At 36.4% G+C, this 245,031-nt stretch overlaps 2 protein-coding genes and 3 long non-coding RNA genes across 5 annotated transcripts; 2 read left to right on the top strand and 3 right to left on the bottom strand.

The window, feature by feature from the left end:
* Positions 1–1,833: 1,833 nt before the first annotated feature.
* LOC129049735 (uncharacterized) lies at positions 1,834–137,611 on the bottom strand. Its single transcript, XR_008513022.2, has 4 exons — positions 137,143–137,611; positions 135,582–135,636; positions 37,701–37,755; positions 1,834–2,157 (listed from the first exon to the last, which is right to left on the bottom strand). It is a non-coding gene; the product is annotated as an uncharacterized LOC129049735 (long non-coding RNA).
* Positions 137,490–167,435, top strand: LOC134760066 (uncharacterized). Its single transcript, XR_010136948.1, has 4 exons — positions 137,490–137,570; positions 142,597–142,688; positions 147,906–147,983; positions 167,310–167,435. It is a non-coding gene; the product is annotated as an uncharacterized LOC134760066 (long non-coding RNA).
* A 4,266-nt stretch (positions 167,436–171,701) lies between these two features.
* Positions 171,702–200,663, bottom strand: LOC100440256 (uncharacterized protein encoded by LINC01551-like). The gene is made up of 5 exons (XM_054529959.2): positions 200,575–200,663; positions 194,421–194,482; positions 193,850–193,923; positions 189,276–189,410; positions 171,702–175,358 (listed from the first exon to the last, which is right to left on the bottom strand). Exons 2-5 carry the CDS (start codon positions 194,466–194,468, stop codon positions 175,079–175,081), a joined length of 537 nt encoding a protein of 178 aa, XP_054385934.1. The 5' UTR covers positions 194,469–194,482; positions 200,575–200,663; the 3' UTR covers positions 171,702–175,078.
* Positions 197,625–200,560, bottom strand: FOXG1 (forkhead box G1). Its single transcript, XM_024231753.3, has one exon. It carries the CDS (start codon positions 200,011–200,013, stop codon positions 198,544–198,546), a length of 1,470 nt encoding a protein of 489 aa, XP_024087521.1. The 5' UTR covers positions 200,014–200,560; the 3' UTR covers positions 197,625–198,543.
* Positions 200,664–200,672: 9 nt separating the features above from the next.
* Positions 200,673–238,639, top strand: LOC129049733 (uncharacterized). Its single transcript, XR_008513020.2, has 4 exons — positions 200,673–202,143; positions 204,802–204,944; positions 237,771–237,925; positions 238,076–238,639. It is a non-coding gene; the product is annotated as an uncharacterized LOC129049733 (long non-coding RNA).
* Positions 238,640–245,031: the final 6,392 nt, after the last annotated feature.

Raw genomic sequence — 245,031 nt, 5'->3', positions numbered from 1 at the left:
ATCAATTATATAAGATTCAAATATTTTGAAATCTCTCTCTCTCTGTCACATACACACACACACACACACACACACACATATATGAAACAAACAAAAAACAGAAAAATAAATAGAAAGTGACCCAGAATTCTTGCTCTCTAATTGAAATATGTAGACTTCGGAGGTTAAGTAATCAAGATAGAAATCCTGCCCGTCCCATTTATTATTGTGTGATAATTTTTTCTGATCCTCAGTTTCCTTGTTTGTCAAAATGGGGCTAATGATATTTTTGGCATTGTTTGCAAGAATTAGAAGCAATGTATGTCAAGAGCTATACACAATTCAAGTATTACTTGACCAGAGGTTTTATCTAAAAAAAAAGATGTCCATCCAGCTAATAGCAATATTTTTTTCAGAGTCAACAGTGTCTAGACATTTAAAAAGTGAAAACTCCATTTACTTGATTTCAAATCTTACTGCTGTATTGTTTTAAATTCATACTAATCTGCTATATTAATCACTTGGGCTTTTGAACACTTTTGTAGAAAAGACTTACAGAAGATTTGCACTTCATCCTTAGATGCTTTGTTAATTTTAATTCATTTCAGAAAATGTCTAAAGTCTTTAATGAAGTGCTATCTTCATTTATTAGTTGTACTATAATTCGGTGAACTTCAGCAGCTCAAAGTAAAAGGATGACATAATCAATTATAATTGTTTTAGAAATGTTTTTGCCTTAATTTTTTTAAAAGCTCTAAGGTAATAATAGCACTTTTCATCAGCAAAGTACTTTATAAAGGTGAACAGGAAAAAGTGTTCTCTGGTGGTTCAATAAGACATTGAGAGTTCAGAAAATCGAGGCTGTTTCTGTCTCCTTTATTGACTTCAATGATTTTTAGATAACTTACCTACCATAGGTGGTGCTCTTCATATATAATGTTTCTTGCTTTACAATAGGTCAAAGAACTATTATCTGGCTACTTCTCTTGTATAGGATAATTAGATAATTCCCCCCACCACCTATGTCACCCTATTTCTTACTTGTCTTTTCTGGCTTTATTTCCTAGCTTGTATATCTTTTAGTATTTTATATATTGGGAGATAATGATGAATATTAATCTAAAATAAAGGCTTCAATTTGGAGACAGAAGACGATCAATTTAAATTTCGATTATCTCTTAAATTAGCTGCATGGCCTTGGGCAAGTAACTTTACTATTCTGAATTGTTTTCTTACATGTAGAGTTAGTGTTAATTGTTTCTTACAGCTGATCTAAGGAATAAATTAAATGTATTTGACATGTATTTTTATCACCTAACTAGGCCTCTGATTGGCTTCCTCATTTGGTGTAGTACTTGAAATCATAAAAAGGTTTCTCATCTTGCTTTTATAAAAAAATACAAAATATTTACAATGAACCACTGTCACTGAAATTTCTACCTACTTTTTCTGCTTTCCCCAAAACACACACACACACACACACACACAGCTTCTCATTATGTCTATTATCTCATTTCCTGCTAAATCTCTTTCTCTCTTACGAATTCCTTTTTAGCCATGCTAGCATCTTTGCCTTCTCTAAACATATAGAATTACTCCTACCTCAGTGCCTTTGCACCTATTCTTCCTTTTTCTGGAAACTTCCTCCCATGGATAGCTTACTCTCTCAGTCGCTCCAAAGTTTTGCTTAAATGTTAAAATCTGATCGAGACCTTCTCTGATGATGCTGTATAAATTACCATGTTTCTCACTTCATTCTTCCAGCACTAGCTATCTCCTTTCCCTGTTTAATTTTTCTCTATGTGTATTAATTATCTATTGTTTTATATTATATCAAATTACTTCAAAACTTCATGGCTTAAAACAGCAAAAATTTATTTTTTTTACACTTTCTGTGGGGCAGGCAGGATTCCTGGCATAGCTTTGCTACATGCCTGTGGCTCAAGGTCCCTCATAAGATTGTTTTCAAGCTTATGGCTGGGGCTGTGGTCTCATCTGAAGGTTTGTCTGGGAAAGAGTATACTTCTACGTTTTTTCCTGTGATTGTTGGTCAGATTCAGTTCTTGTGGGTTGTTGGACTGACAGCCTCAGTTTCTTGAAGTCTGTTGCCTGAATGCCACCCTCAGTTCCTTGCCACATATGGCTCTCCATAAACTCAAAACACAGCCATTGGCTTTCCTTAGAGAAAGTGAGACAAAGTGAGAATTTCCAAGACAGAAGTTGCATTGTGTTTGTAACCTACTCTCTGAACTGACACTTATACAATATTCTATTTATTAGAAATAAGTCACTAGGTTTAGCCTACACACAAGGGAAAGACATTATACAAGGGGATGAATACTAGGGAGTGAAGATCATTACGGGCTATTTTAGAAGCTAACTAAAACACTATGCTTGTATGGAATTTTGCCTGTTTTGTTCATTGTTATATCCCAAGAGTTTAGAACAATGCTTGACACATATAGAAAATATGTATTTTCTATACATATTTGTTGAATGCATGAATCTAATACAGAATCTGCATGTAGTTGGTGTATAATAAATGATGGTTACATTATACATTCTTAAATAAGAATTTTCCTAATCATTCTTATTATTCCTTAAATTATTTATATTGGATTTGATTTTCTATGATGTTACTAAATTAGATAATAAGAAAGAGCATCATAGGGTGCTTCCTCTAAAATTTTCATGCTTTAGCGAAAATATACTTCCTTTGGCTATCAAACCTGCAAATTACAGGAAGATCAGGATGGCTACATTAAAGACTATAAGAGACTAGTAGCAAAGAAAATTAAAGGTTGATAATACTCATCAGATTAGACTGTGTGTGTAGCTCAAGGCTTTGATGGGAAAATGAGGTTTATGGGGGAAAAAATCTGAAGATTTCTGATTCATAACAGCTGTATAATTTTACGTTTCTATTTTTATTTTCTTTTCTGAAGAAGTCTGGATTGCTGTTAAGGAATCAGTATTCATTTCTAAAAGCCCTTCTCCTTCATTAAATAAAGATCTTACCCTCACTTAGACATAGTTTACCAGGGATTTTATAACTTTTAATGTTATTGAATTAGGGAAATCCTAGAATTAGAAATCAGCAGTACAAGAACATCCAAAGCATAAAGAACATCTTTTTCCCATTTGAAGCTAGGTGAGATTCAACTGAAAAAAAGTATACAGTTTGATGAGCTCAACAACATCTGTTTCTCTTGTTTTTAACCGTTCTTGTGAGTTAACGAATAAATGACAGGTGCTGAAGGAGAGGAATGCCAATAGAGGTTGACTAAGAATGGGCTGCTTTCCTTAATGGCAACTGTGCAATGCCAGAAGGCCTACATGTTCATCAAGCTGGTGAAAGATACTAAGCACCTATCCTGTGTGTGATCCAGGACAGCAGCCCCTGAAGAGGAGCTGAGAACCACATCTAATGTGATACCTGTGTGATATGTCTCTGATGAAACAGGAAAACAATCACTCTTTGCATTTCCACTTTGATTCATCTTTGCTCTTTATACTGTTACTTCAGTTCATCAGTAACCTCTTACTTAAGTTATTCCTGAAAATGTCAGTTAATAATCGGTAACTTTTTACTTATGTTATTCCTGAAAATGAGGTAGTTGTATGTTCAGGAACTGACACATCTACCTTTCAGTTATACTGGACCTGAGGCTGCTTAAATACCTTGTCATCATATTGAGGAGATGAAAATCCTTTTCACCTCTTGTGGCCATTGACCCCAAGAAATGGACGTTAAAGTTTGTGCCCAAAACAGAAGAGTGCAACAATTGCATGTCTCAGTTGTACACTTACTTCTTTGGGACCACCGAGTAAGGGAAATCAACTGCACAAACACCTACACTCCGATGCTAATTTGGTCTATGTGAAAGTTTTAACTGAAGAAGGATGGAGACTCACACTCTGTATATTGGAGATGGAGGAAGTTGGTAAGGCTGAAGCCCCCTTCCCTTCCTCCATGAACCCTATACCACAAGGAAGGCAAGGAGTGGTTGTCTAATAGCCTTCCTTTGAGAAAACAAAAGCCTTGAGGGTATTAAGTGACTTTTCTTAGAACTATACAGCTTATTTAACACCAGAATTGTAATTTTAAACAAGCAATCAGGAAGTACTGGAGAAAAAAAAAATTTAAATGATTACACCAAGAATAAAAATAAACTCTTTATCAGCAGTGAGATTAGAAAGATGACATTTTTTCTTTGATATTATCTGGAAGTTAAACTGATGAGTGTCTGAGAGAATACACTTAGTTTCTCTGCAAACAATTGAAATATTAGATCATTTTAATTATATTAAAATTACTCCCGTGTAAGCTGCAATCGCATTTGTGCAGCAGCAATGGAATATGAGAAAGTGTAAGTGCAGGGGAGTTGAAGGCTTTAATTAGAATTGAAAAACAAGAACACTGATGTACTATTCCTTTTAGAATAGATCTAGCTTCATTTAATTTAGAATTCAAAGATTTGCAAAAGAATGGGACAAATATGGTTAGGCAAGAGGTAGCAAAAAAGTGTAAAAACAGTCAGCAAAAATATGCTAAATAAAAGCTGTTATTTACATTAGCACTTAACAGAGTAAACAAGAAAAAAGATTGTTGTACTAATAAAGACAAAGGTAACAATGCAGTTGTAACAATTCAGGTTTAAAACGGTATTTCAATCATTTAGAAGGCATTAATAAAAACCGCTGTTAAACCAAATATAAACAACTGTGAAAGGAAAGATGTAGTGTTGTCTTGCGGATAGAGCATTGAACTAGAAATATCTTTCCTTGAAAATTCTTTGCAGCTGGGCCTCTGATTCCTCATGAGGCATAGGGAAAGGCACTTTATTCCTCAACACCACTGTTTTCTCATCTGCAAATCAGAACCCATAAAAAATCTCAACCCTATATAACTCCTGGACATACCATGTGATGTATTGGTTCTATTTCAGATATGCAGAAACTTGCAAAAACATATCTAAACATTCTTCTGTATCAATTTATTTGGCCTTGCTGCTTTTTCTCTATGAGATAAGACCAGAGAAGCTTCAGCATATCAAGCAAATCAAAGTAAAGTTGCTCTTTTGGAACTAAGGAATGCAAGGAACAACACCCTCCCACCTACTCAGCTACCCTCATTTGCTCCACTCTGTCTGCTTCTAAAAGGGGCTTCACAAAATCCCACAACTCTGTTGATTACAGTTCTAAAATTCTCATCTTCATGATGCTCGCAGCTGAATATTTTGGATGAATCAAATAAATATTTTTCTCCACTTTTCATTCAGCTTTTTTCATGTATAGAGTTTTAATAGAATGATAATTTTAAACCACATTAAACCATAAAAGGTATTATTAAGATCCAAGCTTCAGAAATCATTTTTTCTTCTCAATCAAAAAGTAAGTAAAAAACAAAATTACTGAATCCTGAAGTTATGTTTCGATTTGTTGGATAAGACCAAAAATAAACATCTCCTGCAAGAATTCCTACTTTTAAAGAACTCAATTCAAAGGAAATCCAAGTGTTAGTAAAAAACTCTTCACACTAAAAATTAAAAGACTTGATACCCGAGTTCTAGCCCTGGTTTCTTCTTTAACTAACCACATGGTTTTGAAAACTTCCCAAAATACATTTCCTCCATATTCCATATTTACATAATATGTAAAACGGGAATCATACATAAGTGATAAGCTTTATAGAGATAATGTTTATAGTGAACAGTGGGGTCAGGGCTCATAGCCTCTTTGGTTATTTTAGTAAAGGCATAGCTTTTTATTGGCTACATATTTTATGTATGAGAGAAAGAAGAGAATGTATGTGTATACACACATATATACGTATATACATACACACACATATACGTATACACATACACACACATATACGTATACACATACACACACATATACGTATACACATACACACACATATACGCATACACACATACACACACATATACGCATACACACATACACACACATATACGCATACATATACACATATACACATATACGCATACATATACACATATACACATATACGCATACGTGTGTATAGACACATATACGCATACGTGTGTATAGACACATATACGCATACGTGTGTATAGACACATATACGCATACGTGTGTATAGACACATATACGCATACGTGTGTATAGACACATATACGCATACGTGTGTATAGACACATATACGCATACGTGTGTATAGACACATATACGCATACGTGTGTATAGACACATATACGCATACGTGTATAGACACATATACGCATACGTGTGTATAAAATTATCTACCAATAGATTTTTTTTTTCTTTTTTTATTATTATTATTATTATTATTATTATACTTTAGGCTCTACGGTACATGTGCGCAACGTGCAGGTAAGTTACATATGTATACATGTGCCATGCTGGTGCACTGCACCCACTAACTCGTCATCTAGCATTAGGTATATCTCCCAATGCTATCCCTCCCCCCTCCCCCCACCCCACAACAGTCCCCAAAGTGTGATGTTCCCCTTCCTGTGTCCATGTGTTCTCATTGTTCAATTCCCACCTATGAGTGAGAATATGCGGTGTTTGGTTTTTTGTTCTTGCGATAGTTTACTGAGAATGATGATTTCCAATTTCATCCATGTCCCTACAAAGGACGTGAACTCATCATTTTTTATGGCTGCATAGTATTCCATGGTGTATATGTGCCACATTTTCTTAATCCAGTCTATCATTGTTGGACACTTGGGTTGGTTCCAAGTCTTTGCTATTGTGAATAATGCCGCAATAAACATACGTGTGCATGTGTCTTTATAGCAGCATGATTTATAGTCCTTTGGGTATATACCCAGTAATGGGATGGCTGGGTCAAATGGAATTTCTAGTTCTAGATCCCTGAGGAATCGCCACACTGACTTCCACAAGGGTTGAACTAGTTTACAGTCCCACCAACAGTGTAAAAGTGTTCCTATTTCTCCACATCCTCTCCAGCACCTGTTGTTTCCTGACTTTTTAATGATTGCCATTCTAACTGGTGTGAGATGGTATCTCATTGTGGTTTTGATTTGCATTTCTCTGATGGCCAGTGATGGTGAGCATTTTTTCATGTGTTTTTTGTCTGCATAAATGTCTTCTTTTGAGAAGTGTCTGTTCATGTCCTTCGCCCACTTTTTGATGGGGTTGTTTGTTTTTTTCTTGTAAATTTGTTGGAGTTCATTGTAGATTCTGGATATTAGCCCCTTGTCAGATGAGTAGGTTGCGAAAATTTTCTCCCATTTTGTAGGTTGCCTGTTCACTCTGATGGTAGTTTCCTTTGCTGTGCAGAAGCTCTTGAGTTTAATTAGATCCCATTTGTCAATTTTGGCTTTTGTTGCCATTGCGTTTGGTGTTTTAGACATGAAGTCCTTGCCCATGCCTATGTCCTGAATGGTATTGCCTAGGTTTTCTTCTAGGGTTTTTATGGTTTTAGGTCTAACATTTAAGTCTTTACTCCATCTTGAATTGATTTTTGTATAAGGTGTAAGGAAGGGATCCAGTTTCAGCTTTCTACATATGGCTAGCCAGTTTTCCCAGCACCATTTATTAAATAGGGAATCCTTTCCCCATTTCTTGCTTTTGTCAGGTTTGTCAAAGATCAGATAGTTGTAGATATGTGGCATTATTTCTGACGGCTCTGTTCTGTTCCATTGATCTATATCTCTGTTTTGGTACCAGTACCATGCTGTTTTGGTTACTGTATCCTTGTAGTGTAGTTTGAAGTCAGGTAGCATGATGCCTCCAGCTTTGTTCTTTTTGCTTAGAATTGTCTTGGCTATACAAACTCTTTTTTGGCTCCATATGAAATTTAAAGTAGTTTTATTCTAATTCTGTGAAGAAAGTCAATGGTAGCTTGATGGGGATAGCATTGAATCTTTAAATTACATTGGGCAGTATGGCCATTTTTGTGATATTCATTCTTCCTATCCATGAGCATGGAATGTTTTCTCTTTGTTTGTGTCCTTTCTTATTGCCTTGAGCAGTGGTTTGTAGTTCTCCTTGAAGAGGTCCTTCACATCCCTTGTAAGTTGTATTTCTAGGTATTTTATAATCTTTGTAGCAATTATGAATGGGAGTTCACTCATGATTTGGCTCTCTGATTGTCTATTGTTGGTGTAGGAGTGCTTGTGATTTTTGCACATTGATTTTGTATCCTGACACTTTGCTGAAGTTGCTTATCAGCTTAAGGAGATTTTGCGCTGAGAAAACAAGGTTTTCTAAATATACAATCATGTCATCTGTGAACAGGGACTATTTGACTTCCTCTCTTCCTATTTGAAAACCCTTTATTTCTTTCTCTTGCCTGATTACCTGGCCAGATCTTCCAATACTATATTGAATAGGAGTGGTGAGAGAGGGCATCCTTGTCTTGTGCTGGTTTTCAAAGAAAAAGCTTCCAGCTTTTGCCCATTCAGGATTATATTGGCTGTGAGTTTGTCATAAATAGCTCTTATTATTTTAAGATATATTCCATCAATACCTAGTTTATTGAGAGTTTTTAGCATGAAGGGGTGTTGACTTTTATTGAAGAACTTTTTTGCATCTCTTGAGATGATCATGTGGTTTTTGTCATTGGTTCTGTTTATGTAATGGATTAGGTTTATTGATTTGCATATGTTGAACCAGTCTTGCATCACAGGGATGAAGCCAACTTGATTGTGTTGGATAGGCTTTTTGATAGGCTGCTAGATTTGTTTTTCCATTATCTTATTGAGGATGAGCACATCAATGTTCCCCTGGGATATTGGCCTAAAATTTTCTTTTTTTGTTGTGTCTCTGACAGATTTTGGTATCAGGATGATGCTGGCCTCATCAAATGAGTTAGGGAGGATGCCCTCCTTTTCCTGTTGTTTGGAATAGTTTCAGAAGGAATGGTACCAGCTCCTCTTTGTACCTCTGGTAGAATTTGGCTGTGAATCCATCTGGTCCTGGGCTTTTTTTGATTGGTGGGCTGTTAATTACTGCCTCAATTTCAGAACTTGTTATTAGCCTATTCAGGGATTTAACTTCTTCCTGGTTAATCTTGGGAGGGTGTATGTTTCTAGGAATTTATCCATTTCTTCTATATTTGCTAGTTTATTTGTGTAGAGGTGTTTACAGTATTTTCTGATGGTAGATTGCATTTCTTTGGGATCAGCGGTGTTCCTCTCCTTAACCATTTTTTATTGTGTCTATTTGATTCTTCTCTCTTTTCTTCTTTATTAGTCTGACTAGCTGTCAATTTTGTTAATCTTTTCAAAAAATCAGCTCCTGGATTCATTGATTTGTTGAAGGGGTTTTCGTGTCTCTATCCCCTTCAGTTCTACTCTGATCTTAGTTATTTCTTGTCTTCTGCTAGCTTTTGAATTTGTTTGCTCTTGTTTCTCTAGTTATTTTAATTGTGATGTTAGGGTGTCAATTTTAGATCTTTCCTGCTTTCTCCTGTGGGCAGTTAGTGCTATAAATTTCCCTCTAAACACCGCTTTAGCTGTGTCCCAGAGATTCTGGTATGTTGTGCTTTTGTTCTCATTGGTTTCAAAGAAGTTATTTATTTCTGCCTTAATTACGTTATTTATCCAGTAGTCATTCAGGAGCACGTTGTTCAGTTTCCATGTAGTTGTGCGATTTTGAGTGAGTTTCTTAATCCCGAAATCTAATTTGATTGCAGTGTGGTCTGATTGACTGTTTGTTATGATTTCTGTTCTTTTGCATTTGCTGAGGAGTGTTTTTCTTCCAGTTATATGGTCAGTTTTAGAATATGTGCGATGTGGTGCTGAGAAGAATGTATTTTCTGTTGATTTGTGATGGAGAGTTCTGTAGATGTCTCTTACATCCACATGGTCCTTAGCTGAGTTCAAGTCCTGAATATCCTTGTTAATTTTCTGTCCTTGTTAAATTTCTGTCTAATATTGATAGTGGGGTGTTAAAGTCTCCCACTATTATTTTGTGGGAGTTTAAGTCTCTTTGTATGTCTCTAAGTACTTTTTACCACTATGTAATATCCTTGTCTTTTTTGACCTTTGTTGGTTTAAAGTATGTTTTATCAGAGACTTGGATTGCAACCCCTGCTTTTTTTTTCTTTCCATTTCTTGGTAAATATCCCTCCATCTGTTTATTTTCAGCCTATGTGTGTCTGCACGTAAGATGGGTCTCCTGAATACAGCACACCAGTGGGTCTTGATTCTTTATCCAATTTTGTCAGTCTGTGTCCTTTAATTGGGGCATGTAGCCCATTTACATTTAAGATTAATATTGTTATGTGTGAATTTGATCCTGTCATTATGGTGCTAGCTGGTTATTTTGCCTGTTAGATGATGCAGTTTTTCATAGTGTCTATGGTCTTTACAATTTGGTATGTTTTTGCAGTGGCTGGTACCAGTTTTTCCTTTTCATACTTAGTGCTTCCTTCAGGAGCTCTTGTAAGGCAGACCTGGTGGTGACAAAAATCTCTCAGTATTTGCTTGTCTACAGGGATTTTATTTCTCCTTTGCTTTCGAAGCTTAGTTTGGCTGGACATGAAATTCTGGGTTGAAAATTCTTTTCTTTAAGAATGTTGAATATTGGCCCTTACTCTCTTATGGTTCGTAGGGATTCTGCATAGATCCACTGTTAGTCTGATGGGCTTCCCTTTCTGGGTAACCCAGCCTTTCTCTCTGGCTGCCCTTAACATTTTTTCCTTCATTTCAACCTTGGTGAATATGATAATTATGTGTCTTGGTGTTGATATTTTCGAGGAGTATCTTTGTGGTGTTCTCTGTATTTCCTGAATTTGAATGTTGGCCTATCTTGCTAGGTTGGGGAAGTTCTCCTGGATAATAACCTGAAAAGTGTTTTCCAACTTGGTTCCATTCTCCCTGTCACTTTCAGGTACACCAATCAAACGTAGGTTTGGTGTTTTCACATAGTCCCATATTTCTTGGAGACTTTGTTCTTTCCTTTTCATGCTTTTTTCTCTAATCTTATTTTTACCCTTTATTTCATTAATTTGATCTTCAATGTCTGGTATTCTTTCTTCCACTTGATCGATTCAGCTGTTGATACTTGTGTATGCTTCACGAAGCCTCTCATGCTGTGTTTTTCAGCTCCATCAGGTCATCTATGTTCTTCTCTAAATTGGCTATTCTAGTTAGCAATTCCTCTGACCTTTTTTCAAGGTTCTTAGCTTCCTTGGATTGGGTTAGAATATGCTACTTTGGCTAGGAGGAGTTTGTTATTACCCGCATTCTGAAGCCTACTTCTCTCAATTCATCAAACTCATTCTCCATCCAGTTTTGTTTCCTTGCTGGTGAGGAGTTATGATCCTTTGGAGGAGAAGAGGGATTCTGGATTTTGGAATTTTCAGTCTTTTTGCACTGGTTTTTCCTCATCTTCGTGGATTTATCTACCTTTGGTTTTTGATGCTGGTGACCTTCAGATGGGGTTTTTTGTGTGGAAGTCCTTTTTGTTGAAGTTGATGCTATTCCTTTCTGTTTGTTAGTTTTCCTTCTAATAGTCAGGCCCCAATGCTGTAGGTCTGCTGGAGTTTGCTGGAGGTCCACTCCAGACCCTCTTTGCCTGGGTGTCATCAGCAGAGGCTGCAGAACAGCGAAGATTGCTGCCTGTTCCTACCTCTGGAAGTTTCATCCCAGAGGGGCACCCACCAGATGCCAGCTGGAGCTCTCCTGTATGAGGTGTCTGTCAATCTCTCCTGGTGATGTCTCCCATTCAGGAGGTATGGGGTCAGGGACCAACTTGAGGAGGCAGTCTGTCTCTTAGCAGAGCTTGAGAGCTGTGCTGGAGATCTGCTGCTCTCTTCAGAGCTGGCAGGCAGAAATGTTTAAGCCTCCTGAAGCTGCTCCCACAGCCACCCCTTCCCCCAGCTGCTCTGTCCCAGGGAGACACCTGACTGGGGCTGCTCCCTTTCTTTCAGAGATGGCTGCCCAGAGAGGAGGAATCTAGAGAGGCAGTCTGCCTATAGAGGCTTTGCGGAGCTGTGGTGGGCTCCACCCAGTTCGAACTTCCCTGCGGCTTTGTTTACACTGTGAGGGGAAAATTGCCTAGTCAAGCCTCAGTAATGGTGGATGCCCCTCCCCCCACTAAGCTCAAGAGTTCTAGGTTTACTTCAGACTGCTGTGCTGGCAGTGAGAATTTCAAGCCAGTGGGTCTTAGTTTTCTGGGCTCCATAGGGGTAGGATCCGCTGAGCTAAACCACTTGGCTGCCTGGCTTCAACCGCCTTTCCAGGGCAGTGAATGATTCTGTCTCACTGGCATTCCACGTGCCACTGGGGTATGAAAAAAAAACCTCCTGCAGCTAGCTTGGTGTTGGCCCAAATGGCCATCTAGTTTTGTGCTTGAAATCCAGGTCCCTGGTGCTATAGGCACCCGAGGGAATCTCCTGGTCTGTGGATTGCGAAGACCATGGGACAAGCGTAGTATCTGGGCTGGAATGTGCCATTCCTCATGGCACAGTCACACATGGATTCCCTTGGCTAGGGGAGGGAGTTCCTCAGCCCCTTGCACTTCCTGGGGGAGGTGATGCCCTACCCTGCTTTGGCTCACCCTCCATGGGCTGCACCCACTGTCTAACCAGTCCCAGTGAGATGAGCTGGGTACCTCAGTTGGAAATGCAGAAATCACCTGCCTTCTGAGTTGATCTTGCTGGGAGCTGCAGACCGGAGCTTTTCCTGTTTGGCCATCTTGGTCCATATCTGTATATCACTCCAATTATTTTTAAAACCTATTGTTACTAAAAGGAAACTCTATGCTTGGTGTCAAAGACATTAAGAAATACAACAGGTACAGCCAAACCTTAAAAACAGTTATTTTCATATTAGTTTACTGATTTTCATTGTTTTACAATGCCATTATCATTATAAATATTATGATTAAAGTATGAAGAAACTGTATCTGATTTCAAGTTGAATGATGGTCAAAGATGGAGTTGCTCAATTTGACCTAAAAATCTTACTATGATGAAACTTTGAGATGATTACTAGATTCTTTTCTCTATCCTTAGGTAAAAACCAAAGTTCTCCTAACCCTGAGTTGTTTTCTCATTTCATTCTCCCTTAATAATATCACATTTTCAGATCATCCTTTTCTGACCTTCACATTTATTAGGCCATTGTGATGGGGTTATTCAAATATGGCCTTGTAATGTGAACACTTCCAGAAAGTGTATCCTATTTAAGTGAATGGGAAGACAGTAGCCATCTACCTTACATATTACTGAAGAACAACATCTGGTAACTGGTGTTCTGTTTTCTATTCCAGTTTAAGTCAACTCACATAAAAGATGAAAAGCATATGCTTTCCACTAGTCACCTTGGAATAGAATATTTAGAGAACAGCAGCAGTCTTTCACTTGTACTGTTCAGTGCAGCACCTAGCACTTCTTGGGTGCTTAATAAATATTGAACAATCTAGCAATCAAGCCCTCCAGGCAATGGCTGCCGTTGTTATTCGACACATATGCAGACTGTACACAGTAGGAATTGCCAATCAAACAGCCAGATCTGAACACACAGAAAATAGCAGAGACAACAACAGCAGCATCACCTTCAAATACAAAGGACAATCTATATGTATATATTGTGCTATGTATGAATTTAATAGTATTCATGGTTGCCTTTGCATTCTACTCTGCATTTACATAACTCACCGCATGTGAAATTAGCCAAATGCTAAAAACTCTTCAATGAATATGCTTAACAAAAGGTCAACAGTCTCAAATCATTTTTTTAAATAAATGATGCATTTGCCTGAACTAAGTTCAAAATTGTCCTGGGTGTGGGATATCTAACACTTTTATGCTATCAAATATGGAATTTCCTTGGTCTTACAAGCTAAAAATTGCTCACTCATGAATTCCACAAGTCTGAGAGTCCACTGAGAAATATGTCCCCTCATTAATATGTCCAATTAATAATTAATGTAAACTTTGCCTTTAGCACAAGATAGTACTTTGAATTTTAAACCTTTATGGTTAAGAACTATCATTTTGCTTTCAGACAATAAAGATGCCATTTAGTAGACTGCATTGTTGCCCTTTTTGCAACATTGTTTTCCTGGGAGCCTTGAAGAGTTAATGAATCTCCAAATATCCCTAATCTCTGTGCAAAAATTTAGCTTTTCCTAAGGGATCTGACCCAGTTCTTAAAAATTAAACCTCGTATAAAAAGCAAGATAAATGAAGGTATGACTGTACTGAGGTGATAGGAAAAGCCTTAACGTACTTATCATTTCCTTTCTCACTTACATTTTCCTGTGATACTTGCTCTTGTGTCAACCCTTTAGTGAATATTGCTTGAGCTGCTTAAAATTATATATTCAATGTCAGCTTTATGCTCTAAGGAATATTTAATGTGAGACATCATTCACTTTTGCATAGCAATTAGCTCTGTAGTGTGAAAACTGGCTTCAGGTGAATTCTACTTTAAAAAAAATTGCAAGTGAGAACAGGAAGAACCTCCAAGCATGCACCACTAGCAGCTGGAGGGTCCAGTATATACAGAAGATTGTCTTATACACAGATCAATGGAGTCTATTTACTGTACAAAAAAATACATCCAAATTAGGAAAAATAAGAGTCCTGGGATATGAAAGACATGCACAGAACATGTTTATTCCTTTAAATCTCAAGAACATTGTGAACTTGACTCACACTTTGACATTTAAGAAGGCACTGAAAACACGCTCAGCACAGTGAAGACCTTGTCTTTACTTGCTCTTTGAAATGCATCTTGATACACTCTTATTCCTCCTGACCAACAGGTTATATTGAGTTACCTCATCCAAACACAGCACTTGGCTGATTTGAATCATTTATTCAATATTTACTGAGTGCTTATGATGTGCCAGGCCCAGTAACAGCTGCAAACTGTAAATAAGTAAGACATGCCCCCTCCTGCTCTTAGGAAACACACACTCCAGAAGAGAAGATAGATATACACAGATCATTACAATGCAGTGTGGTAAAGGCCTAAATAGAAGCATGAACAAAATAGATACTTGTGGAGCAAAGGCCAGGGAGAAGCTAATCAGAGCTGGAAAATAATAAGACAGAATATGTAGGTTTTAAATACAGTTAAAAGCGTGATCAAAGTAGATTGTACGTTCCAGGAAAAAAGAGCAGTTGCCCATATCCTCTAATACTTTTTCCACTAGCTCCTTCAGAATATCCAATTCTAGGGACACAGAGATTTCCCATTCAAGAGGATGGTGATGCAGAGTTATTCTTCAATCTAAAAAGTAAAAATACTTAGGATATCTCTGAATAACTTAATATTAATCTGTTTGTCACTTAATAGGAGGTGGATTTCTACTGATTTCCCTAATGTCAGCAAGAGTCATAGAGATCACTCTAAGCTTGGCACTAGATATATAAAGATGAATATAATTTGCTGCATGATCATCAGGAGTTTGCATTCCAAGGAGAGAGACAGCTATATAATGATGGCATACTAACACAATCTGCTAAGTGCAATTAGGAAAAGACACCTTCCATGCAATGTGAACATGAAAGAATGGACAATTAGCCCATCTAGGAAGGCATTAGAGAAGGAAGGATTCTTTAATCATTGAGTACTAAAGAAGAAATAAGAGATAGACAAAGAAAATTAGAAAGAGAAACCAGACAGAAGAACTGGATGAACTAACTCATGGAAGCACCAAACAGCACTATACCAGCATCTTAAAAATCTTTTTTTTCTTATTATACTTTAAGTTTTAGAGTACATGTGCACAACATGCAGGTTAGTTATATATGTATACATGTGCCATGTTGGTGTGCTGCACCCATTAACTCGTCATTTAACATTAGGTATATCTCCTAATGCTATCCCTCCCCCCTCCCCCCACCTTACGTATCATGGAGCATAAGGAAGAAGGCAAAGGAGAAATGTGAACCTAGGAGGTAAACAGTTACCAGATGCTTGCACAATATTACATGTTTTTAGAAGGAGCTCTGTATTATTATGGTCTAGTCAGTGGGCAGACATTTTATAAAAGAGAAAACAGAGATGCTAAAAATTTAGTCACTGGCCAAGGTTGCAAAAAACGTTAAGTAGCAGAGCCAGAGGTCAGAGTCAGGTCCGTCCTCTTCCAGAGCCCACCCTTGACGACTATGACTCCATAAGTGAGTTGTGGGGCTATTTTCAGGTCTTCCATTCAGTTACTTTGCCTTCTTGTTCCTCTCATTATCGATTGATGATATAGTGGGAGGAGCTATAGCAAGAATGTGTTTGGGATTCACAAAGATGGAAAACATGAGATTGTTTGGAAGAAGAATGCCACACAAGTACTAATATGATGTCAGAAGCCAGTATGATTTTTTTCCCACTAAAGCAACAGAGTGTTTTGAAATTAAAGTCATAATTGGACCTAGAATGCTAATAGGTGCAGCTGTACAACCTGATCAGTAAACAAAGAAGATGGCAAACAGAGAGAAAGAAAATAGAATGTAAGAATGCAGGGCAACTGAACATGTAGCCTAAATAATTTGAAGAAGAAGAGGCATGGGTGTAATGTTAGCATAAAATGTATAAAATAATGATTCTTAGGTGAAGGGAAATTAATTATATTATCTGGCAATGATATAATCAGAAATATTGGACTTAATTGATGAAAGAATAGTAGCCTATATAGTAGAAAACATTTTAGAAGTAAGATCAACTGCAGAGTAGCAAGATTTTTGATACGTGGAAGAAAAAAGTACTTATAATTTTCAATTTGCAGTTTTCCAGAGTAATTGAGTCTATTTTCTTTATACCAGAATCCTTCAACACTGGACAGGGGTTGATGAACATAGGTGACTTAACAGGGGTCCTTTCCTTTCTGCCATAAGTTTTCAATGATGCTCTGATATCATATCAAGTTTCAAGAAAACACCCTCTCTGTAGCAATTGTAAATGGGAGTTCATTCATGATTTGGCTGTCTGCTTGTCTGTTGGTGAATAGCAATGCTTGTGATTTTTGCAAATTGATTTTCTATCCCAAGACTTTGCTGAAGTTATTTATCAGCTTAAGAAGCTTTTGGGCTGAGACAATGGGGTTTTCTAGATATAGGATCATTTCATTTGCAAAGAGGAATACAGCTAACAAGGGAAGTGAAGCACCTCTTCAAGGAGAACTACAAACCACTGTTCAAGGAAATCAGAGAGGACACAAACAAATGGAAAAACATTCCATGCTCATGGATAGGAAGAATAAATATTGTAAAAATGGCCATACTGCCCAAAGAAATTTATAGATTCAATACTATTTCCATTAAACTACCATTGACACATCACATAATTAGAAAAAAAAAACTACTTTAAAATTCACATGGAACCAAAAAAAGGGTCTGTACAGCTAAGACAAACCTAAGCAATAAGAACAAAGCTGAAGGCATCACACTACCCAACTTCAAATTATACTACAAGTCTACTGTAACCAAAACAACATGGTACTGGTAAAAAAAACAGACATATAAACAAAGGGAACAGAATAGAGATCTCAGAAATAAGACCACATATCTACAGCCATCTGATCTTTGACAAACATGACAAAAACAAGCAATGGAGAAAGGACTCCCTATTTAATAAATGGTGCTGGGAAACCTGGCAAGCCATATGCAGAAAATTGAAACTGAACTCCTACTTTACATTTTATACAAAAATTAACTCAAGATGGATTAAATACTTAAATGTAAAATCCAAAACTATAAAAACCCTAGAAGAAAATCAAGGTAATACTATTCAGGGCATAGGCACAGGGAAAAATTTCATGATGAAAACATTAAAAGCAAAAATTGACAAATGGGATCTAATTAAATAAAGAGCTTCTGCATAGCAAAAGAAACTACCATCAAAATGAACAGACATCCTACAGAATGGAAGAAGAGTTTTGTAATCTATCCATCTGACAAAGGTCTAATATCCAGAATCTACATGGAACTTAAACAAACTTACAAGAAAAAAACAAACAACCCCATTAAAAGGTAGGCAGAGGACATGAACAGACACTTCTCAAAGAGAAGACATTTATGAAGCCAACAAACATGAAAAAAAAGCTCAACATCACTGATCATTAGAGAAATGCAAATCAAAACTACAAGATATCACCTCATGCCAATCTCATGCCAGTCAAAATGGCAATTATTAAAAAGTCAAGAAACAAGCAGATGCCGTGGAGAAGTAGAAATGCTTTATTTATTTTTTGTTTTTGAGGCGGAGCCTCCCTCTGTTGCCCAGGCTGGAGTGCAGTGGCGCTATCTCAGCTGACTGCAAGCTCTGCCTCCCGGGTTCACGCCATTCTCCTGCCTCAACCTCCCAAGTAGCTGGGACTACGGGTGCCTGCCACCTCACCCGGTTAATTTTTGTATTTTTAGTAGAGACGGGGTTTCACCGTGTTAGCCAGGATGGTCTTGATCTCCTGACCTCGTAATCTGCCCGCCTCTGCCTCCCAAAGTGCTGGGATTACAGGTGTGAGCCACTGCGCCTGGCCCCGAAATGCTTTATACAGTTGGTGGGAGTGTAAATTAGTTCTACCATTGTGGAAGACTGTGTGGCAATTCCTCAAAGACATAGAGGCAGAAATACCATTTGGCCCAGCAATCCCATTACTGGTACATAACCAAACAAATATAAATCATTCTATTATAAAGAAACATGCATGCAGTTGTTCATTGCAGTGCTATTCACAGTAGCAAAGGCATGGAGTCAACCTAAATGCCCATCAATGATATGCTGGATAAAGAAGATGTGGGGCTGGGGGTGGTGGCTTATGCCTGTAATCCCAGCACTTTGGGAGGCCAAGGTGGGTGGATCACCTGAGGTCAGGAGTTTAAGACCAGCCTGGCCAACATGGTGAAACCCTGTCTCTATTGAAAATACAAAAATTAGCCGGGCGTGGTGGCGCACGCCCATTAGTAATCCCAGCTACTCAGGAAGCTGAGGCAAGAGAATCGCTTGAACTTGGGAGGCAGAAGTGGCAGTGAGCTGAGATCATGCCACTGCACTTGAGCCTGGGTTACAGAGCAAGACTTTGTCTCAAAAAAAAAAAAAAAAAAAAAAAGAAGGACGGAAGGAAGGAAGGAAAGAAGGAAATATGGTATATACACACCATGGAATACCCTGCAACCATAAAGTGGAATGAGATCGTGTCCTTTGCAGGGACATGGGTAGAACTGGAAGCCATTATCCTCAGCAAATTAATGCAGGAACAGAAAACCAAACATCACATATTCTCACTTATAAGTGGGAGCTTAACAAGGAGAACACATGGACATAGAGAGGGGAACAACACACACTGGTGCCTGTTGTAGGGTGCAAGAGGGAAGGGAGAGCATCAGGATAAATAGCTAATGCATGCGGGGCTTAATACCTAGGTGATTAGTTGACAAGTGCAGCAAACCACCATGGCACACATTTACCTATGTAACAAATATTCACCTTCTGTGCGTGTATTCTGAAACTTAAAATTAAATTAAATTTGTAAAAAGTTTCAAGAAAATACTGTCCAGGAAGATGGGTTGATGTACTCTTTTAAAGAACAATACTGTGTTAATAAAGACTGACAATGGAAGGAAACCATGATTACTCTCAAACACAACGACATCCTGACCCTCTCATTTTCTCCATCTCTCAGTGAAATGCTGGAGGCAGGGGAAGGTGTTGAAGTTAAAATAAGAATTAAAGAATTGGCACTGCCATGCATGCTCTTTGAGCTAATGTTATTAACATATCCTCTGTCCAGCAATTTGTTCAGGTTAAACAACAGAAAGGGGTAAGGTAAGTGTCTATTTTTACAATACAGCTGGGGTTTGAAAACTTATGGTTTGAACACAAAACATGTTATTAAGCTGAGGTTTTTCAAAGCAGGAACATCTCATGAAATTGATTTGCTAGGGTTTCATTTGAAAATGTAATGACAAGTATTCAGTTGAAGACCAGGATCCCAATCTGTGCATGCATATTTATCAATTTCTTTTGGGGGAAAAATCCAGGTGACTCCAAATTTAGATTTTGGCCCTGATCTTGTTTATTTTGTACCTGAAACATGTTGCATACAACCTAGGTCAATGGGATAATAAGTCATTCTTTAAAGTAATTACTGAGTGCCTGCTGTTTTAAGGGAATTTTAGGGACAGCAAGACGTATGATGAAGTACATCATATATGGGTCTTCAAGGAACTTGTAAAATTTTGAGAAAATAGGTGACTACATTAAAAGATTTTAATGTAAAGTAGTACAAGTGATTGATACAGAATATGAGTGATAGAGAACATTATTCTTTACAATCTGAATCATATTACATGAAATGACAGTAATTCAATCCTCAACTGGAAATCTCAACTAGACATCAGTATTGCCTGAGTATGTTCACTCTCCACAGTTCAAAACAGCCGTTTGGTATCCTTTTCTCTCTTCTCAAACCATTAACATTCCTCCCCAACTCTAGGCTCATGACCCAGCTCCATAAATCATTAATGAAATAAAAACAGTCATAATTCAGATTACCTCACTCTCCAGCTAAAAGCTATATAAAAGCTTCCCACTGCCTTAAAATAGAATCCAAACTTTTACCTGCAAGTCTGCAAGGTTGCAGATGATGTCTTCCTTGCTTCCCTCTCCCTCCCCATTTTCATATTTCTCTCCACTCTGCACTCTTGGTTCCACTCTCATTGACCTTTTACTTCCTTGAATAGACCCAACTTATTGCTGTCTAATGACTTTGCACACACAGTTACCTTTGCCACAAATATCCTTTCCTTAGGCTTTCTCATGGTCAGCTTCTACTTATCATTCAGTTCTCAGCTCAAATGCCACCTAAGAAATGCTTTCCTAAACCTGGGTGTCCATTAACAGATGAATAGATAAAGAAAATGGGGTACATATACACAATGGATTACTATTCAACCATAAAAAAGAATGAGATCCTCTCATTTGCAACAACATAGATGGAATTGGAGGACATTAAATTAAGTGAAATAAGCCAGGCACAGAAAGAAAAACTTAGCATGTTCTCACTAATTTGTGGTAGCTGAAAATTAAAACAATTGAACTCATGGAGATAGAGAGTAGAAGAATGGTTACTAGAGGCTGGGAAGGGTATTGGGGAGTGGGAAGGAAGTAGGGATGGCTAATGGGTACAAAAGTATAATTAGATGGAATGAATCAGATCTATTATTTGATAGCACAACAGGGTGATTACAGTCAACAATACTTTATTGTATATTTTATAATAACTAGAGAAGTATAATTTGAATGTTTGTAACAGAAATTATAAATGTTTAAGGCGATGGATACTCCATTTACCCTGATATGATTATTATGCATTGTTTGCCTGTATCAAAATATCTCATGTATCCCATAAATATAGACAACTATTACGTACCCATAAATTTTTTAGTGCCTTTCCTTACTATCTTATCTAAAGAAGCTCTACTGCATCCCTTCCCCTAAATTAAGCATTTTCTTTTGTATAGCTTATCTTGTTTTTACTTTAGGACTGTGGCTTTCTAAAATTATCTTGTTTATCTACTTTGGTTTTGACTGTCTTGTACCACTGGAATGTAAGTTGTATTGGGAAAGGAACCTGTCTGACATCTCCAGTGGCTTACCCTATGTCTGATTTATAAAACTCAAAAAATATCTGCTGATTGAATTAATGAATGCGTAACTAAAAGAATGGCTAAGCCTGAAAGTAAATGTGCAAAGGAGAGCTATACAATGTGTGATATTTGTAGGTTAATCCTTAGACATGATGGAGCAGTATTGGCTTCCAAACCTGATATTCAAGTATAGAGACACTCTTTCCCCCTTTGTTGTCAGTAAGTGTATGGTTACCCTATAGCATCAGAAAAATCCAATTTATCTGTGGTTTGAGCTGATAGTCAAAGGCACAGCAAATATTTATTAAATGATATTGACTTTAATTTATACTATTTTCACCCACTAATTTTGCACTTATGTATTTTTATAACATTTCCTGTTGTCCAGCTAGTTGGACAGTTCTTCTATCAATAACAAATTTGTTAGTGTAATACAGCACAATTACATATTCATAAGTATGCCAAAGAATGCAAATACCCTTGAGTAATTAACGTTCTCTAGTTATATTACCCAGAAACCTACAGTATGACACCCTCCTCTAAACCCCTAAAGAATAAGAAGATTCTAGTTTACATGAGCTATACTATCAAAAAGCTGAAAGAATATTTACTGTTGCATAGGACGTTATGCTTTCTTAATGAAGTGAAGAACACATTCAGTGAAATATGTATTTCTCTTAATGTTTCTTGATTTAATATTGAACATTTCTTTCTTTAAGTGGACTTTGGGAGAGTAAAAAGAAATCCAACAGATTCAAATTGGAGGAAGCAGTCAAGAGTGTTAAAATAATTCTCTACACGTCTTTCTTTGCACACATTTAATTTACATGAATCTCAGCAATAGCTTTGAAAAGCAAGTACCTCTTAAGAGACTTTTAGTTACTTTTAGTACCACTCTCTGGGTTCTTATAGCCACTTTAAAATTAAGGTGGCTTGGGGAAAAACTCATACCATTCATGAAAAGAAGCTCTTTAAGTAAGAAGAAAAAAAAAACCTTTTTTCTTCTCTTAATTTTATTCTTCCCACTATTTCCTTTAATGTACTTACTAATATAATGCAAGATAATATTGCACATAAGTTTTGAACATGTAGTTTTGGACTGATAATTTCATAGGTTAGAACATTCAGTCAGAACATTCATTAGATTACTATGTCTTCTATCCTATTCTATAATTTTTCATATATCTATATGTCTATCCAAACACAAAAGACAGTGGCTGCTCTCTGCGGAGAAATGAAACGGAAATCTCCATTACAATACATTGTCTCCTGTATGAATGCTCTACATTTCCAGCTGTCTTCACTGTATTAACTGATGTCATCTTGTAGATTTATAGCCTTGTCTAAACTGCTCTTGCAATGACACTAATAATAAAAAGATACATCATGAGCAGCAGTTATTAATATATAACACTAATTACATAAAACATTGTTTTGTCTAGCACTATGATATTACATTAGAAACTGCCCTATCATCTTCATTTAACATCAACATAGTCTATACATGGAGAACTGTATTTTGAAAGGGAACTTGGTTAACTCTTTTTAAAGTCTTATGAAAAGTGGCTTCGAAATTATGCTATATCACCAACCAAGCCATTATATAAATTTGCTTTTGTGAATGAAGATCAATCTGAGTAGCAAAAGTTTAATAATACAAAACGAATATGAATTATTCAAAAAGGAGCAAGCATTTAATGTTTTTTAATGAAAATGCAGATAATAAAAGTGGAAATGTCTTACCAATTTGGGGCTTTTTTGCAATTTTGTACTTCCCACTCATGTAACTATAAAAAATGCTTTGCAATATGGAAAGAGCATGGAAATCACCATTTTGAAACATACTGAATCAATGTATGCCTTTATTGGCTAGAACTTTTCTTGCTAATTGCATACTTAAATACCTTGCGGTTGAGAGATAGATTGGAAAGGGAGAGAATGTAACCAAATGTTATTAATCAATAATTGGTAGTAGAGCATGAAATGCTTAAAATTGTATCTGGGATCACAATAAAATGTGTCAAATGGTCATGGTCCTCAGTACATTAGTCTTTCAGTAAGCTGGCTAACTCTAGCAGTGCCCCAGAAATGGATATATGAGAAGAAACTCTAGATGTTGGCATCAGAATTACAATTGTGTTTCTCATTTTTCTGTCCTGTCATTCTCACATTTGGCTTTCCTGTTTTTTCCACCCTCCAGTTCTTTTAAAGTTACAAGTTAGATCTCAGTCCCCACCCACCTCCTTGGTTTGTCCATTGGTTTCAATTAATTACCCCAACATATGTCAGTATCCAAGATGTTATTTCTGTTGTCTACCTGGTGAGTTTATGAACTTTGATCATAAGTAAGAGAAGAGGTACTATTCCTCCTCATTCTCTCGCCTGCTCTTCACTGCACCTTCCCACTTCAAACCAGTCAGTTATACCTCAACTTTGTCCTTGCTAGGTCCTTCGTTGTGTAATAGAGGAACAAACAGGTGCCAGTACCTCTCAGGGTGGTTGAGCCTCTGGAAAATGGTGGGGGGATGGTGTCTAAAACAGAGGACTATCTCAAGGGCATCATCAGGGTATGCAGTGGATGTTTGATTAGAGCCTGAGGAATTTTCAGCGATTCAACCACATACATTGCTGAATGAGAGGGAATGTGTCACAGCTATCTGCAAATGTCATATGAGGCAAATGTGCACACGCTCTACAGAAAAAAAAGGGGCAACCAACAGGACTTCCATTTCCATAAAAAAATGTTACTTATGTGTTAGATTGAATGCTACATTTTTGAGTCCAAGGCAAAAGATTAATATCTATCTTAGGATGTATCTGAGTGGAGAGAAGAATCCAACAAACATTGTTTGAGGAACTATGAGTCTAGACAACTTGGAATCTCTAGTTCCTAGACCTGGTATGTGTAGGGTACCTACTAAATTAATGAATGCTACACGGAAAAATAAATTAATAAAATAAGCTGGCATTCTAAAAAGAAAAATACAATTTCAACAAATAGGATCTTTGAAGAAAATGCTTTTCAAATAAAATAATGAAGAAATTGCACAAACAATGTGAATTTAGATAGGTAAAGCAAGAAGAAAATAGTATAATCTGTGTATGGGTAGAAATATAAAGACTACAATAGTTTTAAAATCAAGGAGGCAAAATATAGAACTGACTAGGAAAATGGATATGGCATAATGTTCTTTTTGGTCCTGTGAGCAGATCAACAATAACTTCTACTTATTCTGTGCACTCTGAAAGACTGATAATTGAAGAGGTAAATTCAGTAAAGGCAAAGAATCTGTGTGTCACCAAAATAAATAAATAAATAAATAAAATAGTCTGATTCTGATGGATTTTGGTTGGATTTAGAATGTGTTTTAGAGATACACTACAAAATATAGGCCCTTCAAAAGAAACAAGAATTGTATGGCACATCTACCTCAAACTCTGTAGACTAGTATAAAAGTTTCAAATTTGAGGAATACTTCAAAGTAACCAAAAATATTATAACTTTATCAATCTGGTAAGTTCTCTGTCAGGACCAATTCATTTGCTATTTATTGTATTACCTCATTTGCTATTCATTGCCATTTGTACTTTTATCATCATAACTTAGCATTAATTACCACAGCATTAAAATAAAATTCCATTGTAATTCTATATTAATGGCATAAATGTCTCAAAGTGACACCTATGTTTAGCAATTTATTTTATCTATCAAACAGATGTCCATTTATTTTTAAAGACCTTTTCCACATAATTATAGGTAATGTCTAATTATCAAGTCAATATATTGATTATTTTTCATTAGAGTTATCTAATGAAGATTTGCCATTTTATTATTTCAGAACCAGAATTTCAACATTAATTGAATCTTGATCTTAAAAATAAGAAAAAAATAATAATTTACTTTTAGAAAGGGGCATTTTTTCTCATTAGAATACACTTAGTTAATTCTATTCACTATCTAACCAAGTATAAATTATCTTCCCAATAACTTTTAATATGGTTGGATATGTTCTTAAAAAGAAGTCCTAATTATAACGCATCTCTATGTCAGTCATCTGTCAAAAGTGGTTTTAGTTCCTAACTTTGACATGCAGAATATTCAATGTTCTCCTTAATTCATTGTATATTTTGGCCTCTATTTTCTTTGCAAACATAATTAGTCAGCATATTGTATCTCTTTTGTCAGGAAAAGACAAACCTGACTCTAATCTTAATTAAATAATACAGCCCAAAAATCAGATATCAGATCTGTATCATACAATAAGATTCACTTATTGAAGGACCCATTTTGGGAGTGATCCTTAGACTGCTCCATAATCCCTGGACTAGGGAGGCAAAGAGCACTACCGTCACTGAAAAATATCAGTGGGGCCAAGAGACTAGATCCAAGAAAATTTGACTAACAAACTCTGCAGCTTCAAACTATAGCTACACTTACTATTTAAAAGAACCCCATTGTGTAAAAATTAAACGCCTCTCATTTTTCTGTTAGCAATTATCAAACTTTGGAGTATGAAAGAATCACTAAATTCCAATCCCAGAAATTCTGATACTCATGGATCTGTGGGTACAGCCCAGCCACTGCATTTTTACCAATAGGTCACGGAATGCCAGTGCAAATGAATAATGTTCAACACATAGACAAATATCCTGAAACTCTACAAGATAAAATATTTTCAATAGAATAAATACATTTTATGAGGATATGCAAATTAATCATAATTTGTTCATCTCTTTCTGACTTTGAGCTACAGGTTGATCACATTGCTCAAGAATCAGAACAGACTAATAGAAAGAGCTACAGAGGCTGGGAGCAGTGGCTCATGCCTGTAATCCCAGCACTTTGGGAGGCCGAGGCAGGCAGATCACAAGGTCAGGAGATTGAGACCATCCTGGCTAACACGGTGAAGCCCTGTCTCTACTAAAAATACAAAAATTAGCCAGGTGTGGTGGCACACACCTGTAATCCCAGCTACTCGGGAGGCTGAGGCAGGAGAATCACTTGAACCAGGGAGGTGGAGGTTGTAGTGAGCAGAGATTACGCCACTGCACTCAAGTCTGGTGACAGAGCGAGACTCCGTCTCAAGAAATAAAAATAAATAAATAAATAAAAATTTAAAAAAGAAAAGAAAAGAAAGAGTTACAGAAAGACATTTGATCCCAAGGTGACACTGGACTCTCTGAACTTGAGGGAACTTGAGTTCAAAAGGGTTCCAAAAAGAGCTGTCTCTTCTCTATCTACTAGGTTACTTGAGCCTATCTGAAAGGAGTTTTTAAATCCATGGATAGATAAAATCTCTAAAAAATTAACTCTTGCCAGGCGCGGTGGCTCACGCCTGTAATCCCAGCACTTTGGGAGGCTGAGGTGGGAGGATCACGAGGTCAGGAGATCAAGACCATCCTGGCTAACACCGTGAAACCCCCTCTCTACCAAAAATACAAAAAAATTAGCCTGGCGTGGTGGCGGGCACCTGTAGTCCCAACTACTCAGGAGGCTGAGGCAGGAGAATGGCGTGAACCCGGGAGGCAGAGCTTGCAGTGAGCCGAGATTGCGCCACTGCACTCCAACCTGGGCGACAGAGCGAGACTCTGCTCAAAAAAAAAAAAAAAAAAATTAACTCTTGCCTGTGACTCTAAAAAAATTTTACAAGCAGCTTTGAGGAAACAAAGTATGTTTAAAGCTTTTCAGTCCCAGTAATATTAATTGACGAATATTATAGCACTCTATAGAACACAGTGTGAATATTTAAACCAAGTGTTTGTGAATGTGCGTGTCGGTCCCACCACCTCAATTTAAAGATGTGTTACCTGCTATGATTTACAGGTGCAAGGACCTAAAAAAAAGACATTACCACTTCACACCATGAAGTGGTCCAATCATACCCTGTTACCTGTGTTAATAATTAACAGTTGCAGAAATATAAAGACATAGGTCTATAATTCTATGTTAATTATGTTATGTGTGAATATGCTAATACAACCCTGATTTTGTTTTAAGACTTCTAATGAAATTGAACTCAAATACTTATTATTTATAACCGAAAATATTTTAAAGTAAGTTTGAAAATCTAGAGTTCCTCTATTTATGACAAACCAACAGCCAATATCATACTGAATGGGCAAAAACTGGAAGCATTCCCTTTGAAAACTGGCACAAGACAGGGATGCCCTCTCTCACCACTCCTATTCAACATAGTATTAGAAGTTCTGGCCAGGGCAATCAGGCAAGAGAAAGAGATAAAGGGTATTCAATTAGGAAAAGAGGAAATCAAATTGTCCTTGTTTGCAGATGACCTGGTTGTATATTTAGAAAACCCCATCATCTCAGCCCAAAATCTCCTTAAGCTGATAAGCAACTTCAGCAAAGTCTCAGGATACAAAATCAATGTGCAAAAATCACAAGCATTCCTATACACCAATAACAGACAAACAGAGAGCCAAATCATGAGTGAACTCCCATTCACAATTGCTACAAAAAGAATAAAATACCTAGGATTCCAACTTACAAGGGATGTGAAGGACCTCTTCAAGGAGAACTACAAACCACTGCTCATTGAAATGAAAGAGGACACAAACAAGTGGAAGAACATTCCATGCTCATGGATAGGAAGAATCAATATCATGAAAATGGCCATACTGCCCAAGGTAATTTATAGATTCAATGCCATCCCCATCAAGCTACCAATGACTTTCTATACAGAATTGGAAAAAACTACTTTAAAGTTCGTATGGAACCAAAAAAGAGCCCTCATAGCCAAAACAATCCTAAGCACAAAGAACAAAGCTGGAGGCATCACATTAGCTGACTTCAAACTGTACTACAAGGCTACAGTAATCAAAACAGCATGGTACTGGTACCAAAACAGAGATATAGACCAATGGAACAGAACAGAGGCCTCAGAAATAACACCACACGTCTACAACCACCTGATCTTTGACAAACCTGACAAAAACAGGAAATGGGGAAAGGATTCCCTATTTAATAAATGGTGCCGGGAAAACTGGCTAGCCATATGTCGAAAGCTGAAACTGGATCCCTTCCTTACACCTTATACAAAAATTAATTCAAGATGGATTAAAGACTTACATGTTAGACCTAAAACCATAAAAACCATAGAAGAAAACCTAGGCAATACCATTCAGGACATAGGCATGGGCAAGAACTTCCTGTCTAAAACACCAAAAGCAATGGCAACAAAAGCCAAAATTGACAAATAGGATCTAATTAAACTCAAGAGCTTCTGCACAGCAAAAGAAACTATCAGAGTGAACAGGCATCCTACAGAATGGGAGAACATTTTTGCAATCTACCCATCTGACAAAGGACTAATATCCAGAATCTACAAAAAACTTAAACAAATTTACAAGAAAAAAACAACCACATCAAAAATTGAACAAAGGATATGAACAGACACTTCTCAAAAGAAGACATTTATGCCGCCAACAGACACATGAAAAAATGCTCATCATCACTGGTCATCAGAGAAATGCAAATCAAAACCACAATGAGATACCATCTCACACCAGTTAGAATGGTGATCATTAAAAAGTCAGGAAACAACAAATGCTGGAGAGGATGTGGAGAAATAGGAACGCTTTTACACTGTTGATGGGAGTGGAAACTATTTCAACCATTGTGGAAGACAGTGTGGCGATTCCTCAAGGATCTAGAACTAGAAATAACATTTGACCCAGCCATCCCATTACTGGGTATGTACCCAAAGGATTATAAATCATGCTACTATAAAGACACATGCACATGTATGTTTATTGTGGCACTATTCACAATAGGAAAAACTTGGAACCAACCCAAATGTCCATCAGTGATAGATTGGATTAAGAAAATGTGGCACATATACACCATGGAATACTATGCAGCCATAAAAAAGGATGAGTTCATGTCCTTTGCAGGGACATGGATGAAGCTGGAAACCATCATTCTGAGCAAACTATCCCAAGGACAGAAAACCAAACACCGTATGTTCTCACTCATAGGAGGAATTGAACAATGAGAACACTTGGACACAGGACAGGGAACATCACACATGGGGGTCTGTAGTGGGGTGGGGGGCAGGGGGAGGGATAGCATTAGGAGAAATAGCTAATGTAAATGACAAGTTAATGGGTGCAACAAACCAACATGGCACGTGTATACCTATGTAATAAACCTGCACGTTGTGCCCATGTACCCTAGAACTTAAAATATAATCATAAAAAAAGAAAATCTAGAGCTCCTATTTTATCATATGTCTGATATTACTTTTTCTAAAACATACATAATATTTAGCTATAGGCTAAGTGTGTCTCCTTGCCAAAGTTAAAATAATTTTTTTTTACAACCTAGATAAATTAGATCAATAATAAGTGTGACTGACAGATCAGAAAAATCAGTTCAATAGACACACAATTATTCACTTAATTTGGGGAAGAAGGGAAGTTACTAAAGGTTGCTCCCATTAAGGACTAGATAGATTCAGGCAGCAACTGATGAATCAACTAGTACATCCTAAAGCATTGTCTTCAAATAAACTACACATTTTTACTGATTATATCTGCATATGTGTGAGTGGTTATACACCCCCCCACACACACATTCACATACATAGATACATACACCCATATACAACACACTTATATAAAGAGAGAGATACTATTTTTTTTAGATTATATGAAACCCCAACAGTTTCTTTCTTAAAGTCTTGTACCAAATTAGCCACAAACACCAACCGTGATGTAAATAAAGTAGTATTTGTGAAAATAACTTTCACTCAAATTATTTTGGAGTAAAAATTACTAAATATTTTAGAAGCAGTATTAAGAAAATGTAATATTAAGATATATTATGTTATTTTCTCCCATTTTTGAAGGAATTTGACTTCCTGAAGCCCACTAAGCAAGAAGAAAAAATAAAAGAATAAATTACTGCCTAAATGTCTTTTTAAACAATCTTTTAAAAACTATTTTTTGTTTTGTGGAATAATCCTTCAATTCAAATGAACTAAACAATGAAACTGGCAACATAAAATATAAAAATGTTTTAGCAGCTGAAATGTTTTTTAAAATACCTACCTATTTAATATTTACTTTCATTTAAAAGATTCAATGCTTTATGGAAAGTAAAAGAAAATATTGAACTCACCAAGCTCCAGTTTATTTCTTTAAATTTAGATTTCAGTCTGCAGTGTGATGTATAACCTTGTAAATGTATGAGTTACATTTATATGATTATTGTATCTGTGACGAACCTTCAAGTGTCTTTTTTGTATACAGTAAATCATAATCAGCCTGTGAACTTTTATGTGGAAAGTGCTGTTTTACATTTATCAGGCTTTACATTTTCTAACTCTGTGGATCCAAGTAATTTACTGGGCACAAGATAGCACTGAGTAAACATTTGTTGAATTTTTTGCAACAGTAATTATACTTATAAAAAGGAGACTAACTTAATATAAATAAAAATATTGAAGAGCAAAAATTTTATAAATATTTAATAATATATATTAGTTAGAACAAATTATATCTGTGTAAAGTTTGGCTAACAATAATTAGCAATATAAATCCCTTGAATTAGTAGCCAGACTCTCAGAGAGTGAGCATATAAAAACTTTATTTGAAAACCTATTAAAATATAGATAAACAGTTTTTGGCATAGAACAGTGAGGAGATGCAAGTAAGGACCACGGAAGCAAGATAAATTGAGATCACTCATTCCTGACATAATGATGATATTGCAATCTTGGATATCAAATACAGAAATTAAATCTAAGAAAAAACTTGTCTTCTGGAAGGTGCAAAATTAAGATCTAGAGTACATCAAGAAAAAAAGTTTAATAATTGGGGAACCGTTGGGGGAAAAGATGGATTTTATGCTATTTTTAATATGAAGCAGGAATGTAGTTTATCATTTTTGGCATTCAGAAGTGGACCACCCATGAACCCCAACAATAGAAATTCCTGCTCATGGACTCCAACTCCAATTTCCTCTTCTTGTCGACCCCACCAATCTGCCCATCCAGAATCTATGGCCAGACTGACTGGTGAAGGGTTTTCCCTTCCAAAGCCAGTCTACAATGACTGGTAGAAGTGACTACTTTTTCAAGTGCACAGACACCAAGGCAAGGCAACAAGGATAATAAGGAATCAGGGAAACAAAACATCACCAAAGGGACAAAATAAAGCCCCAATAACAAACCCTAAACACTAGAGATCTATAAACTAACTGACAAAGAATTCAAAGTAATAACATTAAAGAAGCTCAGTGAGCTACAAAAAATACAGATAAACAACAATAAAAATCAGGAAAACAATATAAGAATTTTGGCAAAGATATAGAAAGCATGCAAAAGAACCAAACAGAAATTCTGGAGCTAAAAAATACAATGACTGAACTGAATACTTCAATAAAGAACTTGAAGAGCAGCTCAATCAACCAGAATAGTCAATAAACTCCAAGACAGGTCGTTTGAAATTATCCAGTCACAGGAGAAAAGAGAATAAAGAAGAAATAAACTCTATAGAACTTACTGGACACTGTCAAGTGAACTAAAATACACATTATGAGAATTTCAAAAACAGAAGAGACAGAGAAAGGAATAGAAAGCTAATTTAGAGAATTAATGACTGAAAACTTGCTAAAAGTAGGAAGGGAAATGGACATTCAGATATTGAAGTCCCAAAGTCCTCAAATAAGTTAAACTTAAAAAAGTCTACAGTGAGACACATTAATGAAATTATCAAAGATGAAGAGACAGTTTTGAAAGCAACAAGAGAAAGCAACTCATCACATTCAAGAAAGCTTACATAAGACTATCAGTGATTCCTCAAAAGAGACACGCAGGCCTGAAGATAGTGGAGTGATATAGTCAGTGAAAGAAAGCAAAACACTATCAACTAAGAATACTATACGTGGCAAAACTGTCCTTTAAAAATGAAGGAGCAATAAAGACTTCCCAGACAAACAAAAATAGAGAGAGTTCATCACCACTAGATGCCTTAGAGAAATGTTAAAGTGAATTTTTCAAGTTGAAATGAAAAAACACTAAACAGCAACATGAAAACCCATGAGAGTATAAATCTCAATGGTAATGGTAAATATATAGATAAATACAGAATAATGCAACCACTTTACCCTAGCATAAAAATTAAAAGACAAAAGTATTAAGCATGACTATAACCACAAAAACTTTTAATGAATAATAATATAAAAACAAAGAAATTCTGGCATCAATAACATCAACTGTATGTGAGGGATGTGGAAGTATAGAGTTTTGTATGTAATTGAAGTTAAGTTGTTTTCAGCTTAAAATATACAATTATAATTATAAGAAGTTTTATGCAAGCCTCATGATAACTACAAAGAAAAACTTCTAGCATATCCCAACAAGTAATAATAATACATAGAAAGGAATAGAAGTATGTAACTTTAAAAAATTATCAAATAACAAAGACAACAAGAGAGGATAAGGGAAACAAGAGAACTACAAAATAGAAAACAATTAACAACATGGCAATAATAATTCCTTAGCTATCAATAATTACTTTAAATGTTAATGAATTAAACTCACCAATTAGAAATAGGATAGATAAATGGGTTAAAGAATTAGATCCAACTGTATAGTCCATACAAGAGATGCACTTTTCATTTAGGTACACAAATAGGCTGAGAGTGAAGGAATTTCACTGGAAAAAGATACTGCACGCAAATGGTGACCAAAGGAGATCAGGAGTGGCTCTTTTTATATAAGAGATATTAGTCCAAAACTGTCACAAAAGGCAAAGGAGGTCATTATATAATAAAACTGTCAATTTGACCAGAACTTATAACAATTACAAATACATATGCACCAAAATCAGAGCATCTAACTATATAAAATAAACACTGACAGCTCTGAAGGAGAAATAGATAGAAATACCGTAATAGTTGAAGACTTCATATCCCACTTTTAATCATGGAAAAAATGGGCAAAGAACTGAATAGACATTTTCTCAAAGAAGATGTACAAATGGCCAACAGGTATATGAAAAAATTCTCAATATCATTAGTCATCAGGGAAATGCAAATTAATATCACAATGAAATAAAATTAAAACCTCACACCTGTTATAATGACTAATATTTTTAAAATAACAATGGTAGTGAGGATGTGAAGAGAAAGAAACTCTTGTACTAATGGTGGCACTATTAAGTGCTATAGATGCTATGGAAAAGGGTGTAGAGATTCCTCAAAAGAACAAAAATAAAATTTCCGTACCATCCAGCAATTTGATGTCTGGTTGTATATCCAAAGGAATAGAAATCAGGATTTCAAAGACATATCTGCACTCCTATGTTCATTTCAGCATATTCACAATAGTCAAGATATGAAAGCAACATGAAAGTTCATAAATGGATAAAATGATAATGAAAATGTGGTACATAAATGCAAGAAATATGACTAAGTCTTAAAAAGAAAGGCAATCCTGCCATTTGCAACAACATGAATGAACCTGAAGGACATTAATGTAAGTGAAGTAAGTCAGACACAGAAGGACAAATACTGCTTGAAACCACTTATACGAGGTATCTAAAATAGTGAAACTCACAGAAACAGAGTAGAAAGGTGGCTACCGGGGTTAGGGAATGGCGAAATAGAGAGATATTAGGAAAGGGGTACAAAGTTTTAGTTGCACAAGATAAATAAGTTCTACAGATGTACTTTACAATGTAGTGCCTATAGTTAATAATATTGCATTACATACTTAAATATTTATTCAGAGAGTAGATCTTAAGTGTTATTATCACAAATAACAACAATAACAAATTAATTAATAAATAAGGCAAGGAGAGGGAAGAAGTGGATGACCCATGAACTCAGTTAAAAAGAATGCTGTATCAGTAAAGTTAGATGGCATATGGGATTGGAGAGAGTGGCACACAATATCCATTCCATCTTCCTTTCAACGTGTTATATTTCCAAGATTCCTTTGCAGATGGGTTGAGATGTTATCCATGCTCAAGCGATATGAGAAACTAACATGAGATTTGGAAGCAGGAGCATGGTAGGTCTGTGTTCCCACTAATTCTGCTGTTTCTGCTTATTGGCATGTTCACAGTAACACTGGACTTTTCTGTGGCAGCATCAGCAGAGGTCCCAGTGATGAGTGACCAACTTAATAGGTATTGAAAGCCAAAATGGAGCACATTCATTTGAGTACATTTTCTCCTGTAATGAGAATATGTGATCTGGAAATTGAGCATGTGTTCTTTTGCAAAAATTTCCTTCTTCATCCCACAACATTGACCTCTTTTGATTTAGAGGCTATAATTTCCAAGAAAGTAATATTTCCACAAGATAGCACACTGGTTCCTACAAATGGAAGTTAAAACTACTAACAGGCTATTTGGGTGTCCTTATGACCATAAAGTTTTCTTAAAAAAAGAGGAGGAAAAAAGAGGTTACTCTGTTGGATAGGAAGATTGATCTTGGTTTTAAGGGGATTCAGGGTTGGTATTAAAGTGTGTGTCAGGCAGCATGTAAGAATCTGGGTTTTACAGGACTTGTTGGGATGTGTCATCAAATTACCATGTCCAGAGTTAAAAATTCATGTACAATTTCAGCAGTTCAAGATAGCCAAGGCCACCAGTGGCTCAGACCCATCAAGAATGAAGATTGGCTTTAACCCACCCACCATCTAATGCCATAGAGCTAAGGATAACAGGAGCATGAAATTCAGAGTAGAAAAAGGATGCTCTGAATACCAATCATCATCTTATGGCCATTTGGATAAACAAATGCCATATTTACTTCCTTTTTCTTTATGTATTTTATTCTATGTAGACTTATTTTCTTTTTTATATTCCATTCTCCCACTTCATAGTATCTGTTTTTTTTTGATAACTTTATTAAATATGTAGACGGGAAGATAAGTGCCCTGGAAGAGGAATTGACGTCATCCGGAGAAGTCTATGACTAATAGAAGCTTGGCTTCTTTTGTCTCGGGAACAGTATAAGTAGGTTTTATTTGTATGGGAGAATCATTGCATTGGATTGGGTGAAAATTGATTGTTGTAGATAATATTGTTTGGAAATGTATGTACAGGAAGAGAAGCATGAATGGTCAGGAAATGGACAAACAGAAGAATAGTGGGAGTTCTGGTGGATTTGTGCTCACTGTCCACACCACCATCTATCTACTAAGCTTTCCTACACTTTTAATGCTGATAAGCTAAAATCCACATTTCTGAGTCTCTTTTGCAGATGGAACACAGAATGTGGTTTAGGTTTGGACAATAAAATATAGTAATGTGATATTTGAAAGTAGGGTAGTTTGAAAGCCACAGGTCTACTGTTTCTGTTGGTCAGCATAATCACAGGGGCCCTGGATTTTTCTACAACAGCATTTTCACAGATCCCAGTGCCCAATAATTAATTTCTGAATATTGAAAGGCCTCCAGGCATCCATTTTTGCTTGTGCTAATATAACAGGTGTAATGTGGCTCTGGAGTCAATAGTACATAGTTTTCTAATCTATGGGTTGCATACCTAAAGCAATATATTTCTAGAGCGTATGGTTGCAGTGACAGTACCACAGATTCTTAATTACAACAGAAGTAGAAATTCTCCGGGTGGGTTACTTCTGAGGTACTGGATCCTGTTATCCCAGCCTTCCAATAAATTTGTATGAACTTAATTCCTGTATTAAATCCTTTTCTGCTTTAAATAGCCAGAGTAGTTTCAGATATCTTCAACTTAAGCCTGATTCAAACAGATGGTATACTGAGAAAGAAACACAATTAACCAAATTAAACCATTCTATGTGATGAAAATCCGTCCTTCCTGAGCATAATGTGAACTGGAAACAATAATGTGTTGGGAATAGAGATAATTTCAGTAGAAATGATGTTGACTGATTTATCAAGAAATTAAACAGTTATAATTTTCAATAAGTTCTTGCTTTTTATTGTCTTATAGCTAAGTTAAATGACTTCATTAATAGAACTAGTTCATTCTTACTTTGAACCCTGAGCTATCAGCTTTATTTATTAGTCACACACATATTTCTATTTGAATTTGAATTTCATATTACTTTAATAGTCACAGTTTGTTATTTGCCACTTATTTGCTTCTTATAAACTATATATTTATCAACAAATTTTGACACCTGAAAAGCAACGATGCATATCCATATGGATGTTTTCATACTATAGAGATGAAAAAATGTATGTTATACAGATGATAAAATCTAACAGTTTTAGGAGAAAATGTCCCTATCTGTAAACAGAAAGAAAACTCATAATTAGGTTCAGTTAAGATCAAGTATTCAAATATAAATTAAATACTTACATATTGATTTAATTTTTGCTGTAATCTCCAATTATTTTTCAAGTCAAACTGAGGTATTTAAAGAAAGAGACTCAGAGACACAGTAATTGGATCATGTAAGTTTCTGAAATGGTGGCTGATTACAAAGGTCCAATCTGGGGTTAAAGAGGGCAATTTACCCACAGTTTACTCAAAACACCAAATGTCTGATCAATTTAGGAGTTATCTAGCACGGATTTTGTTTGGATCTCCTGCTTCCACTTCTTCTCAAGATGTCAAAAATGTGGAGTTGTGCAACCTTCTTATACTACCAAGGTGCATAGAATCACAGGTAATTAAGAAATATAGGTGAGCAGGGAAACATTATTAACTTTAGCTTTGCTCGCCTGAACTAAAGCAGAAAGGACTTTCAGCTCTAAATAGGAAAAGAAGTAAACATCTACCTTAAGTAGCAATGCAGAATCTATTTTCCACAGATACTGAGGATTCACATTATTAGTAATTTTAGCATGAAAACAATTCTAGTAGCCATAAATTGTACATTCAAAGACAGTTCACCAACATCATAACTACAGGATTAAAAAAAATCCCATGTAATACCTAATATACTGTTTCTACATTCTGTGTTCTAATTCTCTGGATTTATAAATAATGATTGATATGTTCACTCTAGTTTTAATTTGTGTGAGGCTGATTTTGTTTTCCTATCATTGGAGAGAATAGACATATACACATGTTTGGAAGACAGGAGTTCGTTTAAGATTTAATTATAGGTATAAATGTCCTATTTGAACTAGGCAAAATGCGTATTAAAAATGAAAGTTGTAATACATTACTTACCAAGTTGATTTCCTATTTTGTTAGGTATTGCTAGATGTACAACCTTTTAAAAATGCTGTAATTTCAAAAAAGTGAAAGCAATCATTAGAATATTTCTTGGAAATAATATAATAAAATATCAAATGATAGTCAGTTTTTTCCCAAAATACCAGCCCACATACATGAAATAATTCGATGTTGAAAAAATAAAAATTGTTCTTGGAAATAATATAATAAAATATCAAATGATAGTCAGTTTTTTCCCAAAATACCAGCCCACATACATGAAATAATTCGATGTTGAAAAAATAAAAATTGTATAATTAGGAAAATAATTTACACATGATGGATCCAGTGACTGTTCCTTTGCCAAAGGCTTTCTTTCCTTTCAAATGTTTCTGGAAGCTTATAGGATAGAAGTAAATTGTATGATAAAATTACTTCTAAATATCTTGGAGCCAACAGTACTTTATGTTGTCTCATCCCTACAGACAGTAGGAAACCCTCTTGTTGTCTAAGACAGTGTTTGATAATAACCTTTTGCTCCTTGTTATATCACTTGAAGTGCTCATCATTTGAGATATGTAATGTGTTGGGAATCTCCTACCGTCCTCTTCAATTGCCACACACCATACCTTCCATATTCTCTCTGCAAGCCATTTTTTAAAATCCTACTTTCCAGCTGAGTAGATGGAGGCACACAATATTTTCTGAGTATCCCATGAATTTCACATATGGAATTGGCAAGAAAATATGTGCTGACCTGTCCACCCTACCCCCACCCCCGTGTATAGTCATAACAGATTGCAAAAAAAAAAGTTATAGTTGATATTTCCCCCTTTATCCATAATGTATCCAACACTTCAAATGTTGAATAGCATCTTAGAAAAGAAAAATAAAATTTGAACTAGATAAGAAATTAAGTTGCATAATTCCCAAGAAGAGCAATATCTTTTAATACAAGATTTTAAATGAAATTAAAAGCAAAAAAAAACGGAAAAATGTCTTGGTGGCATGGATGTTTACATTTTGGCACTAAATGCAGTGTAATTACCTGAGTAGTTACGTGGCAATTCAGTTTCTGGTTAGCTGGTAAAAGGAACAGTGTTACTGAAAGAGACATATCTCGACTCTTTTGTAATTGAGTAACAAAGTATAATTTTGAACTAGATCTTGAAGCCAAGATACAGCTAAAATTGGCATCTCTACATTATCAACAGTCAAATATCTATATATACATCTTATGAGAAAAAATACATGATTTAATCCTGAGTCTTTAATCACACATAAACACAGAAATATCCACAAAAACATATATACACTCATATATATGCACATATTAATACACACCCTCAGGCACAAATACATACAATTTCCTTCACTTAAATATGTACACACGTACTCATTCATATATATGTGTACATATACACATACACACGCAGACTTGCCCTTTCTCAGAATATATGGGCCCCAAAACAAACTGGCCTAGCCCCAGTTTGATGTCTTTTTATAAAAGATTTATGCCCCCTCTCCACCTTCTCTAGATTTTTTATAGCACTAAAGCAGGGGTCAGCAAACTAGAGTTCATGAGCCAAATCCTCTCTACTACTTGTTTTCCAAGGGTCTGCAAGCTAAGCTAAGAAATTCATATTTCAATGTCCACAAATAAAGTTTTCTTGAAACATAGCAATGGTCATTCACATATATACTTACCTAAGGCTGTTTTGAGCTACAAAAGTAGAGTTATTGCTCCAGAGACTGCACATGTCTCTCTCAGTGTTTCACAGTGATGCCCAGGACACTACAAATCCCAGTGTTACAGTTAACAATCGACAGCATTTCAGGCATCACATGTGTCTGCATACTGTGACATTTTACTATTATTCTTATTATCCATGCATATCCATTATGTCAAAACAAAAAAAAAAAGAAAAGCTTTTAAGATATAGTGGAGTGTGGATTTGTTATTGAATTTGGTAAAATAAAATTTATTTACACTGTAACTATGCTAAAAGTACAAAATATAAGTTGACATTACCAGAGCAAGTATTCATCATAGTAGCCCCAATTCACCATGATGGTTAGAAAAATTAGTAAATGCAAAACGGAATTTATTATCACAGCAGCATTTTTACACATACACACACACACACTCACATTGAAATGAGCATAAAACTACAGTTTCTGAGAGGTTCATTTGTTAGCCAAGCAAGGAACGTGATTCTCCAATGGCGAGTTAATTAAATCATATTTGATTGCAACAGACAAATAAAAATGTCTATAGAAAATAAATTTAAGACTATTAGCCTTTTGGCAAGAACAGTTGTTCAACAAACTAAGGACATGAGGAGAAAAGAATAGTAAGTTAAAAAGCAAGGTATGAATATTATACTGAAATTCCTAGCAAGAATAAGATGCAAGATAAAGAAGTAAAAGGCATAAAATTGGAGGAACAGAAGTGAATCAGCCTTTATTTGCAAATGATATAATTAGATATGTAGAAAATCTCACAGACACTACAAAAATCTCCTGGAACGAATAAGTGAAAATTGCAAGGTCACAGGATAGAGATGAACATAAAAGATCAATTTTATTCTTATATGCTAGCAATGAACAATTAGAGTATGAAATTCAAAGTCATCAACCATCTACAATAGTGCAAATAAAAAAGGAAGTACTTAAGCAATAAATCTACTATACAGAAAACTACAGGACACTGATGAAAGAAACACACAATATCTAAATAAGTGGAGATATATACAATGTTCATAAATTGGAAGGCTTTATATTGTTAAGATGTCAGTTCTCTCCAATTTGGTCTATAGATTCAATGCACTCTCAATCAAAATCTAAACAAGCTTTTTTGTTGGTATAAGCAAGCTCATTCTAAACTCCATATGGAAAGGCAAAGATCTAAAATAGCCAAGATGATTCTGAAAAAGAAGAAAATTGGAATACTAACATTACCAGATTTCCAGACTTATTATAAAGCTACAGTAATGAAAACAGTGTGTTATTAAAAAAAGTATAGATGTATGTTAACAATAAAACAGAATAAAGAGTCCACACAAATATAATCAATTGATTGCTGGCAAATAGGGGGAGGTAACTCAGGGGAGAAAGGATAGTTTTTCAACAAAGGTTGCTAGGAAAATGGGATATGAATATGCAAAAAAAATAGTATAGACACATACTTAACATCTTAAACAAAAGTTAACTAAAAATAGATCATAGACCTAACTTAAAATGTAAAACTAAAATTTCTAGAAAAATAATCTGCATGACCTTGGGTTTGGTGATGGTTTTTTAGATAAAATACCCAAAGCACAATTCATAAAAGAAAAAAAATGTGATTGAATTTAAAAAAAGAAGTAGTACTTTGGCAAACTTAAATAGTTTTGCTCTGTAAAAGACTCTGTAAAAGACACAAATCACGGGCCAGTATAAAATATTTGCAAATGACATACCTGATAAATGACTTGCACTCAGCATATGTAAGTATAATTTAAAATTCAACAATAAAAAACAAGTTAAAATAGCAAAATATCTGAGCAGACACTTTACTCAAAAATGATATATGAGATGGCAAATAAACACATGAAAAGGGGATCAACATAATTTCATTAAAGAAATGCAAATCAAAACCACAATGAGATACCACTACACACCTATTAGAATGCCTAAAATTCCAAAAGTGAACAGTAAGAAATGCTGACTAGGATGTGGAGCAATCGTAACTTTCATTCACTACTGGGAGAATGCAAAATAATACAGCCACTTTACAAGGCAGTTTGGCAGTTTCTTTTAAATTAAACATAGACCTCCCATATAATCCAGCAATTGCACTCCTAGGTATTCACCCAAATGTTTTTAAAAACCCATGTCCACACAAATACTTGAATGTCAATGTTTACAACAATTCCATGGCTTAGTAGTGGTAAAGTTTTATTGTGATTTTGTTTAACCTCAGGGTCAAGATTGAATTTTTTTAATAAGAAGAAGCATACTCAACCAATATTATTAAATATGGAGTGGCTTTGGAAATAAGCTCTTGCTGCAGAATTGGTAGTGTTTATTAATAAATTCAAGCTAAAATTACAAGGAAAACAGTGGTTAGTTCCTGAGAAATATACTATGGTAAAGTTAATTTTAAGACAACTAATACTGTCTGGATAACAAGTAAATGAAGCTGCTTTATACATTTCCCACAAGGACACAAGTTAAAACAAGATGTAAGATATCCATTCTCAGAAAAAAATAAATTACTGGCTGTATTTTATGAACTCAGACTATATTTCCAGCAGTGTTTTTCAGGCTTCAATGCAAGTGCAAAGGAAATTTATATATTTCAAATGCCTTTTACCTGTGCAGCTAAAGAGTTTCCACCTAATTTCTAACTGGAAGTGACTGATCTGCAATGTAATGAAATGTTGAAGGGAAAATATCAACAGAAAAATCTAACAATTCTATAAATGCCTTACAAGTGAAAAATGTTTAATTTGGGCCATAACTCACGGACTGCTATCAGTATTTGGCAATACTTATCTGTGCAAAAAGATATTTTAAAAGATAAAATATGTAACACTCTTACAGATCAACTTTAACAGACAAATATGTGAAATTGATTTTGATGAGGAATACTGATTTTGAACCAAAATTCAGCAAAATACTATCCATAGATCCAATTTATTAGAAAATACATAATTATTATTACATTTTGAAATTATCAGTAAAAATTGTGGAAATTGTTTTCTCTTTTGTTTATAAGTACCTATATATCTTCATTTTTGCCTGTTGAACAACAAAGCAACATATTTACTATCTTGCCTTTTGCATAAGTTTGCCAAACTCTGCCATAGAGTATTTAACATCAGTGCCTTCCTAATTAGTGTATGTATGTACTTGTGAGTGTAAGTACATGTATCTTTTATGAGTATGTGTGTCTTAGTCCATTTTGTGGCTATAACAGAACAATTGAGACTGGGTAATTTATAATGAACAGAAATTTATTGGCTTATAGTTCCAGAGGCTGGGAAGTCAAAGATTGAGGGGCCAGCAACTGGTGAGCACATTCTTGTTGCACCATCCTATAGCAGAAGGCAGAAGGGCAAGAGAGTGCAAGAGGAGTCCAAACTTATCCAAACTTATCCTTACCCATGAGGCTGGAGTTCTCATTACCTAGTCACCTCTCAAAGTTCTCACCTCTTAATACTGTTACAAGGGCAATTAAATTTTAACATGAGTTTTAGAGGGGAAACATTCCGAGCATAGTTGTATGTAATTGAGTAAACACTCAGGGACAGATCTTGCCCTTCTTCCACAAGGCATATGGACAGATGATTAATTTTGTGTTGATAATTTGGAGATGCCTATGCATTAGCTACATGTTTGCTTCATGATCTAGTTCAAAGTACATCATACAAACACAACATAAATTGGAAATGGGTGGGCAGAAAAAAGTGGAACTACCAACTTCTAGTACTTCTGTTTCCAGGCACTGTTCACTTTCATTCATACCATAATACTGAGCTGTTTATAGAGGTTTTAATTATCATTGTATGGCCTTGGAAATTTTTGAAATGATTTTTTTCATGTTTAAGTATGTAATAATTTTTTAGAAAGTTTTCTGTATTTTTTACTTCCCTATATTTGTTTCTTAATTATTTTCCTTTTTGAATAGCTTATGTCCCAGTATGCTCTGGTATATTATGAAATAAGAGTGAGTAGAAAACACATTCTTAACTTATTCTTATTTTTAAAGAGAATAACCATATTGTATCTCAATTAAGTATAATGTTATCTAAAGGTTTTAAATATACACTCTGTCATGCTGAGAATGAAATACACCAAACATAATTTTTAGTGTTAAAACACTTAATTAAAATTAAGAACAGGTGAAAATCATCTTCTCATCATTTATTGAAATAATTATATATTTTTTGAATTATCTTTCCTACTAATGTGAACTATATTAATAATTGCTCCTACTTTATACTGGCATTTCTTGGCTGTGCTAAATTCTATTCAGTCATAATGGAAATATACATAATTTAATTTTTTTTACTCTGTGATATAAGCTAAAATGTTACTTAAAGTTTTAATATCTCAATTTACAAATGAAGTTACTTGTCACTTCCTTTGGTTTGATCTTCTAACCTGGTTTATTCATTTTATTCCTAACTGTAACAAAGATAAGTTATATATTCTTTCTTTGAATTAGGATCATTTTCTATATAAACAAATAATGTTCTTAATAATGTTTTCTTTAGAAAATTAAGTAACAATTTTTAAATAAATCTATTTGAGTCAAAAGTAAAACAAATAAAAAGAGTGCAATTTCTCAAATGTGGCCTGGGGTCCACCTTCTTCAAAAATCATTTGAGAAGATTCTTAAAAATACCCCATTTAGACTTACTAACAGGGATACTTTATGATTTTTGTGAGCCATAGGCACTTCTGGAGTTCTTGATATATTCTGGATATTAACTCCTTTTCAGTCATATAATTTTCAAATATTTTCTCTGATTCTGTGGGTTGCCTTTTCACTCTGTTGATTGTGTCCTTTGGTACACAAGTTTCTAATTTTGGTGTAGATCAATTTATCTGTTAATTCTTTTGTTGCCTGTGAGTTTGGTGTAATATCTAACAAATAATTGCTAAATTCAGCATCATGAAGCTTTTTCTTTATGTTTTCTCCTAACAGTTTTATAGTATTATCTTTTATATGTAGAGCTTTTATCCATTTTAAGTTAATTTTCGTATGTGGTACAAAGTAAGAGCCAAATTTCATTCTTTTGCCTTTCCTTTTCCCAATGAATGATTTTGACATCCTTGTCAAAAATCATTTGTTCGTATATGTGAGTGTTTATCTCTGGGCTCTCTCATCTATTTTACTGGTCTATGTGTCTTTCTCTTGCAAGTACCTCACTCGTTTGATTACTGTAGCTTTGTATAAGTTTTGAGATCAGGAGGTGTCAGACCACTCTGATTTTCTTTTTCAAGATTGTTTTGGCTGCTCAGAGTCCCTTGAGGTTTCATATAAATTTTAGGATTTTTTTTTTTTACTTTTGCAATAACGTGTTGGAATTTTGATAGGGATCATATTATTATCATACTTGTTTAAAGATTCATAAAACTTAAGCTTGGAGAAGATAAGTTGCCTAATAAGAATCAACTCTTAGGCCGGGCCTGGTGGCTCACACCTATAATCCCAGCACTTTGGGAGGCTAAGGCCGGTGGATCACCTGAGGTCAGGAGTTCGAGACCAGCCTGGCCAACATGGTGAAACACCGTCTCTACTAAAAATACAAAAATTAGCCGGGCATTGTGGCCGGTGCCTGTAATCCCAGCTACTCGGGAGGCTGAGGCAGGAGAATCACTTGAACTGGGGAGGCGGAGGTTGCAGTGAGCCGAGATCGTGCCATTGTAATCTAGTATGGTAGACAAGAGTGAAACTCCGTCTCCAAAAACAAAACAAAACAAAAAGAGAGAGAGAGAGAATCAACTATTAATCATTACACTTTATTTCATTTTTATTTTCACTAAACAAGCCAGTTCATCAATTTTGTCATCCACAAGGTACCTATTGGTGTTAAAAAGTTTATATTTCTTCCAACTTTTCCTATCTCCTCTTTCTCTCCTTCCTCCTCCTTCTCCTTTTCTTATCTTCTTGTATTTTGTCTCATTTAATTATTTCTATTTCCATTTTCTCTTTAGTGTTCAAGTCAAAAGGCTTTAGATATAAAAATTAGCATTTTTATTGCCATATTCCATTTACTTTTGTGGATTCTTTTTTTTTTTTTTTTGGTTTGCTGCCTTTTGTAATACTTTTACTAATGCTTATATCTGCACAAACTACCATTGTGATTTTGGATTAACTATATCAACATTATATTTCTGTTCTTTCTAGTTTTTTTTTTTTTAACTTTTATGTCTTATGTTGCTACTATCCGGAACATATAGTTCGATATTACTAGGTTTTCCTTATTTGATGATCTATTAATATATTGTCAAATTATTTATTTCTTTTAATATTTATTTTAATATTTAAAACAGAGAAAGCCACTGTACCAAAAAGGATTATAGTAACCTCTTTTTCTTTATTTCCATAGGCTAAAGTACCTTAGATGATTCAAAAATATTTGTCCATTTGGTTTTAATAGTATCACTTAAAGGCAAAAGATTGCTAGAGCTTGTTTGCTATTCAGTCAATCATTTTTCTCTTCCAAGAGAACTATTTCTATTTAGTGGGATAATTGATAGATTTATGTCACTCTTCTCTCATAGTTATTGTTTTGTGTTGTTATTGTTTTTGCTTTGCTTTTTGCTTATACAATTTCTGTGGTTTCTGTGGTGTAAAAGTTCATTTTAAAATAATCTAGTATTTTTCAAACACTTCTACCATTAATATATTTTACATCAGTTCCAAATAGTTTACATTCATTTCCACTATCTTAAAAAACATTAAATTCTGTCCCCAGAGAGATAAGAAATCCAGATACTTGAATGTGTCATATTCACCTGAAAATTTCTTTTTGAGGTTTTTATATTCATATAAGTAGCTAATCTTTAGTTTACGTTAAAATTAATTCTATTTTATTATATTAACCATACTTTTTATTAATGTTATCATTTCCTTATCTCTTGTAGATGTTTTTCATTTATTTTTAGGTTTTCATTGTCTCTTCTAGGGATCTTTAAGCTGTGAAACTTTAATGTCAAATTATCAAGTTAATTTTTATTCTAAATTTAGTACTTAGAAATACTACTGATATTTCTAATACTGGTAATACTAATGGTATTTTTTTTCCAAAATTGTCAAGTAAGGTTTAAAGACACAATTTATCTCTTACATCTGTAAAATAACTCGTTTTACTTTCTGTAACTTGTAAGGATTATCACTGCTGTTTTCAAACCTATAAAAGTTGAGAAATAGTTGTGTAATGCAGAGTCCACAAAATATAGACTGAGCCCAAATCTAGCTTGTGCTTCTTGTTATAATAAAGTTTTATTGGAACACAGCTATCGTCAATCATTTTTAAATATGTCGTCTATGGCTGGTTTCATGCTATACTGGCAGAGTTAAGAAGTTAGAAGTTATGACAGAGACTACCTGACAAGTCCTAACATATTTGCTATATGGCTCTTTAAAGAAAAAGTTTGCTGTCCCTTGGTCTAGAGGGTCTTTCATTTCAAGAAAATTTTCATTTTTCTTCCTATTACTATTTTCAAATTACTAACTGTTACATTTCCTAAGAAATTTCTTGTTGTTTTTCTTCTTCCATCATTTTCTCTAATATTGCAATCATCTCTTATTTTACTATAATTCAAGATCTTCTTGGTACTAAGATTATAGCACCACTAATTTTTCACTCTACAGAATTAGTTTTGTTCTACACTTTAACATTTCTTTAAGCTACTTATGGGGTATGCAGGTTTAACACACGTCTTCCAAATGCCACTTTTTTTTTTTTTTTTTTTTTTTGAAACGGAGTTTTGCTGTTGTTGCCCAGGCTGGAGTGCAATGGCAGGATCTCTGCTCACCACAAGGTCCACCTCCTGGGTTCAAGCAATTCTCCTGCCTCAGCCCCCCGAGTAACTGGGATTACAGGCACCCGCCACCATGCCCGGCTAACTTTTGTATATTTAGTAGAGACGGGGTTTCTCTGTGTTGGTCAGGCTGGTCTCGAACTCCCGACCTTAGGTGATCCACCCGCCTCGGCCTTCCAAAGTGCTGGAATTACAGGAGTGAGCCACCGTGCCCGGCCTTAAATGCCACTTTTATTTGAGGACAGTAATTTTGTTTTCCTGTCTTCAGGTGATATCATAGATGCCACCTTTGGAAAGAATTTCTACAGGGTACCAGAATCTTCCCATTATGATGAAATAATATTGTAGTTGGACTTGAGGTTCGTCAGGCTTTTCAATTATTAAGGTTAATTTTCTGGGGCTGGGTTATAGTTTTTGGTTTTTGTTTGTTTTAGTCATTTTAAGTATTTGTTGTTCTTCGGAGGTAAGATTAGTCAAGAGGCAGAAACCTGCATCTTTCTGAAATTCATTTCTTGCTTCTTGCACTTACATAATGTAAAGTAATAACTTATTTTCACATGATTTGTAGTAGGCAAATGGCTGATTTTGATATTTCATTCCTAAATCCCCTTACATATTTAATTTAATGATCCAGTCAAAGCTGGAAAAGACTGACATTATTCATTTAAAGCTTTAATGTGTACTTTTTAATTGGATTTTACCCCAACTTAAAAAGTAAGTAAAATGAATTCCACTTACTTAGCTCTTGGTAAAACAAAATAAAATGAAACAACAACAACAACAAATCTACAACCATTATAACTGAAAGAGTAGTTTCATCAACCCACAAAAACTTCTGTAAACTAAATACAGGAACTAAATCAAACATCTTTCTTTTCATTTAAAATTAACAAGAAGTTTTCTTTTTAGATTTGATTGACTATCTCAGGTTCTCATTGTTAATAGCTAATTTTTAAACCCTGCTATAATTTTACCACCTCTGTCTTCAAGATATGATTGAGGAAGTAAGTGCTCACCACTAAGAGGCTTTTTCTTACAGACATCACATTGTTAATTGTTGGCTACATCATCATCTTGCTATTTTTAAATTTTTTTTCCAGATATCATAAAAATGTCGTTATTTTTACATTATTATCCCTTGAAACATACAGCATGTGCCTTTTTTTCGAAAACCATCTCCAAAGACAAGAGAATAGGTAGGTTTATTATGTGTACAAATAAGGAAACTAACATAGTTAGAGCAAGTTTCTTCAGCTAGTATAACCTAGTAATACTGTAGTAAAATTGTAACTACAGTCCAGGGATCTCAACTTCCAATGCGATGTTGATTTTGTTTTTTATTGAAGAAATCTGTCTCCCATCTTAGCAAAGTATAATAACTTCTCTCATTCCTAAAAGATTTTCCCATGCCAGGTCAACTATATATTCATAGTTATACCTAAACAATGTAAATTGGTTTTATGTTCTCATTGTAAGTGCCAAAAATGCAATGTTTACAAAACAAAATTAAACAAACAAAGGTCCGAAAAATCAAGTATATCATGGATGGAATTCTAGAACATGTTAGACAGTGAGTTTTTTTCTTAAAAGTTCAACTTATACATATCTTAGATTCTATTTTTGGCCATACAAAGTGTTGCAATAAAAAATCAGAGCTAAGTTTCTTAAGTACTCAGAGGTTTAATTTTTGTAAAATGTCATGACATCTATCTCCTGAGCCTTTTGAGAGGATTCTTCTCAAAAAAATTAATTCTATTTAAAAATTTTGTGTGTGTTGAAATAAATTTGAAGTCAAACTTATGTTTACAAAACTAAATCATATAGCTAAAAACCAGTGGGATCTTAAAGGAAAGCTTGTCTTCTTGGGCAAAGTTTGGAAACATTTTTCACAATAATAAACCCGAAAATAAAAATTATATATCCATCTTGGACTGAGATGTTATTAGGTTGCATTCCTAATCAAATGTAGTGTTTGAAGGAAACAAAACTTTCAACTAGATAAGCTCCTAACATAGGTTTAATAAAAACATTGCAAATATCCGTGCACACCATTTGAACTTTTGGACCATTTTAGTGTGTGTATGTACGTACCATCCATGGAACAGTAGTCATCTTGGCTTTTTTTTTTTGGTGGGGGGAGGGGCAGCTACTGAAATTCTGGCTTCTAAAAAAATTTTTTTATATATATACACTCTAAGTTCTAGGGTACATGTGCACAACAACGTGCAGGTTTGATTCACAGGTATACATGTGCCATGTTGGTTTGCTTCACCCATCAACTCATCATTTACATTAGGTATTTTTCCTAATGCTATCCCTTCCCCAGTCCCCCACTCCTTGACAGGCCCCGGTGTTTGATGTTCCCCGCCCCGCGTCAAGTGATCTCATTGTTCAATACCCACTTACGTGTGAGAACACGCAGTGTTTGGTTTTCTGTCCTTGTGATAGTTTGCTGAGAATGATGGTTTCCAGCTTCATCCATGACCCCGCAAAGGACATAAACTCATCCTGTCTTATGGCTGCATAGTATTCCATGGTGTATATGTGCCATCTTGGTTTTTAAGAAACAACAGGCAGCCGGGCACGGTGGCTCAGGCCTGTAATCCCAGCACTTTGGGAGTCCCAGGCGGGTGGATCACGAGGTCAGGGGTTCAAGACCAGCCTGACCAATATGTTGAAATCCCATCTCTACTAAAGATACAAAAATTAGCCTGGCATAGTGGTGTGTGGCTGTAATCCCAGCTACTCAGGAGTTAGAAAAATTGTTTGAACTTGGGTGGTGGAGGTTGCAGTGAGCTGAGATCACGCCACTGCACTCCAGCCTGGGCAACAGAGTGAAACTTGGTCTCAAAAAAAAAAAAAAAAAGAAAGAAAGAAAGAAACAACAGGCACATTATTTTCCCAAGAAAGGAGAAATAAATATGAATTATTAAAAATATAAAACATTTAATCACCCTGATATTTATGTCTTTTGTTGCCACTTCTTTAAATAAACAATGAGAGAGGTGGTGATGAAGCAAATACAATAATGACCACTGAAAATTTATTTCTGTCCTGTGGGATTTGAGGGTATTTGTAAGAAGTGAAAGCAAATCTGCATCATAATGCCAGGTATCCGTAGGTAGGAACTCAGCAGAATAATTGTTATCCACCTGCCATAGTATGGAATACTACATGTATAGGAGATGAAATTAGTGTATGATTTGAATCTAAAATGCATACTTACTATTTCTAAAAATTTTAAAGCCTTTTTCTTTTAATGTAAGGATTACATAAATCAATAATGAGGGCCATTATTACTTAAGTAGTAGAATTTTAGCCTTTTATTCTATTTTCTCAGAAAAAAATGCATAAATTGTCAGATACACTCTTCTTAAAAATGTTTGGTTCTTTTTGTTAAAATTTATTGATGTCAGTTGTGTCAAATTCTGATCTTGCAGTCCAATTCTTGTTACTATTAATGTATATGCTTTTGTAGTCAAAATTCCTTTGTTCTGCTATACTACCCTAAGTGCAGCTTTTATTTAGCCCTTTATTACTCTTTTTTATAATTGTTTATCTTGACCATTTTTTGTGAACTGTTGACATCTTGAGGGCAGTGACAGTGTCTAGAACAGTACCTATATTAACAAGAATACAAATATTTCTTGAATTAGTGAATTAATAAAATATTTTATACATTTCTCACTTGATAATGGTAAACATAGTTAATACATATTAAGTGGCTAGACTGGGCCAGACACATTCAATAACTCATTCAGTCCTCACCACAACACTGTGAGATAGGTACCATTACCACAAATATAAAGACTTAAAAAGTGAAACATAAAGAAGCTAAAGAGTGTTCTCAAAACCAAACAACTAGTAAACGGCAGAGCTGTGAATTGAAGCCACACAGTCTTACCCCAGAGAACATCATTTAATTACTGCCCTGGGCTAACATATTAGAATACCTATCTCACATAAGTCTTATTATACACATAGGGTGAGATGGTGAGTGGAGGTAGCCTTCTGAATCATTGCATTTAAAAGAAAACGCTTTTATCCATGGGAAAAGGCACTTTTAAAGCCACTTGACATACGCCTGTTTAAATGAGTGTACGGGATCCATGTTAATGTCTACAAAATAGCAACAGGTAGAGTGTCCTTAAATGTTAAAAAGGAATGGTTAGTGAAAGAAATTGGCCCTACAAATATATTTTAGTTAAGAAATATAATTCCTGAAATCAAAGTTCCTAAAAATAGCACCACTATGTCATGAATTCGTCATACTATTGTGTTGTTTAACACAACAGCCCAAAGGAAACTATGTTTTATAATGTATAAGTACCTTACTTTTAAAGATAACCGGAAAAATATAAATATTTTTGTTATAATATTATTGTAAAAATTATCCTAATCTCAGAAACAATTGAACTGCAAAAATAAGAAATGGTTTAGTTTGGCCACAGCAAGGGCACACTGACTTTTTGAAAAGCTTCTCAATCAATGTATAAGTAACTTCAGGAATTATACCTAATAAAGTTTGTAATAATTGCAATGCTCCTACTCACTGGTAAGTACAAGAGTAAGTTCATAGAAATCAGTTCTTCTTTATGACTTATGGTTTTAAGGTTAAAATGGTTTTATTTTTCATTCTTAATGTACACCGCTTGGCATTTTCTCTCATGTAATCCACAGCAACTTATAAGGCATTGTGATGGTTAATATTGAGTGTCAACTTGATTGTATTGAAAGATGCAAAGTATTAATCCTGGGTGTGTCTGCGAGGGTGTTGCCAAAGGAGATTAACATTTCAGTCAGTGGACTGGGACAGGCAGACCCACCCTCAATCTTGGTGGTCACCATCTAATCAGTTGCCAGCAGGGCTAGAATAAAGCAGGCAGAAGAGCATGAAAGGACTTGACTTGCTGAGCCTTCCAGACTTCATCTTTCTCTTGTGCTGGATGTTTCCTGCCCTCAAACATCAGACTCCAAGTTCTTCAGCTTTTGGACTTTTGGATTTACACTAGTGGTTTGCCAGGGCCTCTCGAGCCTTTGGCCACAGACTAAAGGCTGCACTGTCGGCCTCCCTACCTTTCAGGTGTTGGGACTTGGACTGGATTCCCATCTCCTCAGCTTGCAGACAGCCTTGTGGGACTTCACTTTGTGATCGTGTGAGTCAATTTGCCCTGATAAACTCCCTATCATCTATCCTATTAGTTCTGTCCCTTTAGAGAACCCTAATTCAGGTACCATCTACAGAATAAGTTACAATTATTAAAGCATCCTCTACACAATTTCTTTGAAGATGTGTATTCCTGTCAGTATAAGACCTCAATAGTCATGCTCTAAGCTTTATTACTAGGTCTGTGTCAATGAAAATTTTAATATCTTTTAATTTTGGAGGGTCTTTTCTTATTTCATCACTTTGTTTTGGGTATATAATAAACTTTATGATTATTGCTCTGTTATAGTCATTTTCCCATTACCTTTTTGATTCTGTAGCCAAACTAGCAGCTCCACAATTTGCAAGCATTTATTGATTTTAAGACATCCTGCACCAAAACTCTTTAAATTAAAACTTGTGAAACTGTACTCACCTAAAAATAACATGTCTCCCGCAATATGGTGTTCTATTAGACATAGTGTGGATGAGGCCCATACCTTTCCAGGACTCAGTCATAGATAATCAACTAGTTAACATTCTGTTTGGATTATTTTCCATTTGAAAAACCGGATAACACAATTAAGTGCATACTTACATTCAGGATGTTTTATGGGAAAGGGTAATAGGTGTTGATGTATTTTTAATAGCATTTCCATTGGTAGGAGGTAAAAGAATAGTCACAATATCAAATTTGGAGAGATATGTACAAAACGAGCATCAAGTAGGGATGAGGAAAGAAAAAACAATTTTAGTTTTTCTAAATTAAATGCTAAGAATTTCATGCGTAGCAAACTGAATATTTATGTATTCTGAATATTTATATTAAATGTCTCTTCGGGAAATAAAAAGGTGCTATGTTAGATGCTTTGGAAGGATACAAACTTGGGTAAGAAAACTCTTTTTCTAAACTCTAGGAATCACTGTTCCAGAGGCTGAGTTCCAAACACAAACAACACAATAGCAGTAGAATTCAGCAGGTGAAACTGATACTCTTCACTTAAACCTTGAGATCTGACCAGTCTGCACAGATCAGAAGCATGAAAAGGCTAAGAAAACATTTGAGAGTTTAGAGGAAAGGAATATCCCATCCTGTTAAGGAAGAATTCAAGGTAAGAAACATATGACGTGCACTCACCTATGAAAAGCTAGGAATACTAAAGTGTATCGCAGAGGGAAGAAAATACAGGAGCAAACAGAAAGTAAAGACAAGACATACTTAGAGGCAAAATTGTTCAATTTAAGAGTGTCGACTGCATAAAGGGGTTACTTACTACAAAATACAGATAGCATTCACATTATAGGCAGATCATAAAAAACCTTAAATGTTTTAATAGGTTAGAAGTTTTGAAACATATGTGTAATGCATTCAGCAAGTAGTTGAAGAGTCACGCCTGGCATTTAGACCTGGACCTAGTGATTTGGACATTACTTATGAAGAAATGATTGACACATATACATAACAGTCATGTATCAAGAAAGACAAAAATGATGAAAAAAAGTAGGTATGGGCTGAGAACAGATTCATGGTTTTTCTCTTTTAAAGTTTGCCTGTTTCATTTAAGTTTAACTATGTTTATTTACATGGTTTGCCTCTTTTAAAGGACAATAGTAGTGAAGAATAAAAAAAGAAGACGGAAAAAAATAATTATCAGAGAGGTGGAAGAAGGTGATATTAGAGAGCCGAGGAAAGGCATGGCATGGAGAAGACTCAGTTGGAAAAGGGTCAAACACTCCAAAGAGTCATCAGTCATTTTCAAGAATGCAGCATCTGAAGAGTGATGGGAAAAGAAAGGCAATTGTGTGTGGAAAAGAGAAATCTACAAATGGAAAGTTGTCTCCTTGATATTTGTGTAGTAAATAAAAAGAGGGAGAAATTGAAGAAATAGAAGTATTTTTATGCTAGAAGATACCTAAGTCTCTTTGTAGACAAGTGGAGATAATCTAATGGAGTGAGATTGACGATGCAAGGAAAGGTAATAATTCACAAGGAAAAGAAGAGGGAATATAATCGGAGCATGGGGACATGATCTAGCTCACAGGGTAGCAGGAAGACTCTTTCCTCTGAGAAAGAATCTAAGTATGAAATAATAGTGAAATACACAGATATATTTTAACAAATGGAGAATAGCACATGGCAGAATATAATTTAAATGTTTTTGATTTGAAACACAGGAAATGAATACTTTGTTATCTATGCATGATGAGAACAAACATAAGTTTGGGTTTTTCAGGCTGTAAACATTTTTGAACTCATTGTGATGGAAAATTTAATGGGAAATTGAACATTTTCTGAGAAATACAAATAATTGTTCCAATGTGGATCTAGTCAAAATTAGTTAACATGCATTTATAGTGGGCTTTATGTGCATAGTTAACAATACTCATACACACAGCTATCCAGCTTGGGCACAAAGTATAGGACATAAAAAGTGGAGAATTTTCCAGGTAATGATAATAATAATAGGTCTGGAGAGGTTCATGAAATTAAAGAGATCATAGATTCTATAATGTTAAGGTTTCATTACATGGTTGACTATAATAAAGATTCCAGGTATGCAAACATAGACCAGTGTATTCAACGAATGGGAAGACTGAAGTACATTGTGAGGATGTGAAGCAGATTTCAAAAAAGTGAAAAGAAATGAAGGAAGCCTGGGTGCGGTGGCTCACGCCTGTAATCTCAGCACTTTGGGAGGCTGAGGTGCGTGGATCACTTGAGGTCAGGAGTTCAAGACCAGCCTGGCCAACACAGTGAAAGCCCGTCTCTACTAAAAAAATACAAAAATTAGCTGGGCATGGTAGCAAGCACCTGTAATCCCAGCTACTCAGGAGGGTGGCTGAGGTAGCAGAATCGCTTGAATCTGGGAGGCAGAGGTTGCAGTGAGCCAAGATTGTGCCACTGCACTCCAGCCTGGGCGACAGAGCGAGACTCTGTCTCAAAAACAAACAAACAAAATGAAGGAAGAGGATAACAAGTAATAATTAGATATTGTAAATACATTTGTTCTTTTGTGTCCCAGGTAAGAGAGCTAGTTTAAAGGTAAGCAAAGGGTCAAAAGGGTGAAATAAAAAAAAAAAATTAATCCTGTTAAAACACAAAATATAAAATCAATAAATGACTTGCTGTATTCCAGATGATAGAACTATCCGGGGTATAGATATTTAGAGCATATATAAAATTAGGAGCAACTCCCCTCTTGCCAGATACAAAGTATCCTTAGAAAATGGTTAAGTTATGATGCAGGTATCGATTCATTTCTTTGGGTAAAAAAAAAAAAATGTGGAAATTTGACTGGTATCAAATGACGTACTTGGTAAAATGAGATTGCTCAATTTAAAATTTATTTCCACATCAAAGCCCACTTGAAGTAATACAAAATTGCCTTCCACGACTTATCCCTGTACCCCAAAATCTCCTGCTAAGTGAGAATCCCAGCTTAGATCTTAGTATCCCTGGGGTGTGAAACTGTCCTTCAAATAACATAGAAAAAGCTGCTACTTTGTAAGTTTGAAATAATTGATACATTCCTTGTGATTGTGTAATATTACATTACATGGAAATATTTGGTTTTGAAGTGTTTTGATTTAATTTATAGAGGAAAACACTTAGCATGCATTTTGGAAAGTGTGTCAAGGCAATGAAAGCTTCTTAATAACAGAAACAGTCTCATTGGAAATTGCCTGACAAAGTAAAACATTTTAATGATGTCAACCTTTCTGAAGCCAAACCCAGTCATTGTTAAAATAGATACAATGTCTTTTAATTCAGTAATAATTCTAGTCCACTTTAAACTAGTCTTTCATAATTTTAACAATAAAAGGTAGTTTGCTGCATTAATATTATTTTAAAAGAATATTTATCCTTTTATTGAATTTTTACAGCTAAGAACATTTAACACAGTTATCTTTCATAAATTATACAAAATTAGTATTTTACCATTCCAGAATTCACACACATTTTGGTATCCATTCAAGATACTTGAGAGCAGCATGAAATTAAATTCTTAGTAACAGAAGACTACTTCAAAATGGTGGGGAAGCCAGAAAAAAAAAAAAAGATAGGCTTGAACAAATTGCATGAAACAACAACTGAGAACAAATTACAGAAAATAATTTAATAAACAACCAGCAGGATATTTTAGTGGTGTATCTTGGAAACAGTAATTTCAGTATAGAGAAGATGCACAAAAGATAGCTCAGGTCTAATAAACTTACTGAAAGCTTATATCCCAAATTCCATTTACCAAATTTGGATTCCATGTCTAACATTGAGCAAGTGAGTATATAGATATGCAAATAAGAGATTAAGCAGAAGAACTTAAAATTTTATAAGAATTCACTCTTAAAATTGAGAATCTATATGTAATCATACAGCAAATATTAATTTAGTGTCATCATGCTGGTATGGAACCTACAAAACTTAATAAGCCATGAATTGCTCACTGTTTAGTAAAGGAAAAAGACAAAGAAAAAAACAACTAAGTATAATTTAAATTTCTGTTTAGGTTTCTGTTTTTTATTTGTTATGTTTGTACTTACTTATGTAAGGAAATATGGTACAGTGTGAAAGTAAAATACTAGGTTTGTATAAAACAATGTAGTTATTACATAAATAGACCTCCACTGCTAACAACCTGAATTCAACTCCCAGCTCCATCAGTAACTAGTTGTTAAGTTACTTCAGGTTTCTCATCTGTAAATAGTATAATTCTTCCCTCACAGAGTTGTTGTAATGAAGGTTGAGACAATGCATCAACCACCTATTAAAGTGCATTCGTTATTTAATAATCATGTGATAAATGTTGCTTAAATAATTACCATTATTTGTAGTATAGGTAACAGCTTTACATATGAGAAAACCATTAATTCTCTGATAGAGGCAGAGAAGGTATGACAGTGGAGATAATATGTGAATTATACTACAAAGGAATAAGAGTTTGCCAAACAAATTATGGAGGTGTTAGTGTACAAAATGTAGATGTAGAAAAATAAGACGTCAAGTGTGGTGGCATTTTTCTTAGCCTCTTTCTTCCTATCTACTTTTAAAAACTGGAGTTGTTCAAAATCAAATCCTGGATCCTCCTCTGTTATTTTTCTACATTCTTTCTAGGACACGTCAATTATTCCCTTGGTCATAAATGCCATCTAAATGCTGATTATTGCCAAATCGTGGTTTTGTTCGTTTGTTTGTTTGTTTGTTTTTAGGCAGAGTCTCACTCTGTCACCAGACTGGAGTGCAGTGGCGCGATCTTGGCTCACTCTAACCTCCACCTCCCAGGTTCAAGTGATTCTCCTGCCTCAGCCTCCTGAGTAGCTGGGATTACAGGCACGTGCCATCACACCCAGCTAATTTTTTTTTTTTTTTGTATTTTTAGTAGACATGGGGTTTCACAGTATTAGGCAGGATGGTCTCAATCTCCTGACCTCGTGATCCACCTGCCTAGGCCTCCCAAAGTGCTGGGATTACAGGAGTGAACCACCACGCCTGGCCTCAAATTGGTATTTCTAATTCAAATGTCTTTTTTGTATTCTAGTATCAAGAAATATATAAATTCCAACCATTCATTTCATTAACTGGCATCAATGTCCACACAGTGGCTCAAATCAGGGACTTGGCAATCATCATTTACCTATTCTCTGAGGCCATATATCAGCAAATCATTTTGATAACACATTTTATCTCCAAAATATGTCTCCACTTGCTACTACCTCTTCCAATCTACTTCGACAGTTTACTTGTTTCCACTCTTGTTTTCTTCCAGTCCTTCCACAAAGAAGCAGTTATCTTTTTTTTTTTTTTTTTAATACCTTAAGTTCTGGGATACAGGTGCAGAATGTGCAGGTTTATTACATAGGTATACATGTGCCGTGGTGGATTGCTGCACCCATCAACCCGTCATGTAGTATTTTTCCTAATGCTATCCCTCCCCTAGCACCCCACCCATCTACAGGCCCTGGAGTGTGATGTTCCCCTCCCTGTGTCCATGTGTTCTCATTGTTAAACTCCCACTTATGAGTGAGAACATGCGGTGTTTGGTTTTCTGTTCCTGTGTCAGTTTGCTGAGAATGATGGTTCCCAGCTTCATCCATGTCCCTGCAAAGAACATGAACTCATCCTTTTTTATGGCTGCATAGTATTCCATTATGTATATGTGCCACATTTTCTTTATCCAGTCTATCATTGATGGGCATTTAGGTTGGTTCCAAGTCTTTGCTATTGTGAATGGTGCTGCAATAAACGTATGTGTGCATGTGTCTTTATAGTAGAATGATTTATAATCCTTTGGGTATATGCCCAGTAATGGGACTGCTGGGTCAAATGGTATTTCTAGTTCTAGATCCTTGAGAAATTGCCACACTGTCTTCCCCAATGGTTGAACTTATTTACACTCCCACCAACTGTATAAAAGGGTTCATATTTCTCTGCATCCTTTCCAGCATCTGTTGTTTCCCAGCTTCTTTTGCTTTTTTTTTTGGAGGTGGGGAATGGAGTCTCGCTCTGTTGCCCAGGCTGGAGTTCAGTGGTGTGATCTCGGCTCACTGCAAGCTCTACCTCCCAGGTTCATGCCGTTCTCCTGCCTCAGCCTCCCAAGTAGCTGGGACTACAGGCACCCACCACCACGCCCGGCTAATTTTTTGCATTTTTAGTAGAGACGGAGTTTCACCGTGTTAGCCAGAATGGTCTCGATTTCATGACCTCGTGATCCGCCCACCCCAGCCTCCCAAAGTGCTGGGATTACAGGCATGAGCCACTGCACCTGGCCTGTTTCCTGACTTTTTAATGATCGCCATTCGAATTGGCATGAGATGGGATCTCATTGTGGTTTTGATTTGCATTTCTCTAATGACCAGTGATGATGAGCCTTTTTTCATATGTGTTTTGGCCACATAAATGTCTTCTTTTGAGAAATGTCTGTTCATAGCCATTTTTTATGGGGTTGTTTGTTTGTTTCTTGTTAATTTGTTTAAGTTCCTTGTATATTATGGATATTAGCTCTTTGTCAGATGGATAGATTGCAAAAATTTTCTTCCATTCTGTAGATTGCTGTTCACTCTGATGATAGTTTCTTTTGCTGTGCAGAAGCCCTCTCTCACCACTCGTATTCAGCATAGTATTGGAAGTTATGGCCAGGGCAATCAGGCAAGAGAAAGAAATATAGGGTATTCAAATAGGAAAAGAAGAAATCAAATTGTCACTGTTCACAGATGACTTGATTGTATATTTACAAAACCTTGTTGTCTCAGCGCAAAATCTCCTTAAGCTGATAAGTAACTTCAGCAAAGTCTCAGGATACGAAATCATGGTGCAAAAATCACAAGCACTCCTCTACACCAATAATAGACAATCAGAGAACCAAATCATGAGTGAACTCCCGTTCACAATTTCTACGAAGAGAATAAAATACCTAGGATTCCAACTTACAAGGGATGTGAAGGACCTCTTCAAGGAGAACTACAAACCACTGCTCAATGAAATAAAAGAGGACACAAACAAATGGAAAAACATTCCATGCTCATGGATCGGAAGAATCAATATCGTGGAAATGGCCATACTACCCAAAGTAATTTACAGATTCAATGCTATCCCCGTCAAACTACCATTGACTTTCTTGACAGAGTTAGAGAAAACTATTTTAAATTTGATATGGAACCAAATAAAAGCCCATAGAGCCAAGACAATCCTAAGCAAAAAGAACAAAGCTGGAGACATCACTCTATGTGACTTCAAACTATACTATAAGCCTGCAGTAATCAAAACAGCATGGTACTGGTACTAAAATGGAGAGATAGACAAATGGAACAGAACAGAGGCCTCAGAAATAACACCACACATCTACAATGATCTGTCTTTGACAAACCTGACAAAAGCAAGCAAGGGGGAAAGGATTCTCTATTTAATAAATGATGTTGGGACAACTGGGTGGCCATATGTAGAAAGCTGAAACTGGATCCCTTCATTACACCTTATACAAAAATTAACTCAAGATGGATGAAAGACTTAATCATATGACCTAAAACCATAAAAACCCTAGAAGAAAACCTAGGCAATACCATTGAGGACATAGGCATGGGCAAAGACTTCATGACTAAAACACCAAAAGCAATGGCAACAAAAGCCAAAATAGACAAATGAGATCTAATTAAACTAAAGAAGTAGTTATCTTCTATAAACACAAATTGTTTTATGTCATATCCCTTTCTTAAAAATTGTAGCTAGTAAAATAATCAGTACTAGTTACCAGACTAAGATCCAGAACGATATATTTCCTGCCTAATTTTCCAAACATAGTTATTTCTCATAAAAGTTCAATGCACACTGGCTGTCTTTAAGTTTTTTGAAACAGGCAAGAGCTTTCCCATCCCAGTGATGTTCTCCTGGAATTCCTTGTACACAGTCTTCACCAGAGTAGGGCCTTCTCAGTCTACAAGGTTCTATTAAAAATATACCAATTCAAAGGAGACCAGAAATGAATCCATGCATTTACACTCAACTGATTTTCAACAAAGGTGCCAAAAACACACAATGAGGAAAGGACAATCTCTTCGATAAATAGTGAATATCCACATGCAGAAAAATGAAATTATACCCTTATCTCTTACCATACAGAAAAATCAATTCAAAATAGAATAAAGGCTGAAAGTTAAGACACAAAATTATTAAACTTCTAGAAGAAAACTTAGGGGAAAACGTCAATGACATTGGTCTGGGCGGTTTTTGAATATGACCCCAAAAGCACAGACAACAGAAGAAAAAATAGAGAAATGGAATTACATCCAATTAAAAATCTGCAAAACAAAGGAAATGATCAACAGAATGAAGAGACAACTCAAACAATATAACAAAATATTTGCAAACTATACATCTTAAAAGGAGTTAATATCCAAAACATATGAGGAACTCTACTAAATAACAAGAAAAGACATAAGCTTATTTTAAATGGGAAAATGACCTGAATAGACATTTCTCAATAGAAGACATATAAATGGCCAAAAAGTATATGAAAAAATGGTCAACATCACTAATCAGAGAAATAAAAATTTAAACCACAATGAGATATTACTTCATACATGTTAGAATGTCTATCATATAAAATACAAAATATAACAAGTGTTGGTGAAAAGGTAGAGAAAAGGACATTCCCACCGGATGGAAATGTAAATTAGAGCAGCCATTATGAAAAACAGTATGGAGGTTCCTCAAACAATTAAAAATATGACTACAATATGACATAGGTATCCCACTACTGGGTATATAGCCAAAGAAAATGAAATCTTATCAGAGATATCTGCATTTCCATGTTTATTATAGAGTTATTTACAGTAGCCAAAATATGGAATCAGCTTGTCCCCATCAACCAATGAAAAGATACAGAAAAGTGGTATATACATATATACACAATGGAATACTATTCAGCCATAAAGAAGAAGGAAATGTTGTCATTTGTGAACACCTGGATGAGTTTAGAGGACATTGTGTTAAGCAAAATAGACAGGCACAGAAAGACAAATACCACATGATTTCCCTCATATGTGGAATCTAAAAAAGTTGACCTTATAGAAGTAGAGAGTAGAATACTGGCTACCAGAAGCTAGGGCAGTAGCAGAGGAGAGAGCTGAGAAGATGTTTGTCAAAGGAATCAAAATTTCAGTTAGACAAGAGAAATAAGTCCAAGAAATCTGTTGTACTAAGTGACTATAATTAATAATGATATGTTGTATTATTGAAAAATGTTGAGAGTGGGTATTAAGTGATCTGACCACAAAGAAATAGTATCTATGTGAAGTAATTCATATGTTAAATTAGCTATATTTAGTCATTCTACAATGTATATATACTTCAAAACAATCTTGTACATAATAAATACATACAATTTTATCTGTCAATTTAAAATAGAAGAAAATATACCTATTCAGAGTAGACTTATTCAGCCACTTTAAGTATCTACCACTTCCAATTTATTTTTCTTATTACAGCTGGTTTACAGAGATAAACTGCAGAAGGGCAAGAGTGAAAGCAGAAAATATTGCTAGTATATAACTCCAGGTAAGAAGTATCTTCTGTGTGTCCATATGTCTATATGCGTTATATGTATGTGACAATAGTTGGTAAAAAAAAAAAAAAAAAAAGTTTTTAATTGTTGGTAAAATTTTAAAAAAGAAGGAATAGTCACTTTCACTAGGCTGACAGCAATGTGTATTCAGAGAAATGAATGGGTTTGAGCTATTTGCTGGGGAATAGAACAAATAGGAATCACTGATGGATAGAATGTGAAATTAAGAGAAAATAAAGAATGAAGAATTGCTCCAAAGATTTTTTTACTGGAGCTACCAAATTGAAGGTAGTGTCAAAACAGGGAGTGACATTAATTTGAAGGGAAGATATAAAGATTTTCATTTTGTACATGTAAAGTTTGATATGCATTTTACATATACATATGGATATGTCAAATTTATGATTAAAATATTTGTTTGAAATCTATGTGTGATATTTGAAATAAATATAAATTTGATTTTTATCAGCATAGAGATATAGGATTAAAGCCATTGCATTAGAGAAAATACTCTGGGGGAAAATTTTATAATAAGCATAATTAACACTTATAAAACACATGTTAAGTCACAGGCACTGTTCTCAGCATTTTGTTCATATTTTCTCATTTAATACAATAACTCTATAAAGTATGTGGTATTATTACCCTTATTTTACAGATGATAAAACCGAAACACAAAAGTGTTAAGAGACTTGCCCACAGTCACACAGCTAGTAAGTGGTAAGGCTGGAATTTGAATGCTGGATATCTTCTCCAAAGTGCAAGGATAGAGAAGAGAAGTCCCACGATGAAACTAACAAACAGTTGAGAAATCAAAGTCACCAAACACTTAAAAAGTGGTGGAGGAGCTAGCAAAAAATAATGATAAAGGGTGGACAAAAGGAAAATCAGAACAAAGTAGTGTCACAGAGGGATGTCTTTTTTGTTTCAAAGTATGGGTTATCCACATTAAATTCTGCTGAAAGATAAAGTACAGACTGGGAAGTGACCCCTGAATCTAACAACACAGAGAACATTGGGCTGCAATTTCAGAGGAGAAGTGGGAACAGAGAGTTCCTAAAAGTCGAGTATTTGAAGACAAGGCTATTGCATAGACAGTTACTTTGTGATGCTAATGCGTTTGACACATGTAGAAGAAATAAAAGAATAAATAAATGTAAGAATGTAGTTTGATAATATGGAAGCACAGAAAGAGAGAACATTTAAAAAATGAAATTAGAGAGATACTAGGTACCATATCACAAAGGTCTCTTTGTGATTCTCTTTCATGATCTCTTCATGAAAATAATTGCAGTAATTTCTGTTTTGTGAGCAAATGTCTCAATTTATTATTTCAGAATGACATACCATCCCTGCAAGGAAATCAGATCTTCATTTCTAAAGTATTTCACGGGAATATGTAATAGATAATATTTATAAATTTTAGTCTCTCATCCTTGCAAATCAGAAGTTTAGTAAGAACAGATAATTAGTAAATCTTCATGTGTAGATTTTTAAAAATTAAATTTACATATAGTAAAATGCACAGATATTAAACATATCTTCCGTAGTTTTTGATTTATTATATTATTGTGTCAGAGATATTGAGTAATTCAAACTGGGATCAACCTAATATCTATTCAAAATTACTTCTCAACTATGAATTTTCCTCTCTGACCTCCTCACAAAATGAGAAAGAAAAGTTATCAAATTTGGGAATAGAATGATTAGCTTTTGAAATCTGCAAGTGCTACACAAATGTAAGGTACTAAGATAAAATATATCTTAACCAGTTTTATAGTAAAATTCTTTCCAGGGAAATTATGGGAAAACCACATGAATAAACTGGATGTATGTATGTAAAACTTTTATGAAAGCATCTGAAAGTGATAAATATCTCAGCAGGAAATAAAATAGTTAGAAATTCCAAGAAAGATAGAAATATTTACAGTATTTATTGGTGCATTCTAATGAAAATTTAATGTCTTCTTACTATTGAACCATTTTTAAAGGTCTTCTTGCCTGACCATTACTTTGCTATTTCTCCTCTCTTTGAACTTAAATGGTGGACTATGAGAATGACATGTTTCCAATGACTTCACCCCTGTTGTGCAATGATTAATCATCATGAATATAAGTTAAGATCAAGCCATGGGAAACTTGTCTTCTTCCATCTAATTTGATTAATGAGTTTTATGGCTGAGATGCATTGTGAATAAAAAGTTAAAAGTACTTGAGGCAAAGTACGATTGTGGCACATCTCAAATAAATTGTTAGGGAAATGAAAGCCATCTTGAACATAAAAATTCTAGTTACAAAGTGACAAAATCACCTATGCAAGGTAGTTATATACAATTACAAAAGACTGCAATAACCTCTATACCTGGAAAATAAAAGCTCATTAATCCTCTACTATGTATTATCTCATTGACAGTTAACAACATACTCTAGTAGTCAGTGAGAGACTCATGCTTCCTTAAATTAATTCCTTTAAACGCCCAATAGCATCAATCTTTCAGAAGTAATTAAGGTTGTTTGAATATTGACGTTGTCAGTCATAAAGCAATGCAGTTCCTTACTTAAGTAACAGAATTGCATTTATAACATTTAATTAGAGAATGGCCCATGACAGCTTTTTGGACCTTAATGATTCAGTGAAAAATGTAATAATCTCTTAGCAAGTCAATTGAAAGTCAAGAGCAGCTTTGTCAATTTTAAAATATCAATGCAGAGCTACAAATAAGGTAAATTATTTTTGTTATGTTATGGACAAAATCCTTATTAGCACTAGGACTTACTCACTGTTTAAAATATAACAATTAGTCCTAATTTTTAGGGATCAGATATGTTTCTGACCTAATGTTTGCATATTTGCAAACCTATGTTTGCATTTCTTTTAATCTATTGCTTATTGAAGCTCTTTTGACATTTAATTCTGCTATAAGTATTCTTCCTCAAGCTTCTTTATTTTTAAATTTTTAATTGATGATTATAAATTTCAAAATTCAACATTTTACTGTCATCATTCACAAACAAGCATCTTTTCTGATCTAACTTACATAGGAACAAAATGGAGAAGACAGGATATTACTGGTCCCTGATACAGTCTCTCTTAGTTATTAGATTCTAATATAATTCTGTCCAGATATAATGACCACTGTATTACTTTTCTAGTACTGCCACAACAAATTACTACAAACCTGGATTGCTCCTAGCAACAGAAATTTATTGTCTACCAATTCTGGAGGCTAAAAATCCAAAATCAAGGTGTTGACCCGTGCCCTCTTCAAAGGCTTTAGGGCACAATGCTGCCTTGCCTCTTTCTAGCTTCTGGTGCAACCCTTAGCATTCCTTAGATTACAGAAGCATCACTCCTGTCTTTCCCTCTGTAGTCACGTGGTGTTCTCCTTGCGCCTACAACAAATTTCCTCTTCTTATAAGGAGACCAGTCATTGGATTAGGGCTCATTCCAATCCAGTATGACCTCAACTTAATTACATCTGCAAAGACCTTATGCTCAATTAAGGTCACATTTATAAGTGCTGGGGTTCAGGATTTGAACATATCTTTTTGTGGGACACAATTCAATGCATAACTACCTATAGTAACCAGTTTTAAAATCTAATTATTTCTCATCACTGCAAATCATTACCTTAAACATTATTTATTAATAAGTTGATTTTTATACTTTTACTAAAATATTAATTTTAAAAATGGTAACTGGTCCAGTGTATTTTGTGGAAGAAAGCTCCATAACAAAATTTTTAGTCAGTTTTATAGCTTCAATGAACACAAACCTTGGACATTTTATAAACTCTTATTAACATGGCATTGAAAAGTAACTACAGGCTGGTCCAAAGCTGGTGATTTATCTCAGTTGATTGTTCACAGTTAGTTACAGATTAAATTCTTTGTTCTACTCTTTCCTCCTTCTCACTACTACACTTGAGAAGTCTTAATGTTTGATAAATAAGTATACTAAGAAAATGAACACGAGAACTACCATTTGTTTTATATGTTTTATATTTAGCAGTTAAAGGTATTTTCTATTTTTATATACTTTATCTCAGATAAAATTTAGACAAGAGCTCAAAGCTTTAAATCTTTAGCACAATAGAAAATTTCACTATAACATGTTTAAAAGCAGATTGTATCTATGTATATGTAAAATTAATTAGTAAAAACCTTACATAATTTATAATTACATATAACTATAATTATATATAATTGTATATTATACATAATTTTAAAAGCAAGGAAAGAGATTAGATCATAGGGGAAATAAATGTACAAAAATAAAGTTTATGAAACTTGAAATATATTTGGGATATTAATCATTTCTTTGAACCAATTTTCTGATGTGCTATTAATTTTGGTCTGAGCTTTGTGACAGCCAATGCAAAGAAAGAAGCTATACAGTGGATACTTTTTAACAAGCAATTATTTAGAAAATGTATATTTATTTCTGGTAGCAAGATGTGGGAACCAGTTCCCATGTTAGTGATGATAAACTTTGAAATTATGATAGAATAAACATAACTATAACTTTTCTACAGGTGTTACAATTATAATATCAAAGTAAGACCTTTTGCAGGACTTTTAAAAAAATAACTGAGCTCAATTCAGATGACTGTGACCAAAAGATTTCAATCCACATAGAAATCTCTCTAAAAGACTGGCATAAATAAAAGACAAAATTTAAAGTGTTTGTAAATGGTTGGAGGGTGTAAAATTAAACATTTAAATGTTCAAACATTTTTCATGGAAGTATGCTTTAGATAGGTTTTGAAAGGCATAGAATTCAATTCTATCTTGCAAATGAAATCCTGTCTATGTGATTTAATAGGACCTATTTTTACCAAAGTTGAAAGGACATTTAATCAAATAATAAAGATCTACAATTGAATACAGGTTAAATATCCTTTATCTGAAATGTTTGGGCCCAGAAGTGGTACAGATTTTTATTTGTTTCAGATTTTGGAATATTTACATATGCATAATTAGATATTTTAGGAATGGAATTCAAGGTGAACACAAAATTCATCTATGTTTCATACACACCTCATATTCTTAGCATGAAGGTAAATTTATACAATATTCTTCTTCTTAATAATTTTGTGTATGAAAAATGTGTTGACTGAGTTTTCAGTGTGACCTGTCACATAAAGTCAGGTGTGGAATCTTCCACTTGTAGCATCATGTCAGCACTCAAAAATTTTTAACAAGCCACCCTATAAATAGTAAGGAAAAAGATAATAATCAATACAGAACATATACAAATTTTGTGAACAGGAAATTAGCAAAAGAGTCAACATAAATGACAAATAAATATATGAAAGATGATCAAACCCATAGTAAACAGGAAAATATGAAATAAAACCATAAAGAGGACCTCTCTTAACCTAAAATCAGGTTGGCAGGAATTAAGACATTGATTTCGTTCAGTTTGGCTAAAAGATGGGGAAATGAGTACAGTATTACACTAAGTGTGAGAGCATAAATTGAAAGTTCCATTTGGGAGACTCTATATGACCCAGCAAACTTTTTTATTCTCCCTAAAGAAAAGACCATACTTATATACAAGAGGATGTATATGAGGATGTTCACTGTAGCTTTGAAATGGCTCGGCTGTGTCCCCACCCAAATCGCATCTTGAATTGTAGTTCCCATAATCCCCACATGTCATGGGAAGGACCCGGTGAGAGGTAATTGAATCGTGGGGGTGGTTCCCTCCATGCTGTTCCTGTAATAGTGAGTGAGTTCTCATAAGATCTGATGGTTTTATAAAGGGTTTTCTCCATTTTACTTGTCACTTCTCTCTCCTGCCACCATGTGAAAGACATATTTACTTCCCCTTCCACCGTGAATGTAAGTTTCCTGAGGCCTCGCCAGCCATGTGGAACAGTGAGTCAATTAAACCTCTTTTTTAAAATAAATTTCTCTGTCTCAGGTATTTCTTCATAGCAGGATGAGAATGAACGAATACAAGCACTGTAGCACAAAACTGCAAATAACCTAACTATTCATCAATATGGGTATGGCAAATAAATGATCACCTAGCCATATTATGAAACACCGTGCACCAGTCAAAAAGAATGAAGTAGAACCATGTCATGTGCATTAATAAGAAACATTTCCAAGATACATTTTTCAGTAAAACTACCAGGTTGGTTAGAAATTATTTAATGTTGGAGGTTATTTACCATTTTTGTTTGTGGCACTGTATTTCCTAAAACTTTTTTTTTAATTTCTGGAAGTAAATACAGAGCAGTTTGCAAGTTAAGACTTCTACAAATATGTTATAATTAAGATCTTATGGACAGCATATAGAAAAATGTTTATCTTCCTGTTGTTCATAGAAGAGTTATTTATCCAACTGATACAAAACATTAATTTGTATGACATGACTTAAAGAGAAGGGATGGAAGAATGTGAAATTAGTTTATCCCACTAGGACATCTGCCATTAAGCTTCTTACCAAGACCCGCTCACACCATGGTAAAAGGTTGTATATAAGCGTGGACTAAAGGTTTATATCGTGTTCTTGCAGTTTATTCCAAAGGCACTTTATGTCTGTGGACTCAAAGTTAAAAAAAAAAAAAAAGGTGTGAACAAATTTATCTTGTTCTAGTAGATTTGTTCAGAAAATGATAGACGATAAAAAGTATCAATAATAGGATAAGTGTGCCAAAAGCCTGCCTATGGTTGGTTACAGTATATAAATACCCAAGGAGTTTGGCCTGTAAGTAGCAGGCTTTAGAGATGAAAAGTCTAAAAAGCTACTGTGAGAGAAATGTAATCTTTTACTATTGGGGAAATTTCCTCAAGAGAAAAAAAGATGACCAGCAGAAAAGCACATTATTCCTGAGTAAATCCATACTGATGACAGAAAAAATAGGATGCAGCCCCATCTCCAAGACTGTAATCAGATATGTCACTAATGCCTTTGATACTTTATGAGGAGCTTTAGGTTTACAGTAATGAAATTTATATGATCCCCATTTGCTATGAAGTTAGTCAGAAAAATGCCTTTGTCACAGAGGATTTCTCACGGGGGATTTGAAAGAAAACTATTCTAATTAACACTAGTGGTATCATAAACACCAAGTAGAACAGCTTTAACTAAAACTATATGTATAATCACAGACTCTCCCACCAACAGTGAAAAGTATAGCCAAGTAAAACGAGAAATTGTATAAATAAAATAAAACATAGGGTTTTTAAGCATTAAATAATGTAGCTATTTCATAATCATACAAGTATACTTACTTTACGTCTAATATGCTTTACTTAAGTTTGAAGGTATGATTTTCTCTTTCTACTCAATTCCCATTAATGAGTGAAGTTTGTCTAAGTGCTTCACACAGAAAGTGTCAAAATCAAGAAGAATCTGAGGATATCTTCAATAACAGAAATAACTCTATATTGATACAGCAAACAGGAACTGAAGACTGGCCTAAGTTTACACAGCTAAGACATGTTTATATCAGGATTCAAACCTGATCAACCTGGGTCTAAAGCCTGTGTTCTTCAACAAGTACAGAAGTGCTAAGAGTGTTTTTTGTGGTTGATTTTTTTGTTTTTGTTTTTGTTTTTGTTTTTTTGACACAGAATGTCGCTCTGTCGCCCAGGCTGGAGTGCAGTGGCGCGACTTGGCTCACTGCAACCTCTGCCTCCCGGGTTCAAGCAATTCTCCTGCCTCAGCCTCCCGAGTAGCTGAGATTACAGGCATTCACCACCATGCCCAGCTAATTTTGTATTTTTAGTAGAGATGGGGTTTCACCATATTGGCCAGGCTGGTCTCAACCTCCTGACCTCGTGATCTGCCCACCTCAGCTTCCCAAAGTGCTGGGATTACAGGCGTGAGCCACCACGCCCGGCCCAGGAGTGGTTTTAAAATAAAGTGTCTCTGAAAAACATTCAATTCAAACTTGGTCTTTCTTGCAAATGCTTTGAGAAATTTATAATACAAATATTTATTGGTCACACCCTCAGCCAATTTTTCCTAGATACTGAAGATACATCAGCAACTATATTTTTTAAAAGAATTGAAACATCCAATTTAGGTTACAGAACAATTTTGACTGGATAAAAAACAGTCCTATACAAACACTTTTTATGTAGGAAAGATGCTGTTGACTTTTATTTAAAAAAAAAAAAAGAAAAAGAAAGAAAACTGTTAGCCGTACTAAGCAGGTATACACAACAACGTGATTGCTTTGTAAGCTTGCATGGGCAACATAATTAATATTTAGTGCTTTAAGGACAATATATCCAATTAAAATGAGATTCACAGTATTCCAATCAAGAAGCAAAATTAAATTAAAAGACAGAAAGCATAATATATGTTGTCATTTCCTGAAGTTTAGTAGAACTTTCCTTTTTTTTTCAGTTTCACTTTTTAATCCTGAAGGCATTACTTCAGTGTGTATACATTTATGCTAATCATATACCACAGCCATGGGTTCTTCTATCAATATGAAATGTTTTGTACTTGCTGTTTTTGTGCATCTTGTATTGTTATGTGCAATATACAAAATAATGTGTCTAACTATGCCATTTATGCTTTTGAAAGAAAAAGCAAATTACTTACTGAAGAGAATGGCATTTGCATGCATGTGTGTCAGCTTTCAAGCCATTTCCTTCTACAAAATATTGCTTTCTACACTTAGAAAATGCATCCATCCATCAGTTACAAACCATTTCAAAGCACTTTATGAATCTACAGAGCAAAATGTACTTATCTTACATTGGCAGTGTCCCCAGCTGTTACAAAATTGCTATTGTCCTAATACTTACAAGGCAATTTTAGCATCAGTTAATAATTTTACAGGATAGATAACTTCTAAAGCATTATAAAATGACAGACATTAAACAATAGCAACTTAGCATTTTTTGAAACAGTTCATGACAGCTTAAAAACTAAAGTGATTTTAATGTATAGTCTATGCAGTTTTAGTTTCTCATTGACAATTCCTTTAGAAGATAAAAATGTGAAACTCCTTTTAAATAGTGGGTAAAAGAATAAAACAAATTTATCTTTAAAAGATATTCAGTAAAAATCTCAATTAGGAATAATGTTTCAAATCTTCCTGTATAGCTAGTAGGTGACAAGAATTTGAATTTATTTAGGCAGAAAAAAAAGTGATGGTATCATTTAATAGTGGGGTACCACAAAATAAAAAGGCATATCTATTCATTAGAGCTAATACAAAAAGAAAAATACAGTGAATAGCATTTTATATAAATCAGTATGCATTATTTCTTCCTAAACACTGTTTTCTATCAATCTTAGTTTAAAAGCTTCAGTTAAAGGAAATATCTGGGTAAATGTAACACATATGTTCTCTCTTACTCCCTTTGTTTAAGTTGTTGGGATAGCCACACAACAAATTTTTGACTTGATACTTTACCACTCACCTTTGATAGCGAATGCCTTGATGGTACACAAAGAAAAACAGCTCTAAACAAATTACATTAATTGGTAGTTTGATACATAACATGTGTAATCTCTCAAAGAAAAAATTCTTCTGATAAGAACCAATGTGCAGCAGTGGCAATTTTCACAAATGGACTTATTAAATAAAACCAATTATTCCATGAATGTTCATAAAGGTCAAGTAATTGACCACATCATCAAAATACACCTCAAATTCTCTTAGTACGCATGTATCATCTTCTTCTCTATCACTGAGCACACTGATGTCACATGGGATCATTGTACACCATGCTACTTCAGAAAATCAAGAAAACATTGAATTTTCCAAGGCTGTAAATTATGTTCACACATTTAATCCTTATAGAATGCTATTTGTGCATTTTAATACTGCCATTGTCTCAAAATTGTAAAAAGTTCTGTAATAGGCTTAGGTAATTTCAATCTTCCATGGCACCAATATGCCTTAAGAAAAGTGTAATTTGAAAAGTCTCAACTACTTTTACATTATGCAATGCAGGACATTTATTGAACAGTTGTATATTATAAGACATACAAATCCTTGTTTTATTACTACTGGAAGAAATACCTGTGACAAATAGACATTCTACAAGGCAGCTCCATGAAGGCAGGGACACGTCTCTAACACATTACTTCATTTCTGAAACATAGTGTGTGCACCACAGACATTTGTTGACTAATTGAGTCTCTCTGAATTGATTAAAATTAACTATTTTCAATCCTGCATTAACTATTTTTATTTAGATTTTAAATTTCAAACTTTTTAAATCAGTGTATGTACAGAGAATACTCCAGAAGAAACCACTAGATTCTGATTTAGAAAATCAAACAGCCACTTCTTGACAAAAATTGTTAACTAAGAAACACATTTTCTATTAAGAAAAACTATCATAAACTTACATGTCACAAACTTCAAGATATCCTTATTAAAATACAAAACTGACTCACATCTATAATGAAAATATAGAAAATGAAGGTAATATTAGGCATTTCTTTCTGCCTTTATATAGTATCAAATTAATAACAGTCCTGTTAAATAATTAAATATTGATTTACTGTTGCCTTTTCTAAGATGTTTATTAGTAATTGGTATAAAATATTGCAGGTTTGTAAAACATAACTGAATTTTTAAAACACAAAGAAATAAATCGACACTGACAGGTTTAAAAATAAATAAAACTGTAATTTTTAAATGTCATTAAATGCAAACACTTTAAAATCTCAATCTCAAAATATGTGTCTGTCTCCCTAATTTTTAGTAGGAATGTATTTAATGGCAGTGGTAATGAATTCCTACTAAAAGAAACAAAAAAAAACGTACTTACTGGGGGACAGTGTGGTTATTGGTAAGCCCCAATTTTCACAAAGAAGTAGCCAGACGGTAACTTTACCTTTGTCATTAGGCTTTAAGGTATTTCAGACCCTTCAGCATTTAGTCCTTGAAGCATGTTTGTATTATCTCTTTCTCAGATAGGCCTTAGATAAGTTGCCACTTCCCTCCTCTCACTATTAATATGTGCATGCTTCATTACTAATAAATTTACCACCTTCTGAATTTAACCAAATAAGAAGCCTCTTTCTAGCCCTGCTCTCAAAAGGGAAGTAGATCAGACATTTGTGCCGCAGGGCAATAAACTTGAATTTATATCCTAATTAAACCCAAAGCCAATACCTGGAGATTAGACTACCCTACGGGGGACTCTACTGTAATTTTTAAGTGCATATAACTAGGAACTTTCCATGGATATTTACCATGTTCTTGAATCCTTAATCCTTAAAACACATTGGTAACTTAGTTTTCTTTGGTAACTTTTTATACACACCTGCATTGCATGAAATATTAATGTAAACAAATTACATTTTGAAGTGTTTGTATTATTCAGATGCACATCAACTGGTTTTAGGCAAGAAACCTTGAAGAGCAAAATATGGCAATTTGAGCAGGAAAATTACATGAGGCAAGTACTAGCATGGTGTTATACATTTTTAATACAACTCTAGACACTATACTATTTTCAAGAAATTTGTCCAAAAATTAATTTATTGAAAACGTCCTCCAAAGATTCCCCATTGGTTTGATTGGTCTAGTCTAAAAGCAGGCTGACCCAAATCTGAGGAATAATGCAGATTTTGATTTCTGAAATATCCTATACACTAAATAAACATGACCCTGCATCTCTGGAGTTTGTTAAGTCACTCCTCCCAGCCTATCCAAGACCCATTTCACTGAAACTGTCATTTTGAAGAGCCGCTTCAATGCTATTGTCTACTGAAGGGAAACGTATCTCTATTTAGGATGAATACACCTTGTTACAAATAAATATTCAGCCCTGTTAGAATCTACCCACAGCTTTAAGTTGCCCCTCACATCACAGTTAACACAAGCTAAGACTTTCTATAGGTAGTAACTTGACTAGCATATCTTATCTGAGCCCTAGGATGACTTTTATCTTGACTATATTCAGCACACGTTAACATTTCAGCATGTACTCTAAAGCCAGAATACCCAGTTTTGAAGGCTGCTTTAATATTTTCGATATGTGTGGCCTTGGGAAATAACTTGACCTTTCTAAATACTTTTCCTTATTTACAAGATGGGGATGACGATATTAACTACCACAGAAGATTAAGGTTAACCAATATAATCAATCTTAAGTGCTTTGACCAGTGCCTGGCACATATTAAGTATTCCACACAAGCTGGTTATAATTTTTAACATCATTTGCTTTATCTCCTACTAATTCTATTCTTTATCAAAGTAACTCAGAAATCTACTTAACTCAGTACACTTTTGGGTATCTACAAACTAGGAAATAATTTACTGAGTTTAGGAGATAGTACAGGGAAATAACCTTATTTGAAAGACAAGTTTTGCTATTTATAATATCACAAAACTAATTTTAAATTATAAATTGTACAATTGTGTATCTTACCTCAGAAGAAAGCTTTAAAGTTAAAACCAATAATTGTTGCTTACAACTGCATATACATTTATAAAGTATATAAGATACATAATAACAATGAAACAAAGTTTATATAAACATCGTAAGCGAAGTGTGACCAAAAGTTCTCTGAACAAGAATTTGGAGGAAAGAGTTTTCCCAGTGAACAATTTGCAAACCAGGAGACACAACTTTCTATGTAAAACAAAAATGCATTTTAGAGAACTAAGAGAGCCATGGGATGTCAGAGCAAAAGTTCCCATCCAGGTTTCTAATCAGGTCCCTTTATGCAAACAAAGGATTGAACCTTGCTTAGTTCTGATTGGTTGGCACAGCTGACTTCTGATTAGGCAGTACAGCTGAGCTCTTATTAGTTGATAAAACTGAGCCCCGAATAGCTGGAGCAGGTGAACCCTGATTGGTTGGTTTCCAGGCCCAAAACCATTAGTCTCTGTCCTACATATCTTTCAAATGAGGGGAAGGAGTTTCCAGCAGCAACAAGAGAAACTAGTTTAGCTTGACTGTAGAAGGGAGATTCTGTGATACTTTTACATCTTCCTGAACACACAGATTATGTGACTGCTGGCTCACCCGGATATGGCCATATGGTTCTGTTTTAACTTTGAGCACCTCAGTTAGCCACAGGGAGTCCATTTTGTCTGTGGACCAGGGTCATACTTTAACAGAAGAAAAAACACAAACTCTTAAAGTTTGAGGCAGTGTGACTAAACCTTGTAAAAGTTAAAGGAGTTTCCGGAATATAAAGCACATTTCTACTATTCTTGCAATTATTGCAAATGAAGTTATCAATGTTGTTTTATTTTGGTTTATCCATTAAGCTTTCATTTATTTTTTTACTATGCTAAGTAAAGTTTATTTTGAGGATTTTATTTACCTTGAACATGCAAATTCATGTGCTTTTCAAATAAAAATTTTAGGAATATAAGGATGAATTCAATCTTAAGTAGATTCATGGAATATCAGCATCTGATTCTCAATAAAGAGTGTATAACTTTAAGAACATCCATCATATAAAAGAATTACATTGAAAAGATAAATATATGGCTACTTATATTAACAGTTAGAAAAATTATGAAACGAATGGGTTTCAGAGAACTCTTTGAAAGCAGGTTCATGTTATGTTAGTCCTATATGAAAAATAGGTAACATAATGTATGAAAAGGACTTAACAGATAGGCTGTCACAGAGTAAGATCTTAATACATGTTAGCTATTATCATTATGTTATATAAGCCATATTTTTAATGTTTGTTTCCACTTTTAGTATAAATTCTTTGATCAAGAGACACACAGGTTCACTTGTTGTGTATGCTAGCGATATGCCGAATCATTGCTTTTTCCGACTCTGCGTTCACCCAAACGTGTCTCCTTTCAGTTTAATCATAACTCCACTTTAGATTGTTATTTCAAAACTGTAACAACACATCTTTTCCGAAGTTGAAGTTTATAAACATAGTAATAGTAAAATTTATATTTCAATACTTAATAAGAAGATACTATTCAATGAGCATTCAGTTGGCTACCAGATAAAAGATAGAGGGATTGTGTCTTTAACGGAGCAGATAATAATGGTTCTGGGTTTGGCATTATTATTATTGTACATGGGGAATACCCAGTAATGCCAACAGAAGATTTTTTGTTTTTCTTTTCTCTAGAATGACCACACATAATTTGGCAAAAGAATTTCACAAGAAATTAACAATTGTTTCGCCTTTTAAAATAGAATAACTATCCCAATTGCAACTATTTATCCTAAATTAAATGGGCCCAAAGTGGTATTTTTACAGTAATCTGCAACTCTAAAATAATGAAAAGTGAAAAAAATGCAATTGCTCATCCACAGATAAATAGTGAATAAAAGAAAATTTAAAAATAGCTACTACTCAAGGCTGTTTGTAAAAGCAGCTGACACCTTCAAGATGAAGTGTCCTCCTTTTTCTAATGAATTAAATCAGTTTACCATTTTTCCTCAGTATGAATATAGAATTTTCAGTAAGACTGAACATAATCCTATAAAAAATACAAGTTCATTCTTTGCATGTCAGCACATAAAAAGAAGTCATAGTTCAAAAAATATAATTAAATGCACATAAAAATTAGAAAATTAAATCATTATATTTTCCAGGTAAACAACATTTTCAGAATTTACTTTCCTATACCAGTCAAAATGCCTATACCTTTGACTCTAAGGCTTTGATTTTTCAACTAGCTCTAATATTGTATGAGCTATTTTCTACTATTAAATCTTCACATATATTACACCATTTGTTATTCACCTTTTGATCCCATATCAGTTTTTTTTAATGTCTTTAAATTGCTCACATTTCATATGAGGGAGATAGGATTCTCATGATAGAAATAGTGAATTTTTTGTTTGTCTGTTTGTTTTTGTTTTTGACAGAGTTGCACTCTGTCGCCCAGGCTGGAGTACAGTGGCACAATCTCAGCTTACTGAAATCTCTGCCTCTGGGGTTCAAGTGATTCTCCTGCCTCAGCCTCCCGAGTAGCTGGGATTACAGGTGTGCGCCACCATGCCTGGCTAATTTTTGTATTTTTAGTAGAGACAGGGTTTCACCATGCTGGCCAGGCTGTTCGCGAATTTCTGGTCTCAAGTGACCTGCCCACTTCGGTCTCCCAAAGTGCTGGGATTACAGGCATGAGCCACCGTGCACCATCAGAATTGGGTTTTCTTCAATAAATTTTTGAAGCATGAAGGTTTAGGTCATGAATAGCATTTTCAATCAGATGCCCTCGAATTCCAACACAGGTTTTCATCTCCCATAGATCCTGTAGTTATTTATAATATGTATGAGCTTTAAGTAGATGGTATTTGTAATGATTTTCTACGGCTGAAAACATTTTTGGTACTGAAAAGTGGCAAACTTAAAGTTACCTATAGACAAATTTTTCATATGATTGACAAACATTTATGGCAGGAAGGAGAATCATAGACTTTGCTATTCATAGATCACTCCCCCACATCTTTTTCCAACTTTTATTTTAGATTCAGAGGGTACATGTGCAGATTTATTTCAAAGGCATATTGTGTGATGCTGAGGTTTGGAGTACAATTGAACCCATCACCCAGGTAGGGAGCATAATATGCAATATGTGGTTTTTCAACCCTTGCCCCACATCCTTCCCTCCCGTGTCTTATATTCCCCAGTTTCTATTGTTTCCATCTTTACGTCTATGTGTACCCAATGTTAAGCTCCTACTTATAAGTGAGAAGAGACGGTATTTCATTTTCTGTTTTTGCATTAGTTTGTTTAGGATAATGGTCTCTAGCTGCATTCATGTTGCTTCAAAGGACGTGATTTTATTCTTTTTTATGACTGCATAGTATTCCAGGGTGTATATGTACCACAATTTCTTAATTCACTCTACTACTGATGCACACCTGGATTGATTCCATGTCTTTGCTATTGCCCTACATTTCTTTAATACTATACTCAATGATTTGTGGTGAATGTACTTCAAATCATCACCATAATATACATTGACTAATTGGTGTTTGTTAATATGTTATGGGGATATAAATGATGTATAAGATATCAAACTTGCCTTCAACATAAGCAGAAAAAAGTTAAACTTCTGGGAACAAAGTTGAGAGGATAGTCAGGTATTAAAATATATTAAGCTGTCTATAAGTGTTCCAGGAATATTTTTAAGTGCCTCTGCATCTTGAGTTAGTAATCATCTGAATTTTTGCCCTTCCACACTTCTGATATTTTATTCCCAGTAAAGGTTAAAGTTATGCTGCTTGAGGAGGGAGAAGGGTATGAACAGTATCAGTTCCTTCCAAATGGGGAAATAGAAATCTCTTTCACCCATAAGGGAAGAAGCTACGAAGGACAGACAAAATTAAGGAAATGGCATGAGGTCAATCATCAGTGTCCTTTCTTAACATTCTCCCTTCTCCAAAGAATGGAGAGCTGGGAATGATACATAATGCAGTGTATGTGTGTGTGTGTGTGTGTGTTTGTGTGTGTGTGTGTAATTTATTTGATTACATTCAGAACACTAGTTTGAAATCATTAATGACTTCAATTGACACAATGTATCTTTTCAAACCGCTGGAACTAACTAACCTTGATACAAATTGAAATTGTATTCTTAAAACACTTGAGTTATTTTAGACGGAGCAAATTCATTAGAGTTCCACTTTTGCCAAGTTTTTTTTCAAATTTTTAAGAACAATTTTGGACTTACAGAAGAGTTGCAAAATACGACAGATACTTCTTGTACCTCCTTCACCTGCTTCCCATAATGCTAACATCTTTTATAACTGTAGTGCAATTATTAAAACCAGGAGATTAGGCTAGGTGTGGTGGCTCAGACCTATACTCCTAGCACTTTGGGAGGCTGAGGCGGGCAGATGACTTAAGTCCAGGATTTTGAGACAAGCCTGGGCAACATGGCAAAACTGTGTCTCTACTAAAAATACAAAAATTAGCCAGGCATGGGGGCATGTGCCTGTGGTCCCAGCTACTCAGGAGACTAAGATGGGAGGATCACTCAAACCTGGAAGGTCAAGGCTGCAGTGAGCCATGGTTGTGCCACTGCACTCTAGCCTGGGCTATAGAGTAAGACCCTCTCTGAAAATTGACTAAATAAAACTAGGAGATTAACAATGATACCATACCATCAACTAATATACAGACCATATGAGAATTTTGCCAGTTTTCCACTAACATCCTTTTTTATGATCTAAGATCTGATCCAAGATTTCATATTGCATTTAGTTATCATGTCTCTTTAGGGCCCTTGATCTGTGACAGTTCCTTAATATTGTTTTGTCTTTCATGCTCCTGACACTTTTGAAGAGTTCATACCAGATATTTTTTAGAATATCTCTCGATTTGTGTCAATCTGATGTTTTCTCCTAATTAGATTGTGGTTATTCCTTTTCGGCAAAAATAAAACTGAAGTGATGTAATGCCATTCTCAGTACATCATGAGACATATGATGGCATAATATCTCATTACTAGTAATGTTAATGCTAATCACTAAATATTGTCTACCAGCTTTCTCTATTGTAATGCTAATATTTTCCCTTCATAATTAATAAATATCTTGTGAGAAAATACTTTGAAACTGTGTAAATATCCTGTTTCTCATCACTCATTAATTTTAGCATCTGCTGATGGTTTGAACAATATATATACAGACAGATAGATATGACATGTATTTCTGTGGTATTTGCTTAACAGTGATTTTCTATTTTCGGTATTCATTCTACATTATTAATTTACATTCTACCAGAAAAGGGACCTGTGTCTTCTCTCCCACTAATTTACTTTTTCATTTATATATTCACATCCATTTGAAGCCATGATCTTTATTTTATTCTATGAGTCATAATCCAAATCTAGCATTATTTGTTCCAAATTAGTCTAGCTATTACCATCGGGAGCTCTTTAAATTTTGTTCTTGTGGGCTCTTGAGATTCCTCTATCACTCAAACAAGTAAGTAAATATAATGTAAATAACAAGACCCCTGTTTCTGACTGTCAGAGAATGAGGTTACAAATGAGAATGGGAAAAGACTACAATGAACCCTGTAATGTTAAATTGGGGGCGAGTACTAGGGGGAGGAGTACATGAAGTAATACCGTGGTTTTAAAATAAGAGCTATAGAGACATACATTCACAAAGTACTGTTTCTCCTCCAACCCTATACCATGTTTCCATTTCCCCTTATGTTCACCTCTTTCCCACCCCCCGCCCCCCCGATATGTAACTAATCTCATTGGTTTCTCTTTTATCCTTCTTATAGTTCTCTTCCACAAATGAACAATACATATTATCTTATACCTCCTTCTTTCTTAGATGAACAGTCACATAGTATAGATGTTTTTGGATTTTGCTTTTTTCATGTAACAATATATTCTGAAAATATACGTGGCACTCAATTGTGTGCCATAGTTTAATGACTTTTCTATATATGGATATTTAGGCTGCTTCCAATATTTTGTAATTATAATAAAGAAAATTTTGAGAGATTCTCAGTGAACAGATTTGTTCCTTGGTCCTCGGGTAGCCAAGAAAAACTGTGAAGACCTTAGAGAAACTCCACATAAAACATAGCACCAAAGAGTATGGTGCCTCAAGAGCAACAAATTAATAATAATCTGTGGTGTTGGTGGAGCATCAGATTCCTTGGGGCCCATACCTGTTATGAAGGACATGCAAAGTTCCACATGCACAACTGCTGGAAATACAAGTTGATAAAAGGAGAACTGGGGCCACAGCAAAGACTATAGGTTGCAAGTAGTTTATGACCGGAAGCAATGGCCAAGTTAATAATCAACAGGTGTAGATTCCAGGATGATGTTCAAATGAGAGCAATCCCTCAGTGGACTTCAGTGAAAAAAGAGTCCAAGTGGAATGAGGGTCCTCTCATTCCATGGAGAATGACCAGAAGACAGTTCAAAATACCTCCATCATGAGCTTTCCTCTGTAGCCATATACCAACTTGAAAAGGAGGTGAGAAAAGACAGAACCTCTGAGGAATATTGGAAGAACTAACCCTGTTAGGGATTTCGAATTTGGAACTGACTGGATATTAGCTGACAAAGACGATGGTATTAATTATGTATTCCTGTGCAACAAATTACCTCCAAACTCAGTGGCTTATAACAACATTATTTATTTTCTCAAATATCTATAGGTCAGGAATTCAGGAACGGCTTAGCTTAGTGATTCTGCCTCTGGGTTTTACATGGAATGGCAAGTAAGATTTTAGGCAGGGCTTCTATCATCTGAAGGCTTAATTGAGGCTTCAACATCTGCTTTCAAACTCATTCACATGGCCTCAGTTCCTTGCCATATGGGCATCTCTGTAGGGCTTTTTGAGTGTGCTCATGACATGGCACTTGGCTTTCATCAAAGTGAATGATACAGAGAAAGCGCAAAGACGAAACTACAATGCTTTTCTGTTTTAATTTCAGAAGTTACACGTTGTCAATTTCACCACATTCCTTTTGTTCGAAGCAAGTCACTAAGTAAGCCTACACTCAAGGGAAGGGAATCAGGCTCCATCTTCTGAAGAAATAAGTATCAAAGAATATAGGAAATACTTTACACTCACCACAACTATTTTACACTGGAAGAGATGAACTATCTATAGCTGAAAAACTAAAACTTCTTTTGCTCATTAACAGTAGTTGGATTCCAAAGCAAGATCAGTCCATAGTAAAAGAAACTGCTTTTTAAAAAATGTGTTATGTATAAATTGTCACCCTTAATACAAGGTAGATATGGAGCACTATGACTTGAAGTGCTGAAAAAGACCACATACATTCTCAAATAACTTCTTCAAAGACTGAATTTATGCAACCTCCACAAAACCACGAATGACATAACTTATTCCCTTTCCCACAAATAATATTGTAGAAAGATTTAAATTTTTATTTTCACAATTCTTGATTTCTACAGTAGAAAATAACTTAGGTTTCAAAATAAACCTTAAGAGAAAGATGTTGATTTAGGTATACTTTGGTTGGAATTTCATTTCTAGTTACTTACTACTTTTTGTGAAAGTTTCTTTACACCTCAGTCTCCTTATTGGCAAATAGAGATGTAATTCTCCTGCCTCAGCCTCCCGAGTAGCTAGGATTACAGGCATGTGCCACCATGCCCAGCTAATTTTTTTGTATTTTTAGTAGAGAAGGGGTTTCACCATGTTGGCCAGGATGGTCTTGAACTCCTGACCTCAGGTGATCCACCCACCTCAGCCTCCTAAAGTGCTGGGATTACAGGTGTGAGCCACCGCACCCTGCCAAAGAGTTTTTATTTGGAAGTAAGATATCCTGGGTTAAACTACTGGTTCTAAACTTCTTAGAAGTGTAAAATCAAGCAAATCAATAACTTTTCTGTGCCTCAGTTTTACCATCTGTATAATACAAATAGTAGTACCTTTTAGGGCTGTTGAGAAGATTAAATAAATTAAAACAGCAAAACAAATGCGAACCTAGAATATAGTATTAAACAAACATTTGCTTTTTTCATTAACATGATTATTACTATTACTATTACTATTACTGTTACATTCTTTTTGCTTTTGTTCTTTGAAGCAAAAAGTTTTGAAAGTTAAAAGAAAATACCATTATTAAAATTATACATGGTATTTTAAAATAATTTCCTGTGATTTTTATGTGTTATTCTTTCTGAGTTATTTTAGTGTATTAGACACGAGGTCTTGCCCTGTCACTCGGGCTGGAGTGCAGTGGCATGATCATCGCTCACTGCAGCCTCAAACTCCTGGGCTCAGGGGATCCTCCCCTCATCCTCCCAAGTAGCTAGAACAATGGGGCCATGCCACAATCCCTGGCTGTAAGAAAAGATTTTACTTTCTTTTTTTTTTTTTTTTACAGTTAAAATAATACATTTTATATTATATATATTTTGTCACGATTAAAGAAAATTCACAAAAGGAAAAGAACATTTGTGTTGTGGGAAAGGAAGCTGGTGTCCAGAGGGGATCTAGATGCTCCGGTGCTTGCATGATACTTGGCCCTGGGTTCTTTACATCCTCCCTTCCAGGTCCTGAAAGTCTTTAGTCATTCATTCATTCATTTATTCATTCATTCATTCAACTAATGTTTATTAAGCATGTGCTATGTGTTTAAGCTAAAACTATGGAATAGCTTGGGAACTACCAGTTGTTGGTTAAATACAGAATAGATTAGACTGAAATCATCAATATATGGAAATTATCAAATATTTTTTCTTTTTTGAAATTAACTAGCATACTTTTATTATTTAAAAGTATTTAAAATTTAATTTAAAATTTAAAAAGTATTATTTAAAATTATGTAAAAGCCATGTGTTAAAGATAAAATTATAGGAAAAATTAATATGTATTTTGAACTGAAAGATAGTAAAATAAAACATTTTATAATATGTGAAATACAGCTCCTGCCTTGCTTAATGGGAAATCTTTAGCTGTAGATGCATAACATCAAAGAAGAAGGGTTTACAAACAATTTTTTTTTGCTACTAGGGTTTCTACTGGGAATGCAAAGATATTTTAAAATAAAAAACTAAATCAATGTATAGAGAGTAAGTTGGCCGGGTGCAGTGGCTCATGCCCGCAATCCCAGCACCCTGGGAGGCCAGGGCGAGCAGATCATGAGGTCAGGAGTTTGAGACCAGCCCAGCCACTGTGCACATGTACCCTAAAACTTAAAGTATAATTAAAATTTAAAAAATAAAAAAAAGAAAGACACAAATTACCAGCATATGGAATAAAATAAAGATTTTATTTTCAACCCCTAGACACTTAAAAGGAAGAAGAATCTCAGGAAGAAGCCCAATGTTGTGGGTAGGTAAATTTCAGTGCTAGATGTCAAAAACTCAGTATCTCTGAACCGGTATGTGAATATGTAATTGTTACTCTGTTATTCATGCTGCGGCCAATCCGAATAGAATAGAAAGACTTCAGGGAAAAAGAAAGGCTTATAGTGACTACTGTGGTCTTGCCCAGAGGGATCACACACCCTGTCTCTCTAGTTTTCTCCCCTCAATGTTCCCTATCCTCCTGCCATCTCTGGCAGGATCACGCCAAATGTGCTATGCCTTGCCTGGATTTTCGATTCGTTGTCCCGTCACTTAGTTCCAGCGATCTGTGCAACCTTCCACAGGGGCTGAAGTTTCTGTACTTAAGAGAACCTACCAAGAGGCTGAGGAGCACTGTGTAGCCATGAAAACTTGGAGACACCCTAGGAGCAATTACTCTAAACTCGGGGAAAATAACACTTTTTTTCATACATTTTTTTTTTAGAAAGCTTGGTTCAACTGAGAACTTTACACAAAAACAAAATCAGCTTAAAATATGCATTGTCACTGAGAAAATATGGAACTTAAGCAGGGAAATTTTAAAAGTCACAACTTTTGGCAATGTAATAGTAGTCTCTTCTGGCTGATGGAGGTCCAGCAATCTAAGTATCAGCCCGGTCTGACTACAGCTTATGGAAAAATCAGTCAAACTCTAAACACCACCTTTTCACCTGCCTGTGACCATGAGAATGGTCACACATACACAAATACTCAAATTGTTTCAAGGGCTTATTTAATTTTACACTTCATCTTTTCCTCAAAGCTCACCTTCCGGCATTCTCAAGTAAGAGCTTCAGTTGTTTCCAGGAAGGGGTGTCACTTTATCTCTGCTCACCTCACAGATGTCAGAGACTCGTAAGCCATTTGAGGGAGATGGCACACCACCATTATTGATGCCATTCTCTTCTTTCTCAGGAAGATTCCCCCAGATCCCTCATGATACGAATTTTGTGCAGAAGTCTATGGCCAAGTGGGGATTCAGACATAGCCCTCTGTCCAACTCCAAGTAGAACTTTGGTAATATTATCAAGATGATAATACTAGAAACTAACTTGTACTAAAATGTTAATGACTTCCATATAATAGTTCCATTGTAAATGAAGTAATTTAGTACTTTAATTCCATTTCAATATGGGTATGATGAGATTTTTTTCACTGAAAAGTCACTGCAGGAGATGCTATGGATGGTGTAGCTTTATGGGGCCTTTCAAAATGGAGAATTGATTTTAATGTGACAAAAATAATAAAGTATTATATGTCTTGGCAAAGAAAAAAATTATAAATATGGGAAGTATTTTAAAAAGGAAAGGTTAAAACTCATCTTTGCCTCTTTTAATAATTTGACAACTTCTTGGGTAAGCCCATAAACTCAAGGTTTCTCTTTTATTCTAAGCTGTAACATGGGGTTGTCAGTATTTGACTATTTTAGCTGATAAATAATGACTTTAAATAATGGGTGTAAAGCAAAATGTTTCACAAAGGTATGGCGGCCTCCCATTTTTGCTGAAATTTTCTTTAGTAACTGAATAAATACCCTTTCTTATTTGCTTTCAGTTCTTAAGAAGAAAAATACTTGCACCTTCCACTATAATTTTCTGATACTCTGGAAAATCATCATTGAACTAATACAAAGTACCCTGACTTTCACCTCTGTTCTATGGTGACTCAAAGTATTCCTTTGCTTTCAGGTATAGCTCTTTAAACTCCAAAGTAGGTACTATTTGTCACATTCTAAGCTTGAGTCCATTGAATAAAAAAGAGTTTCAATGAATTCAAAGGCAGAATCCCTCATCTCTGTTATCCTAATCTGTAGTCTTGGTACTCAGAAGAAAACTGAGACTCCACATTATCATTGAAAATATATGCTTTTCCTTAACTTCAAATGATATTAACATAGCATATGACTCAGCTAAGCTCCCTGAAGGGTAGGGAAAAAGTTATATTCTTCAAGGAGATAGAAGGAGCAAAGGTTTCTCTGTTGTAACTCTAGCTAACAACAGGAAAGTGACAGGCATAGAGGTACCAAATAAAGAAGGCTAATTTCAAAACTAAAATAAAATTAGAAGAGAAGACCTGGTAGCCCAGTGACTAAAACTATTTTGTGAAAAATTATTAATGTTAATATCAAATAAAGTCTTCTTGGCAGTGATTCCTAGGTTATTAATTTTGGTACACTATAACTCTGCAATAGGTTTTTTACAACCTAGTCTAGAAGATGTTCTTTATGTAGGGAGCACTGTGTTCCCAATTCGTTTCTTACCCTTGTTGTGTTTGCCACTCATCATAGAAAACATTGTTCTCACTCTGAGACCTGTTTAAGAAAATAAATAGATCTCTCAAACTAGAAATGGGCCTGCTTTAGAAAGTGCACCATCTAGACATAAATCATTGTATATGATTTTGAAGATTTTTTTTAAAAGGTATTGTGGACGATGGTCTATTCTACTGTCTCAAATCAAGGACACCAATTTGAAGTATTTCAAAATTTAAATAAGTATTTCAAAATAAAAAATAAAAACACAGCAGAACTCTGTGGTTGGTGAGATGTGGCCCAGATGAGTGTGCTAATGGAATCATTTGTACCCTTTCCGTGAGGCCAAGCACTAGCTAAAATCTTCTTACCATCAACTTAACAACCTTCCACTAGTTCTGAGCCTTCTAAAAATATCAAGTTTTATCTTCAAGACATAACTCAGATGTTTTTGAAAGTACAAAATAATATGTTACACGACAACCTATAAAATCTATATTCTATAATTAGGGAGGTTGTCTTGCAAAATAGTTAATTTTTTAAATGTCTCCCTGTAAAATGGAACCCAGATTTTTAAAAATAATAATTCCCTTTCCTTTGAATTTTTTTATTATTTTAATTTTTTAAAAGACATATCCCTTCTAAGCAAAAACTAGAAGTTTGGTATAAAATGATCTTGAAAACACAATGCCTTTGACTGCTTAAAGAGTCCTAAATTTTATTAGTAGGCTTTTAATCATTTAAAATGATAAAGAGAGTATCTTCTATTCATTTTCAATAGGACAAGGCAATATTAAAACGAGACCATTCCATCAGAGAAGCTTGATTATTTTCTCAGTGTTTTAAATTATGCATATGATTGGTGACACAAATACATGTTTAAGTGGTTGCAAATTTAAAAAATCAATATTCCCAAAGAACTAAAATTATGCCCAATCATAAATAACAAATTAATTCACCTGCATATTTTGATTTACAACTTACCCTATGAACATGAACATTTTATAAAAGAGAAATACCTTTTCACATCAACTTGTATTCATTATATTTCATACAAATATAGCTCAAATCAAACACAAGACTTTTCAAAGAGAAAAAAAATTAGAACTGTTCCTTGTTCTTTTCTTTCCCAGATAATCTGGTGTGCGATGTGGACTGCCATGTTGCACCAAACCCACAGCAACCAGGACCCATTGTTCCCAAGGGAAGCATAGCCTATGCGGGAATGCAATGGTGTGCTCTGCAAGGAACGTGGAAAATAACATGTCACTACTGTACGGTACACAACAGACAATTATGATTCAACTGTCCAAATTATAATCAGTTTGACAAATGTCCACAAGCGTCTTCATTCTATTTTATATTTTCCCTAAGACAAGGCAATCACACAACCAGACAATTCCATCAGGGAAGCTTGTTAGCTGCTTAGTCTGTTAAACCCTGGTTGCCATAGCATCTAGAGTTGAAAAAGCTGCAGATTGGCATGAAAAAGCATGTCGACAATTGCCCTGTCACAGCATGCAAGCCAGGTCTGCTCAAAGGCAGCACACTACAAGTTTTCTTTCCCAGTTTGCACTACCCCATGCTGTTTAATAATATCCATTTACTGGTATTGGGATTGATCTAGCACAGTGTAAAATTCACGTCTAGTGAGACTTTGCTTTTCCCATGGAGTGAAATTCTTTAACAAATGGGAGTATGGCAATTAATTTTAAAATGTAATACTGTATATAAGATGTATATTTAGATTTAATTGAGAAACTGTCCAAAATTTTAATGCACAGTTCTTTAAAGAGCCAGTCTTACTTGGCAATTTTTCAGTTGACTTTGTAGTCATTTCTGAAGCCTAGTTAGTCATACTTTGGAGATGACAGACAGCATTCAAAATTCAGTAGTATATTTTTAAACATGTTTTAATCATGCCATAGTCATTTCTTCTTTATATGCGTGGTATAATTTAATTAAGGATATACATTTCTAAAATAACTATAATTTAATTAAAGATTAATATCATGAACATTGAAATTATAGTCTAGAGAGCAATATGCATCAGCTTTTTTTTCCAGAGGGATCTTATACTTAATGGTGATAAATTACTATGTATTAATACGAAAAAGTGGGTTTCTACCAAAGAGTATTCAAACCCCTGCCAACTATCAGAATTATACAGAGTACATATTTTCAATAAAGTAAAGTATGTTTACAAACAAGCAATGTTAAGTTATTAAACTATAAAAATATAAAAATATGTACATCTATTGTAAGACTTACAAAATAATTTTTGGTTAGAAGTTTATACTCACATTATTCAGCCTTTCCTTGTTCCATTATCTCCTTCTATTCCAATATGTCACTTCAATTTAGGTTTTCTTTGATGCCACAAAGAAAAAAAATCTGAAAGTACATCCACAAGAACACAACCTAGCAAACTAATAAGGATTTAAAATATAGATATTTTTCTACATTTTTTATTTCCATTGATATCCATTGCTTTACTCTTCTAGTGTTACAAAACACTATTTTGTTGAGTATGAGTGATCTCTTTTTTTAATCTTACGTGTGAAAAAACTTGATAGTTTATCATAATACAAGAAAGTGATGATATTATTTTAGAAATACTGAAATAATGATTATTTTTCAGGTTCCTGAACTATTGAAGACCTAGTCAGTTTTTTTTCCCTAAACAAGATTAACAAGTATTTTATATAGAATAATCAAAGCATAACACCTTGAGATTTATATATACATATACAGTACCTATATTCATGTATACACATACAAATAGATACATATGAAAATAGTGTTACTGACTGGACCTCTTAAGACTATAAATTTAAATCCCTCATTTTCTAGGAATTCTCAAAAATCTCAAAATCTTGGGATGAAACTTGGTTCACATATGGTGTCCATGAATGTGTTTTCTTATACCACATCTTCCAGTTTAAAAAAAAAAAGGAGAAAAGCTGTTTACTTGTTAAAGGTCTTTTTATAAGCTTTGATGACTCAAAAACACCTTCATTTTAACACATGAAATTTGGCAAAGAACTTAACCATGTTACCATTTGAAAGACTTTGATATTTGGAAAAAGAGAGAATTAAAAACAACAGAGATTGAGACTTAAGTTGGCTCTTGTGTATAGAACATAATTTTCTCTAGTATTTTTTTTAGTAGAAGAATTTACTATGAAAACTTATCTGCCAGAATACCATAACATATCAAAGTCATAGTTATCTTGAATGAACAACGATAAATATAGCTGAAAACTTTCCTTCAGTGTATTAAGTTAAAAAACAAAACAAAACACAAAACTCTTGGTAAAGAGGTAACACGTAAATGGATAAATATTTTTGTCAAGTAAAAAGCTTAACGAGATGTTAAGATAAAAATTACTTATTGTATTTTTCAAAAAAATTGTGTTTAAACTTTTTTGTTGTTTTTCCTCATTTCCTTATTTCACACTCAGTACAATGCAATGCAGTCCTTCAAGTTGGACTGAAGGAGGTTCCACCTCTTAACCAGCCTCAGGACATGTTCATTTTCCTACCGTTCTCAAAGCATTAAGTTTGAAGAACCTAAGAACTGGGTAGCATGGAAATAAGAGTTTATGCTTTAACTCAGAGTACCTTTGCTTTAGCCAGGATACCTCAAATCATCCCTGTAACCCAAATGCTTTTCTTTGTTTGTGATTCAAAAAACAAATGTTTGTCTTTATAACTGTGCTGTGTTAATATTATGAATTCCCAGTACATTTTTTTTAAAAAAATTAATTATGCATGAACTACGTTTTCTTTTTATACCTGATTTATTTCGTGTTCATTTTTCTACTCTAAAATGGGAGATAAAATGATTCTTTCTGAGTTGCTTAGATTATTTTCATTGGCTATCATGATTACTTTTGGATATCCTCTACAAATACTCTATCTTTCAGTCATTTTGACTATTCCCAAATTGTCAAACAGAAATTATACAAGAAAATGTCGATAAACCTAAGATTCCATAAAAAGATAAAACAACTTGACTTGTGGTACCAAATAGAAATGATTTTGCAATGTTATTAGTTTCTTTCACAATACTCAGTGTAAATGTCATAATAAAGATATAACACCATTTTATTTCTTAAAATAAATGCATCCCATTAATTCCTCATGTGGAATACTACCTTATACAAAATGTAGGTTTCATATAAACACATGCATTCTTGTGTAAGGTAGTTCTTGTTTTTCTGGGTGATTTTGCCTTATTCTGAAATTTTCTTCACCTGACTGAAAGCACATTAACTGCTAGATAGGCATCACACTGATGTCTCCATGCTGTAGCATACAGCCGTGAATTTGCTACGATCTGTTTAATCAGCAGTGTATTGATTTTCCGCAGCTTTCCTTCATTTTAGCCCCATAGCAGGCTTCTGTAATTTCCTTTGGACAAAGTGTAACCAAACTGTGCTAAGTGATGTTGATTTGCAGGCAAAAGTAAAGGGGTAAATATAAATTAACAAGCTATAAACATTTTACAAGTGGGGAGTCAATAAAAACAGTGTCTGCAGTTTCTTTTAAAAAAAATGATTTGAAGCAGATTGTTAACAAAGGTGTCCAAAGAAACTGACATGAGTCTGAGAATAATTTTTGCGCTTTGTGATTAAGAATTGATCAGTCTAAAAGCCTCGGATGCAACTGAATCACCCATAAGCTGCTGGCCTGAAAAGGCTCAGCAGGGGCTGGTATTTGTTTGTTAAACTCCCATGATTCCAAGTAGATAATTGGTCTGTGAAGTTCATGGCAGAATCTGAATTTGCTTTCTTGCTTCCCAGCTGGCTGAGCACTGGTTTATAGACTTCTGTGTACAAATTTAGCCAGCAGCAAACCTCACATCTTTAATATAAAAGGTGTTTTGTTGTGTTTTTCAGGTGCTGAGTGGAAAGCCCACACTCCAGAAGCTCATTAAAAGGGCCAAGTTACAGTACAGGTTTATTTCTGTCACAGCGTTTCTGAAAACAGTGACAAGGATTAATATGTTTCTTTAGTACTGGAAAAAACCTGACACAATCCCTTGTGAATTTGATCATCTGTTTCATTGCCTGTATAAGATTCAATCTCCTATTATATCCTAAAGTTACAGCTGTAAACTAAGGCTGGTAAGAATTCATAAGCTATTGCAGAAGCCTGCGGCAAAACTAATTGTTTTATTCAACAGTCACTTGTTTATTTATTATTTATTTCATACTCCCCTCCTATAATCCTTTGCCACTCTTCTTCCTCAAAGTCAAGATTATCTTGGTTCTTTGTCTGAATGCACAGAGCAAATACAGAAACGGGGAACCCTGTTCCAGGAGTTCTCACAAAAGTTCCTACGGATCAGCGTTTTGTGGAAATACCCATTCTAAATGTTTTATAAAAATATTCTTACTCTCCTTTGATTGGCATGAAAATTCCTTGCTAAAAAGCAATATTTGCACAAATATTATAACCTTTGTTTTCTGTGTCATGTGACATTAAGCTTTATTTGCTAGTGGTTGCTATGTGTCTGACACATGATTTGCCATGTGGTACATGTAAATCACAGTAAAGTGCAAAGTATATTATAAAACAATTCTGTTTTACATCAAATTAGATAGGAAAATACCTATTTGCTATTTTCAAAAATGAAAATGCAATATGCTATATAGATACTGTAAAACAAATAATATTTAACATTGAGAAAGCTCTCTCTCTCTTTCCTTCTCCTCTCCCTCTTCCTTCTTCTCTCAAGTTAATTGTGGAGGAATGTTTATTCATTATCTTCCAGTTTTTGTTATTATGGGAAATTATATGCTGTATTAGAATTTTAGATACAAATATGCATATAAATATGTATATTCAAAATTTCAAACTTTATGTAAGTACAAAATAAGACACAAACAGAAAAATCCCTAATACTCCATTGTATACACCTTATAAATATTGGAAATTATTGCAAGAGTAGGCTGAAGAAGTACACTTTTGCCCCGTTGGAAATTAGGCATTAAGCTTCCTTTACTCTTAACAGAAGTTGTGTGCCTAATTCCCTATGCATCACAGACATTTTAACCCATAATAACTGATTGTAAATACAGTATGAAACAAGCTAGAGCCTTATTTGCACCTGCCAATTTGCTGCCCTCAAGCAGTAAAAACAAAAACAAAATGGTAGCAAAAGAACTGCCAAGCAAAACACACTCTGCCCCTCATGTACACTCCTTTCTATTTCCACAAACAAAACCTTTTGCCTCATGTTTTCCATCAACAAACTTAACTATGGGATTTCAAATAAACTTAAGGAAAAAGACATTTGCATGATAGGACTATAACAAAATAATTGTTAACAGGGCCATCTCCTTCAAATGTGTCCCCTTAAAATAATGTTAGTACTGTAAGTGCTTTATGGCACTTTTAATTATGAAGTAACACATACTCCAGGAAATGCATATGTTGCAATGGCAGCCACTTATTTTTACTGAATAGCCACAACATTTGCACTCAATTTTGATCATACAATAAAAGCCATGTGATTCATTAAAAACAATATATCATAGTTATTTTAAGGTTGGTTAAGTTGCATTCCCTGCTGTTTTTTCATTCCCTGAGCTTTCCTATCATACCACATTTACATAAATAATGGCAGCCTAATTATTTACGTTTCCATTTTTTTTTTTAGAGCTTAAAGTATTTGTTAACTTTTTAGTGAGGATTTCCCTACTACCTTGATTTAATAAAAATAATTTTTGCCAAATGTTAGACAGTCTTCTAGTCTTCTACTGTGGGTAGTAGTGATTTGCATTATTATTGCATATATTACTTAACTTGCATTTTAAAAATGGTAACATAAGGCATATAATAGTGACTTTGAAACATAATGATATGCATAATTTGTGAATCAACAGCATTTTATTTCCAGTGAGCTCAATATATGTTATTTGATGTTGACCCCTATTCTTTTTTTTTTTTTTTTTTCTTTTGAAATGGAGTGTCGCTCTGTTGCCCAGGCTGGAGTGGAATGGCGCAATCTCGGCTCACTGCTACCTCCGCCTCCCAGGTTCAAGCGATTGTCCTGCCTCAGCCTCATTAGTAGCTGGGCTGGGATTAAAGGCAAGCGCCACCACGCCCAGCCAATTTTTTTGTATTTTTAGTAGAGACGGGGTGTCACCATGTTGGTCAGACTGGTCTCGAAATCCTGACCTCGTGATCCGCCTGCCTCGGCCTCCCAAAGTTCTGGGATTACGGCGTGAGCCACCGCGCCCAGCCTGATGTTGACCCCTATTCTTAAAATATTCAGTGTATTGAGTACAAGAACCTTATACATCTTGATTAATATTTTAAGGTTTCTGAGAACAAATATTATTTTATCACATAGAATAAAACTGAGGAAAACTTCATGGACAAATAATTGATGGCTAAGTCAAAATAAGAATTCGATACTCTTTAGACTTTCGATTACACCTTGATATTTCTCGCCAAAGTCTTGTGATTTCCAGAGCTAGTAAACATGTGGAGATTTATGTTTTACTGGCTAGATCGTAGCATCCTAAGGACAGGGTGTCTTGTTTAACAGGGTGTCTTGTTTAACTTTTAACCCACATTAAACACATATTGAGTGTTCAGTAAATATGCACTAAATTAAATTAACTGAAACTTTCAGGACATACATAGCCAATATATGGCATCTTAGCAGATTATACTAATTCTTGGCACTTATGACAATGATGTTGAGAGCTTTTCAGATTAGTATCATATTGCAGTTACAAATTCTTGCATATACTATATTGTGCTTTTAATGAAATATAAGATGAATAAGAATAAAAAACAGAATAGTAAGCAATGTCATATTACTCCTATATATATAAGGTTAGATATTTTAGGGGGGAAAGGGTAAAATTCTAAGCCTTTTTTGTGGTAAAAAGGTAAAGTTTAGAATCCTGTGAAACATTAGTGAACATCAATATAGATATAAAAAGAATGCTATAAAATATATGCTTGCTATAAGTTTATGAGACAGTATTAATTCATATCATTCATTAAAATTACATATGAAAATATAAAGTTTCAATCATGTAACTATTTGATTTGAGTAAGTATGCAGCATGGCCTTATATTTACCATGGAAATGTATACTGAGAAAGAGATCAAGGCAGATACAATTTGTTTAAACAAACTTTGAAGCTACCTCTAGGTAGCTTTAGTCAGTTAAAAATAGCCAAATGTTTCAAATTGCTAAGAACCTCTTAAAGGACAAAATAACAATTTTGTTCACATTCAAACTAGAAGAACATCCACAAAACAGCCTCATGGTTACTTTGGACTCTTCTTAGGGTTAAAAAATTTTTCTTATCAATGTCTGCTCTCAGATGTTAAATTCTAGAGTGGTAGGTATTAAATTATATTATGTAGGTGTATGATAAAAATCCGAGGCATCTTTTAAAAAGAAGGACACAATTTATGTTAACAGTGCCAATCAAACACTTAAAAGTACTGTTTATTTAGGATGATTAATGACTATCAAACATCTTTGTTGACTTCAATTTGCAGTTAAGTGGTGGTCTCAAGTTTATTTTGGTAATAAAGCACTGTTCTGGGAAATGAATTCAAGTCTTCAGTTCTCATCTATTTAACCTTTAGATTTGTGTTAAGTGGAAATGATGCTTTGTTCCCTCAATTTCCTTTATTCTGCATTGTACTACACCTTTTCACTGAAACACATTCAAACCAGTGAATTGGATACGTACTGTAATGTACTAACAGCTGTAGCTGCCCTTAGTTCAAGTAACTTCAGAAAGTTAAAATAAGTTAATGATCAATTGTCTGGGAATAAAGACTATTGCCGATCATAGTGTATTTGCACATACCCCGAACAAAATGAACTATTTTTGCTTTTTCAGCTTGTTCTTATTCTTCCACTGTTTTTAAAGTTCTTTTATTCAATGCCAAACACATGATGCTATACAATTATTTTAGTCTTCATCCAAAGAATATACATTCCAATTAATATAAATGTCATCAGTATAGGTGATGTGCCTTGGGAATTTTTTTTTTTTTTTTTTTTTTTTTTTTTTTTTTTTTTTTGAGGTGGGAGTTTAGTTCTTGTCACCCAGCTGGAGTGCAATGGCACAATCTCGGCTCATTGCAACCTTCACCTCCCAGGTTCAAGCGATTCTCCTGCCTCAGCTTCCCAAGCTGATTACAGGCGCCGGCCACCATGCCCGGTTAATTTTGTATTTTTAGTAGAGACAGGGTTTCACCATGTTGGTCAGGCTGGTCTCGAACTGCTGACCTCAGGTGATCCACCCACCTCAGCAATATTTACATGAGGTATACTTTTACATTTTTTTTTTTTTTTTGAGACTTTATATCGCACCATCGCCTGGGCTGGAGGGCAATGGCGCAATCTCGGCTCACTGCAACCTCCATCTCCTGGGTTCAAGTGATTCTCCTGCCTCAGCCTCCCAAGTAGCTGGGATTACAGGCACCCACCACCATGCCTGGCTAATTTCTTGTATTTTTAGTAGAGACGGGGTTTCACTATGTTTGGCCAGGCTGGTCTTGAACTCCTGACCTCGTAACCCGCCCACCTTGGTCTCCCAAAGTGCTGAAATTACAAGTGTGAGTCACCGTGCCCGGCCTACATATATATTTATCTCATAATAACAAATAATACCATGGATATGGTACTTACTTAGAATGATTTGTGTCCAAATCACAGATTATTTTTGTTGAACTATTTGTTTATAAATTAAAAATGTGGTTATCTAATTAATTGAGTCTTCTTACAGGAAGCTATTCCTTTGGGGAGAAAATTATAACATCAGGTAGGAGATTTGCCCAAGTAACTTTCTCTCAGTTTTATGTAGTCAACAATATTTATTATGCTCCTACTTCATAATAGGATACTATGTAGATATTATATAGGAATTGTCCATAAAAGGGGGGGGTGGTGCAGTGCCAGATACCTGCCTACAAAGCATTTTAGTCTGTATTGGAGAATGAGGATATACATCAAGACTTAGCTGAACACTTTTATTAACCAGAATTATGTAAGTACCAATAAAATGCCAAGTGGAAGCACAATTAGAATCAGGTGGGATTAATCATGGAAAACTTTCCAGAAAAAAAAATAGTTTTACGCCAGATTTTGAAGTAATTACTATTTGATGGGAAGGATAGGGACTAAATAAGCTCACCAGAAGGGAATTAAATGTCATTCAAGAAATTTTGAATGTCTCCAATGTGCAAGCCACTATCCTCAGAGGCTCAGAGCTTCTTTGATACACACAAGATTCACACACTGTGCCTGCCCTCCTGATTTCTCCATCCAGTGATGGAAATGTACAGGCAAACAACAATGGCATATGTCAAGACTCACAAGCAGAAACACAGGTAATATTTCAGAGAATAAAAAAAACTTGTTTGCCTACACTAATGATTCCATATAGAAGAATAAGAATCCATTTATGAAATGAGCAGGAGAGGATCACCAGTTGGCAGATGGTGTTTAAAGCATACACATCAGCTAGAAACAGTTTCAGCCCTGAGAGCTATGAATCAAGAATTCCAAAATATCAGCAATGTCCCAGGTTCCTTCCCTCTTCCTGCTCCATGATTCATAATATAAAGCTCTAGAACTCATAATCACAATATGTCTTCAACCCATAATACAGTGCTGGGACTGAATTCTAGGCAAAAGAAAAGGAAAGAGCAAGATATGACTGTGTTATTTTCGCATTCCCTTTTGAGGAGCTTTTATGAAAGACTCACCCTGTGACTTCCTTTTATACCTCTTTGAACCATACTGTGCCACTGAACTGCAGGAAATGCCGCCCTTGTTTTTCACTGGTCATATTGCCACACCTAACAAATTAGACTTATCTAGTAAGGAAGATGAGAATGAAAATGAGATTGTGTGTACCAGGGTAGGATTGAGACGTTCTTATTTAGAAAGCACTGAAAGTAAGCAAGAAAGTGCTGAAGAAGCATTATGAACAGAATAATGGGCAGAGGTTATGTTAATAATTGTATATAAGCTTTGGAAAAAAATATGATTGGGCATAAGATTGGTTTTAGACTATTGAATTAAACAACAGAGGTATTTTTGATTCAAATAGTTGTGTATTGACTCTGAAAATGGTAAACCTGAGAGATGACCCGAGGAAACAATCCTCAATACTTGTGAATGAAAACATATAGAAGAAGCAAAGGATATGTCTCTCTCTCTCTCTCTCTCTCTCTCTCTCTCTCTCTCTGTGTGTGTGTGTGTGTGTGTGTGTGTGTGTGTATGAGAGAGAGAAAGAAACAGAGACAGAGACAGATTATTCAAATTTATGTTTAGTTAACAATCAGCCAGTTTGAATCACAAAGACTGTGGTACAATTGTAGAGATAAAGAAATCAGATATCTTTGAAACAGAAAAAAGGTGAAAATGCTTGAGTGGGAAAAAACACATGGGTAGTAGATTCCCTTTTTTTTTTTTTTTTTTGAGCTGGAGTGCAGTGGTGAGATCTTGGCTCACTGCAACCTCTGCCTCCCAAGCTCAAGTGATTCTCCTGCCCCAGCCTTCCAAGTAGCTGGTACTACAGGCCCACACCACTATGCCTGGCTAATATTTGTATTTTTAGTAGACATGGGGTTTCACTACGTTGGCTAGGCTGGTCTCAAACTCCTGACTTCATGATCCGCCTGCCTCAGCCTCCCAAAGTGCTGGGATTACACGCTTGAACCACCCTGGCCGGCCTATTCCCCTCTTTTATATTAAGGTTTGTAAGAGACTAGGATGGGAACATCTCCTCTGAAACTATAGAGATGGGTGCAGAAGTGGAAATATATTCTAATAGGCCTGAACTTCCCTCTGGCAGACACGCATGCGCATGCACAGACATACCACCTCCCCCATCTTAGGTGCCACTGCAGTCACTCAAATTAAAAATTTTAGTCCTCATTTCTTCCTTTCCTCAATACTCACATCCAATCAGCGGCAATTCCTATAAGCATTACTTGCAAAATATGTCTTGAATTTGACCACTTGTTATCCTCTCCACTGCTACCAACCTAGTTCAAGCTTTTTGCTAGGGTTACTACAACAGTATCTCACCTGATCACCCTCTACTCTTATCCCTCACAATGTATTCTCCCCCTGACAACTGGAGTGATTTTCTTAGAGACTGTAAATCAGATTCTGATACTCACATGCTTAAAACTGTTAAGACAGATTTCTACTGAAATTAGAATTAAAACCTTCAGATTCCATATCATGGCCTACATAGTCATACAAGATCTGACCCCTCAGCACGGTTCCACTCATTCTCTATGTATTGGTACACCTTCTATTTCTTTAGTACATTCAGATAACTCCCACTGAGTACCTTTGCACCTACTGTTTGCCCTTCCTACAACACTCTTCTCCAAGAAGATTATACCCATATATCTGGTTCCTTCTCTCTCAGGCCTTCAGAGACCAGCCCATCTCAAGTGGTTTCCTTCCACCAAGTCATCATCCCTGTGTTATTGTCTGCATTATAACTTTCACTATCCAAAATATGTGCTTTATTCTATATTGTATACTGTGTCTACCCACTAGAATGTGAGCTCCATAAAGCAAGCACGTTATCAGTCATTTGCATTATTGTTTCCCTGCACGTAAGGCAGCACTTGCCTCATAATAAGCACTCAGTAAATACTTGCGGAATAAATAAATGATTAGGATTGCTACTGGAAGATGTTCATAGCACTGTTTTTAAAATGAGGGAACTCTTTTGACTAGCTGATGAGAACCATGAACTATTAATACCCTTTTGCAATAGCAAAACTAAGGCCATAGCAGGAAAGCAATAACTAACTATAAGCTATTGGGACATTCGTTCTTGCACAGAAAATAGAAGGTAGAGGAACAGGGCTATTCAAGTTTGAAATTGAAGGTATATATAAAGGAATAACTGGATCAGGAACTATAGTCTAGTAGAGTGACTACATAATCTGATTGTCTCAAGACAGTCTCAGTTTAAATCTATTGTCCCAACTTAATTATCAACCATGGCCCCTTGCATTCTCAACAGTGCTCCTGAGATGAAAAACCATATAGTCAATTTTAGTCTAGGATGCTACAGAGCTATCTGTGGAGTTCCTACAAGCCAGTGAAAACGAAAGAAGATTCCCTGCTAGTTTTCTACCATGTTACTTTCTCCTCTGAAATACAGAAAAACTCAGAATGTTTTTTGCAAAGGCACAGGTCTTAAAGGGTTCAGCGTGGACATTTTCACCAGCTGCTTCGATGACTTTGCAATAAGTTATCATCCAGGGAACTCAGCCTGAGCTCCTGCTAAAGTATTTGGCATAAAAAAAATTAACACTGCTACTTCTGATGCAAGAACAGCATGTACTTCACTGAATCATCAAGTCAAACCAAAGATGGAAGGAGTCCCAGAATGCCAGCTGGGCTAAGCTCCTGCTTTAGGAAGCTAAATACTAAAAGTTGATCTGGTCTCTAAGGGCATTTCCTTAACACACAGGTAAAATAGGTCTTGTGAAGACTACATTATGGAAACAAACTATATAACTGTATGGCAGCTCTTTTACTGAATTTGTAAATATGGATGTAACAATTTTCCATTAAATTTCTGTAGCTTTCTTCAAACTCTGACTTTGGAGAGCAATATTTTGAAAACTAACATTTGACAGGTTGTCTCTGATAAACTCTATTACAATTTCTGCTATTAGCAGAATTAGTGTCGTAGATAAAATGAACATGTACTTCCTTGGAGCTTTATGAATGTTAAATCACTTAATCCTTAAAAAGGCTCTAGGAAGTAATTCTTTTGCTATTCCAATTTTATTGATGAGAAATGTGGGCCTCAGTGAGATTAAGCACCTTTTCAAAAATTAGGTAAATAGTAGGGTTAAAGTAGAATTCACATCTAGGATTGCAAACTACAAGGCCTGTGCGGAGTTGTTGTGCTCTATTCTTTAAATTATGCTATCATTTAGTACACAGTGCTCTAAATAGGATACCTTAAGTAATTGAAATAAAGAAAATATGAGCGCTGTACCCAAAGGGATTTTAGTCTGAATTCTTCCTACTAGTTAAAATAAACCAAATTTATACAACAAATGATTAAAGAGATGTCTCACAATCTTTAATAGCATCATTTTAAAAAATCCCTTTAGCTCGTTTTAGCATACCGTCACAATTAGTAATCCCTCAAATCCCTTGTTACATTATGACAGCAACAGTAATAATCATCGTAAACATGGATACACACACACACACACACACACACACACACACACACAGAGAGAGAGAGAGAGAGAGAGAGATGTTTCTCAACTTATGATGGAGTTGTATCCCAATAAACCCAATCATAAGTTGAAAATACTTAAGGCAAAAATGCATGTAATACACCTGACCTACAGAACCTCAAAGGTTGGCCTTGCCTACCTTAAACATGCTCAGAAAACTTACAATAGCCAATAGTTGGGCAAAATAATCTAACACAAAGCCTTTTATATTACAGGAGATATTCAGCATTTAATTTATTTTATAAGAAATATTTATTATTATAAAATGTTTATTTTATAGTAAAATGCTGAATATCTCATGTAATTTATTGACTACTGTACTGAAAGTAAAAAACAAAATGGTTATGTGGGTGCTCAAAGAAAAGTTTCTACGGAATGAATATTGCTTTTGTACCATGGTAACTTTGGAAAAATAAGTCAAACCACTATAAGTTGAAGATGCTCTGTCTATGTATATGAGTGTGTGTGTGTGCGTGTGTGTGTGCATACACTATGAGTCAGGCTGTTTTCTAAGTGTGTCACATAAATTAAGCTCATTTAATTTTCTTAAATTATTTCAATTTTTCAGATGAGAAAACTGAAGTAGAAACAGAGAAAATAACTTGTCTAAGGTGTCACATTTTGCGAGTGGCAAAGCTAGGATTCAAACCCAGCTCTTCTGTCTCCATAATGTGTTTGTAACCACTATTTCTGCTCCCCTGTTCTATGTAAATTGATTGACAAATGACTTTCTTTCCCTTTCTGAGCTTTTTGTTTGTTTGTTTCTGTTTTTTAAGAGAAATCAATTAGAGACAGTGTTTAATAAATGGTGTTAGCAAAACTGACTAGCCATATGCAGAAAACTGAAACTGGACTCCTTCCTTACACCTTATATAAAAATTAACTCAAGATGGATTAAAGACTTAAACATAAGACCAAAAACCATAAAAAATCCCAGAAGAAAACCTAGGCAATACCATTCAGGACATTTGCATGGGCAAAGACTTCATGACTAAAACACCAAAAGCAATGGCAACAAAAGCCAAAATTGACAAATGGGATGTAATTAAACTAAAGAGCTTCTGCACAGCAAAAAAAAAACTATCATCAGAGTGAACAGGAATCTCCCATCCTACAGAATGGGAGAAAAACTGGGGTCTAATATCCATAATCTACAAAGATCTTAAACAAATCTACAAGAAAAAAAACACACACACACAACCCCATCAAAAAAGTGGGCAAAGGATGTGAACAGACACTTCTGAAAAGAAGACATTTATACAGCCAACAAACATGAAAAACAGCTCATCACCACTAGTCATTAGAGAAATGCAAATCAAAACCACAATGAGATACCATCTCAAGCCAGTTAGAATGGCGATCATTAAAAAGTCAGGAAACAACAGATGCTGGAGAGGATGTGGAGAAATACGAACGCTTTACACTGTTGGTGGGAGTGTAAATTAGTTCAACCATTGTGGAAGACAGTGTGGCAATTCCTCAAGAATCTAGAACTAAAAATACCATTTGACCCAGCAATCCAATTATGGGTCCACCAGTTATATACCCAAAGGATATTATAAATCCACTGGGTATATACCCAACGGATTATAAATTGTTCTACTATGAAGACACATACACATATAAGTTTATTGCATCACTATTCACAATAGCAAAGACTTGGAACCAACTTAAATGCCCATCAATGATAGACTGGATAAGGAAAATGTGGTACATACACACCATGGAATACTACGCAGCCATAAAAAAGGATGAGTTCATGTCCTTTGAATGGACATGGATGAAACTGGAAACCATCATTCTCAGCAAACTAACACAAATACAGAAAACCAAACATCACATGTCCTCACTCATAAGTGTGAGTTGAACAATGAGAACACATGGACACAGGGAGGGTAACATCACACAAAGGGGCCTGTATTGGTTTGGGGGTCTAGGGGAGTGACAACATTAGGAGAAATACTTAATGTAGATGATGGGTTGATGGGTGCAGCAAACCACCATGGCACGTGCATACCTATGTAACAAAACTGCACATTCTGCACATGTACCCCAGAACTTAAAACATAATAAAAAAAGAAAGAAAAACCTGATGCTGCTCTTAATTTTGCAGCCCATCTCTTCTATGTCATTATTTCCTTTGTTTTCTAGCACAAAGCATGGTGGGTCACAGTGAGATCATCTAAGTCCATGCTACAGAATAAAAATCATTAGTTCACCACATAAAAATACGTGATAACATGTCCAAAACTTCTCTTTTCCTCTCACTCTCTCTGTATAATGTCTAGGGGGCTAATGACATCCTTAGAACATAAATTTTAGTATTTTGCCTGCTTAAACTATGGGGTTGTTTTTTCAAAAAATATTTTAATATGCTCTTCGCTTTTGTACTTTTCTGCAGATGATCTCTTTCCAGTGGAATCAAGGCAGCCATCTGCAGGAAGGAGAAAAGAGAGATAAACAGAAAAAGAGCAATGAGAAATAAAAGCTGTAATAACAGAAATGCATAGAGAAAGAAAGAGCTTCAGCTGATGATATCTAAAATAAAATTTTAATTTCAAAATGTGTTTAAAAGCTATTTTCAAGTTTTAAAGTAGGTTTGAAATGAATACACTAAGAGAAAGAGAAGGTTTTATTAATTTTTCAAGTTTCTCTCTTGGCTTTTTAAAAGACAGGCCTGCCCGCTTGGCCATATAACTTAATATAAGGGAGATCTTCATAGGAGGATTACGAATAAATCATCTCCTTCTCACACAAATGAATTGTGAGATGAAGGAGAAAGTGCAAGAGAAAGCAGGTATTCAGACATGTGTCCTCTTCTTTCCTCTTTGGGCAAGATTAGAAATACTACATAAAGTGAGAAACATACAGTAAGACATTTAAAAAATATTACACTCTGTAGGATCATTATACAAAATACTGAAATATACGTTATATAGATGTTATTAGCCACCTAAACTATCTAGAGTTTCTACCCAGTGTCTTGTCTACAAAGAAATGGAAGTATGCCAGTATTAAGATGGCCCCAACAAAGAAATCTTGGTAGGACTACATAGAAGTAAAGACCTGAGCTAATACCTTGGAGTTGTTCTGAGCTGTTACATAACATAGAAAGTCCTCAGGGTTTCCTTTAACTTTTGGATAGGGACAAAGAAAACAGCTAAATTGATACTTAGATACCTACAAGTGGGCCTATGTGGTGAGAAGCAAAGTAACTCCACAACACAGATTTTGTGCAGCTATCATAGGCCAGGAGCAGAATGGAGACTTTGACATAGAATCAGATCTAGAAATACAATTTTTAAATGACTCTGAATTTTCTTAGCATATGTGAATATAGTAAAATTAAATCAAATATGAAAATTAAAATACAACTAACAGAGACTTTTGGATTTCAGCAAAAGCGATGTTTAGAAGACAATTTATGGCACTGAATGCATGCGTTGGAAGAGAAGAAATATCTAAAATCAATAACCTAAGCTTCCACATAAGAAAACTAGAAAAAGAGAAGCAAATTAAATCCAAAGCAAGTAGAAGGAAATCACAAAAATTAGAGCATAAACCAATAAAAATTAAAAACAAAAATTAATACAGAAAATCAGCAAAACAAAATTTTGTTTGGTTCTTTGAAAAATATAAACAAAATTGATAAATTTCTAGCCAGGCTAAGCAATGAAAAAGAAGACACCAATTACTAATTTCCAAAATAAATAATGGACCATCATTACTTATACCATGCATATAGCAAGGATATAAAGAAATATTATGAGCATTTCTGAGCCCACAAATTTGATAACTTAGATAAAATGGACCAATTCCTGGACAGACAAAATCTATCAAAACTTACAGAAGAAAAAAAAATAAATTGAATGTTCTATACCTGTTAAAGAAATTGAATCAGCAATTAGTAACCTTCCTAAACAAAAATCACCAGGTTCAGATGGTTTCGCCAGTGAATTCTTCCAAACATTTAAGGAAGAAATAATACCAGTTCTCTAAAATCTCTTTCAAAAAAATACAAGTAAAGGAAACTTCCTAACTCATTCTATGAGACCAGCATTATTCTAACACTACAACAAGACAAAGATATTCCAAGAAAGGAAAATTGTAGAGCATTAACTCACATGAACACAAATACAAAAACTGTCAAATATTAACAAATCAAATCCAACAATATGTAAAGAGAATCATACACTACAAACAAGTGGGATTTATTTCACGTATGCAAGGCTGGTTCAACATTTGAAAGTCAATTCCTGTAATCTACCTTAACAGGCTAGAAAAGAAAAATCCTATTATAATCTTATTAATACATGCAGAACATGTTCCCATATATAAGGAAACTCAATAATGTGTACATGCGGACATGAAAAGTGGAATTAAAGGCACTGGAGACTCAGAAAGGTGGGAGGAGGATGAAGGATGAGAAATTGCCTAACGGGTACAATGTACACTATCCAGGTGAGGGTTACACTAATAGCCTAGACTGCAGCACCACACAATATATTCATGTTAGAAAAAACTACACTTATAACCCATAAATCTATTTCAAAAATTTTAAATACTTGCAGAAAAAGCATTTTTTGCTGGCCAACACCCATTCATGATTTTTTAAAGTCTTAGCAAAATAGAAATAGAGGGTAACTTCCTCAACTTGATAAGGAACATAGACAGATACACACAAAAAAACTATGGCTAACAGCACAGTGGTAAGAAATTAGTTGTTTTCTTCCAAAGATAGGAACAAAACAAGTATGTCTTCTCTCACTAGTCTTACTAAACATCAGACTGGAAGTGCTAGTTAAACTCACACAAGGAAAAACAGATAAACTGAGTAGGACTGTATTTCTTGAGAGAGAAGGGGAATTACAAATTTCTCCCCAAGATAATCAAGTCATGATTGAAGTGTTAAACACAGTCCAGGCATAAGAAAATCTTTTTATCTTTTTTTTAATTTTTTATTTTATTTTATTTTATTTTTTTTTTGAGACGGAGTCTCTCTGTCACCCAGGCTGGAGTGCAGTGGGCAATCTCGGCTCACTGCAACCTCCGCCTCCCGGGTTCATACGATTCTCCTGCCTCAGCCTCCCAAGTAGCTGGGATTACAGGTGTGTGCCACCACGCCCGGCTAATTTTTTGTATTTTTAGTAGAGATGAGGTTTCACCATGTTAGCCAGAATGATCTCCATCTCCTGACCTCGTGATCCAGTAATCCACCCGTCTCGGCCTCCAAAAGTGCTGGGATTACAAGCGTGAGCCACCGCACCTTGCTTGATAACAGCTTTAGTGTATGGGCTTGGAGTCATCTTTAACTTCTCCTGCCCTCTCATGTGTAATCAGTCACAAAGTCCTGTCCATGCTTCTTCAGTGTGCCTCACTTCTCAGTTCTCATTGCCATGTTCCTCATCAAATCTCATGTAGACTTTTAGCTCAGTGGTTCACAACCATTGTTGCACAATACAATCATTGATTTAGTTCTGTGCCCAGAAATCAGTATCTTTTAAAGTTTGCAAGGTAATTTTAACATGAAGCCAAAGTTAAGAAACACTGTTCAAGCTGACTTCTATGCCTTTAGTCTCTATTTTCTTTAAGCCAACTTATCTTTCTAGAACACAAATTTTAAATATAATTATTCTGTTTACAACACTTCAGTTACTTTCCATAGCCAGAAAAAATTCAAATTCCTTAGGATTACATTTAAAGACCATCAAGCCTCTGAATCTAATCAACATTTTCAATTTAATGTACTCCTACATAGGCTGGGGCTCTGTCAGACTGGAACATTCACCATTGCTGGAAGAGGCCATTCATTTTCATGCCTAGTCTATACCACTGATTCTCGTATTTTGGTATGCATGTGTAAAATATGGAGAAGAACTTACTTAAAATGCAAAATCCAAGTCCATGTACAGTATCATGGCCCAAAAATAGCCCAAAGAACCTTCTTCCTACAAAGCAACCAGATCCATGATAAAACCTACTTTTCTATATATTGCAAGGTCACAGTATACGTAAGGGAAATTACCAAGGTCATCCTTCTATGGGAGAAAAATCTGTTTGCTAAACTTGGATTGGGTTCAAATGAGAACTGAGGAGCTTTCTGAAGATAAATGCCAATATTAGCATTCTTATCAGGAAAGTCTTGAGCAAGCCTTAAGGAAGCAGTACTGAACCCAGGGCTCTTGTATTAGCCAGAGGCTCTAGAGAAAAGTTTAAGTAGTTTCAGGCTGATACTTTCTTTGCATCAGGAAACTATCTTGATCTAACTTCAAGGAAGGGGACCTGAAACTTAGACTCTTATATTAAAAAAGCACTCTAGGAAAAACCTAGAGTGGTCTCAGGTCAGTAATCTTCTCCTAAATAATGAAATGCTTATTTAATGAAGGAAAGAAGAGGTTGGTACTATGAAGAGTCTTAGGTTTCAACAGTAGAGAGACATGAATACAATCTGCTCTAATAGGAGAAGCTGAACACTCACGACATGTTGTGGTTGCATAGAGGTATCCAAGATTCTCACAAATTAAGATCAAACAAACGAGCTCTCAATCAAACATCCCCAGACATAAAACAAAAAACAAAACAAAAAAAAAACCACCAACAACAAAAAACAAGCCATCATAAGTGGGTCTGTAGAAAAAAACAAATAACTGATTTATTTCAAAATATTTCAGATATTGACATTATGAAAATCAAAATCTGAAATTTCTACAAATGAAATGTTTAAGAAAATAGAAGATGCAATTATAAAATTGCAGGAGAGTAATAAAAAATGAGTATAGATTTGAAAGGGAGGGCAAATGGAAATTTTAGAAATAAAAAATATAATTTTGTAGTTAAAAACCCAAATATCATGTTTTATAGCATATTAGATAAAGCTAAAGTGAGAATTAGTGAGTGCAAGGATAGATCAGAAGAAATTATCTAAAATGCAGAATAGAGAAAAATATGAATGAAAGATTTTAAATATGGATAGAATGAGACTACATCACATATCTAATTGGAATCCTAGAAAAAGAGAAAATGGATGAGAGGCAATTTGCAGAGATAACAGCTGAGACTTCTCAAAAATTTACAAAAAATATGAATCCACCAGAAGTTCATCAACAGGTGTATGGATAAAAAAAATTCGTTACGTTCACACAACTTATTTGTAGTGAAAATAAATGAACTACACAAATCAACGTAAACAACTCCAAGTAACATAATGTTGAATTTTTATAAACAAATAGCAGATGATATACATAATTATTTCATTGTTATAACGCTCAAGGCAGGAAAAACCAAATAGGGATATACACATTCTGATAAAACAACTTGTTTAACAAAAGGAAGAGGAGGGCCAGGCGCGGTGGCTCACACCTGTAATCCCAGCACTTTAGGAGGCTGAGGCAGGCGGATCACGAGGTCAAGAGATCGAGACCATCCTGGCCAATGTGGTGAAACCCCGTCTCTACTAAAAATACAAAAATTAGCTGGGCATGATGGTGCACGCCTGTAGTCCCATCTATTCAGGAGGCTGAGGCAGGACAATCGCTTGTCTCGGGAGGCAGAGGTTGCAGTGAGCCAAGATCATGCCACTGCACTCCAGCCTGGCGACAGAGAGAGACTTCGTCTGAAAGAAAAAAAAAAAAAAGGAAAAGAGACTGGGGTCTCACAGAGGAAGATGGAAGCTGCTGCTGAGAGGGCTTGTGGGTGTGCTGTGAGCTGACACCATAAACTCAGAGAAAGACTTCACACTAATCACGCCCAACATCATCTGAGTCCTCATTGACAAGCTGTACGAGAAGAAGAAGGTAGCAGCACTGGAGATCTGAAAGGTCGTCTGAGAGTTCATGGCCCAGAACACAGGGCAGATCACCTCTGCCCCAGGAGTTTGCCCTGTCTTAGCATCCCCATAGCTAGAAGGGGCCCATTGGTTTGATCACCAGCTCTATGCCACTGAACAGGAACTCAGGGTTCTACATGAAGAAGTCGATTGATCTGATGCTGACCTGCTTCAATGACATAGACAGCAGACTGCACAACTAAACTGGAGCTTAGTACATCTACAACTTCATCAAGGTCGCCCCAGGCACCGTGCTGCCACACTCAACATTCTCTTTGACGGGTTAAATTGGCTGCTAATCACACACAATATGAAAAGCAAATCTGAGCTCCTACACTTCCTTTTTTAAAGAACATTGTGATTGAGAAAAACAAGTTTGACATAGTAGGCTCCAATCTTTTGTTGCCAGAGCGGATTTGGTCCAACAACCAGTAGGCCTGTCAGTTCATCATCACTTTGGATGCTGGTTCTGGAGCCTGTACCAGATTTTAACCTGCTGGATTACCTACCAGAGACTAGATGAACTCTTCCAAATTCTGGGAAACAAAGACAAAGAAATTCCAAAACTGTGTGAGGTCGTGTTTGGAGAATTCTTGAAAGAAATCAGAAAGAACCTCGTGTTAAGATGAGATGATCAGCATCCTGGTGATGCACTGCCAGATCGCAGACAATCTGATCCAGCTGACAGCCATGTGCTACATGCGAGAGTTCATTTAACACTGGCAGTACCATGCTGCCCCACTCTTCTGGCATCCTGACTGCAATCTTGCCTGTTTGTCCTGCAATGAGCTCAAGAAAAGCATCAAGGAGTGGCCAATGTGTGCCACCAGAACTTGATGAAGCTGGTCACTGCCAAACAGGATGGAGCTGGACAAGTCAAAGCCATTGCAGAGGCAGGCAGAACCCAACCCTGATAATTCCCTAGCAAAACAGGAAGACACAGACAGTGGTGGTCCACACGATTCTTATGACCCTAGTTTCAGTAAAGGCCTCTATCTGTGTCTTCACTCCAGCCAGCACTGAAAGGGTCCCAGTGACACAGTGACTTGTATAATACCTTCACCACCACGGGGTTGGGTAAGTTCTGAATATTGCCTCTGTGACATGGCCATTGAGATAATGATCAAGATTGCCATTCTGAACTAGCTCTATCATTTCCACAGCAAGACTTCCTGGAAGATGCTCCAGTACATAGCAGCCTCTTCTGCATTCTGAGGTAGCAGAAGTTAGGACTTCAACATGAAATTTTTGAGGGTACACAACTCAGCCCACAGTAAGTGACTGTGAACATGTTTAAAGGTGTGAATACATTTAATCAAATAGCCCCTATAAATTGTAAATAATAGTTCTATCTAGATTTGGAACAGGAATACAATCTGTTCCAAAATGTATTTTTGGAATGTGGGGAGGCCTGAAATAAAGCAAAGTTACTCCTATAGTATTTTCATTTAAAGGAATGTGTAGAAGGTAATTCCAAGAAATTTCTCTACTTTGAAACTGGAGATAAGGTCTATACTGGGCACTTGTTATGGTCTGTATTTGCACAGAGTGTATTTGAGGGCAAAATTTATTTACTATACGTGTAATTTAGAAGGAAATCTTGCAGAAGCACTGCCTAGTTTACACTTCTATTCTGAGGAACATAGAGGATAATCATATTATCCTAATGTTTATATTAATTTATCTTATATACATAATATACTTTATTAATATGTTATTGTTTTAACAGATGAAACACTTTCGATCAATTTCTCAAATGTTTCTTCTGTCATATTTTGAAATGCTGCTTGCAATCAGGCAATAAATTGAAATGCAACTTAAGAAAGGAAACACAGCTGAAAGCTACAGTAGCTTTAAGCTTCCTTTGTTTCTAATATGAACTTCTAAATATTTGCTACAAGGTTTGGAAAATTCAAACCCACCTGCAAAGATTATTGTTTCTTTTGCCTGATGGTTCACAATCAAATTCCTACTGTTGACTTTTGGTTCAGCTATTGCTACCAACCAAAACCTCTTTCCCGTAAGCTAAACATTTTCTGTTCACCAAAATTCATTTATAAAACTTGCCCATAACACAATTCCCTTTTTTCTAAACAAAAAAAACAAAATGAAACAAACCAAAACAATGAAAAAATAAATTTGTTTCATCAAATATAATCCAACAAATCCCACCATTTAGGTATGTTTTAAGACCTGCAAGTAGAAATGTTTGCCCATGTCTCATCTGCCTTTTCAAAAATGTAATACTTGTTAAAGTGAAGTAGCTGCCTGGCTTGCTTTTGTAAATAATTGAAACGTTTTCTTCTATTCAAAATATTTTATCTTAATGGAAATTATTATGATGCACCCACCATATGTAGTTCAATATTTTTTGAAATGATGGAATACTGCATATTCTTCACAAATATTGTTAAACATTTGTACAACATCTTTGAGAGAAAAATCTGCCATATCTCTAAAGAAATATATATTTCTACTGTAATTCAAGAGGGGTTTGAATTGGATATGACAGATATATGCATACACAGATATATGTTTAATATATTAGTAGCAGCTTTGTTTAATGCAAAAAGTTATGTGACACAAAATTGATGAACATTATTCAGCTATTTTAAAATTATAAATGACATAGCTGTATTTATTGTGACAAACATAAGTGTACAAGATATTGTGAAACAAGCAAAGCTTCTTGCAGAACTGTGTAGAGAATGACACCATTTGTTCAAAATAGTATTAGGAGTGCTTGTTTCTGGGAAGCATGGTACTTTTAATTTATCTTTTGGAAACAGATTTGAGCACCTACTATTCTTACAGTATAAAATATATGTATTAGTCAATTCTCCCACTGCTATAAAGAAATACCTGGGACTGGGTAATTTACAAAGAAAAGAGGTTTAAGTGGCTCATGGTTCTGCAGGCTATACAGGAAGCATAACTGGAGAGGCTTCAGGAAACTTTCAATCATGGCAGAAGGCAAAGGGAAAACAGGTACATCTTGCATGCCTGGAGCGGGAGGAAGAGAGAATGAAGGCGGCGGGTGCTACACACTTTTAAACAACCAGATCTCGTCAGAACTCACTATCACAAGAACAGCAAGAGGGAAATCTGGCCCCATGATCCAGTCACCCCTCACCAGGCCCCTCCTCCAACACTGGAGATTAAAATTTGACATGAAAATTGGGCAGGAACACAAATCCAAACTATGTCAATATAGAAAGAGGTTTGGTTTGTTGTTCTGGAGATAGCCAGGCCAAAGGCGTAATGAATGGATGGTGGACAGACAAAAGGCCAGGATGGGAGGTGAGCAGAGAAGATAGAGAAAGAAAAAGTGGAATAAGAAGAGGAGGAGAGAAGAAGAGGAAGAAAAAACAGTGGAAGAGAAGGGTGAGAAAGTGAAGAACAACAAAAATAAGAACAAGAATGAGAACAAGAAAGAAGAAAGGGCAAAAGAGAAGATAAAGAGTCCAAGTTAAGTAAAGGAAGATTCTGTTGGCAGAATGAGTTCTGCTAAATCTACCTATGTCCATCAGAATTGTACCGTTTGATCTATCAAGACTTTCTCGGATAATGTAGACTTACATGAGAAATTATAGAAGTTGATTATTCAGTCTCTGAAAAGTTAAAGAACAAAAAATTAGATTCAAAAATGGCATGAGGAAATGTTTAGATTGATGTTTCCTCCCTCACGTGGTGTTGGATTATGTTCATTATTCTGACTGTGGTGATAGTTTCTTGGATGCAGACCTATGTTAAAACTTCTTAAATCTGCCAGGAGTGGTGGCTCACGCCTGTAATCCCAGCACTTTGGGAGGCCGAGGCCGGCAGATCACGAGGTCAAGAGATCGAGACCATCCTGGCCAACATGGTGAAACTCCATCTCTACTAAAAATACAAAAATTAGCTGGTCATGGTGGCGGGCGTCTGTAGTCCCAGCTACTCAGGAGGCTGAGGCAGGAGAATCGCTTGAACCCAGGAGGCGGAGGTTGCAGTGAGCCGAGATTGTTCCACTGCACTCCACTCCAGCCTGACAGCAAGAGAGTGAGACTCCATCTAAAAAAAAATAATAATAAATAAAAAAAATAAAAAACAAACAAAAAAAAACAACTTTAAATCAACCATGGTAAATATGTGTCAATTGTTTATCAATTATAACTCAATAATGCTGGGAGGTTTTTTTTTGTTTTGTTTTGTTTTTTAATGTTATAAAAGCCAGCACGGAACTCCTGAGTTCAAGCGATCCTTCCACCTCCGGCTCCTGAGTAGCTGGAAATACAGTCAGTCACCAGCAAGCCTGGCTACTAAAGTTGTTTTTAAAATCCTCAAGGTCAGGCGGGGTGGCTCACGCCTATGTTCTCAGCACTTTGGGGGTCTGAGGCAGGCAGATCATGAGGTCAGGAGATCGAGACCATCCTGGCTAACACAGTGAAAACCCGTTTCTACTAAAAATACAAAAAATTAGCCAGGCATGGTGGTGCGTGCCTGTAGTAGCAGCTACTCGGGAGGCTGAGGCAGGAGAATCGTTTGAACCCAGGAGGCAGGGGTTGCAATGAGCCGAGATCATGCCATTGCACTCCAGCCTGGGTGACAGAGTGAGACTCTGTCTCAAAACAAAACATCTCAAAACAAAACAAAACAGAACAAAACAAAAACAAACAAAAAACTAAAAACTTTACCTGAATTGGGACATGTTGCATGGATTCCTGCAATGGCTTTCAATGGAATAAACATTGTCAATCAAATCTGTACCAATATATATAGAAATGGTCACTGGTATTATAATATATGCAACAGATAAAAAAGAAAAAATACACCTTGAGAAGCTAAGATTTTATCAGCTTTGGAACTGCTCTGTCAAGATTTCTTACATCTTGGGTACAATATTTTGCTTTCTAGTATGAAGACAACACCTGAAGCAAGATCATATTCCTGGGGAACTTTATTCCAAACACATTTCTTTGCCCAGTAGATCAGTGGTCCCCAACCTTTTCGGTACAGGGTGTAGGGAATGGTTTCAGGATGAAACCATCCCACCTCAGATCATCGGGCATTAGTTAGATTCTCATAAGGGCACACATCCTAGATCCCTCACGTGCGCAGTTCACAATAGGGTTTGCACTCCTATGAGAATCTAACGTTGTCACTGATTTGACAGGAGGTGAAGCTCAGGTGGTAATGCTCACTTGTCTGCCACTCACCTCCTGCTGTGTGGCCTGGTTCCTAATAGACCACAGACTGGCACTACCAGTCCATGCCCAGGGGTTGGGGACCCCTTCTGTAGATCACAGACCCCACAGAGTGGTTGTTGCAATCATTAGAAAGCAAGACTTGATGAAAAAGGTTAGTATTAAACAAACCTGTCCTGGATTAGCATCTATAGAAATGAGAATTCTGAAATTTAGGAAAACCTGTCTCTATCCATGGTTATGGTGGAACTATCACCTCAGGTGGAACCTCTGATGCATGCCTTACAGTTCTTGAAATCATGTAGGAAGGGGGTGATGAGACCAAACCAACTGCAAAAATTCCTCTGAAAATATCACCCTACAGTTATTTGTCTGAAGATATATCAAAAAAAGAGAAGGATGCTTGAAGAAAACTGAACATGATGCTGAGACAAGATAAAAACCACACTGTTTCAGGATTCGAACATTTTAAACCCTGAAAAAATCCTTGAGTCCCACATCAATGATGAGGCATACGGTATTAAGAAGCTGCATAAAACCTTTGAAAGCTACGTGCTACTTGTTATCAACAGGCCAATCTGATCCCAGGGTTGAATCTCATGACTTTGGTATTCAAAATCTGTGACTGGAGTAACCTCATACACTACACTATGTGTGTGTATGTGTGTGTGTGTGTACCCACATACATATATATACACACACACATACATATATATACACACACACATACATATATATACACACACATATATATACATACATATATATACACACACATACACATATATATACTAAAAGTTCTACATTCCATTTTCCCCTCACCACATCAGCCCATTTCCTCATCATCACTACTATCCAGAATGGGATACTGGAATCTCTCCATCTCATCTGGGCTGTGGGAGACATCCTGGGAAAAATGGGTCAACACATTAAAATATTTAAAGAGATTTGTTGGGCTTCTATCAACATTGTCGCAGCAGAAGTTCTGGATGTCAGAGAGAAAATGGTCATCATCACGGTTTCATGTGTTCAAGGGTCAGAGGCATTATCTTTACAAAACTAAAACAACAGAATGTATTTAACCCTCCCTCCAATATTTCTGCTGAAGTAGAAATATTCTCAGGAACTCTCCTCATACCACAGCAATTGAGATTCCCAGAAGTACCAGCAAAACCAAATAGAAATGTAGTGTTTCTATGCTGACAGAATAAGATAAAGTACTGGAACAGGGAATAAACCAAAGACCTTCCTAAGCAACAATCAGTTGGCCATGGGCATACAGGAACTTTAAAGAAGCCCTGAGAACACCACAGTAAGTTAAGAAGAGCAGAAAGAGAATCCAGCCAGTTTCACCAGATCAACACAGCATGAGGCAGAGGTCTGCCCAGCCACATGCCTCTCACCAGAGATTCTGAATGCTTCCAGCCATATGCACTACCACCCACAGAGTATACTACATAACTCTCATGACACCACCGTATTTAGTTGGACTGATACAAATGACCATGTTCAAAGCAAAGAAAAATTTACACTCTTTTTGTTCTTATGTAAAACAGTCTCTGTGCATGTGTGTAAGTATTAAAGGGAGAAATGTGTTTCAATGTGTGGTCTTAAGAATACATAAAGTATCCAAAGCATTAATACATTTTTAAATAGTAATTCCTATAATCTGAGTAACTTCAATTTTTAATCATTCTCTTTTTTTCCTTTTAACATTTTAAATGATAAACATTTTTTTTATGTTTTGTTCTCAAAAAATAGGTATTCTTTTTTTTTTCAAGTTTTTTTTTTTGTTTTTGTTTTTTTTGAGACAGAGTCTTGCGCTGTTGCCCAGGCTGGAATGCAGTGGCGCAATCTCGGCTGACTGCAAGCTCCGCCTCCCGAGTTAACGCCATTCTCTTGCCTCAGCCTCCCGAGTAGCTGGGACTACAGGCGCCCGCCACCACGCCTGGCTAATTTTTTGTATTTTTAGTAGAGATGGGGTTTCACCATGTTAGCCAGAATGATCTCGATCTCCTGACCTCGTGATCCGCCCGCCTCGGCCTCCCAAAGTGCTGGGATTACAGGCGTGAGCCACCGCGCCCAGCCGTTTTTTGTTTTTTGGTTTTTTTTATACTTTAAGTTCAAGGGTACAGGTACACAACATGAAGGTTTGTTACATAGGTATACATGTGCCAGGTTTGCCGCACTGAACAACTCATCATTTACATTAGGTATTTCTAATGCTACCCCTCCCCCAGCCCCCAACCCCCCAACAGGCCCCAGTGTGTGATGTTCCTCGCCCTGTGTCCAAGTGTTCTCATTGTTCAATTCCCACCTATGAGTGAGAACATGCGGTGTCTAGTTTTCTGTCCTTGTGGTAGTTTGCTCAGAATGATGGTTTCCAGCGTCATCCATGTCCCTGCAAAGGACATGAAATCGTCATTTTTTATGGCTGCATAGTATTCCATGGTGTACATGTGCCTTATTTTCTTAATCGTCTTCCATTGATGGACATTTGGGTTGGCTCCAAGTCTTTGCTCTTGTGAAGAGTGATGCAATAAACATACAGGTGCATGTGTCTTTATAGTAGAATGATTTATAATCCTTTGGGTATATACCCAGTAATGGGATGACTGGGTCAAATGGTATTTCTAGTTCTGGATCCCTGAGGAATCGCCACACTGACTTCCACAAGGGTTGAACTAGTTTACAGTCCCACCAATAGTGTAAAAGTGTTCCTATTTCTCCACATCCTCTCCAGCACCTGTTGTCTCCTGACTTTTTAATGATCGCCAGTCTAACTGGTGTGAGATGGTATCTCATTGTGGTTTTGATTTGCAGTTCTCTGATGACCAGTGATGATGAGCATTTTTCATGTGTCTGTTGGCTGCATAAATGTCTTCTTTTGAGAAATGTCTGTTCATATACTTTGCCCACTTTTTGAGGGGGTTTTTTGTTTCTTTTCTTGTAAATTTGCTTAAGTTCTTTGTAGATTCCAGATATTAGCACTTTGTCAGATGGGTAGATTGCAAAAATGTTCTCCCATTCTGTAGGCTGCCTGTTCAGACTGACAGTAGTTTCTTTTGCTGTGCAGAAGTTCTTTGGTTTAATTAGTTCCCTTTTGTCTATTTTGGCTTTTCTTGCCATTGCTTTTGGTGTTTTAGTCTTTGCCCATGCCTATGTCCTGAATGGCATTGCCTAGGTTTTCTTCTAGTGTTTTTATGGTTTTAGGTCTAACATTTAAGTCTTTAATCCATCTTGAATTAATTTTTGTATAAGGTGTAAAGAAGGGATCCAGTTTCAGGTTTCTACATATGGCTAACTAGTTTTCCCAGAACCATTTATTAAATAGGGAATCCTTTCCCCATTTCCTGTTTTTGTCAGGTTTGTCAAAGATCAGGTGATTGTAGACGTGTGGTGTTATTTCTGAGGCCTCTGTTCTGTTCCATTGGTCTATATCTCTGTTTTGGTACCAGTACCATGCTGTTTTGATTACTGTAGCCTTGTAGTACAGTTTGAAGTCAGCTAGTGTGATGCCTCCAGCTTTGTTCTTTGTGCTTAGGATTGTTTTGGCTATGAGGGCTCTTTTTTGGTTCCATATGAACTTTAAAGCAGTTTTTTCCAATTCTGTATAGAAAGTCATTGGTAGCTTGATGGAGAGGGCATTGAATCTATAAATTACCTTGGGCAGTATGGTCATTTTCATGATATTGATTCTTCCTATCCATGAGCATGGAATGTTCTTCCATTTGTGTCCTCTTTTATTTCATTGAGCACTGGTTTGTAGTTCTCCTTGAAGAGGTCCTTCACATCCCTTGTAAGTTGTATTCCTAGGTATTTTATTCTCTTTGTAGCAATTGTGAATGGGAGTTCACTCATGATTTGGCTGTTTGCCTCTTCTTGGTTTATAGGAATGCTTGTGATTTTTGCACATTGATTTTGTATCCTGAGACTTTGCTGAAGTTGCTTATCAGCTTAAGGAGATTATTGGCTGAGACAACGAGGTTTTCTAAATATACAATCATGTCATCTGCAAACAGGAACAATTTGACTTCCTCTTTTCCTAATTGAATACCGTTTATTTCTTTTGCCTGATTGCCCCTGCCAGAACTTCCAACACTAAGTTGAATAGGAGTGGTGACAGAGGGCGTCCTTGTCTTGTGCTGATTTTCAAAGGGAATGTTTCCAGTTTTTACCCATTCAGTATGATATTGGCTGTGGGTTTGTCATAAATAGCTCTTATTATTTTGAGATGTGTTCCATTAATATCTACTTTATTGAGAGTTTTTAGAATGAAGGGCTGTTGAATTTTGTCGAAGGCCTCCTCTGCATCTATTGAGATAATCATATGGTTTTTGTCATTGGTTCTGTTTGTGTGATGGATTACGTTTTTGATTTGCATAGGTTGAACCAGCCTTGTATCCCAGGGATGAGGCCGACTTGATCATGGTGGATAAGCTTTTTGATGTGCTGCTGGATTCGCTTTGCCAGTATTTTATTGAGGATTTTTGCATCAATGTTCTTCACGGATATTGGTCTAAAATTGTCTTTTTTTGTTGTGTCTCTGCCAGGCTTTGGTATCAGGATGATGCTGGCCTCATAAAATGATTTAGGGAGGATTTCCTCTTTTTCTGTTGATTGGAATAGTTTCAGAAGGAATGGTACCAACTCCTCTTTGTACCTCTGGTAGAATTCAGCTGTAAATCTATCTGGTCCTGGACTTTTTTTTTGGTTGGTAGGCTATTAATTATTGCCTCAATTTCAGAGCATATTATTGGTCTATTCAGAGATTCAACTTCTTCCTGGTTTAGTCTTGGGAGGGTGTATGTGTCCAGGAATTTATCCATTTCTTCTAGACTTTCTAGTTTATTTGCTAGAGGTGTTTATAGTATTCTCTGATGGTAGTTTGTATTTCTGTGGGGATCAGTGGTGATATCACCTTTATCATTTTTCATTGAGTCTATTTGATTCTCTTCTCTTTTCTTCTTTATTAGTCTTGCTAGCTGTCTATCACTTTTGTTGATCTTTTCAAAAAACTAGCTCCTGGATTCATTGAGTTTTTGAAGGGTTTTTTGTGTCCTCTATCTCCTTCAGTTCTGCTCTTAGTTATTTCTTGCCTTCTGCTAGCTTTCGAATGTGTTTGCTCTTGCTTCTCTAGTTCTTTTAACTGTGATGTTAGGGTGTCGATTTTAGATCTTTCCTGCTTTCTCTTGTGGGCATTTAGTGCTATAAATGTCCCTCTACACACTGCTTTAAATGTGTCCCAGAGATTCTGGTACGTTGTGTCTTTGTTCTCATTGGTTTCAAAGAACCCCTTTATTTCTGCCTTCATTTCATTATTTACCCAGTAATCATTCAGGAGCAGGTTGTTCAGTTTCCATGTAGTTGTGTAGTTTTGAGTGAGTTTCTTAATCCTGGATTCTAACTTTATTGCACTGTGGTCCGAGAGAGAGTTTGTTGTGACTTCTGATCTTTTATATTTGCTGAGGAGAGCTTTACTTCCAACTATGTGGTCAATTTTAGAATAAGTGTGATGTGGTGCTGAGAAGAATGTATATTCTGTTGATTTGGGGTGGAGATTTCTGTAGATGTCTATTAGGTCCACTTGGTGCCAGGCTGAGTTCAAGTCCTGGATATCCTTGTTAACCTTCCGTCTCATTGATCTGTCTAATATTGATAGTAGGGTGTGTTAAAGTCTCCCACTGTTATTGTGTGGGACTCTTAAGTCTTTTTGTAGGTCTCTAAAGACTTGTTTTATGAATCTGGGTGCTCCTGTATTGGGTGCATATATATTTAGGATAGTTATCTCTTTTTGTTAAATTGATGCCTTTACCATTATGTAATGGCCTTGTCTCTTTTGATCTTTGTTGGTTTAAAGTCTGTTTTATCAGAGACTAGGTTTGTAACCCTTGCTTTTTTTTGCTTTCCATTTCCTCGGTAGATCTTCCTCCATCTTTTTATTTTGAGCCTATGTGTGTCTCCGCACATGAGATGGGTCTCCTGAATACAGCACACTGATGGGTCTTGACTGTATCCAATTTGCCTGGCTGTGTCTTTTAATTGGGGCATTTAGCCTATTCACATTTAAGGTTAATACTGTTATGTGTGAATTTGATCCTGTCATTATGATGTTAGCTGGTTATTTTGCCTGTTAATTGATGCAGTTGCTTCCTAGCATCGATGGTCTTTACAATTCGGCATACTTTTGCAGTGGCTGGTACCAGTTGTTCCTTTCCACATTTAGCACTGCCTTCAGGAGCTCTTGTAAGGCTGGCCTAGTGGTGACAAAAATCTCTCAGCATGTGCTTGTCTGTAAAGGATTTTATTTCTCCTTCACTTATGAAGCTTAGTTTGGATCAATATCAAATTCTGGTTTGAAAATTCTTTCTTTAAGAATGTTGAATATTGGCCCCTACTCTCTTCTGGCTTGTAGGGTTTCTGCCAAGAGATCTGCTGTTAGTCTGATGGGCCTCCCTTTGTGTGTAACCCGACCTTTCTCTCTGGCTGCCCTTAACATTTTTTCCTTCACTTCAACCTTGGTGAATATGACAATTATGTGTCTTGGGGTTGCTCTTCTCGAGGAGTATATTTGTGGTGTTCTCTGTATTTCCTGAATTTGAATGTTGGCCTGCCTTGCTAAGTTGGGGAAGTTCTCCTGGATAATATCCTGAAGAGTGTTTTCCAACTTGGTTCCATTCTCCCCATCACTTTCAGGTACACCAATCAAACATAGATTTGATCTTTTCACACAGTCTTATATTTCTTGGAGACTTTGTTCATTTCTTTTTACTCTTTTTTCTCTAAATGTCTCTTCTTGCTTTATTTCATTAATTTGATCTTAAATCACTGATATCCTTTCTTCCACTTGATCAAGTCGGCTATTGAAACCTGTGTATGCATCATGAAGTTCTCCTGCCATGTCAGCTCCATCAGGTCATTTAAGGTCTTCTCTACACTGTTTATTCTAGTTAGCCATTCGTCTAACCTTTTTTCAAGGTTTTTAGCTTCCTTGTGATGGGTTAAAACATGCTCCTTTAGCTCAGAGAAGTTTGTTATTACCAACCTTCTGAAGACTACTTCTGTCAACTTGTCAAAGTCATTCTCCATCCAGCTTTGTTCTGTTGCTGGTAAGGAGCTGGGATCCTTTGGAGGAGAAGAGGTGCTCTGGTTTTTAGAATTGTCAGCTTTTCTTCTCCAGTTTCTCCCCATGTTTGTGGTTTTATCCACCTTTGGTCTTTGATGTTGGTGACCTACAGATGGAGTTTTGATGTTGATGTCCTATTTGTTGATGTTGATGCTATTCCTTTCTGTTTGTTAGTTTTCCTTCTAATAGTCAGGCCCCTCAGCTGCAGGTCTGTTGGAGTTTGCTGGAGGTCCACTCCAGACCCGGTTAGCCTGGGTATCACCAGGGGAGGCTCAGTTGGAAATGCAGAAATCACCCGTCTTCTGTGTCAATCATGCTGGAAGATGCAGACGGGAGCTGTTCCTATTCAGCCATCTTGGAACAGACCTCGATAAATACTTCAAATGTCAAGTTATTTGGGGGCAATCTAATGGTATGCAAAGAAACCTCAAAGAATTTACACATCATAAAATTTGACTAAATTAAAATTTTAATCATTATTATTTTCTTTAAACACTGAAGGATAAACGCTTTAATGGATAAAGTCATTTTGAGGTGGTTACATAGTATAGGAAAAAACTTCAAAGGCACCTATGAAAAAGTCTATGGTAGTGGGAAGGGAGTCTGGGATGGGGCTTTATTCAAGTGGATACTCATGGCACTTCTGGATAGCCGCACATGTCTACCAAAGGGATACCATCTCTTAGAAAAATAAACTCTCTCTCTTCATCTCTAACTCACATACCCATTTTTTGCTTCATAGATTTCAAACTTGTTTTTGTTTATAATTGCCTGCTTCTCTATCTCTTCCTAACTCTTCTCTCTTCCTTTCTTCTCTGCCCACATTCTTCATATTCCCTCATCCTCCTGTCTATATGCACCCCAGGCAAAGCAGTATCTCATCACACAAATAAAAACACAAAAATTTGTTTCAGTCTATTTTGAATTCAAGTAATTCAAAATCATGAATGAGTCCATGGCATTTGTCCTAAAATTTTGAAGAAGGAAAAAAAAATGTATGAGGCAGGAAGTAAAAGGAGGCACATACTTAGAATATATTTTGTCTATATAAATTATTATATACAAGCTGTCAATATCCACTAAAATGATTTCTTTCTGTAGAAAAAAGGGTAATAGAAAAGTAATAAGACCTTTGTGGTCTCAGAGTGCTAAATAAAAACAAGCTAAAACAGAAGGAAGTTAGAAAGGGAAGAAGGAAAGAAGGGACAAAGGGAGGAAGGGAGGAAAGGAGGAAGGAAGGAAGGAAGGTTTGTTTTGTTTTGTTTTTGACCTCAGAACATTACTCTTGCATTTATCATAGAGGTTTTGGAAGGCTGATGACTGCAGCATTAAAAAGAATAAAAAGAAAACTTGAGGAAGAAAGACACCAATCGCCAACCTCAAGAAGGTGATGATCCTAATAGGCAACAATTGCTCTGAATTGTCTTCTAGTCAAGAACCTATATGACCTTCTGTATTAAACAGAGTTCTCGAGAGAAACAGGACCAACAGGATATATGTGTGTGTTTGTGTGTGTCTCTGTGTGTATGTGTGTAAGAGTATTATAAGGAATTGGTTCACACTATTATGGAGGCTAGTAAATCCATAATATGCTATGTGGGCCATATTTCAGATTTTAAATTAAGAATTCTTAACCTGTATTGAGAAATACCATCAGGGCTTTTTGTTTCAAAGAATGAAGTTGCACTGATTTATGTCAACAGTACATACCACTGTACCAACAGACTGTGGTATAATTCCTCTACTGCAAATAGAAACTTTTTCATTTGAAATTATTGCTTCTCTTTTTAGAGAAGTTATAAGTCAAAAGAAAAAAAGGAAAAATGGTTAGTGCCGTGAATACTTTAAAAATAATTCAATAAAGGGGTTAGTTTTAAAATGAATTTATTTTTTTTTAAATACTAGTGCTTATCTCATTCACCAACATGATCCGTTTCCAACTTCAACTTCAACTGAAGCAAATGAGATTGCCCTTTTCTTGACCTTCCTAATCCCACACATTCACGTGCCAAGTGGCTTATATGATCATCCAAGGAGAGTTCATGCACAAGCAGTTTCCTCTCATTCCTAAATCAGATACTGATAATTCTGTGGTCATTTTAACTCACACAATAATGTTATTTTAATTTTATCAACACTTTTTCATACTAACCAAAATATTTCTTTCCTCTAATTGGAGTTTCAATCTAGAAATCTGAAGCTTTCAAAGCAAAGTCCCTACCAGAATTAATATCAGGTAAATTCCTTAACTTATGCTCTGCGCTTTCATCCTCTGTATTCTTGATTCTGACATTGAACAGACTCTAAATAATTTGTTTTTAGTTTATCAGTTTTACTAAAGTTTATCTATTTCAGTGGCCTATTCAAATTCTCACGATCGGCCAGATGTGGTGGCCCATGCCTGTAATCCCAGCGCTTTGGGAGGCCGAGGTGGATGGATCACATGAGGCCAAGAGTTTGAAACCAGCCTCACCAACATGGTGAAACCCTGTCTCTACTAAAAAGACCAAAAAATTAGATAGGTGTCATGGCACACGCCTGTAATCCCAGCTAATAGGGAGGGTGAGGCATGAGACTCACTTGAACCCAGGAGGCAGAGGTTGCATTGAGCTGAGATCATGCCACTGCACTCCAGTCTGGGTGACAGAGTGAGACTCAAAAAAAAAAAAAAAAACCTCACCATCTTCCTAGAAAGACAACAACAAACAATAACATTTATATTTTATTATGTTTTAAAATCTGATTACACATATGAGTATAATCATATTACATATATTAAAATGTAGAAGTGTTCTAAACTTCATGTATACAATTGTGCATGCTATTATATTGTAACACACATTATTCACTATAGTACCACATAGTTCAATTGTATCTACAGAAATACATTTAGGTCACTACGAGACTGCTATTCAAAGTAGCATATTTCAAACATCAGGATTGAGTAATTTTTCTACATATTCATCAATCGCTCAAAATCATACTATATTGTATTTTGCTGCATATTTATGTGTCCAGAATTGGTTCCTTCCGGTGGGTTCTTGGTCTCACTGACTTCAAGAATGAAGCCGGGGACCCTCGCGGTGATTGTTAACAGTTCTTAAAGATGGTGTGTCCAGAGTTTGTTTCTTCAGATTTCAGATGTGTCCGGAGTTTCTTCCTTCTGGTGGGTTCGTGGTCTCGCTGACTTCAGGAGTGAAGCCGCAGACCTTCACAGTGAGTGTTACAGCTCTTAAAGGTGGCACTTCTGGAGTCGTTTGTTCCTCCCAGTGGGTTCATGGTCTCGCTGACCTCAGGAGAGAAGCTGCAGACCCTCATGGTGAGCGATACAGCTCATAAAGGTAGTGCGGACCCAAAGAGTAAGCAGCAGCAAGATTTATTGTGAAGGGCAAAAGAATAAAGCTTCCACAGGGTGGAAGGGGACCCAAGCAGGTTGCCACTGGCTGGCTCTGGTGGCCAGCTTTTATTCCCTTATTTGGCTCTGCCCACGTCCTGCTGATTTGTCCATTTTACAGAGCGCTGATTGGTCCATTTTACGGAGTGCTGATTGGTGCATTTTCACAGAGTGCTGATTGGTGTGTCTACAAACCTTTAGCTAGACACTGAACACTGATTGATGCGTTTTTACAGAGTGCTGATTGGTGCGTCTACAAACCTTTAGCTAGACACAGAGCACTGATTGGTGCATTCTAACAGAGTGCTGATTGGTGCGTTTACAAACCTTTAGCTAGACACAGAATTTTTACAGAGTGCTGATTGGTGTGTTTTTACAGAGTGCTGATTGGTGCGTTTACAATCCTTTAGATAGACACAGAGTGCTGATTGGTGTGTTTATAATCCTTTAGCTAGACAGAAAAGTTCTCCAAGTCCCCACCCAATCCAGGAAGTCCCGCTGGCTTCACCTCTCATTTAGACAATTACTTCCTACAGAGCATTTTGTCTTTTCTGAAGTTTCCTGGAGTTTCCAATTCATTTTCTTCTTTTTTTTTAATTGTCAAAAGAAATATGTGTCTTCACATTATTACTAAAATCATCCAGAGTTTTGTACTCATATTATTTGGTATAATACATCTTTTTGAAAATGTACTTCTCCTATCAATCTGACTACCAGTCTAATTTGGACTGATTGTAAATTTAATACATAGTGGTCAAACTTTGTGGCCTTTTTTCATTACATTTCTGGAATAGGTCTGTTGCTTCTTTCATATTTTTATCTTTCTCTTTCTTTCATTCTTTTTTTTGTTTTGCTGGAGTAAATCCTCAAGTAACTCCACCAACCCAAAGTCTGTATAGCATTAAGCTTTTAGTCTGTTGCAAAATACAATTATTTTTGCCATGTGGTAAAAAGGTTGGCTTTACTCCCTTGCCATATGCCTTTGCAAACAGGAAAAACATACACATTATGTAAATCACGGATCAAATTGCAAGTTATACATTATCTTAGAGATGGCTTATAAGCACCTATTCCAAGTGGCAGGACAAATAACGGCCCCAGGAAGATATCAATGCCCCAATCTCCAGAACCTGTGAAAATGTTAATTTACATGCAGAAGAAATTTTTTTCAGATGTAATTAAGGTTACAGACTTCGACAGAGAGATTATCCTAAATTACTCCAGTAGGTCAAATCTAATCACATGAGTCCTTAAAAGTAAAGAACTTACTCTGGCTAAAGCCAGAGGAGATGCAGCAGGACAAATCAGAATATGAAGATGGAGAAGGAAACATGACAAGGAATGCTGGTAGCCTTAAGAAGAGACTCCCTGCTGATAGCCAGCAAGGAAATAGTACTTCATTACTAGAAACACAAAGAACTGAATTCTGCCAACATCCCAAATGAGCTTGGAAGTTGATTCTTAGTGGAAAGAGCCTCCAGCTAAGAACCCAGAGTGGCTTTTACCTTCATTTCGGCTTTGTGAAATCAAAGAAATTGGTTGAGCCCACCAGACCTCTGACCTATGGAACTGTGAGGTGATAAATGTATACTGTTTTAATCCATTAAATGTGTGGTAATTTGTTATGGCAATGATCGAAAACCAATAGACCAAGGCTTGCTCAGAAGATTCTTTGGAAACTTCAAGGATCTAGAGCAGAAGCAAAGAATTTACAACAATAACAACAACAACATAATGGCTAGGAAAGTGGAAGATAATTCACAAGAAGATACACTAATTCTTTTTTTTTTTCAAAGAAAAGAGTATTTTATTTATTTAGCAGCATTACTTAGCAATTCACAAAATATTGTTGTTTTTGTTTTTTGTTTTTTTTGTTTTATTATTATTATTATTATTATTATTATTATACTTTAGGCTCTATGGTACATGTGCGCAACGTGCAGGTAAGTTACATACGTATACATGTGCCATGCTGGTGCGCTGCACCCACCAACTCGTCATCTAGCATTAGGTATATCTCCCAATGCTATCCCTCCCCCCTCCCCCCACCCCACAACAGTTCCCGAAGTGTGACGTTCCCCTTCCTGTGTCCATGTGTTCTCATTGTTCAATTCCCACCTATGAGTGAGAATATGCGGTGTTTGGTTTTTTGTTATTGCGATAGTTTACTGAGAATGATGATTTCCAATTTCATCCATGTCCCTACAAAGGACAGACAGAATTAGTGTATCTTCTCCATTGAAGATACACTAATTCTGTCAATTAGCACTTTTCTCTTTAAGGGTTTGTTGCAAGTTGTCTCTAGAACGAGATGGAGATTAGTGGCCAGGCGGGGGGGCTCATGCCTGTAATCCCAGCACTTTGGGAGGCCGAGGGGGGCAGATTACGAGGTCAGGAGATCGAGACCATCCTGGCTAACACAATGAAACCCCGTCTCTACTAAAAATACAAAAAAATTAGCTGGGCATGGTGGCAGGTGCCTGTAGTCCCAGCTACTTGGGAGGCTGAAGCAGGAGAATGGTGTGAACCCGTGAGGCAGAGCTTGCAGTGAGCCGAGATTGTGCCACTGCACTCCAGCCTGGGTGAGAGCGAGACTCCATCTCAAAAAAAAAACAAAAGAAAAAGAAAAAAGAAAGAGATGGAGATTAGTGTACAAAAGGTTTATTAGGAGTACTCTTGGTAACCACACTGCAGAAGGCAATGGAAGCAAGTAGAATTGATCAGTGGGAGAAACTGAACTCTAATGGAGTCTAAATGGAAGCTTCAGTGAAAACTACAGGGAATTCTGAAGCTGAATGACCCATCAGAATTATTCTGAGACAGGGTGAAGGGTTTGGATCTTTACACCCAAATAGTCACTTCAAGCAGTCATTGAGTTTATCAGAATTTGAACAAGAGTACTCTCTACAGTGGAGGTGATCTCTTGAGGGATTTTTTTTTTTTTTTTTTTTTTCCTGGCAGCGCTTATAGCAGCAGAGGGACTAAGGCCTTCATTCCAGAAGGGGGATCTTGGCATCACTTCATACCATCCACTACATGGCTGCTATTACCAAATCTCCCACAGTTTATATTGTGTCTTTATATTGTGCCAAAAGGTTAATTAACATAACCAAGATCCCTGATCTATTCATGCGTAAATTCACTCAATCAACAGATTTTTTAAAATTAAGTACCAAAATGTTCTAGGCACTATGCTTACATAGTTTGTTATTTACATACTTTGTAAGATTTTTATCCTTTTCAGTTTATTAACACTTTTTTTTATATCCCAGCATTGGGTCTGCCTTGGTGAACATATTCTGTACAGTAGTAAGATTGTGTATTACACCCCTGTTTTGTACCAATTAGATAAAGGCAATTGATAGTGTTGTTCCAATTTTCTAGGTCTTTACTGATGTTTGTCTGTTTTATCAATTGCTGAGAGAGAGTTAAAATCTCTACCTATGGTTATGAAATTGTCTATTTCTCCCTTTAATCATGTCTCATTTTGCTTGGAATTTGCCTTGTGCTTGGATCAGCCAAAGATTTATGCAAATTTTATGCAAAATTTGATTTGGGGTTACCCTCTCCAGCTGCTTTCTTCTAGTACATTCTCTCCTTACTTTCCAGTAGCCATGGTTGCCCTAAACTCTGTCCTCTGGTTCTTCAAATATGTAACATTTGAGTTTTGTAAAGGGATATTTGCTGCTGGTCCCTTTGGAGAAAACTTGGAGGGAGATTTACAGTATGTACTTGTAGCAGTGGTGCAGGGTCCTTCCTCAAAGGGAGCTGGCTTATCTTTCAATTAAGGGCTTCTGAATCTGTGAACTGACTTCTTTCTTGAAACTGGGTGAGAAAACTATGACAACTCAAATCAGATGTTTGGATACCAGACTTAGAGTCTTTCCCATTACATAGCTCAAGAAATAGTCTGATAGGATGCCTATCTATTTATTTCCCAGGAACTCTGTGATCAATTAGTCACTAACAAAGATCTCTATGAGCAAAGACATTTTAATTTTTTTGTAAGTCTCTGCTGCCCTTTATTAGTTGACATCCATATCTTGTCTTTGACAACTGTGTGGCCCCTTAGGCTTAGCTATTCTGGGCTTACATCATCCCCATTAAAATTAGGGAGCCCATCCCAATGTTGAAATTCCTTCCAGTCATATTGGGTCTAAAAATGAGACCAAGCACAAAGCTTTTCAAGGCTGTAGGTACTCCTCTCACTACTATTAATGCCTGAATGAAATAGACATCTTATGAAATAATCTTGAAGAGAATAAGCATTCCCTCCCAGGGCATCTAAGTGTGGTTATCACATGGCTTTTCAAGCAGGAAAAAGCTAGTCTCCTTGGACACCGGAGGACAAGCCACTTTCACTGATAAGAGAGGCTCGGAATGGCATGTGGATTCAAGATTGTCAGTTTCATTTGGTTCCAACAAAATGTCTCCATTGCAGATGTTGGAATCCCATTCTTTTCCTGTCAGTGTTCTAACTTTTACATGAGAAAGTTAGCAATAGTGTAGATTTACCTATCGTTACAATTTAACAATGTAATTTTGCACACAATTAAATTTTGTGTTTGGTTTTCACCAATATCAGTCCTGTGGCTATAAGAAATAAGATGCTTTTATAAATATTACTAAAGCATTCTAGTTCTCAGGCTGTGATTTAAGCTGAACAATAATGGATTTGGGATTGGTGTTTTTACTCTATAAGCACTCATGTGCACACAAAACAAAATTTCATCCCACATTCCTGTCATTATCGGATTCAGTCCTGCCATTTGCTCATGTTTAATAATCACTTGAATTCCCAAAGCATGTGCTTCAGTTGGTGTTTTATCTCAATCCACAGCTAGTAGCTTAAGTAACTGTGATGACATTGCACCCATTTCCCATTGGCAAAGGAAGCTCAGCACCATGCTAAAGCTCAAGGGCATGGCCAAACAATCTCAAAATGCCATTTTCAAAGATCTACCTCTTGCGGCCCAACCACTTCTGATATCAAATGTGAATCAGTTTGGATGTATTCAGGAGATTCAAACAACAGCCAGGCATGGTGGCTCACATCTGTAATCCAAGCACTTTGGGAGCCTAAGATGGGAGGATTACTTGAGTCCAGGAGTACAAGCCAGGCTGGACAACATAGTGTGACTCTATTTCTACAGAAAAAAATAATAATAATAATTTAGCTGGATGCTGTGGTGCATGCCTGTGGTCCCAGCTACTTGGGAAACTGAGGCAGGAGGATCCCTTGAGTCTAGGAGTTGGAGGCTGCAGTGAGCTATGACTGAAGCCACTGCATACCAGCCTGGATGAGCCAGACCCTGTCTCAGAAAAAAAAAAAAATGCCTGCGGTGATTTAAACATAAGTTTAATATAAATAATTACTGAGGTATGACAAAGTTAGAGTAACTATAAGATTTTTAAAAATACCATAAGTCTCCCTAGGCCTGACGGAGAGGACCAAAATAAGGAAAAGCATGGAAAGGAGCTCTATCCACAAAAATACACTTCACACTTTACTGGAGAAGGCATAGAAGCATCCCAATGGAAGGCACAGAAGTTTTCTGATTTCCCAAAGACAGAACTGATCTATAGTTACTAGGCAAGCAGGAAGCAAACACATGAGGCACAGACGAATCAGTCAGGTATGAGGACATACAGAGTGAGAGGATGCCATGTGGGCTTGAGGCTTGGAGCAATGTGTTGATAAGGCTGCAGGAGGGTGATTGCCAAGCCTAGATTGGGCAATGAGATTGCTGAGGAACTATACTTTATGGACACATGGCTATTGCAAAGAGCCAGTGGATGTCCTCCCACCTACAATGCTGGTACAACCTCTAGGTCCAACAGGGGAAGTCCCTTCTTCCTGCAATGTCCATCTAGGGTCCTTCACTGAGGAAGCTTAACATTGTGTTCAACATAAAAGAGAAATGCTGACAGGAATTCTATCTGTTGGTGTAGAAAAGGTTTTGAAGGGTGAATTTTGTGCTGAGAGGCAGTAAGTTGCTATCAGGTACATCTCCTATATCCTTCACTGTCTCCCCTTTCCAATTCATTTATTATTCTTTTATTGAGCCAATCATATGAGCACTTATCAGGACTCAGGTGCTTTTATTCAGTCTGGAAATAACGCATTAGGCAGGACAAAGCCTCTGGCTTCATGACGTTATATTCTATAACAGGAGATAATAAATAAGCAAACGAATCAATAATATATTCTCAGATTATGATATAAAAATTAAAGGAAATAAAATATGTTTCTTGAGATTATCTTCTTCTTTTTTGTTGTTGCTGTTTTTTTTTTTAGATGGAGTTTCACTCTTGTCGCCCAGGCTGGAGTGCAGTGGTGCCATTTCAGCTCACTGCAACCTCTGCCTCCCAAGTTCAAGCGATTCTCCTGCCTCAGCCTCCCAAGTAGCTGAGATTACAGGCTCCCATCACCAGGCCCAGCTAATTTTTGTATTTTTAGTAGATACTAGGGTTTCACTATGTTGGCCAAGCTGGTCTCGAACTCCTGACCTCAGGTGATCCACCCGCCTTGGCCTCCCAAAGTGTTGAGATTACAGGTGTGAGCCACCACGCTTGGCAGAGAATATCTTCTTAAACAGAAAAGAAAACGGAGCATGCAGGTAGACTGTGATTTAAGATGTAGAGCTATTTTAGATAGAATGGTCATAAATGCCTTTCTGAAGAGATTAACGTTTGAAGGGAGACCTACTATTCACCATCAGCATCTACCAGCTACCACTTTTCCAATTATCACTTAAACATCACAGTTAAATTATGTCATCTCCTCCTCAAAACTATTTTCTAACTATCTACAGATATGGAGATTAAGAAGATCAAGACCACATTAAATAACAAATATACCAGGACAAATTTTAGAATGGAAATCATGTGCTAAACAAGATATAAAGACAGAAAGCTAATTGTCTAAATTGGGTAAACCCAAGGAAGGTGAGAAAAAGCTGTTTATTAGTTGGAACTTTGGTGCCTAGGGTGTACATTAGAAAGGTCAGATGCCATATATATGCCATATATATATGGAAAACTACAAAATTCTGGACAGCACACTTAAATTTAGTAATGGCTTCTAACCTATTTTCTGTAAGACTTGTTCAGATTCAGTATTTGATGAGAGGGACTTAGTTTAAAGGCTTCCAGTTCTTGAAATTCTACCTAGAGAGGTATTTGAATGTGTAAAATCAGAAGGAAGGGGAACTGATGCTTACAAAGTAGCCTCCGTTAAGTATTCCAGGTCCTCCACATAGATTATTTACTCTTTAGAACAGGTATAATAGGGTAGTTTCAACATTGCACACATGAGAAAACTAAGAATAGAAAGTCTCTTCCCCTTTAGTAAGTTTCCTTCCTTGCGATGGTATAAAATGTTTCACTTGGGCTGGAGTTTCCCATGGGCAGTTTTCTCCAGCCACAGATAGAATACTTCATAAATGAAAAAACTGTGCACAGCCTGAAATAGTCCACCAAACCTGTCTCTGGGGTCCAGTTTGCAGGTTCATTTATCTTTCACACTAAGCTCTGTCCTCCCACTGACATTCATTAGAAATAAAATGTTTTAATTTCTATCTGGCAGTTATTTTATTTATTATTTTTTCCAGAAACCTGGAAAAATAAAAGTAGATTCTGCTGATCTCTGTCAGAGGCACAAACATGAGATTGTGAGAGATTAAGTGTCTTGCCCAAGATTACATCAATTAGTTGGTGGCAGCCAGGATTCAATGTGATTTTTGCTCTTCCATAATTCCTAAAGTCTGTACATGATAAATTTGTCCTTAGAGATTTGCATGAAAAAAACTATGGTCAAATAAATTTGGGAGTCATTACATACTATATCATTCTCTTAGAAATTTAGCTTGTCTAGTTACATACTAAAAGTTCTGCAAAGTCCTGGATTTAAAGGGAGAAAATTATGTTTAAATTGATTGATTCTTTCATTCATTCAATAAATATGCATTAAACCCTCAGCAAATTCAAGGTCTTCTAGGCAAAAGAAAGAGCACATGCAAAGGCCTGAGTCAAGAAAAAGCTGGCTTGTTAGAAGAATTTACAAAAGGCTAATAGTCCTAAAGTATAGTAGGGACATAAGAACAGTAAGAGATGAGGTTGTAGAAGGTGGCAAAGGCCATATCAAACAGGAATTAATAGATCACCAAAAGAAATTTGGATTTTTGTTCTAAATAGAAACAGAAGCCATTGAAATAGTCAGCCTGACAATAAATGTATTTGGCCGCAATCCTATTTATTCTCATAATATTTAAAGAAACGTGCTATGCTGCTTTACCCTCTGCTGAGCCCCTTGCATTAGACCGGAAGGTGGAAACTGTTAGTGACCAAGATGGGCTTTTAGTCTATATAGTCATTATAGACCTAACACCTAGCATAGACCATTCAAATAGTAGCTATTCAATGAAGGATTTGTTGAATGAACTGAAATCATGAAGGGATAGACAGCTATTACATTTGACAAATGTTTAAAAGAAATAGAAATGTTTTACCCTGACATATAGAAAACATATGACCGGGGAAGAAGACATAAGCCTTCAAATTCACAGTGGTGCCAGAAGACAAATTAGACTCACCAAGTAAGCCTCAAGAAGGTGTACCTAGGAGCAATAAGAGGTGGTTATTGAGAAGCCGACAATAAAATGCACATGTCATGAAGTAGTGCATTTCTCATCACTTGATGTTGTCCAACAGAGAATAGAAAACAGTTACGGAGAATATCACAGGAAGGATTTCTTCATCAATTGAAAGCTGGATTATATACTTTAAAAATATCTTTCAACCCTAAGATCTGGGGTTCCATTTGGAAAGAATCTGAAGACAGAAAAGAGTAGGTGAATTGAGTGTGGCTAGAGAGAACTTCTGAACAACAAAAATGTGTAATTTAGCAAACTTTTATCCAAGAGAATAAAGGTAATTATTAAGTGTAAGATGTCAATATGAAGATATTATTCTACTCCCCAGTCTGACACTAATATAAAACAAAAAAATAATAAAATGATAGAAAAACAATATCATCTATAAAGTCCATAAAACTCCCAGAACTGCAAGTCAAAAACCTGTAAAATCTGTCAGTAAAATTAAGGGAGAATTCCAAGAGTTGATACATACGTCCCCTGATTTCATGTAGGCAGAGAGATAACCAGTCAACCTTTACCTACAAGGACTCATTCTAAAACACAGGGAAGAATGAGGCATGGAAACTAATTTAGGGAAAACAGGATGTGAGGAAATGATCATGAGAATAAGCTCCTTGAGAATTCACAGAATTCTGAAAATATTTCTGAAATAATACACAAGAAAATGTTAATAGTTGAAAATTTTAGGAGATGGGTTAGGTGTGTAGAAAAGGGAGTACTTCTAATTTCACTTCATACCTTTCTCTACTCTTTGAGCTTTTTTCAGTAAAGATTCATGCAGTTTACATTTTAAAACTAATTTCAGAGGGATAAAAATGATGAAAGTAATTTTATGCTGAATATATGGAAAATGATTTAAAGGAGACATATCTTTAGAGCTATTATAAATTTGAGTAAACGAGCAAATTAACAGTTCTCTAAGAAGGAGGTAACAGAATAGACAATATAAAATGTATTCCACTTCTAGACTCTACAATCCTATTAAAAAAACAAGTTCCATTAACCTGAACTTTAAATTTGATTGGAACAATTAGATTCTCACCACTCTGTAGGAACATCTGGTAACTAGTCAGAAATAACTTGTACTCATTAATAAAAGTCTAGCCCTCCCATAAACAATAAGCATAAGTACATGTACTAGGTTTAGGTCTAGGCTGAGCAACAGCAGAGATTCTAAGTGCATGTTCTTCCTATTCTCTAGAGTTTAGGTATGTTGCCCATGAGTAGTACCTTAAGAGACAGATTTCAATGGAAAAAAAATATGAGTGAGTGAGAAGATATTTTTTCCAAATTCTAAAGTTCCGGTGGATTTCAGCTGCTGAGCATATTTTGTCTTATGCTAAATGTATTACTTTGAAAATATTGTTGTGATTGCAAAATATTTTAAAGGGACATTTTCTTTTAATGCCATTTAAAGAAAATGACCTGGAGCTTTGCTGAAGTAATTCCGTTGGCCTTTCTCTTTTAAGAAATCTACATTCCACCCAAAGCATCTGTAGGCTACAGAATATTATCAGACAACTAATACATCCCAATCAGACTGAATTTATTTATAGACAACGTTCTTTTTGCAATGTTAGATGCCTCATTAACTTGATTCAGCTTGTGCATAGCAAAAATATTCCCTCCCTCTTCAGATTTTTGATAGAGTGAATTATAATTTCTTGTCTCACTCATTATAAACCTTTAGTTGGGAGGACATTTCAGAAATGCGTAGTGCCACTTATGTTAATCCTGGATTACTTGTCCTGGATTAATTATGTGCTGTATTTGTTTTTCTTTGGAAGAAAAATGAAGTGGCATAGTGACCATTCTTACTTTTTACTTCACATGAAAAATAAGTTAAAATTTAATTTTGCCATAAACATCCTAGGAGAAAATGGAATGCGAATTTGTATTGGAGTAGATTTCATTATTGTCATGATAGTGGAGGTTGGAGTGGGAAGCATCCTGCAGCCTTAATAATTCAGCTTACTTTTAAAATCTATCTGAGAGCAAAGCTAAGGAAATACTGTGAAAAATGAACACATATAACTCCTGTATTATGATCCACATCTTCAAATTTTGAAATTTCCTTTTGAATATATCACTATGCAACTTTGGGTTACATGCTCTTTTAATTATGGTTTGCACTTCTGTAAGTGTGGGAGGAAAAGGATTTTTCTTTCCAAATCCTCCATTACAATTATTTCAAATGTATCAATTTTAAACGAGGTTTAACAGGTTAAATTGAGCTCAGGAAAAAGATAATTATTTAAAATACTAACTTCTATTTATCTTAAATTCAACATTCCATTTTTTCAATTAATTTTCCACAAATAAGTAAGTATATTTGTTTGTTAATATGAAGTAGTCATAAATTATACTGGGAAATGTTTCCACATTTTGTTTTAAATAAGATGATAACTTTGGGAAGAGGAAATTTTTTTCTTTAATCACAGTCTGCAATGTTTTAAATCTACAATTTATAATTTTAGTAATCTGTTGTATATACTGGGATATACCTAATATAAAAATATCCCATATATATTGTTTTTAATTGTCTGCCAGCTAAGAGAGAACACACTATCTTGTGGTTCTGATACTATCATAATTATTTTAATCAAACTTGACCACAGAATTAAAAAAGTTATTTCATAGCTGCATCTAAATACTTGAAAATGTGCAACGTAACTGGGAATACCTTGTTTCAGGACTTCTGTTTCTAGTCAAAGAAAGATGTAGAAAATCTTTTCACCCTGCAAACAGAAATTTTAAATGCTTTATTATAGGTATTATAAATAAACTTCTGTTCAAATGAAAGGATTAAAAGGATTTCTCTAAGTATTAAATCCCTTGTGTTATTAAAGAAGAAAAAAATAAGAAAAAATGATTTTTACAAGCACCTCCACTCGGGGCTTTGTAATCAAAGACAATAACGTTAACTAGGACTTTTTTTTTCCTCTTTCAGACCATAAGCGGTCCTGAATCCATACTGTTTGATAAAAATTCTGATTCTCACAAGAGTCTGGGGATTTGTACGAAACAGTATGACCTACGTTCATCAGATGGAATACTTTTCTTTGTGATGGGAAAAGGATTGGAGAACTGAAGTGGTTTAAAATTAAGATGGAGTTTCTAAACTTGTAAAATTGCTCTAGTGCATGCCAAATGGTTTGGAGTATGGTTTAAGCATATGTGACCGGCCTGTTGATGAGCTGTCTTTTTCAGGATACATATATGAAAAGTTATTTGTAAGCTGGTCCTAGAGAAACTTCAAGTTTACCTGATGATCAGGCTTTGAGACTTCAGGGCACATATGGCATGCCCAAACTAACGACCATCCTCTGTTCTAATCACAGTTAAAGTCAGCTGTGGGAGGCTACCGCCCTTGAATGGTTTATAATCAGCTTGAGACATGAAACTGACTCATTTCTGGAAGTGTGGGGGCTGTTCTTTCACTCTTTTCAGTACATGAATGCCACCATAAAATAAGATTAAATGCTCTGGGGTTTTCCCCGCTGTTTCCCTTCCCTATTTGTTACCTTTTCACGGTATGTGGGCTCATACTGTATTCACGTTTTCTTAGCTTCAAATTATCTCACTAACAATTTTGTATTGAACAGCCTGCTTTGCCCTACTTCTAAAATAGGACATATATTCCTATTATGCTATATTTTCATCACATTGTTTTAAAGAAATGAACACCTTAAAAGTAAATATGTATAATACTTAAACTCGTTAAAGTTAAGTATCTTCCTTGGTGTCCCAATCTATTCAATGTCATCTCCTGGGAGATTACTTGTGAGCTTCTTTCATGTTGTCTAAAGGTAGCTGTAAACTTGTTCTCTAAAATGCTATTATTAAGAAATCCCATTGAAATTATAGACTTTTTTCCTGAGGCTTCCAAACTTTAAGCTATAGAGTTTTATTTCCTTCTCTTAAAAATGTCTTTGGCCTCCTAAATTATAGACACACATCTTCCAGAATTTTATAGAGATTTACCTTACTTGAGTTATTGTTCCTATGGATTTTGAAAAATCTTTCAAAGATCCGTCCTACTTAACTTGCTCTTGCCTTGAACTTCAGCTAATCTTCCTGAGCAATATCATAAGGTAAGAATCTGATATGACTCTATTAGTCTGAAAATCAGACCAAAAGGCAACTGACTTGTACATATGAAGTATACAGCTTATTGTTACGACAGAGCGAAATAAATATATGAAAAGATAAATTAAAAGGTACTTTTAAAAATGTTTACCTACCATGGACACAGGAACTAGTGAACTGTTTGAAGTCCCCCAAGTTCTTAGCACAGCACTGTTGTCAAGAGTGTTGGCCGGGCGCGGTGGCTCACGCTTGTAATCCCAGCACTGGGAGGCTGAGGCAGGGGGATCACGAGGTCAGGAGTTTGAGAACAGCTAGGCCAACACGGTGAAACCCCGTCTCTACTAAAAACACAAAAAAATTAGCCGGGCGTGGTGGCGGGCGCCCGTAGTCCCAGCTACTCCGGAAGCTGAGGCAGGAGAATGATGTGAACCCGGGAGGCGGAGCTTGCAGCGAACCGATATCGCGATACTGCACTCCAGCCTGGGCGACAGAGCGAGACTACCTCTCAAAAAAAAAAAAAAAAAGTTTTAGGTATATATTAAGGTATATATATTAAGGCAGACCTGTGTCGGTCTCATAATGGGTAAGGTGCTGCTAGTTCTTGCTATGGTAGAAAGATATATCAGGCTTTCAGCCCGGCGCAGTGGCTCACACCTGTAATCTCAGCACGCTGGGAGGCGGAAGCGGGCGGATCGCGAGGTCAGGAGATAGAGACCATCCTGGCTAACATGGTGAAACCCCGTCTCTACTAAAAAAAACAAAAAAAAATTTAGCCGGGTGTGGTGGCCCGGGCCTATAGTCCCAGCTACTCGGGAGGCTGAGGCAGGAGAATCGCTTGAACCAGGCAGGCGGAGGTTGCAGTGAGATGAGATCATGCCACTGCACTCCAGCCTAGCGACAGAGAGAGACTCCGTTTCAAAGAAGAAAAATAAGTATGTATATATATAGAGAGAGAGAGAGAGAGAGAGCAGGCTTTCTCTCGGTTTTAAGATTCTCCTGTCTTTTTTTTTCCCCGAGTTTCGCTCTTGTTGCCCAGGCTGGAGTGCAGCGGCGCGACTTCGGCTCACTGCAACCTCCACCTCCCGGGTTCAAGCGATTCTCCTGCCACAGCCTCCCGAGTAACTGGGATTACAGGCATGCGCCACCACGCCCGGCTAATTTTGTATTTTTAGTGGAGACGGGGTTTCTCCATGTTGGTCATATCTGGTCTCCAACTCCTGACCTCAGGTTATATGCCCGCCTGGGCCTTCCAAAGTGCTGGGATAACAGGCGTGAGCCACCGCGCCGGGCCAGGATTCTCTCATCTTTAGCATAGTGTCTCTGCCTCTTACCTGCCCTGGATTAATTGCTCCATCTGAATAACTGGTTTCTGCATGTTTCTCAGTTTCTAAGCAGTCACTCAACTCTGACACTTCTGTTCCTCTTTAACCAGTATCCTTAACATTCTCCCTCATTTTTGACAATGTACTCATCCTGGTTATGCAAGTGATTACAAATCTCTATCTGAGATATTTGAATCTATAGTTTTAATCTCACAGCACTGATCATCCAGTTCCTACAGTACATTCAAGTTATAAGTTCCATGGAGGTAAAAATTCTCTAAGTTGCAACTGTATAAAGGCATTAAAGAATCAACGAATAATACTTCTGGTGTTAATATAGCTGCAGAAATCAGGATTCTGCATTTCTTTTCTCAAAAATAATTGAAAATAGGAAAAAGTTTTTAATAATCATGTGAAACTCCAATTTTTGGCAAATTGGTAGACATTTACAATCTATAGATTCCAAATTGATGAAAGAGATCACAAAAGCTATATGGGATAAAGCAAAAATTAAAAACTGTAGAGAGGAATATAAGCAAAGAGGGAGCCTTATAATATCAAATCTCAAAATTTTCTGGCAAAAGATATACTTCCTGAAGAGGAGGGATAGGCCCAGAAATGCAAAAATCTATCATCTTATTTCTGCTATGGGTGCATGAACTGGAGTAAGATAGACTGGCAGCAATAGCATTACTGGACCCAGTCTGGTTCCAAGAATAGAGGAAGCAATAATATACAAATAATGACACAGACACTGCACATGTTCTAAAGGCGTTTTTCTGTGGTATTTGAGTAGAAAGGAGACTTTTTGTTGTGAAAGCCAGAAAACTTACATATCAATTCCTACTGTTCTCTGGCACAAAAATCTCTTGCACATAGTTTAAGAAACACAAAATAATTCAACAATAGATATTGAAAATCAGGAAGACATTAAAGGAGGAAGAAAGTAAAGTATAGGCAACAAAAGAGAAGAATACTTAACAGGAAAGCGTGATACAGAGCAAGTAAAATCATAGCAAATATTTTAGCAAGCATTTAAAAATATTTTATAAAGCAAACTCCACTATGAAGGAAGACACAAAGCAGAACGACAGAACTCAAAGAATAGACAGCGAAACAATAAAAGAAAATAAATTGCAAACTGGCAGGATTTGGAAAAGAATTAGAAGAAAAAAAGCTGTCACTGATTATGACAGAATTCAGTACAGTACAAGGGGTTTATACTTCTGTCATGATAGGGTGAATGGAGCAAGACTTAATTGTGCACTATAACCAACTAGAAAAATAGAAAATATAATGCAAATAAAGGGTTTGCAGACATCCTACAACACGTACTATATGATTATAGTCAGTAAGAGAAAAAAAAACAGCTTAGGTGAGTCTTATAATCAAACTGGATTTCTCCGCAGAAGAACTTTCTGAACCACATTGTCAGGAGGTAGATTCCAAGCAGAGCTAGGTGGTTACACTGAGTTGTGTAGACAGAGATCAGAGTGCTTAGAATTTTTGAGCCTGAAATTTTGAATGGAAGACAACAGGAAAGGAGAGAACATATAAATAAGTAAATCAGGAAATCTTTACCATCATCTCGGAGTCAGCTGCTGAACACTAAGTCATGCATATATAGGCCAAGACAAAAAGCAAAAAGGAAGCCGTGTGTCAATTTCCAGCTCTTACGCAGGTCTGGGAAAAGTTCAAGTTCCCAGAAGCCAGATTATACATTATTCACTAAATACTCAGAACTTTCTGTAGAAATACCAAGAGGGCTATAGCAAGCATACAGTAAAGATTGTTCTAAACTCACCCTACTAAAGCCTCAAAGAAAGGCTAGAATGGACAAAACTGAACTGCAAGAAACTTAACTACCTGACAGAGAAACATATTTTGAAGGAAGACAAAAAATATGACACTCAACAGCATGAAATTCATAATGTCCAGCACTCAATCAAATACTGTTATATACGTGGAAAAGCAGGAAAATTAAATCCACATCTAGGAGAAAAACCAGTCACTACAAATAGATCACAAATGACAGAAATGAGGAAATTAGCAGACACCAACTTTCAAAAACCTACCAAAACACTGCTCAAGCATGTAAAGAGTAACATGAACATAATGAAGGAACACATAGAATGTAGGACAAAAGTGTCAAACTTCTGGAGAAATAAATGTATTAAAGAATAAATTCACTGGATGAAATTAACAGTAGATTAGACATGATAGGAAAAATATCAATGAACTTGAAGACAGTGGTAGAAACTATCCTAAGTACAGATCAGAAAGAAAGAAGTCTAAAAAAGAATAAGTAATGAAGTCCCAGTAACTTGGAAAATGATATTAACTGCTGTAACATTAGTATAATTGGAATTCATGGAAGAGGTGAGACACTGAGGGTCAGAAAGAATATTGGAAGTAATAATAGCCAAAATATTCACAAATTTAATAAAAATAAGAAATCTTCAGGAACAAAATTAATAAACTCCAGTAGGATAAACACAAAGAAAAACATACCAAAGTACAACAGGAGGGAGTTGTTAAAACCGGTAATAAAAAGAAAATCTTAAAAGCACCCAGAGGAAAATAGACACATTGCATACAAAAGAACAAAGACAAACATGAATGCAGACTTCCAGTAAGAAACTATTGAAATCAGAAGACAGCAAAACATTTTAAAGTGCTGAAAGAAAAAACAATCATTTCAAGTTACAATTCTATATCCCCAGAAAAAAAGTCCTTCAAAATTAAAGGGAAAATGGATATTTCTTCAGGCAAAGAGTTAATCTATATATTTTTTAAGTTAATAAAAGATTTCAGGGAGCAAAATACATATATATATATATACACATATCTATATCTATATCTATATCATCTATATATATATACCAAATGGAAACTTGTACCTATATAAAAGAATGGTGAGTACTTGAAAGGGTAAATATTTTGATGAATGTACTTTTCTTTTTAAAGATTTCTTTAATTTCTTTAAAGTTGAGTATGTAAGGCAAATATAGAAACAAAATTGATTGAAATTTTATATAGAAATAAAATGTGAGACAAAAATGGCACAAAAAAAGGGTGGGATGGAAATGGTATAATATTATTTGAAGATACTCTGTGATAAAAGTGTATCAGTCATGGTTCAGTCACGTCAAAGGAACCATATAGAGTAAGTATAAGATAAAGTTTGTACAGCGTTAAGTATAATATAAAGAAAACATTAAAATCTGTTGTGTTTAGTTGTGTAAAGAAGCAGATGGAAGGGATATGAAAGGAAGTAACACTATTCTGACTATGTCTTTTTGAATAATTTTCATTTTGGAAGTATTCTTCATATTCAAAAACTTTAAATCAATATTTAACAAGAATGGGGAAAAGATCTAAAACTAATGCAAACAAAAACAAATGAACCCAACTGTAATTCCAAATAAAAAATACTAAATACACTGAAAAGAAAAAATAAAAGAACCAATACAAGTAACTTTTGATCACAAGTATTTTGATTATATACTCTCAATCCAGGTTAAAAAAAAAAACAGAACTGTTAAGAAATCTTGAACTCTTATTAGTAGGTTTGTTGTAGTACAGATGATTGAACAAATGAGCTGATGTTATTGCAAGTGAGGGTTTCCACTGTGGAGGCAGGGAGATAGAAATATAGAAAAATCTTGTAGGTTTGGTTTGCAATTGAAAGTATTAATATGAACTTTTACTTTATTTAGATATATACATTCACACATGCATATAAATATCATAGCTCTGTTTGTTGGAGAGGTCAAGAAGTAATAACACACCAATAATGAACAAAATTTCTGCCCAGATCTTGTTTTCTAAATGCTATTTTCCACTAAAGATACCAGAGGAAGGTAAGGGGAAGTTCAACATGAGTCTGGATGATCTTGTTGAGTGAGGGGGATAGTGCTTAAAAAGTGATGTCAAGAACCCATAGAATCCAGCCTGTAGGGTCTTCCATTGAATAAATCCAGGAAAATTTGAGCATCAAAACAAATAAGGTGGTAATAGAGTGTAACCCAAAGATTAAAATAGGAATCCATAAGTCTATACTGAAGACAGATAGAAGGAAGGAAAGAGGAAGAAAAGGATCTTCATTATAGTAAGCTTTGACTGACAAATATGAAGAGAGTGATTGATAGAGTTAAAAAATCATTATTTTTCAAGTATCATAGTTAAGATTGGGTCAGACAAGAATCATCAATGGATGCTGGATGTAGGAGTAAAATTTTAATGAAAAGCAGGTTATTTACATGGTTTTTAAATGTTTCTCTACAGAATGCCTATTAGCTGCATGAGGGGAAACAGTAACCAGAAAGTAGAGGACTGGACAACATCTGGACCAAGGGATCAAAATTAATATCAATAATGTGAGCTTATGGACATGATGCCGTAAAAACAATATCACTTTTGTGTTAGTCAAGCCAAGTGTGCTTAACCTGAGTCTAATCATAAAACGTATCTAAATTGAGGAACACGCTATAAAATAACTGACCTGTACTCTTCAAATAAGTCAATGTTGCAGGGCGCGGTGGCTCACGCCTGTAATCCCAGCACTTTGGGAGGCCGAGGAGGGCAGATCACTAGGTCAGGTGATTGAGACCATCCTGGCCAAAATGGTGAAACCCTGTCTCTACTAAAAATACAAATATTAGCTGAGCGTGGTGGCCTGTGCCTGTACTCACAGCTACTCGAGAGGCTGTGGCAGGAGGATCATTTGAACCAGGGAGTCGGAGGTTGCAGTGAGCTGAGATCGCACCACTGCACTCCAGCCTGATGACAAAGTGAGACTCTGTCTCAAAAAAAAAAAAAAAAAAAAAAAAAAAAGACAAGAAAAGAAAAGAAAAAAAGAAATAAATCCATGTTATGAAAGATTTGTGTATGTTTGAGAAAGTTCTCAGCTTAAAATAAAGAAATGATAATTAAATGTGATATGTAATCCTGGATTAGATACTGTACTTGTATTTTAAAATGCTACAAAATACATTATTGGCAATATTTTGTTAAAAGTCATAAGAATTTTCTATCAAAGTTAAATTTTCTAAATTTGATAGCTACACCTTGATTACATAAGAGAATATCTTTTTCTTAGGATATCAACTCTAACTACTGAAGTTTTAAGTGAGAAAAAGTGTTAATACATGCAACTGACTCTCAAATGAGTTAGAAAATTAAATCACAACTATTTATTGGGCTTACATAGATAAACCACCTTGCCACAAGAATATTCATAAATTATTTTCAAATTTTGAAGGAATCAGGACAAAAAGAAAATGCTTCCACCTTTTTTCACAAAAGTATACTTAACCAAATTGCTGTAAACTATACATAGCTTAAAAGAGAGTATTTTCTTAAATTGGAAAACAAAACATTTAAGTAAAGAATCAACAATGTTTCAAATAAAATTTATAGAAACAAAAAAGAAAAATAAATCACATATAAATACAAATTATACATACACATATATCTCTACAGATAGAGAAAGCGGTGTTACTAATTGTACAAGTACTAATACATGTTCTAAGATTACATTTACTAATTTAATAAATGTACTAAAATGTTAAAATTTATTTTTCTTTTTTCCAGTTTTATTGAGGTATAATTGACAAGACAGCATATAGTTAAGATGTATAATGTGATAATTTGATATATTTATATATTATGAAATGATTGCCACAATCAAGCTAATTAATACATTCATCATCTCACAGTTACCTTGTGTATGAACACTCAAGATATACTCTCTTAGCAAATTTTATGTAAACAATGCAGTATTATTAATTGTAGTCATCACACAATACATTAGGTCCCTTTTATTACTGAAAGTTTGTACCCTTTGACCAACATCTTCGCTTTTTCCACCTCTGACCCAAACAAATTCTGGCAACCACCATTCTACTCCCTGCTTCTGTGAGTTTGAGTTTTTTAAATTTAATATATAAATGAGATAATACAATTTGTCTTTCTATGACTGGTTTATTTCACACAGCATAATGTCCTCCAGGTTCATCTATGATGTCACAAAAGGCAAGATTTCCTTTTTATGGCTGAATAATGTTCAATTGTATATACAATATGTACCATAATTTATTTTTCCATTTATCCATCAATAGACATTTAGGTAGCTTTCATATGTTGGCAATTGTAAATAATGCTGCAACCAACATGGGAGTGCAGGTATCTTTTTGAGATACTGTTTTCATTTTCTCTGGACATATACTCAGTAGTGAGATTGCTGGACCATATGATAGTTCTATTTTAAATTTTAGAGGTATCGCCATAGTGTTTTCCGCAATGACTGTGCCAATATACATTTTCACCAAAGTGTACAAGGGAAACATACCATCTCTACATCTTTTTATCTCTTGTCTTGTTTATAATAGCCATCCTAACAAGTGTGAGGTGATATGCATTTCCCTAATGCTCGTTGATGTTGAGAACCGTTTCATATACCTGTTGGTCATTTGTATGTTTTCTTTGAGAATGTGTATATTCATGCTCTTCACCCATTTTCTAAATGAGTGGTTTTTGTGCTATTGAATTGTATAAGCTCCTTGTATTTTTTAATGTTAACTCGTTATTATATATATGGTTTGCAAATATTAGCTTCCATTCTGTAGGTGTCCTTTTCATCCCATTGGTTGTTTCATTTGCTGTGTAAAAGCTTTTTAATTTGATGTAATCTCACCTGTCTATTTTTGCCTTTCTTGCATGTGCTTTTGTTGTTCTATCCAAAAAAATCATTGCCAAGACCAATGTCAAGAAACTTTGTCCCTATGTTTTCTTCTAGAAGTTTATAGTTTCAGGTCTTATGTGCAAATCTGTAATCCATTTTGAGCTCCTTTTTGTGGATAGTGTAAGACAAGAGTCCAGTTTCATTTTTGTGGATATCCAGTTTTCCCAAAACTATTTCTTGAAGAGACTATTCTTTCTCCATTGTGTATTCTTTAAACAGTGGCAAGAATTAGTTGATGATATATGTGTGAGTTGATTTCTGAGCTCTCAATTCAATTTCATTGGTCTGTGTATCTGTTTGAGGGAAGTGCCATACTGTTCTGATTAGTATAGTTTTGTAATATAGTTTGAATTCAGGAAGTATAACATCTCCAGCTTTTTTATTCTTTCTTAAGATTGCTTTGGCTATTTGGGGCCTTTTGTGGTTTTATTTGAATTTTAGAATTGTTTTCTCTATATCTATGAAAAGTGGCATTAAAATTTTGATAAGGATTGCATTGGATCTGTAGATCACTTTGGGTAGTAAGGACATTTAACAATAGTAGTTCTTCCAGGCCATGAACATAGGATAGCTTTCCATTTTATTTGTGTCTTCTTCAATATCTTATAGTTTTCAGTGTTCAGATCTTTCACCTCCTTGATTAAATTAATTCCTAACCAATGTATTGTTTTTGATGCAATTATTAAAATTTCTTAAATCAGTAAAGCTTGGAAAAGAATATCTAGGAGCTTTCTGTAATATTCTTGCAACATTGCTGTAAATTTGAAGTTATTTCAAAATTAAAAAATTAAAAATATATTGGTATCATGTCATTTACAAATATGTGACAAATAGTCAATGTTGTAAATAATACTGTGATAATAATAATAACATAATAAAACTAAAAAATGTAATGTGAAGTGAAACAATATTTGGGGCATACATTACTTGCACTAAATCTCTTCTCTTTCATATCAAGAATTTAATAAACTATGGCATAAAGTTTTATATGAAAACATAGAGTGATACATATCTATTTGGCGAAGTTGAGATAATAAAAATTAGAAAAAAATATTTCAAATTTGTGGTGGGGGTTTGTCATGGAGCGAGGTTGGAGAGAGACCTACTTTAAATAAATAAAGCATTGGAAATATATTGGAAACAGATAATCAAATACGTCACGTTCTTACTTATAAGTGGGAACTAAACAATGGGTACACACAGACATACAGAGGGAAATAATAGACACCGGTGACTCCAAAAGGAGGGAGGGCGGAAAGAAGGGGAGGTAATTGAAAATTGAAAAATTACCTGTTGGATACAATGTTCATTATTTGGGTGATGAGTATACCAGAAACCCAAACCTCACCATTATATAATATATCCTTATAAGAAATCTGCATACGCACTTCCTGAATCTATAAAAATTAAAAACAAAAATAAAAACAAAGCATTGGCAAAATGTTCACGTGTGTGCATCTGTGCATACACACACAAACACACACACATACACTCCTACTTAAATAAACCATATGATGCATTTGAAGTCTGCAAATAGTCACTATTTGAGCTGTAGATGTAGATCTTGGCAAATATTCTATGACAAGTAAATAAGCAATAAGAAATTATATAGCAGCTGAGGTAGACAAATAGAAGAGACAGGACAGATACATAACACCAGGGATTTTTGCAAAGACAACCTGAAGCAATTGATTCTGTCAGCTTAAGCTGCTCTCACATTATCCTTAAGCTGGTGAGAGTTGATTCTGACTGAGCTAGACCTGAAGTAATAGAGGTTCGCTGAAAATAAAAAATTGGAAAACTCAGTCTGGCATTGTAGAATGCAGGAATTGTAGCAAGTAGAGTGCTTAATAAGAGTTTGTTTAAATAAACTTTTTATTTTAGAATAGTTTTAAATTTACTTAAGAGTTGTAAAGGTAATACAGAGAACCCCCATATACTTCATACTGTTTCTCCTACTATAAGCATCTTATTAGTACGATACATTTATCACAATTAATAAATAAATGGTGATAGATTATTATTAACTAAAGTCCATATTTTATTCAAATTTCCTTAGTTTTCATCAAATGATCTTTTTGGGACTGAGAGTCCATCGAAGATGCTGCATTAATTTGTCACATGTTCTCAGGCGCCTCTTGGCTGCAACAGTTACTCAGACTCCTTGTTTTCAATGACCCTGACAGTTTGGAGCAGTACTGGTCAGGTATTTTGTCAATGTCCCCCTTTGGGGATTTGCTTCATGTTTTTCTTACAATTGTACTGGAATTATGTGTTTTGGAGAGGAAGAGCATAGAACTGCCTTTTTCATTACATCATATCAAGAGTAGGTATTATCAACATGAGTTGTCCCTGTTAATATTAATCTTGATCACTTAGCTGTTTGTCAGGTTTCTTGGCCATAAAGTTACTCTTTTTCCCCCGTTTACATACTGTACCCCTTGGAAGGAAGTCGCTATGCACAGTTCACACTTAAGGACTGAGGAAGAGTTATGTTCCATCTCCTTGAAGGTAGAGTATCTACATAAATTATTAGCACAGAATATTTGTTTATTCTTTATTTGTTTGTTTACTCATTTATTTATATCAATATGGACTCCTGGATATTTATCTTATACTTTTGGCTATAATCCAATACTATTGTATTAATTTTGTTGCTGAAATCATTCCAGCTTTGCCCATTGGGAACTTTTATGTTTCCTCTTGACTTACTCCCGTCATTGACTGATTGACTCTGTGTGTGTGTGTGTGTGTGTGTGTGTGTGTGTGTGTGTGTGTGTGTCTTGAGCACTTTCTTACTTTCTGACACTACAAGGTTCTCTCAGTTCATCTTGTATGTTTTCTGCTTCAGCCCTAGAATCAGGCGTTTCTTTAAGAGGCCCTACTTCCTCTAATTGGATAATTCTAGAAACCAGTATTTGAATCTGAGGTACGTTTGTTGCTCCTGAGTATCCTTGTTTCTAGACCCTCTCAGCTAATAGAATAAGGAAATATACGTGAGTATATTGACCTTTGTATATACATATATCTGTAAATATTTCTAGGTGTATCCATCTGAATCTATATTAAGCTAAAAATGAGTTCATGCTGATGTTTATATTACCCAATGGATCATTCCAGCCTTCTCTCATTTGTCTGTATCCTCTAGCTTCAACAGTGAGAAAATGATTTCCATCATTCAAACATCCATTGACTTAAATGTTTAATTCTAATATACATGTGTAGTGGTTTTAGAATCGTTAACCCATTCTACCACAGAAAACAAATATCAACTAAAGTTCAATACTTACATGAAGTTTATTTGCTGTTAGTCTTACAGACTCCACTCATTTTCAAACTTTCTTAAGCCAGAACCTTTTCTCCTTACTTTTTTAGTGAGATTGTTTTGTACATGATATGCAGTTAGATTCTTTTGTCACAGTATGCATTTCATTTGAGAACTCCCAACCTTTCAAATAATTTTTTAAATTTGCGTATATTAAATTCAAACTTTGTGCTGTGAAGTTGTATGGGTCTTGACAAATGCATGCTGTTGTGTATCCATCACTTGAGTATCATACATGATAGTTTCATCTCCTTTAGAAAAAAAATCCTAATATTGACAGTGTAATGCATTCACTTACTAACTGTCTCTGTAGAGCCCTACTAACTCAGGGAATTCTGTACACACATAATGAATATTTCGACACGTCTTTGCCTATGCATTGAAAATGTGAACAATTTTTTTCTTAATAGTTTAGGTTTCCTCATTTAAAATGCTGTAGGCGATTTTGAATAAGAAAATTATACATTTTTTGCCAGGCGCCGTGGCTTACGCCTGTAAGCACTTTGGGAGGACAAGGTGGGCGATCACCTGAAGCTGGGAGTTCAAGACCAGCCTGACCAACATGGAGAAACCCTGTCTCTACTAAAAATACAAAATTAGTTGGGTGTGGTGGCGCATCCCTGTAATCCCAGCTACTCGGGAGCCTAAGGCAGGAGAATCGCTTGAACCTGGGAGGTGGAGGTTGCGGTGAGCCGAGATCGCGCCATAGCACTCCAGCCTGGGCAACAAGAGTGAAACTTCATCTCAAAAAAAAAAAGGAAAAGGAAATTATACATTTTTTGCCCAAAACAAAAATGTGTTCACAAATTTTATTTTCCACAATTTGGAAATGTGTCTATAGGCAAACAAGGTCAAGCTTATAATTTTCATAAATGTAATTTTGCAAATCTCATAAAAACTAAAACTCCTTTTACATAATGTAATGAATAGGTGATGGTGGCATGCATAATGCAATTTTCACAAATGAAGTTAAATATGAGTTCATATTTCTGTATTCAAGAAAAATATGAACTAACTCAATAAAGATGAGCAATATTAACCTTAAGGAGTTAATCATCAGAGTGAATGAGGGAAAATAGTATAATTAGCAATATATGAAGGTAGTCATTAAGGTGAACCAAGGCACATAATATAGTTTCCCATATAATATAAACAAAAACCAAAGTTCCCATAGCAACACAAACTTTTCTCCAACGTACACACACTGTACATTGGATTACTGGTTAGAGCTTTAATTTACAGTTTCTTAACTGTGTATTTGTGTAATAAGGGCATATTAACATGGTTCTGGAACAATAAGATTTATATAGTCACATTCAGCTGTGTTTAGATTTGCTACCTTCAAACTTAATTTTCTATTTAGTTGACATTCCCTAAAAATATGCTGGCATTTTAGATCAATTTCATTAAAAGTCACACTGATCTTATTTGTGGCAATGTTTGTAAGCATTTTTATTCTTTAGCTTGCATGTTTTAGGATACACGTCATGTGGATGTGAAATTTAATTTTAAAAACTTTGATGATTAAATATAGTGATGTTAAAATATAAACTTATTTGAAAATTAGGAAATTTAGTAGCCAGCCCCAAATTTTTTCACATAAACAGTAAAATAATAGATGCCACACAATAATATTCTTTGTTAAAGATGGGCAATTATTTTTTGAAAGAAAATTTTTCTCTTCTCTAATTCTAGCTCAAATAATGTATCCCATTATAGCTATATTTTTATTTTGAATTTCTTCTCTATAAACAAAATAGGGCTACTTAAACATTTACATTTACAAAGAATTTTACAATCATTTATATACTAATATTCATAAGATTTTTGTGACTGTGCCAGATGGGTGATAACTACAATTGTATTTTATATATGGAAAAGGATGCAAACACATAAGGTCACACAACAATGATAAACTGGCAATATAGTAGTCACCCAGGATATTAACATTAAAGTCCTACATTATTTGTAGTAGATGAAGAAGACTAGGGGAGAAATCTTATGTTTTATTTCATATTCACACATTTTATTCATCTAGAGGTAAACACCTATGCATTTTTATTGAGAACTGACAATTGAATGCTTAGGATATGCTGAAGAATTTTATTGGCTCTCTATTTCAAAGAGAAATGGAACTTTTTGAGATTTAAATTATTGATATATTTTGCTCATTGTAAAATGGAAAGAGTTTAAGAGAGGCTTTTTTTTTTTTTTTTAACTAATCTATCTGTCCTTAAATGCAATGCTCTCTAAGATTTGTCTCTTTTGGAATTATATTATGACAGGGACAGAAGAATCAATCTTTAAGTGAAGTTTAGTGTGAAGTCTCAAAACTAAAATATTTTGGAATTTAAATTCTCAAAGGCATATAATTGAGCATCTGATATGGATTATAATTTAAATAGGCTGTATAAAAATACAAAATTCATAGCAAATTTTCCAGAAAACATAGATTTACATTCTTCCATTAGTTAAAATATCTTACTTAATAAGCATATATATATATATGAGAAGCTGAAAATAAACTTCAGAAGCTGAAGTTTAGTGTAAAGCCTCAAAACTAAATTATTTTGGAATTCAAATTCTCAATGGCGTATAATTGAGCATCTGATATGGCTTATAATTTAAATAGGCAGAATAAAAATATGAAATCCTTAGCAAACTGTCCAGAAAACATAGATTTACATTCTTCCATTAGTTAACATATCTTACTTAATAAGCATTAATATATTTATACATAAAATAAGAGAAGCTGAAAATAAGTGTATGCCATCTATCTTTGTTTTTACCAATATTTATTTCGTTTTGTTTTATAGATGACATTAAGATTTTAGTTTTTTTTTAGCACTTAAAGATGTTCTCATTTGGTACCAATGTAAATGGTTTCATTCATGTTGCTGTGAAAATGAAAACATAGTGTCAGAATGTGAATTTTTTTTTTTTTTTTTTTTTTTTTTTGAGATGGAGTCTCTCTCTGTTGCCCAGGCTGGAGTGCAATGGTGTGATCTCAGCTCACTGCACCCTCCATCTCCTGGGTTCCAGCAGTTCTCCTTCCTCAGCCTCCCAGGTAGCTGGGATTACAGGCATGCACCAGGGCACTCGGCTAATTTTTGTATTTTTAGTAGAGACAGGGTTTCACCATGTTGGCCAGGCTGGTCTCAAACTCCTGACCTCCAATGATCCGCTCGCCTCGGCCTCCCAAAGTGCTGGGATTACAGGCATGAGCCACCGGGCCCGGCCCCAGAATGTAAATTTTTAAACCAAGATGTCCAATTTCAGGAAGATAAGATCACCTCTTTTGAAGACAATGATAAATATTCAAGTTTTCCTTCATGAAGGTAATGTTTTTTGTCTAAGTCAACATACTTTACCATTTTTAAACTTTTCTCATCATATTTTTGACAGCAGGTTTTCCAATTTTGACAGCTCTTTAAAAGTAATTTTAACAGCCGAGTGATTTCTCTTCTAAGCAAAGTCAGATTATGTGAAATGTCAATGTAAAAACTATACACTTTGACACATAATCATTTTTAGTTGAATTTACTTATTAATTTTGCTTGCTATTACTAATAAAACATAAGTGCTTAGCTAATTGTATTGCTTTTTGAAATGTTTTAAAGGTATTTAAAACTGTATCCTTTTTACTACAAAATGTCTCATTTCATCACAATCATTTGCCCTTCCAAAAATGAAGAAGTGGGGGGAGTAGCGGTGCTAGGTTGATATAAAGCAATGGAAAAGCTGAGAAAAACGGCTACTGTAAAGTAAAAGTCAAGCCCGCAGTGGTCCTAACCAGGATTATGATAAGGACAGAAGAATCTGAATCCCCTGGGGATCTTTTCCAAAATATATACATGCCCCATCTCCCCATACCCACACAAAGCTATCGTCTCAACATTATAGCTGAGGTTCTGATATACTCTCAGGGTAAGAGGACAAATAATGTCTTTTCACCCACCCACCCTCTCACCCGGTAGAAAACCTTTGGAAACAATTTAAATAAAAATTGGCAACTACCTTGACTGAATTAATCCAATTAATTTCTTCAATCCTTTATTTCACAAAGTGTTGCAGGAGGTGAGGTAATTATATGATAAATATCAACAAATGGGGTTGTCAGTTAAAAAATTATCTTCTCTTTATAATATTTGCTCTTCTCGGCCCGGTGCGGTGGCTCACGCCTGTAATCCCAGCACTTTGGGAGGCCGAGGTGGGCGGATCACTAGGTCAGGAGATTGAGACCATCCTGGCTAACACAGTAAAACCCCATCGCTACTAAAAATGCAAAAATTAGCCGGGCGTCCTGGTGCATGCCTGTAATCCCAGCTACCTGGGAGCCTGAGGCAGGAGAATCACTTGAACCCAAGAGGCTGAGGTTGCAGTTAGCTGAGATCTACTCTTCTGTTTCATGATCATTTACTTTGGTGATTGAAAGCTTGTTTTTTCACAAAATGACACTGCCGTAATTGTAAAGAAAATAGTTTTACAGAAGAGGATTTCATTTTAGTTGATGATCCACCACTATGTGTTAAGTCTCATCTGACCATTCTTCCCACCTCCCCCTTTTAACTTTTATTTTAAATTCTGGGGGCACATATGCCGGTTTGTTCCAAAGGTATATTGCATGAGATAATGGTTTGGAGTACAGTTGAACCCGTCACCTAGGAAGTGAGTATAGTACCCAATAGGTAGTTTTGCAACCCTTGCCCCCTCCCTCCATCTCACTTCTAGTATTCCCCAGTGTTTATTGTTTCCATCTGTATGTCCATGTGTACTCAACATTTAGCTCCTACTTATAAGTCAGAACATGTGGTATTTGGTTTTCTGTTTCTACGTTAGTTCGTTTAGGGTAATGGTCTCAAGCTGCATCATGTTTGTAAAGGACATGATTTTGTTCTTTTCATGCCTGTGTAGTATTCCATGGTTATGTGTATCTGCTTTTCTTTATCCAGTCCACCATTGACAGGCACTTGAATTGATTTTATTTCTTTGCTATTGTGACTAGTGCTGCAATAAACATATAGGTGCAGGTGTCTTTTTAGTAGAATAATTTATGTTCCTTTGGGTACAAACCTAGTAATAGGATTGCTAGGTTGAATGGTAGTTCAACTGGTAGTTCTTTGAAAAATCTCCAAACTGCTCTCCACAATGGCTGAACTAGTTTACATTCCCACCAACAGTGTATAAGTGCCCTCTGCAGCTCTGCCAACACTTATTACTTTTTTAACTTTTTAACAACATGCATTATGACTAGTATGAGATGGTATCTTGTTGTGGTTTTGATTTGGATTTATCTGAGGATGAGTAATGTTGAGCATTTTTTCATATGTTTGTTGGCCATTTGTGTGTCTTCTTATGAAAAGTGCCTGTTCAGGTCCATTGCCCACTTTTTAATGAGATTATTTGGTTTTTGCTTGTTGATTTAATTTCTATATAGATTCCAGATATTAGGCCTTTGTCAGATGGATAGTTTGTGAATCTTTTTTCTCATTCTGTAGGTTGTCTGTTTACTGCTCTGAAAGCATCTCTGGCTGTGCAGGAGTTCTTTAGTTTAATTAGGTCCCACTTGTCAGTTTTTGTTTTCATTGCTTTTGAGGATTTAGCCATAAATCCTTTGCCAAGGCTGATGTCAAGAAGGGTGTTTCCTAGGTTTTCTTCTAAGATTTTTGTAGTTTGAGGATATGCCCACAATTCTAAGAATAAGAATTGTATCTAATGTATAGCATAAGAAATTCTATTAATAATGAACTAAGCAAAATTTAGTAAAGTCAGATTGTTTTTATTGGATAAATTTATTCAGAAATATACACTGTCTCAAGTATTAAACTGGATTCTAAATCATCCTATGTCCCCATTTATTTCAGAAATACTCCATCTCACTTTAAATGAGTAGATTTGCCCTAGAAGAATTAGGAGCATTAATTACATTTGCAATATTAACAAGTAAACAAAGAAAAAAAATCGGCCAGGCTCAGTGGCTTACACCTGTAATCCCAGCACTTTGGGAAGCTGATGCGGGCGGATCACGAGGTCAGGAGATCCAGACCATCCTGGCTAACACAGTGAAACACCGTCTCTGCCAAAAATACAAAAAAAAAAATTAACCACGCCTGATATGGGGCGCCTGTAGTCCCAGCTACTCTGGAGGCTGAGGCAGGAGAATGATGTGAACCCGGGAGGCGGAGCTTGCAGTGAGTCGAGATCTCACCACTGCATTCCAGCCTGGGTGACAGAGTGAGACTCCACCTTAAAAAAAAAAAAGAAAAGAAAAAAAGAAATTATAAGTTCATTTACGCACTTCCTAGTACATAACATCACTGAGAGGTTGTACCCCATCGTATGTCTGATTCCTTCTAATGTAGGGGAAGATATTACCACCATAAAATTTTTCAATTTTTCTATGCAGCTCTTGGTTCTAGAAAATTCTTCCTATAAGGAATGACAGTTTACCACCAACTAATTTTAATCTGTTGGCCTTAGTGGTTCTAGCCAATTAAGCTATTTACTTTTCATGTTGCTTTGTTCAAGTCTCTATGCTTCTCTGGGTTCATGCTTCATCCTTGATGTAGTCAGCCAGCATTCTTCATCCTTAAAGCTGATATCTGTGACTCCAGTTCTTTCATCACTCTAATTTATCCTGAAGTCTGTGTCATCTTGCCTCCCTTCTCAGAAACCTTCAATGGCTCCCAGTTTTCCAAATGAATTAGGTACAAACTCCTTAATTTGAGTGAAAATTCACAGATGAAACTGGTAACTTGTATTGTCTCTGGAGGAGAACGGGTCACTTGGTGGGGCGTATGGGTAGACATTTTAACCAGATTCTCTGTTTCAAACATTTTGGAAGGTTTCTAAAAAGCTTATAGGACCTATGACCTGTGCCTGATAGGGCTAATATAGTTAAAAATACTTTGCTCAACTCAACTTATTTTCAACTACCAGACGTGTCCCTCACTTCTCACTACCACTCCAGTGAAATTTCTCTCATTTTGGTCAGCTAAATCATTCTAGACCTCACTTTTCTTGATCTCATCATGGTTAGGCTAACTAAGCTCTTGTTTTTGAAATTCTCCATAGGCCTTGCAATGCATGTTTCTCCTGCCTTTTCTCCTCCTACTCTCACTACTTTTTCCTAGCCTTCTTCATAGGCCCTTCTTTCTTTGCTCATCCTGCAATTGGTACTTCCTATAGTTCCATCTTAGGTTTTCTTGCTTATTACTTTATTCATTCTTCTTTTATGTCTTAATTTGGTTTTCACCATTGCAGACTCTAAGTCAGCTACTTCAAGGCAAACAAATTATTTTGTTAGTAATGCCAGAAAGCACAAATTAAAAAAAAATGGAAAAAGCAAAACATAAAAGAATATGTGGATTAATGGGTTTCCACTGTGGGAAATTGAAGCCGAATCCATTAAAAACTCTTTAATGTATCATGTAGAGTATGTCTTAGAATTGTTCAACTGAGAGAGAACCTGAGCGTTTATCCCCTGCCTCACATCCTCATTTCCTAAGGTTGCCCCTAAGGACATTAAATTCCGGCTACCCTGTATGATGTCTGAGCAAGCTCTTATGGCATTGGAAAAAGCTCTTGGTCAGAGAAGCGGAAATTAAAGAGTTTGAAGTAGAAACCTGCCAGTGATAATAAAAACTATCCATTGGGACTACAAATGAATTCAGAGAATATGAAGTGGAGTGTTACAAAGCTATATTGAATGATCTTATCCGTACTCATAGCTTCATATAGTACCTATTTACTAATCACTATCAAACATTTATCTTCAGTCTAGATCTCTCTTTTGAGTTCAAAGGCTCATTGGGATTTGACACCTAAATATCATAAGAGCATCTCAAAATCAACTTCACAAAACTAAGTTCATCATCTTTTATTTAATTTTTTTATCTCTAGAAGTCATCCTACACCTCTTGTTTTCCCTACCCACAATGCATAAAGTCAAAAATGTTATCAAATCAACCTCTAAATTTATTTTAAAGTGACTTTAAATACCCCCATTGCCAGCACCTTAGTTTAGGCCCTCATCAAAAATGTTTAGCCTGGTCTGCTACAAAAGCTATCTAGCGTGTTTTTCTGCTTTGAATCACCTCCTAGCAAACATCCTCACAGTTGCCAGAATTATTTCTATCAAGCATGTAAATTTGATCTTCTGACTTTGGCTGAAAATACTTCAATAGCTCATCATCCCCTCCAAGAAAAGTCCCAACCTTTTAAAATGGCCTCTGAGGGTTTTCGTGATACTGCATTTGACTACTTCTCCAGCTTCATCTTCTGCCAAAAGCTCTTACACTTCTGCCACTTTGCATGTTCAGTCCCTATGTCTGGAGCTTTCTTACTCATCTTGTCTACTTCACTAATGTCTCCTCAGATGTTAAGACCTAGTTCACTTCATCCTCTTTGGGAAGCACTCCCTGGTTCTACCAAGTAGAATTCAGTTTGACAAACACAGGAACAAAAATGGCATGTTAAGAAAGGCTGAATGGAAAAATTTCAAATCCAAAGGAGCCTGGATACAAAATCCAACATTTCAGTCAAGCAGAAGGGAAGAGAGACAGAAGAAAGCACTTGCCAGCCAAACCCTCCTGCTTTAATAAACTTTACTAGAAGCCTTGCCTAGTGACTTCTACTTAAATTTATTTGGCCACAACTGTGTCACAAGATCGCAGCTAGCTGTAAGGGACAAAGAGTTTACACAGATTTTTTTAGCTGTGTACCTATCCATAACAAAATTAGGACTCTGTTAACAAGGAATATGAGAATAACAGATTTTTTTACCGTTACCTATCAGTGTCCTTAGCAATAGGTGGCATTAATACATTCTCGTTATAAATGAGGAAATTAAGATGTAAAGAGCTTAAGTAATCTGTCCAAGATCACAATTAATAATTAAAGATTAAACCTAAACGGTCTAACTCTAGTATCATTGCTCATAACACTCATACATTTACTTATTATAAATATTTAGGTTCTAATACTTTGGTCATCCTAACCCTTAAAATAGGGATGATATGTTTGTTCCTTGGCATCACTACATTGCCCGGAACAGGATTTTACACACAGAAAATTTTCAATATATATTTCTGGATGATGATGAAGATGCTTAAAAATGGTTTCATTTCTTAAAATAACTGATAACTTTCATGTTAACACATGCACGTCTATTTGATTGAATTCATGTGTGTATTTCTGCTCCCTTCAAAAATCTTATTAATGAGAAGAACAATGGGATGGGAGAAGAAAAAGATAAAATATACCAATGAAATTTAGACATTGCGGACAGAATAGGATGGTAGAAACTGACTTGCTAGACTACATGCAAGACATCCAATGGAGCCAAAGCTAAGATGAGTTGCTGAACTAAAAAGAGAGTGGTTAATTAAAACTTTGCATACCTGCTTCCTCGTCTTTGCTGACAACCCAGGTTGGCCCCTTCTTGTAGAAGATTACAAGGTTCCTCCATAAAGAATACTAAAATTTGGGGATCTCCCACAGAAGTGCCCTAATCTCTACATTATCAACTGATGTGAAACTCACTACACAGTACTCCCCAAATATACAGTTTTCAAACAGCATTTTGGTGCTCTTTAGTTCTCAAATATTAATGAAAAGCCTCTGATATTAAATATGACAATTGCAAGAAAAAGAAAAAAGTATTACTGAGAGGAAACAAAATCAAGGAGAAGAAAATTTTACTATAATTAATATCCTGGGAAAGATGAGCAAATATTTGCACCAATAAACCAAAAATGAAACATTCAGAGACCAAGAAAGAGTTATCTGAAATATTAAGTAAGAGAGCCAAAATAGACTATCATAAATTCAAGTTGGGCTGTATGTGAAAGAAGAAAAAGTCTTTCAGAAAGCATAACAAAAAGGCAAAGAGATAGAAAATAGTTTTTTAAAAATCCTAAAATCAAAGAGTCAGCTCAGGAAAGTAAAAAACCAAATACCAGGATTTCCAAAACAGGAAAAAAAAAAAAAAAACCATGACAGAGGAAACTATCAGGGCAATAATACAAAAATATTTCCCAGACCCAAAATATATGAGGTTCCAGATTGAAAGTCACAACCAAGAATTGAGCAAAATTAATGAAAAAGTCCCACACCAAAGACACATAGCATTACAGAATTTTAAAATGGGAACAATAGACACTATGGACTACTAGAGTGAGGGTGGGGGATTTGGGTTAAAAACTCCCTGTAGGGTACTATGCTGATTCTCTGGGTGACGGGATCGGTACTCCAAACCCCAGTATCTTGCAATATTCCCATGTAACAAATGTGCACATGTACACCCTGTATCCAAAGTAAAAGTTAAAAAGAAAAAAATACCATAAAAAAATCCTAAAAAAAAGAATCAACCCTGAGAAAGAAAAAGAGAGAAAATAGAACATATACAAAGAATCAAGAAACATAATCATATCTAACATCTCAATAGCATCACTCTTAACAGAAGGTGGAAAACCATGGAGCAATAATTTTCAAATTCTGTGAGAAAATTATTTCCAACCAGACTATCAATCAAGAGCAAGAGTAGAATACAATCATTTTTAAGTAATTCCTAAAATAGTTTTTCTTCTAGGTAGCCATTCATTCTCAGGAAGGTATTAACGGATATACTCCACCAAATCAAAGAAATAAGTTAATGAATATCAAATCCAGGAAAAAGGGAATCACATTTAGGAAAGAGAAAAAAATAATTTCCAGGATGATGAAAAAATGTTTGAGAAAAACAGCTACACAGTAGGCCTTGACTAAACTAAACAAAACTGCCATAGAGCAGTCTGGGCCAGAAGAATAGATATATTCAGAAAACAATAATAAAAAAAGGAAATACATATGTTATGTAATGTATTTGGGTACAAAAAACAAGATTTATAATTTTGGTAGAAAGTTGGCTCTGAAATAACAATGGTCACATAAAAAAAAAACAACTGAACAAATGTAAAGTAATGTAATTATGAACCAAGCTCTAGGAAAAACAAAAAGTTGTATTAGAAAGTAAATGCAATCAAGGGGGCATACACTTAAAAGCTATACACAGTACTTATAGTCAAAAACATATAACCACAGAATGTTGTTTTTTTAATAGCTTTATTGAGATAAAATTCATGTATCATAAAATTCATCCTTTTGAACTGTACAGTTTGGTGTTTCTAGTATACAAATAGAGTTGTGTACAACCATCATCACTATCTAAATTTGGAATATTTTCATCACTCCACAAAGAAACCCACACCCACTAGCAGTCACTCCTTATTCCCTCCTCTTCTGACTCCTAGCAGCCAATAATATATTCAGTATCTCTACAGATTTACCTATTCTTGACATTTCTCATAAATGGAATTATATAGTATGTGGTCACTTGTGGCTGGCTTACTTAAGCACAATGCCTTCACGTTCATACGTGTTGAACATTGAGACACTGATACATAGCATATATCAGTACTTCATTTATTTTTATTGCCAAATGTTTCTTTGTGTGGATATACCATATTTTGTTTATCCATTCATCTGTTGATTAACATTTCTGCTGTTTCCACCTTTTGGCTACTATAAATAATGTTTTTGCATGAACATATATTTTTACTTCTTTTGGGTACAACCTAGGAGTGGAAATACTGAGTCCCATGATAATTCTATTTTTAGTATTTTGAGACATTTTCGAGTTGTTTTACAAAGTAGTTGTATGACTTCACAATCTCACCATCGATGTGTGAGTTTCACTTTCTCTACATCCTTCTCAATATTGTTATTGTTTGTTGTTATTGTTGTCTTATGTTAGCCATCCTTGTATGTGTGAAGTAATAATTCATTATGGTTTGATTTGCATTTCCCTAATGACTATTGATATTGAAGATTGAGTATCTTTTCATGGTGCTTATTGGCCATTTGAATATCTTCTTTGGAGAAAGGTCTATTCAAATCTTTTGCCCATTTTAAAATTGAGTTACTTGTTATTGTTGAGTTGTAAAAATTCTTTACATATTATGGATGCATGTTCCTTAACATATATGTAATTGATAAATATTTTCTCCTAACCTAGGAGTTAGAATATGCTTTTAACCTAAACATTTAATATAATTATATTTTTAGACTAGAGCTGTAAGAAGTGATTTTGTGTGTGTGTGTGTGTGTGTGCAATGTTTGTATGAATTTAGGGAGGATGTTTACTCATCCAGCAACTACTTGCACTTAAGAACAGAACAACAGCAAATCCAATTCCTGCAATTGAGTGCTCTGATGGTTTTCATATGATAGTACAAATAATAGGAAGTTGGTGAAAAGAAATTTTTAATGTCCCTTAATATCTCCACATTCTCTACTCTGTCTCCTCTACTCCTTACCCCTTACTCTACAGAAGTATAGTAGGGAGCTGAGAGAGAAAAAAAATTGGATATTTCTTAAAATGCTACAGTAATGACAAAATAAAAAATTGTCTACTAAAACTGAAGAATTAAACAAGCAAATTTGACAAATCAGGCTTTTTCAGATTAGCTTTCGGGAAAAGGATTTTCCTCAAAATGTCCTAGAGGAATACAACTTCATGAAAAACATTCTCAGGCTTTTAGGAGGAAACAAGAGTCAAAAAAAAAAATAAAGAAAGATTTTTATGATGGAAACTACCAAAAATCTAGGACAGTGTCCATAGTCTAGTATCAGTAATCTAGGACAGTATCCATAATCTAGGATATGCTTACTTTATGAGAACAGAATATGTTTATCAGATGATGGTTCTTGAAATCCTCTTGAATCTTACCATTAAAGATCATAGGAAGAAATATTATGTTTTTATGTGCCTATATTCATTTTTAATTTTCCAATGTAAAATTGCATTTATTAAACATCCATGTATTAAGTACTTATTATGCACAAGCACAAAATGTAAGCATGAACAAAGTAGACACAGCCCTTGTTGAAGTCCCATCCCTGGTGGGGTCATGCCTAGCAGAGTAGACCCTTATTAATGTTCATACCTCGGGGACTAAATTATATGATGTGTATACAAAACAGAATAAGACAAACACCCTGCCTGCAGTAGGTTTAAAGTGTGTTTGTAATAAGAGGCTGAAAAACAAAAAGATACTTTTACAAAGTATGATAAGTGTCAGAGTACGGGTAAGTATATCACTTAACAAAGCCTGCAGTTGATGGAAGTGGTCAGAAGACTATTAAGAAAGTATCTGTGCTGAGACTTCAAGAACAGAGGTTGAAAAGTTGAAAAAGGAGTAAAAGTACACAGTACCAAGGGAAAAGTAGGTGCAAAGGTCTAGAGGGGAAAGACATATTCACACATTCCTTCCAACTATACATATTATTTTTTCTCTTCTCTTCTTTTCTTTTTTTTTCAGATGGAGTCTTGCTCTGTCGCCAGGCTGAAGTGCGGTGATGCTATCTCGGCTCACTGCAACCTCCGCCTCCCGGGTTCAAGTGATTCTCCTGCCTCAGCCTCCTGAGTAGCTGGGATTACAGGCGCCCACCACCACGCCCAGCTAATTTTTGTATTTGTAGTAAAGACGGGGTTTCACTATGTTAGCCAGGATGGTCTTGATCTCTTTACCTCGTGATCCGTCCACTTTAGCCTCCCAAAGTGCTGGGATTATAAGCGTGAGCCACCGCGCCAGGCTCCAATTATAATTTCAAACAAGGAAGTTTATCACTGACAAAATAAGATTAAAAAGACAAAATTATTGACATCATGGAGCATGCATTCTAGTGAGACAAAAATAAACAAGACAAATAAATAAAATATATGTTAAATGGTAAGAAGAAAAATAAAACAGGAAAGGTCATTAGAAGCACGAAGGAGTGGTTGAATATTTGATAGTGGGTTAGAGAATGATGCATTTGTATCTGCATAAGGGAAAGGAGGAGTGTGTGCATGTTCGTATGCCTGTGGAAGGGGAAGTGTTCCCAGCAGAGAGAACAGGAAATGCAAGTTTCCTGAGGCAAGAACAGTTTGCATATCCTTGAGAAAAGGAGGCAAAAGTGGCCAGACAGAGCAATGAAGAAACAGAGTAAATGAACACAAAGTCAGAAAGTTAAGTAGGGTCTTGCCTATCTTTGCAATGATTTTGGCTTTTAGCCTGAGTGAGATGGGGAAAAAAAAAATAGTGAGAAGTCGAGCAGAAAAATGACATTACCCACGTCAGATTTGAACATTTACTTGCTACCAGTTGAATAAAACCTAAAGAACGACAAGGGCAGAAAGTAGCCTATTGTAAAAATCCAGGCAAGATATGATGATGTGGACTTGGGTTGTGGCAATAACAGTGGATGTAAAAAGTAGATGAATTTGGGATACATTTTGAAAACAGCCACCAACAAAAGTTAATGATAAAGTGGGTGTTTAAGTGAAAGTTAGCAGCCAAAGACAAGTCTAAAGAATTTTGGCCACTTTGGGAGGCCGAGGTGGGTGGATCACAAGGTCAGGAGATTGAGACCAGCCTGGCCAACATGGTGAAACCCCGTCTCTACTAAAAATATGAAAAATTAGCCAGGCATGGTGGCGCACACCTGTAATCCCAGCTACTCGGGAGGCTGAGGCAGGAGAATCACTTGAACCCCGGAGGCGGAGGTTGCAGTGAGCCAAGATCGTGCCATTGCACTCCAGCCTGGGCAAGAAGAGCAAAACTCCGTCTCAAAAAAAAAAAAAAAAGGAAAAGAGAGACAGAATTTTGGATAGAGCAATTGGACGAAAGGAATCGCCTATCCCTGCAAAGGAAAAGACTAGGTGAAGACCAGGTTATGGGAGAATAACAGAAAGCTAACTCTACACATGTTGAACTTAAGATGTGTATTTGCTACCCAAGCAGAGTTATTTTATTAGCAGCTATAAATAGTGGAATTTAGAAAAGAAATATGACATATTTATATATTTATTTATATATGTGCATAGATTTCTATATTTTATACTTCTATGTTTCACATAGAGTATGAATATTTTATATATTATTGTCATATTAAATATACTTACATATTATATCAGTGTATCAATGACAAAGTCTTGAGAAGAATGAAATTCAGCAAAATAGTTATTAAGCATAGAAAAAAGAATTGATGTGAGTTCTGAGCCTAGAGACACTATGACATTTAGAAGCCAAGGAGATTGGGAGGAAATTAAAAAAAAAAAAAATCTAAGAGGGAGCATCCAGAGAGATAGGAAAAACATAAGAACGGTGTAAGTTTATGGTTCTGGAAGCCAAGCAAAGAAAGGAGAAAATAATCCATTTTGTCAAATGTTAACAAGGATTCAAGCAAGATGAGGACTGAGAATTTAGCAACATGGAGTTCATGGGTAACCTGGATAAAAGCAGTTTTAGTCGAATTTTGGTGCTGAAAATTCCTTTGGAATAGATTCAAGAAAGAATAGAAGGAGAGAAACTGGAAACTTCATGCAGAAGCATCTTGATATGGTTTGGCTGTGTCCCCATTCAAATCTCACCTTAAATTGTAATAATCCCCATGTGTCAAGGGTGGGTCCAGGTGGAGATAATTGAATGATGGGGGCAGTTTCCCCCATACTGTTCTCGTGGTAGTGAATAAGTCTCACGAGACTGGATGGTTTTATAAATGGGAGTTCCCCTGCACAAGCTTTCTTGCCTGCCACCATGTAAGATGTGACTTTGCTCCTGATTCACCTTCCACCATGATTGTGAGGCCACCCCAGCTGTGTGGAACTGAGTCGATTAAACCTCTTTCCTTTCTAAATTACCCAGTCTTGGGTATGTCTTTATTAGCAGTGTGAGAACAGACTAACACACATCTTTTTTCAATAAATTTTATTGTAAATGAAATTAGAGAAGAGGAAAGATTGTAAAGGGAATAAGCTGGAAAGGGAAGTGGAGTCAAAAGGGAGGCCTTTAGAAATGGAAGTGACAGAAACATGTTTATGTGCTATGTGAATCATCCAGTAGTAAGGGCAGTATATGTAGTGTAAGAAAGAAAAATCTGTGTGGTGCAAGAAAGAGAACTGCTGGATTTACATCTTAAGGTAGGTGGGAAGGGAACTGAATCTAGCACAAAAATTGAGGACTACACTTTGTTAGGAGAATGGAAATGAAAGTTCAAGTAAATTAGCACAAATACACTTAGGTCAATAGATGTCGATACAGAAGCTCATGTGAAGTCTCTTCTGTTTACTTCAAATTTCTTAGTAAAGTGGAAATCATGGTCAACCACTTAGGATAAGGATGGGGAAAGAGGTGTAGGAGATTTGATGAGAGAAGGTATAAAATAATCATCTAAGTTTTAGGAAGGAGCTAGAAAAATATAGTGTGATTGCTAGACAGCATAGAGGAGCCACTTGAGATGAGTGATTCTAAACTTAAGGTGAGGTCAGTATTGTTTTGTATTTTTTCTCTAATTGCATTCAGTTGCAAGTGGGCAAATGCAGAGTAGGTTGAGGGTTTGATTTAACAAAAGTTGTATTTTATCCAGTTGATCATAATGAAGCAAGAGTGGAGCAAAGAGGTAGGCGGTGTTTTCAGGGAAGTGATTATCGTTGACATAAGGTCTTTAGAAGGTCACACCAGTTTAAAACCAAGACACATTTTAAGCATCTTTGGATTTCGTCAGTTGCTGTGTTTTATGGTATTCCTTGATAGCATGGGGAAACAGCATAGGGGGAAAAAAACACAGTTTGATGTGAAACTTTTCATTTTGTGGTTCTAAAATAGTTGCTTTTATTCTCTGCAGGTCTTTAAATTGATTCATTTGAAAATCAGAGTCCTCCATTATCAATAAAAGTATTATGATGTGGCTGCTCTAGAATAGCAGAAAGTTAAAAAACAAACTTAAAATCAGACAACCAGTAATATTAAATTATCTCTGGGTGCACATTATTTAGTTCCTCATTAACTTAATTGTTTTCCAGTAAAAGTGAAATGCACAATATGAAAATTAAATAATATTACATGTCAGAGTTTAAAAGAAATATTCATTTAACATTGGAATAGGTTTTTTCCCCAGGAAATCTTGTTCATTTATTTTGTGAGAATTTTTGTTTGTCACTATTTGTTCAAAACATAATACAATTGTGAGACCCAGTGCCTGCTGGCAAAGTTGGAATAGCTGTCAGCAGGAAATGGCAAACTAATAATAAGTGCTGGTAAAATATTTATATTATAGTTTACTGGGAAGCTGAGTGTAGTTTTGTATTTCATTAGTGCTTGAGGCAGTACATAGTAACATTCTTTTTTGCTCCAAAATAAGTGGATAGAGTTCTAAATGCTATAGTAACTTATCTTTCAACTATCAGCTGGAGAAAGAAAGAATTAATAATAATAAAGTCCTTTACTAGTTGAAATTTAAGAAATTTTAAACGAGGTCTATAGGGCAGTAATTAGCAGCATCTCACATTCAGTGTTATTGGACACTAGACTGCTGGATCAGCCACTTCTGTATGCGGACTAGTAATTTAGCTCTGGTTCATAATTTTCAATAACAGAGCTATTCAAGAGGGAGGGGTGGTCTTAAACTACCAGAGGACTCAGAAGTATGGTGATGTTCAAGTACAACACTATGTTTATGTACTCCCCAAAGTGTATCAAAGCTCAGATCCAGAGAAATAAAAGAAAAGTCAAACAAAACAAGCATTAGACTGCGTAAAATAAGGTATGGACAAGGCAAACAGGTGAGGCATTGTTTAGGTGGCTAAGGTAGATCAATATCTATTCTTAAAGCCAGGAATCCTGCCTGCTTTCCTCTGGCGCTCTGCAGATCATCTTACGGCTTGCAGACAGACTGTCGCCTAACCCCAACTGACAGACAACCTATTTCACCCCTGTACAAATCATACCCATCTTCTTTCTTTGTGGTTCATTGAGGGGAGAAAAAATATAACTGCCAACATGAAATAATACCAGATTGGTTTTACTACACTTTAACATCCCTGTTCATTAACTTAATTTCAAAAGGACTGGTCCCCAATTTCTCTTTTATATATAATTTTAACCTACTTAATGAAATGCAAGTGTATTGTGAATATAACTGTGTGTGTGTGTGTGTGTGTGTGTGTGTCTGTGTGTATTTGGCTAAAAGAAGTGACCAAATTTATCCAAATAGTAAACATATGTAAGTGTCTGGCACATAATAATCACTAAATAAATACTAGTTTAAAAATAAAATAAACATTAGTTATATCAATATTTCTATCATAATAATTTTGAAAACCTAACAGAGGAATGCACAAAGAATCAATTAGAGACTGAGGGAATAAGCGTTTATACGCACTTTGTATTTCATAGAACAGGGAGGCAATATTTCAGCATTAACAAGCTCACGATAGCTAAACTTTGAACAAACATGAGAAAGTCAGATTGTTGGTGGGGTGCAGTGGCTCATACCCACAATCCTAGCACTTTGGGGGGCCGAGGCGGACGGATCATGAGGTCAGGAGTTTGAGACCAACCCCGTCTCTACTAAAAAATACAGAAATTAGCCAGGTGTGGTGGGGGGCGCCTGTAATCCCAGCTACTTGGGAGGTTGTGGCAGAATAATTGCTTGAACCCGGGAGTTAGAGGTTGCAGTGAGCCAAAATCGCACCACTGCACTCCAGCCTGGGTGACATAGCAAGACTCTGTCTCAGGGGAAAAAAAAGAAAGAAATTCCAATTTTTTATGTTTTGTGACATAGTAATGTCAATTTGTCTTGTTCTGATAAAGTACAAATTTATGTAAAACTTTTTGTAACCTTTTAGTTTTTCTGTACAGTGTTCTAATTCCAACGGGAAAACCAAATACAGGAAATTGTTCTCTAAAAATGTATAACACTTTTGTTATATCAAAAATAGTCAAAATATAAAATCTGTTTTCTAATTCCATCAAATTTAGATTATCCAGACTTCCATGCAAATTAATCATTATATAAATATTTTACTTTACATATATAATTCTTATTGAGTTTATTTTCACTTCATAGGTTTAACTAAAGAGAATACCTTCTACTGATGTAACAGCAATGGTAACTGGTATAAAAGCAAAAGCATATGGAAAGAAGAAATCACAACAAAGGCCACTTATTGAAATAAAACCTATTAAAAATGTACATTATCCTCTTGATTCTGCTTTGGCAAATGGGGGCCATTTTGTATGTTTCATTCTTGAGCATAGAATTTACTGACTTACCATTTTTCATATTTGTGTAATAACTTAGATTTTAATATATTCAGATTTTCATATAGAAACCCATCCTGTTCTTTTTTTGTCCTCTGAGTTGACTAATAAAAGGAATGGAAGTTTTAACATCACGTTAAAAGTACTAAAAGCCAAAACTAAGATCCTTATTATAGTGGTTGTAAAACTTTGGCTGAATCTTGAAAGTGGAAAAGGTCATATTTTGCAGACTGGTGCATATCATATCACTAGATAGTAAGAATATGTCTTTTCATTGCTGCTACAGTTTTCTGCTTACCTTTTTATGGTGGAAGAAATGTAATTTACTTGTCAGATTGAAACATTTGATATAAATCCTTATCCTATCTTTTGAACTAGTATTTCTGAAACATTACATTATAAACAAATATCATGTTTAATTAAACAACTACTTTACTCCTAACTGAACAAGAGGGTATGATTATATTAATTTAATAAAAAGCTTTTGACTAGAATTTAAAAAAACATTTCAACTCAGCAAGAAATATGATTATACTAATTTAAAATTGAGCTATATGATCAGAATGTAAACAGAATATTTTAAGTTCCTGTCTTCAGGATATAAAAAATACTTTTAAGAGAGAAAACTAATAAGATTTAGAAAATATTCATTTACATTAAAATTTCTGCTTCAACCTACTAATCTACACGCAAAACTAAATTTAAAAGTCATTAACAGTTCACTATAATGCTAAAAACCGTTTTAAATATAAACAGTTGTGATTTTACCAAGAGATTCGTTTTTCTTTTGTGTGTGTGACTGATTTTCCACAGCTAAAGCTTAGCAATTCTGAAACATGTTAGTGCAATTCTAATAAGAATAAAAATAAGGTGAGGTAAATTGAAGTGAATAATTAGGCATACTATACTGTATATGATTATGTGTGTGTGTGTTTATGTGTGTGTGCATAAAAATATATATTTAAATATATAATGTACATGATTCTTTGAATTCCAGGAATTAATTTTATCTGCAGCCTTCAACATAGAAAATAATAGATTTACTGTAATCACTCAAAGCCACTTAATGCTGCAGGTCAATTCATTTTTACAAATTTGTGGGAACAAAGAAAAACCAAAAACCGGGTTCTGACCTAATCAAAGCCATAAGTTGTTTGTTAAAATATGCATTGCTAGCATCCTAATTATCTCTATTTGTGTTTGTTTAGTTAGATAAACAAATGAAACATTTCTGATCCAGATGTGACTATCTCAGCGCTGTCATTTACCTTTCAAGGATCATAGAATTTTTGCTTTTAACACATTCCCTTGAGTACCTACATGTTTTCATTATAAACTAGAGTTGAGAAAACATGTCAGATGCTAAATTCAAAATCCACCATGCAGGAAACATGGAGAAATATAACAACTGTTTTGGAAGAAAATGTCTTGAAGTCAACTTACATAAAATCCTAAATGATTTGCCAATGAATTATAATTAACATTTACATTACACACAACTTCAAATGCTAAAATAATTTCTGCATAACTACTATAGAATTGAAATTATTTTTGTCAAATATGCATAAAACCTTAAGCTGAAATGTGTATGTTCTATAATATAAAAGTTTAATGATAAAAATGTAGAATTTATAATGCCAATTTAAGATATGAAACAAAAGAAATAAAATAGTTTAAAGTCTAGAGCACTTAAACCCTTTTAATTCTTAACACATGATATAAAATCTCATACAGAACATGCAGCACTCAAGGTAATAATTTTGTATATGAATATTCAATAACTTGTATGTCCAAGTAGGCTGAAAACTTTAAAATTCTTTAACAGGCTCACATTCACTAGAGTAGATGAAAATGAAAATTTTAGGAAGGTTGTGTAAAGGGTAAAATAACTCAAATTGTTTTCTCAGTAAATACTACCACATCTTCATCAGTCAACTGCTATTCCTAAATATCAAGAAAATAACTTGTATAATACAAACAATATAGTCAACAAAAAGCTATATACAAAGATAGCTAATGCAAGATCACTGAGCTTATAATACATAAGGCCAAAAATATTTCATCCCAGTTCTTTTTATTTTTTATTTTATTTATTTATTTATTTATTTATTTATTTATTTGAGATGGAATCCCACTGTGTCACCCAGACTGGAGTGCAATGGCATGATCTCAGCTCACTGCAACCTCCACCTCCTGGGTTCAAGCAATTCTCCTGTCTCAGCCTCCCGAGTAGCTGGGGCTACAGGTGTGCATCACCTTGCCCAGCTAATTTTTTATGTGTGTATTTTTAGTAGAGATGGGGTTTCACCATGTTAGCCAGGATGGTCTCGATTTCCTGACCTTGTGATCCGTCCACTTCAGCCTCCCAAAGTGCTGGGATTACAGGCATGCGCCACCGCACCTGGCCTTATCCCAGCTCTTATGTGGCTACATACTTAATATATTTCTACTTAACAAAATACTAAAATGCCATTTTTTACTAGTTAATGTATATTTGCAAACATTTTCTCTCACAGAATTGTTCAATTAAAAATATGCATTTCTAATTAAATAATGTATTTATGAACATTCATTTTCAACTTTTATTTATTTAATAAAGGCTAAAGTTGGTTAGGCTGGCATAAAAAACAAAATTATGATGTTACAATGAACTCTCTAGCCTCCTTTAATTTGCAAACAGGTAATTATATGAAAAATTATAAAATGCATGCACTAAAAAGCAGTTGGAAAACAACAAATATTTTATATAAGAATTAATAGTGCTATAATCACTAGAAGCAGAAGTATGTACATGAATATATAATCATCTAAAGAATGTCAGTCTTTTGTTTCTTTTATTTCAGGAGGCCATAATCCTAAACAAATTAATGCAGTGATAGAAAACCAAATACCTCACATACTCACTTCTATGTAGGAGCTAAACATTGAACACGTATGGGAACAATAGACACTGCAGACTACTAGAGTGGGGAGGTCGAGACGGGAGTGTGGATGGAAAAACTACCTATTGGGTACAATGCTCACTGACTGGAGGCAACGTACTCATGTAACAAGCCTGCACATGTACCCTGTACCGAAAATAAAAGTTGAAAAAAAGTCAGTCTTTAACTTCACTTAATAACTAAAATGGCCATTTAAAACTGTATCTAAATATGTATCACAAACACGTCTTTTATTAAATATGGATAATAAAGGATATTTTGATCTCTAATAAAAATATCAAAATATAATGCCAGTTTCATATGTGCATATTAATTATGAGAAAATAATTAAAATAGTGATTTCTTACAAAGTAGTATCAATATAATTGAAAATACTCTCAGTGGAAAGGAAACCATTAAATATACACAACCAGTCTCCAACAGATTGTTGGTATTAATAAGTAAATTGTTTAGAGTGCTATTTGTTATTATTTGGAATTTATTAGGCAAAGTGTCAAATAAGCAGGCAATATGAATCTCTTTCCTTAACCATAATGAGTAAACACCATCATGGAAACATTAAAAGTCTTTCATTTGGAAAGACCCCAAGAATTCATGAGCTGAAAGGGTTTTAATATAGGGAACTCTCATCAGTAAAGTTGAACTTTTGAAAAAGCATATTTTGGAGTATCATAGTAAAGTTTACATTTTGTGTAAAGTTTAACGTCACAGCAGTTCTTCATAGAAAAATATCTTAAATCTAAGATTGTCAATCCACTTCTTTTCGAGTATTGTAGTCACTTAGAAATAGCAGTTAAAATTGAAAGAGAAAACCTCTTAAAAGCATTCTTCATTCCAACTAAACAATTCACTATTTACTTATTTCACAGTTAATCTCTATGCTAAAACTGAAAGTATGCTCTCAATAACAACTATAATAAAAGAATGTTGGGATAATGACACAAGATGATAAAAGCAAGGAAATGCTCATTTAAGGATATAATCTCTGTCATATATACGAGCTTTAAGTAGAAATGAAGTAGGATAAATGCTTCACAAAAAGTTATCCAGAGAATTCCTATAGAACAAAGACTTATCAAAAGGTGATACTTTCCAATCCTTGTTGACAAAGACTTTCTAATATAAGATATATTGTTCTATAAAACTATGTGCAAATTAATTTCCTAGGCAAGAGTTCCTCACCATCTTTAGGTAACTGAAAATTTATAGAAGAATCGTAAAACTAATTTTGTTAGTGGCAGTGTTTGGTTGATTAGTAGGGCAGAAGTAATGCTGTGTGTTCAGGAAACCCATTTTTTTTTTTTTCCTTCAGATAGGGTCTCACTCTGTCACCCAGGCTAAAGTGCAGTGGCACCATCATGGCTCACTGCAGCCTTAACCTCCTATGCTCAAGCAATTTTTTCGCCTCAACCTCCTGAGTAGTTGGGACTACAGGCGCATGTCACCACGTCTGGCTAGTTTTTTAATTTTTATTTTTTGTAGACACATGGTACCCCTATGTTGCTCAGGCTGGTTTCAAACTCTTGGATGCAAGGTATCCTCCCATCTTTGCCTCTCAAAGTGCTGGGATTACAGGCGTGAGCTACTGTGCCAGCCCATTTCTTTTTCCTCCAAAATACACAGCTAAATTATATTCCCACACCTCCCCTGCAATTAGGTTGGGCCATGTGGTTGACTTCAAGTCAGTGGGATTAAGGAATTATCCTGCTGGCTCTCCAATAAGCTTTCTTCCCTCCTTACCCAATGTTGTGTATCCTTTGGAAGACTCCAAAGCCCTAAAGAATGGCAGAGTCACTTCCAGGGTTCCTGAATGACTAAATGGGACTCAATGAAACAGATTCACCCCACTCTTCACCCAACTTGCACTGGAATGTGATATGAGGGAATAATAAATCTTGATAGTATTAAGTCATTGAGAGAGGTTTGGGAGAGTCTAGAAGATTATTCATTCATTAATTTATTCCTCAAATATTATAAATGATAAAGAATTATAAAGAATAAATATAAGATCTGATACTTCAGAGGATGGCAAAGGCGGGACTGTAATCGATCTAAATATTAGAATGGAAATAATTTCTAGAAACTATATGATCTCGAGTATTCTGCAATTGGTCCCTGTGAAAATTTTGTTGCCCAAATCATATCCTGAATCAACATCATCTTATTATGATAATAATATTATTACTCTTAGTGATAAAATGTTAAGGCATTATTTTACATTCATGTCCATACTCTGGGCACAGTGCTAAGCATTTATGTGAATTATTTATTTTAATTTTGAAGTGACCCTATGAGGGAATTTTAATAATACACTGTTTACACTGAGGAAATTGATGGTATAAAAGTAAAGGTGATCTCACATCAAATAAATAGTGAATCCAGGATTCAAAAGAAAGTTTTTGACTCTATGGCCATTCTTTTAAGGTAGACAATTGCATTGTGGGTGATATTTGGTTCCAACAAATTATTGTTTGAACAATGATAACTTACTTCAACGATTCTCCTGCCCATGTAGTTGTATGTGCACTTTGTGTATCACAGAAAAGGCTAGCAAGAAAACCTGAAGTTGACAACTTTATTATAATCCTGGCTTTACCCCTCATACTGGATACTTTACACCCTGACTTTTATCAACATGCCAAAAAATTATCCTTCTATCAAATGTGGGTACACAGCAAAGAAATCACAGATTGGGCTCCATGGCTCATGCCTGTAGTTCCAGCACTTTGGGAGGCCAAAGCAGGCTGATTGTTTGAGCCCAGGAGTTCAAGACAAACCTGGACAACATGGCACAACCCCTTCTCAACAAAAAATACAAAAATTAGCCGAGCGTGGTGGAGCATGCCTGTAGTCCCAGCTACTCAAGAGGCTGAGGCTGGAGGATCACTGGAGCCTGGGAGGCGGAGGTTGCAGTGAGCCATGATGGCGCCACTGCACTCCAGCCTGGACAACAAAACGAGACTCTGTTTCAAAAAAAATAAAATAAAATAAAGAAAGAAAGAAAAAATGAAATTATAATGTTTTACCCAGAAATTATTCATTTATGACAAGTTAACTGTTACGAGAAAAACCTCACTAAAGGCCAGGATCATTGCTCACTAAAATGTTTCCACCATTATAAATAGTATATTTGAAATTTGTGTGATTAGTTTATTTTCTTTTAATCTTTTCTGAGACAGGATCTTCCTATCTTGCATGAGCCAGAGTGTAGTAGTGCGATCAGCTCACTGCTACCTTGAACTCTTGGGCTCAAGCAATCCTCCCACCTCAGCCTCCCAAGTAGCTAGGACTACAAGCACGTGCTACCATGCCTGACTAATTTTTTGGGGGGTAGAGGGGGATAGAGACAGGGTCCTACCATGTTGACTTAGTTGGTCTCAAACTCCTGGTCTCATGTGATCCTCCTGTCTTGGCCTCCCAAAGCACTAGGATTACAGGCATGAGCCACTGTACCCAGCCCTGACTGATATATTTTGTAAGAACACAGCTACTTTGACAGCTAAATAATAATCCAGAATGTTGTTTGAAAAACATGAATTCTGAATGAAAAATTTTTATGGATAGAACACCTAATAACATCAAGTTTAATTAGCCTGATATTAATTCACAATAGTAGTGGCCTTGTCACTGGGGCTGAAGTCCAATGGAATAAAGTCCCCACCCTCGTCTCTGAACCATATTTGAGTAGGGTATTCTTAAGCTGTTTCTGGCTTTTCTTTAGTAGCTTTCATGGCTAAATTTTTTTTTCTGTAAATATGTAATAGCTTCTATTAGTTTTTGTCAAAGCCTGCTGGATAGGAATTAATCTGTTAAGATAACTTTGCACATATTTTGCTGATTTATTTTGTGTTGATCTGCAATTTTAACAATCAAAGGGCAATCTCATTTTGTGTTCTTTATTTCAAATTTCTTGCTCATGCCTTTCTCATTATAATCTATAAGAACCAACAAGAACTGAAAATAATTTCAGGACAACAGAATGTACACTGAAAAATCCTGGCTATCTATGAGAAATGAGTGAAGATAAATAATTGCAGCTGTTCTCTTTTTCTTTCACTTAAGGTAGAAACAGTGTGTTCACAGAATTCAGTTAATTATTACAATACACATCTTGATTACCATACCAAAACTCTCCAAATTCTTCCTATAAGAGGTACAATGTTTCTTTATAATGGTGCCAAACTGGTACCAATGGTAGGCAACAACTGCTGCACTGGAAGGAAGTAGTTCGTAACTAAAAGCTAATATACAGTGTCAGAGAAAGGTGGTGCTATATCAGTTGCACTCCATCAATAAAAAAACTAGGTCTGTTCAAGCTTTATGCTGCCACAGTGCCGTGAACTTCAAGAGCATTATCCAGTGGCTATAGTCTTAGTGTTCCTTTTTGCAACTAGGCAAATGCCAAGAAGAGTGCCTTCCCACAAACAAGTGTGTAGGTGACAGTAAATGCAATAATAAGACTAATTAATCCACTGGGTGCTTCAAAAGTGGAATGAGTCAGCCCGACAGAAACATATGATTTTTGTTCCTTTATTATTATTTCTTCTTTACCTGTGGAGCCAGAGGCAAGGAAGATGACCAAGAATTCAGACATAGGAGAGATCTGGATAAACTTAGGAACCTGTCTAATAGTTTAGGCCCTGGAAGATACTGTAGAGGAAAGTTGTTTATTGTTGTTGTTTGTTTGTTTGTTTAGTGCTGAAGTAACTTTCTCTGGAGACACATCATGAGCACTGCAAAGAACGTTGTTCCTCCCCAAATGCCTTTCTTCCTGGATCCAGCTACTTTTCTTTGAGTTGGAGAACTCATACTTGAAAATCTCTGATTGACAACAGCACACTGATGAGTAGATATTATTTGATGGGAAGCTGATGATCATGCCAGCCTTCACTGTATTGACTAATGAAAAACCTCTGAAAATAACAACGTGAAAAGGACAAGGAAAAAGATTATCAGTATAGAAAAGCCAAAATTTCTTAATAAGAGAAATAAACAAAGAAAACAAAGATAAAAACCTGATTACCAAAGCAAAAACAATTTTAAGGTATATTAATACCATGTTTGCAATTTTAAAATTGTTATGGTGATTTGCTATGTTGTTAAGTTCACCAAGTTTTTTTTTATTATAGAGTTAATTTAATTGATAATAAAATGAAGGAAATTTTATTTAAATAAGTATTGTCTATCATGTCACCATAAAAATTTGGTAAGCTCTGAATACTCAAGCTATTTCAGTAAAGCAAACAAAGGTAAATTACTTGTGCATAACTGAGCATATGCAATGTTATCCCCCACACACACAAAATATGATTAAATAAATTAAAGGAGCCAGGTGCAGTGGCTCACAGTACTTTGAGAGGCTGAGGCGGGCGGATCACCTGAAGTCAGGAGTTCGAGACCAGCCTGGCCAACATGGTGAAACACCATCTCTACAAAAATACACACACACACACGCACACACACACACACACTAGCCAGGCATGATGGCGGGTGCCTGTAATCGCAGCTACTCTGGAGGCTGAGGCAGGAGAATCACTTGAGGCCAGGAGGTAGAGGTTGCAGTGAGCCAAGATCATGCCACTGCACAATAGCATGGGTGACAGAGCGAGACTCCATCTCAAAAACATAAATAAACAAATAAATAAATAAAAGGAAATAAAAGGAATTTAAAAGAGAAAATTCCAAGGGAGTTTTGGGAAAAAAAACTTACAGATTCTACACATCTAATTGTATTACTGTATTTGATTATTAGCAACTGTACAACTATAAAAGATATGACAATACAAACCAAACTCAGCAACTATATGGTTTCATTTGATTCTGCTTAAAAAGTTTCTGTAGTCAGCAACAAGATGAACCATATTAATGGAGAGAAATCAGAAGAAACACAAAATTCTAAAAGAAAAAATACATATACTCCAAAGAAAAACTGGAAGAAACAGCTGATAAAACACTCAAAATAAGAGATCACTGCTATCTGGCTAACTAATGAGTGGGAAACTAACTCAAAGAAGAATGAAGACTTTATTATGTCTCCACTACTAATGAACAACAGCTTGGGATACTTGTCTAAAAACTGTACTTTTTTTTTTCTTTTGAGACAGGATCTCTCTCTGTTGCCTAGGCTGGAGTGGAGTGGCACAATCATAGCTCATTGCAGCCTTGACTTTCAGGGCTCAAGTGATCCTCCTACCTCAGCCTCTGCAATAGCTGGGATCACAGGTGCACACCACCTCAAAAAACTGTACTTTTGGACGATGACTTTTGGTTAGTGGTTGTTTTGAACTCTGTAACTTAATAGTGTGTGCATAATAAATAAATAAATAAATAATGGGCCAGTAAACTTTTCCTGATTACTTTCAAGAAAGAATCTGAAGCTTGATTATAATGGTGGAGGAAGCTTCCATTTTAGAGAATAACTTGTTAGTCCTATGTAATTATATTCTGAGAGACAAGATTTGACTTTCAAGTCCTAAAAAGTCATTATCATGATGCTGTACTTTAGTCATATAACTGCAGATTTGTAAGGGTTTTCTTTTCTAAAAACAGGAAATCAAAAGGAATAAAGTACTAGCCAAATTGACAATGATTTCTTTAAATTTATGAGAAACGCGGTGCCTGTAGTTCATTATTTCAGTGAAACATTTGGTTTGTCTTGTCAATAACTATTAAATGGGGGCAATATATAAAGACAAAGAAGCATTTCACCTTTTTCAATCAGAAAAAGAAAATGCATTTATCCTGTGAATTACCTGTACTATTTCATGCATAGCACCTGTATTGCTGCCACACATCTGTGGAAACACAATATCAGCCAACTGTTAATCAAGGATCACTTCCCTTCAAAGTGACTGATGATCCACTGTTAAAACAGCTTATAAAAATAACTTCTTTGAAAAGGTGCTTCAGGGTTTTCAGACACATCTTACCAGTCCTGCTAGCTTAATGCATGTTTAAAAGTTAATTTCTCATTAATATTTAAAGAAGAAATGGCTTCGGAACAAAATTTAAATAATCCATTTTATTTTAGAAATACAACATTATTGGCATTATTTTCATTTCGATTACAAGGAGTGATAATGTCCAAGATTGGCTTTTAAAACTGTTAATGAGCCCTGGCAATGCGAAAAAGATATGGATTAGGTAGATGTAATGAGATATGATTAAAGGGTGCAGGCACTGAAGGGTGTTGGAGAAATTCTATTCAGAAAGCGTATAATTAGTGTCTGATAAAAGTACTTAGTAGATAAGATTTTTGAAGAAGAAAGGTTAAGATAAACACATACTTTATGACAAACCTGTTTAATTTTTCCCCTTTGGTTCTCTTACATACTCAATATTATGTTGAAGTTTCATACATAAATAATGTTTGTCGAATACTTGATGCAATTCTACCAGACAATTAGAGTGTTTTAATTGCCAGACAGGAGAGAAGAAAATGTGTTGAAACATCTTATTCCATTTTCAGTGTACATTTCTTTGTTGATTTATGTAATGTAGCTAATAATATGCAACCTATCCAGGTTTTAAACAAACAAATGAACTTCTAAAAAGCAAGCTTTCCATAAGTTGCTAAGCAACTCCAAAGGCAAATTTTATTAATTTAATAAATAACATTTAGATGAAGACAAATCCTTAAGAAGATTTCTAACTTTATTTTATAAAAAGTAGAAAATCCAAGCAGGTACCCTTCTGATTTTCTTGTTTCTAAGCCCTCAGGGATAGGCAAAGTTACTGGGATATTCAGAGTTATATTTGTCTCACTAAGCAAAACATTTCTTCGATTGAAATTGTTGCCATAATAGAAGTTAAGACCTGGGACTCATGGTGCAGCTCTCCAGAGTTGGAGCTCATGCTTCGTTCCCATAACTGAGGATTTTCCAAGCTCAGAATGGCTGACATTTTGGACATAATAGTCTGTGGTTGTGGGGGTCCATCCTGTGAATTTAACATGTTCAGCAATACACTGGTCCTCTATCTACCAGACGTCAGTAGTGGCCCCAGAGGTGCTGTAACTAAAAAATGTCTCCAGACATTGTGAAAAGTCTCCCAGGGGAGGGAAGGGACAAAAATTACCCCAGTTGAGAACCACTGCAATTGCATAATGGGTGGATATGCTAAATGCAAAAAAAAAAATATCTAGAGCTCAACTGGCGATGAAGATAGTTTGGGGTTAGTTGCCTTCTCTCAATGTCTAACATCCCCTGTCACTATCAATAACGAAGAATAAGGGGGTAATAATGATTCCAGTGGTACTCTGGCTTTTGTTCTATGCAAGATTCATTCCTGATTTTATCATTTCAATGCAATTTCAATTGTATAAAAATTGAGGAGAAGGGACGTAATGATAGCTCTGACTATAGCCATTCTCTAATAGTACCACATTCCAGAACTGCACTAGTCTTTTCTCCTGCAATTTTCCCTATATTCAGTTGCTGGCTAGAATCTTTATTTATTTATTTATTTATTTATTTATTTATTTATTTATTTAATTGAGACAGAGTCTTGCTCTGTCGCCCAGGCTGGAGGTCAGTGGTGCGATCTCGGATACACTGGTAGCCTCTGCCTCCCGGGTTCCGGCGATTCTCCTGCCTCAGCCTCCTGGGTAGCTGGGATTACAGGCTCATGCCACCACACCTGGCTAATTTTTGTATGTTTAGTAGAGACAGAGTTTCGCCATGTTGGCCAGGCTCGTCTCGAACTGCTAACCTCAGGTGATCTGCCCACCTCGGACTCCCAAATTGCTGAGATTACAGGCATGAGCCACAGCGCCCAGCTTAGAATCATTTTTAAAATAAAACTCAATTTTACTAATGTCATCCTCTGCTCGTAGGGCCACCATGGGTCTTTGTTACCTCTACTATCAAATAGAAACTCCTCTGAATGGTCTTTAAGTTTTCCTTCAATTTACCACCAAACTCCATCTCATCAAACGTCTTTCTTATCTTTATTTACGCCCCCTTTATTCTTCTTACACACAATCAACTTGCATATTCCAATCTCCATGTGTGACATATACAGGACAAATTCATTTCCTAAAGTTTTACTAATTATTCCTTCCTTTACTTATCAATATCATATTCTACTCTAAGAATGACAGGACTGCAATTATTGTGAGGTAATTATTTACTGAATGCCTTCAATATGCCAGACACCAAATATGGGTTAGTAGCTGTTTCTATCAATTTACATTTCATTATTTTGCCCAACCAGATTGTAAGTTCCCAGAGGGTAGGAGCAGGTCTTATTTGTATGCCTCTGACACCTCTTAATAATGATGCTAATAAATATGCTTTATATTGACTTGCAACTATAACATTTCAAATTACTGTCACGATTACTAGCTCACTGGTTATATATTTTCAGTATTTTACAGTCAATGAACATGGGTCATTAAATGCTCTAGGGCACAGACTGTGGATTACACAAACGGTGCTGAGTAGATATGCATTTAAAACATGATGAGCAACTGAATTCAGTCTCACAACTTCACAACTCTTAACTGGTTACAAAAAATTCTTTTGGCATTTAAACACAAAAGTTATTATAGAGAACAAGAACTGCCGAACGAGGCAGAAGACAACACGGAAGTGAATTAAACTATAATACAGCAGCAGGAAAAACAAATGAGGAGTCGTCGTTTCTGCCTCAAATTCACCACGAGAATTTAAATTCATTTCATAAGGTCTTGACCTCTTATCAAATAAAGCTGTTTTAAAAGAAAGCAAACTGCTGGGCACAGTGGCTCATGCCTGTAATCTCAGCACTTTGGGAGGCTGAGGCGGGAGAATCACCTGAGGTCAGGAGTTCAAAACCAGCCTGGCCAAAATGGCAAAAGCCCGTTTTTACGAAAAACACAAAAATCAGCCAGGCGTGGTTGTGCACACATATAATCCCAGCTACTCAGGAGGCTGAGGCAGGAGAATCGCTTGAACCCGGGAGGCGGAGGTTGGTTGCAGTATGCCAAGATGGCACCACTGCACTCCAGCCTGGGTGAGAGTTGATAAAACTCAAAAACCTAAAAATCACAGCATTTTACCTCATATGTATAAAGAAGTCCAAGAAAATATTTTCAGCACAGGTGCGGTGGCTCAGGCCTGTAATCCCAAAACTTTGGGAGGTCCAGGTGGGCGTATCATCTGAGGTCAGGAATTCCAGACCAGCCTGGGCAACATAGTGAGAACTCCTCTGACAAAAAATTAGCTGGGCATGGTGGCGGGCGCCTGTAATCCCAGCTACTTGGGAGGCTGAGGCAGGAGAACTGCTTGAGCCGGGTAGGCAAAGGTTGCAGTGAGCTGAGATCATGCCACTGCATTCCAGCCTGGGCAACAGGGCAAGACCCTGTATCAGAACAAACAAACAAACAAACAAAAAACAACAACAAAAAACCCTATATATTTTTTTTCTCCAACAATTTTTGCTGATTTCCCCCACACCTGTTTTGGGGAGTCCCTAAATAAATAACACTTAAGTGCCTGTAAAAACCATGTATTTATCAACTTTTCAACTGAATTCAGCCAAAAACAGAAGTCACCTGATTTGAGGATACCCATTAACCCTAGGCACAATATGCCTAAAGACAGAATATCATTTATCCAGTAATTCTTTCAACATGTATTGCGTGCCTACTAAGTGCAGACACTGGCCTAGGCCCTGGAGGCCTAAATCTCAGTTACTGGTATGAATTTGTACAGGGAATTCAGAAAGGGGCAAGTGATGTGAAAAGCCAAAAAAGATTTGTCTTCAATGAGCCTTTTCTCTCCACCTCTAGCTTTCTCGACCCTCAAATTTAAGGAAGTGAAAAAAACTAAAGGACGTTCAAATTTTAAAGAGAAATTAAAGAAACAAGTTTAGGATCCCAGCAGCCACCTGGAAGACAGAGAAAACAGCTCCCAACGCTATCCATCATCCATGTGACTGGGCGGAAGTGCAGGAGAGCAAGGGGGCCGGAAATGCAGGGCCCGGCGCGGGGGAGGGGAAGAGTCGCGGCCCGAGAGGGTTGGAGACCGGAAGTGCAGGTTCTCCTGTGCGCGGGAGAATGTTGCTGGGCAGGGCGTGACTCCTAAACTCAGGCCGCACGAGGCCTCTCAGAGACTCCTCTCACCACAAAGCCCCATCACAGTACAGAAGGCTTTTTGCAAAACAGGGATTTCTCAGCTTTTCCGAAGAGGTTCCTAAATGTGGCTGTAACCCTGACGTGAGGTTTGTAGTGAAGGGTCCGCGCTCTTCTCCCAGGGTTTTCTTAGGCGAATTGGCGTCCCCCAAACCGGACGGGGAAGGGAACGGACCCCGGGGCCTGGAGCCACGCGGGTGGGGTCGAGGTTGCTGAACTGCCCGGCTAATGTGGAGCGGCGCCCCCTCCCTGAAGACTGAAGGGGAAAGAGGGACGGGGTCCCGGCGGACGCGATCGCAGAAAGCGGTCCCTCGGGGGCACCGGAGCTCCGGCGGGGGCACCGAAAGTGTGTCTGTTGGAGTGGTTGGCAGTGGCGTTTATTGAAAGAGGGGCGCATTATTCTCCCCTCCCTCTTTCCCCGAAGCCGGGGCGGCTGGCAGTGATCAGGGCTGAGAACTGGCTCCGGCCTCTGCGGACGCCCGAGGCGCGGGTGGCGCTTTGTGAGCGGCCGCTGGGGCGAAAGGGGTGCGGGGACGTACGCAGGGGGGCTCTTTTTAAGTTGAGTTGGTAGAATAAGGTTGTCTTCAGTTTTTTATCTGGGGTATAGAAAAGAAGCTAGAAACTCGGAGTCTCTCTGTCTCTGCCCCAAATTAATTGAGAAATTGTCAGCCTGCCTTGCAAATACACTTCTCTTTCCTTCTCTCAATCTTTTTCTCCCTTCTCTCCCCACAGAGTCGCTCCCGCCCCTGCCTACATCCCACACATTTCAGGAGTCCCCTATGTATTCTACAAAACACAGAACGACCATATGAGCCACTTCAGTCCTTCTCAGCATTAGGTGACTGATTTACATCAGAATAAAACAAGAGTTTCTTGCTGGTCTTAATGTAATTAAAATGCACCATCCCTGTATGTTCCCAAAGGAGTGGGAGGAAAAGTGTTTGGACAGGGGACTGATCGTCAGTAGGTTTTCACAGCGTGGTTTATAAAATACTTTTAAGCTCTCTTCTACCTAGTTGTCACTGAGAATTCGGTTTGAGAGGAAATGGCTTTCTAGACGATTTTTCATCTAGATGATTTTTCATCATATTCGACCAAGAGTCTTTCTCATCCTCTAGCTCTCTGAATGTCCAGAAATGTAATAGAAACTCTGCATTGATTTCCAAAGGTCTAATTTCCAGAGGAGCCCGAACTCTCCTGTCCTGCCTACATTGCCTGCCCTCTAACATCCTGGGAATGGGAAGTAATACTGGAATCGGTGGTGGCAGAACTGCGGACCCTAACAACTTCAGATTGTTGAAAGGGGGAGGGGAGAATGGAAGAGAGGAATGGAAAGGCAAAAGAAAAAACATTTGTGTTCATTTACACATTTCCTGTGCAGAACAAAAAAGTCCCACCATCAGCAAAAGAAGTCTCTTCCTCCAAAATAGCAGCCAAAGAGAGAAAATTAGAATATGCATAAAGTCTTTCATTTTCATTCGCACAGAGCACGATTTCCAATTTCCGGCAGATTTGTATTTAAACTGCTCGATTAATCCCAATTTCTGAACAGCATTTTACTTAGCATTTTCCCAAAACTCACCTAAAGAGTTATTACTCCCCTCCCATCACCCTGTTTTGGAGCCTCCCTTTTCCCTATTCTCCCACTGAGAATAATAATTTCATTGATAAGACTGCAACTTTATTTTTCCTGTCCATTGTTTTCCTCTTAAAACTAGACTGATGCATTGGACCACACTTGAATGCAAGCTGGTTGTTGTCTGTGAAGCCGCGACTGCAAACGAGAGCCTGTTGGAAAGGATATGTTTTTGAAATGTGTACCTAAAAGAGAATAAACATGATAGGGCCAATAGACTCTTGCAGATCCTCTCATGTCATCAAAACCTTTCCCATTCTACCCAGGTCATATCTTTTCACCACTAGCAATAGCTGAGATGCTTGCATAATCCACCCTGCAAACCTTTCCTTCCCTCACCTCTTTTAAGGAGTTTGATAGACAATTATGCAATCCTCTTCAAAGGAATATTACTCTTAAATATTCAGAGTGTCAGTCCATTAAATCCCCCTACAGCCCATTACTAAAATATTTTGCTTTGTCACTTGTGCAACAGATCTGGCTGTATCTGCCTTGAAATTTTCTTTGTTGGAAAAAATGTTATTGAGCTTTATTTGAATATCTTTTCTGAAATATCATCTCTTGACTTGGGCTTACGGCTCCTGCTTTTGAAACTGTATATGTTTATTTTACTTAGTAGTAGAATGTTAAAAGAAGAAAATTACTACATCTTGACTTACTGAAAAAAAATATATATCTTAATTCTATCAACCCCTAAATTCCTCACTCTTGCATACCCCAAGACAGAAAGAACCCTTTATTTGATTCATAATGTAATCTAAGCAAAATGTAGTGGTTCTGGCTTTCCTTCAGTGTTTATAGATCGCATGTAAATTCCAATTATGAGTAATCAAAAACTTAGAAATACTAATATTTGTTCAGCTTTCAGTTTCTGTAAAGAACATACATATTTGAACCATATGCAGCATGGTATATGTAATATAGGTGCATAAGCATTTAAATATATGGTTTAAGTATCTGGTTAGCTAAACAGTCATTAAGATACTGGGATATAGAAGCATATTAATTTTGTTAAATGGGTGCATAAACTCTGCATGTGTAATAGTGTCTGCATGACTTACTACTTTGAAATAACTGCTTTTGTTTCTTTTTCTGTCATGACAAAAGTATTATACAATTTATTTTAGTTATGCATTTTTCTGTTGAGTTGGAGGTTCTCAGTTATATACTATTAAAACCAAAATGTTGGAAAATAAATTCTCAAAAGCCAGTCGGGAGTAAACGTAACAGGATTGAAGGCCACATTTACTGGCAGTGCTGATTTCTTTTCATTTTCTTATTGAAACAAATGATTGTTTCTTAATCAAAGGAACAATTCAAACAAAGAAGAAACTATCATAATAACAGTGTTTTTCTTAAAATATTATTTTAATTAGAATTTCATTTTATATGGAAAGCTCCTGTTTAATTTCAAGTTGCAGAACTGTACTTCCAGAAGAGTTGGAGTGAATTTAGTAGTTATGATTAGTGCAGTGAGAAAGCCTGGGGGTACCATTGAAGAATAGATTGATATATAGTTACAGCCAGAGCTGCATTTCTCCCATTGCAGACTTAGGCGAGATAAGACTGAACATCACCTCAGAGAATTTATCATCAGAAATGAAAGCTCCTCATTCTTTGCTGATCTTTAGTGAAATAATATTCTCATGAGCTGGAATTTTTTTCACACTTTTTACAATGAAAAGACTAGGAAGAAATGAAATGGAAGAGGATTGTTCAGCCTCCCTGCCGTGAAAGGTGAAAAGACAGATGCATGGTACTAGAGCAGGGAAGTTGCGTCCTTCCCCCCCTCTTTTCTTCCTTCAACTACCGTTTGGTTTTGGGATAGTGTGTATATATATAAGTTTGAAGACAATATCTTCATTAAAGTTTTCTAAAGGATAAAACTTGCTATTGATATTTATGCCTTTCTCTTTGTAATTTTTAAGGTGTACAGATCTTGCTTTTACATACATTACTAGGCTATATTACTTTTCAAGAAAACAGAACAAAGAAAATATGTTCAATGGTTACTTTTCCTTGACCTAAAATTGTCCTTCTATAGCTAAGGTCCTTCTCCATTTGGCCTTAGCTGCTGGACTGCCAAAGAATTTCTGTCTCAGTCTCTGTTCTCTTCCATAATCACCCTTCCTCTCCTAACCAACTTTCTTTTCCCTCTCACAAAAGAAGGAAGTTAGTTATAAAACAACCTGCTTTCACCTCAATATCTTCCTGATAAATATTGAGTCTAATTCCCTCCCAATCCATTTTTAAATTTTCGTTCATTTTCTTTTTGGGGGGATAATAGTACCTGGGGGTTCATGAGATGGGAAGAACATGGGGCTGAGAGGAGAGCTGGATTACTGCAGACACAGACTCACTGGCAGATACTTTCAAGCCTAGTCCTAGGAACTGGTGGCTGTTCTTTCACCTAAACAATAAACCTTGGCAAGTTTACAGCTCATAAGAGCATTTTTCCCTTCTCCTGAAGAAATAGGCTGAGCTTTTCTTGCCAGACCAACACCAGTTACTAACATCTTTAACCTGCTGTCTTCCCTCCAGGTATACTCCCTTCACTTCATTATCCTCTTTATGTCTGTCTATCCCTAAAGGAATCAAAAGAGTTCATCCTGGGGGATCTAATTCCTACTTCTTATGTCTTGCCCTATGGGCTGGCTTCTTTAGGGCCAGTGATCACTTTGGACTCATAGGAACCTCAGTGACTCAGCCCTTCTCAAACTCCTCAGCTTTGTGAACTTGCTTCCCAAATAGGACAACTTGCCCACTCACCAGCAGGGCTCCAGTCAGAAGGCACCTAGTCCTTCTACCCAAGAATCCCTTCACATGTCTGCCTCCGCACCCAGTTTCCCGTCCCCACCCCCGGCCAAGGTTGGTTTATTTGGGAATGTCATCTGCAGGGCAGCATGTCCATAGCAATAAAGGGGAGTGGATACAAAAATACTCAGTGCCATTAAGAAGACCTACCATATTAGACCAAGGGAGTCTCTATTAGGAAACTTGGGTTGGAATAGATCATCCATTTAACCAGTGAAACAAGAAATCAGAGAAATGCCTGACTGCAGCTGTGAACCACAAATTTCAGACTGAAATGGATTACATCTTCATCCTGTCAGCCAGATAAATTATTTTAAAATTGTTTCTGCTATTATTTGCATTATTATTATTAACAGTTTATTTTTGTCATTATTGTAATTTTTGTTATTTATTTTTGTTGTTGTTGCAGCTATTATACTATTCAACAGAAGTTTAGAAAGATTAGTCAGATTAATTAGTTTATTGGTAATTTAAAGCTGAAAACTAGTAATTAAGCCAAAAACTAAAAATGATCAGGGATGATTCATACTAATGTAGGATTTGGGAGGAAGAGAACCTAAATTTTGGACATAAAATTTGGCAGCTGTGAAATAAATAGGACTTGGGGATAAAAAAATATGATAACTGAAATTTTCTTAGTCATTCAGTCACTCCCCCTCCCCCAAATTCAGCTAAGATTATTCTGTATTTGCTTGGTAGAGGAAAAAAAAAATTCTATTTGTTTTTGTTGACAGGGAACAAAGATCCCATGTATGTTCTTCATGTGATTTGCATTTTCATGTGGATTCCCCTCTGCTCAGGACCAACCAAACATTTAAGATCACTCCCCTCCAAGTTTGAGTCTTTCATCTCTTTGCTCTTGTTAGGCACCTCTCTGAAGAGGGTGCATCATATAAGACAGGTATACAATTTCAGCCCTCTCAGACAGATTCTGTGGAATATAAATTCAATAATGCAATTTTCTTCACAACATGCTCTGTTCTCTTTCAAATATAATTAATGTTTTGATAGCATAGTTCTTTAACTACATATATACACAAAAAAACAGACATACCCTCTAGCTTTGCTGTTTGTGTATCTAAAGCAGAAATGGATGCAGTTCTTTGAGTGACTCCTAAAATTCCTCAACTCCAGCCCACAGAGAAGAAATCTGTTTAGGTAAAAACTGCACAGTCTGTTGCCTACCCAAAAATATTTAAAACAATTAAAAATTGTAAGCCCCTAGGATTTAATACTAATTTTTCTGTTAAATTTCCTAGAAAATAAAGGATATTCTGAATTGATAATCTGATATGGATATTTACTAGAGAACAGTTAAAATAAACAAAAACACTGTCCTAAAACCCTGGTTGTCTTTTCCAAGTTTTGATGATGGAAATTGAATTTCAATCTCTTCCATTTTATCCAATTGGTGCTAAATTGACAGATGTATAAAAACTAGCAACCACAATAACATAACTACAATGACTTACATAAAAAATTGCTTACTCTATCAAATACCTCAGCTGTATGTTTTAGTTGAATTAACTCTCTTAATTGCTATCGGTTGTATATAGACATATTTGTATGTGAAGTAGATGGTCACAACAGACAGACACAGATATGTAGATAACATTATGGCCAATAGGAGTTAAGTGAGTAAATGCTGAGCTTCCACATTCAAGTGTACTGTATCCCTAAAATTTCATTTCTCCAAATGGATTACAATTAAAAGAGAACAAATAACCTTACAGGTTGCAGGGAATCATATATTTTCTGTCTTTCATATAGAAAATATGTACTGTATAATACTTAATCCAATAAAAATATAAGCTTTGGTCTCCCTATGTTGTTACTGAGTTGAAGAAGCTAGATCTGTGGCACTAGAATACTGATTTCAAAGCATCATGGCCATTTTGTTTGAATTGTGAATATATAAAAAATGCTGGTAGGGGAAATATTTTACACATTTCTTCTTTCCACAGATTTTTTAGAGGGAATGTGTAAAAAATTTTATAAAAATCTTTTGAAGTTTTTTCTTAATCTTCATGTGATATTTAATGTTTGGAATTATGAAAGAAGATAAAAGAATCAACAAGGAAGGGAGAACATGCGACTGATTTCAAATAGGTCTTCTTACTGAATGAGAAAGAAAATATTTTCCAGTGCAGTTTTGCAAAAAAAGGGGGAGGGTATAATCAGTGAAAATCTCATTTGTATTTTTTTGTGATGATTTTAGATAATAGCCAAATAGGGTTCCTTTTCCATTACTTTCCTCCAAACTCTTTTCCTTGAAAGCACAAATGTGCAAACGACTTATACCTTTATTCTCTCACAAGCTAATATACAAACAACAAATATTTTCGATAAATGTTTGATAGAAAAAGCCCTTACAGGTCTACAAATTCAATCTTAGTACAAGACTAAATTACCAGTCCAGTTATTTAGATAAAAGTAATCTGACATTCGCCTTTAGTGAGCTATAAAGCAATATATAAAAGGAAGATTTTTACAACATTGATCAGCAGTGATATGTGAGCTATCAAGAAGAAATTATCCCTCAGACATTTTATATTTGTTCTGATTTCTTCCTCCTTATTCCTTTCTTCCAATTTGTTCTTTGAGAGAGACACGACTAATTCTCTGATTCTCCAAATGAGGTTTTGTTTGGCTCAGATTAATATTAAAGAAGATCACATACACGGTCGAAAAATATTGTTATTTTTCTTTAATGGGGAAAATTGGACTCCCGCGTGTCAGATCTGTGGATTTCCGAAGGGCAATGGAAATGGTACTGACATCACTTTGCACTTTAACAATCGGATTTGGTCAGGGTACAAGTTGTTTGTTTAACCCGACAGCTCGGTGCACCCCGTCGCACGCTTTGCACACTCATTAAAACGATTATTCACGACCTGTCGAGTGTTTTCGGGTTCATTCACAGGAAAGGCTTGGAACGAGGGACAGCAATTCAAGTCAACACTGTCCACTACCCCTATGCACGTGAGGACGAGTTGCTGCGTGCGTAAAAAAGACGAAGGGAGGGGTGGGTGAGTACGCCTTAGCTATAAGTCCCGTTCATCCGATGCTCTGGAATCTCAATCTCGACAGAATGCCAAGAATGCTTGGTCCTACAAGGACCACGTCGTCGCTACGTTAACTTCAAGGGCTTGGCACAAGACAAAAAAAAAAAAAAAAAAGGAAAATAAAATAAATACACTCAAAACTCTCCCTCTGCTCCTCTTTTCAACCTTCTGCAAAACTTTTTAAGTCCCAGAACTCGCCCACCTTCTGTCTGCAGCCACCCGCGGGACTGAGCGGCTCCACCTCTTTACAGCGCTGACGCTAAGGATAAGTAGTTTCAGGAAAACTCGCCAGGGTGAGAAGATTAATTCCTTTTCCATCTCCCAAGGCCCTATCGTTCTAAAAAAAAAAAAAAAAAAAAAAAAAAATTGTTATATTCCTTGCACGGACTGGGGGTGGTTACTTGGCGCAAAAGATGAAGAATAGGGCTGTTAACAGTATTTGCTAGATGTATCCAGACTGTTAACAAGGAAGAATTACTCCTCCAGACTTCAATAAAAGTCCTATAACATGAGCATTAAATAGCCCTCAATAAATTAGGTCACTTTTTTCTCTCAATTTTAAAGTCATCTTTCAATATGTTGTAATAAGAGAGGCACAGACATTAACGCATCTCAATATCCCACTGTTGCTCTGTGCTTATAAAAGGCACATTACGGGGTCTTTAGTTTTCCTATTTGTTCAAATGAATTCTGATATATAACATTCCTGTGAGATATTAATTCAAGAGAAATGTCTATCTTTGTAAGTTATAATCACACATAATGCTAAATAATACAAAATATGAGTATATATATAAACTATATACTCAAGAACTCCAGATTGTCTCATTCAGCCTAAGCACCCCTGGCATAATTTAGAGTTAATAGATGTTTTAAAACACATGTATTATGTCTATATTCAAATGATTGCTACTTGATTTTTCATAAACAGCATTAATAAACCCAATGGCCAGCTTATTGTTATAAGGGTAACTTCATCATGCCAATGGAAAAAGACAACCAAGTTCATTTAGCAGTTTCATTCTATTATATCTGACATCACAAAATCATCTATTTTTCTATTTTATTGAAGCACATCAATACAATGTATGAAGAAAAGAATGGAAGTTTTCAAGCAGCATGAGGTTTTAATCAGAAACAGATTCCTAATTGCTAAAAAGCAAGTATGAATAAGTAATTTCATAATCTCCTTGGGTTGCCATAATTCACTATCAGGTTTACTTAAAATGGATCTGTCAAGTGTGTTTCGCTTCCTATATAAGCTCTTTCATTAAAAGCAACTCACGATAATAATCAAGAGGCAGATGCTGAAATATGTAAGTAAATAACTGAAAGTCTCTGCATAAATAAACACAAATCAATGTAGTAATAGACAACACTATTGATGTAGGAATGATCGATTTTAGTTTTCTAACCTGCAATCAGGCTCGCAATGTATAATTAAAAGTATATTTTTCAACTCCACTAATACTACTACTACTGGAAAAAAAATTCTTTCTGCCATTTCTACTTGAATCTACTTTATTCCTTCTAGTGTATTTCTGATGGGATGGGAGGAGTACTCTGTTTTTTCTGCGAAAGCTTTGCCAAACTTTAAAATGACATCATTAATTATATAAATTGTAAAAGTATCAAATAATAAAATTACCACCTAATTCTTGCTCTGAATTTTTCAACCTTTATCCCAGCCTCTAATTATTCATTCAGCACATTTTAATAGGAAAAACACACAATGGTGCTTATTATTTTTAAAGATCTTTTTCAACTACTGTAGTACATTTTGGTTTAAAGATTCTTTGGGCCTTTTGTTAAAACAAATAAGATGTCATTTCCTCAGTACACTATGGAAGCTCTCACACCTATACTTGTATATGGAAGCACCATGAAGCAAGCAAGGAGAACAAAAACTGCATTGTTTCAATATTGTTTCATATAATGATTGCAAAACAAACTAGTATCTGACTCAAAGAAATAAACATACTTTGGATTTCTAGAAATTCACATCTAAAACAATGTTTTAGATTTTGCTAAAAGTTAAATTTTCTTTTTGAGAATATGTATCCCTGGAAGGCCGAATTGATTTAGATTAGCAAGCACCAGTATGTGATGAGTTTGAATATTTAGATTCTGGAGAGTAATGAAAATACAGTGTTCATATTTTTTCTTCATCAACAAAGATGCTTATTTACATTCATTCTTGAATCCAGGCTTCTCAAGCACAAGCCTTTAAAAGAATGTCTTCTTTATGAAATTCAGCTACTTTGAAAGGGATTTTTTCCTATGTGATATCACTGGCACACAAATATTGATTTTGATTGTCTTTATAATATTGTATCACAAAACACTCTCTCAGACTTCTCTCCCATCCAGGGCCAAGAATTCAAGGGCAACCGAATCCAAAAGGAAAATATCATCAGTTATTATTTAGGGCTAATTTAACAGATAATTTAACTTCAAACAACAATGATCAGGTCATTAAATTTCAGAGCAATGAGAAAATGAAAGAACTGAGAGACAACTCTCCATAACCCCATTACAGATTTTAGTCTTCGTGCTCAATCAACGGAATCGAAAACGTCTACGCAGGAAGATATGTTTTCACCGTAAACGCATTGATTCAAAGAATGAGGCAATAGGAAGAGATGAGGAGGAATAAAGTTGAAAGCGACGACTCCAGTTTCTGGGAGTGCCAGCGGAGTAGGCAAATTCAACCTAAGCCGAAAATGAACACCCAAATATGTTAATTAAACACTCCTTCTCATTCCACCACGAATCTCAAATCTGTAAATGTCCAACATGCTTTCCTCCTATGCGGCTTTTCTGCAAGATAGGGAAAATAGGACCGAAGATAGGGAAAAAGATTACATGTGCTAAGCAACAGACCACGAAAAAACATGGGGCATTTTATTTTCCCTCCCACCCTCACAAACATAATTTGTGAGTTATTTGTTATCATTTTAAATGCCTTTTCTGATCACAACGCTTTCAGAATGTCTGCCTACCTCAAGGTTTGATAGAGGAGCTGGTGAAGGCGGTGTTGAATCACAGAAATTGAGTCTTACTTGCAGGGGAGGGCGGGTGAGGGGGGAGTCGGAAGTGGACCACCTCTATTCTGCATCGCCCTTCCTTCCCATCGCCTTTCCCAGACTGAATATTACCGCCTGAGAATCTCCGCACTCTCGGGGTACTCTGCCCACCGGAGTCCCGGCCTCCCTCTGGCCAACAACCGGCCGCCTTCAGTGCTCTGGGAATTCCCACCCCGAGGCTACCTCTTTTCCTGTGAGACTCCTCCACCTTGGACCACAGGCTTGGGCAGAGAGAAGCAAAATGGGGTAGAAAGCGAAGGGCGAGTGGGGTAACAAGTGGAGAGGAGAAGAGATGTCCGTTACAGAGCAAATAATTTTATCTACTAGCTGAGAAGAGCTGAGATCTGAAACCGCACCGGGTAAACAAAAGGAAACAACTTTGGGAGGGGAAAAAAGGTTGGGGGGAGGTGGTGGCACACAGAAGATTAAGAAGAAAGGGAAAAGGTAGGGAAGCGCGCCAGCCAAGGTTCTGAAGTCACTTTTCTTGGCATCAGCCAATATGAGCTACCCAAACGTACAGCTCTGCTTGTCCTGGGCAAGAGCGCCCTCATGTTGCTGCTCCCCGCGCAGCGCCCGGCTTCACCCTCTGCGGGGATCGCCGCCGCAACGTCCCGAGAGCGCTTCTCCTCTCCTCCTCCGCCACCGCGCAGCCAGGGCGGCCTCAACTCAGCAGCTTAAGTTACTTCTCCACACCGGTTCAAAACCCGAGAAAACAACGCTGCCGGGTCCCTGCCACAACGACTTCAAGTCCTGCCATTATGCCACCTCTCCATCTTCACCCCGGAGTCCCTGAGGCGCCGGGAAAGCTAATTAATAGGACACCGCGACGAGAGTCCCAAATTTGCTTCGGGCTGAGCCAACCTGTGTCTGGCGCGTGCTCTCAGCCACTCTGGGACAGAGAGGCTCCCGAGCGTACTACCGACGTCTCCTAAGTGTGCATTAAGAATCAATTATTTGCCTGAGATTTCCAAAGCCAGGAACTGGGATATTCCCAGCAGGGACAAAGTCAAGCCCAGAACGGTGTTCATTTCCCTAGTCTTTCGAAGAGACAGAAGAGAAGACTCCCACACGCACCCAGTGCCTCACCCGACCCGGAGCAGCCCGGCTAAATCCGACCGGGACCCTGGTGTGACCCAGGCCAAGGAGCTGGGGACGGAGGGCCAGCTCTGGGGAAGGTTGGCGATGTTAGTGTGCAAATAGAGAAGGGCGATCCAAAGAAGAAGAACTTTAGAGAGAAGCAGGTTCTTGGCTCTGGAGCAAAGAGCTTTAACTGAAATAAGGATAGCTAATAACCCTGTGTTTGAGCGTTAAGAAAGTCCCGGAAGTTCCTATAGCAACCATAAGATTCACAAATCATATTTCCACGAAATGAATCAATTTACACTTTAGGACCTATTTCAGTCTCCCACTACCCCTTCTCCGTATAATTTTTTCTCGTTTTCTCTCCATGTTCCTTTGCCGTGTCTACATCCTTTTGACCTGGGGATTCACCGTGATTTCTGTCAACGTGGAAAAAATTATGCATCCTTTCAGCTACGTCTGTTGGTAGCGAGCCTGCTAACATTTTCTAAGAAAAGATGAACACTTAAGGCCAGGACCCCAAAGTCAGGCGTTAAAACTCAGTCAATAGCAGTCAGTTACACATATTCCCTATCCCACCCCTTCCCCTCTGAAAAGCACTTTCACTTACGGATCTTGCTGTAAGAGCGCTTCCAGTCCTGATATCCTTTTCCTCGGCATCCTTCGGACGACCTCAGGCAGAGCCTTAGGTGGTGGGGAAAAACAAAAACAAAACACAGTAGAAATCGGGAGGGAGACAAGAGGCACAAAACATAACAATACATCATCTATTTGCCAGCCTGGAGCCCCCTTGGCCTATATCCTCAGGATAAGGTCCCTAGGACTGACCGCTAAGGTGGGGAATGGGTGCCTTTGGGAACCAACATCTGAGGTGGGTTATTGTAACTGCTGGTGATTGAGGGGAAAGGGCCCTGAAGGGAGAATAGAAAAGGGGAATGATTGGTATAGAGAAAAGAAATCTTTTTAAAAAAATGCACGCAAAAGAAAATCTAGCATGAAGTACTAACTGGGAAAGATCTCTAGCACTTTTAACTCTTACAGGTAGGTAGCTCTTAGGAAGAATGCAGACGTGTGCGCCCAAAAGAGAGAATCTAGATGACCTCTATTCTTTCTATATCTCCAGGATCTGGCCTTAAGTAGAAAAATAAAGAGGGGAGAATTTTAATTTAAGTTTCACCTACCCTGCTTGTTGGAATGGCTGCGCAGATTTTCATGCTGGAGAGTTCCATCTGTCTGGCAGAAGCTGAAGTGGTGTTGGGGGCAGGTTATCTGGTGAAGTAGGAATGTACAGGAACCCCGCCCTCTAGGCACAGTTACACAACCCCAGCAACCCATCTCAGCCAGTTCTAAAACCTCTAATGATCTTCACCTTCACCCTTTGTTAGTCTAATTCTCCAACAGGCTTTTAGTCTCAAACACAACCAGCCACTTTAGCTATTCAAAAAATTAATTTCTCAAAAGCAAAATTTTCCCAATGCATGCAAATTCCTCAACAATGTTGGAGAAAATACACTTTTTAAAATACTACACTTCTATAGACTTCTAAATATATTGAATTTATCCACATATTTGGGTGAAATATGCACCAACTTAAATATATATTAAAATCAATACACTATGAGACTAAATTTTTGCCTCTCTGCCTTTGATTTTACGCAAGTCACATAAACTACATGAAGGCTTCCATGACCATAAGGATATTTGTATTAAACCTTGTTAGTTCTAGACTTCATGTTCACTTGGTTCCCAATTTTGTAACAGGCTGAAGAAACATATTTGAAATAATACTTTAACTCCTCTAGTTCAATTACATCATTTTCTCAGTGTTTTACATATTAATATTTTTTGTTAACTTTACAACAGACAAATTCAAGTAAAATACTTCAAACCTGGAAATAAACTTTAATTTGGGATTTCAAGTTTTAAGTTGTGATCAGTTTCAGTTCCAAAATTTCACAAAGGACAACCTTCATCTTATTAAGAACAATTATAATATGAAAGAAAATAATCCTCAAAAGTTTGGAAGTGTATTTCTGACATAAACTAATTTTAACGGTCAAAGTTGGAGACAACAAATAACACAACATTACAACCCGTTCGATGCAAAAATGTATTATATGCCATGCCAGACTGTCATGTGTTTTTTGAGAAGATAAGTTGAGGGATGATAGGATAGATCAAGGGAAATGAGATGTTCATATTGGGCTTCAGGAAGCCTTTACAAAGTTCTCTCTCCATATATCCACCTTCATGTCTAGTATACCTAACAAACTTCTGGTCATATCCATTATATGTAATTTGGACATGGGTCCAAGCAGAACTCCCACTCCAGTACTTCGTTTCTATGAATTCATAGAAATCAGTTTTACTCTTGACTTCGAAGTATGATGTTTGCCATTAAAATTCTATTTATCTGTCACCCAAATAAACACTTATAAATACAAATAAGTATACTTATTTAATGTGGCCAAAAAAAATACTCATGCAGGAAAACTTTCTTCTATATCTATATCCCTTTACCTTAGCACAAGAGTTCAACTTTCTTTTTAACGTTTGGTAAGCAAAATTCTATATTTCCCCTGTGATAATACATTCTTATTCCACAAATAAAATCCATGGCAAAAGCAAACAATAAATCATCACCTTTTTTTCAGCTTGGACACATGTCTCTCTTTGAGCTATTTTGGTTCAAAATGTGTAATGGGGATTTCCTTTGCCTAAAACCATTCACTTGGACTTCATTACTATTTTTAATATCAGCCATAAATTTGACTTTTGACACAATAATTTTTTTGTGAAATGTTTTTATGCTTCATTCTGAAGAACTTAAATTTCAAGAAAACTTGGACCTCTGGTGAAACTGTTCTTATACTAAGAAAATAAAATCATGTCTAATTGCTTAAAGGAGATAATTAAACTAGCTGTCTTGGCCTATTTTTGTCCATTCCCCATTTGTGTATATTTGGTTTCAGCTCTTTTAATTTTCCTGGCCCTTATATATTTTTCTTAGGCCTCTCTCTCTCTCTCTCTATCACTCACCTTATGTCTCTCTCTGTCTCATGCATTCTTTTTGGTGGTAATTATTTTTTCACCATAAAGATCCTCTCTCTCTCTTTCCCTCTCTCCACTCCACAGTCCACCCCCTTCTGTTTTCCAATATTAAGTATTCAGCATTTCAATTTCAAATCTATTCCAGTAAGCTTGCTTCTCCCTTAGGCTTTTTTTTTTTTTTTTTTCCCTCCCCTGCAGCAACTCTCTAAGTGTTTGCTGATAACATCTTAGGGCCAGATTATTTTTCACTGGGCCCATTGTAAGAAGTAACCAGCTTATTCCAATACTGCAGAACACATTTCAGACTATACAATTGTAACAAATGAACAACTTGTCCTCCACAGATTCACCACAGGGTCCAATTAGTTGCTAAACCTTTTACTAGGGTTTTCTAATTATTTTCTGCAATTATAGCAATTGGGCTGCCTGAAACAATTCAAAAAATGTTTTCATTTTGTCTCACATATATACGCATATACAGTATATGCATACATATGCATATGGAAAGTTAAAACAAAATTATGACTGTAAGCAAAAGGAACAAATCTCTAGATTGAATTACACAGACATTTAAAAAGGAATCAAATAAATACCTCTACATTGTAAAAATTAAAAAAAGAGGCATTTTACTTCTGAATATCTAGAATTCTAAATTGTTATAATTTTAAAATAAAATATAAACATTGATCTGCAAGTCATTAAACAGGTGATCACTTCAGCAAAATCTATATTGCAACTTCAGCACATCTTTATTAGAACTCTTTCATTGTGGGTAAACAGCCACAAAAATAAATGCTGACTTAGAAAGTATAAATACAAATATTTAAACAAAAATGTTTGCAGCATTCATAGCGCAAATTGTACCTGAACTGAAGGGCTCTGTGTGTCTATATATATTACATATGTGTGCATTATATTCACTTCTATCTAACCATATACATATATTTATTTATAATTTGCCAAGCTCTATTAACAATATACCTGAAACAAAATATATAAAAGGCATTCTATTAACGGATTTGGAAATAAACACAGGGTAAAGAGCTATGCACAGAAAATTAAATTATATCTCTTTTTGCTGTATATCCACAGAAACTTACAGGTATCAGCTGAAAAGCCTATACTTTGTTTAAAGCTAGTGTTTATTAAATAGACTGCTCCTTGTAAAATTTGTTCACAAAGGGAAAAATACTATTTTCATTTTTAGAGTCAGTTCAAATTAAAGGAGCAGTTTAAATTTTAGTTTGGCTGAAAAAGCCTTTGAATTCCCTATAACTTGATTGGTCTTTAAAAAATTAGCTCTACTTAATAAAAGAGACAAAAGTATCAAGATATATATGAATTTAGCCTATTTTTTATTTCTGTGTGTTCATAGTAAACATTTTTGTAAGTGACAAACACGGGCATATGACCACAGTATCACAATCAAGAAATTTTAAGACAACATTAACAATCACTCAAATTTATGCGGCATTTGCGCAACACAGGTTACATATTTGCAAGGTTTACCTATAAGTACAATAGGTATTAACATTTCACTACATTTAGAAAAAATAAAAGTGACCTGTTAGTGACCACATACATCAAAATATACACAACATAAACTGAAGGCAATCGTTAATTTTGTCCCCTTCTGATTCAATTGAATGGGCAGTGTTGCCAACTGAAACAACTTTCCTTTTTGTTTGTTTTAATACTTAGATACCAAGTGCATTTTCTAGAACCCAATCTTTGGTCTAAAAGTAAACAAAAGAAAAAAAAAACAGTTCTTTAAAGAAAAGGACAAAACAATAAATGGCCAAAATAATTTCTTGGGCACCTTTACTACGAATGCTTTTTAAATACAAATTACAGTTTAACATTTTAAAACTCTCCCCATAATTTAGGTTGTTCTCAAGGTCTGCGTCCACCATATAGTTCCATGATAACTTATAATACTGCACACATGGAAATCTGGCGGCTCTTAGAGATAGACTTGTCAGGTTTGAATGAAATGGCAAAGCAGTCACTATTTAGATACACATTCTACTATAATTTTGACTTCCAAACCTTATATTCTACAATGTATTCTCCCCACATTGCACCTCGCTGACACTCCACACCTTGTTAGAATAATAAACAACCCTAGAGACTGAACAAACGTACAGAAATGGGAGGGGGGCTTAATAAAAAATACCTGGACTTATTTTTTTAATTATCATTTACAATGCAAATGTGTGTAAAACGTTCACTTACAGTCTGGTCCCAGGGATGTTAATGTATTAAAGGGTTGGAAGAAGACCCCTGATTTTGATGTGTGAAATAATCAGACAGTCCCCCGGACAGTCCCGTCGTAAAACTTGGCAAAGAGGGTCTTAAAGACTCACAGGGCAGGGTCGAGGGGGCCTGCGGCGACGTGGAGGAGGACGCGGCCCTGGCGCTCATGGACGTGCTGCTCTGCGAAGTCATTGACGGGTGCGGGACGTGGGGGAAAAAGTAACTGGTCTGGCCCGCGAGCAGGTTGACGGAGCAGGGGTTGAGGGAGTAGGTCCCGGAGCAGGGCACCGACAGGCCGCAGGGCACCGAGGCGGCTAGCGCGGCGGCCGTGAGGTGGTGCGTGGCGTACGGGATCTCCCCGTTGACCAGCCGGTCCACGCTCAGGCCGTTGGCCGTGGAGAAGGAGTGGTTGTTGCCCAGGGAGTTCTGAGTCAACACGGAGCTGTAGGGCATGGGGTGGCTGGGGTAGGCCGACGTGGTGCCGTTGTAACTCAAAGTGCTGCTGGCGCGGGGGTGGTGCAGGGACAGGAAGGGCGACATGGGCCAGTAGAGGGAGCCGGCGCGGTCCATGAAGGTGAGGCCGGTGGAGGTGAGGCGCGCACCGCGCTTGAAGGCCAGCTTGGCCCGCGAGGTGGTGGAGCGGCGCCGCAGCTTGCCCGTGGTGCCGCCGATGAACACGTCGTCGCTCGACGGGTCCAGCATCCAGTAGTTGCCCTTGCCCGGGTCGTCGTAGTGGCGCGGCACCTTCACGAAGCACTTGTTGAGGGACAGATTGTGGCGGATGGAGTTCTGCCAGCCCTGCTTGTTCTCGCGGTAGTAGGGGAAGTTCTTCATGATGAACTCGTAGATGCCGTTGAGCGTGAGCCGCTTCTCGGGGCTCTGCCGGATGGCCATCATGATGAGCGCGTTGTAGCTGAACGGCGGCTTCTCGTACTTGCCGTTCTTCTTCTCGCCCTCCTTGCCCCCCTCCCCGTCCTTGCCGCCCTCGCCCGCCCCCTTCTTCTCCTCCCCCCCGGCGCCGGCGCCCTTCTCCTTCTCGTCCGGCCCGACGGGCGCCAGCTCCCCGGGCCCGCCGCCCGGCTCGCCCTTGCCGCCCAGCCCGTCCGCTTTGGCCCCGTCCAGGGCGGCGGCCGGTGGTGGCGGTGGCGGCGGCGGGAGCAGCAGCTGCTGGGGGCCCTTGTCGTCGTCGGCGGCCGGGGCGCCCCGCGTCTGGGGGGGCTGCGGTGCCGGGGGCGGCGGCGGCGGCGGCTGCTGCTGCTGCGGCGGCGGCGGCGGTTGCGGGGCGGGCGGCGGCGGGTGGTGGTGATGGTGGTGGTGGTGGTGGTGGTGCTGGGGGTGGTGGCTGTTGTGGTGGCCGTGGCTCGCGTGGTGGTTGTCGTTCTGGACCGCCTCGGGCACCAGGCTGTTGATGCTGAACGAGGACTTGGGGATCATTTTCACCTCTTTCCTATCTCCCATGTCCAGCATCACCCAGTCGTCGGGGGGAAACGGCGGCGGCGGCGCGGGAGCGGGACAGCGGCGCGGCGGGCGGCGGCGACCGGTGGGTGCCGAACGGGGCGCGGGGGGCGCGGGCGGCAGCGGCGGCACTGAGCGCTCCGGCAGCAGCGCAGTTGGACCGCAGGCTCGGGCGCTGGCAAGTCATGTAGCAAAAGCAGCAACCACCCCTCAGGAATTAGAAAAAAAAAAAAAAAAAAAAGGAAAAGAAAAAAGAAAGAAAGAAAAAAGAAACAACCACCGCCCCGGGGGTGAAGCTCCCTCGCTCCCAACTGTACTTCTTGGTCTCCCCCCCACCCCCCGCTCCCCCCCCCTGCTGCTTCCTCCTCCTCCTCCTCCTCTCGCAGCAGCAGTCACAGCAGCAGCAGCAGCAGCCCAAAGGGGGGGAGAGCCGGGCGGCGGGCGGGCGCGTCCCGGAGCGGCCGCGGCGAGGCTGGGGAGACAGCGATCGAGGCGGCTATAGCCACAATTAATTTTCCGAGCTACAGGCGCACACTAGGGCTGTAAAAAAATTTTTGGTTTAACCTTTCCTACCGCTGGGCCAATCAGAGCCGGCGGCGTGCGGGAGCGTCTCTCTCGCCGTCGACCAATCGGAGGGGCCGGGCCCACCCACCCCCGCCCCGCCCGCCGGCTGCCGCCCCCTCGGGCGCTCGCCTCCCCCCTCTCCGCGGGCCTCGGACCCCGAGGCCGCGCGGAGCCGCGTAGGGATACGGCGGCGGGAGCACGCGGTGCCGCAGCCCTTCCCTGCGCCCCCGCCACCCCCTCCACCCCGGCGGCTCCGCTCCACCGAAATTCCCCTCCTAGGGCCAATAGCTCACATTTCCGGCTTCCTCCTCATTGTACTGGGTCATTTTCGTTTAAGCGTCAATATTTGTCCTTAGTGATTAAAGTTTGTATCCAATTTTATTTTTGAAAGCGGGGGTGGTGGTGGTAGTGGGAAGAGTGGGAGTGCAGGGAGAGGATGCGAGAGGGCAGGAAATGGAGGAGGTAGAGGCGAGGCACTACTTTTCCGGGTCGGCCCTGCAGGCCAGTGTCTGGCATTTCTGAGCCAGCAGGAAAATTGTGCCCTTTGTAGGTAATAGTCTAGCGCAGCTTTGGATAAGGGGGGAGAGAAGGCCCACCGCTGGCGTGTGTGCGGGGGTGTCCTTTACTTCGGGGGAGGAGGGTGTGGGAGAGCTTTGGGAGCGATGAGATGATGAGGAGGAAGTGGGCAGAGGAGCGCGGGGCCAAACAGGGGTTACTTACTCGATTCCTGAGGCCTGGGCGGCGGCGAGCTCCGAGCTCCGGCGCCGCGGGGAAACCGGGCCTGGGGCTCCGGGTGCTGCTGCGGCGGGCCGGGGCCGCTCAGTAGTGGGCGCCTCTGATGGCCTTCCGAAATGAGAGGTGCCCAGAGAGAAAACAGTACCAAACAATCTCGAAATAAATCAGGTAACACATGCTATATACGTGTGTCTCTTCCTTTTGCTTCTCTCCTGCTCCAGACCGTCGCTCACGCGCGGGGTGACTCGATGTCGTTTTCTCCTCGCCGCTCCAGCCTCAGCTTCTAATCCGAATTGGAAGCGGGTAGCTGCGAGCGATCACCCTGGAAATATTTTCGTTTTGCTTGTTGACATTGGAGGGAAAATAAGGGTGGGCGTCTATTTCTTTCCGGTTTTTTTTTTTAAGCCTTCCTATTTTCACTCCCTTTTTTTCTTTCCGTTTCTTAAATGCTTTTATTTTGTGCGGGCCTCATTCCTGAAATAACAGTATACTGAAGCCAGCTCTTGCCAACCCTGAGTGCTGCTGGAAAGCACCGGGGAGCCTTGGGAACGTGGATCCCACAGTCCCAGCTTCTTGGGCTTTGGAACTGGGAAGGTTCGGTTGGAGGTTGAAGTGAATGGGGAAATTGCGAATCGGGGGCTTTAAAAGGATCCCGTGGCCAGGGGCAGGGCTAAGGCCCAGCATTTCCCAGGGATTGGAATTTAGTGGGGAGCACATTGATCAAAGGCTGTTTCATCCCACATGGGCACGAAACATACCACATTTTACGGAGGATGTAGCCCCAGAGAAGAGGGAGGTGGAGGAGAAGCATAAATGAAAAGCACCTTTTCCTTCCTCTAGAAGGTAAATAATTATAAAATGTAAGCATTTCTTCACTTTGATAAATTTTCATTAAGATATCTGGCAGATTTGGTATTTAAGAAAACGAAGGAAGGAAAATTGGTGCTTATGCTTGATGCTAAAGTTAAATTGTAACATAAAGAATGCGGCTGATGAATACTCAGGATAATAGGGGGTTATTCCATCCTCCCCACCCCCAGTCTTAAGAAAGAGAAAGAGAGAAAAGGTTGGGGGGGGGGAAACTGGAGAGAATAATAGATAATTACAAATAGCTAGTGAATTTTAAATATGCATCTATTAGGAATGCCACAAAGGAGCTTTGAATATTGGACTAACCTCAAATGTCCTTCCACTGTATGTATGTATCTTTTCCTATGTCTACATATCTTCTCACTTTAAAACAAACTGTATTTACATGTGGAAAAATTCAAGGGTTCCAGCAATCAGTGTTGATAGTGACATGGCCCCAAACATTGATTTCCAAGCTCTGGATTTCTCGCAGGGCCGGGTGAGCTAATGGGCTTTGCCTACCGGCTGGAGAGATCTGTGGGCCTTCCCCTTCCTACTCACTTTTCCTCCTCCCACTCTTCTCCCCTCTTCAGGCCCGTTCTTCCTACTTTTCCTCAACTCTCCTTCCTCCCTCCTCCCTCCTTCTCCCTTAGCTCCCCCCACCCTCCATTCCTCTGTCTCTCCATTCCTCCACCTACTCCTCCCAATTTCTCCCCCTACAGCCCCCCTTCTCACCACCACTTATAATGGCACACAGGGCTCCCTCTGAGGTGGACGGCCCGGTACGTTTTCGTAGTCGGTCTAGCGTGAAATGATTCGGTGTAACCGGATTCTTGGGAAAGGACAGGTTACGTAAACATTTACTGATGTGGAGTAACTATACTATTTGTACTCTGATATGCAGGAAGGAAAGTGTTGATTAACACAGAAGAAAAAAAAACGAAATTAGCTGATTGCATGCTCATAAGTGCAAGCTGTCATTGAACTGCTTTTAAAATAGACACAGCTGGGTGTTTGTGTTGAAAAATTTCTTGTGTTTTTGCTAATACTGAAATAAGCATGATTTTGTATACCAAACATTTTCAGATCATTAAAATTTGTAATCTGTGCTGGTTTTAAACACAAAGAAAAGAAACAGAATCATTTCGATGTAAAATTTGCTGATATTATATTAACTCAATCAGGTCTGTACAAATTGTGCATTGTGCCTCCTAAAATCTGTTTGATCAATTTAATACACAAAGTGCCAAACGTGGGTATTGTTTGTTAACATTGGACATTTTATTCAAATCCGAGCTCAGCAGCAAACTGGAGGAGCTTTCCTTCAATACACCACCAGCTCTGACTGATGAATTTTTAATGTTTTAAGGTGTTTCTTAGGTCAAATCTGAGCGTGCATTGTTTTGTAATCTTTATAAAATTTTAGCAGGTGGAAATAAGTTTTTCTTCTGTTTACTTTCAAACAACAAAAACTGGGGTTTGCTAATGAGCACTGTAATAATCTGATTTTATATGCTAGGAGCTCATATTGACTGGGAAAATGTTTTTCATTCAAATTAAGACTATGTTATATAGTTTAAGGATTGCATGAATGCAAGTCTCTCAAAATAGGATATTCTTATGGGCATAAATAGTATATAGTTTGATGTAATATTTAAAAATCTATTCTTCCTAATGACAAAAGTTATTTGTAATCTGGCAAAGAGTGAGTTTTAATTCCTTTTAATAATTTCAATTGCACTTTATGTCGAGATGGTGATATATATACACACACACACAAATATATGTGTGTGTGTATATATATGGATATATATATAGCTTGTTCAACAAAACATGCACTGTTTACTCAGCACCCCGTGTTTGTCTCGGCAATAGGTTTTTTAAAGAACTGCTACCAGCTGAAATGGAGGGGGAGGGGGGTCCTGGACAGAGTATTGTGCAAGTTGAAAGTCTCTGGATGGGGCTTTGTATATGCTACCAGCCAATTTGGGTGCAAATTGGATTTGAAGGCCTGCCTCTGTCCACCTCGGGCCTCTTCCCTAAGTACTTGAAGCCCAATCTTCAGCCCCACTCAGTCACCGTGATTACCTTCAGAAGACAGAGGGAATTCAGTTGTCTCAGACCTGAAACAAATTCTCTATCATTCTAATTTTTTTCTCATGATGGATCTAACCTTGATCTCTCACACAGACATCTACAAATGTGTACTATTAATGAATAAAAGCAGAAGTCAAAGGAAATGTAAGTTTCTGATATATATCACAGTAAACCTCTCTTGCTCTGTCTGCAGTCCCCCAGCTCCCCCAAAGAGGTCAGGCCCCGTAAACAGTGAGCAGTTCCAATGGAAGAATTGCTTAGGAAATGAATTAGATTATTCCTTCTGGAGTTTTAATTAATAACCAAGGCTACACAGCATACTTCCTCCGAGTAGGGAGCAGAACATTTCATTTTTCCATTTGGTGGTGTTATTTAAGTATTCTTTAGGGCCTCTTTCCTGTTTTCAGTGATCCGCCTCTTCTCTTCTTGCTAGCTGCTGGTTAAAGGAAGGTGGGCCCCATTTACCTAAAATCCACTCTGCTGTCCATTCCCTGGACAGGGTGTCCTTGGAGTGGCGCCCAGCGCCAAGCTCTAGCTAAAGTTCTCTTCCTGCAGATGCACAGAGAATTTCTGACCTTGTGACGTTTGGGAGTGAGGAGATCCCATACAGAGGCATCCAGGTATTTCCAGAGATCCTGTGGCAGGTGAGGTCTGCCCTCGCTGGAGCCAACTCGTCTATAATATCTTCCTAACAGCAGGTAATGGTGCTAACATTTAGTGATTAGAAGTTACTCTTTAGCATGTTGTATCCTTGTTCTGTGGGTTTTGGTTACAGGTTATACCATTAGGTTTGCGAGAACAGTAGTGAACTAAACTTCTCAGTAAGAGGTCTTCACACCAGGGAAGTGTTACTTTTCTGCAGCAGCCCTGCCTAGTCACTCATTAGGGAGCTGCAGGTTGTCAGCGGCTGCTCTCAGCGCGCGCACGCGCACCCTCAACGTCCCCGGGGGCGCGCACATTCGCGCGTGTGTGTACACACACACACACATACACACACACAGAGCACTAAAACTAAATTAAGAAGCCGATGATTAAGACAAGCGTCTACTAGGCCTGTCATTTCAGCATCCTTCCATCATAACATTGTGGCACCGGCAATTTTGCTTGAGAACCTCGAGTAAAAAAATCTATGGGAGAGCCTCGTCTATGAGAGTGGAAATGTTTAGCTTGTATAAGCTAGGGAGCCACTTTAAAAGCGAGAAAGTCCAAGGCGAAGAAGAGGAGCAGGAGGAGGAAGAAGACAAGGATGGGGAGAAGGCCTTGACAGAGACCCCTGGGACTCTCCAGGCAAGTCTCTGTGACGCTGCCAGGTGTTCCAGGCTCTCTGAAGCCGAGTAGGTACGCAGCCAAAAGAAAAGTCCCGTGATCTTCAGCAAAATGTGCATGGGAGAAGCTTTGTCCCGACATTAGCCAAGGGAGAGCCAGGCGTGGAAAGATCCATGATAAGATACAACCAGAGGGCCAAGGGACTTTAGTCTCTGGAAAAACTTCTCAGTCGAATACTCTGTACGTCTCTTGTAAACATTGTAAACATAATGTCCACTACTCTTTTACTTGTTTCGCGTTCTTTGCCAATGCCCTCCAGAGGGTGAGTAATTTGCTGAAGGACTTGAGTCCCTGATAGTGTGAGGGCAGACCTGTTCCGTTTTTAGACCTGATCCAGTTGTGAGAAATGGTCCCACACAGCCTGGGGAAGTGCCCCTGAGAGGCCAATTCCTATTTTTCCTCTAGTTACTCAAGGAAATGGTGTAGTCAGTCTTTCAAAGGAGATAGGGGAAGCTCCACAAACAACCACAACACAGCACAACAAAACAAAACAAAGAGCTGAAGGGGTGTTGGTGAACTAGAATGAAGGAGGCTAGAGCTCAGGTTCTTAGTTTTAACCCCCAACTCTATCCCATAAGGAAGAAAGTGAAACTTGGCAAAAGCTAGCCCACAAAACAATACTACCTCAGATTTTCCATCAGTGGGGGGGCACCAAAAGAGGAAAAAAGAAAATAACTATATATATATATACACATATATATACATATATACACATATATACATATATATACACATATATATACATATATACACACATATACACATATATATGCACACATATATATATATACACACACACACATATATATATATACACACACATATATCAAGCTGAAAGAAAAACTTAAGTGCTCAGCTAAAAATGCTGAGCACTTAAGAGCTGGGGCTCCTAACTATCCCATCACTGTTCTTACTTAGTTGGAGCTTCAATGTGATTTCTAGTAGAAGCCTCAATCTTCTTCTGGAAGTGTTACAGGACCTTTTAGAGAAGGGGCGTGTGTGTGTATGTGGGGGTGGGGTGGCGGGTGAACCAAGACTTCTCTTTTGAAACACACCTCCAAATGGTCCCCCAAATTCCAGTTGTGTGAGAAAAGATGGAAAGGTGTGACTCCTTCGCAATTTTTAGCCGGTCACCTTTGAACTAGTCACCGCTGAATATTTAAATGTACACGGAAAACACTGAACAGTCTGTATATGAGATTAATGTATATAAGGTCTGTATATGAGATTAATAAGTGCCTTATAGGAAATGCTTGCACCCACTGAAGGTCTGAAGGAATGAGAGGAGAGAAAACTTCATGAGTGGGGTAAGCAAGCCAGGAAGCACGCAGAGAACCCTTCACCCCAAAGTCTCCCTTTGCGTGGGGAAAGTAATATCTACTAATCAGATCTATCTGCTTCTTTCAAAAAACCTGCGTGGACAAACCAATGGGCAAGTTTTTACTTTGTGCTCATCTTACACGCACCTGGCCCTCACTCTCCGGTGTCGGTTCCAGTAGGTCTTCCTACCCCAACCCCCGCTCCTCCCCCGCGCCCCTTCTCCAACACGAGGCCATGGAAAATCTGTTGGAGCAGCGTTTCTCAAAAGGCCCAGCTCTTCTCCCTCCCCTGCCTTGCCTCTTGAGGCTGTAACTGCGAGGGTTCCTTTCGAGGAGCTTCGCGGAGCTGGGGCTCCCAGGTCTGCGCGCCGCTGCTCCCTGCGCATACCCGCGAGCTTGCCCGGCGCTCCTTTGTTGCAGACGCTTGCCGAAGGCAATCGAGCCAGAGGCCTTGATTCTAGGCGTCATCTCTCTAGATGTCCCCCCTTAAAGTTGCCTTTTCAGCCTAGATGTCTCTTTTTTTGGCACATCAGACCGGATACACACCAAATCAATTTTGGGCTAAGAGGTCATCTGCCACGGTAAACGCGGGGATATAGAAAACAGTTAAAGGTTTCAAGTCTGTATTGCTATAAAGCACATTTCAGAGTTAAAAGACTGGGGTGCATGCAGGTGACGTTAATTCGAATATTCAATTACATGTAAGGGGTATTGAACCCAGTGGGGATAACAGTAATACCCGTATTTCTCTCCCGCTCTTTGGAAGGAGTCGCCTGCGGGGAGGAGAGGAGAGGACAGACTAAGCTACGCGTAGAGCGGCATCAGGAGCAAGTTACCGTTATCATGTGTAAACAAAACAACTCGACTCCTGTGTCAGAATCAACAACATCAAAGGTGTCTGTGGGGGCTCACTTTTATTTTTAAAACAATCCTAGATTCTTGTTCAGCAATTTTAGTGTCTTCCTTCTGGGTTTGTCCTAAGGCACGCAGGAGAGAAAGTAATGTTCGAGAAAAAAGCTGGGTCGGCAAGTTTGGCTCCGGAGCCTATGAACTATGAATCACCGCGGTGAAGAGGTTTTCTTTTTTTTTTTTTTTTTCTCACCCTCTTCTTTTCTCCCGGAGCGTGAACTTGTTAGATAAGATAGATGAGGCTACAAGGAAATAGAAACGCTGAAAAAGCCCAGCTCCTTTGGAGAGCAGCCTGTGGGGCTGGCAGGCGGCTGCCGCGCGCCCTCCCCCAGCTGAGGGGCACTGGGGTAGCTCCGGAGCTGTCCCAACTTGGGCCTCCTGGGCCCCCCGCGGGGCCAGACATCACGCTCAGATCGCTGCCTTGGCCATCTTACCTTTTGGCCATAGAATAAACAACCCGAAAGACTAGAGAAAGGCCTCTATTTGAGCTGAATGTCTGCTCTCTCGCTCGAAACACAAAACAGGGCCCGCAGGTTTTCCTAGAGGAAGTCCCAATCACAAAACAGTCGGACAGTGGGAGACGCTAGAGAAGTCTGGAATTACACATGAAACATTATTTTTCTAATTAATTAAAAATAATTCTCTTTTCCTATTTATATGCATACACACGCTACTGATTACACGTCCCTATTTACTTGAAAAAATGCTTGGAGTATCTTTAGTACACAATGCTCATTCTTTGTCTCCTTGAACATTTACAGCTGATAATGTGGCTGGTTGGGATCAATTAGCCCTGGATTTTTGCCCCAGGATTGCTCCCCAGGGCGGACAAGTGGAGCCAACTCATCTCCAGCGACTTTTACTTTGCTCACGTGCATATCCACGCCAGGGCTGCAGAAGCATTTGAAAATCCCCAGCCTTGGTTTCACTTGATTTTGTTGTTGTTATTGATAAATATTGGGTCATACACAAGCCACTTGTCAGAGCCTTTGGCTCCATCTCGCAGCTGCAGCTCCTAGCGGGACGTTTGAGTCTTGTCCTGGGAACTGGAAGGATTTACTGGGAAAAGAATTACACATTCTCCGCTCCTTCAGTTTTGGAGATGGTCCCTTAAGATCATATCATATCGTCTGTCTGCTTGCTGTCACATTTATTTCTTGATTGTTCAGATATGTGAACAATGGGAAGATGTGTGCATCTTTTCCCCCTATCTTTTTAAAACAATTATTGAAATGGTTTAAAAGGGGGGGAGGGGAGAAAGTATTGATCCCAGTTCTTTCCGTATATTTGGAACCAAAAGAACATAGGCAAATAGATAATTGTTTTAATTGTCGGGGTGGGGAGGTGGGTTGGTAGGTAGGACCTTTGGGGTTTGTGTAATTGGAGTAATAAATACAGTTTATCTTTTAGCTCCGCCGTATATATTCTTTCCCTTGATACATATTGCACATGAAATGAACCCGTGGTCTACTTGTCTTAGCATGTTTGAAGCCCCAGACACCCAACAGTATCATTACAGGAAAAAGACAGAGCCCCCAAAGACTCCAGGCAGGAAGGTGACTGCCTTTGGGGCCAATGGGGAATTTATCTTGACGTTGAACTTTTCTGGGAAGTGCACCCACTCGCTCAGACTCCCTTGCTGCGCAGAGTTCAGGTCTTCCCCATGCTGAAGTGCAGGGAGGAGGTGTGGAAAAAAACAGCTGATTTTTGACATTTCAAAGGGACTCTTTCTATTTATCAGTGTTACCGAAGTGTACGTTACTGGAGAAACAACAAAACAAGCATAGAGCTGCAATTTTCAAGAAAATAGGATCCCCAAATATAAAAATAAAAAAGTAGCAGATAAGATGTATAATTCAATCAAATTACACAAAATTGCTTGAAAATCTAGAACAGTAGCGATCCATTATGCCTCTGTTTTATTAGTGACAAGTACAATTACTCTAAAATAAAGAACACTGGTGAATATATAATTGGCTGTAATCATGTTAGTGTTTGAATAAAAATGACGGGAACATTTAACACTTTGACAACAAAATGTTCAGAAATAACTTATTTATTCAAACAGTTTTTATTTTCCACCAAGTGAAGGAGAAACACAGTTTGCTTAGGAAAATCAATGACTTTTCCTTGCAATAAATAAATATCCAAAAGGGGGAAAAAACAATCCCACACCTCTATATTATTACTGTTATTATTTTTAACCAGCAAGAAGCTTAATCCTGTGTTTGAAGTCAGCGCTCATCTAGCGGCTGTTTGGTGCCAAAGTCCGCCACCTAGAGGAAGAGATCTACAGCCCAGAACCCCTTTTCCCGCGGTGACCTCGGGAATCAAAGTTAATATTCCTTTGCAAATTGCTCTCCAAACTAACTCCCCCTCCCTTTCCTCCTCACGTCCCCTTTCGCCCTACAACATCGTCACAATATTTTCTTAGTAATTGCTCTGCACAATTGACAGAAGCGCCGCGTCTCCGGCAGCGCTGTGCTCTCCCAGGAAAGCGTGAGGGCGCGTTGGGGAAGCAGGTCAGGGAATATTTGGTTCTGGAGAGACAATCCACTTTCATCCACAATGGTCTAGAGCAGCCTGACTTGGGGGCTTATAAAGTGACGGCTGATGGAGGCATCGCCACATTCCAATGCATTTTTTAACCCCGGGCTTTCTTAGAAAAAACAACTGGGATCCCCAGGTACCGGCGGGGCTATTCCCGACTTTTCCCCAGCGCCCCCACTCCACACCCCAAACGCGAAGATCTGAGATCTCGGCTTTATTTAATCACCTACTCAGTTATTGGAGCTCAGTGGGTCCTTTTATTCTCCTAGGTGGGTTGCTTGATGAACTGAGTTACAAAGGTATTAAAGAGGAGGCCGTGTTTGCAGAGGTACCCCTGTGGTCAGGGAGACCGACTCAGGAGAACCCCCATGTTTTTACACTGAGCTGAGCCTCCGAGTTTCAAGAAACTTGGGCAGTGTGCGAGAGAATTTGGGGTTGTACTCGCAAGCACCAGGAGCCTTTTTGGATTTTAGTGTTGGTGGATCCTATCGGCTCCTCATACAGAAAAGCCAACCTCACTCTTCAATCTCGAGCTCATCCTCTCAAGTAATTATTGGGGAAGGGAGATGCTAAACGAGGGAGCATGGGCTCTGGGAAGAAATTTAACAACAGCATTCGAGCGCTCAAATTCTCCTTAACACCAACCAGTGCTGCAGATTCTGCTGCGATCCCCCCGCTCTGGCCCTCCAGGAATGTCTCCCCGCCCCACTCCTCCAAAGTTTTGTTTTAATTGCTTTAGGGCACTTAGAATATTGTTCCAGTTGAGGATTTCCTAGAAAGGCGAGGAAGGTAGAGAGAGTTGATTTAGTTTTGAAAAAAAAAAAAAAGTTATTAATCATAAGACTTCAATTGGGTTTCATTTCTTCTAATTTTCCTTCCTGTCCCCTCCTTCCCTCCTTCCCTCCTTCCCGCCTTCCTTCCTTCCTTCTTTCCTTCCTTGCTTCCTTCTTTCCCTGCTTTTTCTTCCCTTTTCTCTTTCCTCTCTCTCCTTCTCCCTTTCCCTCTGTCTCTCACTATCTCTATGTGCGTCTAACTGTATCTTATCTACCTCCCTAAATGTGAGAGAAATGAAGCCTCGTGAAGGTGATGGAGGTGACCATTTTCATTCTGACTTCCAGAACCTCCTTAATTGTCAATTCTTAGTCCCAATGCTGGAGTTTGAAAGACATCCCGGAGGTGATTCTTCTCCCTCCCAGAGACGACCTCAGAACCATGGTCTAAGAAGCTATTTTTCTGACTGAAATTATTTTCTAAGGCAGCTGAAATAAATATATATATTTAAAATAAGCCTCTGAAACTGATGCCCCGGTGCATGCTTCCTCTATGGATTGAGGCGCTCCCTAAATTCACTCCACCCAACCCCCTAGGAGCTTAAGTCTTCAGAAATGTTTTGTTTTTGTTTTATGCAAAACTAGGTCTTCCACTCTCAACTCCCAGGTCTATCATTCCTCTCCCGCATTATATTAACGGCGATGTTAGCCTTCCCCTACGTGTTTAGGCTGCTAATGCCGGCCACTTAACGCAACAAAAATGCTCATCTGTGGAGATTTTCCCAAGGCTAGCTGCAATGTTGGCTCCTTTTTCTTTTCTTTTCAGGGCACGTCCATTCCTCCCTGCCCCCTTCTTCTTTTCTTGAGATGGGGACTGGAAAAGGGGTCCAACAACTCTAAGCGAGTGTGTGAAGTTTCCCCCCTTTCTCTTGCCTGCCAATCCATCAAGAGGGGTGGTGAATTTTTGGTTTTCTCTAGAGAGCAGGACTATGGAAGCTTCAGTGTAGATTGGTTGCCTCTCTCAGTTAACTTGCCTTCTTCTTCTTTTTTTTTTCCCCCCACCCCCAGTCATGACTTTCCTTTCTCCTCACCTTAGTCTGTGAAAGCAGTTGGGGATTGCCCTCACAGTCCTTCTGCACCCTTCCTAGCCCCAGGCTTCTGAAGAAAACTCCACTGGCTTTCTTTTGTATTGACAGGGAAGCTGGGTTGGAGATCCCCTCTGTATTGGATTGTGTGTGGGTGTTGTGTATGTTTGCTTAGTTTTAATAACTTTATGAGGGAGACTCTCCTGAGCTTGTTGACATTTTTCTTCTATAGGGAGATTTTCTGGAGCACGGAATCACCTTAACCTAGATAATGACCATCTATTAGGCTTCTTACTCTTTCAAGTAAATTTAGCCTGGGAAAGTCATCTGCCCTCATGATTAATTAATACGTACCTAGTGTCCAAGGAGAAGACCATCAGGGGCAATGCAAAGTGAAACTGACTTAAAGGGTAATAAATATTACCCAGTGGGTTTTGATTTAAAAAGATGAATATCGTCATTGTTCACAGCTGGAACACGTTTACTTCTTAAAAGCTGGTGAAGTGTAGACATGAGAACTGTTTTCCCGACTCTGGCTCTAGCACTCTTTTCCTATGGATCCTTAGGCAAATTACTTCATCTTTCCAGTTTTTTCTTAATCTGGAAAATAAGTGGCCTGCAATCACTAATATATAAAATATCATTCATTCATCAAATTCCCAACAACACTACCACTAAAATATAACTTTAAAAACCATAAGAATCTGTAGAAAAAATTTTTGGGGAGGTGGGGGGGGAAGCAGGAAGAAAATCTCATTCAAACAGCAGCAGCGACATCTAGTGCCCATAATGCTCAATAGTAGCAGTGAAGGTGTGGAATAGTTTACTGAGTTTTTGGAGGAGAGAGCCATGGAGGGTTTTCTAATAAATCTTGATTGTCTGTCGGGCAAACAATAGTCTTTTGATAATAAAAAAAAATTCTAAGCTTTGATTATGGTAATAAGACATAGAGAGACAACGGTTTTTACCTCAAATCTGCACATAGGGCAATTAAAGTTTGTTATGAGTATTCTTCCAATGCTTTAAATTCCTTGTCAAGGAACTGGTTCTAAAAAGTAATTTTATTTTGAGGGGGGTTTCAATTTATTTACCTAATTTTCAAAATTACCACTAAATGTGTTTCTACACAAATACTTAACAAAATTGGAAAAAAAGAAATTTTTGATATTTTCTTTCATCTGAACTAACCACTTTGATTGGAGATAATTATCTAGTGAATATCAGGGAACATACTAAAAATAACACTATGTTTTAAGTAATCACATATATGCCCTGTCTATATTACCTTGGCTGAAAATATTTTAGAATTCAAAGAAATGGAATTCCTATATCTATATGGATTCTGTTTCTTCTTCTTACAGCAAAGATTAAATGAACTATCTGAGCACAGGAAAAATCTTAGCAATGGCAGACTGCAGAGCCCCAAACCTTTCAGAATAACAATTTCAGCATTTGCTTGGCATTTAACATGTTAGAGAGAGAGAGAGTAGACCTCTTCTCATTCCCTGTGACTGTAAGCTGGCCATGTGCGTGGGTGTAGTTTGTGCATGCACTTGCTGAAGTTTGTGTTTAATTTCCTAATAGCAAAGCAGCTGATGACTACTGGAATATGGATTCATGTTTTGTAACTTTAAGGGAAACCAATTTCGTTTATTCTACTTTATTTTTCACCAATATTTCCTAGATTTTACTATAAAATTTGGTCACTGGCATGCTATCTAGCTAGTTCTAGAATAGTAAGATAAATACACAAGTTGTTAACACTTGGGGGAACTTGAGGTAGTCACAACACTTCTCTTGAACCTTAGTTTTCTTATGCACAAAATCAGAAAGTTGAATCTGCTATCCCTTATAATTCAAAAGATTTTTAAGTCAATAAATCATCAATCTTCATTTGAGAAGACTCTCTCTGGTGTCTTCATTGTTATTTGCAACTCTTCCGTATCACTCCTGAGTTCTCTAGTTAGGCATCTCATCAGAATTGAGAATTGATGAGCCAGCCCTCCATCTTCTCTATCTTCCTGTCTTGTTCTTTCCCTTTTTCTGCTTTTAAAAATAACAAAAATCTCAGACACTCTAGTCACCATTTACTAACTCATTGGCATGCACTCAGCTCTCCCTTGCTATCCATCCAGAAAAATCATAATGTGAGATAGGACCAAACTGAACACAAAGCTGAGGCAGCTGTATTCAAGTTTTCTAACATGTTCCCATATCCTCATGGTGATGATTAATTATTATTATTATTATTATTATTTTTAGGAACCAGAGCCAAAGTATTCTGGCTGCAAATAGCCCACATTTTTCTCTCTGCTTCTGTGTCCCTGTGAATAAATTTCTTCAGGAGGATGCAATAAAATGTCTCCAAATTCAATCTGACTAGGAACCTCATTACACACTTTTAGCAATAAGAGTGTTCACAGAAGGCAAATATCACTCTGTGATGCAAATATGATCAGCATTTAATATAGACCTCAGGGAAGCTGAAGACACACACATACACCCCCCCACACACACATGCATGCGTATGTGTGTTTGTGTGTATATATATACACACATATATGTATATATGTATGTATATGGAGTATCATATCTACATTGACCTGGATTGATAGAAAAAAGCAAGTTCATTACAGGGAAAATTCTAAATATATCAAAGGTTTCTTTCTTAGATGCCCTTTTGTTGTTCCCTAAAACACTTCTTACTCTTCCTACTACTTGGACTTTTATTTAAAATTCCTTATGCTGTGTAAAGTTCACAAGACATGTTTTCTTCTGTAGATTTTTCACAGACCTCATAAACACAGGTATTATTCTATTTTAGAAGTGAGGAGGCTGACCCAGACAGACTAAATTACTTGCTTAAGATCACTCCACTAGGAAGACACAGAAAAGGAGTGTGTGTGAATCCTGGCTTTGGGCAGGCTGCAACTTACACTTGGTCATTTTTAGGGTTGGAGCATTCACACTGGGAAACAAGGGGATTGGCTGAGGCTGTTCATTAAACTTCACCAGGATTCCACCGCATATATTTGAGAAATCTCAACTTTTAAATGTTTGCTACTCCTCATTCATGTATGATTTTCTCCTCTTAACACTAACAATTTTATATTCTTTCAAGCATTGTACTCTAAACATTTTTGTTAATTATCTTGGAAACTAAGATTTTAGAGTTCGAGGGAATCTAAGATATTTTGTGATTCAGCAGCTCTGGAGTAAGATGATTGTCCGAATCAATGGCTCCTGAGAACTGTGTGAAATGGGAGTCCAAATTATTTTGAGTTCTCTGGTGTTGCTTCCTACCCATCTCCCTGGATTTTTGGCTTTATGCATTAATACATTTGGTTACTCCATTCTTGCTGGCCACCATGTGGACTAGTTTTCCAAGCGGCTGCATTTTCAGCAGCACACTGTGGACCTAGCCAAGCACTCTACTCTCAGCTGAGAGCTGTTAAGCCTTCCTGGATCTATTTTTTCTCAAGTAGCTCTCTGCTGCCCTCAACTGGTGTTCAGCCACCAGAGCTAGCTAGCCTTCAGCATTTACACGAATTCACTGTACCCTGGCTTCAAGTCAGATATGGGAGCGTCATTAACCACACTGTATGGCTTTTATAGCATGGAAAAATAGAACCCAGGCCCATTCACGTCCACTTATGCCCCAGGTTCTCACTTTCTACAAGTTTGCAGATGGGCCATGAAGAAGAATATCTGATTTTCTCATATGTGTGCTAGAGTATTTGGAAGGGCTTACGTGAAAATGTAAACTTTTTCTTTAATTATCAAATTGAGATACACTTCAGCTGATAGACCAAATTTTTGAACATGTTGTAGTTAGTCTTAAGAAATATGAAACATTTTGTCTTTGGTGTAAACAAGATATAGAGAATCATATGAAACCCATGAATTACTTGTAAACTTTCTCATTTATTCAATAAATACATATTGGACACATACTGTACGCTAGACATTATTATTGGTGCTAAGAATATAGCATTGGATAATGGAGGCAAACACCTCTTCTGCCTTTATTAAGCTAACTTCCCAGTTAAGGAAAATAGACATTAAACAAGTAAATAAGTAAAATACATTTTAAGGGAATGTAACATTCCCATATCTATTTCCTACCCCAAGTACTGTAGCGATTCCATATATTTTTTTTTTCTTTCTCTCTTTTTTTTTTTTTTTTTTTTGGGACGGAGTCTCGCTCTGCTGCCCAGGCTGGAGTGCAGTGGTGCGATCTGGGCTCACTGCAAGCTCCGCCTCCCGGGTTCATGCCATTTTCCTGCCTCAGCCTCCCGAGTAGCTGGGACTACAGGCGCCCGCCACCACGCCCGGCTAATTTTTTGTATTTTTGGTAGAGACGGGGTTTCACTGTGTTAGCCAGCATGGTCTCGATTTCCTGACCTCGTGATCCACCCACCTTGGCCTCCCAAAGTGCTGGGATTACAGGCTTGAACCACCGCGCCCAGCCGCGATTCCATGTTTTTAAGAACATTTGTAGTAAAGTTAAAGAGGCATAACTAGAGTTTATACAGGGACCATGCATGCTATAAATATTGGATGTGTTATTTATTGATGAATTCATAAATTTCTTGTGACTGTAGTGTAGATATATAGAAGTGTTTGATGCAGATGAGTGTTTGAACCTTTCAGCTGAAGAGACGTTTTGTTTGTTGATTCTATACCAATCTCTCCTGTTGAATTGCCTTGTGGTTGGAATATCACTTTGTCACCCCTTGTAATAGCTGCCACTGAATAGCAGCTGCTATTGCTACTGTTGATGATGGTCTCTGGTTATTCTCTTTACTTTTGTCTTTGTTTTTATTCTGTTCTCTTACTGTGTCTTTTGCTTTTTCAAACTCTGATAGATACCACTGACCAAATAGAATAAGTTTTCCCTTTCTTATGTGGTGGAACTACCAATCATAACTAGGGAGGTTTAATCACCTGATCTTCTTTTCACTACCAGGTCTATTTGAAATGGGTATTTGTCCTAGGTAAAATGCAGCTGATTTGGAAGAAACCAAAATATTAATCAAATAATAACCAAGTGGTAGTGGCAATTACAGATACACAGCTTCTAAGTAATATATTTGTATTTAAATAAATAAAATAGTCCAAATTCTGAAAGAAAAAAAAACCCTATAATATAAAACTGATTTTGAGTTGCTGGGTGATAAGCTTCATCCTTGCCGTGAATAATTTTTCTGTGTGGAACTTTCCAGTTTTGTTTTTATGATGCTTCTGCTAGGCAGACATGACACCATCTCACTGAACCATGTAGATCAGCACAGGGTTAAGAATATGACGTACCTATCCTTATATGAGTTAGAAATGTTAATATTTATCAACACATTTCTTGAAATAGCTTTAATTTTTGTTTACTTCTGATTTTATATATCACAGACTTGCTGTAAAAAATTTCTAGTATATTATAAAGAAGATAATAAATATAAATCATCTATTAAAGTAAAACCTATATTCTAAATAATTTGGATCATCTTGTGGGTATATTTTGTGTTCAGCCTTTTGTTCATTATTGTTATATTGTGAGCATTTCCACGTAACTATTTTTAAAACCTATAGTTACAAATATCTATATTAACTTATGGATAATGATAAACAATTTAACCACTGTCCATTAACCATTGCTTCACATTTAGGTGGTTTCTAATTTTTCATTATTAAAATGACTTGAGATATATATCTTTGCACATAAACTTTTTCTCCAACTTTGATTATTTATAATAGATTTTTTAAGTGCAAGGGTTTTTTTATTTTTATTTTTATTTTTATTATTTTTTTTTGGTGGGGAGGGGTCACATAATATGAATTTGTAATAAACAGTTACCATATATTGGTGAATTGTATTTCTTTAAAATTACATTACTGTGGCCAGGCATGGTGGCTCACACCTGTAATCCCAGCACTTTGGGAGACCGAGGCAGGTGGGTCATCTGGGGTCAGGAGTTCAAGACCAACCTGGCCAATGCGGCAAAACCCCAACCCTACTAAAAATACAAAAATTAGCCAGGTGTAGGGGTCTATGCCTGTAATCCCAGCTATCAGGAGGCTGAGGCAGGAGGATCCCTTGAACCCAGGAGGCAGAGGGTGCAGTGAGCTGATACAGTGCCACTGCACTCCAGCCTGGGCAACAGAGCGAGACTCCGGCAACAACAACAACAACAGCAACAAAGATTGTATTAGTGTACATTTGCAGTGATCTATAAAAGTGACTGTTTTGACTGGGCGCGGTGGCTCACGCCTGTAATCCCAGCACTTTGAGAGGCTGAGGTGGGTGGATCACGAGGTCAGGAGATCCAGACCATCCTGGCTAACACAGTGAAAACCCGTCTCTACTAAAAATAGAAAAAATTAGCCAGGAGTGGTGGAACGTGCCTGTAGTCCCAGCTACTCAGCAGGCTTAGGCAGGAGAATCGCTTGAACCCGGGAGGCGGAGGTTGCAGTGAGCCAAGATTGCACCACTACACTCCAGCCTGGGCAACAGAGTGAGACTCTGTCTCAAAAAAAAAAAAAAAATAGTATCTGTCTTAATGAACCCTCACCAAATTTTAAATTTTCTTTTGCCAGTTTAAAAGGAGAAATATAATACCTATAACTAGCTTTAATGTACTTTTCTTTATGTACCAGCAAGATTGAAAGAAGTTTCTACAAATGTTTATTACATTTTAAATTTCATCTTTTATGATCTTTCTGTTGTCTTTTGTCCATTGTTTATTTGAATTTTTGTGCTATTGTTATTAATTTTAAGGGCTTTTCTAGATAAAAATATTAACCTTTTGTCATCTGGCTTAAATATCTTTTATAGTTTTTATTGGTCTTTTTAGCCTATTTACAATATTTAGTTATACACAAGTGTATGTTTTATGCATATTCAGATATTGAAAATGTAATGAAGTTGAAACTTAAAACCTGGGTTTGAATCTATCACTTTTTGTCTATGTGAACTTGAGTAAATTATTAAACCTCTGTACTTTATTTTTATTTGATATAAGATGGGGTTAATAATGCTAATTCTCTCATAATGTTTTCTGAGGATAAAATGTGTTAAATTTATAAGGAATATACTTCGAAGTGTACCAGGCAAATGGTAAGCCCAAAATTAAGATTGAACATTTTTATTATTGTTTACAGTATTCAAATTAAAAAATGCAAAAAGATTTTTATTACTTTAATGTTAGTATTTTAGATATCTAAAATAAGTTAAATATTAAGTAAAGTTTTATTAACTAAATATCAAATATAGCTAAGAATTTTTATACCTAGTTTGTTAAATTATATAAATGATTAACTTGAGTATTCTGAGGAAAAATACTATTATGTCTTATTCATGTACTTAATACTAGTTTTATTCGTTCATTTAAGAGATATTTGTTGAACTTTTACTACATGCCAGAAACTGTAGTTGAACAAGATAGTGAACAAATGGATGAAAACCTTTGCTTTTCTGCAATTGATGGAGAAACCATAACAAAATACATTAGTATCATGAAAAATATAATACAGAAGAATAAAGGAGATAAGAAGTGCAAAAAAAGTGCTTGCAATTTCAAATATGTTAGCCAGGGGAGATCACTGAGTGTATTAGTTTTCTATTGGTGCCTAACAAATTACTACACATTTAAGGCTTAAAATAACATAAATTTATTTTTTTCCAGTTTCTGTGGGTCAGATCAAGAGTCTAGACACAAACTACGTGGGTCCTTTGCTCAAAGACTTACAAAACTGAAATGAAGGTATTGACTGTGCTCTGGTTCTCATCTGGAATTCAGGTTGTTGATGGAATTTAGATCCTTGTGATTGTAGGACTGTGGCCTCTGTTTTCTTGCTGCCTCTCAACTAAGGTCACTCTCAGCTCCTATAGGACAGATCCATCCATCATAATCTGAATAGTCACCCTTTTGATTAGCTAAAGAAAGGAGTATTGGTGATCAATTGCATCAAATGTTGCTGATAGGCCAAGTAAAATGAGAAGAGAAAATTGACTGGATTTAGCAATATGAAGGTCATTGGTAATCATGAGGAGAACAGATTTGTTAGAATGGTGGAGATAAGAGCCTCTTGGGTGATGATTAAAAATGAATGGGAAGAAAAATTTGAGATAGTGTATAGACAGTTTATTGAGCAGGTTTGTGGAAAGGGAAGCAAGAGAAGAAACATTAGCTAGAGAGGAGGTGGAGCCAAGAGAGGGTTTTTTTAATGGGAGAAAAGTATGTTTAATTGCTGATGGAAATGATACAGTAGAGAGGTAAAAGTAGAGTCTGATGGCATAGGAGAGAAGGAGTAGAATTGCTGGAGGCATATGTTTGAGTAGGGAAGTGAGATGGGATCAAGTGCCCAAGTTGGAAGGGGTTGAACTTAGGTGGGAGTACTGATAGCCATCTTTCATTCCAGTGGGGACAGCAAAGTACATGGATTCTGTAAGTTGTGGGTATTCTCTTCTGATTACTTCAGCTTTCTCAATGGACTAGGAAGCAAGCTAAAACTGAGCGTGATAATAGAAGTGCTTGAAATATGAGTAGGAAAGATTAGGCATGAAAACACCATCAAGAAGAGTGGGAGAGTAAAAGACCAGGCAAATTTAATATGATTGCCAGGCAGTGTTAGGGACATACATGAAATGCATGGTTGTGAATGTAAATGAAACCAGTTTACATGCTGTATGTTTTCCTAAGTCATGTTAGTTTCAGGGCCTTCAGAACTAGCAAGACAGAAAATAATATGTAACCAGGGTTGTGATTCAGACAAATGACTCTGAACAAGACAGGTAACGGAATTGGGGATGAAAAAGGAGTCACTGCAATGATTGTTCATGGAATTTAAGCTGGTAAAAAGGGGGGAAAAAGGAGAGAAGGGGGAGAGAAAAGTGAAAAGCATAAATTGAAGACCTACCAAGCATTATGGTAAATTATTAGAATAAATTAATACAAGCTTTTCTTTAAAACTGGCTTTCTGATGACTCTAAGGCTGTACTGTATAAAGTAGACAGGTCAAGTGATCCTGAGCTTTAGCTCCTCATAAGCTGCAGGTAACTCCCATGACAATGACTTATTTTGACAAACTCAAAGCACTTTCATAGCTCCTATCCCTTGGTACACTTATGAAGGAGGCAAGGGCAGGAACTAATATCTTTGCTTTTTATATAGATGTAACATCTCTGTTTTATATGTAGATATGCAGAGGTAAGCGTAAAGAGAGGATCCCTGGACACAGTTTTTAATTTAATTTAATTTAATTTAATTTAATTTTATTTTATTTTATTTTTGAGATGGAGTCTTGCTCCGTCGCCAGGCTGGAGTGCAGTGGCATGATCTCAGCTCACTGCAATCTCTGCCTCCTGGGTTCAAGCGATTCTCCTGCCTCAGCCTCCTGAGTAGCTGGGACTACAGGCGTGTGCCACCATGCCCAGCTAATTTTTGTATTTTTAGTAGAGATGGGGTTTCACCATATTGGCCAGGATGGTCTTGATCTCTTGACCTGTGATCTGCCCACCTCAGCCTCCCAATGTGCTGGGATTACAGGCGTGAGCCACTGCGCCCGGCTGACACAGTTTTGTAATACACGAAGATGAAATTATTGCTAACTCAAATAACTGTTTCTCTGTGTGACTGCTTTCAGCTTCCTCAGTTCAAGCAACTCATGCTGCCCTACGGTTGTTCCACATTCCCCACTGCAATCTTCTTCTCAGGATTTTAGTCAGCAGCCATGCACTGTAATTTTCTCTTTTCCCAGGCTTCCTTCATTGAAAACTTCCTGTGAGGTTCTCAGTTCTATTGAGTAACCCATTAACCACTTTGGTAAATGAATTCCAACTTGACCTAAGTTCTTCATCTTGTTATCTGTCTTAGAGTGGTAGTTTTCAGTATGCTCTTCCCTCAACCCACAGTAAGAAACACAGGTTACATCATGACCTAGGTCACAAATACATGTATCTACATACACACATACACAGCTGAAACAAAAATTTTCCAAAATACCCTTATTACTTGTGATACACTCTGATAGTTTCTATTCTATTCTATTCTATTTAAAAACTTACTGGTTGAGACTCACTAAGCTATTTACCAACTACTAATGGTTGATGGACTGCAGTTTGACAATAAAAGGGGCTTTTGATGCTTATAATGCAGGTAGGCTATAATCATGGCTCATAACACATTTAAGTATTTTACAAAATAACTCCTAATTGAGACCTGATAGGATATGTGTATTTTAGTAGCTGAAAAGAGCTGGAAATTAGCAGTTAGTAGAAAGACTATAGAACTTCAAAAGACCCAAATCCTATACTTCATTCTAATACTTAATAACTTTGACATTGGTTTCTTACTCTACCATCTCTCATGTTCCGTCTATCTAAAATGGAGTTCAAAACACCTGCTAGGTGTAACCCTGAAATTTATTCTCAAGAGCAAGTGAACTGTAAGTAATGGAGGTTTATAAATAGCAAATGTAAGACTCTCTAATTTTATTTCTGGATTGAGTTTGTGTTGGAACTCTGAAAGTCAGACAAACCCTTCAAAAATAAGAATATTCCCTGTCACCAACTGCTTTGATTGATCTTAAGTTGCCATGTATTATTCAAATATGTTGAATTATTTGAATATTATATTGTTTCTTATGTATTCAAATAAAATTTATCAGAAAAATCTTTTAAACTTAAAAAATTATCTACTTGATATGATATGGTGTCTAAAACTTTTTATGCACTTTAATAGAAAATGAGTCATGGTTTTTTATTAGTTTTTGAGATAAATCCACACACCAACCTGGAAGGCATAGTTCTAATACAGCTGCTGTACACTTTCTTCACAGCTTATTTGTAATGTCATTAGTCATTGTTAGGTCTGTTAGTCAGAAGTTTCACATCTATAATGAGACTTACTTGTGGTCATCATTTTTAGTAATTATTTTAAAAAATGTTGACATACAATTTTGTGTGTTGAAATTCAGTTCTATTCACAGATTTCTCCTTCTGTTCTTCTGCAAATCAACATGGATAATCTCAAAATAACAGTGCCTCTCTACACTCCAAGCATTTTGGATCTGTCATCATATTAATATTTTGCCCTTTTACTATTTCCATTAATTAATTTTGCCCTTTAACTTTTACTGATCAATGTGGACCAAATTTTAATTGCAACATTGCTATGAAATAATACCAAATTAAAGCTGATAGTGTCATGCTGTGAGCTAGTGAGAGATATTAACATTTTTGAACACGATAAGTTGATTTAAAACCAGATGGACTTGTAACCAACTTCAGAATAATGTTCAAAATCTAGTTGTGAAGAATTTTAAATATTACATTAATGGTTCAAGTTTGGGGTGTCTGATAAAATGCTGGTGGCTTGGAAGCATGTAGCTTTACATTATCTCTATCCCATTATACTGTTATTAGAAAGTTAAAACATGAAATGATGTAAAGAAGGAATTCAGTAGTGTATCTGATAAATGTCTATTAATTCCCATAATGGATTTAAATATTAACTTTAATATAGATTGTGCAATATGGTTGATTATTTACTCATTAACTAAACATTTAATCATTATCTACTCTGTGCCAGATACTATATGAGATGATGAAGATAGAGTGTTGAATAAAATTTAGTTCCTACTCTAATGGGACTCAGAGTCTGGTGGAGGAGATGAACACATAGTCATATGTATAGCATAAAATCAGTGCCACACTGGAGGTATGTACTGGGTGGGTTCTATGGAAGTATAGAAGAAAGCCACTTGAGTCTTCAGATTGTTTCATGGAAGAAATGTCATTTAATCTCTGTCTTCAAAAATTATCTTAAAAATTTATCGATATTATACATGAAAATGTAATAATAATCAAATAATTTAGAAGAGCTTATGATAAAAATAACAGAACTATTTCTCTTCAACAGCTATTTGGATTCCTGGCTGTGAACTCTTTTAAACACCTTTTTTAAATTTTCTTTTTTTTTGAGACAGGGTCTCACTCTATCATCCAGCTTGGAGTGCAGTGGTGCGATCACAGCTCACTGCAGCCTCGACCTCATGGCTCAATTGATCCTCCCACCTCAGCCTCCCGATTAGCTGGCACCACAGGTGCAGCCCACCATACCTGGCTGATTAAAAAAAAATTGTAGAGACAGGGTTTTGCCATGTTGCCCAGGCTAGAGTTTTAAATACTTCGTTTGCATTTCTTTTTGTGATTCCTTCATGATGCTAATTATATTATAATTATTTTGGGTGGTTTAGAGTTATTTATCATTTCACGACTTCCACAGGTTACTTTTGTGATAATCGTAATACCCTAACACATTATGAGATATTATCATCCCCACTCTTTCATCCACCTTTTACCTCCCTTAGTTCCCACCATTTATTAGCTAAACTATTTTTATTTTATTAAGACTATTATAATTTGTACTTTGAAATTAAACAGCAACCAAATCTTTCACCCTTTCTCCATGAATTAAGTCTGGAAATTTACATTTTTATGACTATGCTGAGTCATGCATTGTGCTATGACAGAATACATTCTCTTTTCTCACTATCAGTTGCTTAAAACCATGCCAGAGATTTAATTTTTTTCCATTTGTATCATAGCCTTTTACACAACTTTCTTCCTTTATTTTTTTTAGGTTAGCCATCAACTTTTCTTTCTTTCTGTCTCTGTCTTTTTTGGCTTCACTATATTAGCACATTATTGTTTTAAAGAGGTAACGTGTCTTTATTGCGTTTTTCACACATTCTCCCACTGATTCTCAAATGGAGGTCTTTTCTCACATGCCTTCCTCCTGACACCATCCAGCCTACCTGCCATACAGGAATATCCTGCATTGCTTTCCTGGGTGTGACCGACACTTTTATCCTGTCTCTCCTCTTCTTTCTTCCCTTTATTCTCTTACTCCTTTTTTTTTCTTGTTTTGTTTCTTATTTTTCTTTATTTTCTTTAATTTCTTTATTTATTTTTTAAAAGGTATGTGGTAAATACATACCATATTAGCAAATGCTTTTATTCTGGTGTGTGTGTGTGTGTGTATGCATGTGTATCTGTATGCGTGTGATTGAACTGGGTATATCATTTTTAAGTCAAAAATATTTTCTCAAAAACTGTAAGATTTTGGTCTATTTTCTTAGCATTCAATGTTGGTGATAAGTTTAAACTAATCCTTTCTCTCTCTCTCTTTTTTTTTTAATAGAACCTGGGTCTCACTCTGTCCCCTAGGCTGGAATGCACTGGTGTGATCATGGCCCACTACAGCCTTGAGCTGCTGGACCCAAGTGATCCTCCCATCTCAGCTTCCCAAGTAGCTGGAACTACAGGTGTAAGCCACACCTGGCTAACTCATTTATTTTTAGATAACCTGTTTTTAATCTTGGAAGCTTTTATGATTATCTCTGGATAGGGGTCTTTACTATAATCATTCCACTTGGCATTTTTCACATTAAATTCTCATATCTTTCAACTTGGAAGTATTTGATTCTATCAGTTCTCTGTTGATTTCTTCTTCTTCATTTTCTGTATTCACGTTGTTTTTGGGTTTCTATTACTCAGATATGGGGCCTCCATACCGTTTCTATAGGTCTTTTATCTGTTCCCTCATGCTTTCTGACTCTGCATTTCTGCTTTACACTGTAGCAGAGTTCTCTACTTTATTTTCTAGATCTTTACTGTTAATTCCATTTAGTAGTTTGTTCTGCATTTTCCAGTTGTTAGAGATCTGTTATTATTCCTCATTTTTTGAAAACTTATTTCCTACATTCTTCTTAGTTACATATTAATTCTATTTTTGTGCATTTATGTTTTTATTTTAGTGCTGTCTCAGGAGAGAGAAGATGTATTGCTAAGACCTAGTATGAATTTGAGTCAGAACTATAAGCAGCAACAGGTTGTTTTAGGGTTAAAGTAACAAACTAGAAACAGTAGGGCCACAATTTGCTTTATTTATTTATTTATTTATTTTTTTGATGGAGCCTCAAATCTCACTCTGTCACTCAGGCTGGAGTACAGTGGTGCTATCTCAGCTCATTGCAACTTCTGCCTCCTGGGTTCAAGCGATTCTCCTGCTTAGCGCCCCCCCCAGAGTAGCTGGGAGTACAGGCACACACTACCATGCCCAGCTAATTTTTAATTTTTGGATTTTTGGATTTTTAGTAGAGATGGGGTTTCACCATGTTGTCCAGGCTGGTCTTGAACTCCTGCCCTCAAGTGATCTACCCTCCTTGGTCTCCCAAAGTGTTGGGATTACAGGCGTGAGCCACCGTGCCCAGCCTGCTGAAATAATTTCTAGGTGTCATATCATGGGGGGTCTTGTAGATACACTCTATTAAGGACACTGGACTTTTATCTTACAGGCACTGAATGTTCTAATTGTGAAAATAGTATGATCTTGTCAAAAAGATATATTTAAGGACTAGAGGCCAGGAGGACAGTTAGAAGCCTGTTGAAAGAATTTATGTTGGTGATAAAGATCTGATCCAAAGCAGAAAGATCAGAGAGAAGATGAGGCAGAAATAATAGAGATAGTACAGAATAAATTTCCAAAATTGAGTAAAAATATGAAGACAGGAAATGCTAAGAACCCCAAACAGGATAAAGGCAGAGAAAACCACATGTAGTCACATCACAATAAAACTTCCAAAAACCAAAGATGAAAAAAAGCAACCTTAAAAACAGCCAACAGATAATAAAACAATATATTTTACCTTCAAAGGAGCAAATAAAGGCAAAATAAGAGTGTTACCTTTCTTCTCAAAATGAATAATGAAATCCAGAAAATAATAGAATGATAATCCTAAAAATGCTAAAATAAAATATGGCACAGCTTATAATTAAAGTCTAGTTTCTGTCTACTTTTGCCTAATGTACTATGTCCCTGTTCATTAAGGCAATATTTTGTCTTAATGAAATGCCCCTGTTCATTAAGAAAATATAACAAAATACTTTATTCTCTTATAATTTTGTGGACCTGATGTCCATAAAATGCATCATTTAAATAGTTAATTTTGTAAGATGATGGGCTTGGCAGAGTAACTGAGATTTAAATCCTTGCTGTTTAATCTGTTCTAATTGGTTAAGGGTAATGCCCAATTTAGAAGCAAAAAGAGAAATTGCAGATTTGTTTTTAACTCCCTTCAGTTCTGAAGTTTAATAGTTTCAAAACCATCTCCTTTGTTATACTTACAATAAGAAAGTTGACTCTTAGATTAATTGTGGCAATATTTGATAAACATAATAATGCCAATATTTTGATGAAATGAAAATAATTGTGAATAGAAGGCTGTGTGTAATAAGGGGATTATAAAGACGTAGGTTCAGAGCAGACCTTTATTTATTTACTTAATAGGTGAGTACTTGTTCTGTTGCCTAGTAGAGTGCAGTGGCTATTCACAGGCATGACCATAGTGCACTACAGTCTCACTCCCAAATACTGGGACTACAGATGGGCACCACCACACCCAGCTGTAGAGTGGATCTTTTTTTTTTTTTTTACGAGACGGATTCTCACTCTGTCGCCCACGCTGGAGTGCAGTGGCGCGATCTCCACTCACTGCCAGCTCCGTCTCCCTGGTTCACGCCATTCTCCTGCCTCAGCCCCCTGAGTAGCTGGGACTACAGGCGCCCACCACCACGCCCAGCTAACTTTTTGCATTTTTAGTAGAGACGGGGTTTCACTGTGTTAGCCAGGATGGTCTCGATCTTCTGACCTCGTGATCCGCCCGCCTTGGCCTCCCAAAGTGCTGGGATTACAGGTGTGAGCCACCGCGCCTGGCTGAGTAGATCTTTTTAAGAACTGTGAGATAGCAAATATAGAATTAGGACTGTGCAATTTTATGTCCAGATAGACTATCATGAAAATAAAATTGATCTCCATGAGCTCTGGAGTTAGATTTCCTATGTAAAAACTCCAGCTCTTCAATTTACCAGCTGTGTGACCTTGGACAAGTTTCTTAATGAATCTGCATTTCACTTTCTGCATCTGTAAAACCTTTTAAAGATTGTGGCATAAATTTGTAAGCATACTTCAAATGTTAAGCCTTTATTATAATAATGAAAATTTGGCAAAACAAAGCTGATGCATTCATAGTAATTGTGTAATATATTAATATTTTGCTGGATTCTGGTATTTGGCTTAGGCAAAGGAAGTATCTGAAAATCTTTACATTTTATGTAATGTTAAAAGAATGAAAAGAAAAACAAAAAAAATTCTCAATATAGGCTAAGAATTTTGTTGACAGTCCACGTATATAATTTCCTTAACCCTAAAATTAATTTATAATGTAGGTGTTATTTTTTGTTATTTTACAGATGGGAAAACTGGCTTAGAGATGTTAAATATCCTGGATTATTGTCAGTTTAACAAAATAATTTCAGCTATCAATGATCAAGTGGGATAAATTTCAGAGGAAGAAACTGAGCTCCTTGCATAAGTCCTAGAAGAAACATAAAAGGTGGTTAACTGCCTCCATATAAAGCTGATTTTTTAAAAAAAACTTTTATTTTAGGTTTAGGGGTACATATATGGAGTTGTTATACAGATAAATTGTGTATCATGGGGGTTTGGTGTACAGATTATTTAATCACCCCGGTAATAAGCATAGGACCTGATAGGTAGTTTTCCAATCTTCTTCCTCCTCTCACCTCACCCTCAAGTAGGCACCGGTGTCTGTTGTTCCCTTCTTTGTGTCCATGTATACCCAATGTTTAGCCAATTCTAGACTGTAGATTTAATCATGTATCTCCTGTTAACAATGCTGTGTTGCTCCCTTCTTTGGCTATTTCAACTATCTGCTGATTTCTTTTCTTTTTACTACTATTTCATTTGCAGTGGAGCCAACCAATCCTAACAAAATTGAATAGTAGATAAATTATACCATTTCATCTGAAGAAATAACTGTCTCATTTTTACTTTTTCTCTTACTCTATCCTCTACTAAAAACTGTTTTCAGATGAACTTCTGAAACCAATCATTTATAACTGGATATAAATTCAAATTGTTTTTACTTCTCAGAATATTATCTCAAGCTAACTTGAATTGGGTAATAAAAGACATTTTACTCTATTAAAGAAAAGCTAGGCATTTCCTGAAATATCAATTAGTTTGGAAGCAATTCACCTATATGTCATATGAACCCTAAAATAAAATAAAAAATCTAGACTGGTTATGTATATTTTCCTGTTGAAAAAGATCTAGATGATTTTTTAAAATGCCAAATGTTACTTTCTAATAAGTATTTTTTAAAAAGTTGGTCACCAGACTGCCCTAAGCAATAAGAGATTTCCAAATTTTTATATAAAGTGGAAATATGAAACCTAATTACGTACAACTGCTGTTCTACCATGTTTGGGCTACATTGGTAGGAATACCTGTTAGCTGTACATTTTCAAAGATTGCTTACACTTGGAGATATGAATGTTTGGCCACTCCCAGTTGGAGCCAGGCCTATATTGATCAAGGATAATGAAAGGAAGTACTGATGATGGTATTTCTTTGACAGTTTCAGTTAATAGGAAATATTAGTCTGAATTAGGGTGTAACAAAGGGAACAATGATTCAGTAAGTTAAAGAAGATAGAACTGGTTTTGTCCTTTACATAACAATCCAAATTGAGTGGTTCAATTCTGCTCCATGAAGTTATTCAGGAATTAAGGTTCTTTCCATTGATTGCAGTATTATCCTCTAGGACTGTCATCTTCTGCATGGCAGAGACAGGGTCAGCTGCCATTCCAGCTGGTGATAAGGGGAAAGATAACATGGAAGCATACACATGGTCCTAAGACTTAGGTCCATAACGGACACCTATCACATTAAATTCCATGGAGAAAAGAAGTGAACTATGAAAAGGAGGCTGGAATATTCCATTTAGTCTTGCATGCAGGAATAAAAGGAGAGTATCTTTTGGTAGACAGCTAATACTCTCCACTTTACGATTTGTGCTGTTTGTTGACCCTATTGAAGTTTCCTGATGATGTGCGGTCTTTTCTTTGTGAAAAGGATAAAGATTGATACGGTTTCTGAAAGGACCCTTAAATTGGAGGAATAATACCACCCTTATTTTTCTGTAGACTGTGTTTTACACCTGCCTATACTGTGAAAAATAATAATCTTTTATTGGATAAGAGTCTCTCCATTCTTATTTTCTTCAACTTATTTGGTCTCGGGAAAATAGGACCAATATTAAAGCTCTCTTGTGATTTACCTACGCCTTGTGAATCTGTTTCTAGTCAGTTTCACTTAGAAGGAAAAGGGCCAGATTCTACCTCTAATTCTGCAAGGAAAAATACATTCTTAGTAGATTGAAATACATTTTAATCTCCCCTTTTCCTGAATTAGATTCAAAAAGCTTTGTTTACTAAATAGCTTATAAAGTGTCCTCTTTTGAAATAACCCGTACAGATAACTTTGACAGGGAATTTACTAGGGAAATTAAACAAAGCTGCCTTTATTGTTAATGAATAATTCTTCAACTACAATTTAATATTAGATATACTATATTTAAAATGAAGAGAGTAATGTTCATTCTTGTAGGATAGTGATTATTTTCTAATTTTCTATTAGGACCACACTTATGTTTTGATGTAATGTTGGGTTTTGTATGTCACAAGTCTCCAGTAGATCCAGAAAGGCTGTTTTCACCTGTTACTATACTCACTTACTAGCTGATGTCTAAGTTTCTCTACTAGAAATTATTTATCTTGGCTTAAGGCTCTACCTTGCTAAAACCCAATTATCTGTGAAAAAATTAACCATTTAAACTTTATAATCATTTTATATTTTGTTCTAGCTGAATTTGTTGTTGAGTTTTTTGAAAATGAGCTAGCAGAATCCTTGAGGTGGCTGTGAGAGGGTCCACTGACCATGGAAATGAACACAAAAAGATTTTTGTTTAAAAGATGAATTTAATTTGTGAATTTTCTCTCCATTGTAGGAGAGAACTTTGAGTTCTGCCTGACTTACAGAGGAAAAAATAGAGCTGATCATGACCGTTATAAAAACGTATTATGTGCAAAAGATGTACATCATTCCCTGAATATTTTGGTTTTTATTTCAAATCAGAAAATTACTGTTGTTGCTTTAAATAAAGGACAGCATCATCGACAAAATCATCATGAATTGGAAATAGTGAAATTTAATTTTTATAAATCTGTGCTAAACATTTTAATGGAAATATATTTTTTTCATTCATGGCACTTTAATGAAAAATGTAGTGGTGATAAATTCAAACAATAAGTAAAATAAGATTTAAGTTACATGTGTTAGTAAGGATATTGATCTACTCTTGATATTCTGAAGCTATTAGCAGTCAAATGTTATCATTCATTTTCAGCCCTTGAGCTACTACTTAGTTTTCTACTTACCAGTTCTACCTTTTAAAAAATTGCAAACAACATGGCTGTATGATGAGGGAAGAGCTTTACCCCTATTTGGACAAAAAATAGGCCCTGCTTGTAAGATTACTTGAATGTTCAGGTCCTTGTAAGTTGTAAAGAATGAAGTTTAAAAATTTGTGTTAGGGGCCGGGAGCGGTGGCTCACTTCTGTAAACCCAGCACTTTGGGAGGCCGAGGTGGGAGGATCACGAGGTCAGGAGATCGAGACCATCCTGGCCAACATGGTGAAACCCCGTCTCTACTAAAAATACAAAAATTAGCTGGGCGTGGTGGTGCGCACCTATAGTCCCAGCTACTTGGTAGGCTGAAGCAGGAGAATCGCTTCAACCCAGGAGGCAGAAGTTGCAGTGAGCCAAGATCGCGCCACTGCACTCCAGCCTGGGTGACAGAGTGAGACTCCATCTCAAAAAAAAAAAAAAAAAATGTGTTAGGTACATTTTTTTATACTTTAAATTTGATTTAAGACATTACCATGACTACCAGTAACTCTACTGCTGTGAATCCTTGAAATTTAATGTTTAGATTTAGATCTAATAGATAACTATATTTTCAACTCTGTAAATGCTTAGTCATTTTATTAATGTTGCTATTTTCTAGTGCTTGTGTATAGTAGACAGTAAATAACTATTGAGTGGATGTCCAATAACTCTTTAATAGATTCATTTGTCATTTTAATTTGTAAGTAATTATTGATTCTTTTTCTTTAGGATACAGGCTAAACAAGAGTCAAAGGTAAGCCAAATGAGCTGGAGAACAGAGGAGAGATTAGACAAGGGCAAGTGTGTATAAGGTGGTAAAAGAGTACCCTGAGATAAATGTAAATGATGTGCAATAGAGGTATAAAGGATAGAGCACTTGTACACAGTTTGGCAATTTAGGAATGCCTCCAGTAGGATATGGCATTTGAGGTTGAACCTTGCAGGGTTTGTGTGGCTGAGTGGTGAATTGTGAGGATAGTCATGGCAGAGAGCACATTCTATAAAGATTAGAGCAAATACGGATATTTTCCATCTCTGACCTTGTATAGTTATTTTACAGCACTTGCATCACACTATGTTTTAATTGTTTTGTACTGTTTATACCTCTCATACCATCCACTAAATTATAAACTTCTTGAGGGCTATGTGTTAGTAAGTCTTGTATTTTCTGCTAAGTCTGTGAGTGCTCTGTATACATTAATATTTTTAAGAAATTACTTTATATCTTTCAAGTTATCAAAGATTTTATAGTTTTACTAATTACATTGAATTTAGTGATTAACAAATGAAATAGCTCCTTGAATAGGCTGGACAATCAAGCATTTCTAAAACAGCAGTTTAGAGCTGAGGCACTGGAGTTAGAATTGCCATCTTTAAATACTGGTTTAGCTATTGACTAACAGATCTTGACAATTTGTTAACCACAGTGGACTCAGTTTTCTTATCCATAAAAAGGGATAATATTCATATATACCTAATAGAGCTCCATGGTAGAATATAGATTGCTATAAATACTTTGCTACTCTTCCTTTTGAAAGATGGAGTCTAATAGTGATCCTTTTGAGTCTGGGCTGGCATTTGTGACACTCTTAACCAATAAACAATAATGGAAGTGATATTGTGAGATCTTTGAGGCTAGATCATATGAAGCTCTGAAGCTTTTGCTGATCTCTTTTTGAATGCTTCTCTTAAAAATCTTTCTGTTGGAGCCTTTAGCCACCACATAAGAAATTTGTCTATTCTGAACCTTTGGCCATCATATAAGAAGTTTGACTACTCTGAGACTCATGAGACATGGGATCTCATGCTGGAGAGCCTTGCGTGGATTCTCTGGTTAACATTACCAGCTGAGCTAAACTTTTTGGCCATTCCAGGCAAGGCATGAGACACGTGTGTTAAGCTTTCTGGTATCCTTTATAACAGCCCATCCACCAGGTGAATAGCATCTGGTGATCTCCGCTGACTTCATGTGTAGAACTAGTATCACCCATTGTAACCCAACTCAATTTCTTGACCCACTTTCATTAACCATAAAATGATGGTTGTTGTTTTAAGACACCAAGTTTTGGAGTAGTTTATTACATGGTGAAAAATAACTGGAACAGGCTGTTATGAAGATTAAATCATTTACTGTATATAAAACAGCACAGTGCTGGGCACATATTATGTATTCTATAAAAGTTATTGCTATTATGATATTATTACACCATAACTACAATTATAAAGTCTGCATTTGTGTGTGTCTGTGTATGTCATGTGTGTGTATGTTATTTGCAAGTACTGAGAAAATGAACTTGAAATGAAAGCCAATAATATGCTGCACTTTCATATAAGAGAAGCTTTAAGTCATTTTTTTAAAGATAGGGTCTGGCTATGTTGCCTAAGCTGGACTCAAACTCCTGGGCTCAAACAATCCTCCCCCTCGGCCTGCTGAGTAGCTGGGACTAAAGGTGCGCGGCACTATGCCTGGCTGCTTTAAGTCATTATTCTATAAAGAATTCTTTTCTTTTTTTCTTTCTTTTTTTTTTTCAAGATGGATTCTTGCTCTGTTGACCAGGCCGGAGTGCAGTGGCATGATCTCAGCTCACTGCAACCTCCGCCTCCCGGGTTCAAGCAATTCTCCTGCCTCAGTCTCCCGAGTATTGGGGACTACAGGCATGCACCACCATGTCTGCCTAATTTTTGTATTTTTAGTAGAGATGGGGCTTCACCATGTTGTCCAGGCTGATCTCGATCTCCTGACCTTGTGATCCACCCCCCTTGGCCTCCCATAGTGCTGGGATTATAGGCGTGAGCCAGAATTGTTATCTTTCCCTGACTAAGAATTAAATAATAAGTTTTTCTTCTTCAGGTTTTTTCTTTTTTTCTTTTCTTTTTTTTGGTCTTAGTGCCTTCTCATGTCACTCTATATTGCCCATCTGAACAGGCCATCTGACTGATCTTCACTACTTCCTTCGTTTCAGTTACCATAAATTCTTAATGAATTCTAAATATTTACTTTAGACCAACTTATTTTTGCATTTCAGATGTGAACATTCAACTGCTTACTGAAAATCGCCATCTTAATGTCCTAGAGGCACCTCCAGACCAACATAGTCAAAACTGAACCCCTTAGCTCCTTATCAAATTTCCTTATTTTAATTCACTATCCATTGTTGGTGTAAGTCAAAACCTAGGTTTTTAACAAGAAGTCTGGCTTAACATCACAAATCACATTGGCACATGTTCATTAAAATAGGATCTGGTCTAGGTAATTGAAAAGTTTAAGGCTTTCATAATGTAGCTTATATATCATGATACTGAACTGTGTTTTATGAAGCAATAATAATATAAATAATGTAGAAAATTTTATAAAGTGCCTGATATTTGGGATATGCTAAGAAAACTACAAAATTTTGGCACATCTTGGGATTTAAGCCTTTTCTATTATTTTTCTTGCTCTAGCTTATTGAAACTTGTGACTATAACCTTCCCATAAATTTTAATCTGAAGATATCAAATAGCCTTATAGACTTAATTTGTTTGCATGTTTCTTAATGCTTCGAAACCCGTGAAGTAATCAAGACTATTGCTTTTTCTAATTGGCACATAGCACCTTTTGTCTCCTCTCCATAGCATTGTCAAGAAAGACATTTTATTCTACACTAGCCATTTATGTCCAGTCCCACTAGTACTCAAAATCTTGAAATTTTAAATTAAATTTAATCAGGCTGTTGTACTGAATTATTTCCACTGTCCTAATGTCATTATGCTTCATATCATTTTAATTTATATTTAAGTACAATTTTTGTTTGTAATTTTTGGTACTCTGATCTTTAATACCTGGAAATAATTTTAGCAAAAATTTATGCGGTTTACATTTGGGAAATGGTTTATCTTTCTGTTGAAGATTCACAATATATGCTATCATACTTAAACTCTGAAAAGTAAAAGCTTGTGGAAAATTATACTTGTTTAGCTTGTTTAATCCAGCAGTTCCCATGGAATGTAAAAAATGAACAACATTTGTTATACTATTTACTATTTAGTTTGAGAGACCTGCAACTTTAAAATTGATACTCAGCTTCATGAATACCTTTTCTACTTCAGGGACTACATAAGAGAGGAAATCTTTCATTTGTAAACATTCTACTTTGTAGATAATATAGGAGTCTTTTTCCTTTTCTTAAATGGCTTCTCTCATTGCTCACCATTGCTTCAGATGATTTCCAAAATTCCTTGCTGATCAGTTTTAGGTGGGCTTGCTTTCTGAAGGTGAGTTTCTCTCTTTCCCCTGTCCCCATCCTTACATTGCCAAGTCTGTGTGTCCTCTTTCTTCTGCCTTTTTGCTTTCTTCCTTTCCTTTCTGACATTCTAGATTTTGTCTTGCTGATATTCTTTCAGCTTTATAGAATATTATTATTTTTGTGCTACCACAATGATTTTACAAGAAAACATGCATTAAGTGATAGCTGTTTACCTCAGGATGCTTCAGTTAACAAAGTATTTTACATAGATTTCCTTTAGTCTGAAATCTCTGTACTTCAGATGAGTTCCATCCCCTGACTTTTCAGATACACATCAGTTGTATTAAAACGAAGCATATCTGTAACATGCTTACAAGTATGTGCTAATGTAATAGCACTAAGAGAAGAATAGTATTTTGGCAGATAGATTTTTAATTAATTGCTTTAATAAAATCAGCTAAAACTCTATCCTCCGCACAGCATAGAACATGTACTTCAGTTTTTAGGTCAGCTCCTACAAGACAATTGACTGGCAAGGAAGTCAGTGCCCTTCATTACATGGATACAACAATATCAGAGAACTGTTAGAATAACTTAAACTTCTCTAATGAGCTTCAGAGCTTTAATGAGAAGATTTTCTATTCTTATGTGATTAATATTGCTCTGTGATAGAAAGAGAACTTTTTTTTTTCTAAAAGGAAATGTAGAGCAAAAGAGTTTAAGATAAATGATTAAGAGGAAGTTAAGAAGTGGTTAATCCCTTATAGCCCAAAGGGGCTTAATTATTGATAACTAGTAACTGCCACCAGCATAGGTAGGCTCTCCAAATAATCATTATAGCCTAGAATAAAGTAACAAAAACTATTTTTAAACTACCAGCATTTTAACCATTTATTTTCTGAATTCAGTCTATCAAGCAATTAGCTTAGACTGGCTATAAAATTGTGTGAGCTTGTGAACCTATGTTATAAGTTTAGAGACACTTATGATTCACGATTAGTCTTGAATATTTTTTCTATAAAAATAGTCCCAGTAAATCACTAAGTCAAAATGGACGAACTGGTTCGATGTATGTGTATGTGTGTGTCTAGGTACACAGCTGTGTGTGTGTGTGTAGGTGTGTAGCTGTGTGTGTGTCTACACACATTTTAAAAATCAACAGGTTAGCAGAAACAGGATGACGAAGGAAGAATGAGAAAAAGAGATAGTTATAAAGAGTCACTGATAATAAGCAAAACATTCTTAGGATATGTGGGCATATATAATCCGTGGCCTTTTTGTACAAATACATCTTTTTTGACATATTAGTTTCCATCGACATCAACCAAAGTAGATTTCAAAATGTCAAGCAGAAGTAGTGAGAAGTAAAAGTGACTGTAAAAGTAGTGGAAGTAGAAGCAGTGAAGATGTCGAGAAGTTTGTGAAAGAAGTAAAATAGAAGTAGATGGTCATCACATTTAAATAAAGGTTAGTCATGCACTTTGAACAGACACTGGTTAAAGATATTTAGGAAAATAGAATGGATTTTAAATTTTAATTGGGGAAGCTGATTGTAAAGAAGAAGGAATAAAAGCAAATACCAGAATAAAAACACTAGATAGGGAAACTATTTCATTATTGGTTTCAGCTATCTCCGAATGTGTTTAGGTTTCAACTTCAGCAGGAGACATCAGATTTATTCAGAAGAAGAGCTAAATTGATGATGGCATAATCCAGCTATGCTTTTTGAAGCTTATTGGGAAAGACATTCTCCTGTGTGCTGTCTTTTCACTCCCACCGGGCCACATAAGAATGGGCATGGAACCCTTCCTTACCAGTAGGTAAAGGGGCCCACACAGGAAGTACTGGGCTTATGGCCTACGTGGGAATATCTTTTGCTGTTTCGGATTCAATGTGTAGTTCTTTGTTCTGCTTAAGTGGGTGTTTCAATAGTCCTCAGACATGTCCTCTCCCCACAATTTTTTTTCAGATGCCATAGAGGAGAGGTCGAGGTCCTTCCACTGCAGCACCAAGTGGGGTGTATAAAGCCACAATGCCCGTGAGGGCTGTGGTGTGAGTCCGCTAGCCGTGAGAGACAGATGCATTACAAAGGGATGGATTTAGTGCACTCTTTCCTCTCTTACTGTGAGTAGATGCTGCAGTTCTTGAACCTGGTGTGTGTGTCTGTTGTCTGTTCTCAGAGACCTTGAATCATACACAGTTTTTTTTCACCCCGTGGGTGGCATTTACCTCCTTTTAACATGGGCTACATTCATGTAATATTCTGTCCTGCAGCAGCCAGTGAACGATGAAACAAAACTTCTTCCCGAGCCTCAATGAGGATTGTGCCATAGTTTGAAGGTAGGAGAATTTCAAGCCATTAATCGTCTATGAATACTGAATACCAGTGAGAATGGCTCCTTCAGGTCTATCAGCTTATTGCTGCTTCTATGTTATTCTTAGGCCAAAGAACAATGGTCAACCCAGCAATCAACTCAGTTTGGCTGATTTGTGCCTTTAGTCCAACCTTCTCAGTTGGACCACACAGCCATTCTTCTCTTCAATTTCAGGGTCTTTCCTTCGGGAATTCTGTCAGGAATAAGCAGCAAGTTTCCTACTGCTCTGGGTCCTCCTTAAACCCCTCTTATTTCATGTTCAGAGGAATGAACTCCACATCCTGTCTTAAACTCCACCTTCCTTCTATTATTTTTTTCATATTTGACATTGATACTCATTAAAACTAGAATCTGAATTATTACCACCAAAGATATTGTTTATCTCTTTTTTTGCACCAGAGAGCTTAATCTTTAAAATGTTCTATGAGAGATGGGAATGGTGTACTATCTTTCTAGTGTGGCAAAAGAAGAGAGAGTAACAAAATAATTGTGTTCATATTAAGATTATTTGAATATAAATTTTTTGCCAAATTTGTATTTAAGTGTCCATGTTATTTTTAATAATTGGATTGATATAAGTAGATCTTAAGAAATATAAAAAAAAAATTTTGTCAAATTGGAGTCAAGGAGGCATGGAAATTCTCTTCATTTGCAGTACTCCTAAATTTCTACTTATTCTGTGGTTGAATTTATATCAACAAAGAGAATTGGAGATTAAGGCAATTAATCAGAAATTTTAATTAAAAAAGGGATAGAAAAAATAAGTAAAATTTCCTATAGAATTCTAGGGTTTGACATCTACACAGATATATTCATTAGGTAGAATAATAAGTCTTTTCTTTGCTCTTATGAAAATATTGTTCTCTAATTGTCAATGAGCATAAAGTAAAATGAAGATAGATTATACAAATATCCTTATTGATTAAAAGTTTAAAATTGCCAGTGCCCAAGAAATATGCCTGAATTCAAGGATGTCTTATTGCAAAGAATATCTTACTGCAGTTTGTTTTTTTTCCTTACTGTAAATAAAGGGTCAACCAACAGCTAATAACTCACAACTGCATCTTTTCTTGTTAGAACATGTCACCCAGCACTTTTTGATTAGATGTTCTCAGATAATAGCTGGGGCAGATTGACCAAAGGAGAGCAATTTTTTTTTTAATCAGGATAACATAATGATTCCATCACAAACTTTAGAAAGGGCTATGGATATCACCAATTTTCTTTTTTTGTCTATTAATAGTGCTGTATCTTTAGTGGAATTGAAGACATGACCTTCTGCAGGTTTCAATACAACTTTATAAAAGGCCATAACAATGCCTTTAAAATCAAATCTATTAACTGTTCTACAGAGAAGCCAGTTTTCTAGTAACTTGGCCATAACTTAAAGACAGGGACCCTGAAAACACAAAGCATCTGCCTGAAATCTGCATTATCTCCCTGACTAGATTCAGCAATCTTGGCTCTTCTCTGCATTTAAGTCATTTTGTGTACATCAATTTCTTCACCTATGAAAGAAGAGAGTTGTCCAACATGTTCTGATGTTCTTTCAGTTCTGACTTCTTTGGATAATTTGATTGGAGCCCAAGAGATGTCCTAAATCTGACTGGCATGCAGTAAATATTTGTAGATTGTGAAAAAATATTTGACTTCCAAATGGGTTGTAAAATATCTCGTGTGGACATACTGTGGCAAGTTAACACTTATAATTTTGGGAGCAGAATAAATGTAATTAAGTCACAAATGCAAATGAATTCTCTGCTTATTTAAGTCAAAGAGAAATAGTTGTCTAAAAACAATCTGACCCATATTCTGGTTGAAAATAGTAAGCATTATTTTTTTATGAAGGGCCAAGTAACTGGCTTACATATATTAAATTTAATAAATGTATTCAAAAAGATTTTCACCTAGTTGAACTGCATTTATACTTCGTGAATATCACTAGTGTAATCATTATTTTAAAAACCTATAGCTGGAGAAATAAGCATTTAGACAGGTAAGAAAACAGACTGAAGTTTTAAATTTTATTTTTAACAGTCATTCTAAAAGAATTATTTATCATTATATATTTGTATGACTGTTAAAAGTTGAAACAAAAAACATGGAAGTATGTTTTTAATTGACCATTGTTATATATAGAGAGTGAATTAAAAAAATTTACGCATATAAAGTTACTAATAATTTTTTGAGCACATATAGTTTCCTACATATTTACCTATATGTATTCTTTAATCCTTGTAACAGCCCCATGAACTGTCTGCTAATATTATCATCATTCCATCTTGCAGGTGAGGAAGCTGAGGTCTAGAGAAGTTCATTAATTTGACTAAAGGCACACAGTCAATAAATGGTAGAGCCAAGGTTTGAACCCTGGCATTCTGGTTTTATGCTTTTAACCAACTGCTTATTATTGGTATCTTATTGTGATGATTTTGGAAAACACTACTAATTTATTTGAAATGTATTAATAGTCTTTATTTATTTACAAGTTTAATAAGGAAAAAGTTAACCTTTCCATATGTTCAAACAAGATGCATAATTTTCTCATTTATCATCCACAGTTTCTATTTCTCTATGCTTTGTGAAATGAAAAGCTGTAATATCAAATTTTTATTTTGTTTTAATCATTTGTATGATTTGCTAGCCTTTGTGCTATTAAATAGAATGTATCAATGCTTTTTTGCATTTAGTATTTAATATGTAGGAACCCATTTTTGATGAATCGCCATGAGTTGAGAAATCCTCTGTATGTACTCCATGAAATTATAAGTAGCCAATACATGTCTCTATACATTCCTTTAGGAGGCCTTATTTTGTTCTGTTGGAATTATTTTAACTCAAAATATATTTTGTGTATAAATGAGTGGATCATCTGTTTTACTCAAGCAATTGACATTGAATCACATTAATATTACTTCATTTTTTATTCAGAGGTTTTAAACATCTTTCCCTTTTACTGTTTTTAAAAACTTAACACTGACAATTTTTATATCTTGTGATATAAAATATAATAAATTATAATCAAATCAAGAATAATAATGATATGAAAGGAAGAAAGTTGAAAAAATCAGTCAAATGGTATACAATGGTTTCTTCTTTAAGTAAGGGAAGTAACAGCTTGTTTACAATAGAATCTATCTATTTCAAGACCTTTTAAGAATAATTTCTGTTGCGAAGTGAGAACATTTGAAGTTCCATTTGAAAAATGCAGTACTTCTGCCCTGGTGAAAATAGATAAGCTTCCAGGATTCTTCTTATGGAAAAGATAAGCCTGCTGCTACTGCTGCTGCTGCTGCTGCAAAAACGAAAAAAAAAAAAGTCTTAAAAATATGTTAGTAGACACATATTAGCAGGAGAACAGGTCCCTAGGGCTGGAAAAACAAGCATCAGCCATTGATTTTGTACTCAATTGAACTTCAGAGAGTCACACTCTTACATTATTAGATGAGGAATTACGTGGGTTTTAGTGAATTCTTAATGAAACCTATATTTTAAAAATTAAAATATTTTGATTTGCTCAATCTTAAACTTAAGCTGTATCACGTTAGTCTTACCCAAACTCATTCAAAATGTATATGGGATTGTTTCATGAAATTTTGATTGTTTTTTGAAAATTTTGCATTTCAGAGTTGTAAATATAGCTTATCTGAACTCTAGAAGTCATATTGTTCAGTGTTCCTGAAAGTAATGAAAAAAGTTATCTAGAATATGTATATATCAGTTAGGATGTTTGTGAAGCAAGTGATTGAAAATTTATTATCTTCCAGAGATGGCATCAAGGTGAGTTGATTCAGCAGCTTAACCTTGTCATCGAGCATTCCAGTTCTTTCAGCCTCTCTACTCTGCTGCCTGCAACAACAGTTTATACAAAGGCTGGTTTCTTTGTCATGTGAGATGGCTTTGTGTTTGCCGTGTGTGTGTGTGTGTGTGTGTGTGTGTGGCTGGGGGGCTTCTCATGTGCATAGGTGAATTAAGTTGGAGTTATTTAGGAAAGGGAAGAGAAAAAAGGAAGAAAGAATACTGGGTGATCATCAATGCCCACCACAGGAAAGCGTGTAAGTAAGTGAAACCTCTGTTTTTTAATGATAAATTTTGCATGTAGCATGTTCTAGTAAAGTTTGGCTCCACTGAACTTGTATTACTTTGTAAAAATTCAAAGTCATATTGAAAAAAATTCAAATGTTCTCTATTTATTACTTCCCTTTTGGAATTCAGTTATGACTCCTTAACATAGAGGCTCTAAATTCTTAATTATATAGCTGTGAAATGGACTTTTAAATGGAATGTAATTTTATACATTTGTGAGCTTTTATTGCATTCATTTCGTGTGGCAGAGATTGCTCCTTATTCTCACAATCTTTATTTGGGCCATGGCTGTTCTGCATATAGACTACTTGGCAGCCTCCCTTAGAACTAGGTGTAGCCATATGATCAAGGTCTGTTCGTGGGAATGTAAGTGAAAGTAATGTGTACAACTTCCAGCTAATGCTTTCAAAGGAAAGGTGTGACACTTCAGGGTTGGTAGAAAGAAACAACAATAAGGAGCCGAGATACCTGGTAATTTTTAAACAGAAGACCTAGTGTATCAGCCTACATAATTATGTCTATCTTGTATAAGCCATTTTAAATTTAGCCTGAACTTATATCCTAATGCAGTAGATAACCAATATCAATAAATTATCTAGAAATAAAACATGATTTTCTGTTGTTTTTTGATTTTCTTTTAGATGAAGTCTTGCTCTGTTGCCCAGTCTGGAGTGCAGTGGTACGATCATAACTCACTGAAGTCTCAAACTTCTGGGCTCAACCAATCCTCCCGCTTAACCTCCCAAGTAGCTGGGACGACAGGTGCATGCCACTACGCATTGCTATTAAAAAAAAAAAATTGTAGAGGTGGGGTCTTACTATGTTACCCAGGCTAGTCTTGAACTCCTGGCCTCAAGCAATTTTTCCATCTTGGCCTCCGAAAGCGCTGGGATTACAGGTGTAATCCCACCACAAGGCTTGATTTTTTTTTTTTTTTTTTACTAGAAATTGGATTACAATCCTTCTGAGTACAATATAAAATACCTTGCTTGTTGTTAAATATTTTTAGGAATGGAGTAGCATCATATGGAGCTTCCAACATTCCTATTTTGATTTTGTAGATTTTTAATACACACAGAAGACTTAACTGTTTTGAATGAATTTACCCATTGCAAGCAATTAACATCCAATCACTTTACTTAAAATAATCAAACCATTTGTGTATATATATACAGCATATATTTCTACTGTTTACTGTCTCAAAGCATTTTAACAAGCTATTGTGTTGGCAGAGTTAATTAGATCTGAAAACTGGTATAATAAAAACAATAAAAAACTATGAGAATGCATTAAAATAGAACACCAAAATAATAGAACCTAAGGTTTCTAAAGTTGTATTTGACTAGTCAAATGTTCCTTAATAACTGGATGCATCAGAATACCTTGTTCATTATAATATTAAAGGAATGTAATGAAATGAAAATTGAAGCAATAGAGAATTCAGTATGCACAATTACTTTAAATTTAAAATCTTACCCATAATGAACATAGCTAAAAACATAAAAGACAAATGATAGAGAAATTAAAAGCAATTATCAAAGGAATTCTCAGCAGAAATTTCTGGATTTAAATTAAAGCCTATGATTAAAAATCTCCTGCCTCTTTGTCCCTCTCCCCTCTTCCCACAATTCCTTACTGCCTCAGCACCTTGTAACTTACATTTCTTTTCTTTAAAGACAATCATACTATGCTTAATCCATGTGGCAGGAATGAACATATCAACTTCACATTTTATCAACTTCACATCTTTCTGGTTCCTGTCTCTGTAAGCCCTGATGCTTAACTTGTAAAAGAACAAAGATGGAAATACTATTGAGTAAGGTCCATGAAAAGTGGAATTATTTTTCACCTACATAAATGTTAGTTTTGTAAATAAAAAAGAAGACCATTTCAGATTTTTTAAAAATTGAGCCTTGAAATGGAGTACAGTGTATTTTGGTGGCCAGGCCTGGATTGTGATTATCTAGGTACCCTAAGTAGCAAAAAGATTATGGTCCCTCATCCCCAGATAATAAATATGATGCATTTATTTATTCAATCAAAATCCGTTTTTGAATATTTGCTCAGGCACTCTTCTAGGCACTAAAGATGCAATAGTTAACAAAATGACTTGTTCTTATTATTTTCACATTCCAGTGATTTAAATCAGTACTAGTGATAAAAGAAACGTGGCAATTCAAAAAAAAAAAGTCGTCTTTCAGTTGATAAATCCTTTTTGCTTTTTTGGGAAATATCAAATTATTTTTAAAAATTTCTGCTCTTCTTTTTGCTTCTACATTGTGCATGTACTTAAATTCATATTGGCAACTAAACACTGACACCACTTATTTTCCAGGTATTTTTGGTTCATTTTTCAGATGCCACTGGTAATTAGTTATTTTTCTTTTATAGTAAAAACTCTTCAGCTAATATCTTTGTTTTCCCTTTTTGAAGAAACTGTAACTTCATAAGCTCTAAACTGAACAACTTGAACAAAAAATCAGGGAAACTTGAAGTGGTTTTAAAAGTTAAAACCATTAATTGTGTTTTACTGGAGGTTGCTACCAATTAATTTTGTCTGAGATTCTTTATTCTTATGTTTATATAATGCAGTGCATACTTTAGGGGGACATATCCCCAATTTTTTTCAATGTAATATCTGATACATACAAACGAATATATGTAATGTATGGTCAAATTATTAACCATAACAACAAAACAAACAAGAATGCAGAATATTAGCCTAAACACTACATCATTAACAATATTTTTATTTGAATTATTTAAAGA

The sequence above is a fragment of the Pongo abelii genome, chromosome 15 (genome assembly GCF_028885655.2).
Source record: "Pongo abelii isolate AG06213 chromosome 15, NHGRI_mPonAbe1-v2.0_pri, whole genome shotgun sequence".
In the NCBI taxonomy this organism is placed as follows: Eukaryota; Metazoa; Chordata; class Mammalia; order Primates; family Hominidae; genus Pongo; species Pongo abelii.
Note: the sequence above shows the minus strand (reverse complement) of the source record. Positions and strands in the feature narration are given on the sequence as shown.

Coding starts and splice junctions, on each gene's coding strand:
- LOC100440256 (XM_054529959.2), bottom strand. CDS start 194,468: ATGGAACTCTCCAGCATGAAAATCTGCGCAGCCATTCCAACAAGCAGG. Junction 193,924..194,420: donor CAGCCATTCCAACAAGCAGG/GTAGGTGAAACT, acceptor CCACCACCTAAG/GCTCTGCCTGAGGTCGTCCG. Junction 175,359..189,275: donor CGGGTGGCTGCAGACAGAAG/GTGGGCGAGTTC, acceptor TGTTATTTTCAG/AGGTTTTTCATTAGTCAATA.
- FOXG1 (XM_024231753.3), bottom strand. CDS start 200,013: ATGCTGGACATGGGAGATAGGAAAGAGGTGAAAATGATCCCCAAGTCC.